General features: G+C 42.8%; 29 protein-coding genes across 39 annotated transcripts; 16 read left to right on the forward strand and 13 right to left on the reverse strand.

The window, feature by feature from the left end:
* Positions 1–5,506: 5,506 nt before the first annotated feature.
* Positions 5,507–8,025, forward strand: LOC141811131 (H-2 class II histocompatibility antigen, A-Q alpha chain-like). 4 transcript variants are annotated; one of them, XM_074699055.1, is made up of 5 exons: positions 5,507–5,611; positions 5,666–5,784; positions 5,909–6,148; positions 6,365–6,649; positions 7,777–8,025. In XM_074699055.1, the coding sequence occupies exons 2-5, from the start codon at positions 5,730–5,732 to the stop codon at positions 7,896–7,898; spliced, it is 702 nt and encodes a 233-aa protein (XP_074555156.1). In that variant the 5' UTR covers positions 5,507–5,611; positions 5,666–5,729; the 3' UTR covers positions 7,899–8,025. The 4 variants fall into 4 exon arrangements, with proteins under 4 accessions (XP_074555156.1, XP_074555153.1, XP_074555157.1 ...); XM_074699052.1 differs by having other exon boundaries at positions 5,511–5,611; positions 5,648–5,784; XM_074699056.1 differs by having other exon boundaries at positions 5,535–5,629.
* Positions 8,026–9,818: 1,793 nt separating this feature from the next.
* On the forward strand, positions 9,819–13,687 carry LOC141811129 (H-2 class II histocompatibility antigen, E-S beta chain-like). The gene is made up of 6 exons (XM_074699050.1): positions 9,819–9,922; positions 10,065–10,337; positions 11,228–11,441; positions 11,639–11,706; positions 12,809–12,922; positions 13,290–13,687. The coding sequence occupies exons 1-6, from the start codon at positions 9,865–9,867 to the stop codon at positions 13,316–13,318; spliced, it is 756 nt and encodes a 251-aa protein (XP_074555151.1). The 5' UTR covers positions 9,819–9,864; the 3' UTR covers positions 13,319–13,687.
* A 2,706-nt stretch (positions 13,688–16,393) lies between these two features.
* atp1b2a (ATPase Na+/K+ transporting subunit beta 2a) lies at positions 16,394–25,867 on the reverse strand. The gene is made up of 8 exons (XM_074699043.1): positions 25,489–25,867; positions 20,610–20,738; positions 20,415–20,519; positions 20,238–20,317; positions 20,044–20,169; positions 19,866–19,925; positions 18,082–18,177; positions 16,394–17,758 (listed from the first exon to the last, which is right to left on the reverse strand). The coding sequence occupies exons 1-8, from the start codon at positions 25,592–25,594 to the stop codon at positions 17,594–17,596; spliced, it is 867 nt and encodes a 288-aa protein (XP_074555144.1). The 5' UTR covers positions 25,595–25,867; the 3' UTR covers positions 16,394–17,593.
* Positions 25,868–26,514: 647 nt separating this feature from the next.
* On the reverse strand, positions 26,515–31,317 carry LOC141811217 (uncharacterized). The gene is made up of 7 exons (XM_074699198.1): positions 31,165–31,317; positions 30,090–30,545; positions 29,336–29,836; positions 28,807–29,200; positions 28,664–28,732; positions 28,511–28,579; positions 26,515–28,422 (listed from the first exon to the last, which is right to left on the reverse strand). The coding sequence occupies exons 1-7, from the start codon at positions 31,315–31,317 to the stop codon at positions 27,560–27,562; spliced, it is 2,505 nt and encodes an 834-aa protein (XP_074555299.1). The 3' UTR covers positions 26,515–27,559.
* An 8,819-nt stretch (positions 31,318–40,136) lies between these two features.
* mogat3a (monoacylglycerol O-acyltransferase 3a) lies at positions 40,137–45,338 on the forward strand. 2 transcript variants are annotated; one of them, XM_074699030.1, is made up of 10 exons: positions 40,137–40,395; positions 40,430–40,596; positions 41,649–41,827; positions 42,051–42,111; positions 42,221–42,364; positions 42,828–42,958; positions 43,045–43,088; positions 43,167–43,257; positions 44,308–44,416; positions 44,521–45,338. In XM_074699030.1, exons 2-10 carry the CDS (start codon positions 40,503–40,505, stop codon positions 44,673–44,675), a joined length of 1,008 nt encoding a protein of 335 aa, XP_074555131.1. In that variant the 5' UTR covers positions 40,137–40,395; positions 40,430–40,502; the 3' UTR covers positions 44,676–45,338. The 2 variants fall into 2 exon arrangements, with proteins under 2 accessions (XP_074555131.1, XP_074555130.1); XM_074699029.1 differs by having other exon boundaries at positions 40,137–40,377; positions 40,410–40,596.
* Positions 45,339–45,603: 265 nt separating this feature from the next.
* Positions 45,604–52,801, forward strand: tsc22d4 (TSC22 domain family member 4). Of its 2 annotated transcripts, none has more exons than XM_074699036.1 (6): positions 45,604–46,151; positions 49,189–49,278; positions 49,412–50,101; positions 50,187–50,320; positions 52,211–52,262; positions 52,399–52,801. In XM_074699036.1, the coding sequence occupies exons 1-6, from the start codon at positions 46,146–46,148 to the stop codon at positions 52,546–52,548; spliced, it is 1,122 nt and encodes a 373-aa protein (XP_074555137.1). In that variant the 5' UTR covers positions 45,604–46,145; the 3' UTR covers positions 52,549–52,801. The 2 variants fall into 2 exon arrangements, with proteins under 2 accessions (XP_074555137.1, XP_074555138.1); XM_074699037.1 differs by having other exon boundaries at positions 45,606–46,151; positions 49,189–49,251.
* Positions 52,802–55,734: 2,933 nt separating this feature from the next.
* LOC141811081 (phosphatidylinositol 4,5-bisphosphate 3-kinase catalytic subunit alpha isoform-like) lies at positions 55,735–69,552 on the forward strand. 3 transcript variants are annotated; one of them, XM_074698977.1, is made up of 28 exons: positions 55,735–56,079; positions 58,108–58,236; positions 58,618–58,721; positions 58,805–58,967; positions 59,313–59,522; positions 59,865–59,932; positions 60,031–60,159; positions 60,248–60,301; positions 60,398–60,507; positions 60,592–60,733; positions 60,845–60,930; positions 61,038–61,143; positions 61,537–61,689; positions 61,778–61,909; positions 62,000–62,124; positions 62,425–62,506; positions 62,599–62,763; positions 62,869–62,972; positions 63,074–63,173; positions 63,246–63,317; positions 63,407–63,513; positions 63,620–63,741; positions 63,838–63,916; positions 64,000–64,170; positions 65,047–65,164; positions 65,249–65,400; positions 65,493–65,641; positions 67,277–69,552. In XM_074698977.1, the coding sequence occupies exons 2-28, from the start codon at positions 58,152–58,154 to the stop codon at positions 67,399–67,401; spliced, it is 3,213 nt and encodes a 1,070-aa protein (XP_074555078.1). In that variant the 5' UTR covers positions 55,735–56,079; positions 58,108–58,151; the 3' UTR covers positions 67,402–69,552. The 3 variants fall into 3 exon arrangements, with proteins under 3 accessions (XP_074555078.1, XP_074555080.1, XP_074555079.1); XM_074698979.1 differs by lacking the exons at positions 65,249–65,400; positions 65,493–65,641; positions 67,277–69,552 and adding an exon at positions 64,326–64,371 and having other exon boundaries at positions 65,047–65,151; XM_074698978.1 differs by lacking the exons at positions 55,735–56,079; positions 58,108–58,236; positions 58,618–58,721; positions 58,805–58,967 and adding an exon at positions 59,107–59,237.
* A 658-nt stretch (positions 69,553–70,210) lies between these two features.
* On the forward strand, positions 70,211–74,449 carry eif4e2rs1 (eukaryotic translation initiation factor 4E family member 2 related sequence 1). Its single transcript, XM_074699057.1, has 7 exons — positions 70,211–70,410; positions 70,893–70,983; positions 73,150–73,284; positions 73,363–73,467; positions 73,548–73,700; positions 73,788–73,924; positions 74,060–74,449. The coding sequence occupies exons 1-7, from the start codon at positions 70,394–70,396 to the stop codon at positions 74,097–74,099; spliced, it is 678 nt and encodes a 225-aa protein (XP_074555158.1). The 5' UTR covers positions 70,211–70,393; the 3' UTR covers positions 74,100–74,449.
* A 3,674-nt stretch (positions 74,450–78,123) lies between these two features.
* Positions 78,124–93,524, forward strand: LOC141811083 (retinal guanylyl cyclase 2-like). Its single transcript, XM_074698982.1, has 24 exons — positions 78,124–78,170; positions 86,283–86,532; positions 86,627–86,857; positions 86,957–87,112; positions 87,213–87,355; positions 87,778–87,933; positions 88,042–88,191; positions 88,274–88,493; positions 88,604–88,679; positions 88,769–88,853; positions 89,037–89,153; positions 89,256–89,339; positions 89,434–89,610; positions 89,689–89,842; positions 89,926–90,069; positions 90,142–90,290; positions 90,397–90,560; positions 90,657–90,780; positions 90,860–90,928; positions 91,028–91,202; positions 91,983–92,081; positions 92,475–92,560; positions 92,750–92,859; positions 93,015–93,524. The coding sequence occupies exons 2-24, from the start codon at positions 86,292–86,294 to the stop codon at positions 93,100–93,102; spliced, it is 3,198 nt and encodes a 1,065-aa protein (XP_074555083.1). The 5' UTR covers positions 78,124–78,170; positions 86,283–86,291; the 3' UTR covers positions 93,103–93,524.
* A 620-nt stretch (positions 93,525–94,144) lies between these two features.
* On the forward strand, positions 94,145–109,235 carry LOC141811086 (uncharacterized). Its single transcript, XM_074698987.1, has 6 exons — positions 94,145–94,212; positions 96,278–96,532; positions 101,066–101,816; positions 101,962–102,123; positions 102,221–102,425; positions 102,630–109,235. The coding sequence occupies exons 3-6, from the start codon at positions 101,672–101,674 to the stop codon at positions 104,902–104,904; spliced, it is 2,787 nt and encodes a 928-aa protein (XP_074555088.1). The 5' UTR covers positions 94,145–94,212; positions 96,278–96,532; positions 101,066–101,671; the 3' UTR covers positions 104,905–109,235.
* Positions 109,236–109,350: 115 nt separating this feature from the next.
* On the reverse strand, positions 109,351–118,998 carry cyp17a2 (cytochrome P450, family 17, subfamily A, polypeptide 2). The gene is made up of 10 exons (XM_074699199.1): positions 118,933–118,998; positions 113,894–114,162; positions 112,329–112,449; positions 111,902–112,040; positions 111,561–111,790; positions 111,326–111,412; positions 111,029–111,244; positions 110,662–110,831; positions 110,427–110,530; positions 109,351–110,352 (listed from the first exon to the last, which is right to left on the reverse strand). The coding sequence occupies exons 1-10, from the start codon at positions 118,996–118,998 to the stop codon at positions 110,087–110,089; spliced, it is 1,668 nt and encodes a 555-aa protein (XP_074555300.1). The 3' UTR covers positions 109,351–110,086.
* Positions 118,999–119,534: 536 nt separating this feature from the next.
* LOC141811110 (uncharacterized) lies at positions 119,535–122,028 on the forward strand. The gene is made up of 2 exons (XM_074699026.1): positions 119,535–119,798; positions 120,027–122,028. Exons 1-2 carry the CDS (start codon positions 119,672–119,674, stop codon positions 121,238–121,240), a joined length of 1,341 nt encoding a protein of 446 aa, XP_074555127.1. The 5' UTR covers positions 119,535–119,671; the 3' UTR covers positions 121,241–122,028.
* A 2,262-nt stretch (positions 122,029–124,290) lies between these two features.
* LOC141811097 (F-box only protein 41-like) lies at positions 124,291–137,988 on the forward strand. 2 transcript variants are annotated; one of them, XM_074699007.1, is made up of 18 exons: positions 124,291–124,542; positions 126,410–126,581; positions 126,704–127,234; positions 127,315–127,394; positions 129,860–129,932; positions 130,027–130,266; positions 130,600–130,664; positions 132,179–132,325; positions 132,502–132,674; positions 132,749–132,975; positions 133,090–133,205; positions 133,608–133,760; positions 134,699–134,794; positions 135,554–135,672; positions 135,778–135,936; positions 136,049–136,164; positions 136,258–136,328; positions 136,363–137,988. In XM_074699007.1, exons 2-17 carry the CDS (start codon positions 126,432–126,434, stop codon positions 136,318–136,320), a joined length of 2,508 nt encoding a protein of 835 aa, XP_074555108.1. In that variant the 5' UTR covers positions 124,291–124,542; positions 126,410–126,431; the 3' UTR covers positions 136,321–136,328; positions 136,363–137,988. The 2 variants fall into 2 exon arrangements, with proteins under 2 accessions (XP_074555108.1, XP_074555107.1); XM_074699006.1 differs by having other exon boundaries at positions 136,258–137,988.
* A 143-nt stretch (positions 137,989–138,131) lies between these two features.
* Positions 138,132–142,260, forward strand: LOC141811142 (ceramide-1-phosphate transfer protein-like). The gene is made up of 6 exons (XM_074699068.1): positions 138,132–139,038; positions 139,179–139,243; positions 140,175–140,356; positions 140,456–140,603; positions 140,682–140,878; positions 141,028–142,260. Exons 1-6 carry the CDS (start codon positions 138,948–138,950, stop codon positions 141,254–141,256), a joined length of 912 nt encoding a protein of 303 aa, XP_074555169.1. The 5' UTR covers positions 138,132–138,947; the 3' UTR covers positions 141,257–142,260.
* LOC141811219 (uncharacterized) lies at positions 142,197–177,891 on the reverse strand. Its single transcript, XM_074699200.1, has 15 exons — positions 177,606–177,891; positions 176,312–176,461; positions 175,956–176,188; positions 163,582–163,682; positions 162,402–163,487; positions 157,623–158,098; positions 148,003–148,266; positions 147,360–147,416; positions 147,015–147,168; positions 146,672–146,787; positions 146,353–146,591; positions 146,171–146,250; positions 145,974–146,089; positions 144,839–145,080; positions 142,197–144,761 (listed from the first exon to the last, which is right to left on the reverse strand). The coding sequence occupies exons 1-15, from the start codon at positions 177,844–177,846 to the stop codon at positions 143,460–143,462; spliced, it is 4,857 nt and encodes a 1,618-aa protein (XP_074555301.1). The 5' UTR covers positions 177,847–177,891; the 3' UTR covers positions 142,197–143,459.
* Positions 149,931–156,239, reverse strand: LOC141811099 (uncharacterized). Of its 2 annotated transcripts, XM_074699014.1 has the most exons (12): positions 155,958–156,238; positions 154,568–154,690; positions 154,372–154,501; positions 154,165–154,292; positions 153,867–154,090; positions 153,689–153,780; positions 153,481–153,602; positions 153,151–153,374; positions 153,007–153,071; positions 150,928–151,049; positions 150,621–150,841; positions 149,931–150,517 (listed from the first exon to the last, which is right to left on the reverse strand). In XM_074699014.1, exons 1-12 carry the CDS (start codon positions 156,175–156,177, stop codon positions 149,966–149,968), a joined length of 2,223 nt encoding a protein of 740 aa, XP_074555115.1. In that variant the 5' UTR covers positions 156,178–156,238; the 3' UTR covers positions 149,931–149,965. The 2 variants fall into 2 exon arrangements, with proteins under 2 accessions (XP_074555115.1, XP_074555116.1); XM_074699015.1 differs by lacking the exon at positions 154,568–154,690 and having other exon boundaries at positions 155,958–156,239.
* LOC141811108 (uncharacterized) lies at positions 158,646–161,421 on the reverse strand. The gene is made up of 6 exons (XM_074699025.1): positions 161,123–161,421; positions 160,951–161,013; positions 160,589–160,732; positions 160,386–160,507; positions 160,176–160,276; positions 158,646–160,084 (listed from the first exon to the last, which is right to left on the reverse strand). The coding sequence occupies exons 1-6, from the start codon at positions 161,352–161,354 to the stop codon at positions 159,019–159,021; spliced, it is 1,728 nt and encodes a 575-aa protein (XP_074555126.1). The 5' UTR covers positions 161,355–161,421; the 3' UTR covers positions 158,646–159,018.
* On the reverse strand, positions 166,897–169,216 carry LOC141811125 (G-protein coupled receptor 68-like). The gene is made up of 3 exons (XM_074699046.1): positions 169,189–169,216; positions 168,342–168,970; positions 166,897–168,250 (listed from the first exon to the last, which is right to left on the reverse strand). Exons 2-3 carry the CDS (start codon positions 168,599–168,601, stop codon positions 167,731–167,733), a joined length of 780 nt encoding a protein of 259 aa, XP_074555147.1. The 5' UTR covers positions 168,602–168,970; positions 169,189–169,216; the 3' UTR covers positions 166,897–167,730.
* A 2,293-nt stretch (positions 177,892–180,184) lies between the features above and the next one.
* LOC141811140 (transcription factor 7-like) lies at positions 180,185–182,843 on the forward strand. Its single transcript, XM_074699064.1, has 5 exons — positions 180,185–180,333; positions 180,483–180,606; positions 180,696–180,803; positions 180,888–180,937; positions 182,780–182,843. Exons 1-5 carry the CDS (start codon positions 180,296–180,298, stop codon positions 182,799–182,801), a joined length of 342 nt encoding a protein of 113 aa, XP_074555165.1. The 5' UTR covers positions 180,185–180,295; the 3' UTR covers positions 182,802–182,843.
* Positions 182,844–183,274: 431 nt separating this feature from the next.
* On the reverse strand, positions 183,275–192,739 carry LOC141811116 (phosphatidylcholine:ceramide cholinephosphotransferase 2-like). Of its 2 annotated transcripts, none has more exons than XM_074699034.1 (7): positions 192,613–192,739; positions 187,495–188,257; positions 187,270–187,387; positions 187,127–187,184; positions 185,385–185,480; positions 185,069–185,253; positions 183,275–184,502 (listed from the first exon to the last, which is right to left on the reverse strand). In XM_074699034.1, exons 2-7 carry the CDS (start codon positions 188,022–188,024, stop codon positions 184,329–184,331), a joined length of 1,161 nt encoding a protein of 386 aa, XP_074555135.1. In that variant the 5' UTR covers positions 188,025–188,257; positions 192,613–192,739; the 3' UTR covers positions 183,275–184,328. The 2 variants fall into 2 exon arrangements, with proteins under 2 accessions (XP_074555135.1, XP_074555136.1); XM_074699035.1 differs by having other exon boundaries at positions 183,276–184,502; positions 185,087–185,253; positions 192,613–192,738.
* Positions 192,740–194,951: 2,212 nt separating this feature from the next.
* LOC141811220 (G-protein coupled receptor 4-like) lies at positions 194,952–196,182 on the reverse strand. Its single transcript, XM_074699202.1, has 3 exons — positions 196,018–196,182; positions 195,563–195,756; positions 194,952–195,471 (listed from the first exon to the last, which is right to left on the reverse strand). Exons 1-3 carry the CDS (start codon positions 196,180–196,182, stop codon positions 194,952–194,954), a joined length of 879 nt encoding a protein of 292 aa, XP_074555303.1.
* Positions 196,183–197,634: 1,452 nt separating this feature from the next.
* On the forward strand, positions 197,635–203,378 carry aimp1b (aminoacyl tRNA synthetase complex interacting multifunctional protein 1b). The gene is made up of 7 exons (XM_074699040.1): positions 197,635–197,759; positions 199,916–200,010; positions 201,821–201,934; positions 202,324–202,503; positions 202,574–202,758; positions 202,836–203,007; positions 203,095–203,378. The coding sequence occupies exons 1-7, from the start codon at positions 197,728–197,730 to the stop codon at positions 203,259–203,261; spliced, it is 945 nt and encodes a 314-aa protein (XP_074555141.1). The 5' UTR covers positions 197,635–197,727; the 3' UTR covers positions 203,262–203,378.
* Positions 203,379–203,700: 322 nt separating this feature from the next.
* LOC141811221 (GTPase IMAP family member GIMD1-like) lies at positions 203,701–205,027 on the reverse strand. Its single transcript, XM_074699203.1, has 3 exons — positions 204,910–205,027; positions 204,156–204,418; positions 203,701–204,067 (listed from the first exon to the last, which is right to left on the reverse strand). The coding sequence occupies exons 1-3, from the start codon at positions 205,025–205,027 to the stop codon at positions 203,792–203,794; spliced, it is 657 nt and encodes a 218-aa protein (XP_074555304.1). The 3' UTR covers positions 203,701–203,791.
* A 4,300-nt stretch (positions 205,028–209,327) lies between these two features.
* Positions 209,328–211,926, reverse strand: LOC141811124 (dickkopf-related protein 2-like). The gene is made up of 5 exons (XM_074699045.1): positions 211,881–211,926; positions 211,482–211,657; positions 211,205–211,361; positions 210,185–210,319; positions 209,328–210,106 (listed from the first exon to the last, which is right to left on the reverse strand). Exons 2-5 carry the CDS (start codon positions 211,647–211,649, stop codon positions 209,715–209,717), a joined length of 852 nt encoding a protein of 283 aa, XP_074555146.1. The 5' UTR covers positions 211,650–211,657; positions 211,881–211,926; the 3' UTR covers positions 209,328–209,714.
* A 4,025-nt stretch (positions 211,927–215,951) lies between these two features.
* LOC141811085 (protein NLRC3-like) lies at positions 215,952–227,556 on the forward strand. Its single transcript, XM_074698986.1, has 10 exons — positions 215,952–216,408; positions 220,606–220,747; positions 220,833–220,904; positions 222,487–222,656; positions 223,246–225,040; positions 225,137–225,304; positions 225,424–225,597; positions 226,588–226,761; positions 226,860–227,030; positions 227,109–227,556. The coding sequence occupies exons 2-10, from the start codon at positions 220,638–220,640 to the stop codon at positions 227,116–227,118; spliced, it is 2,844 nt and encodes a 947-aa protein (XP_074555087.1). The 5' UTR covers positions 215,952–216,408; positions 220,606–220,637; the 3' UTR covers positions 227,119–227,556.
* A 1,928-nt stretch (positions 227,557–229,484) lies between these two features.
* On the forward strand, positions 229,485–241,161 carry LOC141811078 (uncharacterized). The gene is given in 15 exon segments (XM_074698970.1): positions 229,485–229,544; positions 230,438–230,545; positions 230,980–231,087; positions 232,756–232,858; positions 232,999–233,127; positions 233,203–233,313; positions 233,591–233,702; positions 233,896–234,103; positions 234,332–236,132; positions 236,376–236,549; positions 236,844–237,017; positions 238,268–238,516; positions 238,518–238,712; positions 239,157–239,203; positions 239,328–241,161. Coding segments are annotated over 13 exon segments (3,849 nt in total). The 5' UTR covers positions 229,485–229,544; positions 230,438–230,545; positions 230,980–231,080; the 3' UTR covers positions 239,867–241,161.
* An 11,426-nt stretch (positions 241,162–252,587) lies between these two features.
* Positions 252,588–253,508, reverse strand: LOC141811222 (G-protein coupled receptor 4-like). The gene is made up of 2 exons (XM_074699204.1): positions 253,203–253,508; positions 252,588–253,113 (listed from the first exon to the last, which is right to left on the reverse strand). The coding sequence occupies exons 1-2, from the start codon at positions 253,463–253,465 to the stop codon at positions 252,588–252,590; spliced, it is 789 nt and encodes a 262-aa protein (XP_074555305.1). The 5' UTR covers positions 253,466–253,508.
* A 6,782-nt stretch (positions 253,509–260,290) lies between these two features.
* Positions 260,291–264,426, forward strand: LOC141811119 (calcium uniporter protein, mitochondrial-like). The gene is made up of 9 exons (XM_074699039.1): positions 260,291–260,597; positions 261,050–261,110; positions 261,541–261,708; positions 261,799–261,903; positions 261,984–262,141; positions 262,240–262,346; positions 263,847–263,943; positions 264,047–264,163; positions 264,294–264,426. Exons 1-9 carry the CDS (start codon positions 260,541–260,543, stop codon positions 264,369–264,371), a joined length of 948 nt encoding a protein of 315 aa, XP_074555140.1. The 5' UTR covers positions 260,291–260,540; the 3' UTR covers positions 264,372–264,426.
* A 65-nt stretch (positions 264,427–264,491) lies between these two features.
* Positions 264,492–271,853, reverse strand: cfi (complement factor I; the record flags this gene model as incomplete). The annotated part of the gene is made up of 15 exons (XM_074699205.1): positions 264,492–264,962; positions 266,401–266,651; positions 266,723–266,898; positions 266,979–267,083; positions 267,250–267,353; positions 267,427–267,569; positions 269,495–269,515; positions 269,605–269,637; positions 269,879–270,001; positions 270,087–270,194; positions 270,273–270,475; positions 270,557–270,725; positions 270,827–270,890; positions 270,979–271,132; positions 271,624–271,853. Coding segments are annotated over 15 exons (1,953 nt in total), but the record flags the coding sequence as incomplete, so codon positions are not given.
* Between the last annotated feature and the right edge of the window lie 2,876 nt (positions 271,854–274,729).

Below are 274,729 nucleotides of genomic sequence, written 5' to 3' on the forward strand. Positions count from 1 at the left end.
TTGTCCCCTCTGGGCTCCTGTAGATCCTGGAAGGAGTGAACAGGTAGAGCTCTACAGTACCTGAATGAACCAACAGGGGGCGTCTGAGCTCCTTCGCTCTGCTGCAGCTCATCACCAGAAAGCTTTACCTGGTCACTGATGATGCGTCAGCAGCTCAGCCTCTGATTGGCTGCTGACTGGTTGAACAGGAAGTGAAAGTTTGGAGTGGGGACTTTCTTTAGACGCTGAGTTCAAGTTTGTGATGACGATCAGAGAAAAAGAAGCCGAACAACAAACCGCTGAACAGAGACGCTGAACAGAGATCACATGACTGCTAACCCACAAAATCAAAACTCACACACACTCCACTGTTATAGAAAAGTTTGGACCCTGAGATCAAAACCTCAGAGCAATGCTTTAAAAACAATTCAAAATTGGAAAAGCAATTTCTGTGGAAATTGTTCATGAATGCAAAATACTGAAGCAACTTGTGCTGAACTGCTAATGCAGAATACTGAAGAAGAATGACTGAAAATTTGTCTGAAGAGCTTGGGCAAAACTGTTGAATAGAGGATGCTGAATGAGCCTGTCATGAACTCTTGGATAAACAAAAATAAAAGGCTGTATCACAGGAATGGATTAATGAATTTAAGATTAAAACGAATTAATCTTAAATTGAAGAAAACAATGATGAAAATAATCAGCTGACCTAGGGAAAACAGAAGTCTGATCTCTAAAATGCTGTTAAAGTGTAATACTTTGTGTCCTGTGTGTGAGTTTTTTTTTACCATGTAAGCCTGTCAGCTGAGCCCACCTGAAGCCAGGTGTTGCCATGGTGACCATTGTTTACCAACTGCCATCAGAGAGCTGGTGTAGACTGTTGATTCCCAATACCTTACAGCTGAAATCATCGTCTTAGACTGCCAGCATTTATAACAAAACGGTAGAAGTGATCAAAAAAACAACTGGACCGTGAGAGTCCTGAGACCCTGAGGAAGCTGTCCATGTTAGTTTCGTGTCTATAGACCCATAAATGTGGTCATGACGGCGAGAGACAGATGAGTGATCCTTCACTGATCTCTGAGGAAGACCCTCAGGAATTAATATTGTCGTACATGGGGTGATTTTATTGTACCTTTCCTCACAGTTGGTCATTTTGTGTATAAGTGCTCCATCCTTTTGCTTCAAAAATCACTTTTTCAGAAGCAGGACAAGATTACCTACGTTTTGATAACTTAGATGTCTTAATATCTTAAAATATGTGGCCATGGGAGCAGTTTTTCTAAAGAGTTTCCAGGTTTTGTTTCCCCCTCAGCCCACTCTGGAAGAATAAATACCAAAAGTTGAAACTACAATTTGAAACCTGGATTTAATCTACAGGACATTTTTAAAAGATTCATGGAAGCAGGAGAAATCAATGTTCACGATGAACAGGAAGCAAAACCAAAGACTGGATGGACGAGGTCTTCAGGCCCTGAGGCAGCGCTGCATTAAAAACACAAAAGACTCTGAAGTGGAGCTCACTGCATGGGCTGTTTCCATCCAACACACATCCTGTCTGAAGCTGTTAATCTGAGATTAGGAGAATAAAAACAGACTAACTCACAGGTTAAAGTTCCTGTGAGGAGTTTTTGGTGATGTTGAAAAAGTCTCTTCTAGATATCAGCCTGATCCTAATCCAGACTTTAAAATGAGATTATCAGCTCCAGTAAAGGTAATTTCTTAGCTTCCTGATCAGGTCGGACAGGATCAGATTAATTTACGTCACGTTGGAGTCTCCATGACAACACCACAGACAGATCTGAGTTTCTGTTTGGGAGAGAGCAGGAAGAGATCTTCAGTTTCTGAATGAACCAACAGGGGGCGTCTGAGCTCCTTCTCTCTGCTGCGTCTCATCTCCATAAAGCTCTACCTGGTCACTGATGATGCGTCAGCAGCTCAGCCTCTGATTGGCTGCTGACTGGTTGAACAGGAAATGAAAGTTTGGAGTGGGGACTTTCTTTAGACGCTGAGTTCAAGTTTGTGATGACGATCAGAGAAAAAGGAGCCAAACAACAAACTGCTGAACAGAGACGCTGAACAGGGATCACATGACACACACACACACACACACACACACACACACACACACACACACACACACACACACACACACACACACACACACACAAACTGACTTTTGTTTTTACTTCTTTGTTTGGTTTGTCCTGACGCTTCCTCCAGCCTCACGCTGAGAGTCTGTTTCACTCCTGGTCTGATGTTTCTCTGACTCTTCCTCCACCTCTCACCTTCCTCTGGCACACCTGGAGCTCACCTTTGCTCCATGTTTTTTTTTGCTCAACCATTTTTTCTATTTGTCTTTACGTATTTCGGCAAATACATAACACTTAAAGTGAACCGGCAAATGAATTGACTACAGTTATAACATTTGGACGCAGGATGATTAAATGATGTAACGTGTAGAAAACTACGCTGTAAACCTCCCTCGTTCCTCACAGTACTGACAGCAGAGCCACCTCAGGACTAGTCTGGTCCTGGTTGTTGGCCTGGTCTGGAGTAGGCTGTAGAGAATAAATCGCCATGGTAACTGATCCAGGATAGCCAATATTCAGGGGCGTAGCTACAATTAGGCAAACACAGGCAGTTGCCTGGGGCCCCAAGATTCCCAGGGGCCCCCAAAGCATCTCTTAAAAACTGATTTATGAAGTTCTCTTCAGTTGAAAGCATTTCTTTTTTCTAAATCTTACTTCACATGCTTCAAAATCCATCAAAGGCTTAATCTGTAATGATGGTTTTGGCTCCTCCCCCTCCCTTCTTATTCAATGGGCTATTCCATGTTACAACACATCTGAACATTTGATTCAGGAAGAAAGTGGTAAAAACACTTTTTCACATTTTTTTCTTATTTTCAACCAAGTGGGAAATAAAACCAATGTTGCTCTGAGATCTGAGATAAACATATCAGACTTTTAGGATTTGAAGGACTTTATCTAGCCCAGGAAACAGGATCATTTTCTCTAAATCAAACTTTTGGAGTTGGTGATAAACATTATTGTACAAAATCTCTCTTTTGGAAACATAACTCACTGGACAGGGGGTCAAATAAAAATACATTCACTTTAAAATAATAGTACCAAAAAGTATGGTAACTGTAAATATCACCTCTTTCAGTAGATTTTTTTCCAGTTTGATGTTGTGCTTGATATTTACATATTTTTTCTTTACTAAATTATTTTTTTCAATATTAACCTACTGTAATGTTTTTCACTTCATCCTTTCTTGTTTGTTACTGTTACTCTGTAAATTCCCCACTGTGGGACAAATAAGCTGTCAGTTGACCATAAAAGATTTCAAATCCAGGACAAAGTGGACTAAATGATGGATTCACTTTTTTCTAAATCAAACTAAAGTACAGAACTTGAGGAAATGCATTTAGTTGTGTTAAGTTAGCATGAACAAGATTAGCACTGTGTCATGCCTTGATTCTGGGAAAGAGACAGTGGACCCAGGGAAGGCCAGTCTAGCTCTGAGGAAGAGGAGTTACAAGGACATGGAGGGCCCCATGGACTGGGTTTGTCTTGGGCCCCCAAACCACTAAATACGCCCCTGTCAATATTTCCCAGTTTAATCCCTTATCCTGGTTTTACGCTGTACCCCCCAGACTCAGCCCGGTCTCATCTGAGCCCCCAAGAGGAGCAGACCCAGACTCATGTCAGACCAGCACCTGCTGAGCCCGACCTCTGTCCTCTCTCTGCTGCTGTCCACTAACCACCTGCTTCACCTGGAGACTGATGACTCATCAGCAGCTCAGTCTCTGATTGGCTGCTGATGGAGAAGTGAAAGTAAAGAGTCGGGACTTTCCAGAGAAGCTGCTGCTGTGTTCAGGCGCTGCAGGAAATCTCAGCGCTCTGGTGTTAGCTGAGTGTTAAAGCTGATCCTCAGTTTCAGAGGGAACGCTGTAAAGTCCTGGTTTCAGTCAGACACCTGAAGGCATCGTGGGTCAGACTGGTTTTAGTGGAGAACAGAGAATGAAGAAACAGACTGTCCCAGTTTACACACACACACACACACACACACACACACACACACACACACACACACACACACACACACCCTTCACACTGTCTTCACGCTATCAGCTCAGATTTATTTCCCTGTAGTTTTAACTTCACCATGAATTGGTCTCAGTTTGTTGGTGCAAACAGTGAAACAAAAAACAAACAGCATGAGTGAAATGATTTTAAAAACATAAAAACAAAATTATTTGTTGTGAAAATGAAAAATAAACAAATAAACACACTAAGAGGAGGTGAGATTAAAATATGTACAGACTGTTTCAGATGATAGGAGTTAGAAAGATCTGCTCTGTAGTTGAAGTCACTGCATTCTGATCAAATCTTTTATTTACAAGAAGTTTTTTAAACTTTGGAGCAAATCTTCAGCCTTCAGCCTCGTCTCTTTTTCATAATCGTTGTATTTGGATGGATCACTACTTTGTTTGGCTCATTGTTGGTCATGGACACCAAACTTTTTGTGGCTTCAGTGATATTTTTACTACTTTTTCTCCTGTGTTTGTCTGGAGATCCTACATGTAACCATGGCTGCATTGTTTACATGTGAAAATCAGCTGTTAGCAGCCTGTAGCATGTCAATGCTAACTGGTGCAAGGCCGGATGTTTCCAACAAGGTGAGGGGGAGGAGGTGAGGACGACGTGCTGGTTCTCAGGTGTGAGCTAAGAAGTGACGACATGGACCTGTCCTTCCATCCATCGTTATTGGGAACGCAAGATCTATCTCCAATAAGATGGACGAGCTAGCTGTGCTACCCCAGCAACAGAGGGAATACCAGAAGGCAGAGTAGCATCATGCTATTCACAGACATGGCTAACAGAGCTAACAGCAGACACCAAGGCCACATGTGAAGAGCTTCACCTGCTGTGAGCAGACAGGATCCAGGAGACAGAGACTGAACAGACTGCTGAAGAAGCTCAGTCCTGGACCCTGTGGAGGTGGAGGCTGGCTGACTGGACAATGATGGACAAGCTGTCAGCATCTATTTTCTTATGGAGCTTTTTACACTTTCTATACACTTTCTTACTTTGTTTTCTTGATTTCTGCTGCGACTCCTCCTGAATTTCCCCTCAGGGATAAATAAAGTATTTTCTAGTCTATTCTTTTTCTATTCTATCAAAAACTTTAACTATGCTTTAAAAAAAAATAAAAATAAAATCTCTTTAAGGTTTTTGCAAAGACTTTATTTTGAAAGTCCTTCAAAGTTAGAGCTTACCTTTTATTTTTTAATTCTCCTAAAGTTAGATCAAACCTTTTTTTTGAAAGTCTTCTAAGGTTAGATCTTTTATTTTGAAAGTCTTCTAAGGTTAGATCTTTTATTTTGAAAGTCTCCATGAGGAGAACCTGGATGTGGATCCGGCTGATCTGCAGCTCTCTCTGTTTCCTGGTCTTCATGTGGAGCAGCAGCAGCAGTCGGTCTTTACCCGGTCACTGATGACATCACAGGATCTGATTGGCTGCTGAGTTTTTAGAGCTCAAAGTTTCTGTCAGTCCTCCTCAGACCAGCTCAGATCCACAGAGTCCAAGACCGCTTCAGGTGTGTAGTCTGAGTCTGGTTCAGGTCTGTAGTGGACTTCAGGTCTGTAGTGGTCTTCAGGTCTGTTGTGGTCTTCAGGTCTGTAGTGGTCTTCAGGTCTGTAGTGGTCTTCAGGTGTCCTGGTTGGTTCTGGTCTCAGAGGATGAAGATGATGCTGGTCCTGGTCCTCTCCTGGGTCCTGGTGGTCTCAGCTGACAGTAAGTTTGTCTCTGAACTGATGAAGAGTTTGATGTTTACAAACAAACAAACAAACAAACAAACAAACAAACAAACAAACAAACAAACAAACAAACAAACAAACTGTCTCTGTTTTCTCTTCAGTTCTTCATGAGGACGTTGGTTTCACTGCCTGTTCAGAGACTTTTGGAGAGGATATGTACGGTCTGGATGGTGAGGAGGTTTGGTACGCAGACTTCAAAGCAGGAAAAGGAGTCGACCCTCAGCCTGACTTTGTGGATCATACCACCTATGATTATGCAGGCGCTGTGGGTCATCTACAGGTCTGCAAAAGCGATCTGGGACTAACCAGTAAAGCCTTCAAAGACTACAAACCTAAACGAGGTAAAAACAAACAACCTCTCACACTCTGTGTGTGTGTGTGTGTGTGTGTGTGTGTGTGTGTGTGTGTGTGTGTGTGTGTGTGTGTGTGTGTGTGTGTGTGTATGGTGTGAGTTTATTTGAATCAGTGTGCTCTGAGCGTCAGCAGCCTGTTTCAGGCAGTGATCCTCAGGTAAGAGGTGGGGCATCCAGCAGGGCTGACATGTTGTGTCTCTGCAGACCCTCCCTCCACCCCCATCGTCTACCCCAGAGACCAGGTGGAGCTGGGAGACAGCAACTCCCTGATCTGTCATGTGACCGGCTTCTATCCTGCTCCTGTGACCATCTTCTGGAAGAAGAACGGAGACAACGTGACCCAAGGAATCACCCAGAACCCCCCGTTCATGAACAAGGACGCCACCTTCAGCCAGTTCTCCAGACTGCAGTTCACCCCCCAGCAGGGAGACATCTACAGCTGCTCCGTCAGCCACCTGACCCTGGACCAGCCAAGCACCAGGATCTGGGGTGAGGATCTGTGTGTGTGTGTGTGTGTGTGTGTGTGTGTGTGTCCAGAGGTACCGTCCACTCAGCCAGGTGTGTGTCTAACTGTGTGTGTGTGTGTGTCTAACTGTGTGTGTGTGTGTGTGTGTGTGTGTGTGTGTGTGTGTGTTTGTGTGTGTCTAACTGTGTGTGTGTGTGTGTGTGTGTGTGTGTGTCTCCAGAGGTACCGTCCACTCAGCCAGGTGTGTGTCTAACTGTGTGTGTGTGTGTGTCTCCAGAGGTACCGTCCACTCAGCCAGGTGTGTGTCTAACTGTGTGTGTGTGTGTGTGTGTGTGTGTGTCTCCAGAGGTACCGTCCACTCAGCCAGGTGTGTGTCTAACTGTGTGTGTGTGTGTGTCTCCAGAGGTACCGTCCACTCAGCCAGGTGTGTGTCTAACTGTGTGTGTGTGTGTGTCTCCAGAGGTACCGTCCACTCAGCCAGGTGTGGGTCTAACTGTGTGTGTGTGTGTGTCTCCAGAGGTACCGTCCACTCAGCCAGGTGTGGGTCTAACTGTGTGTGTGTGTGTGTGTCTCCAGAGGTACCGTCCACTCAGCCAGGTGTGTGTCTAACTGTGTGTGTGTGTGTGTGTGTGTGTGTGTGTGTGTGTCTCCAGAGGTACCGTCCACTCAGCCAGGTGTGTGTCTAACTCTGTGTGTGTGTGTGTGTGTGTGTGTGTGTGTGTGTGTGTGTGTGTGTGTGTGTGTGTGTGTGTGTGTGTCTTACTGTGTGTGTGTGTGTGTGTCTCCAGAGGTACCGTCCACTCAGCCAGGTGTGTGTCTAACTGTGTGTGTGTGTGTGTCTCCAGAGGTACCATCCACTCAGCCAGGTGTGTGTCTAACTGTGTGTGTGTGTGTGTGTGTGTGTGTGTCTCCAGAGGTACCGTCCACTCAGCCAGGTGTGTGTCTAACTGTGTGTGTGTGTGTGTCTCCAGAGGTACCGTCCACTCAGCCAGGTGTGTGTCTAACTGTGTGTGTGTGTGTGTCTCCAGAGGTACCGTCCACTCAGCCAGGTGTGTGTCTAACTGTGTGTGTGTGTGTGTGTGTGTGTGTCTCCAGAGGTACCGTCCACTCAGCCAGGTGTGTGTCTAACTGTGTGTGTGTGTGTCTCCAGAGGTACCGTCCACTCAGCCAGGTGTGGGTCCTGCCGTCTTCTGTGGTCTTGGTCTGACTGTGGGGCTGCTCGGTGTGGCTGCTGGAACCTTCTTCCTCATTAAAGGAAACGAGTGCAGCTGATTGGACACACCTGCTGATGATGTCATCAGGAGCTGCAGGTGTCTGTTCACCGGTTTCTGTTTGCTACATGGAGATACAAACACTGAGGACACACACACACACACACAGACACACACACACACACACACACACAGAGTTACGCACACACACACACACTCTCTCTCTCTCTCTCTCTCTCTCTCTCTCTGTCAAATGTTCTGTTTAATGAATCAAGCTGAAATAAATGTTATCCTGAGTGACATCACTGCTTCCTGTTTCATTTTTATACACACGCGCAGACACACACACACACATACACACACACACACACACACACACACACACACACACACACACACATCAATGAAACAATGAAACACGTAGCTTCATGTGATGCTCTGAAGGAGAGGAGGTTTTTCTAAAAAACAATCTCCTCCATCCTCTCTCCTTTACTTATTTCCTCGTCTCTCCATCATCTCTGGTGGGAGGGGCTAAGACGCAAGAGAACGACGCAAGTGGAGGAAGGAAGGATGAAACTTTGGAGCTTTGACATGCACCCAGACAGACTTTACAAGCAGAGCCATAGCTCAGGTAACAGCCAATCAGCAGTGAAAGCTGTGCACATGCAGGGATCCCTTTTTTTCTTACACACACAACAGTGGGTGCGCCCAAAAGCTCCAAAGTTCCATCCTTACTTCCTCAACATATGTCTTAGTCCCTCCCGAGGAAATGAAGAGAGGAGAGAGGATGGAGGAGATTGGTTTTTAGAGCAATAGGACATCCTCTTTTTCGGAGCGTCACATGGAGCGACGTGTTTCAGTGGTGACGGCATCAGCTGATCACCTCTGGATCATCCTTCAGTCAGCTCCAACAGCTGTTTGTGTGTCTGGGCATGTGCGCTGTAATAACTCTGATCAAACAGAAACAGTAACAGAGCTTTGTCTGTTCCTTTAACCGGTTTAACAAACACGTTACCATGAAGAAAACCTGCTCTCTGTTTATTCTCTGTGCTGTTTAGAAGCTCACGGATCACTTTACCTGTAAAATGCGTAATTGTGAGATTATTTATGAATTATTTATCCTTTATCTAGAGCCCATCTGATCGTGAACTCTGTAGCTTATTAACGTAACCAAGTTTATTGTGTTTTGGGAAGATGAAACAATGTACAATCCTATTGAAGCCCTCGAACAGTGGTCCCCAAACTATGGCCCGGGGGCAGGATACAGCCTGCCTCCACATTTTCCCCGGCCTCCTGAACAATAACCAGAGGCGCATTATGATTTTTTTTCAATCTGGCTGTGTGATCGAGACTAACACATGCATAGAACGTAACTTTTTATTCCACCTTTCTGCAGTTTGTACCTTATCTGAAACCCCTTTCTTAAAGAAAATAATCCTGTTGTACAATCATACGGGTAGTGAAATGTGTTGTGCTGGTAGGTGTTGTATCACTTAGTTTGGTTCCTTAGCCTGCTTGCTTTCTGGTTTTCACAGTGAAGTTAATGAGAGAGAGCTGCAGACAGTGGCGTCTACAAGAAAGTTTATGTTTCATGGTCTTTTTTTCTGTGAAAAACCTGAAAAGTGTTATTTAGTTATTATTTATTTCATAAATAGTGTTATTATAAATTTTCTGATTTTCTGAAGATCCCAGAAAGGGTTATTGATTGTTATTTGGTTAACATAAATTATTATGTGTGGCTTTCTGGGAAACAATAAATATTTACGTTTTGACACCTTCGCGATCGTCACACTTTTTTTACAAACTGACAGACTAACAAACAGACTAAAGTCTTTGCATGTCCCTGTGTGTGTGTGTGTGTGTGTGTGTGTGTGTGTGTGTGTGTGTGTGTGTGTGTGTCAGCAGCAGAGCAGGCTGAGTGTTGTCTGCCTGGTAACAGGTGATGGTGGTCATGTGATGCAGCTCTCTGGTTTTTAGAGCAGCTCTCAGTCAGAGTGTGTCACAGTTTGTGAAGACAGCAGAGGATCATGGCTCCAACTTTACTCAGCGTCTGTCTGCTCTTCAGCTTCATGCTGAGCTCCACAGGTAACACACACACACACACACACACACACACACACACACACACACACACACACACACACACACACACACACACACACACACCTGATGAGCTCAGTGTTCAGTCTCTGAGGGTTAAACAGTGATCACTGTGTTTGTTCTGCAGATGGAACCATGCAAGCTATGGTGGGCCGTTGTGTGTTTAACTCGACAGATGTAAAAGACATCGAGTACACCTTCTCTAAGTTCTACAACGGGCTGGAGTACGTCAGGTTCAGCAGCAGTTTGGGGAAATTTGTTGGATACACTGAGTACGGTGTGTATCAGGCAGAGTACTTTAACAATGACACTTCATTCCTGAGCTCAATGAGAGCTGAAGAGATCAGATACTGTCAACACAACATTGGGATCTACTACAGCCACTTTCTGACTAAATCAGGTGAGTTCATGTTTGAGTGACATCATACAACATCCATCCTCAGTGTGTGTGTGAACATATGAACCATGAGCAGAGTGTGTTGGGAGCTGCTTTCAGGACTGAGGTGTTGAGGTGTGTTGACTGACAGCTGGAGGAGTCCTCCTCTGTCTACAGCTGACTGATCCAGATCCACTTCTAGAGTCAGGATGGACTTTCTCCACTCAGTCATCCAGATCAGAGTCTGCAGCTAGAGACAGCAGCAGCTGTCAGGAAGAGCTCACACACAGCTCACACACACAGCTCTCACACACAGCTCACACACACAGCTCTCACACACAGCTCTCACACACACAGCTCTCACACACAGCTCTCACACACAGCTCTCACACACAGCTCTCACACACACAGCTCTCACACACAGCTCTCACACACACAGCTCTCACACACAGCTCTCACACACACAGCTCTCACACACACAGCTCTCTCACACACAGCTCTCACACACACAGCTCTCACACACAGCTCTCACACACACAGCTCTCACACACAGCTCACACACACAGCTCTCACACACACAGCTCTCACACACAGCTCTCACACACAGCTCTCACACACACAGCTCTCGCACACACAGCTCTCACACACAGCTCTCTGGCGCAGCCTGCTGCTCACAGCGAGCTACTGCAGCCAGCAGAGAGCAGGGAGCAGAAAGTCCGGTCCAGAGCCTTTCTGGACTCTGACTTTAGAGCTTTTACCGTATTGACCTGAATATAGGAGCATCCTGTTTTCTGCGTGTGATGAAGCTTTGAAACTTTGAAACATGACTTCCTGTCAAAGTGTGACTCTGAAAGCTCCTCCGTGGTTGGCTCATGAAGCTCTGATCAGTGCTGATAATCTGACTGTGTCTGCAGCTCCACCCTCTGCCAGGCTGCACTCTGAGACGCCCCCTGCTGGTGGACATCCTGCCATGCTGGTCTGCTCCGTCTACGACTTCTACCCCAAGTTCATCAGAGTCAGCTGGCTCAGGAACGGGGACCAGATCACCTCTGGGGTCACCTCCACTGAGGAGATGGCAGACGGGGACTGGTACTACCAGATCCACTCCCACCTGGAGTACACGCCACAGTGAGTCCAGCTCCAAGTCCAGGTCCAGGTCCAGGTCTAGCTGATTTTAACTCGAGGTCCAGTTAGAGGACAGAGCACCTTTGAGCTGACGTAGAATCAGTTTATGAACCAGGCTCAGGCTGATCCAGATCAGTTAGGGTCCAGGTCCAGTGTTTGGTGTCCCAGAGTCTCTGATCTGGTCTTTTCTGTTGGATCAGGTCTGGAGAGAAGATCACGTGTAAGGTGGAGCACGTCAGCCTGAGCAAACCTCTGCTTCTAGACTGGGGTAAGAACCTGTCTGTCTGCTCAACTGTCTGTCTGCTCACCTGTCTGTCTGCTCACCTGTCTGTCTGTTCACCTGTCTGTCTGCTCACCTGTCTGTCTGTCTGCTCACCTGTCTGTCTGTCTGTCTGCTCACCTGTCTGTCTGCTCAACTGTCTGTCTGCTCATCTGTCTGTCTGCTCATCTGTCTGTCTGTTTGTTCACCTGTCTGTCTGCTCACCTGTCTGTCTCTTCACCTGTCTGTCTGCTCACCTGTCTGTCTGTCTGCTCACCTGTCTGTCTGCTCACCTGTCTGTCTGTTCACCTGTCTATCTGCTCACCTGTCTGTCTGTCTGCTCACCTGTCTGTCTGCTCACCTGTCTGTCTGCTCACCTGTCAGTCTGTCTGCTCACCTGTCTGTCTGTCTGCTCACCTGTCTGTCTGCTCACCTGTCTGTCTTTCCACCTGTCTGCCTGTCTGTCTGCTCACCTGTCTGTCTGTCTGTCTGCTCACCTGTCTGTCTTTCCACCTGTCTGCCTGTCTGTCTGCTCACCTGTCTGTCTGTTTCTCCACCTGTCTGTCTGTCTGCTCACCTGTCTGTCTGTCTCTCCACCTGTCTGTCTGCTCACCAATCTGTCTGTCTGCTCACCTGTCTGTCTGTCTGCTCACCTGTCTGTATGTCTCTCCACCTGTCTGTCTGCTCACCTGTCTGTCTGTCTCTCCACCTGTCTGTCTGCTCACCTGTCTGTCTGTCTGCTCACCTGTCTGTCTGTCTGTCTGCTCACCTGTCTGTCTTTCCACCTGTCTGCCTGTCTGTCTGCTCACCTGTCTGTCTGTTTCTCCACCTGTCTGTCTGTCTGCTCACCTGTCTGTCTGCTCACCTGTCTGTCTGTCTCTCCACCTGTCTGTCTGCTCACCAATCTGTCTGTCTGCTCACCTGTCTGTCTGTCTGCTCACCTGTCTGTCTGTCTCTCCACCTGTCTGTCTGCTCACCTGTCTGTCTGCTCACCTGTCTGTCTGCTCACCTGTCTGTCTGTCTCTCCACCTGTCTGTCTGCTCACCTGTCTGTCTGTCTGCTCACCTGTCTGTCTGCTCACCTGTCTGTCTCTCCACCTGTCTGTCCTCAGACCCGTCCATGCCTGAGTCTGAGAGGAACAAGATCGCCATCGGGGCCTCAGGACTGATCCTGGGTCTGGTCTTGTCTCTGGCTGGATTCATCTACTTCAAGAGCAAGACCAGAAGTAAGACCAGTATACCCAGTCTGAGACCACTACAGACCAGTAGACCCAGTCTGAGACCACTACAGACCAGTAGACCCAGTCTGAGACCACTACAGACCAGTAGACCCAGTCTGAGACCACTACAGACCAGTAGACCCAGTATGAGACCACTACAGACCAGTAGACCCAGTCTGAGACCACTACAGACCAGTAGACCCAGTCTGAGACCACTACAGACCAGTACACCCAGTCTGAGACCACTACAGACCAGTAGACTCAGTCTGAGACCACTACAGACCAGTAGACCCAGTCCAAACCAGTTCAGAGCAGTAGTAAAGATGTGGTTTCTGTAGTCCTCGTTGACCCTGTCTCTTTTTTCTCGATGCAGGAAGGACTCTGGTTCCTACCACTGACTGATCCCAGTCTGGGCCCTGGTCCTGGGTCTAGTCCTGGTCCTGGGTCGTGGTCAGAAGAAGAAAAAAATCAGCTTCCTGTGTTTTGGGCTCAGCAGCCCTCAGTGCTGCCACCTGCTGGCCTGTCTGAACACCTGCTTCTCTGCTGCTCTGCTGGTCTGACCCTGGTCCTGGTCAGCAGTGGATCAGGGTCAGTGTGGGCTCTGGATGTGGACTCTGCTTCCCTCAGTGTGCTGCTTTCCTTAGTGAATGAATGTGTGGAGGATCAGTACCTCTGCTGTCTGATCAGGGTGGAGCCGTGGTTGGAGCTTTGGGGCTGCTGGGGCGTCTGATTTTTCCTTTTACAGATTTCTGCTCAAACTTTTTCTCACATCAATAAACCTTCAGAAAACTGACTCGGGTTTTTATTGGAGGGGGGTCTGGAGTCTGTCAGAGGTCACTTTGTGTCACTTCTTACAATAAGACATTTTCTGGTCTGGTCGATATAAACATTTTACTAAAAAGACACAAAACTTGTTCTGATTTCAGTCTTTGCAGTATGAAGCTCATTTACATTTACAGTGGGGAAAATAAGTACTGAACGCGTCGACTTTTTTCTTATTACATTTATTTCCAAAGCTGCAATTCAAACTAAATTTCTCCCAGACATTGGTATTAACTCAAATAATCCACACTTGAAAAGAAATCACAACGTTCAGGTCCATAAATAATGATTATGGTGAATTAAGTACGATAACACAGGAAAAAAGTATTGAACACACCATGGAAAGGCTGAATACTTTGGACAGGAAATGCACCATACCACCTGAAATCTGTCAGTAATTATTACTTGAACTTCCAATTAGTGCAAACCAACATCAGCTGGGCTAGAGCAAATTGATGGTCCTATAAAAAAGGTGTTTTTTTCACCAAGCAGTTAAATAGCACACACCTCATGATGGGTAAAGGCAAAGAGCTCTCTGAAGACATTCACAACCTGATTGTTGCTCAGCATCAGAATGGAACTGGTTACAGACTTATATCAAAGCACCTGAATATTCCAGTCAGCACCGTTGGGGCCATTATTCACAAGTGGAAGAAGCACCACCTTACCATCAACAGGCCACGCACAGGAGCTCCTTGAAGATTTCTGACCAGGGAGTCAGAAAGATAGTCAGAAGAGGACTCAACCAGCCAAGGACCACCCTGAAAGTGCTCCAGAAAGACTTGGAGGCAGCAGGTACAATTGTTACAGAGAAAACAATAGGCAATGCACTCCACCGCCATGGCCTCTATGGACGCTCAGCCCACAAGACTCCATTCCTCAAGAAAAGGCATGTTGAAGCTGGTTTAAAGTTTGCTAAACAGCATCTTGACAAGCCTGTAGAATACTGGGAGAATGTTGTCTGGTCAGATGAGACCAAAACTGAACTTTTGGGCTGTCATACTACAGACCATGTTTGGAGGAGAAATGGCTCTGCACATCAGCCAAAAAACATTTCCATTAGATTTTTTTTTTTTTACTAATTACAAGCAACTCTGACCTCATTTTTGTTTTTAAATTAGAAAAGCACACAGAGCACAGACCTCTGCCAGGAATATTGTGATTGTCACCAACATTTAAGTCCGACTTTAATGTTATACTCCCTTTCAGCAGACTGTCTGCTACAATTTGGTGTTAGCTGCAGGTTTGTACGATAATTTGTTTCCTGACAGCGTTGAAAATGATGATGACCCGGTACATATTTCATATTCCAGATCTTAGTGTCCAGAATATTTCCAGGATCTGGATCGTACTTTTACATCAGTCAGAAATGATGGTGACCTTGTCTTGTCTTGTTTTGCAAAGCAATTCGACCATTTATGGTGGAGTTATATACACATATGGTGAAAACAGCCCTATCTCACAATAATAAAGAATGCTTTAAAGAAGTCCTGGATCCAGACGGTGATCCGGATCAACTCCAAAAGTTCAATACAGCTTCTTTATCTCATTTTGAACATTTCTGGTACATTTCATCAAGATCTGTTCTTTAGTTTTTGAGTTGTGTTCTTCACAGACAAACTCTCCCAACATGTTTCTGTACTGATCAGGTAAATGTGGCTCATACTGAGTCTAAAAGACATTTTCTACTGAAATAAGACAAAAACACTTGATCAGTTTCCAGTGTTTTGTAGTGTACACCATGTTTTGGATTGTTGGTTGTATTTTAAAATCGCCGTCTCATCACTCAGGTAGTGCAGTCCATGGTGGTGAAGTCTGTTTGCTGTGAATGTGTCGCCTTAATCTGACATCAGTTCATCATCACTCTGTAAAACGTGTTCACTTTGGAAGAGAAGAAACAGTCGCTCTGACCACGACGGACAGAGAGAGACTAGAGGTGATGAAACCAAAAAGTGGGACGGTACGGGTCGGTAATTTGGGGACTAGATCCCAAAATTACCGACCCGTACCGTCCCACTTTTTGGGATCAGTCTGTCGGGGAATTTTCTATATTTTCATGACCTGACAGCTTCCTCTGCTTCATGTGTTGAATGTAACAGGTAGAGAAACCTGACACCTGACACAACATCTGTGATACAAGAGCTCACACTGCCCCCTGGAGGCTCATCTCTGCACCTTCACCTCCACAGATCAGATCACAGCTTTATTTTTAAAAACAGAAATTAAATTCTTAAACCTGTAAACAAGCTGAACACACACCCGTGTGTCTGCTGTGTTTGTGGAAGTGTGTGTGTGTGTGTGTGTGTGTGTGTGAGGGAGACACACACTGAGCCACCTGCTGTCTGTCCACCTGTTCAGTCAGAGTGTAGTTCTCTGCTACGACCAGCAGAGGGCTCTGGAGTCTGAGCTCATCTTTATTATTCATCAGGTTACATAAGAGACCAGTGGTACCGCAGTTATATAACACACACACACACACACACACACACACACACACACACACACACACACACACACGCTCTAACATTTCCTCCTAAAAATAACATTTTAAAGATTCATGTTCAAACATTTATGAATCATCCAGCTATGACGGTTTCCACCAATCAGAGCGCAGCACACCGACCCCCCTTCACACACACAAACACACACATTTCATTTATCATTTTGTTGACCTTTGTTGTTTATTGTTTGTTAAACACAGGGTTATTTCAGGCAGGAGAAACCAACCATTCACAGACAGGTATCATATGACATCATACAGAAGAACCGCCTGATTGGCCGGTCACTCTTCGCAGGAAGACGATTGGTGGAGAGCAGTACAGGTGAGGAGGGGGCGTTTCCACGTGGCACGATAGAGTGATTGACAGGTGAGGAGACGGGTGTGTGTGTGTGAGTGTGTGGTGTGTGTATCTGTGTGTCAGTTGTCATGCTGAGCCCCACGACGAAGATCGAAACAAACACGTAAACAAATCAACGGGGAACGAAAACAAACGGACTAACGACTCCCTAACTTATCAACTAACTCGTTAACTAAAATTACTCACTTGTTGAGTCTTCTACTAATTAGGTTTCTAATAACTAACGAGCCGTTCTGCGACGACAAACAGAAACAGGAAAACAAGAGAAGCTGTGAGGAACGCTAGCGTCTGATTGGATGAAATTCACGACAGTCCATGAGACGATTCTGACTCTGGACCGGTTTGAGTTCTGAACCAGTTCTGATCCTGATATGTTTCCATTTGTGTTCACACTGTTGAACTGGTTTCTGAACCTCTTATCACTTGGGTTAAGATTAAACCTGACTTAAACTGGGCAGCCAATCAGGAGCCGTCTTACACGACATTCCGTTGACGGAACCAATCAGAAGTCAGGTGAGAGTTGATTAAACTGTTTCATGATGTTTTTCTCCTCAGTTCCAATAAATAAACAATAAATAAATAAACAATAAATAAATAAATAAATAAATCTGTAAACACATCAGCTGTGCGATCAAATATTTGGTCTCATGCAGATCGTCCTTGCAGTGACATCAGAGCCTGAGTGCGTTCTGATTGGTTGGATTCAGGGACAAAGTGTTTGAGTTAAAGCTGCTCTGAGGCCGTCTCTCTCTCACACACACACACTAACAAAAATATCACATCAGAGGAAAAATAAAACACACACTCAACAACGGACTGTAACTAAAGAGAAGTGATAATTCAGACAGTCAGTGAACGCATCATGGTGGCATGATGAGGTCTTAACAGGAGGATGACGACGGACCCAGACATGAGAGAGTGCAGCTTTAATGAGTCTGTGTGTGTGTGTGTGTGTGTGTGTGTGTGTGTGTGTGTGTGTGTGTGTGTGTGTGTGTGTCTATTTGTCGTTGATCCGTAGTTTGAAGGAAACCCGTCCGGCGAACTTGTCCCTCTCGCTGCCTTCAGTCAGAGTGTTGGAGGTGATTTTACACTCCACCATGATGTCCGTGTTCATGGAGGCGTTCAGGAACTTCACGGCCACCAGGGGCTGAGTGTAGTTCACCTGAGACATTAAACACACCACACACACACAGAGTCTGCTGCACATCATATATGAATGACTGACATGGCTCCTAAACTAGATCTATGAACAGGAGATTCACTGTAACAGATCTATCTATCTACATCTACAGACCTGCTGGATCTGTTTTCATGGATCTATAACTGGATCTATAATCACGGATCTACTCAGTTAACATAAGCAAAAGCCAATAAGATCTCAGCATTGGTAAAGACCTGACCATAGACTGCACTATGACGTGTGTGTGTGGTGTGTGTGTGGTGTGTGTGTGTGTGCGTGTGTGCGTGTGTGTGTGTGTGTGTTACCTGAGCTTTCTTGCCGTAGTACGGGTAGTACATCAGGTTGAAGGTTCCATTAGGAGGATAATAGGCGAGCTGTCCCATCTTATCACTTTCCTCTCTCTGTACACACACACACACACACACACACACACACACACACACACACACACACACACACAGATTGGAACTTTCAGTCAGGTCAGTGATATCAATAACATTTATAAATGAACCTGAATCACTGAATAGAAAGCATCGTCAATTCTCTAGTGATTCTGTTAATGAGTCTTTACGAAACTCTATTGTCCTAAACAACACTTATCTACTAATATAAACTATACTCTACAAAACTCATTAACTAAACTCTACCACCTTTACCATCTAACCTCTACTGTCTTTGATAACTAACTCTACTGTCTTTGATAACTAACTCTACTGTCTTTGATAACTAACTCTACTGTCTTTGATAACTAACTCTACTGTCTTTGATAACTGAACTCTACTGTCTTTGATAACTAAACTCTACTGTCTTTGATAACTAACCTCTACTGTCTTTGATAACTGAACTCTACTGTCTTTGATAACTAACCTCTACTGTCTTTGATAACTGAACTCTACTGTCTTTGATAACTAACCTCTACTGTCTTTGATAACTAACCTCTACTGTCTTTGATAACTAACTTTACTGTCTTTGATAACTAACTTTACTGTCTTTGATAACTAACTCTACTGTCTTTGATAACTAAACTCTGTCTAAAATAACTAAACTCTACTGACTCTGATAATTAAACTCTTCTGCCTTTACCAACTGAGCTCTACTTTTTTTTAATAAACTGAACTCTACTGTCTTTACCAACTTAGCTCTACTGCCTTTACCAACTAAACTCTACTGTCTTTACCAACTTAGCTCTACTGCCTTTACCAACTAAACTCTACTGTCTTTACCAACTAAACTCTACTGTCTTTACCAACCAAACTCTACTGCCTTTACCAACTTAGCTCTACTGCCTTTACCAACTTACCTCTACTGCCTTTACTTACTAAACTCTACTTTTAAGAACTAAACTTTACCATCTTTTACCAAATTACATGTTCTTCTTTTACCAACTGAACTCTACCATGTTAAAAAAACTGAACCCTACCTCCCTTTTAAGTTTACTTTTCTAATTTCATTTACTGGTCTCTACTGCCCTCAAAGATAGAACTTGACTTTATTCATCAATTGTATTTTACTGCCTTGATTAACTGACAACATCTGCCTTTATCAGTGAATCTTTACTGTCTTTGGGAGCTTAACTCTACTGTCTCCAACAACTGGTCTCTACCCCTTATTTATCCAAACTTTACTGCCTTTATTTACTAAACTCTTTTGGTTTCATCAGCTGGTCTCTACTGTCTTTGAAAACTGAACTCGACTGCATTCATCGAAAGTCTTCTAATGCCTTTACTAGTTCATCTTTACAGCCTTTGGTAACTAAACTCTACTTTAGTCATTAACTGAACTCTACAGATAAAAACTAAACTCTAATGTCTTCAAAAACAGACTCTTTTGATTTCATTCACTGTTTTTTTCTTCCTTCATTAACTGAACTCTACTCTGGGCCTCACTCCTGTCGTCCTCTCTGTACTCTGCTGTTCTTACCCAATCATCTTTGTCCTCTTTGACTCTCTGGTGATGGAGGGACGCAGAGATGGAGACAACACATGAGATGGAGACAGATGGTCTAACAGACAGTGAGACAGATACATAGACAGTGAGACAGGCAGACAGTCAGACAGACAGGTGGTCAGTCAGACAGGTAGATTCAGACCTTTTCTCCACAGGTGACGTAAGGAGACTGACCGTCCTTTCCTGGTAACATACCAATGACCTGGAGAGACAGACAGGTATGGGGCTGTTAGATAAACCTGTGGTTCTACAAACTGGTCCGTACTTCATGACATGACCAACTGCTCAGGGACGAGTCGGGACACGGCGGATGACCTTACCCGGTTCAGCTTGATGAGGACACAGGGCTGACCTTTGCTGTAACCGTAGAAACGGTCAGAAATCCCAGAACACTCCTCTAGCATGGTCCGATTAAACTGACAGGAACGCTTCGGGTTGTTCCTGACCTGCAGAGAGACAGACAGTCAGACACAGAGAGAGGAAGACAGGTAGAGGGAGAGACAGACAGGCTCACCTCTCCACTGTCCTCCTGGATGAAGTATTGATCTGGGGGGCAGTTATCGTTGGTCTGAACCTGATAGCTGTCGTTGTACGCTGCAGACAGACAGTTAGAGAGACAGAAATCAAAGACACCTTTGTTAACGAGCTATGACATCACAGAGTTAATTATTCAAATTAGCGGGGGTCTTACGGGAGAGGAAGTTGTTCAGGGTCTGGGTGAAGCCGTCCCAGCTCTCTGTCTCTGAGATGGAGAAGGTGATCTCCAGCTGATCACCTTTAGGACGAATCATCATCCCTGAAAGGAAAGCAGCTCGTCAGCCAATCACAGGCTGAGCCTCGTCCAGCAGCCAGCTGTGTGGTGCTCAGGTGTGTGTGTGTGTGTTACCTGGTGTGGCCAGGCGGTCCTGCCAGGTGGGTTTGTAGTCGTCCAGCGTCAGCAGCATGATGTACATGGTGAGGACGAACATCCCAGCCAGGAACAGGTAGAAGACCAGGTAGAAGAGCAGGATCAGACCTGTGAGGGGGGGGCAGGGGGAGGTTATCATTCAGCAGAGTGGATCACATCCTCTCCTCCCCCAAGCCTCCCCCCTCCTCAGTGTCATCTTTATAATCCTCTTGTGTTAAGCCCCTCCCCCTGCTGATGACCTACATCCAGTATGAGTGGGGGAGGGGAGGGAGGAGTAATCTCTGTTCAGAGGGTTTCTGCTTCCTCTCAGATCCTCATTGGACATTTTTATGTCACTTTACCTGCTGATCACTTTGATCAGCTTTAAAACGACATCAGAGCATCCTGCGCTCTGATTGGCTGACAGAAACTCTGTTACAGATAATATCCTTACCACACAAGAGGAACCATGGTCAGACTTCTTCGTCATCTCTTCGTTATGATAAGATCAGTGAAGCTTCTTGTTACACTAACTGAGACCCCAGAAACTTTTTCTGGACCCCGAAAGGACTGACTGAAAGGTTTACACTGACTGAGACACTTCCTGTTCTGTCTTTAACATCTGAAAACCTCAAAGCTCATCAGGACGGTCTGATACAGATCCTGAAAATCTCCTTCTGGACTGGCCTGTACCTGGGTCAGTCTTTACCAGGATCCTGTGGGTTGAGCCTGTTAAAGATTTCCTCCCGTGGAGCTAAAGTCATCAGACCTACACTCAGCTGGAGATTGAACTGATGGTCTAACAGGATCAGAGCTGATCTGAGAACCTGAGTCTGATCCTGGTCTGACAGAGAGCTGGGAATGTGTCCGGTTCACTCATAAATCCACAACTAATAAACACTCAGAGACAAACAGTCTTCACATCAATCACAGGAACAACAGGGGTTTGACTGATGTCACTGCAAATTTTCTTCTGTTTTCACTGAAAATGTTTCACTGGAGTCACTGCAAATATTCTACTGCACTCTCTACAAATTTAATTTCACAGTCACTGCAAATGTGCTCTTGTGGTCACTGCAAATACTTTTTGTCATCACTTCTATTATTCTACTGTAGTCACTGCAAATGTTTCACTGTAGCCACTGTTAATATCCCATCACAGTCACTGCAAATATTTTACTATTGGCACTTCTAGTATTTCATAGTTGTCACTGCAAATACTCTGATTAAGTCACTGTAAATGTTCCAGTGTGGTCATAACAAATATTTTACTGTTGTTGTTACACATATTCAGAATCAGAGAAAGAGAAATTAAATACTTGAAAAGTTTAAAAAATAACAGGAGCAGTGGTAACAGGCTTGATGTTTACAGTAGTCACTGCAAATGTTCAGCTGTAGTTAATTTACATACGCTCATGATTTTACTGCATATATCCTACTCATACACTGTATAAAACACGGAGGTAGCCTCCCTGACGTCACCAGTGTGTTCCTGAAACAGTGAAATGAAGCCAATCCATGGACACAGCCACATTTGGTACAGCCACAGTGGTCACTGCAAATAAAAATGAATCCTGACAGGTCTGAACACACTCATTTTTGTCAGGGTTAGCAAACGTAGATGGTCGTGTTGACAGATAAAAATGATTCATTTGAAGTATTTTAATGATGTACCCGTTTCTTCGCTATCACGTGAATAAAGTCCTCACAAATACCTCTATTTCAACATGTGTGTGTGTGTGTGTGTGTGTGTGTGTGTGTGTGTGTGTGTGTGTGTGTGTGTGTGTGTGTGTGTGTGTGTGTGTGTGTGTGTGGATAGATTACAGTCCAATCAACCTCGTCTGTCTGGGTAATCCAGATTAATTCACACACACACACACACACACACACACACACACACACACACACACACACACACACACACACACACACACACACACACACCACAGTCAGACTCCCTTTCTGATTTTTTTCACTTCAGTTTATTGTTTGTGTGTATCAGTGTGTATGGTGTGTATGGGTGTGTGTCCTTCAGTCTGCATCAAGGCCAAACAGCTTCTGACCTGGGGCATGATGGGAAATATGACATCAGCATGCAGTTATATAAAGTCAGAGCAGACCTCAGAGGAGAGAAACAGACCTTAAACGTTACATGACTGTGAGAACAGGTGAGCCTCAGGTGAGTCCGCTAACAGCTGTCAGCTAACAATCAGCTAACAGTTAGCATTAAGACAGGTAACAATCAGCTGAGTACAAGCAAAAAAAGACAGCTAACAATTAGCATTACTAAAGCTAACACTCAGCTAAACATATAAGCATTAGGAATTAGCATTCAATCAGCTAACAGTCAGCCCACAATGAGCTAACGCTTAGCAAGCAATCAGCTGTCACTCAGTTGACAATCAGCTAACCATTAGCTTCCAGTCAGCTAACAGACAGTTTTCAGTCAGCTAAACGGTTGAGCAGCAAGTGAAAGAGGTAATAATCAGCTAACAACCAACTGACAAATAGCATTCAGGCAGCTCATATTCAGCTCACACTGAGCTAACAGTCACTAGTTAGCTAACTTTAAGCTTACTGTCAACCGACAACTGGCAACAAGTAAGCTAAATACAAGCTAACAGTGAGCTTAAAGTCAGCTAATAGTCAGCTAAACAGTAGCAATAAAACAGCTATAAATTAGCATTGACAGCTCACAGTTAGTAAACAAACTAATAATTTACAACCAATCACTAATTAGCAAATGTGTACTATCAATTGGCAACAAGTGAGCTAAATACAAGCTAACAGTCAGCTTAAAAGAAGCATTGAGACAACCAACTTAAATTGACAGCTGACTGTCAGTTAACAACCTAAGACCTAACAACCAATCACCTGTTAGCTAACTGGCAACAAGTAAGCTAAATACAAGCTAACAGTCAGCTAAAAATAGCTATTAGTCAGCTAAACATTAGCATTGAGACAGCTATCAGTTAGCACTCACAGCAGACAGCCAGTTAACAACCTAAGAACCAACAACCAGTCACTAGTTAGCTAACTGTCAACCACCCTTTAGCTAACTGGCAACAAGTAAGCTAAATACAAGCTAGCAGTCAGCTTAAAGTAAACTAAAAATCAGCAATAAGTTAGCTAAACATTAGCATTGACAGCTGACAGTTAGCTAACAGCCAACCATCAGCATTATGGCAGCTACCTGACTGCTAACCTTTCAGCAAAGATTTCAGCTAAAACTGGGCCAAAAATCAGCTAACAGCTAGCTAGCTGTCAGTCTAAATCAGCAGCCTCCTCTGAATGTTTCTGCCTCTGTACGTCTGACATGCTCCCCCCATCTCTCTCTTTAATTCTGTCTCAGTGTTAGTGATGCTCACTCGTCCTCTGTCAGCCATGTCCTGTCTGAAGGTCACTCTCTCTCTTTCTCTCCCTCTCTTAGAGAGGGAAATAGGACGAGTGTGTGTGTGTGTGTGTGTGTGTGTGTGTGTGTGTGTGTGTGTGTTAGTGTGAGTGTCTCAGTAGATGCTGAGTTGGTTGTTAATCAGACCTGATCAAACTGAACATTAATCTTAAAGCTGCGGTGAGTTTCCTCTTCAGCTGTGATAGGCTGTTTATCAGTGAAATGCATCCTGGGAGCTGTAGTCTCCATCACTTCCTGTGTTTTGTTTTGGTTTAATGTAATAGCCTACAAGTTTTATGTTAAGCAATTGCAAGAAACTTGACAAAAGTTTCACTCCAGCAACAAGACTTCCCAACACGCGTTGGAGACAAGCTAGTACATGAAACTTTGTGGGCAATGCAACTAAGGCAACTCTGGGATATTGCAAGTTCTACAATAACTGCTAACATGCAGGCAATTCTGGAGATACAGGCAATTCAAAGGCACAGGTAACATCGGAAATGTCAGGGACTCAGCAACAGCAAAGGCAACTCTTGAGACACAGCAACAACCAGAGCAACTCAGGGAAAACAACAACAACAGAGACGATCCTGGAGACGCAACAACAAAGAAACAGAAGAATGATGACTCAGCAACAATAAATGCAACTGTAGAGACATCGAAACAACAAAGGGGACTAGTGACACAGCAATTACAAAAGCAACTCTAGAGACACAACAACAACAACAACAAAAGAGAACTGGTGACACAGCAACAACTAAGTAGTCTGGGGAAACAAGTAACAACACAAGCAACAACAAGGTCAACTCTGGGTACACAAAAAGAGACATCTCTAGGGGCACGGCAACAACAAAGACAAGCTAGGAGACACAGGCAACTCTGGCAAATAACACAACACAGGCAATTTCAGACAAACAGCAACTGAAACCAAGGTGACCAGCACAGGTAACTCTTGGATATGAATGAAATGTGGCAACTACAAGAGATACGGGCAACTAGGGGTACGCAACTAACTCCACTAAAGGCAAATTTACCGAATCATCACAACAGGCAACGCAGGCAACTCAGGAGACATGGCAACATAGGCAACATGAGGTCACCTGTTTAAAGTGGTCATCCTGGTTAGTCCCTGTTCTTGCTCTGTAGCGCCTTCTATGTGTGTGTGTGTGTGTGTGTGTGTGTGTGTGTGTGTGTGTGTGTGTGTGTGTGTGTGTGTGTGTGTGTGTTTCTATTTTTAGAAAGTCTCAGGAAAATAAAATCTAAATCTGGCTCTGGTTGACATTAATGGAGCGTGATGTGAATTTGATGTTTTAACGACAAGAAGAGAAAAAAAAATGAAGTGATACAGTAATACCAGATTTACTGAGGGACACACACACACACACACACACACACACACACACACACACACACACACACACGGAGAGAGTGGTAGAATGACACTAGCAGTGAGGTGACAGACAGAGTACCGGACCCATCCGGACTCACCCCAGCTCGAGGCGGTTCGACCCATCAGCTCGTGGGTGCGAGGGTTCCAGAAGAATTCCCGCCATTCGCCCGAGCTTTTGCGGTCCTCCTCCTTGGCGGCGGACATGATGAAGATGAGGATGGAGAGGATGAAGATGGAGGTCGCTCTATGGGGCTCAGACGGCGCGCGATGCTCCCGTAGTGACGGCACGAGCCTCCCGCCTCCCGCTGCTGCTGCTGTGACGTTGGACCGAAGGATGAAGCCGGTGGATCGATCCGGTGATCGGTGCCGTTAGGTGGGATGAGAGGGAGACAGACAGACGGAGAGAGAGAGAGACAGAAAGAGAAGGAGACAGGATGGAGTCACTGCGGTAAACCTCCTCCTCCTCCACCTCCTCCCCCAAAGCACAGCTGACGTCACGCATGCTCCCATCTACCACCAATCATATAGGAGCTATATCAGGGCAGGCCACGCCCCTTGCGGGATGTGTGACGTGTTTGAATATGATGACGTCACTCACGTGTTTCTCACGCCACCCAGCAGAGGCAGATTAATAATCTCAGTCTGTCTGCACGTGACTGAAAAATAATCACAGCAATTAAAAAATGAAAATAGATATTTATTCCTAATAAAATTTTTACTCTGTATTAAAATTCTTAATTACACCAATGAAGTTTTCCATTTTTTAAATTTCTTTTCAGTTAAGTACACAATAATAATTCAAAGGGGTTTTTTTAAGCAATTTTAATTTTTATACCTCCGGCATCAGAAATATAATACTTACTTAAATCATTTTATTTAATTTTTCTTTTATTTTCTATAACAAAATAAAATCTATAAATATTTGTTTTTATACAGACTTCTTCAACATTTAAATTTTTTTGCTTTGATTGTATTTTTTAATATTTCTACTCCTCTGTTTTCATAGTATAAACCAGTATTTGAATGAAACAGCAATATTTTTTTATTTTGTATTTCCTTATCTTTCTTTGGATTAGAAACCATAACTGTTTTTTTAATGTGTATTACTGTAACCACGTGATCATACAGTCTCTCTGAGCCAATCAGCTGTCAGGACTCATAACACACTGTGGTCTGAGACCTGCTGTTACAGAAATGCACCTCTGCTGCTCCTTACCTCTTCAGGTGTCCCAGGTTATCAAGTTTTCTGCAACAAACACACCTCAAACTTCAGTTATTGTCTGATTGAGGCTGTGAATCCAGCCTAGCTCAAGTCCAGGTCTTGGTCCTGGTCTGGTTCTGGTGTTGAAGTGTATGATGACACAGAAGAAAAAAGAAAGACTCCATGGTTTAAATGATCTTTACTAATATTCCTGTGAAAAGAATAAACTCTGTCAGGTGCTGCCACCTAGTGGCAGCAGGTAGAACTGCAACTCTCAAAAGAGAGGAGGCTGGTGTACACGAGGAGCTGGATTTGTGACAGAAAAACGTTTTTATGTTTAATTTTCAGGCTGGATACAGATTTTTTTCAACTCCCCTGTCGTCAGAAAATTCTACCTTTGACAGAGTCTCTCATTTCAGATGTCAACAATATAGATATAGACCAAACTTACGGGACTGTTATAGATATTTTGTATATGCTGTGACAATTAGAAATATCACTACGGATACTTCTACTCAGCAAAATCTCTCCTAAAATGAAAATTGTGATACCTTCATTGGAAGTCTGCCCAGAAACAATTCAACTAAAGACTTCTGCAAACACTAAGTCAAAATATTATTCTTCACATCTGAAATTAAAGTTCCCACTGGTAAGAACTGAACTGAAGACATCTGAAACATGAGTTCTTGTCATGTCTCTGGGAGGAAATAAGAGCTGTAAATAGTGATATTGTACCATAAATGTTTTCCTTGATCAGAAAGAGTTGAACCAGTCATCTCAAATTCAGATCCCGACTTAAAAACGTCAACTTAATCCCTTTTTACGTCGTTAACTGTGTTGTGTTTTTCTTCTTCGTTGGATTTATTAGTGGGGTACACTGTGTCGGCTGCCTTGGCATCCTACAAGTAAAGATCATGTGACGTCTCGTAACGAGTCAAAGGTCGGTGTATTAAGTCTGATCCCGTCCTTCAGAAGTGAACATGTCCAGAGTGAGGATCTGCCGGCCCTCCTGGTTCCAGGGTCCTGTAGTGCTGGACCAAACCTGGCTCGGTCCACTCTGTTCTGGAAAGCAGCTGGTCCATATGAGGCCCCAGGGTTCTATGTGGAAGTGGGAACGGGCTGATGGAGGGGTCTCTGTCCAACAGGGATTGTCCAGGTGCTCGATGTGGACCATCAGGTCCGTAAGATGACCCTGTGAGAAGGGAAATGCTTTGGTCCAGGTTGGCCTGCAGACCCTGGGTCGGCTGGTCCGTGTGGAACATCTGCTTCTTGTGAATCTGGAGGGCATCCTGGTGGTCTAGCCTAGTATGGCACAGCTGCTTTTTGTGGTTTTGCAGGTGGTCCTGGGGGTCCAGCTGGGGGAGGTACTGCTGCTTCTTGTGGTTCTGAGTGTTCTCTGGGTCTTGCTGGTCTAGATGGATGTAGTGCTGCTGTTTCTTCTTAATCTGAGTGCCATCCTGGTCTGGTGGATCCATGAGGTACTGTTGCTGTTTCTTGTGGTTCTGGTCCTTATCCTGTTGGTCCATTTGAGTCTGGTACTGGTGCTGTTTCTTCTGGTTCTGGTCTTGTTGTTCTGAGTTCTCCTGGAGGTCCATCTGGGCGTGGAACTGCTGCTTCTTCTGGCTCTGGATCTGGTTGTGGACCTGGTTCTTGATGTCTTTCCAGTGTCGTCCTCTGAGGACCGGCTCCAAGTCCAGACAGCGCTGACAGACCTCCTTTCCAGGTACAGACTGGACCAGGACATGGACTCCAAGCTGCCTCCAGACCGCCTCCTTCTCTGCAGATGACCACGGCCGCCGTCGAACCTTCCTTGGGGCGGGGAGTGAGAGAGCTGTGGACAGGTGAGCAGACGAACAGGTGAGGCAAAGATCGGAACCGGTCCTCTGGTTTTAGAGTCTGCTGAATCCAGGCGGACTTACCTGAGAGGGGGGCCTGCAGTCTGGACTCTGGAGGTATCACAGGGGGCCCCTGTCTGCTCTGTGATGGAGCTATGAACCGGGAGAGACAGAGTCAGGGGTCAGGGACGTGAGGATGAGTCAGAGCTGAGGGTGAGGTCAAAGGTCAGTACTCACCCTCTGGCGCTTTAGTTTCCTTCTCCTCTTCTGATTGGACAGTTCGTTTCTTGGTCTTAGCTCCTCCCCCTGGGGAGCATTAGCATCATTAATGAAATAAAAACATGACTTCAGGCATCAAACGGGGATCAGCCCGGTGTTACCTGAGTCTGGGTCCTGGAGGCCCAGCTTGTCCCACTCCCTCCCCAGCAGGTGGTAGAAGTCTGTGGTCTTGGCTGCGGCCTCCCAGTCCCCGTCTTGCAGACTCTCCCCGATGGCGATCTCACAGACGGTCTTCAGGGTGGTCTTCACGGCCAGAGGGGGGCGGCTCCACCTGTACCCAGACGCCTTCCTTGCTGCGGACAGAGCCAGGCTGAGGCGGCCTGGAGCCAGGAGGTCCTGGAGGGTCAGAACGGCTGGGTCCAGAGATTTCGCAGCCAAGAGGAACCTGCCGAGCTCCCGCAGCTTCTGACTGACGTAGTCGTACCTCCTCTGACCGCCATCTTGGTTCCCCATCAGCTTGTTTCCATACTTACAGATCAGCCAATCAGATTTTACCTGGCAATGACACGTTAACAAACAGGAAGCTGTAAGACACAGAGACAGGCACTGGACACAGAGACAGGCACTGGACACAGAGACAGGCACTGGACACACAGACAGGCACTGGACACACAGACAGGAAGGACACACCTGGTGGGACACGTGGTCCTGGTTCATGCGGTGCAGAATTTCACTGCAGCTCTCAGAGGCTCCGCTGGAAATGGGTAGGAGGCGGGACGCTGCAGCCTGGACCCTGCTCCGCTTCCTGGGTGGGTCTCCTGGGGGGTCAGAGGTCGGGTTCTCATGCACACTGGGGCTGGAGGTCGTGGGTCCCTTGGTACCTGTCTCTTCTGCTGGGGGGTCAGAGGGCGTATCCTCTGTGGAGTCTGTAATGTCCGCCTCATCACAGGCCGACTCCACTGTGGAGTCACACACTCCGTCCTTGGAGGGGTCAGGGGGCCTCTCTGCTGAGGAGGCGGAGTCTCTGGAGGGGTCAGAGGTCAGCTTCTTACGACAGGACGCCTGATGTTTCCAGAGATCAGCTCGGAGGAAAAACCCAAGACAGAGAGGGCACGGCAAGTAGTTCCTCGCATCCACTTCCTCTGAGGGCTGACGCCACGGGACGATCTCGCCACTGCCCTGCTTGATGACCTGAAGGACAGACAGGAACGTAGAGACAGACAGGTAGAGATTATGTTTCAGTTTATCTGACAAAGAGTCAGGTCCGTTCATCGTAGTTACAGTCAGAGTGGACTCAGGCCTGGACCAGATTAGTTACGCTGCTTTGAGCTGGGACTCCTCCTTAAAGGTTCCTGCTTGTTTCAGGAACTTTTTCTCGCTCTGGGTGAATTAGTGGAATGATATCTGAACAACATGAGGTGAGCAGTGAGACTGGTACACTCACCTCTATGTTGTGCATGTAGTTGCCCCTGCAGCGCAGGTGTTCCAGCAGCAGGTGGCGCTGTTTGGAGCCAGTAGGCAGGGCACTGGCTGCCAGTACCTCCTGCTGGTCAGCGTGTTTCCTGAGCAGGTGTCGGGCGATCTTCACCTGCGGCCTCCGACAGAAAACACAGTAGTGTTTTTTATCCCAGCGCCGTTTCCCATCATTCCACGTCCTCTTCACCGTCACGCCCTCCCTCTTCTCGTCCTGACTACGCCTTTTCTCACTAAGGCCACGCCTCTTTTCTATAGGGCCACGTCGCTTCCTCTTCTGACCTCTCCTGACCACAGCGGAGGAAGCTCTGCGGCAGGGACGGCGTCCGGGGGGTTTGGGTGGGTCTTTTTCCGCAGGGACGGTTTGGTCAGAGGCGTCTGGTTTGTTGGCCATCATGAATTCATCGTCTGTGTCTCCAATCCAGACCTGGTGATCAGACATGATGACAGGTGAGAGTGTGGTTAAAAGAGTTTATTCACACCTGGTCATGTGCAGTGAAAAGATTGATCCACTCCTGCACAAATTCCACTTTTGTAAACACCTCCATAAAGATGAAGCTTGTTGTTATGATTAATCTGCAAACTAAACCTTTAACAGTCCTGTCTGAGCCTCTCTACCTGCTGAGTGTTTGTCAAACTGATCTATCTGGAGACAGGTGACACTAACACACAGTTTTCAGCCGTGTGAGGAAAAAAACAGTCTTCAGAAAGTCTGTTTATCTGAACTCTCCGACCAGCCAGGACCTCTGATAGTACTTCTCTGTCTTTAAACTGACCGACACGGATAAACCAGAGAGTAAACACACTGATAAGAATATAACAGAGTTATTAAGAGTGTGGACATGTTAATAATCCTCGCAGGCTGGTTTTAAAGGACGGTACAGGAGGGCGTGTCCGATAATGGAAGCGTATCCCTTCAGCTAACAGCTAACAGCTAACCGTCGTTAGCAGCTGTTTCATCACATGCTATAAACAGCACAAACTGGACGGATACTAAAAATCAGAGTGGGTCAGAAATAAATAAAGACACTTGAGACAGTCCTTACCTTGCCTCCAGAACCATAGAAGAACACACTCCTTCTTCTTCTACGGATTGTTTTCTGGCAGCTGCAGGAAAGCGGGAGATTCTGCTCTCCAGCGCTACCTGCTAACCCGGAAGTGGAACAGCAGAAATACTGACGGTGAAACTCGTTTTTCATGAATTAAGTCAGATTCAAACGGTCAATAAATTCAGATGGTTACGTGTTTAAAATGTATTAAAACATCAGAAGCAAAAAATCTGGTTAAATGATGTGTAAACAGAGCAGAATCTGCACACATCAACAACAAAACATCAAAAAATCAGGACTGGGTGAATTAAAATACTCGGTTAAATCCCAGAAGGAAATTAGGTGAAGTCTAACAAAATCAAGAGTTATTTTGACCGAATATTTAATCAACTTTTAGTAAAGATTGTGTTTGAACCACCGTTAGTTGGTTGGTTTCAGAATGAAAGCTGATTAGCATCAGAATCATTAGTCAGGGAGCATTAGCATCCGTCATGACAGACTGATAGCAACACTATCACAGTCAGTGTTAGCATCAGAGGTTAGCATTAGTATGATATCTTTTAAATTAGCATATCAGGTAGATAGCAGCACCATCAAAGTCTGTGTTAGCATCATTACAAGTCGGTTAGCATCAGTTTCTATTGATATAGTTTAGAATTGGCATAACAGACAGATAGCAGTGATAAAAGTTAATGTTAGCATTGTTATAAGTCAGTTAGCATCAGTGACAGTCTCAGTTGGAATTAGCATTAATTCAAATTATTTGAAATTAACAGATCAGAATGATAGCAACAGTGTAAAGTTAGTGTTAGAATTAATATAAGTCAGTTAGCATCAGTGACTGTTAGTAATGGCAGTAGTATCATTCACAGGAAGTAAACAAAAAGACAGATAGCAGTTATATTAGGAGGAGTAACCAACATTACAAGCCAGGTAGCCCCATTAGTTATTATCATTGTAAGTTTAGCATCAGTGACAGATGGAAGCAGCATCAATTTGAGTTGTTTAACCTGGCAAACAAATAGCAACAGTCAGAGTTAGCATTAACATAAGTTATTTAGCATCAGTGACAGTATTAGCTGGCAATGGCATTAGTAGCATTTGTTTGAAATAATCACAACAGATAGATGGCAACAATTTCATTCAATGTTAGCATTAGTTTAATTCAGTTAGCATCAGTTAATACCATCAGTGTCAGTCTGTGTTAGTACTGGCATGATATTAAATTAGCATTTCAGACAGAAAGCAACAATATCATTTAATGTTAGTATTGGTGTTAGTCATTAAGCATCAGTGACAGTTGGTGTCAGTATCAGTTTGAGTCATCTAAAATTGTTTAAAATTGCCCCACGCAGTAAGCATTGTATTAGTCAATGAATCAGAGTTAGTCAGTTAACACCAGGGAGCAGTGTTAGCATTAGCATTACTCTGTCAGAATGTGGTAATTCGGGCTAAAATCAGCATCAGCCAATCAGCACCAGTTTCAGTCAGTATCAGATTCACTTCGACAGAAGACCTTGATCTTTAGATAGTTCTCATCCCTGTGCCGGTAGTCCATTGTAGTCCATTGTAGTCCATTGTAGTCCTGCATGCTACACTCCCTTCCTGTTCACCTGGTTACCGGGGCAACAGACAACACCCATTTGCATAACATAAACATTACATCAGAGAGCATGCCAGACAAGAGCTTAAGGAGGCTGGACTAAGCAAGGCAAGCCCCCCCCCCCCCCCTTCCTGTGGGAGTGTCTTGTTGAAGGTAAAAGAGGAGCTCAGGTCGAGGTCTGGATCAACACAGTAAGCGAGACAGAGACGACGACATGGACCTGCTTCAGGTGAGGGGAACTGTTTTTACTTAACTTTCTGCTTTGCTGTTTTAAGCAGGCAAGGTGTAGGAGTAAGTCTGGTCTAAGTCTTGGAGGACTCAGGTGTTTGTCTGGTTTCAGAGGAGTCAGATAATAGTCTGGTTTCAGTCTAAGAGGAGTCAGGTGTTAGTCTGGTCCAGGTGTAACAGGGGTCCGCTTCTAACAGGGTCTTTGGTCTTGAAAGAAGCATTGTTTCAGGTGTCTTTTCTTGCAGACAGGTGTGTGTGTGTGAAGGGGCGGGGCTTCTCTAGGTGTGCAGGTATCACGTCCGTTGGGTATTCAGAGGAATGCTGCTGTTAGGAGGCGCCAACTAACAGATCAGAGCATGTGTAGACCTGTAGACCGTCAGGGACCAAACGTATTATGTCAGTGTGACTCTTATCAGACACCTTTAAGCAACACACCTGCCTGTGCTTGTTCATAGGTGAGCTTGGCATGCTTCTTGCTGCTGATGACCTTAAACCCTGTCCTTGCCCAGGTTGCCTGTACAGGGTGTTCACAAGGTAAGTGATCAGACGATCGGACGATTCTGTGTGAGAAAGAAACCTAACGTCTGTCGCTGTCTTTCTGACTTCCCGTGTGTGTGTGTTTGTGTTTGTGTGTGTGCGCAGGTTACTTTGTGAAGGTGAACTGTTCGACCAGTCAGGGAAACATCCGTGGCGTTCAGTGTAGTCCGTGCACAAACTGCTCAGGTAAGCACACCTGATGACATAATCTGCGTGTTGTTGTGATGATCGTTGGCACTGATCTCTCCGTGTTTGTTGTTTCCTGTTTTGCAGCTGCTGATCTAGAGACTCTGTCTGAGTGCTCCACGTACGCAGACTCAGTGTGTGTAAACAAACCTGCACCTGAGGCCCCGTCAATCAAACCTGCTACTGGTACGCTCATTTAACACACGCATGACATGTCAGCACTTCCTGTTGATGACATCAGCGTTGACCGTTGCTTCTTCTTGTCCTCAGAGTCCCCTCCTGATGAGACCGTCATCATTACCGTGGGGTAAGAACCAATCACCTTCACTCATCTGTTACCAGGCAACCAGTTTGGTTGGTGATCCTCACTGACTCGTCACCTGAATCGTTATCTGACTCGTTACCTGACTCGTTAACTAACCAGCGTATTTCTCTCTTCAGGGTTCTCCTGGTGTGTTTTGTTCTGCTGCTGGGATCCGCTCTGACTCTCCTGCTCTACAGGGGGTGCTGTTTTAGTAAACTGAAAGGTAACCTTCTCCTCCCACAACATGCCAAACTCCTCCCACAACAAGACCACCCCCCTCCGTCCAGTAAAACCCTACACAGGTCTGGATCCACTGAGACTGAGACAGATATAGTTTGATCCAACACGCGGTTCTTTCAGGGTGAAGGGATATTTATCTAGAAGGATCCAGACCTTCAGGAGAACACCAGCTGTGGCTGCGAGACTGTAGCTCGGCCATGGGTTGCACCAGCTCTGTGAAAGTTTGGACGTCGCTCATTCGATTGTAACATCTAGAATACGGCGCCTTTGTTTTACCCGTTTAATCCCAAATTACTCTTCATGCCTTAGACCTCCCTGGTACATATGTATTTATTTTATTTATTATTATATTTTATTTCAGATTATTTTGCTAAAACTTAAACTGCCTACTTTAATTATTAAAACAACACTTCAACAGATTGCAGAAGGGAAAAAAAGGAGCTATTATTATCAACAGGATTAAACAGGTCAAGTGCTAAAAACTGCAGTTCCTCAAGTGACCACTTGGGGCTGGCTGCAGAAGCACTGTAAACAGTTTGTTATCTATTAACATGTTTACAGCCTAATTAAGAAAAAAAAATTAACAGTACAACTGTACAGTAACTATCAACTTATCAAAAACAAGTTGCTGTAAATTGATTAATGGGTGTAAACAGCAAGACTTTTTAGCCGTTAGCTGTTAGCCGTTAGCTTGTTTAGGACTAATCAGGCTCGAGAGTCAGCGCTGAAACAATCGCCAATCAGAGAAGTTCTAGCTCTGATTGGTCGAATCAGAGTTCCTCCAGTGCTCTGCTAGTTTCGGTGAAGCTAACGTCCGCTTGGTGCAACAAACTGACCCGTCTCAGTGTGTATTTCACACACTAGCGAAAGACAGGACTTACACAGAGCTACTGCAACACAGGTGTTTCTCAGGTGTGCCCCAGCTTTAGTCAGCAGGTTTGTAGATGAGATGTGGAGGGGGTGGCGAAGAGTCCAGACCAGGTGTTAGCTAGCTTTAGCCAAGACTCATCACAGGTGTATGGAAGGTGAAGGTCAGGTGTAGCACAGGTGAAGAGCAGGTCAAGTCAGGGTTTAGTACAGGTGTAGCGAAGAAGCAGAGATGTAGCACCGGTTTAGTACAGGTGTAGCACAGGTGTAGCACAGGTAGGGATGGGTACCGAATCAGGTACTTTTATAGGTACCGACTGAATTATGTCAAAAGTACCGGGTATCGATTCATGTGAAAACAAAAGGTACCATGTTTAGGTATCTCAATGCATCCTTGTGACTGTGAGGGAGTGGAAGAGTAGGAGATTTGCCATGCTGGACATGAACACAGCATTACAAAGTTAAATTTTGAATAAAAAATAATTTTGATATTTATTAAATTAAATAAAAATAATTTTATAATTATTTAATTTAATTTAAAAATAAATTAAATTAAATAATTTTAAATTTGAATAAATATGTTAAATAAAAAAAATATTCAATTATTAAACAAATTGATTATTTTTACCTCATAAACACAAAAAAGTGCAGAAGATTGGTACCATTGAGTACCGGTATCGATTGCTTGGTACCGGGAATCGGTACCGTATTGGTTCACATTTGAAAGGTACCCATCCCCAAGCACAGGTGTAGCACAGGTTAAGCACAGGTGTAGCACAGGTTAAGCACAGGTGTAGCACAGGTTAAGTACAGGTGTAGCACAGGTTAAGCACAGGTGTAGCACAGGTTAAGTACAGGTGTAGCACAGGTTAAGCACAGGTGTAGCACAGGTTAAGTACAGGTGTAGCACAGGTTAAGTACAGGTGTAGCACAGGTTAAGCACAGGTGTAGCACAGGTTAAGTACAGGTGTAGCACAGGTTAAGCACAGGTGTAGTACAGGTGTAGTACAGGTGTAGCACAGGTTAGGCACAGGTGTAGCACAGGTGAAGTACAGATGTAGTACAGGTGTAGCACAGGTTCCATGTTCACTGCAGGTGTGAATCAGATCAGTACAGGTATAATTCTGTAGGCTATGTAAATGCCCCCTGTCAGCCCATATACTGAAAAGCACCCTCTTAACTAACTTGTTGTAACAGAACAACATGCTATGACATCACTTCCTGTCATGTACCACTTTTTTTTGTTTTTTTTTTGGCTTCTGTGAGGATCTTTGCAGTCTTTAAAGATCTTAAATGTTTTTGATTTTTTTAAAAATATCTTTGATGTTTTAAAGATGTTCTACTGTATTGAAGATCTTTGATGTTTTTTTAGATCTTTGATGTTTTTTTTTAGATCTTTGATGTTTTTTTAAGATCTTTGATGTTTTTTAAGATCTTTGATGTTTTTTAAGATCTTTGATGTTTTTTTAAGATCTTTGATGTTTTTTAAGATCTTTCATGTACTGAAGATCTTTGCGGTCTGTGATATTTTGTAAGTTTTTGAGGATCTTTGGTGTTTTTGAGGATCCTTGATGTTTTTAAGATTTTCAGTTTTTTGAATATCTTTGATTATTTTCATGTTGTTTAATATTTTTGAACATATTTGTTTTTATTTATTTTTGAAGTTCAGTCGCTGCTTAAAAACTGTGAAAACTGAAGGTCACCTGTAGTTTAACTTCAGTAAAAGATGTGAAGCATCAGTTCAGGCTGTCACTTTTATCAAACCCTAAGAGCGGTGTGAAACTTTAACAGAAGTGAAAACAGAAGCTGCTCAATCAGAGACTTGAAACAGGCTGACCTAAACTTTAAATCCTACATTTCCCATGATGCACTTTATTCCTCCTGAGCCACTCCACTGTTGTGCTGTACATGAACTCGGAGTGTGTTTACATGATGTTCTGTTAATGATGTTTTGTTTTCATGCTTCAAATAAAAGTCATATAAACACATTAACGTCTTTTTGTCTGTTACTCTCAATTTTTGAACCTTTTATTTAAAGTCAAATTGTTTTAAAGAGCTGAACAGGATGTCGAATCAGTGCTTAAGTCTGACCTTTAAACTTTAAAGAGGGGTGTCATATTTTTTTTTTCACATTATAAAAAAATGTATGAGGCTCAGATGTGTGATGTTTGTATCAACTTGAGCAGAGTTTCAGACTGTGCGGAGCAATCAAAAAGTCAGATGAGAACTGAATGAGAGAGACACAAAACATTCCCACCTTGTGACATCACAGATTGCAGACAGATTCAAGGAATTTTAAAGAGCGACTGGTAGCAGACTTTTAGAAGTTGTTAAACATGTTAAACTTATGAAAAGTTTTAAGATAGGTTGAAGTCAGGAAGAGGAAATGTCAGGGAAACCACAGGAATGAGCCGGGGCCAGAGAGAGACGAGGTGCCACGGCGGTATCTGAAGTATGGAGCTGGAATGAAGCAGACTGAGAGTGAACTCTAAGCTTCAGTCAAAGTTAAAGTTTAACTCTTATCTTTAGTCAAAATTCAGGTCAACTCTTTCCCAATGTTAGAAGTCAACGCTTACACTCACCCGCCACTTTATGAGGTAGATCTTGCCAGTACCGGGTTGGACCCCCTTTGGCCTTGGTGGCATAGATCCAACAAGGTCCTGGAAACAGTCCTCAGAGAGTTTGGTCCATATTGACATGATAGCATCACACAGTTGCTGCAGATTTGTCATCTGAACATCCATGATGAGAATCTCCTGTTCCACCACATCCCAAAGGTGCTCTATTGGATTGAGATCTGGGGACTGTGGAGGACATTTGAGTACAGGGAACTCATTGTCATGTTGAAGAAAGCAGTCTGAGATGATTCCAGCTTTATGACATGGAGCGTTATCCTGCTGGAAGTAGCCATCAGAAGATGGGTACACTGTGCTCATAAAGGGATGGACATGGTCAGCAACAAGACTCAGGCTGTGGACTTTTTTCTTCTTCTTCTTTTCTTTTTTTCCCCTTTTTTTTCTTTTTTTCTTTTTTCTTTTTTCTTTTTTCTCTTTTTTTTTCTTTTTTCTCTTTTTTTCTTTTTTTCTCTTTTTACTTTTTTCTTCTTTTTTCCCTTTTTTCTTTCTTTTCTTTCTTTTGTCGCCCCTTGTTTTTCTTTTTTCGTTTTTTTCTTTTTTTTCCTTTTTTTCTCTTTTTTTTCTGTGGACTTTAAACCATGCTCAGTTGGTACTAAGGGGCCCAAAGTGAGCCAAGAAAATCTCCCCCACACCATTACACCAGCAGCAGCAGCCTGAACCGTTGATACAAGGCAGGATGGATCCATGCTTTCATGTTGTTGAGGCCAAATTCTGACCCTACCATCTGAATGTGGAGCAGAAATCGAGAAATCTCTGAGTTACTGTTGCCTTTCTATCAGCTCCAACCAGTCTGTCCATTCTCCTCTGACCTCTGGCATCAACAAGGCATTTTGTCCCACAGAACTGCTGCTCACTGGATATTTTCTCTTTTTGGGACCATTCTCTGTAAACCCTAGAGATGGTTGTGGGTTAAAATCCCAGTAGATCAGCAGTTTCTGAAACACTCAGACCAACAACCATGCCACGTTCAAAGTCCCTTAAGTCACCTTTCTTCCCTATTCCTCGAGCTGTGATATGTGATTGGCTGATTAGAAATTTGCGTTAACGAGCAGTTGGACAGGTGTGTCAGTGTATACCTCAATGCCTTACATCAATGAACCCATCCTTATGTTTCATACAGCTCTTAACCACAAAGATACACAGTGGAGCCATGAAACACCCTCAGTAATGATTTATCAACACATAGTGCTTCATAAAACTGTGCTGAGGTCAGTCACTCTGATAAAAGATGCTGCTTCAGTTGTAAAGTCGTGGTTAAATATAAATCACATTAAATAACAAAGCCAAACAAACAAGCAGGCTGAGGGTTTCAGTGCCTCCAGACTACGGACACCTTGCATCATGAGTTTACAATCTGAGGGTTTTGTATCACTAATACCAGTGAACAGGACTTTAAAAACAAAAAAACAAAAACAAAGGTGTTTTAATCATTTTTTCATGGCTGCATTAACAAAGAAGATTTCTTAACAAACTTGATTTACCCATCATGCTTCAGTTTAAAGAAACTCCAGGAACGCTGCCTGCTGTGAGAGGAAACGGTTAACTCTGAGCAGGTGAAAGAAGCCGGAACCATGCTCACCTTATCACTTTCTCTCCTTATCACTGGTAACCATGGCAACATGCAGGCGGCACACCTTCACTAACGCTCACAGTGTCGCTATGGTGACTGTGTGAACATAAGTAGTAAAGGAATAAATAGAAACCCTGTATCGATACCTGCTATTTTTGTTTATCGTTATGAAACTCGGGTCACGCCAAGAAACGGGGTCAATTTCCCAGAAGGCTTTGTCATGATGACAACATCACATAAAGATGGGTCAAAAATTAACCATGGTGAACAAAAATCTTTTTAAACAAATATAATCAATAAACTATCACAAATTAAGGGATCTGAAGGGAGAAACTCTTTGTATATTTTTTTTAATTTTATTTTTATTTTTTAGACTATTTTTGTAGATGTGGGACTGCAAAAACACAAATTCGGGTCCAATTATTACACATCTATTTATTCAAAATTATTGAATAAAAATCAAAAATAAAATAGAAATAAAATAAAATAAATCAAAAATAAAATAGAAATAAAATAAAATAAAAAAATAAAATAAGATGATAATAAAATAAATAAAATAAAATACCATAAAATGTAATGAAATCAAATCAAATCAAATCAAATCAAATAAATAAAAAATAATAAAAAATAAAATAATATTGAAATTAAAAAATGATTCTACTCGGTGAAATATTCTTCAAACTCTTGTAAACCGTCAGATCTTCATGTAATCTAATCTTTATTTACTTTCACAGGAACTCCTCGTGTTTATGAACATGAACGCGCCAGGCTCGCTCCCGACATGTTTCGTCACGAGCCCTGGTTGGCCAACAGGATTCCACCCAGGACGGAGCGTCCAGCGCGCATGTGCAGAGCTGGAAGAAGGGGGGCGCGTGTTTGCAAAGTTTGGGGAAGTTTGCTGAAGTTTGCAGAAGTTTGGTCTGTGAGAAGGAGAGGAGAAAGTTACCAAACCTCCAGCTGGAAGACTCCCCTACACGCAGACAGGCGGAGAGACAGACAGGTTAGCTGGCCCACAGACCCCCGGACAGCTGAAGAGAGAAGGAGCTCAGAGGAGCTCAGAGGAGCTCGTAGAGGAGCTCAGAGGAGCTCGTAGAGGAGCTCGTAGAGGAGCAGACCCCGGAGGTTGCAGGGCTCCGAGGCGGGCCGAGGAGCAGCACCGCCGGGATGAAGATCGAGTTCGCCCCGCTGAACATCCCTCTGCGGAGGAGGCTGCAGACCGCGGCCACGCTGCAGTGGGTCTTCTCCTTCCTGGCTCTGGGTACCTGTCTGTCCGTCCGTCTGTCTGTCTGTCTGTCTGTCTGTCTGTCTGTCCGTCTGTCTGTCTGTCCGTCTGTCTGCCTGCCTCTCTGTCTGTCTGCCTGCCTGCCTGCCTGCCTGCCTCTCTGTCTGTCCGTCTGTCTGTCTGTCTGTCTGTCTGTCTGTCTGTCTGTCTGTCTGTCTACCTGCCTGTCTGTCTGTCTGTCTGTCTGTCTGCCTCTCTGTCTGTCTGCCTGCCTGCCTCTCTGTCTGTCTGTCTGTCTGTCTGTCTGTCTGTCTACCTGCCTGTCTGTCTGTCAATCTGTCTGTCCGTCTGTTGACCCGTCTATCTGTCTATCGGTTTGTCTGTCAAATATTTTCTCTTTCCTGCAGAAAGTCTGTCTGATGACCTGTCTGTCTCTCTTTCAGCTCAGTGCTGTCCATCTGTTGACCTGTCTGTCTCTCTCAGATATGTTTGTCTGTCTGTCTGATGACCTGTCTGTCTCTTTCAGTTCTGTCTGTCTGTCTGATGACCTGTCTGTCTCTCTCAGATATGTTTGTCTGTCTGTCTGATGACCTGTCTGTCTCTTTCAGTTCTGTCTGTCTGTCTGAAGACCTGTCTAACTCTCTCTTCCCTGTCTGTCTGTCTGGTGAACTGTCTGTCTCTCCATCAGCTTAGTGCTGTCTGTCTGATGACCTATGTGTCTCTCTCTCAGTTCACCTCTGTCTGTCTGATGACCTGTCTGTCTCTCACTAGTGCTGTCTGTCTGATGACCTGTCTGTCTCTCACTAGTGCTGTCTGTGTGATGACCTGTCTGTCTCTCCATCAGCTCAGTGCTGTCTGTCTGATGACCTGTCTGTCTCTCTTAGCTCAGTGCTGTCTGTCTGTTGACCTGTCTGTCTCTCCATCAGCTTAGTGCTGTCTGTCTGATGACCTGTCTGTCTCTCACTAGTGCTGTCTGTGTGATGACCTGTCTGTCTCTCCATCAGCTCAGTGCTATCTGTCTGATGACCCGTCTGTCTCTCTCTCAGCTCAGTGCTGTCTGTCTGATGACCTGTCTGTCTCTCCATCAGCTCAGTGCTGTCTCGCTGCCTTCGTTCTCCTGGCGCTCTCTGATTGGTGGATGCTGGCTCTGCTGTATGCTGGTTGGCTGTGGTTGGACTGGGACACACCCACCAGTGGGGGACGGAGGTCCCAGTGGGTGAGGAGCTGGAGGGTCTGGGACTTCTTCAGGGACTACTTCCCCCTCCATGTGAGTCTCTTAATGTAAAACTGACTCTGATCCTAGACCCCCAGGACTGTGAGCCCAAGACAGCAACATCGGTCCCTGAATGACTCTCTGTCTGTCTGTCTATCTGTCTGACTGTCTGTCTGTCTGTCTATCTGTCTGTCTGTCTGTCTGTCTATCTGTCTGTCTGTCTGACTGTCTGTCTGTCTGTCTGATGACCTGTCTGTCTGTCTGTTTACATCCTCAGCTGGTGAAAACCGTCGATCTGGATCCAAAGAAAAACTACATTTTTGGATTTCATCCACATGGTGAGAAAAACCTGTCTGTCTCTCTGACCTGTCTGTCTCTCTGACCTGTCTGTCTCTGACCTGTCTATCTCTGACCTGTCTGTCTCTCTCTGACCTGTCTGTCTCTCAGGGGTGCTGGTAGCAGGAGGGTTCGGTAACTTCTGCACGGAGGCGACGGGTTTCTCTCGCCTGTTTCCTGGTCTTCGGTCTCACCTCCTGATGCTCCCGTTCTGGTTCAGAGTCCCTCTCTTCAGAGACTACATCATGTGTGGAGGTACCTGTCTGTCCCTCTACCTGTCTACCTGTCTGTCTGTGGTCTGTCTTCCAGCAGACAGGCACTCTGACAGGCTCAGAGGATCTGGTCTCTGGGGGGTTGCTGACCCTGCAGTCCGTCCGTCTCACTCTTTGCTCGCGTTGAGTAAACTGTGTGACAGGTTAGTGCAGGAGGAGGCAGAGCGCCGCTCTCTGATTGGCTGAGGGAGCAGGGTGAAGTGGTTCATGTGTTCCAGACCTGCAGCCATCGATCATCTGAATCAGGTCTGGTGTGACCCCTGGTGGTCAGAGGGTGGAAGTGCAGGGAGGTGAGCTCAGAGAACAGGAGCAGACAAAGTAAACGGACGGTTTTTACTGAACGCAGCGCGACCAGGGACCAGGAGACTCTGACATCATCCACAGAGATTATCACACCAAACACTCATCAGGTTAACAGGTTTACCTCTCACCTGTCTGTCTCTCAGGCCTGGTGTCCAGCTGTAAGTCCAGCTTGTCTTACCTGGTCAGTCGACCTGGAGGTGGGAATGTGGCGGTCGTCGCAGTGGGCGGAGCTCCAGAGGCTCTGGACGCTCGACCTGGAGCTTTAAAACTACAGGTACACCTCCACACCTGATCCAAGACCCCGGATTAATCCAGGATTAAAGATTTCTTTAAACACAGATTCCTCTGTCTGCGTTCCAGGTCCTCAACAGGAAGGGCTTCATCAAACTGGCCCTCAAACACGGGTAAGAGGAGCCGACCCACAGGTGGTCTAAAGGGGCGGGGCTACCTACCGTCCACTGACTGTGTTTGTGTGTGTTCAGAGCTCAGCTGGTTCCGGTCTTTTCCTTCGGGGAGAACGAGCTCTTCGATCAGATGGAGAATCCAACGGGCTCTCCTCTGAGGAGGCTGCAGGTCAGAGGTCAAACCACACGTGTCGAGAAACGTTTATGAAACAGAACTAAAGTTGAAAAAGTGAAACTGTTGTTTACACGCAAGGTTTGTTTGGATGTCTCGTTCTTAGAGACGTAAATCAGCCTCAGACTGAACACGAAGCTTTAACATAAAGTAAAAACAGTTTAACATCAGATTTCTGCGTGACTGAAAAACAAACAAAAAATCTGACATTGACTTTCAGATTTTCCAAAACTAAAAATGAAGATGTCAAATTTTTTAACATCAAACATGTTTATTTAAAGTTTTGTTTATTCAAAAAGCTTTCAATTTTTTCTTCAGGATTTTTTTTTTATTGGCCAAAACTTTTTTGTCTCTTCTTTTTAATTTGGGATGTTTCTTTTTTGTTCTCATTAAAAAAAAAAAAAAAAATTAAAACGTTTTTGGGAGGTTTTTCAAAGTATTTTAATTTTACACAGGTTTAAATCAAGTTACAATTTTTTAGTTTTAATTTTGTTTTGTTTTTTTTTACATTTTTTATTCGTGTAAAAATTTATTATTATTATATTATTATAGTAGTGTATATATGTTTCCTTTTATTCAAGTATATTTAGAGTTTTATTTGTAACAAATTAAACTTTTATGAGTGTTTAACGTTTCAGTTTAATTCAACAAATTTAATATTAGCGGGGTTTTTTCTTTCTTTTTTTGAGTTTTTTTTTTTATTATTATTATTTTCATTTCGAACATGAGGTTAAAGTGAAATCTCTGTCAAAGACAGAAAAAAATACAAAACAAAACAAACAGACATTATCTAATCACATATTGGAAAAGTTAAGTTTTAAACATTTTGGTTCACAGGGTTTTTAAAAGTTAAACAAATCTTCCCAAGTTTACATTTTCTTTGAGTCTAGGGATGAATTTTACAGTGCATTTTTTGACTTAATCATTTTTTTAAGCTGTATAAAATGTTTTATTCATATTTTCACAGATTATGTTTGTGTAGAGTTAGCATGTTCTCCTTGTTTAACTGGTAGCTAACATGGTTAGCATGTTGTTCTCTGTCCATAGAACCGTCTGCAAAGCATCATGGGAGTGGCGATGCCTCTGTTTCACGCCCGGGGGGTCTTTCAGTACAGTTTTGGATTAATGCCGTACAGGAAGCCCATCCACACCGTCGGTACGAGCACAAATCGCTCAACACCTCGACGACTTATTTACCCTCAGATCCTCCACAGCCTGACACAGAATGTTAATAACTCTGTCACCGCCTCCTGTTTTCAGTGGGGTCCCCCATCCCGGTGGTCCAGACTCCCAGTCCAACCAGTGAGGACATCGAGAATCTTCATCAAGTTTACATGAAGAGTCTGACACAGCTGTTTGAGCAGCACAAAGAATCCTACGGCATCAGCGAGGACCAACATCTCACGTTTATATAACAACAACTCAAAACAATCTGTTCATACACATGTATATTAACACCTCACATTATACAAAACAACTCAATCTGTTTACACATGTTTATATAACACCAACATTACTTTAACAACCTGTTTATACACGAGTATAAAGACCTCACATTTATATAACATCATTTCAAACAGTCTGTTTATACATCTGTATATAATCACCTCACCTTATCATCAACATCAACATCAACATCAACCTCTTAGCGTAGCATTGATTTAACTGAAGAGTTATCTCCTCTGATGATGCTAACACTGTTAGCATTGGTTTCACAGAGTATTTATCTATCTTAAGGTACAAACGGATGACTGATTAAGCTATGCTACGGTGTTAGCATCCAGCATGGCTGTTACAGGGTTTGGTTCTGGGTGGGGGATGCTAACAAAGTTAGCAGCAGCTATCAACTTGGCTGAAGCTTGCTAGCACGATTCAAAGCCCACAAGTTTGACTGATGATTTCAGAAGTGCTAACGGTTGGATTCATTTCAATGTGCTATGCTAACAGTGTAGCTGTGGTGCATTTCAGAGCAATGTAAGAAAAAATATGTGTTTTCTATTTTTCCAAAAATGTGTAACATATGATGTTCAGATGACTGGCAGGAGTCTGTGACATCACAGTTACATTAAAGAGCCAAAGACTGAATCTGATTGGTTGAATTTTTGTTATTGCGTTATGAGTTGGAGAAAAAAAATCAGCCTCCAGAAAACTTTATTTACAGTTTGATCTCAGCTTTGTGATCAGATCATCCATAAATTCATCAGAATTAATTTTTAAAAAAGTATTTTTTTACTTTAAACTATTCCCTTAAACAGCCAATCAAAACAAACGTCACGTGTCAGGTTTAGAAATCAACACCCCAAGCCCCTCCACTGCGCAGACTCCTCCCAGTCAGACCTCCACGCGCACGCGCCTCGCTCGTTCTCAGCTCCTCCACGCACAGCCAGGTCCCGTATCCACAGAGACCAGGGAGAGACGGATGGTCCTGCTCAGACTTCAGGGAGCCGGACCTGAGGATGACGAGGAGGATGAAGGTGAAGATGAAGCCGTCTGCTCGCTGCTCATTGGCTCCTGTGTAGAGGCGCGTGCTGCTCTCCCAGCTGCCGGAGGACTGAGAGAAGAAGAGGAAGAAGAAGAAGAAGAAGAAGAAGAGGAAAAGTTTGTGTTCACAGAAAGAGGACAAACTCTGCGGCACTTTGATGGACTGACAGAGTCCAAACCGTAGAAGAAGAAGTCGGCGGAGTTCCTGTTCAAACTTTTTGATCTGAAAACTCCGCGCGCGCTCCCGCAGGCTCTGAAGCTGGCCCGCGCATGCTCCGTCCTCAGCTGTTGAGATTCGTGAAGAATGGACCGATTGTGTCAGCGGGCCTGGGCGTGACGTCATTGGTGGGAGGGAAGGAGGCGCGCGACCGCGGGATAGTCGAGGACGCGCTTGAGCTGGGCGCATGCACGTGAGTGTTTGTTTATGAGTGTTTTTATTTGCTGTTTGCTGTTGTTTACGATGTTTGTCCGGTGTTAGACTGAGAGTTTGATGAGTTTGGTTATTTTTGTTGTTTGGAAACTTAAGTTTTAGTTTAATGCAACAAAATAAAACACAAGAAAACTTTTATTTTAAGTTGTTGACATAAATCATGGAATGAGCAGTGTTAATGTCAGATTACAGTCCAGGTTCAGGAGGTCTCACATAAACCCGAGACTTTGGTTTGAACCCGCGGTGATATTAAATGAACCACAGATCCTGACTCTGAGTTTTCACCGTTTGATCTTTAATAAAAGTCTGAGGCCGGATCTCAAAGGGGGCAGAGTAAAACCAGCGGTAGGAGACTCTGAGGTGAGACTTTTCTCACACAGGTGTGTTCTCATCCCTGTTTTATGACCTGGCTCACATGAACCACACAAAGGCCCAAGTTGAGCTTCTGGTTTGAGGGCGTGTGACGGGTTAACTGAGCCGGGGTGATGCAGTTTTTGCGAGACTGAGGCCAACCACAGAAACCAGACTCTCACAAACAGGATCCGATAATAGAGCAGACTCAGAGCCAGCTGTTGGTGTTTCAGAGAGAACATGAAGGCTGCATCTGAGGACAGAAAGCATCCCTGACACGGCGACTTTTCCACGCTGCAGAGGATGCATCAGGAGCGTCCTGCATGACCCAACACTGGGGTCTGCAACCTTTACCTTCATAGGAGCCGTTTAGCCTCAGCTCACCTGGATTAAAGTCACTCAGGAGCCACAAAATCTACTTTGTCTTCACTGTAAATGCAAAATAGTGCATGAATTTGAAACATTAGAAATCTAGTGAATAATTAAACAAGAAAATTTTGTGTTTATAAAATTTTTGATGTTCTGTCCCTTTTTTAAAATGTTCAATATGTTTGCAAAAATTAAAAAAATAGAAAACTAAGTAGTACCATAGTTCATAAACTAGCAAAATTTAAGATATTTCAGTAAGATTGCAATTTTTTTCAAGAAATTAAATACAAATACAAAAAAGGAAAAAAAATGTCTGAAATTGCAAAAAAAAATTAAATTCAAAACTGTTCTAAAATTTCTGTAAGTTGCAAAAAAATATTTTAATTTTAATTTTAAATAATTTTTAAAAAATTAGAAAAAAATGCAGATATTAACAAAAGTGAAATTTAAAAATTTGCAAAATCTTAGTTATTTCAGTAAGATTGCATTCTTTTTTCAAGAAATTAAATACAAAAAAAGGCAAAAATTGCAAAAAATTCGAAATTTCAAAACTGTTTGAAAATTTTAATAAATTTGCAAAAAATAATATTTAAAATATTTTTTTTTAAAATAGAATAAAATGCAGATATTAGAAAAAAAGGAAATTTATTTCAGTAAGATTGCGATTTGTCTTTCAAAAATTTAAATACAAAAAAGACAAAAAAAATGGCTGAAATTGCAAAAAAAATTGAAATTTCAAAACTGCTATAAAATTTAATAAATTTGCAAAAAAATATTTTAATAGTATTATTTAAAATTGTTTTTTAAAAAAAAATTAGAAAAAATGCAGATATTAGAAAAAAAATGAAATTTTAAAATTTGCAAAATCTAAACAAAAATTTGGAATATTGATCTCTAAATTTGTAAAAAAAAAAAAAAAAAAATCTACAAAAAATTAATTTCAAAAATTTTTCAAAAAGTTGAAAAAAGTAAATAACTAATTTGACAAACAATTAATACATAATAGAATGATGAATTAAAATCTGTATTTTATTGATATTTTTTCAAATCTACAGGGAGCCACAGCAAAGGAGTTAGAGAGTCGCAGGTTGCAGACCCCTGACCGTACAGATCCCACAATGCTTTGTTCTCAAACCTCAAAAAACGCAGCACACTGAACCAGTTTACATAGGTCCTCTTAAAGACGTCTGCTTTAAATTTAGACAAATGCTGTTTGTGCACACGGCCCATTGGTGCAACTCTTTTCAACTTTCTCAAAACTTTTGGTGAATTCTGTGTTCTGCAAATATCAGAGTGATGCACGGGGGAAGGAAAGGAGGTTTTGGCTCATGCAGGGCTGAGGCGAACCCAGAAATAAGGGCGTCCTGAGCCTCTTTTCCACCTAGAGAGATCTACCAAAAGCTGCTTCTGTTCAGTTATAGCCCCACCTACAGGCCTGGCATGCTTACTCCAGCTTGTTCAGTGTAAACACAGATTTTTGTCACTGCATTTTGCTTTTTGGAGTGAAACGCTGACGTGTAAACGGGGCAGAACAGAGCTACAGTCTTTAGCATGCCCAGATTAGCCTCGAACTGAAAGCAGAAACTTGATGTAAAGAGGCGGCTGGAGAGATGGCACAACATCTAACCCTGTGAATAAAAAAAAAGTGCTGCTGCACATCTCTGCGTGCTCTCTTCCTCTAAATAAGAGGAAATAAACTGAGCAGTGAATGATGAGACGTGTTTTTAGTCTGCCGATGGTGCAGCTGGCCAGACAAAAAACATCCTGAGCTCTACTGAGCATGTGCAGCTTTCCCAAACAGGTTTGTCAAACTTTTGGATTCGGTCCAATTAAATCCCACACAGGTCGAGCATCCTGGGAGAGATGTCGCTCGAAAGTCAGGAAAACCCGAGTTTAGCTGCAGTTTGCTCTGAGGTTGTTTAAAGTTGAAGCTCTCAGGTGTGACGTGACGTTCAGGGCAGTAAAAATGCACCAACTGTGACTGTCTCAACAGTTAAAATCCTGCAGAACCTGAACTGAACATTCACACACCCGCACACACACACACACACGCACACACATGCACGTTAATCCAGGTTGTGCAACATGCAGCAGACTGAAGCAACCAGCAACAGAAGAGAGTGAGTCAGAGGAAACAGGAAACTCAGGAGGAGGAGAAGAAAGGAGTTTGAGACGAAAGCTACAGGCGACAGACACTTACCATGAGAGAAAGGGAGAAGGGGGGAGACAGGCTGCGAGGTGAGACAGTTTAACTCAACGCCGTGTGTAACTTCAGGCTCTGCTGTGTTTGTTTTCAGACATTATGGGGACACACCTTAGTCCAAACTGTGAGGACGTGTCTGTTCAGGGGACAGCAGCCGGTGAGTTCAGACCTGGTTCAGGATCAGGTGAGGTCGGCCAGGTGCAGGCGTCAGACTTCACTCCTCAGAGTTTATTCGTGATGACCTCACAGAGGTCGCCACATTTTAGGCAAACGTCCTCGTAACTCACAAAAACGTGTTTTTTCTCCCTGTGTTTCAGTGGGTCTGTAGAGTGTGTGTGTGTGTGTGTGTGTGTGTGTGTGTGAGGATGAGCGGTGGCAAAAAGAGGAGCGGCTTCCAGATCACCAGCGTGACCTCAGACTTTAACCAACCCCCAGCCGGCCAATCAGCTCCCAGTATGGTCCTGAGCGTCCTCCAATCAGCAGCGGCGTCCTGCAGCCCTCAGGGAAGCTCCTCCCAGCCCACCACGCCCTCTCTGAAAAGGAAATACATTTCCCATGATTCCTCAGGGGCAGGAGCGGGCTGTTCCTCCAGGTTCAGAGTGGTGAGGCTGGCGGCCGGCGGCGCCGGTGGCGGTCCTTACCGTCGGGGACGATGGACTTGCACAGACGTCATGGAGCGGCAGGAAGGGGCGGGCTTCCGGCGAGTGATGGACACCATGAGACACGCGCACTCGCTGGAGTCCTTGGAGCTGATTGGTCGGGACTTGGACAGAGGTGAAGTCCACTCACAGGACGGCGCTCACTTGCTGGCTCAGCCAATCAGAGGCAGGGAGAGGTTTGGACTTGTACTGCGCAGCGGACCTCCTTCCCCGACTCACCAAGAGCCCATCAACATCCGGCTCATGGACTCTAAGGAACCAGAACAGAACTCTACCCCTCCCCCTCCCTCGCCCCGCCCACGAAACATCCCTCCTCCTCTACGATTGGACGTGGACGCAGCTGGGCGGGTACTAACACACAAACCTACATTCCTATTGGTCGATGAGTTACGCAGCTACACTCAGACTCACCTGTCTCTCTCTCTGTCCTCAGTCCGTCCTCAGACTGTCTCACTCTCAGCCCAGCTCCCCCCCTGCTGGAGTCTTCCACCCCACCCTGACCCCCATCCAGACCCCAGCTGTGTTCAGTCTGGACCAAACCATGTTCAACCTGCCGGGGGACGCCAGGTACAGTCATGAGGGGAGGGGTTTAAAGTCAGGGAGGTGTGGGTGTAGAGAGGAGAGTCGTCAGCATACAGTCAGATACACTGACGATGATGATGTCAGTGATCAGGTGATCACCTGTCGCTGCCACCTGTTCGTTACACCTGACACCTACGATGAGAAAATCAAAGAGGGGCCCCTACAACACACTCACACTCACACACACTCACTCACACACATTTATAGCGTCAGTGTGAATGCAGCTAAACTTAAGCTCACACCAGTGTGACACACAGCTGACCTGCATACCACACACACACACACACACGCACATACAAATCTATTTTCACTGCTGGGGTAATCAGCTGATTTTGCAATGGGAGAAAGTGTGTGTGAGTGTGTGTGGGATTAGATCAAACAGAGGAGTGTTTCTCTCGGCGTGCTAACAGGAAGTCTGAATGTTTAAGATTCGATAATCTGCTGCGGATTTTAATCCTGAAAACATCCCGTTAAAACCTCCTGAAATGCGTCTTCCGCTTCCTGTCGTCTCCTCAGATCATAAGTCTTGTTATGCTGTGTTGTTTTTCATGATTTCCCCCTTTCAGAAAAAAAGCCATGTGACCACTTTAAAAGTCAGAAAAGTTTTTATTTTTATGGAGTAATAAATTTTTCACAGTGTGATAAACACATCTTTCAGAACCAGCGTGGGAATCAGGAGGAAAACATCCAAACTTGTGAATAAAGCTCTGTGTTCACACTCCCTGAGTGGGCGGGAAGAGAATCTGGCTGCTCTCCTCCTATTGGCTGAGACAGTGAGTGGGCGGGAGCTGGAATGGTAAAGCAGCCAATGAGAGCGCAGAGAGTGAGTGTGTTGGTGTAGAAGGGGGCGGGGCCTCGTGAAGTTTGTGGTTCAGAGAAAACAGAGGGACAGAGCTCAGATGGAAGAGGGGAGACCCCTGAGAGGGCGCTGCTGATTGGACGAGGGGTTCAGCTTTTCAAAATAAAAGACAACAGACGGATTAAAATCAGAGATTACCTGAAACCTCAACATGGATTATCAAACCAAAAACCTGGACAACGGACTTCAACCCTGAATATGGGACTACAGACCCTAACGAGCATCTAATCTCACAATGGACAACAAACCTGATCAAGGAATATCTGGATTATAATCTGTGATTGGACCCTGTAGCTGAGCTGTGATTGGCTGATAATGTTCGGCAGCGTAAAGAAAACGATCATGGGGCGGAGCCAAACTCCATCTCCTCCTTGTCCCCGCCCTCAGCGCCGACCCCCCTCCACCCCGCCTCTCCCTTTAAGGACTCTGCAGCTCGTCGCCAAGAAACCAGAAACATCCGTAGTGCTACGGGATCACAGGAGGGTCAAAGGTCACGTCTCAGGTGTCAGGGATTCCTGGCCCGGTGCGGGGCCGATGACCTCGGAGCAAAAACTGAGGACAGGTAACAGGTCGACGTCTCAGCCAATCACAGCCAGCAGACGTCACATGACCTCGTTAGCTCCGCCCACCATGATGTCACAGAACACTCTGCTGCCCCCTCACCCTCATTGGTCAGTCCCTGTGCGAGCATCACCAAGTGGGCGGGGCTCTGAAGCCAGCATGATGTCACTGCTGCTGTTCTGCCACAGGTAACCTGGACGTATCACCTGGGGAGTCTCAGAGTCATGTGATCGGAGTCATGTGATTAGATGTTGAAGGTGTTGAAGGGGTCTGTCTAAATGCTGGTCACCTGGTGGATCCAGGTGTTTGGGTCTGAGGTGTGACCTGCCCTGTTTGATCAGTGTTTTAAACAGGCTGTCTGTCTCTCACCTGCCTGTCTCTCACCTGCCTGTCTCTCACCTGTCTGTCTCTCACCTGTCTGTCTCTCACCTGTCTGTCTCTCACCTGTCTTGCAGTAGTTCCAGTAACAGTTTGATGGCCATCGACAACAAAATTGAGCAGGCGATGGTGAGTCCTGTTCACACTGATTCAAACAACTCATGATGAGACTCCGCCCTCTGCTGGACGAACCATGGCACTGCATCTAAACTGATCTGTGTGTGCGTGTGTGTGTGTGTGTGTGTGTGTGTGTGTGTGTGTGTAGGACCTGGTGAAGAGCCACCTGATGCTGGCGGTCAGAGAGGAGGTGGAGCTCCTGAGAGAACAGATCAGGGAGCTGCAGGAGAAGAACCAGCACCTGGAGAGGGAGAACCACATCCTGAGAACACTCACACACAATATACACAACACCTAATACATACAACATACACAACATTTAACACACACATTAATTACACACAATATAGAAAAAAAATTACACAACACATAACACACAGACTCTACAAAGATACACACACTCCTTAGCTGAGTGTGTGTGTCTCTTTAAGGATTTAAACAGTCCATGAGGACTCATGAGGAGCTCAGTGACCACGATCAGACAAACGATGAAGATGATGATGATGATTGAGATTTGATTCTAATAAATTAATAAAGACTAACTGAACACACACACAAACTGTTGGTTTGTTTGTTAAGGGATACAAAAGCAGATCCAGGCCTGACAGACAAAACTCAGGGTAAAATGAGGTTTACAGAAACCTGACAGACAGAACTCAGGGTATAAAGGGGGTGACAGCAGCCTTACAGACAAACTCGAGGTATAAAGTAATAGACAGCCTTACAGACAAAGCTGCTGGCGTAAAGAATAAAGAGGTAGTTTGAAGCCTAAAAGGCAAAAGTCAGGGTATTAAAAGGTAGCTTGAGCCTGACAGACACAACTCAGGGTAAAAAGAGGTAGATAGAAGGCTGACAGCTAAAACTCAGGGTATAAAGGGGGAGACAGCCTTAAAGACCAGACTGCAGGTGTAAAGAATAAAGAGCTAGATAAAAGCCTCAAAGACAAGACTCGGGGTATAAAGAGGTAGACAGCAGCCTTACAGACAAAACTGCTGGCATAAAGAAAAGAAAGGTATATTGAAGCCTAAAAGACAAAAGTCAGGGTAAAAAGAGATGGATAGAAGCTTTACTGACAAAACTCAGGGTATAAAGAGTGTAACAGACTTAGGCAATAAAAAGGTAGCATGCAGTCTGATCGACAACAGACTTCAAAGAAGAAGCTTGCAGCCTAACATACAAAACCCAGGGTATAAAAAGGTGGCTTGCTTCCTGACAGACGAAACCCAGGGTTCAGAAAGGAATATTGCAGTGTGACAGGCAAATTTCAGGGTATTAAGATACTTATTAAAGACTAGCTGAAAAAACCTACAGTTAACATTTCAAAGTGCAGCCTTTCAGGCAAAACTAAGGGTAAAGAGAAGCAGAATACACCATAAAGATAAGCTAGTGAAAGTTATGTAGACAAGCAAAGGAACACACAAAACTTTTATGGTTATTAATCTAAATGTTTTCTCAAATGTAGCTGCCATGAAGCCTGAAAGTCAAAACTCAGGATATAAAGACAGATTAATGACTGATTACAAAATATAAAGATGCAATTTACAGCCTGAGATTTAAAACTAAGGGTAAAATAAGCAGATTGAAGCCTGGTAGACAAAACTCAGGGGAATAAAAAGACGCATTAAAGACTGATAAAAAGAAAACAGGATAAAAAGATGCAGCTTGCAGCCTGGGAGACAAAACTCGGGGTACAAAGACCTACGAAGACACTTTTTATATCCTTTGATTTCTCCTTTACATGTTGACATCTCCTCACACACACTTTATTTACGTTCATGGCGCTCTGTGTGACATCATCTGGGAGGAAAAGCTGCTCGGGGAGTGTGTGAAGGGAGCAGAGGAGGAGTCCCGAGCAGAGGAAATGTTTGTTCCTCAGAGGGAGGAAGAGGAAAAGAGAATTGTTGGAGTGAAATGAAAAACATGTTTTGATCCCAGAGGGAAAAAAAAACAACATGATTTTTTATTTTCAACGTGAAACTGAATCATCATCCTCTCCATTCTTCTTCTTTGGTTGATGACGGCGGTAAAAACGTAGAGCTCAGTCTGAATGATCTTTGAACTAAAGCGTGACATGAGGCTCAGGATTTAAGTTTTTACATACATCATCTGACACAAAGACAAGCCCCTCCCCCTCATCACACACACACACACACACACACACACACACACACACACACACACACACACACACACACACACAGCAGTGGTAAACAGAGTGTCTGAAAAACAAAAACAGGATTAGGATTAACCCTCTTTCTGTCATCGCTTTGATTTGGTGTCAGATGTGACACATGCTCAGACGTCTCTTTAACCATCTTTAAAAATCCTTTAAAGTTCAGAGCTCTTGGTTTGGGAATTTATTTCTCTTTCAGGGAATTTATGGAGCACATTTTATTTCCTAAAGGCAGAAAATTTTGACCTCAGCAACTCGAATCTTACATATGATGAGGGCAGCTGTATCTTATTTATGGAGGTTAAGATATTCAAGCAAAAATGAATAAATAAATAAAAGAATTCTGACCTTTTCCAATATTTCCAGATTGTGAAGGATTTTAAAATTACATTAGTTTGTAATCTTTCTACCATTCCAGATTGCTTAGATTTCAAAGCCAGATTTCAAACTGTTTTTCTAAAAATACATAAAATTCTTTGATTAAAGTCACAAAATCGACTTCCCTGAAAAATCACAGAATTCTCACTTTTCCTGACGATTCTGAATTTTGCAATCAAAATGAGGCTTTTTCCTTTGAAGCATTAACAAAATACATATTTTATTTGCTTAGAATATTTGTGAAAAGAAATGTACAGCATTTGTTTTCATAATGTTTCAGAAGCAGCTCTGAGTTCAGTCGCTTTATGCTGTTTTCCTCCTTCTCCTGTGGGTCCTGGCTCCTACCGACAACGCCAAAACCACCAACTATTGGTTCACTCATCAAAATATTACTGTCAACAGTTTGAATAAATGTTTTTTTTTAACTATAAAACCAAAACAATTTGAAAAAGAATTGAATTTTTTAAAGTTAAAAGTTGTTAACATTTTTTTAGGATTATTTTGCATTCTGTATAATGTCTTTGAGTACTCTGAAAAGCACTATACAAAGTAAATGTATTATATATAATAATAATAATAATAATAATAATAATAATAATAATAATAATAATAAAATATATAATAATAATAATAATAATAATAATAAAATATATAATAATAATAATAAATATAATAATAATAACAATAATATTATTTTATAAATAATAATAATAATAATAATAATAATAATAATGCTTCACATATTTATCTCTTTGTGTCATGGTTAACATGAAAATGTCACTTTTTGAATTAAATCATTGATATAAAACATTTGTCCCTGTTTCTGATCCTGAGGTGTGATTCTCTGTGAGGGCTGCTGGCCCTTTAAGAGAGGAGAGGGTGGCCCCCTCCCCTCCCCTCCCCTCCCCTCCTCTCTGCCCCCCTCTCCTCCTCCTTCAGCACATTGTTCTGCAGCTCCCGGCGAGCAGCAGCCTCCCTCAGCTGCCAGCGACACATACCTGCAGACAGACAGACAGACAGACAGACAGGCAGGGGGGCAGACAGGTGGACCCGGTCTGCTCGGCAGACAGGTCTCCGGTCTGCAGGGACCGAGTCTCCGTGTCAGGCTGAGAACCGGCGGGGCGGTGACTGATGGATCCACCGGCTCACACATAAGGAGACAAAGACAGACAGGCAGACGGGCAGACAGGCAGGCTGACGGACAGACAGGCAGACGGGCAGACAGGCTGACGCTATGACCGGAGGCTCGCGCCGTTGGAGCGACAGGCACGAGCTCAGGTGAGTGACGGACGGAACAAAGAGTCCTCGCCTTTCTCTCTGATATCAGCCTTTCTGATGCTCCCACTCCCGTTGTCACGGCAACCATACCATAGTCTGACGTCACGAGGAGGGAAAGGAAACAAGGAGGGGAGGGAGCAAGGAGAGGAGGAGATGATGAATAATGAAATGAATGATTTTAAACGAGCATATTTAGACAGGTGACTGGTTATTGGTCAGTTTGTGTTATTGTTTACCTGCTGTGTTTACAAACAAACACATGACGTCATCAGTGTCACTCAAACAGCTTCATGCTGGCTAACTTTCACCCTAACATAATTATATTTTAAAAAATGAGTAATTCTCCTTTTTTTAATGATGAAATTTAATATTTTCAGTCTTTACGTTGAATCAGTTTCACTTCAGAACTTTCTGCAGTTTTCATATTTTAACCTCTTTGTTGATGTGGATTAAAGCTGACAGACTGTTCCTTTAAATCAGCCGGTCAACAGGAAGACCAGTGAAGGAAGTCAGCTTCCTGACACACACACACACACACACACACACACACACACACACGGACGTCCCTTTGTGTGTGTGTCCTACTTTCTGCTCTTTGTTTGACGCCTTCATTGAGAAACACAAAGACAGCGTGGACACATGAGGACAGATATTAATAAATGAGATATTAAAATAAAACTCTTTCTTCTTTAAATAAACTCAGACGCAGCGGCTCGTTCAGAGCAGACGGCTCACCTGTGACAGTCAGCTGATCCCATCGTATGAAACTTGTTTAAACTTTGAATCTGAACGTGTTAACGCGTCACCTCCCTCCATCCTCAGCCTGCTCCTCATCCTGTCATAGAGGGCAGGAGGCAGGGCCACACGTCACTCTCTGTTTGTCTTTTTATACTAAAAATATCTCACTGGACTCAACATAAACCACATTTTCCCGACACATCCAGAGAAACATGTTGTTTGAAGATGTTTACGAGAAATGAAACCACATAACAAGTTTAAAAAAAAAACGTCAACAAAGCAGAAAGTTGTTAATATAGGATTTTATTTCTGTTTAGGTCATTTACTGAGTACAGTTTATTTTCTCAACAACAGCAACTTAAGTCTTTTGTATGGAAACAGTCGGCTGAATTTTATTATTTTGGTATTAATCAAAATAAATAGATAAATAAATAAGTAAAACAAATGAATAAATGAAGATATTGAACGTAATTCTGAGAAAAAGAGACTTGCCGTATAACTCAGAGTTTTTTTTCTTAGAATTTCCTAAGTCTTACTTAAAAGTAGGAATTCTGACTTTCTAAAAATAATGTAAAAAAAAAAAATTCTGACATAAAAATCATAATTTGGACATTTCTTTTTCTTAAAAAATAAATATATAAATAATTAGAGCCAGGATTTTCTATCTAGAAACTCCGGAATTCTGAGGTAAAGTTCTGAGTTCAGACCATCCTGCAAATTCCGGAATTCTTGAGTTAAAATTCAAGCTCTGACTTTTTCTGATAAATTCCGGAATTCTGGAGTCAAAGAGTTTGGACTTGCCTGGAAATTCCAGACTCCAGAGAATAAAGTCAAAATCCTGGGGTGAAAGTCAGAATTCTGACTTTTCTCAAAATTTTTAGAATTCTTAACTCAAAATAATATTCTGAAATTTTCTGATTACTTCAAATTTCTGAGAAAAAAAAATCAAGAATTCATTTTTCTTTCCTTTCTTTTTTACATTTTTCCTGATTTTCCCAGATTTCTGAGCTAACAGCTAGAATTTCAACTTTCTATCTGGAAATTCTGGAATTTAAAAATTAATATGTCCCTTATCCTCTCCTGTACTTTTGTGTCTTTCGTCATATTTTGTTCTGAAATGTGTCTGGATGTGTCAGGTGAATGTGTCTCACATAAAGTTTGATGGGGTAATTTAAACGCTCGCCTAGTCTGGCTGTACTGTGCTGTACACCAAACACCAAACACCAAACACCAAACACACACAAACTTCTGAAGCAACTTGTCTGTCTGTCTGTCTGTCTGTCTGTCCAGGTAGCCCAGCCCTGAGGTGAGGCAGGTTCTGATTGGTGGTTGCGATGGCGCCACGGCCATCATCAGGGGAGCTGTGGGGGCTCCACCTGATGCCCCCCCGTATCCTGGTCGACTGCTGCCTCCCCAACGGTGAGAGTCAGTCTCTGATGGAGTCTCTGTCCTCTGTGCTCTGTCTGTCTCTCTGATAACATTTCTGCCTGTTTGCCTGTCTGTCTGTCTGTCTGTCTGTCTGTTTGTCTGCCTGTCTATCTGTCTGCCTGTCTATCTGCCTGTCTGTCTGTCTGTCTGTCTGTCTGTCTGTCTGTCTGCCTGCCTGTCTGTCTGTCTGTTTGTCTGCCTGTCTGTTTGTCTGCCTGTCTGTCTTTCTGTCTGTCTGCCTGTCTGTCTGTCTGTCTGTCTGCCTGTCTGTCTGTCTGCCTGCCTGTCTGTCTGTCTGTCTGCCTGTCTGTCTGTCTGTCTGTCTGTCTGCCCGTCTGTCTGTCTGTCTGTCTGCCTGTCTGTCTGTCTCAGGGATGATGGTCAGTCTGGAGTGTCTCAGAGAGACTCCTCTCATCAGCATCAAGCAGCAGCTCTTCACTGAGGCCAGGAAGTACCCGCTCTACCACCTGCTGCAGGTACGGCCCTGTCTCACCTTTGACCCCTCCTCTTGATTTAACTGATAGAATCAAAGGTTGACTTCTGCTCTCTGATTGGCCAGGAGGAGTCATGCTACATCTTTGTGGGCGTGACCCAGGAAGCAGAGAGGGAGGAGTTTTACGATGAGACCAGGCGGCTGTGTGACCTTCGACTGTTCCACCCCATCCTGAAGGTCATCGAGCCTCTGGGGAACCGCGAGGAGAAGATCCTGAACCGAGAGATAGGTAACACCTGACATCACCTGTCCTCATCACCTGACATCACCTGCCCTCATCATCTTACATCACCTGTCTTCTGTGCACACCTGCCACCTTCATCCACTTACCTGTCACCTCTTTCACCTGTCATGCAGCACAAGCCATCACCTGTCATCACATGTCATCACCTGACCCCACCTGTCTGTTCAGCACCTGTCAAACCCCTCTCCTCTGATGTCTGTAAACTGGTTCCACTTCAGGACCAGACTGGCCTGAGTGGGTTGGACTTGTCCTAAGGTGGGGTCCATGAGGGGGTTGAGTGGGGACACTGGTTCCACAGCAGGACCCGTCTAACTCCGCCCCTCTCTGCAGGGTTCGCCATCGGGATGCCGGTGTGCGAGTTCGAGATGATGAAGGACCCGGAGGTTCAGGACTTCAGGCGGTCCATACTGAGCGTGTGCAGAGAGGCCATGGAGGAGAGGGAGGGGGGTGGAGCCCACAGCCAGGCGCTGTATGTTTACCCCCCCAACGTAGAGTCCAGCCCCCAGCTCCCCCAGCACATCTACAGCAAGCTGGACAAAGGTACAGACCCAGAGGGACCAGCAGGGGGCGCACTGTCTGTCTACCTGTCTCTGAACACTTACTGCTTTTACCACCTTTTCACATGTCCATCTCTCTCTGTACCTGTCTGTCTCTCTGTACCTGTCTGTCTCTTCATGCCTGTCTGTCCTTTGTCTTGTTTCCTTGTACCTGTTGGTGTCCATGTACCTTTGTCATCTTTTGCCTGTCTGTCTTCTTTTACCGTCTTTCCACACGTCTTTCTCCTCTGCTCTTGTCTGTCTCACTGTCTACCTGTCTGTCTCACTGTCTACCTGTCTGTCTCACTGTCTACCTGTCTGTCTCTCTGTACCCGTTTGTCTGTAGGGAGGCTGATCGTGACCATCTGGGTGATCGTGTCTCCGTCGAACTCCAAACAGAAGTACACCTTGAAGGTAAGTGGACCCATCCATGAACCTGGGCCCCCTCTGAGAGGTCTCCAGTCCCTCTTGTCTTTGAGTCCAGACCTCATGTGTTCTCGTCCTACGCTCAGGTGAGCCATGACAGCTTACCTGAGCAGCTGATTGCCGAGTCAATCCGGAAGAAAAGTCGATCCATGCACCTGTCGCCTCAACAGCTCCGCCTCTGCGTGCAGGAATACCAGGGCCAGTACATCTTAAAGGTACACCTGTCTGTCTTACCTGTCTGTCTGTCTACCTGTCTGTTTGTCTGCCTGTACACCTGTCTGACTGACCTGTCCATCTCCTCAGGTGTGCGGCTGTGATGAGTACCTGTTGGAGAAGTACCCTCTCAGTCAGTACAAGGTACCGACCTCAATCTTCATCCTCTTGCTCTCACCTGTCTCACCTGTCTCACTGCTCTACCTGTCTCCTTCCACTCACCTGTCTGTCTGCCTACAGTATATCCGCTCCTGCATCATTGTGGGTCGTCTTCCTCACCTGATGCTGGTGTCCAAAGACAGTCTGTACTCTCAGCTTCCTGCCTCGGGCTTTGTCACGCCTTCTTACAGGTGAAGAGCCAATCAGCTTCTCAGGAGCAGGTATCAATCAGCCAATCAGGAGCTTGTGTGTGAAGTTTGTTGTTTGTGTTTCAGCCGTCGCACTCCTCAGCCGTCGCCGTGTCCCGGGGGAGGGGACGGGTCTCCTGCTCGCTCACTGTGGGCCTTCAACACGCTGCTGAGAGTCCGTTTGCTGTGCGCCACGTACGTCAACGTCAACATCCGGGACATCGACAAGGTGAGACCGTCTGCCTGTCCAGGTCTTGATATTTCAGATCCATCGTTTGAAGGGCTGGCTCTCATTGATATGTGTGTGTGTGTGTGTGTGTGTGTGTGTGTGTGTGTGTAGATTTATGTGAGAACAGGTATTTATCACGGTGGAGAGCCGCTGTGTGATAACGTCAACACACAGAGAGTTCCCTGCTCTAACCCCAGGTAACACACACTCACACACACTCACTCACACACACACACTTACACTACATGTTATCTGATGAATACACACACATACTGTCTCCCTCTCTACCTGTCTTCGTCTCCAGGTGGAACGAGTGGCTGACCTACGACATTTACCTGGCGGACATTCCCCGCTCAGCCAGACTCTGCCTGTCTATCTGCTCTGTGAAGGGAAGGAAAGGAGCCAAGGAGGTAGGAAAGGATCCTTCCTGTCCTCGGGCACAAGCCAAACCTGTCGTCCTGATCACCTGTCTCCCTCTTGTACCCTGCTTGCCTGTCTCTCGACCTGTCTGTCTCTCTACATGTCTTCCTCTGCTTGTATCTCAACCTGTCTCCCATTGCCCATATATCTCATTGTTTGTCTCTTTGTACCTGTCTCTATCCGTAAACCTGTCTCACCACCTGTCTCTCTGCATCTGTCTCCCCATCAATCCCTCTTCACTCTCTGCCTGTCTCCTGACCTGTTTCCCCTGCCCACCTGTCTCACCACCTGTCTCTTTCTCTATATGTCTCTCTGCCACTCTTTGTCTTTGACCTCCAGTCTCACCACCTGTCTCTCTCTCTGCCTACCTGTCTGTCTGTCAGGAGCACTGTCCTCTGGCCTGGGGCAATGTGAACCTCTTCGACTACACAGATGTTCTGGTTTCGGGTAAAGTGGCTCTCAGTCTCTGGCCGGTCCCTCATGGTCTTGAGGATCTCCTGAATCCAATTGGAGTCGCCGGTTCCAATCCCAACAAGGTAACCTGGTTGTGTCTACCTGTCTGTGGACTGCAGACTCTGTCTGATCCTGACTGACTGTCTGTCTGATGGTGGGTTGTGTCTGTAGGAGACCCCCTGTGTGGAGCTGGAGTTCTCCTGGTTCAATCAGACCGTGGTGTTCCCGGACGAGCAGCAGATCGAGGAGCACGCCAACTGGACCATCAGCCGAGAGCTGGGCTACAACTACTGCCAGGGCCTGGTACAACGACTCACTTAGAGATCTACCTGTCTCTCTCACACACCTGTCTGCCTCTTACTACCTGTCTGTCTACCTGTCTGTCCGTCTCAGAGCAGTCGTCTGGCCTGTGACAGCAGTGTTTCAGCGAGTGACGCAGAGCAGCTTCGCTCCCTCTGCTCCAGAGATCCTCTCTACGAGCTGTCAGAGCAGGAGAAGGACTTCCTGTGGAGGCACAGGTGAGGGTGGGGCTTGACCTGGAGACACAGGTGAGGGTGGGGCTTGACCTGGAGACACAGGTGAGGGCAGGGCTTAAGCTGTAGACCTGTTGTCGTGTAGGTCAAGGTGGATCTCTTTGATCAGAGACGGGGCATAAGACCATCTAGAGAGTCTACCAGCCTCTGATCGTCCTTGCCTGTCCACCTTTCCAGGTTCAGCCAGTCTCTCTCCTAATGACTGAGTCTGTCTTCCTCTACCTGTTTTACCTGTCTGAGTAACTTCCTGTCTGTCTTCCTTCACCTGTCTCACTCTCTCTGCAGACACTACTGTGTGAACATCCCTGAGTCTCTTCCTAAACTGCTTCTGTCCGTCAAATGGAACTCCAGGGACGAGGTCTCTCAGGTACAACATACACCTGTACCTTTATGAAACACTAACAAGGTCTTCACCTGTCTTCACCTGTCTTCACCTGTCTTCACCTGTCTCCTCCTCAGATGTACTGTTTGCTGAAGGAGTGGCCCCTGATGGAGCCAGAGTCGGCTCTGGAGTTGTTGGACTGTAACTTCCCAGATCCGATGGTGAGGGAGTTCGCGCTGCGCTGCCTGGTTCAGGGCCTGACGGACGACAAGCTGTCTCAGTACCTGCTGCAGCTCGTACAGGTGTGTTCTTGATCACGCCACAGCTGATTCCTTGTTAAGTCTGATACGAACTCTAACTGTACCCCGATGATGTGATTACCTCACAATCCAAATGTTGGGTTTCAGGTGTTGAAGTACGAGATGTACCTGGACAACCCTTTGGCTCGTTTCCTGATCAAGAAAGCTCTGACCAATCAGAGGATAGGACACTTCTTCTTCTGGCATCTAAAGTGAGGAACACCACCAGTGGAGTAAAGGAGCATTACACCAAAAACCTTGAATCAGGTCTGGTTTGTCTCACTCGTACCTGTTTGTCCCGTTTCACTCTCAGGTCAGAGATGCACAATAAGACCGTGTCCCGTCGCTTCGGTCTGCTGCTGGAAGCTTTCTGCAGGGCCTGTGGCATGTACCTGAAACACCTGAACAGACAGGTAAGCCCTGACCAGGCAGGTGGGTGTGTTCTGTGCTCTGATTGGTGGATGATATGATGTGTGTGTGTTCAGGTGGAGGCCATGGATAAACTGGTGAATCTGACCGACACGCTGAAACAGGAGAAAAAAGACGAGACTCAAAAAGTAACTTCTCTCTGGTTGGCTGACAATGATGGCTTTCTTTGTGCTGGTTGGTGGACAGTGATATATGCTTTGCTGTGATTGGTTGGCAGACTCAGATGAAGTTCCTGGTGGAGCACATGTCTCGTCCAGATTATATGGAGGCTCTGCAGGGTTTCGTCTCTCCTCTGAACCCAGTTCACCAGCTGGGAAACCTCAGGTAACCGACCCACCGCCTGATTCACTGAGGGGATAACCTTAAAAGCTAGGCGGTAGTTTGAGTTCAGGTGTGTCAGACAGGTGTGTGTGTGTGTGGACATGTTTAGGCTGGAGGAGTGCAGGATCATGTCGTCGGCGAAGCGCCCCCTGTGGTTGAATTGGGAGAACCCTGACATCATGTCCGAACTTCTCTTCACCAACAACGAGATCATCTTCAAGAACGGAGACGGTAGCTAGCTCGATGCTAACCACTCTACTAGCTCTGATAGAGAAGCTTTCTGGGGATTGTGGGTAATGTAGTGTTTGACCTCTGTGTGTGTTGTAGACCTGCGTCAGGACATGCTGACTCTGCAGATCATTAAGATCATGGAGAACATCTGGCAGAACCAGGGCCTGGACCTACGGTGAGAACCTGTGACATCACTGGTGAGAGTCCTGCTGTGACATCATCACACACCTGACTGACTCTGTGTGTGTGTGTGTCCAGCATGCTGCCGTACGGCTGCCTGTCCATCGGGGACTGCGTGGGCCTGATCGAGGTGGTGAAGAGCAGTTTCACCATCATGCAGATTCAGTGTAAAGGCGGCCTGAAGGGGGCGCTGCAGTTCAACTCCAACACGCTGCACCACTGGATCAAAGACAAGAACCGCGGAGAGGCGTCAGTACCTGTCTGTCTGACCGTGTCTCTCTACCTATCATGTTACCTGTCTGTCTGACTGCCTGTCCATCTGCCTGTCTGTCTCTCTGTCTGTTCCAGTCTGAGTACATGTCCGTGTCTTTAACTGTCTGTCTCTCTGCCTGTCTGTCCCTAAGCCTGTCTTTCTACGCCCCTTGATCAAGACAAGAACTGCAGAAAGGCGTCAGTACCTGTCTCACTGCCTGTCTCACTGCCTGTCTGTGTCAGTTCCTCTTGTCCTTGTACCTGTCTTACCTGTTTGTATCTTTTACTGTCTCTCTTACTGCCTGTTTGAGCTTGTACCTGTCTGTCTCTGTACCTGTCTGACTGTTTACGTGTCTTTGAACCTGTCTCTCTTACCCTCTGTACCTGTCTGTCTGACTCCCTCTTGCATACCCCGTCTATACCTGTCTTTCTGTACCTGTCTCTCTGGCTTTCTATGGCTCTCTCTTAACCTGTCTGACAATTAGTGCCTGTCTATCTCTCTACCCGTCTGTCTCTGCACCAGTCTGTCACCTGTCTGTCTCTTTACCCTTATTTAACCTGTCTGTCTCTGTACCTGTCTCTCTGACTCCCTCTGACCCATCTGTCTTGGTACCTGTCTTTCTGACAACATCTCACCTGTATGGCTCTGTACCTGTCTTTCTCATCTGTCCATCCCTGTCTGACTTGTCTGTCTCTTTACCTGTCTCTCTGACTCTTTCTGACCTGTCTGTCTCTGTACCTGTCTCTCTGACTCTTTCTGACCTGTCTCTGACCTGTCTCTGTACCTGTCTCACTGTACCTGTCTGTCTCTGTACCTGTCTCACTGTACCTGTCTGTCTCTGACCTGTCTCTGTACCTGTCTGTCTCTCCCAGGTACGACCGGGCCATCGACCTGTTCACGCGCTCCTGTGCGGGTTACTGCGTAGCCACGTTTATTTTGGGGATTGGCGACCGACATAACTCCAACATCATGCTGAAGGAGAACGGACAGGTGAGTCTGTCACACCTGTGGACCTGTCAGGAACATCTTCATCACCCCTCCTCTTCATCACCCCTCCTCCTCTTCGTCTCTCAGCTGTTCCACATCGACTTCGGTCACTTCCTGGATCACAAGAAGAAGAAGTTCGGCTATAAGAGGGAGCGCGTGCCCTTCGTCCTGACGCAGGACTTCCTCATCGTCATCAGTAAAGGGGTCCAGGAGTCCACCAAGACCAAAGAGTTCGAGAGGTCTCACCTGCAGCGCCTCCTCTGTCTAATGCTGCTTCACCTGTCTCCCTCAGCCTGTCTCACCTCCAGTGCACCTGTCTGTCTGTCTGCAGGTTCCAGGAGATGTGTTACAAAGCCTACCTGGCCATCAGGCAGCACGCCAGCCTCTTCATCAACCTCTTCTCGCTCCTCCTCGGCTGCGGCATGCCCGAGCTCCAGAGCTTCGACGACATCGCCTACCTGAGGAAGACGCTGGCCCTGGGTGAGACAGCTGTACAGACAGACAGGCAGACTGAGAAACAGACAGGCGGGCAGACAGAGAGGCAGACAGGCAGAGCTACTAACTTGTCTATCATTCCTGTGTGTCCCTCTGACCTGTCTGTCTCTCTGACCTGTCTCTTTGTGACTTGTCGAACTCTTACACTTTAACCTGTCTTTCTTTCAAACCTGCCTGCCTGTGACTTAAATCTATCTCACTCTTTAATCATTTTTTTCTCTTTAACCTGTCTGTCTCTCACCTGTATTTCTTCTCAACCTGTCTCACTCTTTGAACTTTGTCTATTTCTCCAACATGTCTGTCTCTCTTATCTGTCTTTCTCTTTCCTGTCTCTCTCACTGATACCCATTACTTTTGACCTGTCTTTTTCTTAAATCTGTCTTTCTTACTAACCTGTCTCACATTCTCATTCAATGACCTGTCTTTCTCTCACCTATCTGCCTTACTGACCAGTCTCCCTCTTTTACTTGGGTCTTTTTCTCTGATCTGTCTCACTCTGTGACCTGTCTGTTTCATAAACCTGTCTCACATTTTGACCTGTCTTCTTTCATAAACCTGTCTTACTCTCTGACCTTCCTAATTTTGTAAACCTGTCTCACTCTCTAACCTGTCCTTCTATTTAACCTGTCTCACTTTCTAAATTGGTCTTCTTTCATTAACCTGTCTCACTCTCTGACCTGTCTTCTTTCATTAACCTGTCTCACTCACCAACCTGACATTTTCATAAATCTGTCTCACTCTCTGACCTGTCTTTCTCTTTAACTTGTCTCACTCTCCGACCTGTCTTCTTTCATAGACCTGTCTCAGTCTCTGACTTGTCTATCTCATACCACTGTCTCACTTTCTGAACTGTTGTTTTCAAAAACATGTCTCAGTTTTTGACCTTCTGTTTTCATAAACCTGTCTCACTCTCTGACCTGTCTTCTCTCATAAACTTGTCTCACGCTCTTACCTGTCTTTTTTTTAATAAACCTGTCTTACTCTCTAACCTGTCATTCTTGTTCCCCCGTATTACTGTCTGACCTGTCTGTCTTTTAAACTTTTCTCTTTCTCTGACCTGTCTTCTTTTATTAACCTGTCTCACTCTCTGACCTGACATTTTCATAAATCTGTCTCACCCTCTGACCTGTCTTTCTCTTTAACTTGTCTCACTCTCTGACCTTTCTTACTCATTAACCTGTCTCACTCTCTGACCTGTCTTCTTTCATTAACCTGTCTCACTCACCAACCTGACATTTTCATAAATCTGTCTCACCCTCTGACCTGTCTTTCTCTTTAACTTGTCTCACTCTCTGACCTTTCTTACTCATAAACCTGTCTCACCCTCCGACCTGTCTTCTTTCATAGACCTGTCTCACTCTCTTACCTGTCTTCCTTCATAAACCTGTCTCACTTTCTGACCTGTTGTTTTCAAAATCCTGTCTCACTTTTTTACCTGTTGTTTTCATAAACCTGTCTCACTCTCTGACCTGTCTTTCTCTTTCACCTGTTTCACTCTCTGATCTGTCTTCTCTCATAAACTTGTCTCACTGTCTGACCTGTCTGTCTTTTAAACTTTTCTCTTTCTCTGACCTGTCTTATTTTATTAACCTGTCTCACTCTCACCTGTCTGTCTCTCAGAGAAGAGTCAGCAGGAGGCCTTGGAGTATTTCACCAAGCAGATGAACGACGCTCATCACGGAGGCTGGAGCACAAAGATGGACTGGATCTTCCACACCATCCGACACATGCCCAACGAGCACTGACACTGTGTGTGTGTGTGTGTGTGTGTGTGTGTGTGTGTGTGTGTGTGTGTGTGTGTGAGAGAGAGAGAGAGAGTGTGTTTTATGTGTGTTTTGTGTGTGTGGGTTTTAGATGTCGTTGATGGGAAGGTTGGTGTAGAAACGTTAATCTCAGGTGGTGGAAGCTGACGATCACGGTAAAGACGATGATAGCTGTGATGATGATGATGACAGTGGTGATGAAGATGATGTCCTTAATGTCTTCCAGGAAATGCTACAGTTAGCCTGCTAGCTGCTCCACTTACAGGGAGGCGTAACATGAGACCTTCCTCACTGTAGCAAACATTTGAATCAAACTTTATCGACAGCAGCATTTTTTACAAACTGCTGGCAGAATTTGAAGCTAACTTTATTGAAACCAGCAAAATGAACACTGTGGACGCTATTTAAGCAATAAAACCTCCAAGCGCTGATCCAAACCTGTGACAATCAGAGGAGTTCTGACCAATGAAGAGGCAGAGCTATGAGCTGTGGGCGGTGTCTCTGTGCTGACAGGAGACTGGATGAACCAATCACGTGTCTTTGTGAGTGAAGAAGCACAAACACTGATTTCAGAACAAAGATTAAATTTCTGTCACAAATTATAAAAAAATTAAAGGTTTAATTACATTTTAAAAAATCTGCAGTTATTTTTTATTTCATTTTTATTATTTATTATTTTATTCATACTTTAGGTCAGATATGTTATTTATAAGTTATTAACGCTCTTTTGGGTTAAAAAAGAAAAAACATCTTGAGCATGTGTTCTTTATTTTACACGATATAATCTGTGTTTTTATTTTCTGAGCAGCTAGAGGATTTTTTGTTTTCTTTGGATTAGAAACGTGAAGTTTGCGTCCACGGCTGCTCTGAGTTTGATAAAGTTTTTTATTGATTGATCAAATTTTAAACCAAACATATCATCGAGGTCGTTCAGGGATTAAAGTCTGTCCTCGACAGTCTCAACCAATCAGCTGCTTGTTAGCCGTTAGCTGAATCAGCCCTTTGTTAGCTTCTGGAGCACTGTGTTTGGCATACCATGCTAGGCTAGTTGTTGGCATGTTAGCTTTTGAGCTTAGCTCTCATAGTAAGTTATTAGTTAGCTGAGCTGTTGCACTGACACAAAAAGATGTGGGTAGGGTTTGTTAGCGTAGTGTAGCATAGCATTGGTGGAAGTCCCACCCCCTCTGCTGCATTGAATGCTGGGTATGGGGCAGGATTTCACCCAGACAAGTTTAAGAGTGATGGTGCTGACTGATGTGAAGATATGATGGTTTCTGCTGAGGTTGGAGGTCAGGCTAATGTTGGCTTCAGGTTGAGCGTTAGCTGTTTGACGGCTACGGCTAGCGCAAGCGAAAAACTTCTGAAAAATTCAGAAGTGCTAAAACCTGCAGTACCATGAGTGTCCATTTGAGACTTGCACTACAAAGTACCAGGGCGCTTTAGTCTGCAAACACCCCGCACAGCCAACGCTCTTTCCTTAAAGCCCCGTCGACAGGTGTCAGTAACCATGACAACCTGTTAGGACTGACCCCCGACCCCTGCTGAAATCTGATCGTTTGAGCTCTGACATCATCAGCTGTACTAGTTACCATAGTGACACATTCACAGGTGTGTGTGTGTGTGTGTGTGTGTGTGTGTGAGAGAGAGAGAGAGTGTGTGTGTGTGTGTTTCCATGTGGTCAGTATTATTGGTTGTTTTTAAAAAGCATGAGAGCTGATGTAATCAGTATTTTGATGTTGATCTGTGATTGGTTCTTCTGAAAGAAAACTTTTGTCACTTTGTCTTAAAAAAAGAAAAAAAATCTTTAAGAACAGTTTTCACTTTTTCTAAAATTAGTTTTCTGATTGATCGATGACGCAGACAGGCTCGCCCAATCAGACGCCCTCTGCGCCCAAATATGGTGACGAAGGTTTATCTGACTTTGTAAACTGAACTTTAAGTCGTTTGGGGGCGGGGCCTGTGACACAGCACTTTTTGAACTCTGTTGGTGTTTGCTTGATCAGTCAGATCTCTGTGTGTATGTGTGTGTGTGTGTGTTTTAGGTGTTGGGAAGCAGATGAGCAGTCAGCTGTGCACTTCCTGTATTATCCACTAGATGGTGCTGTAACAAAACGTCACTTTCAGCTTTATTAATAAAACAATCATTTTCTGAAATGTTTGACTCTTATTTATTGACTGGAAATCATTATTTAAAAAAAACAACTTCAAATATTATTTTTCTGAAATAGAAAAATAATTAATTTAAATAATTAATTACAGATAAATACATTTATACAGATCATAGATTGCATTGTTTTTTTCTGATATTAAAAACTACATAAGTTTTCTTCATATCTTTATCTTTTTTCAACTTCTTTTCCACTACAGTTTTTTAGTTTAGTTTAGTATTTTGTATGTCAAATGTAAAAGTTTATAATAGTGTGAATTTAGACTCACTTTTTTTAAATAAACTTTTTAACAAAAGATTGGTTTCAGATGAATTCTAAAATATTCTAGCATAATTGTACAACTACAAATAATTTTCTTAAAATCCTCAAAAAATCCAAACATACAATTTTATATAAAAACACTGGACTACAATATTCAAGAAGTGGGTGCGTTACTCTCTAACAATATGCTCTTAAAGTGAAAACATTATCCAGAAAAATCTACACAGTTTTAAAAAATCTTATTTCAATGATAAAAATCATTTCAACATTTTTTGTGCTCGTCAGTGTAACGTATTTAAGTTTGATCCTCCTCCTGTCCAGAGGAAGGCGGTAAATGTGCATTAGAGCTGTTCGCTAACCCAAAACAAGCGAAGAACGTGAAGTTTGTCCCTTCTCACTTTCCGCATTCTGCCTCCGCACATGCGCACTGACAGCCGATAGCCCAGAAGAGAGAGCTCCGCGGAGCCGCATGAGGGGGGAGAAGAGAAGAGAAACAGAGTGAAAATAAAGAGATAGAGGAAAAAAGAGAAAGAACCAGAGGAGGAATGAATCAGCTGGAGCGGTAAGACTTTCATTCACCCGGTAAAAACCCGGTACGAAGCCGGAGCGGACCGGAAAACAGCTAAAAGCTAACAGCTAGCTCCTGATAAAAGATTCAGATAACTGTGTCCAAATATGATTTAAAACGCGGAGTAAAAACTGGTGTAAGATGTAAAGATTAGATTACACTCTCAGGGTTTGTTCTCCAGTTTCAGATCGTTAAACACAAATTTCTGTTTTCATATTTTCACTGTTATTGTTTTGTTGTTTTAGCGCAGAAATGAACGGAACTCAAACAGATTTCTCAAAGATGGAAATTTAAAGTGATGATGGTTTCTGTCTGAGTGTAAAATAAGTTACCAGACGTGATCAAAACGGTTTAAAGATGTCGATATGACGTCACCCACACAAACAAACTTCACACCTCATCGCCTCACTCTGTTAGCCGGTTAGCGGCTAGCGGTTAGCCTGAGATGCTAACAGAGACATGCTGCTGTGTTTCAGTCCGAAAGATGACGAGGAGCAGGAAGAGTCAGACTGTCACCATGACAACAGCGACGGGACAAACAACAACAACAACAACAACAGACGCAAGGTGAGACAGCCTGTGTACCTGTCTCACTCTCTCACCTGACTTCTTCCTTGTTAGTGCTCTATCTCTAACCTGTCTGTCTGTATTACCTGTCTCCTTTATCCCCCTTTCTTACCTGTCGTTTTATTTTTTCTCCTGCTCCAATCTCTCGTTGCCTCTAACCTGTCGCTCTGTTAGTGACCCGTCTGTCTCTCTAATCTGTCTCCTCGACCTCACTTTTTTACCTGTCTTTCTCTCTGCCACGCCTTCCTTTCTCCCTCCCTGAAATCTCTCCACTTCTAAACCTGTCTGTCTTTTTATGGCCTGTCTCCCTCTAGCCCAGTGGTCACCAATCTTTTTGAGCCTAACATCTCTAAACCCAACCGGTGTGAATGTAAGATCTACCTTGTGTAGGCTTGAGGAAACACATGATGTGTTTCCAGTTTTAATGAGCTTCGATGTATGAATGATACTGAAGTATTTAAGTGTCATAAGCTGTTTTGCTTACCTGCTGAAACTCTTTGGATGTTAAAACTTTTAACTTTTACATGAGAAATTGGAACTTGTGTTTAATACATTCTCAATCCAGGGTGTCCGCGGGGTCTTAAAAAGTATTAAAAGTTGATAGATCAGTTGTGGGAAAATTAAGCCCCTTAAAAAGCATTAAAAAGTCTTAATCATGATGTTGTGAGGTATTAGATTTTATTGGTATTCAAGCTTTGACTCCAAAGTATCCATGAATATAAATTTTCCTCCTAGCGACTGTTACAAACTAACCTGACACACCAAACGGACAGTTTCATATTTCAACCACAGAAACAGTCCATCTGGTTCTAAGATGTTTTCAAGGTCTGAACCTTCATAAATAACCACACCTGGTGATTGGACAATCATTCTGCTCGTCACACTCATCACAGACCAGCGTGAGGAGCTAGAAAAAGCTTTATCATCTCAAAATATTTCTCTCTAGATCATAAGAGTTTCTCAAGCCTCCTCAGAAAATGTCTCAGACTTTTGACGACCTGGGATCTTGGATTCTTACGATTTAGAGAAAGCTTCCCCTGATCTTAGTTGTTTTGGAACAAGTTTTCTTTGATTAAATCACCTTTTTAATGCGATGAGATAAGGTATTTATCGATACAGTTACGTAGCGCTGTTATTTGAGATGTGACAACAAGCAAAGTTGCAATTTTGTGAGGCGCGGGCTATATGTAGCACTAGCAGCCCAACATATCCGTAGGCTAATGTAACAACAAACTCAGTTTGTACAGTAGTTTAGTCGCCGTCCTTATGTAGCGCTGGTAGAAAGCACACAACACAATAACAAGAACATGTCCTAAATTTTGACAATTATGAAAAAAAATTCTTGTTTTTTTCTGCAAGTTCTCCTTTAATAACTGCTGTTACTCTTTGTGGGAATGGGAATGTCAATTAATCTGCCTTTAGTTTCATTTATTCTTTCAGCTTTATTCTCTCTCAGTTAACCTCATTTATGTAAAAATACAAACTACCTCTGTTAAAGATCAGTTGCTGACAACAGCTTAAACTCGCGATAAGGTCTTAAAAAGGTATTTAATTTAACCTCAGGATTTCAGCATAAACCCTGTAAATAAGATAAATGGTGACAATTTATAAGTGTGCACCCCCTGCTCTCATTGAGTCTGAAAGTCTGGACACGCCCCTGCACAGAGACACAGTAACGGTGTGACGTGAAAGTTGACAGACTTTCAGGTTTGTCAACTAAAAGCTGGAGGAAAACTCCTCTGTTGATTTTTAAAGAATGAGAGAAAAGCTAGAAAAACTAAAACTCCTGATCCAAAGAGAGCAGAAAGATGACTCCTGTATGAGCGTGAGAACGTTTAACGATCAGCTGATGTGAAATACACGAGTGCCGGAGCGCAGCACTCATCATTACAGTATCCACAAACTGCAAGCAACGTTTCCAGCCATGGTCCGTATTTGTCTATAATGTTCGTGCTTCAAGGCGGGACTCCATCATGCCTGATGCGGAGTGATTCATTTTTATTATCTATTATTTTCAAGATCTACCTGGGAAGCTTCAAAGACCGACCAGTCGATCGCGATCGAGTGGTTGGCGACCTCTGCTCCGGCCTGTCTTGCTCTCTGATCCGTCTTCTTTTGCTCATACATTTCTCCCTGTCTCTCCTCCTCTGACCTGTCTGTCTGCAGACGGTGAGTCCAGGTGCAGGTGAGCACCCTCTGCAGTACAACTACACGTTCTGGTACAGCAGAAGAACTCCGAGCCGTCCGGCCAGCTCGCAGAGTTACGAACAAAACATCCGACAGATCGGCACAGTGGCATCGGTACACACACTCACTCACACACACACAGCTGTGGTCTCTCTGGGCTCTTGTCAGTTTATAAACGTCACGGTTTTTCAGGTGGAGCAGTTCTGGAGGTTTTATAGTCACCTGGTCAGACCGGGGGATCTGAGCGGACACAGCGACTTTCACCTCTTCAAGGAGGGAATCAAACCCATGTGGGAGGTAACGTCAAACCCTTACAGTCACTCTGCCGTGAAGAACAACAACACGTGATACTGAGGTCACACCTGTCTCCCTCTCAGGATGAGTCTAACCGCAGCGGGGGGAAGTGGATCATCCGTCTGCGTAAAGGTCTGGCGAGTCGTTTCTGGGAGAACATCATCCTGGCGATGCTGGGGGAGCAGTTCATGGTGGGAGAGGAGATCTGTGGAGCCGTGGTCTCGATACGCTTCCAGGTGATACTCACCTTCACTCCGAACTTCAGCAGAGCGAACCCTCTGGTTCAGACTTTGTCTCAGTCACACTAAACCTTGATGTTTCAGGAGGACATCCTGTCCATCTGGAACAGAACGTCCAACGATCAGACCACCACATCCAGAATCAGAGACACGTTAAGACGAGTCCTCAACCTGCCGACCAACACCATCATGGAGTACAAGACCCACAACGACAGCCTCAGGTACGCTTGGAATGCTTGTTCTGAGTTTTAACCAGGGTTTTATGAGGATCCTGGTTTGGGTGGTCCAGTCAGATCCAGATTGTTGCAAAACCAGAACCAGGACCAGTCAAATCTGATCCTCTGTGTGTGTTTCAGGGACAACTCAAGCTTCAGGAACACAAAGATTTCCCTCTGAAGACGTGTCAGCTGACTTCTCTCCTGTCCAATCAGGATGCAGATCCTCATCTCTACAGTGTGTGTGTGTGTGTGTGTGCGTGTGTGTGTGTGTGTGTGTGTGTGTGTGTGTGTTGACTGAGGACCAATAAAGCCACAGATATCGACTGAAGTTTCCTGTTTCTCTGTCTCAGACATTGATCTGTCGTTCGTTGATCATGAAGGTGTAAATAAAGTTTCTCAGATCTTTGACTTTAGACTTGATCGGTACCGTACTGCGTATCACCAGTTAAAAACCAGTATGACCAGTACAAAGTGCTGGTCCGAAAGGGTTTTTGCATTTTGGTGCGTTGTTGTTTTATTGGTGTAAATAAAACTGAATTGTGTGTTTATTTTTTGGTTCTGCATCTTATCAAATAAATAAACGTGATATAAACAAACGTGGTCGTGGTCATTGTTTGTTTTGTCAGCAGTCTGTGAACACGGGCTCCCAGCGCCACCAACAGAAGCCATGTCACTGTGCCAGGTCCTTGTCCTCACTGACTCATTAAATTTCCTTGGTTCAGGACTTTGACCCAGCTGGCACAGCCCCACCGATAAGGGAATCAGAACCATTCTGGGCTGTTCGAGGCGGGTTAGTGCAGGTCTAATCCTGCCTCTATTCCTGGCATCAGACCAGCTGGGAACTGTGATCTCTGAGGATGGACCTAATCCAGATCAGGATTAGCAGATCAGCCTCACTCCAACAGAAACACTGTGGAGAGGAGAGCGCTGCAGACCTGAGAGACTGCAGGTTGAAAGCACTGGAGAGCCCTTAACTGATGCCTAACCCTAACCCTGAAATCAAACTCTAAAGACCTCTTAAACTGTGCCAACCACAAGGTCTCACCCTCCAGGACTGTGAAACAATGCCGAACCCTGACATCAAAGACCAAAGAGCCCTGAAATGATGTCCATGTCCAGTCCTGACATCAAACAGCGCAGACCTCTGAAACCTGATTATGCCTGACCCTAACAGTAACATCAAATCCTGCAGAGCTCTGACATGATGCCTAACTAACTCAAACATGAAATTTATTTAGAGCTCTGAAAGGGTGCTGAACCCTAAACTAAAAATCAAACTATTTATACTCTGAAATGATGCCTATGTCAAACTATTTAGAGCTTTAAAAAGATGCCCAACCCTAACCCTGAAATCAGATACTGCAGAGCTCGGAAATTGTGCCTAACCACAACTTCAAGCTATTTAGAGCTCTGAAATGATGCCTAACCCTTAACGCAATGTCAAAATATTTAGAGCTCTTAAATGATACATAACCCTAACCCTAACCCGAACTTAAAACTACCAAGAGCTCTGAAATGATGCCTAATCCAAACCCCAACTTCAACTATTTAGAGCTCTATAATGCTGCCCAACCCTAACCCTGAAATCAGATATTGCAGAGCTCTGTAATTATGCCTAACCCTTAATGCAATGTCAAAATATTTAGAGCTCTAAAATGATACATAACCCTAACCCGAACTTCAAACTTCTAAGAGATCTCAAACGGTGCCTAATCCAAACCCCAACCTTTACCTATTTGGAGCTCTGAAATGCTAACCCTGATGCCTAACCCTGACCCCAACTTTAAACTCTGCAGAGCTCTGAAATGATGCTCAGCCTAAATCCAAACATCAAACTATTTAGAGCTCTGGAATGATGCCTCACCCTAACCCCAACATTAAACTATCAAGAGCTCTGGAATGATGCCCAACCCTTACCCCAACGTCAAACCATTCAAGGCTCTGAAATGATGCGTGACTCAATCCCCAATGCCAAACTATTTTGAGCTCTGAAATGATGCCCAGCCTAAATTCAAACATCAAACCATTTAGAGCTCTGAAATGATGCATAACTCTAACTTTAAACTACTAAGAGCTCTGGAGTGATACCTAATTCTAACCCCAACTTCAATTATTTAGAGCTCTGAAATGATTCATAACCCCCTATCCCAACATTAAACTACTCAGAGCTCTGAAATGATGCCTAATCCTAACCTCAACCTCAAACTTTTTAGAGTTCTAAAATGATGCATAACTCTAACTTTAAACTTCAAACTATTTAGAGCTCTGAAATGTTTCATAACCCCCCTATCCCAACATTAAACCACCAAGAGCTCTGAAATGATGCCTAGCCCTAACCCCATCATCAAACTATTTAGAGCTCTGAAATGATTCCTTATACTAGCCCCAACGTCAAACTATTCAAAGCTTTGAAATGATGTGTGACCCGAACCCCAATGTCAAGCTATTTAGAGCTCTGAAATGATACCTTTACCCTAACCCCAGCGTCAAACTCTGCAGAGCTCTGCAGAGCTCTGAAATGATGCTCAGCCTAAATCCAAACATCAAACTATTTAGAGCTCTGGAATGATGCCTCACCCTTACCCCAACGTCAAACCATTCAAGGCTCTGAGATGATGCGTGACTCGATCCCCAATGCCAAACTATTTTGAGCTCTGAAATGATGCCCAGCCTAAATCCAAACATCAAACTATTTAGAGCTCTGAAATTATGCATAACTCTAACTTTTAACTACTAAAAGCTCTGGAGTGATACCTAATCCTAACCCCAACTTCAAACTTTTTAGAGCTCTAAAATGATTCACAACCCCCTATCCCAACATTAAACTACTAAGAGCTCTGAAATGATGCCTAGCCCTTACCCCATCATCAAACTATTTAGAGCTCTGAAATGATTCCTTGTACTAGCCCCAACGTCAAACTATTCAAAGCTTTGAAATGATGCGTGACTCCTACCCCAATGTCAAGCTATTTAGAGCTCTGAAATGATGCCCAGCCCCAACCCCAATATCAAACTATTTAGAGCTCTAAAATGATTCATAACCCCCTATCCCAACATTAAGCTACTAAGAGGCCTGAAATGATGCCTAGCCCTAACCCCAGCGTCAAACTAGTTAGAGCTCTGAAATGATGCCGTACCCTTACCCCAGCGTCAAACTAATTAGAGCTCTGAATGATGCATAACACAGCAAACCATCCAGAACCCTACGTTAATTCTTCATTCCTTCAATCATTGTTGAAACTATAAACTCTGCGGAGCTCTGAAACCATGCCTTGCCCTAACCCTGATATCAAACACTGCAGAGCTCTTAAATGAAGCTTCACTCTTGGCTGTGACTTCCTGTACAGCTCTATTTCAGCTCTCAAACCCCACTCTGGTGAAATGAAGTCCCTCCTGGCGCAGATATAAACAGACGACTTCGTCTTCCTCTTGTCCTGGTGGTTGCAAGTGCTGCATTTGACACCATTGACCATCACATCCTGTTACACAGGCTTGAATACTTAATTGGCATTAAAGGAAGAGCATCAGGTTGTTTCAAATCCTTTTTATCAGATCGCTCTTTGTTAACCTTCTTTATGCTTCCTCCTTTAACAAAACCAGGAACACTCCGGAAAAACTCAACTCTTTGCAGATGACGCTCAGTTATACCTATGAATCAGCCAATCAGCTGGCTGGAGTAACAGCACCAGGAGCTGGATGACCTACCTCGGCCCAGAGCTGCATGCAGACATGTCTGACCTCTGTCAGGAAGAGAGTGCACAGCTCTGTGCAGCAGAACTTTCCGGACATGCTCGTGCTTGATTATCATTTCAGTGACATGTTTTGTGGAGACGTACACCTGTCCGCAGGTAGACTTCCTACATCTGTGACATCAGAGGGAGGACATGATGTCACTTTGAGGAAATGACCTCAGATTCAACATGTAAGATGGTACACACACACACACACACACGCGCGCGCACACACACACGCTCAGTGAGTTATCCTCTCATTACTGTCTCTAACCTGAAGCCAAACTTCTTCCTGAACTCTAAACAAGATTACACTAAATCCTCCCCATGTGTGTTTGTGTAACTGTGCCTGTGTGAGTGTGTGTGTGTGAGTGTGTGTGAGTGTGTGTGTCTCTCTTGTCCAACCTAGCATCAGCACTTTCTGCAGCTCATCGTTCGCCTGCTGCTCTGACGGATTTTTTATTTTATGGAGAGAAACTGAAGGATTCTGATTGGACGGATGAACGTCTGAGTCGAAGGTAAATGCTCTCAGTGTGTGTGTGTGTGAATAAGTGTGTGTGTGTGATAGTTTGAAAGCATAGATGGGTCAGTTTGGTAAGGGTTGTCATGACAGACGGTTCCTTTGCGTGCTGAGATGTGATGCAATCAGCGCCTGATTGGAAACTTCAGAAACATAAATAAAATCATTGCATGTGATAGAAAACAGCAGCAGGGTCTGAGTCCCGTCTTTAAAATCAAAGAGTTTGATTTGTGTTTGCAGTGGCAGTGAAGGAAGTCATAGCATGAGAGCCAACAGTGATTAACTTCTTCCATCTCAAACCAGAAACACTTCCTCTGACTGACAGGACGCACCTTTAATTACACGGACTGCTCCTTTAATCGTTTCTTCAGTTTTTAATCTTCTTTGTGATTAGTTAAGGCTCTATTTCAGTAAAACTGCTGAAGCTTTTAGATAAAAGTTGCATAAAGCTGCAGATGTGTTGTGTTTTTAGAGGCAGTTTGCTGATCTGAAGCTCTAGAAGTCGGAGAATGTTCCAGAAAACGAGCAAACAGATGTTTGAGCGTCAGAAACAACAGGTTTTGATTTATGACATGAACGCCGCTCTGTTATAAAACCATCCATGAGACGCGGGAGGATTACCACCTGACCCCGCGATACACTCTTTATCATCCGCGCTCAACACAGCCTCTGATTGGTGCAAAGTTTGTAACGCAGGCTCTGATTGGACAGCGAGGCGTCCGGAAGGAGCCGAGTCTCCATGGAGAGAAGTTTGAGGTCATTAAATCAGAGAGAGACGAGCACAGCTGATTTAAAGACACAGTGAGCTCTTTGAGGTTATAGATAACGAATAAAAGGGCGAGGAGTGAGAGGAGGCAGCTGATTGGTCGATTTTAGATTTATGGATTTTACGTTTTTTATATTTGATAACATGTTTTAATTTTTGTTTTCATCTGACTGTTGTCATTTATTTTTAATGAGTCAAAGTTAAAATGTGAAAAGTTCAATTCTGTACCTAAACAAAGTCCAGACACTAGGCCGTACAGTCCTTTCTGGACTAAGGTCTGTTGGTTCCTGTGTTCCTTTATCGTCACACTCAGTTTCCTGTTCCAGACAGGAAACTGGAACAGGGTTTTTACAACAACATGGTCCAGTTGTTGAAAAACCCAAACTAAACTGCTCAATGGCGCTAAATTCCCCTTCTGAGCCAAATCGTGTTAAGGTGCCCTCTTGGGTTCCAAAACCCACCCTTTAAGGTGCCGTAGGCAGGATTACCCAGGTAAGATGGCGTTTTGAAAACCAGCACAGCCCCCTCCCGTCCTGTGTTCTCTGACATCACGCCCTTACGCAAGTTAAGCCCCTCCCCCAAAAACGCAATCGAAACACTCTGCTCTTCAAAACACTCCTCTTCTTCGTGCTGTCCTCGTTTAACTCCTTGGTGTTTGGTGTTCAGGTAAATATGCGAGCCAGGACTTCCTCATTGACGAGAATGAAAAGCTTTACAACCAATCGCAATGAAGGACGAAGCACCGCCCCTCAACCAATCAGGTAGAGCCTCAGGGGCTCTTCTGATTGGTCAAAGATACCTGGAGCGGTCGAGAATCCTTGTCAGTTCATAACAGAGACAGATGGAAATGCTACGACCTTGCGGTAGTGCAATCAACCAACACTCATAAAGGGTTATCAATGGATACTCTAACATTTAATCAAAAGAAAACACAAAAAAATTAGCATTGACGAGCTAAACCCTGCCTACAGCACCTTTAAGTGCCCTCATTGGGAGCCAAATGGCGCTAAAGTTCCCTCTTGGCTTCCAAACATACTCTCCAACCTTGAGACCTCAGAATTCGGTAGATCGTCATATACAAACAAAACAAGAACAATGAAATACTTAAATTTCACAGAGTTCATTTATTGGACAAAGAAAATAACAGTAACACAGCAACACAGTAAAGTCACATTGCAAATGTAATAGCTGTCCACAGTATCCATGCAAAAGATGGTGAATAAAAAAATGTCTTGATTAAATAAATAAATCAATAAAGTAAAAAAAAGGCATACATTGCATAGATTGGTGGTTAATCTATGCAATGTATGCTCAATAAATAAAAATACAAACAAAAAAGGCACACAATGCATGGATTTACCACCAATCTATGCATATCCCGTCCCCTTCGCACTGTCCCGGATATACGGGACAGATGAGGTATCGGTAAAAATCGGTAGAAATCCGGGAGTAATATGACACCAGGAGAAAATCAGGAAGGGGTGATGAAAAACAGGAATCTCCCGGCCAAGACGGGAGCATTGGAAGGTGTGCTTCCAAATCCCAGACCATGGTGCCCACTTTGGGGGCAAAAGGTGCGGTAAAGTGCCCTTTTCGGTGTCGCTCTCTCTGCCTTTTTTCTGTAATCTGGAATAGTCTGGAACTGACCTTTTCCCCCCCTCTCTTCTCCCAGTGTTGTTTTTTCATATCTATTGCAAAGGGGGCGCTGGGTAGCTGGCGGCTCCTAGGTTTATCCCATTTCTGTGTTTCCCCATGTCTGTTTTCTTAAATGTCTTGAAAGGAATCTGAATCAGGTCTACGACACTTTACTTTGTCTCTCTTGCTGTGTTTTGTGTTTTTTTGAAACATCTCTGTTGTGAAAACAAATCCACAGGAAACTTAAAGGTTTGTTGTTGAAAATGCCGTGCAGGCTTCAAACTTTATTTTTTTTCACCCTAACAGTAAAAACTGTTGGTAGAAATAATGTTGTAGCATTAGCATTAGCATTAGCCCCAAACTTGGCGAATTAACTTTAAAAAACAAGCATAGTCCCTTTTCCCACCATCTAAACCCTTTTCATCACTGTTGATAAAGTTGACATCAGAAGGTCCCGCCCCTTCTTGATCCTGATTGGTCGGTCATTAAGACGGCATATCACTGAGTGTGGTGGTGTTCTGAAAATTGAAATTTTTTCAACAACTTCAAAAACATCCAGACCAGTGACTGAGGCTGCTCTTCTTCTCTGTGTATGGATGCGTTGTATACCGCCACCTACTGTTCAGGAGATCAATATGTTCTTTTGCATCTCTGAGTTAAAGGGACAGTTTATCAGAGCTGGTAGAAAGGGAAAATAATCTTCATAAGAATATCTGCGAAGGATAGGGCAAGTCTTCTTTCACGGAAGCTGCCATCTTGGACAGCCGTGTTTCTACGGTAGCTCAGAGCAGACAAACTAGTAACACACACATTAGAAGTTGTTATGTCAGAGAAGTTTTACTGATATTTCTTTTTAAAGGTTAAAACTTTACAAACAGAGGACAATTTTTATCGTTACTGGTAGGAGCTTTTTGTCCTCAGAGGTCACCGTAGCTTCCTTGACAGGAGTAATGAGTAATATCGTTAAGTATTTCTGTTTCTTTTAAAGTTCCTGTAGAATCACAGGGTTTAGCTGAAGTTCATGAACCGTTGTCCTGGTAACGCTGCGACCTGCTCTGTGAGGGTCAAACATCAAGCGTCTTCCCCCGCTGTTGCAGCATTGAAAACATAATGGAGAAGATTTCCTGACGTGTCTCAGTATCTCCGCTCCGACCCTTCACGGACCTCAGAGACCGGGACCAAACCATCAGATCCAGACCTGGTCCTGGTTTATGTTGTTACTCAATCGCTATTAGCTTAGCACTTTAAGCGTGCGCCCCATGTACAGACGTGATATCAACCCACTGTTTCGACCCTTTGTTGTGTCTTCCCCACTCTCTACCTCCCACATTTCCTGCCTTTCTGCTGCCATCCTTTCAAAATAAAAGCAGAAATGAACAATCGTACAACCAGAAAAAAAAATCGTGATTATAATCGATTGATTATGTTGATTAGAAAAAAAACAGACATTAAATAACAATCAAATGAAAGAAAGGAGAGGATATTTATTCTTCAGTCTGGTGGGAAGAAGTTTGACCTGGTTTCAAATCAGCCAATCACAGAGCAGCAGCTTGTCCTGAGAAATCAAATTTACAGCTTTCAGGCGTGTGTGTGTGTGTGTGTGAGTGTGTGTGTGGTTTACTGTGATTGGATTAAAGTTGTCACCTGAACCTCCCGTCTCTGATTTCACCTTCAAACAGTTTGAAGATGAGGTGTGACAGAGACGAGGAGGAAGTCCGGTCAGATCCATCAGAGTCAGGGGGGAACTCAGGGAAGCCATGTTGGAAAATAAAGGAGCAGATTTTATAAACCAGCAGCTCAAAAGATGAGTCAGCGGAAAAAAAAACAGGAGGGATGGGTTAAACCTGAGAGACATAAAACCTCGGAAATCTCTGAATTAGGGCAGATACAGAAAAAAAAAGCAGTTTGGTTTATTGAAAGATTGATTTACATTTTCTGAAAGCAGGAAGTTGATTATCGACCAGACAGACGTGATGGTTATTTACTCTGACAGACACCTGGAGTTTGTGGAGTTCCTCTGTTGTCCTCTCTAAACTTAAAGAGGGGGTATTCTGCTTTCCCGTACTTTAATCATGTGTAGCAGAAGTACCAACAGTGGATGTTCAGACTGAGCATGTGCAGATTTTCAAACTTTAACATATTCATATGTTGTAAAAATCCTCAAATCTGTCTGTAAACTGATCAAAATGCTCTGTTCAAAAACAAAAGAAGAAAAAAAAACATGGCGCGAGACTTTCACAAAGCACTTCCTGAAATAATGATGTCATTGTGTAAGGGTCTACAACCTGGTTCATGACACTTTTAAAGGAATGGACCTCAAACACAAAGGTCTGCCTCACACAGGCCTTCAAAAAGCCAGCCAATCAGAAGAAAGGGGGTTTGTGGAGCTGGGAGCCTTAAAGAGGCAGTGTTGTCTGAGCTGTAAGTAGGCCTGTCACAATGACAAATTTTGCTTGATGATAATTTTCCAAAATATTATTGTCAGTATTATTTTGATTTCTTTTTTCATTTTTTCATTGATGTAATTATGATAAATGGGATAATAAAGTGAGTACACCATATCAAAAGCAAGAAACTTTAATTTTTTAAGAGTATTTAACTGTTATTAAAAGGTCAGGATCTTTTAAATAAAATAAATTAAACAAAAAATAAAATAAATTTAACAAACAAAGAGAAAAAAAAGTGCAATGAAAATGAAATGGACTCTCTTTTAGAAAAAAATACATGTCAATGAAAATAATTAATACTAATCAAAAACAATAAAACATAGACCCTGTCTCTAAAGAAAAAACAAATTAAAAAAAAAAACAAAACAACAACAATAAAAACTGTAGCCTGAATAAAAGGGAGTTTATACAGTTCCTGAATTGTTTGTAACATGTACTTTTTCCCAGTCAATCCGTACTGCCTGTCAAACATTTTGAACATTTCTGGCTTTAACCGTATTGAAGGGCTGCGTTTCTTTAGCAATGTATCTGTCTTTGAGCGCCACCATGTGGCACTTTTATTTCTATTTACTTTGCCGACCAAAAGCCTCAGTAAGAGCGGATTGTCAAAGAACAAGGCTCCGCTGCACCTCCCCTTCTTCTTCTTCTTCGTCGCCACTATTTTCAAACAAATGCGACATATCAGCTCGTTGGTGTTCATGAGCTCACACTTTGTTCATTCTGATAAAAACTAAATATTCCCACACTGGGACTGTGGCAGGCGGCTTAAGAACCGTATCTTTGGTGCCATCACTCATATTAGCGTGTGTTTCCTCCTTACCCCTCTGGACGCTCGCTTCAGCTCTCAACGTGTGTACGCGCCAGCAGCCCCATCTTCACCCCAAAGATCGCATTTTTGACAGATGCTCACTCTGCTATAAATCAGCTAAATCCGCTATAGAACCTATGCACCCCGATGTTAGGAAAGACAGACGTAGTGAGCCATCTTCTCATTCAGCCTCTTTGGTCCAAAGAGAGGAGGAAAACAAACATGCATGTGTCAGTTTATCCAGGCTGGCAAACTTACCGAGGACGTTTTTATTTATTGTTCAGTTAATTGATTTATTGATTTATTGATTATTGATTATTGACCATGAGGGACCAGGTGGTGGGGGGGCAGTATCAGTGCTGTCAACACCTGGATGTGATGAAGGTGAGGATGCTGTTTCGTCAGGCCAAGTGCTTCCAGCCGGGTGTAGCATCCTGTGTTTACTCCAGATTAAACCCAGTGTGTGTGTGAGTGTGTGTGTGAGTGTGTGTGTGTGTGTGTATCATCAAGGTGAGATTATCTGCCCACTCCACACCTGAACAGGTTCCTGTGTGGGTTTGAAGCCGAGATCGATGACTCATGTGTTTGTTTTGTTTCCTCTCACTGTTCGTCCTCTGCTCTGATAATCCCTGGAGCCTCATTGGTCAGCACAGCTGTCAGTCATGATGTCACATCCTGTTTTTTTTAAGTCATCAAATTCAAATTGAACTTTATATAAAACAAGCACTTTGACACAACTCAGCATGATTACTAACTAGTGGCAATTTCTGCTCGTATTGAGGAGGCGGGGCTTATCGCCTCTACCTCAAACAGTCAGCAGGGGGAGCTTTAAAGATTTATACTTCATGAAGTCTTTGATGACAGACTGAAACTGGTGTTACACTTATTACAGGTGTGTTAGTTTGAGGTGTTACATCATTATGTTCATTATTGATGCTTTGGTTTCACCGTTCAGGGTTATGATGTCACCGGCTGGGGGCGGGGCTCAGGCAGACTCTGTCCTCTCTCCCTCCTGGCTTGTCTTAAGAGCGTTAGCATTGTTCCTATACTTAGCGCTCTTAGCTCTCTTTAGCATTAGCTAATGGGGTCAGTCAGCATTAACATGTGGGGATTTGGAGGTCAGAGGTCAAACTGAGCAGCAGAGGTCAATTTGTTTGATCGGTCACACCGGACGAGTCATGGAGGAAGAGATGCAGACGGAGAGGAAGGGAAAGAGAAAGTGAAATCATTTAAAAAAAAATAATTATGAAGGTCTTTAAGTGAAGGTGATGCTGTATTTTTATCCCTGACAGCTTTGAACTGAACATGACTACATCTTCTTAAAGAGACAGACACGCGTCATTATCATATGACTTTACATTGTTTACAACATGTTTTATGTGTCAGCCTTGAAACCTGAGAGCCAAAGATAACGACTGTGTTCAGTCCTAAAGCAGCTAAAAATAAGCTCAAGCTGATCCCAACACGGCTAAAAATAAACCTCCAAACAGCTGTTTCTGCTCGTCTCACTGGACATGAACGCTCATTATTATCACTCTGCTCCTCTTTAAAAGAAAACTGATTAATTTCACTTCATTAACTGGGTACAGAGTGAATTTAAAGGCACAGCGTGTGTAATATTTAAAGCTACAGTGAGCAGCATTATTATGGTTATAATAATTAAAGGTACAGTGTGTACGTTTCTTTAAGGGACGGGGGAAATTTCTTAAAGCTACAGTGTGTCAAATTTACAGATGTAGCCTATGGTATTTCAAGGTTTAGTTTGTCACATTTAAAAAATTCAGAGAACATTATTTCTTGGTACATTATGTGTATTTAAAGACACAATATTTTGTTTTTAAAGGTACAGTTCGCAGTTTTTAATGATACACTGTGTAGTGTCTAAAAAGAAGAGATGTGCAGCAATTTAAGCAAGCAATTGGGTAAATTGCAAAATTAAACTTTTAATGTTTAATATTTAAAGGCAAAGTGTGTAGTTTTTAAAGGTACAGTGTGTAATTCATTGTCTGTAATGTTGACTATTTTTTGTTTTTGTCTTATTTTTTATTTCAATTCAACAATACATACACCAATAGCAGTTTTTTTTTTGTTAACAGCTGTAACTATATATGTACAACTTTTATAAGCACAAAAATTAAAAAAAAGGGAAGATATATCAAAAAATAAATAATTGAATAAAAATAAAATACAGAAAAATAAATTACTAAAAGAACCCAGCAACTCAACTCTATTCTAGGATAAGAAAGGAGAGAAGGAATAGAAATGAGATAAGTAACGATAAAGGGAGGTAGGAATCAGGGAGGAAATAATGCTAACTGTTTTGTTTGTGGTGCGTTCAGGGTCCCATCCGTTACTGAATGTGTTTTTATTTTTTAAGAAAGAACCTTTATTAAAGTTTTATTGTTCCTTATACTTTTCGTTATGGTAACTTATGTCTTTATTTTTAACAACCAGGTCACCAGAATGCAGCTTCCTAGTTGGTGGCTAGGCACATCTCTGTGGCTGCTATGCACCCCAGAGGTCTGGACCGCCACTTTCAAGCTGGCTCTGATTGGTCCCTGGTCATGTGACCCCTTGTTTTCCCGAGCGATGCCAACTGCTGCGGCTAACCTGGCTTTGTCGCGGTTACGCAGCGACAAAGGTCTAAGCAGAGGATACTGGTACGATGTCAAGCTACTAGAGGAAGATTGTACCGTCTCCAAAGGTTGGTCGGCCAATCAGCAAACAGGAAGTTAATCAGTGATAGTAGAGAAGAAAGAAGAGTATGACCTAAAGTTCATGATGTTTTTCTTCTTTAGCTTTGACAGAACTGGGTGACATGGAGGGCTACGGCCACGCCTACATCGGACCCTTTAACCCCGCCCTTTGTCACGCTGCTGCCTTACTGGCCCAGCATTGGGAGGTGGGGCTGGCGTCCCCCGGCTGTCTCGATGCTAATCAGCCGAACCTCCCTCCCATCACTCCTCCCAGCAAAGTCCTGTTCACGGTGCTCAGGTTCTTCCGCTGGGCGCACGTTGCCGTCATCTCAGGTGAGTGGTGTGGACAATAAAGGATGACGTCACTAAAAAAGGCTAATACGCTAATATTTTGGTTTTAACTTTGCCCGGCTCTTCCTGTTTGGTCACCAGCTCCGTCCGACCTATGGGAGAGCACCGGACAGGAAGTGGCCTCAGCACTAAGAGCTCAGGGACTGCCGATTGGCCCGGTGGTCACAATGGAATCAAAGAGGAATGGTGGACCTCGTGAGGCGCTCAGAGAAATCCGAGAGGCAGACAGGGTCAAAGGTCAGAGCTTGTGATGTTTAAAAGTTAGAAAAAGAAAGGACGTCAATCCTGAAAGTTACAGTTCATTCTTAAAATGTGAACAATTTTATTTTCTACCCAGTCGTGATCATGTGTATGACCTCCGTCCTGGTTGGTGGAGAGGACCAGCGAGAGCTCCTATTGGCTGCCCTGGACATGGGGATGGTTTCTGCTGGTTACATTTTCATTCCCTACGACGCTCTGCTGTACGCCATGCCATACCAGGTGATTAATCACTGCGGTACTAAACTGTTCAACCAATAGCTGCTTTTCATTAAATTAATCGATAATGTAGTTCCACCTGTGACCTCAGGGGGCGCTGCTCCTATGTGAACACCTGAAACGTATTAATCATAGGAATCAAAAAAGTTTTATTCCCTTATGATGGGAAACTTGTTTAGAAAGAAATCTGAGGCACTGTAAGATAATAGCTGTAGTTCCCTGAGTCTCCACTAGAGGTTGTCCCTTAAAGTAAGCCAGTCCCCACAGAGCCCCATGTTTAAATCTCCTTTTCAGAAACTAGTAGGTTTTGTTGCTAAAAGCACGTTCATGTTTTCTAGAGCTTCTGTATCTGATGTTTCCAAAGTTACGCAAACAGGAAGCCCTCCTTCAAAATAAAGCGGCTGATCCCCTTTCTGTCCAATCAGGACACAGTATTCCCTCAGCTGACCAACAGCACAAAGCTCCGTCACGCCTACAGCGCTGTCATGACCATCACCATGGCGTCTGATGAAAATTTCTACGAGGCTTTCCGTCAAGCTCAAATAAGCCGTGAGATCCGCTCGGCTGTGTCCGCCACAGAGGTAACACACATCACTTCCTGTCACCAAAATACACACTCAATAAGAGATGACTGATTATCCTGGATGTGTCGATGATGTTTGGATACTGTCACTGGGTTTCGTGTGCAGGTGTCTCCGGTGTTTGGGACCATCTTCAACATGGTGTACTTTGTTGCAAAGGCAGTGGAGGAGCGTCGCCAGGCAGGGGGCGGGCACTGGGTGACGGGAAATCAGCTCCTCTACTCAGACGGGGGTTTCGACTTTCAGGGTTTCAACCAGGTCAGGAACTTTTAGAAATTGAACAAATTCATATCATGACAGTCGAGGTGTCGGCGTCAGTGTTATCCTGTTTTTTATCTAGATGTTGTACGGAGGGAAGGAGGGGCGGGGCCTCCAGGCCAGGTACGTGGTTTTGGACAGCAGTGGCGACCGGCTCGTACCGACTCACTCTCTTGCACCAACACACACGGACGGGACAATTGGAGGTCTGAGGAGGCTGGGTCACTCCTTCAACTTCCCTGGAGGGTCACCCCCCACATCCAGCTTCTGTTGGTTCAATCCGGACGAGGCTTGCAATGGTGGTGCGTTCACTGACCCTCTGAAAGAGGGGAACTTTAGAGCAGAATCAATCTGTATTCACAGATCCTCAGAGTAGGAACTCTGAATGTTAAAACGAGTTTATCTTCTGCAGGTTTGGACTCAACGACAATATTCTTCTTCTTCTTGTTACTCTGCGCTCTGGCTGGATTTTTACTCTACTGGATCAAGTAAACACATTCTTCAAGCTACACATTGATAAGTTTGAACCTGATCAGAACATCTCAAACATTGTTATGTTGTGTTTGTATCTGTACAGAAAGTACAAGAGATCTGTGAACATCACCAAACTGATCCTGACACTTGATGACATCGTCTTCATCGACACACAAGTCAGCAGGAAGGTGAGGACCTGTACCCTTAAACTAATACATGTACTTTGTCCCGTCTGAACGGGAACTGGTAAAAGTTGGGCTTTCTCTTGATCCTGATATTGGCGCTAAATCTACAATCAAGTGTCACTTGAAATGTTATGATTTTCATTGCTGATTCTGTGAAAGTTACCAATTAATTTGTTGTCTTTGCAGAAACTGAACGATGAGTCGATCATGAGAAGTCTCCTGGAAATCAAAACTCCATTTCGATCGATCGCTCGAAGTTACATCCTGACGACACCTGAGAGCTCCAACATCGGAATACTGGAGGTAAACCTGTAATCACATCATAACTGTGCCTGTCAATCCACCTCTACCTTCTCTGTTTTCTGACGTACTCTCCTGTGCTCTGATTGGTTGTGTCGTTGCTAGGGCGACTGGGTTTGGCTGAAGAAGATCCCCGTAGAAAAGACGTTAGCATCCGTCAAACAAAGCACCCAGAATCTGTTCAGCCAGGTAGGGCATCCAGTTAATGAACCTGAAGAGAAAATGAAAGTCAAAGATGCATTTGTCTAAAGTTTGACTGACTGTTGATCTACTTCCTGTTCAGCTGAGGGACATGAGACACGAGAACCTGAACTTGTACCTGGGTATGTTCCTGGACTCTGGGATCTTTGCTCTGGTGGTTGAACACTGTCCCAGAGGAAGTCTGGCAGACCTGTTAGCCGACGGGAACATGAGGCTGGACTGGATGTTTAAGAGCTCTCTGCTCATGGACCTCATCAAGGTACAAAACCACCTGATCCGCAACCACTCATGCATCCTCTATTTCCTGATTCTGAAAACAGTTTCCGGTTTGTTCCAGGGGATGAAGTACCTCCACCTGAGAGGTTTGAGCCACGGTCGTCTGAAGTCCACAAACTGTTTGGTGGACGGACGTTTTGTTCTGAAAATCACAGACTACGGTCTCCCCATGATACTTCACTCCCAGGACATCGAGATCACCGACGACCCACAAGGTGAGAAGGAAACTGAAGGTCTGACCATGTGACCACCTGTCCGTCTACCTGTCTGCCTCTCACCTCACCTGTCTGTCCCTCAGAGCTGCTGTGGACTGCTCCGGAGCTCTTGAGGACGCCGCTTCGAGGAGGAACTTTCTCAGGAGACGTCTTCAGTTTCGCCATCATCATCCAGGAAGTGATCACTCGCACACTACCGTACTCCATGATGGATATGCCCGCACATGGTGAGACAGGACCCTGTCTGGCTACCTGTCTGTCTTCCTGGCTGTCTATCTGATGACCTGTCTGTCTTTCAGAGATCATTGAGCGTCTGAAGCAGCCCCCTCCCATGTGCAGACCAATGGTTTCAGTGGACGAAGCTCCTGCCGAGTGTGTCAGCCTGATGAACGACTGCTGGAATGAAGATCCGATAAAGAGGCCGAACTTTGACGAAGTTTTCAAACAGGTGAGTCTGAATCAGGCATTTGTCTTATTTTTACAGTTTCATCGATTTATATACTGAGTCATGTTTTAGATCGCTTTAGTCAACTTGTTCTGGTTTGCGTTTTCAGTTTCGGGGCATTAACCGCGGAAAGAGGGCGAACATCATCGACTCCATGCTGCGGATGTTGGAGCAGTACAGCTCCAACCTGGAGGATCTGATCAGGGAGCGGACGGACGAGCTGGAGGTGGAAAGGAACAAGACGGAGAAGCTGGTCGGACAGCTGCTGCCAAAGTAACGTCTCACTCCAACTCTAAACCAAACAGTGACTTTATCACCTTACATTTTCTCACATCCTCACCAGTTTTTTGTTTTCATTTTGTGTGTCAGGTCTGTGGCTCAGGCTCTGAAGAAGGGGAAGCCGGTCCAGCCTGAGCATTACTCAGACTGCACTCTGTACTTTAGTGACATCGTGGGATTCACCACCATTTCTGCCCTCAGTGAACCCATCGAGGTAGAATCAGCTGATTGTACTTAAACAATAATCTGAAACATCATTGTTTCTGAAGCTGTGTGTATCTGTCTGTGTGTAGGTGGTCGACCTGCTCAACGACCTGTACACCATGTTCGACGCCATCATTGCTCTCCATGATGTGTACAAGGTGAGATACACATCACCAAGGACATACAACTTAAGGTGTCAGATTATACAGTGAAGGTGACCCTGAGCCCGCTGTGACAGCCTCTGGATTTCTTTCCAGGTAGAGACGATCGGCGACGCCTACATGGTGGCTTCAGGTGTTCCAAATAGGAACGGGAACAAACATGCCGGTGAGGTGGCCAACATGTCTCTGGACATCCTGCACTCCATCGCAGCGTTCAAGATCCGACACATGCCAGAAATCAAAGTCAAGATACGCATCGGCCTGCACTCAGGTATACCAGTCTACAACCTGTCCATAGCCTGTCTATAACCTGTCTATAACAAGTCTATAACCAGACTATAACAATTCTATAACAATCATACAACCAGTCTATGACCACTATATAACCTGTCCATAACCAGTCTATAACAAGTCTATAACAAATCCATAACAACTCTAAAACAACTTTATAACAACTGTGTAACCATTCTATAACAACTCTAAAACCAGTCTATACAAGTATATAACCAATCTATAACCATTCTATTACCTTTCCATAACGTGTCCATACCCAGTCTATAACAACTCTATAACAACTCTGTAACAACTCTTTAACAGCTGTAAAACCAGTCTATAACAAGTGTATTATCATTCTATACCAAGACTATAACAAGTCTATAACCAGTCCATGACAACTCTGTAACTAGTCTATTACAACTCTAAAACCAGTCTAAACAAGTATATAACCAGTCTATAACCATTCTAATACCTTTCCATAACCGGTCTATAACCAGTCTATAACAACTCTATAACAAGTCTAAAACAAGTCAATGACAAGTCTATAACCTGTCTATAACAAGTCTATAACGGCTCTAAAACCAGTCTATAGCAACTCTAAAACCAGTCTATAACAAGTATATAACCAGTCTAAAACCAGTTTATATCAAGTCCGAAACAAGTCTGTTACAAGTCTATAACCAGTCTAAAACCTGTGTATAACCTATCTGTAACAAGTCTATAACCAGCTGAAGCTTGTCTCCATAAATCCCCTCTCTTTAAAACCTGTCTGCAGGTCCAGTGGTTGCAGGAGTGGTCGGGTTGACGATGCCCAGGTATTGTCTGTTTGGTGACACGGTGACCACAGCGTCTCACATGGAAGCCACTGGTCTGCGTAAGTAGAACTCAGTTCAGTCTACACCACTCTGGTCTTCCCCAAAGACTGTACCTTTTTTATGGTTTGTTCTGGAAAGTCCCTGCCTGTCCACAGGCATGAGTGGAATATCACAGCCTGAGGCAGGGAGAGCACATTCCTCCTCCTCTCATAAGCATTAATGGAAAGCCAAGGCAGGAGGAACACACCTCACTTCTCTTTCAAAAGCAATTTGAAAAGGCAATGTGGGGAGAGCACACTCCCCCAAATTTCACAAGTGTTTCAAAAAAGCTAAGGCAGGGAGAGCAGCAGCAAAGACCTTTCTTTAGCTGTGGTTTTGTCAGAGGAACACTGAGGATCTTGGGTTGTGTCATACTGTGATGTTTCATGTGATGTTGTGTTTGTTGTGTCCAGCCTACAGGATCCACATCAGTCTGAACACGGTGAAGGTCCTGACTAGTCTCAAAGTGGGGTACCATATAGACACCAGGAAGGCACAGGTACGCTTACCTGCTGGGACACGCTGTAACAAATAAACATGTTGAATATTTTTCAGATGATTTGTGTTTCCATCACTATAACAGGAAGTCCCTAATTAAGCCTTTCACAATATGATAATCAGTGACACCTCTTTATAAAGGACTCTGAGTGATCTCCAGGTGATCAGCTGACTGGTTCATCTCTGTGAGCTAATGAAAGGTGTGTGTCTGCAGGTGAAGGGCACCATGGACACCTACTGGCTGATGGGTCGAGAGGGATTCAATAAACCACTTCCTGTTCCTCCGGACATCAAAGGAGGGTAAATAACTTAAAAAATAAAAAAAATTGAGATGTCAGAAAACATCCATCAATTTAACTTAAGTAATTTTAATGGCCTGAAAGTGAAACCTGTCTCTCTGTCTCACCTGTCTCTCCGTCTCACCTGTCTCTCTGTCTCACCTGTCTGTCTCTCAGGGCCAGTAATCACGGGATCAGTCTAGATGAGATTCCACTTGAAAGAAGACAAAAGTTTCTGGACCGACAGAAAAAGTTAAAGAAATGATGCCAACGGACAAACATACACACACATGTTCACACACCCACACACACAAGCATCCAAATACACACACAGACGTACACACACTACCTCAAGGACTGTGCTTTAAAGGACATTAATCAGCTGTGGAGAAAGTTTCAGCCAAGGACAAAACAAACGAGTGAAATCTAAACGGGACGACAGTCACATCGATGGAGATTTCTACTTCCTGTTTGTAGCTGGAGGATGCTCGACTGTGATTGGTCGGTAACATACCTTTATCTTATTAATATGCAACCAGTCAATTTCTGTGCCTCATATGGTCTATGATTCATTACAGTGTAGAAAGTACTGTAGACTTAAGTAATAACTCAGCGAAGCTATCGTGAGATTTAATGCAAATGAACATAAAACACGTGACAGAGCTTGAGTCGGAAATTCTCCCATCGCCATTTTTCAGCTACTGTTACGACACATCAGACTGAAAGTCATCAGTTTGCAGGGTCGCTCTTTAAAACAAAACATCTGTCACATTCCTGTCACAGTTCTGCAGATCTCAGGTTCATGGTTGGGTCATCAAAACTGACAGGATTCAGTGATGCTAATGTTTCCAAATTAAACTTATTTTCAGGAAAAAATTAAAATTTTTTTCCTAAACTGACTCAGTGTTATGCTAATGTTTCAGTAGAGTTTGGATGAGCGGTTTGGGGTTTGTTGTTATCTTCCACCATGTTAGAGATTTAAACTTCTTAACTTATTAAACTGTTAATTTTCTGTTATTCATGTAAAACCATTACAATGCTCTAAAGCTGCCATGTTTCCAATGATTCAATAAAATAAGTACTTCACATCTTCTCTCCGTGAGAGATTTTTTTTCATCTTTTATGTTCTTCTTCTTCTCCTTTTTTTTTTTTTTTTTTTTTTTTTGGTTTGTTTTTTGATCATGTGTTTCACTTCAGGGCAACCCAAAATAACCCCAGTGTGTTTGTGTCTTGTCTATTGCCTCTTTTCTACTCTCCACGGTTTCACAATCTCACTTCGCTCAGTTAGCCAATCAGAATTCAGCCCAAAAAATCATAAACATCCGGTTTACTTCCGCTTTCGCCTTCGTCTTTAAAAGTTGGCAAAAACGCACTGGTGAGTTTGATTTTAGATTTTGATTTACTTTTTGTTCTTATTGCTTAGTCCCGTTAATTCCGGGGTTTTATTGGGTCTGTTTCTACCGCGAAAATCACCGAAATTTGCCTCAACCAACTCCCTTTAAAAGTGTTTAAGACTCGTTATTTCCCTCGAAAAGACGTTGGTTTTATCGATTGTTATTAAGGGAATATTTCGGGGGGAAAGTTCTGTTTTCACAACATTTTGTTCACTTAAAAAAGGAAACCGTGGCTTACTTTGTGTATTTGTGGCGTTATAAATCAATTTTAAACCCATAAAAAATGTAAACAACTCAAAAACTACGTTTGACGCTTTTGAAGGGAATTTGGTTTCGTGAAACAAAATGCTGAAATCGATTTTCACGAGGATTAGAGGATAAAATATGTTGTTTTGTGGAACAGGTAGTGTTTATCTGGTGGTGAAAAGCATGGAAAGCAGATTTTCTAAAGATCTGTTCAGTTCTGTCCGATCATCAGTGCTGCGCCTTTAAACGTAACAACCACCAGAGGGCGACAAAACACTTCAGAGCTCAGCTCTGGGTCCTGAACCAGCTCCACTTTTTTTTTTAGACTGTGAATCCATAACATGTTAAAAGGTTATTACTCGTTATCTCAGAGGAAAATGTTTGACAACATTAAAATATAGTAAAATGTCTGACAATGTTCCCCTAAATGTAACACCTGCACATTCATGTCACAGAGCGAAGGGTGGCTGTGTGCTGGAAAATGTGCTTTAAAATCAGAGTATAAATCTATTATACACAATACAACTAAAGGAAAAAAAAATCTGGACCTCACTTATTTCTAAAGCTCTTAAATTAAAAAAAAAAGAAAAGTATTTATGATGTTTAGTCTAAAAAATGACGTAAAAACTAATAAGTACAGGGGTGTCAGTCATAACTAGATGAAAATATCATTTACAACCCGGGTTAGATAAATAAATTTGTGCTGCAGTGTTGAACAAAACTTTACTGTAGTGTTAAAGTGATGATTTCTTTAATAAGGAGAAAGTTTTCCCTTGTTGCTAGGTGCAGCAGCCTCTCTCAGCGTGCACTCTGATTGGCCCTCAGTCCATCACCTCGGGCCAATCAGAAACTAGTGCGTCCGCCATGAGAATCCATAATCTACCTCTTTTTTCTGTTGTCTATACTTTAAATTATTACAAATATTACGATTTATCATCGATAGTACGGATATAAAAACACAGGGGCGGTGTGTTTCCTTTTTCATTATATCTCTTTATAATCAACACGTTCATCCAGCTCAGAAAATGTGTTTATTTTTCTCGATGAACACACCGTCACCTGATAAAACGTTAGAACTGAACAGAACCGGTGGACGTGGGTCATTCTGAGCCCGCTTCCGGTTATTTTTGCCCTCATTTCAGAGTCAGTCTGACGGTTCTGTGCTGCGGGACACTCGCTGCCGTTACCGGTGGGTGTCTGTAATGGCGGGGCTGTCAAGGTAGACAAAAACAACAAGCAGGAAGCGTTTCCGGTTTTGGTGGAACGTTTACATTAATTTCAAAATAAAAGCTTGTAGAAAGAATAAATAAAGTCAGTTGATATACGCCTAAAGTGACACGATTTTCAGTCCTTTTGCTCGTTGCTTTAGATTGTGCGATCATTATTTTAATTAGCATTATTGCCAAACTATCAAATGTCTTTTTTATTATTAAATTGATCTAATTAAAAGTTGCAGTTTGCATCAAACAACTTCAGTCCTCAATTTTGTTTTGCTTCCATCAGATTATGTGACTGGATTTATTTTATTTTTTAGTATTTTGCGGATAAAAGCCATTAATTTTTTTTTTTAATTTATCTTTTTTTTTTTATTGTGAATGTTTTACTTGGTATTCCAGAGATGACTGACTCTGATCTTTGAATTCTAAAATTTAATTTCCCCCCACTGGAATTTAGAGATTTTTCCTTTATTGGGTTTTTGTCTTAAAGAAGTTGCTTCCTTTTTTGAATGGACTCAATTTTACGTATAAAAAAAAAAAAAAGAAAGAAAAAAAAGAAACGGGCTTTTATTTTGTTACCCAGAAAAGCGAGAAGGCGGAAGTGTCTCGTCCCGCGCCTCGCGAGCTTCACCTGCCGCTGGCGCTGATGGCGGCGGGGCTGGCGGAGGGTCGCACCGAGGCGGGAGAGCGAGAAGGCGGGGAACCGGAGAAACGGAGACAGCAGGCCCCGGCGGTACCGACCACTGACACACCGACCGACTAACACCATCTTCACCGAGAGGGAGAGCAGCGAGGCCGGCGGGCTGACACCGAGGAGGACGGACGGTTGGACTGAATGGTACGGTTGTTTTTGTTTATCTGTTACCGGGAGATTCTGCCGTTAACGTCGGCTGGAGGGTCCGTCTGCGGGCTGGTTAGCTGTGGATAAACACTTCAAACAATCATTCAGTCATTTCTGAGCGTAGTTAGTGGATAACGCGGCGTGGAAAGGTGCCACGCTGTGTTAATGTATGTGAGCTGTCAGGTTTCTGATGTAAATACACATGTGGCCTCGGTGTGATTTATTGTTCCCCATAGCGGGTTTATATAGGGGGTGGGGGGCAGGGCCAGCTCTCTGTGACGACCCAGCAAAATTAAATCTATCATTTCATTTATTTTTAAAACACATTTGATTCTATGTGAGAATTGTTATCACTTTGTAAACACTGCTGATTTCTGTAAGGCATGAAGTGTTTTTAAAAAATGATCATTTAAGACCAACAACAGGTTGATCTGAAGCTGGAGAGTCTAAAAACTGAGGGAACATTTCTCCCAGCCTCAGGGTGTGTGCTCTCCTTGGTCCTGAAGTGAATTTCTAACAGATTTGGATTACTGCCGTCTGTTCCTGAAGGGGAAGAATGAGCCGGCTGTTTAACCCTGGCTGGTGCTCTGCTGGTACTGATGTTTTTCCACCACTAACTCATCAGAAAATACAGATACATGAGCAAAATCTGGATTTCTTCTTTGAGTTAATATTTCTTAATTTAATATTTTGTTCAGAATCACACTATTATATTGTGACGAAAGAGATTTTAATTGTTGGGGATTAATGCAGCAACAGCCATCCTCTGTGGGGTCTTTCAAAAATCACATTAAATGAAGTTATTCAGGAAAAATATTCAATAATTTAGAATACATTTCTATAATAATGAAGTGGCAGAACAAATTTAGAAAAGTCCCAGATATACTTAATCTGTTAACCAGTGGAAAGGAATAAAAGTACAATAAAATTGTTGCAATCAGCCATTAGCCTTAGCGACATATAGAGCTGAAACGATTCCTCGAATGATTCGAGGATTACAAAAAATACTCGAGTAATTTTCTCCGCCTCGAGGAATCGTTTAATTTTAAAAAAAGATCAGAGAGTGGTGTTTTAAACAGAGCTGAGGCCATTTTAAGAGTTTTCAGACCCCTCAAGCTACCTCTTATACAAAATAGCAACTAGCAACAAATCTAGCTTCTTTTCTGGAGTTTGGAGACTAATGGGTCATTCTACGAAACGGGTGCCATTTGGGTCCGCAACATTTGATGAGATGTACAAGGCACAAAAAATGTGTCAAAGTGTGTTTACAAATTTTGGAGCTACCAAAGCAAGTGCTCTTATTGACATGCTGTATCAGAAAGTTCTATTTCTTAAAGGGAAAAAATTTCATTTGAAAAATAACTGCTCTTTAACTTAACAGAAATGTGTTTTATCCGATTACTCGATTAATCAATGGGATATTCAGTAGAATACTCGAATACTAAAATATTCGATAGCTGCAGCCCTAGCGACATACACTAATGGAACTTGAATGTGTGTGTCCATTATAACATCAAAGTGTATTGTGTTTACTTGGTAGGGTTTCCTACAAATTATACTCTAGTCCGCCATCATTAAATATGGTTGATCTTAATAGCATTATTATGTAAACACTGTTACGCTAACTAGCTAGCTAGTACATCTGCTAGCGCTTGACGTAGCACAAGAAATTTGCCTTGGACAAGATTTTTCAATTCTCACAAATACGTAAATAAAGCAGGAAGAGTGTTGAATTGCTCAAAACTTTATTCACTACGTCAACTTTACGTGTTTTCTTGTCTGCCGATGACTTCATTGGTCTTCAGTGAGAATGCAACTGTAGCAGTGTTTCTGACGCGCCATGTCGCAAAGTTTTACTTGTCGTTATCTCACACACACGAGTTGTGTCCTTGAAGGTCAGCTGCTAAAAAGGTCAAATTTGAAACCTGAAGTAACAACGCTCCCCCAGCAGGTGAGCCGTGCCACAGCCAGTGCAGGGTGGTCTACAGGTGCTCTTTTTTTTTTTTAGCAGCCTGCGTCACTCAGGAGCTGGACTGATGTAACAGTTTGTCAGTGTCTGTGTTTGCAGATGAGTCGGTGAAGTCTTACCTCGACATAATAACTTTTAAAAACACGTTTGAATTTATGCTAAATTTTCAGTACTGAGCTACAAATAATCTGTTTTAATTTGGCTTATTGCTACAGAGTGATAAAGTCTGAAAAGTGCCTCTGAGTATTACTCTCATATTCGCTCAGTGCAAAGGCTTTATTTTATAGACGCTCCTTGTGTGTGTGTGTGTGTGTGTGTGTGTGTGTGTGTGTGTGTGTGTGTGTGTGTGTGTGTGTGTGTGTGTGTGAAAGAGAGAGTGTGTGTGTCTCACAGCATTGCAGCAAGCAGCCAGAACTTGGCCTAGTAAGAGACATTTTACAGACCACCGGTGTACTGGACTGAACTCAGCTCCGAAACTGCAGCAGAGTGTGTGTGTGTGTGTGTGTGTGTGTGTGTGTGTGTGTGCTTGTTTGTCTATCATTAAGAGGTTGTTTGAGGGTAAAGACTCAGATCAAGTTTCAAGTCAGCCTCACAATAAATCTTTATACATTATATATAACTAAACATGTCTTGGTCCCATGTTTCCAGTCATGGACACAGACATGTCTTCATTAGTCAACAGCTGTAATTGTAGAAATCTGCTTTATTTGATTCCAATAAGGTGTAATTTGTGTTCAGAGTATTCAGTTTGATTTGAGGTTTGCTCAGGTAGATTAGGTGATGTCTTTACATGCGTCTACAGCTTCCTGAAAAGAACTCAGTTTGCTATAAGAAACTTAATGTTTTGTTGTTTATTATGGTTCCATATCACATCTCATTTTATCAATCAATATCAAAAGATTCAGATTTTCGTATCAGAGTTTCATATCTTCTTATATTGTTTCGTATCATTTCAAAAATCATTTGTATTGTATCAAATCTTATCGTACCGCATGATATCCGGTCGCTTCAGAACTTGTTATATTGTATAGTGTTAATATGTTTTGTTTATATCATACTGTGTCCTGTCATTTTGTAATGTATCGTATTTTATTGTTTAGTATTGTATCACATCATGTTGTATCGTGCCACTCCGCTGCGTATAATGTTTTGTTCTGTTACGCATCATATTGTATTGTTCCATTCCGTTCTGTTCCATATCATATCAAATCCTTTCGTTCTGTTACGCATCATATTGTATCGTTCCATTCCGTTCTGTTCCATTCCGTTCCGTTCCGTTCCATATCATATCAAATCATTTCGTTCTGTTACGCATCATATCGTATCGTTCCATTCCGTTCTGTTCCATTCCGTTCCGTTCCGTTCCATATCATATCAAATCATTTCGTTCTGTTACGCATCATATTGTATCGTTCCGTTCCGATCCGTTCTGTTCCATTCCGTTCTGTTCCGTTCCATATCATATCAAATCATTTCGTTATGTTACGCATCATATTGTATCGTTCCGTTCCGTTCTGTTCCATATTCTATCAAATCATTTCGTTCTGTTACGCATCATATTGTATCGTTCCGTTCCGTTCCGTTCCATATCATATCAAATTGTTTTGTTCCATTACGTATCATATTTTAGCTTGTCATTCCATTTCATGTCACATTACTTCCTGTTTCGTAAGCTATTGTGTTGTTCTCATATTGAATTGTTTCTTGTCCTATCATATCACTAGGAATGGGTACCAAATTAGGTACTTTTATAGGTACCGACCAAATTCCAGGAAAGAAAGTACAGGGTACCGACTCACATTAAATCAAAAGGTACCAAGTTTAGGTACCTAAATGCATCCCTGTGACTGTTAGGGAGTGAAAGAGTATGGGATTTTCCATGCTGGACATGAACACAGCGTTGCACGATTATCTGTTAAATTGAGAAAAAAAGGTTTTATTATTAAACATATTGATAATTTTTTTTACCACAAAAACACAAAAAAGTACCGAAAATTGGTACCATTGAGTATGGGTACCGATTGCCAGGTACCAGTACCCATCCCTACATACCACATTGTTTAATATCAATATCATAATATACTTTTTGTTTTAATTCAGTATTGTATCAAACAGTACCATGAATAGTATCAAGTATTGACCATCTCATGTCCTCTAACCCAAAGAGTTATATTAGTTCTTGGGTGATGAAAAGTTTTTATATTACAGGTAAAAAGACTTGTTTACAGTGTCCATATGTGTATTTGCCTTGTTCCAGGCGTCTCTTATGACCAAAGGGATTTGAGGGTTTAGTCCATGGAATAAACACAAAGTGTGAGTGATGCTACTCCAAATTATTCAACAACGCAAGTGCGTGTGTGTGTGTGTGTTTCAGAGTGAGAGGGGGCATTGTGTCGGCCTGTGGTTTGAGCCGGTGCAGTGATGAATATCAAACAGGCCTGTAGTAGTTTCTTCTGCGTGTGTGAGAGAGAGAGACGTACTGTTGTTCTGTTTATCAATAAACTATTGTCTCTCTCTCTTCCTCTCTTTCTCTCTTTGTCCCTCTCTTTCTCTCTTTACAGTTCAGGACCTTTTCTTGGCCCTCTTCCTGTCTCGCTCCACCAGCTGCAGCTCTCAGATTGAAGCTGCTGCAGTCAGAGTAGTCACCTGTTTGCTAGCAGAGACACAGAGTGCAGTTACAGTAGCTTTGGGGACTCTCTGAATGCGTTTTGGTGCTAACTGACCTGAAACAATAGCCTTAGCTTGTTCGCTTATTAGCCTGGCTGTTGCAGGGTCATCCGGGGGCACGATGCCTCGTATTCCCCTGAGCTGTGCCTGAATCTGTTTGTGTCGTTTTGCTGAGCTATGAGCTCAGTGTTTCTCTATCAGAGTGTACACATTGAAACTGCCTGGCTAGCTGCTGTTTCACTGTAAACCTTCAGAACGGTAGCATTAATAAAGGAGTCTCACCTGCACTGAAAATGTAGGTTTGGTTGAAGATAGTTGAAGGTATTAGTCACTAAATTAACTGAATCACAACCAGACACAATAATTCATTCAGAGGATAAATGAACTTAAAAAATGTAGTGTGAGTCAGACAAAGTTTACATCTTCTGCAGCTAACAGCTTGTTAGCTGTGAGCCAGGTAGCAGTGGCGCGGAGCTAACTCCGGGCAGAGCAGGGGTGTGATGGAGTACCACTCCGGTGGCAGCCTGCCCCTGCTGGGGAGACCGCGGTACTGCCCCGGGGCCAACGCTAATGGAGGGTACCTGTGTGAAACAGGACACTGCTGTGGAGAGACCGGCTGCTGCACCTACTACTACGAACTCTGGTGTAAGTAAGATGTTTCTGCGGCTTTCTAATTGGATAACAATATGATCCCTGTGAGAGCGTTCTTGGTTATCCTGTTGTGCAAATTTCCCATCAGCAACGTCAAACATGTTCAAACTTTATGATTTTCTTTGTCCTCTGTGTTCAGGGTTCTGGCTGCTGTGGACCGTCCTCATCCTGTTCAGCTGCTGCTGTGCATACAGACACCGCCGAGCCAAACTGAGAGTCCAGCAGCAGCAGAGACAACGAGAGATCAGCCTGTTGGCTTACCACGGAGCCAACTCCTACCCCTCCTCCATGCTGGACCTCAGTAAGACTCCTGCCTCAGGGCTAAAAGATGCTGAATTTAGGAATTTAATTCATTATGTGGACGCAGACACTATTTGACTTGCCACACTCTTTTCCAGGTTTTCTGGCGTCACTGAAACTGCCATCTTACGAGGAGGTGGCAGCTCAACCCTCCACCCCTCCTCCGCCGTACAGCTCAGTGTTTACTACCCCACGTTACCCACAACCGCCCCGCACAAGTGACCCCCATTTGCTCATGCAGCACGGCCCCCTGCTGCACCAGACGCTCAGCGATGGTCCGTCTTCTCTCAGCTCTGACAACAGGTAACAGCACCACTGGGAGTCGTGGTCTTAATGAAAAGTTACACCACCAGTACCACTGTTTTGGGATAAACATCAGGGATGTTCAGGAATCAGTGATGCTCGTCTTACCATTTAAAGACCTGACCATAAATAGATTGGTTTTCAGATGACTTGTATGACAACTCCTGGACTGTGGCAAAAACTTTGGCTGTGTGTGTCTTGCAGCTCCAGTTGTTCCTGTGACTCCTGCTGCCCCTCCTCACCATGTAGCTCCTCCTTATCTGCACCTGTCACATATGAGACCGACACAAGCCATGCCACCACGCCCAGCGAGGCGGCGCCCTTCACTCTCGATGTAACCATGGAGACTATTGCTGCTGCTGCAAACTGTTTGGAGGTAAATCAGACACGATTTGAGTCTGAGAGGACTGTTGCCGCTGTGGCCATTGACATCAGTGATGAAACTGCTTCCGGTGCACAGGAACCGATTGCCATGGACTCATCAGTTCCCAACCAGACTGTTACTGTGGCGCTTGTGACCAAGGCAGTGCCGCCTCACCCTCTGTCCTCTCCTGGATCTGAGACGGTCCCTCCTGTTGAGAGTTCATCCCCCATAAAGCTTGACCTAGCACCCTGTACCCAAATAGTCAGCACATGTAGCTCAAGTACACTCCCTAGTCCAGGTGTTGACTTAACACCATCCTCTAACCAAACTACCACTCAAACTACCAATTCACTGAAAACCACGTTAATGACAGACCCCTCTACCCCAACAGCCCACAGCCCAGACATCCCTTCAGCCACCCAAACCCTGAGAATCCCTGATCTTACAAGAACTTTTGATACTGGTCCGAGTAGCTTAACGCCAGACCCATCCCCAGATGGGGAAAGAATGTCAACCCTCATAGCAGACCCCTCTGGTCCCCCAACCCTGGACCCAAATCCTAGCCTTGGGGTGAGCGCAGCACCTCCAGACCTTACCCTAACTCCAACCCCCCAACCTCCAAATGCAACACCCTCCAACCTCACCCAAGCTTCAAGCCCAGCACCCACAGATGTGACCCAACCTTCAAGCACAATGCATTCAGACCTTAACCAAGCTCCAGAAGCAGTACCAACAAAATTTACTCAAGATCCAGACTCACCCTCTCCAAACTTTTCTCAAGCTTCAGCCCCATTGCCTGCAAAACTTGCCCAAGATCCAGATCCAGTACTTTCAGAACTTATCCCCGTGTCAGCCCTTGTTACACAAGCTCCAGATGCAATAACTGAAAATACAAAACTAGTATCAACAAACCTTACCCCTTCTCCAGACCAGCCACTAAAAACTGTTACCCAAGCCCTAGACCTGGTACCTCCAAATCCTACCTTAGTGCCAAATTCTCAGCCTCAAATCCCAGTAGTCCTAGACTGCGAACCTAACCCAGTCCTAACTCCAGATCCTTCAGAGTCAAACGTTACCCTAGCCACAGATGCAGCTCAAACTTCACTGACTTTTGCCTATTGCCAGATTTCAGAACTGTCACCTGGGCCGAGTCCAGCTTTGGGTATCACAAGCCCAAGCTCAGACTTGCCCCACCTCCCAGAGCCTGTTGCTGTTATTGGATCTCTAGTAGATCCAGCAGCCAGTTCTGGTTCCTCTCTAGTCCTGCCTTTACCGTCAGGGTCAGACCTTGTTTCTCACTCACCGTCAAACATCCAGGCTGGTCTAAGTGCTGGTTCTGGGTCTTGCTTCACTGTTGGTTCCTTATCAAGTCCTCCATCCTCTAATGTTCCAGTTCTTACTTTTCTAACACAAGAAGCCTCCTCTTCCTCCTGCCCAGCCATAACCGTAGAATCAGAGTTCTCTTTTGATCCCCCTATGATCGGTTCACCATCGTTTCCCTCACCCAGATCACTTCCTTCTCCCTCGTCCTGTTCTTCAACTCCTGTCCTGTCCCCTTCCTTTAACCCTGCCCCAGCTTTACTCCTGGACCCCCTCACTGCTCTACACTCGTCCAACAGGGGCGGGTCCTCCTCTGGCCATGCTTCCTCCCTTTCCCCTTCACCTCGGGCTACTCAGTCTCCCCCCAAACAGACTCTGTTTTCCCCCTGTGTGGACATCTTTGAACCAGGACCTCCCAGCTGGGCAGACGGAGAGGAGCAAGATCATGAAAACAACTACGACGAGGAAGATGAGGACATGGGAGCGGACGAGAGCCAGTACAGACATCGACGACTCACAGGGGACTCTGGGATTGAGGTGTGCAGGTGTCGGATGGAGGAGGGGGACGAGGAAGAGGAGGATGAAGAGGAGAAAAGAACGGAGGATGGCAGGAGGGGAGGAGGAGGAGAGAGAGATAAAAAAGTCAGTGGAAATACAAATCTCCACGACAGCGTGGACTGCCCTGCCAGAAGTCAGATTACCACCGAGGAAGGACTTTTACTTTGCAACACAACATCCACCACGACACCACCGTCTGACGACAGCAGCAAAGTCATCGTGATGGAGACCGTTTGATCGACTGAAGAAGATCAAACCAAGACAAGAGGAGAACTAAAAATGAATGTCAAAATCCACCCATCCAGACCTTTTTTTAGATTGTCCTGAAACTGTGGAGGTCATCGTGTCTGATGATGGTTTTCAACAGTTTGCTGATCAAGGATTGAGGTTCTGCAAGAACATGGCAAAGTTTGATCCACAGAAGTTTTACCAGCCGAGGATATAAGGATTTCCACCTCCCATTAAGTTTACATCCAACTTCAAGTGTCGTTAGAAAGAAAGGAATTCATAAGGAAAGTCTAGATCTGTTCAAGAGTGCTAGTTTAGGCCACTTATTGATGCTGTCTGTAGATTTATTCTGTGATGTTCTTCATCAAAGTTCAAAGTCCTAGAAAGCATATTTAGTTGGTGAGGTTTAGGTAAAGCAGGGGACAGTCTGGGCTCTTGTTCTACCCTCCAAATATTGTGAATCTCTACTAAATAACAGAAAGTCCAAGTGACCCAACCCCAGAGGAAACCCAGTTCTTCTAGTTTGTAGATTTTTGTTATACTCCCGCAAACCTCTGTAGTCAAATCTGTACTTAGAAATATGTTGTCATGCCAGTTTATCATGTTAGCGTTGTGAAAACCGTAAAACCAAGAGATGGTGATAGGAATGATCGGAAGTAAGTAGTTTCCCCGTTGTCTTAACAGAAAACTATACCGATTAACTGAACAGCCGAAAGAAAAGATAACTCTCACAAAATAGTCTGTTAAGCACAAGTTATCTCACACCCCTGAAGCTCACACCAAGCTACCAGATGAAACCTGTCATCTGTGACTGTTTACATTCAGGTAGTAGAGCATTATAGCAACAGACATTAATCAGAGCTCCAGCTCCGGCAAGAAGGGGGAGGTTGTCTGAGGCTTAGGCACAACTTCAGACTGAATTTTTAGACGTACAGTGAAAAAAAAAATAGCAAAATAAATGTGCACACCCCCTATTCACGATCACGTGGAATAGGAATCAGGATTTTACAAAAGAATAAAACCTTTCCAGGAAGTGTTCATATAAGACTTTGCTCAAGTTATCAAAGGCATCATCATATGTTTGCTAACACCGCAGTTATACAACAAGTCCTGAGTGGTACGATGACGTTTGCACTCGAAAATCAAACTTTTTCTAAATTTCCATCCCACATGGCACACGGTCATCCGAGTTTCTTTGCTACCCCTGGATAAACGACGTGCTACTTCCTACATCAGTTTCCAGAAAAGAAGAACTTTGTCGAGCTGACGTTAAGCAGAGGACACCTTGCTTGTCATGAGTGATGACGGGGATTTGGAAACGTGCAAATTGGCTGTTTTGGAAACAAGAGTTCACAGTAGGAGGATGATTCACTCTGAATGACAGAGGGAAGACTGATTCATTAATTGGTGGGGACGTATTTATGGAGCAGTCTGTCAGGGGAGCGGAATTAAGTGGGTAGTTTATGAAATAGGAGATGGCTTCTCAGATTTGATGCGTTGAAGGCGACTCGATCCTGTATGGATAACTTTATCAGGTTTCTGTGCGTCAGTCTCTCAGCAGAGAAAAGCTTCTGCATTAACCAGAACCAACAATGGGCACTTTAAGACCGAAACAAAGCAGCAAACAAAGCCAGACGAGAACACGTCATGGTTCCTGTCTTTGTGTCTCTCCCTGAATTTGAGGTCACATAAAACAATACGTGGAAGACATCACACAATCTACATTCAGCTCCAGTTTAGGTCCTGAAAGCAAACACAAATGTTGGACACGGGCGCAAAATGGATGGACTTCTTTCCATCATTTCCATCATTTACAAAAAAAACCCTTCCCTGTAAAGGAACTGGAGAAAAACGGATTCAGCTTGTAATAAATGAAGATGTTTGTCCTCTCAGACTGGTGGACAAGTTGATATTTTGTGACAAGAAGACATAAAAGTAGACTATATTTTGTCAATGACTGAGAGTTATTAACATTTGTGTATTTCAAATCACCGTAGATACTGAGATTAGCAGTTAGCAATATTTTTCATCAGAAAGGATGAGTATGTTGAAGAAAACTTGGCTAGTTGAGGAAGATAGCGGCTCTGTTTGGTTAAATATTTTCATGTATTTTTGGACCCCATACACTCATCGTGGACATGTGAGGTTTCAACCAACAACAGCTGTCAAAGACTTGAGGGTGATGCCGTGTTACAGAGACAAATCAATTCTAACACACGTCACGGAGGTATGCCATCACTCATTTGTACCTTTCACTTCTCAAAGTCAAAGATTTTTTTTAAAAAAGCATCGCAACAATGTCCACGATAATCACCCCACAACAATACTTTTACAAACGTCATGACATTTCTCTATGGACAGAGTTTCATTTACATCTACCGCCTGTTTCAACAGAATAACTCACCGTGATGTTGTAGCAGGATGCCTCCATGTACATGGGACAAAAATATAACGTAGAAGTGTAAAAGCAACACGTTTCTTTCATTTTCTGTCGAGTTTTCTTATCCTACAAAGTGCACTTGTTTTTTGCTGTTAATGTAAGCTGTGTTAGAAAGTTTTACAAATGTGTGTTGTCTAAACCACACGTTGGGCAGTGTTGGAAAAGACACCAGAGTAAAGTCCGAGCTGAAGCCAACTGAAGTGTGCAGTGACATCAGATTGTACAACAACCAGAACTCCTCTGTAAAGTTCATAGGGTGGTTGTAGGAGTGACGGACACGGTGTTGCTGGGGAAGTGGCCACTGGACGATTGTCACCTTTGACCCGGCCTTCTCCACTGGAAAGAGTCTGGTTGATGGATCCTCGAACCCTGCGTCAATGCTGCATTACAACACGGACTTCATGTACCTGATCACCCATTCTTACACGGGATGATGGGTACACCATGGCTGACAGAGGTAACCACTGGGACACCCATGATGAACACAGCCATGACACACCTCATGACAAAAGCAATGTCCTGACACAGAAAGGACTCAGTTGCAGCAGAAGAAAGGACAGATTCTTTGTCACACTTTGCTACATCGGGTGTTTGGAGACTGCCATAAGTCGTAGCCATCCATTTGGACACAACACCTCACGATTGAAGCCCAACAGGAACGGAATATGATCCAAACTCATGATTTTGAACCTGATCTCAGAATCTGGTTGTGAGCAGATGTGGACTTCAGTCGGCTCAAGCTGGTTGAATTCGTCCCAGACCTTGTTTGAAATTTATACGATTGAACTCAGGCCACAGTTGGATCTGCTGACTGAGGCTTACGGTTTTGAAGCAGCGAGATGCCCTCCTGGAGAAGAGCTTAAGGGTGAAACCGATCCGTCGATGTTGTGGTTGATGGTGTTTTATGTTTACCTGAACCAATAGGGTTGTATATCTCATGGTTACAGAGTGCCATTTCTACTTGACAACTGTTACTACTTAGCATTAGATAGAGCTGTTCTTGCTCTGCGTGGATGTGGACTTTTGACCAGAGTGACTGTGGAAAATCTGTCCGAAACATGTCTGTGACTTGGGTTTCCAAATGCTTTGTAGCCCTGAGATCAGCCAAGTGAAGGGAAACTCAGGTGGTTATGATAAGACATCTCATTTTTCATTATTTAAACCAAGTATTCCACTTTCACCAGGATTTCGTTGACATGCCATGATGCAAAATAACACTGGTGTTTTGGTGCACATCATTAGAAAAGAACCATAGACCCTCGAAAGACTTTGTAGGGCAAAGAGAGCTGATATTAGAGTCGGCCAAACATTTGGAAACCTTCTCTGTAATCTTACTTTGAGGAATCCATTCAGTTAAACCTTGGCAAGTTTTTCATGAAGTTGTGGTGGGTAGACAGTCCTCTCTGACAGAAGAGATAACCGACTGGATTCACATCATCAGATCAGAAGTCAGGCAATGGGAGCTTCTTCCATCTCTTGGACTGAGATGTGAACCCAGTCGACTCTTGGTTTTGGCCTCATTGGGTGTTCACCATTTTTCTCTTTGATCACTCTTCACCTGTGTTCTCAAACAAAGTTAACAGATTAAACCGTTCTATGTTCTTTCTACCGTAGGAGCCTGTTCCTCTGTCTAAAGGATGTTTTTATCTTGCTCTTTTCTCTTCTGTCCTTCCTGTTTGCATGGGGTTTCTGTCGGAGGAGTCCAGGGAAGCACAGGAGAGATAAGTCTCTGAAGTCCCTTAATATTACAATGATGATAACAATGCTAATTATTAGTATCACTACATTAATACTGAGTGTGTATGTGTGGATGTATGTGAGTGATTAAACTAAACCAGCCTGTTCTAAAAGTGTGTGAAGATATACTGAATAAAACTGTCAAATCTACCACCTGTCTCTTCGTTTCTGGAGCAAAGTCACATTTATTCAACTTTTACAGGAAATAATAGAAAACACCACCAACATCTGGAGATTAACCACTTTATTGATCTGAAATCTGTTTAAACTCTGTCGCATTTTGAGATATTATTTGTGTAAAATAAACGAAAAGCAAAAAAATTCTGGTTCCAATTTCTTGAGCCTGGTTTATACCTCTGCTTTGCGTTGCTGCCCCAGCCAGCGCCGTAGATGTACGTAGCCCTTTTCCAACGCAGAAGTCAATAAACACCTGGTTTCAACATTTAACCACATATTGAAACAATGCTGACTGCAAGACCTGTGGTTATTCAGCTCGAAGCTTCGTATTCCCTGGATTAACAACTTCTCTAGAATCCCAAACCTTCCTTCTGCTCCTCTGTTTTCTTCTTTGCAGTTTCACAAAACTGTGGACAAACAAGCAAAACCATAGTGGGACCAGAGACAGATGATCCGTCAAGCTCAGGCGCCGTTTCCACCAAGCAGTTCCGTTCAGTTTGTCTTGGTTCGGCACGCATTTTGTGGTGTTGCTACCCCTGGATGTCTTCTATCTCTATGTTTGCTGTGTCAAGTTTTTATTGTGGGGTACACTGTTGCGCTGCCATGGCGTCACGCTATTACGTAACTGATGCAGCTATCGGCATCCAGCTTACACGCCGTACTGAACTGTACTGATCCAAACCGGACTTCTTGGTGGAAACGGGGCTTCAGAACTCACAGTAGACTAGTGTTAACACGGAGTATTGCGTAGTGACGTAGATACAATTTAGTGGGCATGGAGACAACGCAGAAGTATAATCCTAGCTGTACTTCTACCTTTAGTAACTTTGTCCTAGCTCATTTTACTCCACCTCCCCAACCGGCTCGAGGAGAAACAACAACCTTATAAGGCAAAGGCTGCAAAACCACACCCAGTCGCCCCTGCAGGTTCGGAAGGGGAGCCCCGTCCGGCAGACTGAAGTGAATTCTCTGGAGCAGAGAGGACAAGAAGAGGAATAGCTCCAACCGGGCCAATGATTCCCCAACACACACTCGAGGCCCTGCCCCAAATGGCAGGAAGCAGGAAGGCGTAACCCGCTGGCCCTGATCGTCAAGGAAACGATCTGGAAAAGTAGAAGAAGGGGACAGTGTGATGAAATAGTCCTTTAGAGGTAGCACATCACCTGGTAAGGCTTACCTGGGTTGAACAGGTCCGGTTTGTCCCAGTGTCGGGGGTCATGATGGATCGACCACATGTTGACCAGAACACGGGTTCCAGAGGCGACACAGTGACCTCCAATGCTACGAGTCAGAGAGGAAGTTTGCTTCATGCAGGTAAGGTAACTTTAGCTTGATTTATGCTTTTGTAATCTGTTTTATCAATGAGTCAGAGTTTAATCAGCTCAGAATGATTAATTTGTGTGTGGACCTACCTGCTGTCAGTCATGGCGATGTGCGGGATCAGAACGGGGCTAACCGGTCGGATCCGCATGCCCTCATTGATGACACAGTCCAGGTACGGTAGACGGCCACGGTCTGACATACACACTGGTCGCTCACTGCCGACGTGTTCATCCAGCTCCTTTTGCACCCGCTTCTGGATCTGTAGGGGGTGGGGCATAGCAGAAATAAAGCACCACGGGCTCTTTAACCGTCAAGAACAAAAGCAGAGCTTTAAATGACACGAGAAGGAAGTGGAGTTACACCAGGACTGATTGCGTTTTCTTTGTTGACAGATGTCTCTCTGTTCTGTTGTTGGAGTTAGCATGAGTAGCAGCGGCTGTAGTATCATGAACTGACCTCTGGGTGGTGCAGCAGGTACGCCAGGATCCACAGTAGCGTGGTGGACGTTGTCTCTACTCCGGCTCCAAAAGCCTCCGCTGCTATCATCAGGACGTGATCATCAGTTATCCTTTCCTCCTCAGGTACAGATGACCTTTGACCCAACCCACTGTCCGTCTTGCCTTTTAGCAAGGCGTCCAGGAGGTCACGGGGGTCACCATCACTCAGTAACGCCTTAAAGAAACAGGAACTAATTAAGAGAGGAGTTTCAACAGCTTCTTTTTAAACACTCAAACCTCTGTCTAAGGACGTCACCTTGTGCTCGTCCAGTTTTCGAGACAGGAGCCGGTCTCTGATGATGATGGACTCCTTCAGTTTCCTGAGACACTCGTTAGGAAAGACCTGGACATTTGAGTTATATCAGTGCAATTAAGGAAGGTGGAGATATTTTTGAAAATCAAAAGTTTTGTGGGAAGCAAAGATGTTTTTAGACATCACAGAAAAGTTAGAGCAGTCAAAAAAGTTTGTAGATAGATTGAGGTGAATGCACCTTCATCCAGGGGTAAATGTCCACCAGCCCTCCTCTGGTAATCGTCTGCACGATGCCGTCATTGTACCGGATCACTTCCTGCAGCTCGGAGTCACCATGGCAGTATGTAGCGCTGAACACCAGCGTGCAGACGACGTTAGTGACAGCCCTCGTCACAGCTGGAGATGGGTCAAAGCCATGGCGTCCACCGGACAGCAGCTCTGCGCAGAGAGCGTCCACCGAAGACAGAACTAGAGAGACAAAAGACACCAAATACAAAAACCTTTGAAAAAACATAAAAACATGAAGTTTCTCTGTTAAGAGCTCTAAATCGATCTTGCTCAGTGGATTGTGTTGAGTACCGATGTCCTGCAGACGGCTCGTCCCCTCTCCAAACAGCGTGAAGGAGTTATGGACGAGGCGGCGGTGCATCTTCCACAGAGGAGAGTAATCTGAAAACGCGATGTCTTTTCCTCCTCTGGTCAACAGGTCGGTGGTCACCTGCACAGAAAAACAGCAGGAGGTGTAGATTTGGGAGTGAGCTGAGAAGAGTTAGCAGAAAAATACAAAACAGAATCGTCTGCGTAGAGACTGACTTCAGAGTCAGTTACAGAGGAGCTGATGGTTCTTTATAGATTTATCAGTTGTCATTTGTTACTTTTTGACCAATCAGAGACCAGATGAACTGTTTCATTATTTACCTCTGAGTCTTCGTCTTACAGAACTGTGAGTTGAAACGTAGAAGTATGTTTTGTTTTTGTTTTTTTTAAAGTAAGCAGCATTTCTCACCATGCTCGGTCGGCCTGCAAAGTCCTTCCCTCTCTGCAGTAAGACCTCTCTGGCGTGTTGATGGTTATTTACCACCACGGTGTAGTGAGGACCCAGGTAGAGAGCAAACAGGGAGCCATACCTGCATTCAATACACTTGTTAAAATCATTGAACTTGACTGATGTGAAAAAAGATCAGATTTTAAAAAGGAAAAGGAAAATTCTAGTGGAGAAAAGTAAATTTGAAGAAGAGACAAAAGCTAACCACCAGGAAGTCCCTCAAACGTTCGTACGTTCACAAGTCTTATAAAACACAAACAAGTCTTAAATCATTGAGTCCTTCCAAAAAAGACAACATTTCACAGTTTTTAAAAAAAGAAACTTTTCTGAAAAATGTCATGAAATCCTTCAAAAAGAAGAAAAACATAAATAAGTCTTTCCAGATACATAAAGTCCTTAAAAAGAAAGAAAGCCATTCATATTTCCTTCAGTTCCCAGATTTCTACAAGTCTTTTAAATCATGTCGCAGTCTGTAAACTCAAAAAACGTCATTTCAAAGTCTTTAAAATGAAAATGATCCTGTTAAACACTAAGAGTTTAACAAGACAAGAAAAGTCTTTCCAAACCACAAGTTCAACAGATAGAGTCTCGATGAACAGGGATGGGTACCAAGTTGGGTACTTTTTTAGGTACCGACCGAATTCCATCAGTAGTACCAGGTACCAATCCACGTAAAACAAACGCTACCATGTTTAGGTACCTAAATGCATCCTTGTGACTGTGAGGGAGTGGAAGAGTAGGTGATTTTCCTACTGAACATGAACACAGCATTGCAAGTTTATATATTAAGAAATAAATATGTTCCGTTCTTGTTAGTCTCTGGCAACAAAACCAGCATACTCGGTCCTAATCCACATGCCGATTCCTGTTTCCAGCTGTGTTAAAAAAATACTCGATAAAAAGATTTGAGAAAGAAAGAAAGAAATATGTTCAATTGAAAAACATTGAGGATTTTGTCATAAACACACAAAAAAGTACCAAAAATTGGAACCGTTGGGTACCGATACAGATACTGGTACAGATACTGGTACAGAGCCAGGCGATGGGCATCAGTAAAAATGTGAAAGGTATCCATCCCTGACAATAAATAAAAAGCTAGTCCCTTCAAAAAGTCCCAAACTCTCTAAAAATTCAAAGGTCTTTCCAAACATGAACTTATCTTCCCAACATAATCAAGTTTATTGTTTTAAAACTTAAACAAGTCCTTCAAATTATTGAAGTTTTAATTATCTTAACAAGTTTCTCTAGACATTTTTTATTCCTGCAGAAGAAATGAGTCCTGTCACATCACCAGTCCTCTTATACATCTACAAGTAATCCCAACAATAACAAGTCTCCAGACTTTACGAATGTTCTTCACACTTTTGACCCGTCCATACATTCCTAAAGTCTGGATCAACAAGTCTGTCTCTTTATCAGAGCTTTAGACATCATGAAACCATTTACAAGTCTTTATAAGTTCCTCGAGCTTTAACACGAGTCCCTCCCTTTCTTTACAACAGGTGAAGGAGGCTCAGTGATCTCACCTGAGGGCCAGCTTGGAGAAGAGGAGGTGAGGCGGGAGGCCTCCTCCCAGCCAGGGGAGGCTGCCCAGGACAGGGAGCCTCGGCAGGCAGGGGATGGAGGACGAGGACGGAGGTCTGGGTCCAGGGGAGCACAGCCGATTGACGAGGAGGAGCACGACGGCTCCACTGACGAAGAGGAGGAGGTAGGATGGAGGAGAGATGAAGGAGAGGAGAGATGAGAGGAGCATGTCTGCGATGAGGAGGAGAGTGGAGAGGAGGGCGGAGGAGTCCTGGTTTTTATTTCTCTCACACACAGAAAGTCCTTGGAGGGGTCAGAGGTGTGTGTGTGTGTTGTGATTACTGATGTGTGTGTGTGCCTTCACCCTGACCAAGTGTGTGTGTGTGTGTGTGTGTGTGTGTGTGTGTGTGTGTGTGTGTGTGTGTGTGTGTGTGTGTGTTTTCTGGTCAAACAGCCTTGGTGTTATCAGTCTGCCTGTCCCTGATGGGTTGTTTTCTTCAGCACTATAACCCTTAAACTGATCTGAACTGAACTTTATGAAGAAGAATTAAGACTTAAATGTTCTCTGGTTGATTTTTAATCACATGTGAATTCTTTACTAAACTGTTGGTGGAGTTTAAAAACCTGTGGGCACGAGATAACTGTGTCCACATGAGGCTAGAAACACAAACCGATCATGCGAGAGTGAGACCTCTTGAAACCATTTAATATCTTTGTTAGCACACCAAGACACTGTTGACTGGGGGTGCATCGATTACAATTTTCTGGCCGATCACTGATCTGTGAAAAGCCTGACCTGCCTATCCCAATTGTTATTTTTTATAACTAGCAGTATATACCTTCATTGTTAATATATGTATTATTTTCACTTTAATTTATCTTTAATTAAACGCCAAAATTAAAGATAAATAAAAGTGAAAATAAAATAAAAAATAAAATAATACACACACATGTAAATGAATAAAGAAATAAAAGTAAAAAATAAATAAATACTAAAATAAATGTGGAAATAGAATTAGATGTTAATAAATAGAATTAGATGTTAATAAATAAGTAAATGAAAGCATATTATTTATTTTATTTATCACTTTCAGTGATAATTATGGAAATTCAAATGAGGGGGCCTAAGAGTGTTTTGGGTCGAACTGTTCCCCTACTAGTTGATGACAGCATGTGTCACATAAAATAAATAATTATGAGAGCAGAGCGCTTTTATTTACTTAATGATTGATATTTAATTCTTTTTTCACAATTGTTTGTTTTTTTATTTATTTTCATTTTATTTATTTATTCATTTATCCACTTATTTATTTATTTATTTATTTCATTTTATTTATTTTTGATTTTGGCAGTTTTGGTCCTCCATAATAGCACTGTTAGCTAGATCGTTATAACAAGAGATTTCAATATGCAACAAATTAGGCTAATATTTACCTAAAGGAGCAAAGGATTGGATATTTGATTAAAAAAAATATGGGAAATTTGTCAAACCCCTTAGTTTCAATTGAGGTTCTCATTTATTTTCATAATAAGGGCTGGTGATTAAATATTTATTTATAAAGTCACGAGTAATGGTGTGCCGATCAGTCTAAAATATTGATAAACTGATGCCAATGTAAATCAATATTTGGGTGTACACATTGATACTTAAGTTTCAGTTTCTCTTCTCTGGAACAAATTTAAATACAATAACAAACAGTAAATCTCGCTTTGAAAATTGGAAATGTATTAATTTTCATTTTATGTCATTTTGTTTTTGTGCGAGAGGAAGTGTGTTTGTAAGACCACATGTGTGATGTGACTCTTTGGAGTACTACCGTATTTTTTGTGATTTTATTGTTTCACAGGTGTTTTTCAATATTTTTCAATAAAATAAGAACATTGAAGGTATATGCTGTCAGTTATAAAAATAAAAAATAAAATTCGGAATTGGCCCAAATCGGTATTAGCAGGTCAGGCTTTTTCAAAATCTGTGATCGGTGCCCCACCAGTGAAGGTGTCCCACAGGGCTCTATTCTGGGACCCAGTCCGTATGAATGACCCTGACGAGGACATTAATGCAAAATTACGCCTCTACGCTGATGATTCCATCATCTTCACCTACGCTCCCTCTGTAACAGCTATGACAGAGAGTGGCATTGTGGGTAACGTAGGCACCGTGTTGTGAAGTCGATGTTGTCTCTGGTTCTGATGCATCTGTTCTGAGTATTTTTCTATAAATCTTTCCCATCGGGTCTCAGTCTCAGGAACAGATGTGAAGTTAAAAATAAATCAGAGCAGAAGTTCTTAAATGTTTGAGCAGTTTTTATCACAGATGTATGAAGTGTGAGTCAGCAGCTGCAGACGACAGAAACTACAGACGGGAGAGTTTCTGACGCCAAAACATTCACGTAGAGTCTGTGTGTGTGTGTGTGTGTGTGTGTGTGTGTGTGTGTGTGTGTGTGTGTGTGTGTGTGTGTGTGTTTCAGTGTGTTAATTTTAACAGGTGGAGGGAACAGAACTAGGCACGGAGCCATGGAAACAGCTTCTATTTTGCCTCTTCACACACGCACACACTTCCATCATCTCTGCTACTTGATTTAGTTCATATGGGGCTCAGACGGACATGTGCGAGAGGTTCTTCACCTCAGCGCCACCGTCTTTCCGTCATAGCCTGAGTGGTCACGTGATCTGTGCTTCCTGTCCGTCTGGGAACAAACGTAATCAGGCGAACGGATCTGATGGACACCTGTGGCATGAGAGTGTAAAGCCCCGTTTCTACCAAGCGGTTCAGCTTGGTTTGTCTTGGTACTGCTCGCATTTTGTGGCGTTTCCTTTGACTAAAACCAGGATAGGTTCCCAAATAACCGACCCGTACCGTACCACTTCTTGGTACCCTTCTGTTGGGGACTGATCCAACCTGAAAGAATGGTCAAAAATAGAAGATGAATTTCTGGATGTCTTCCATCGTTGCTCTTTGTTTACTGTGTTGTGTTTTTCTTCTTCGTTGGATTTTTTAGCGGGGTGCACTTTGTCGTGCTGCTATGGCATCAGGCTGTTATGTAACCGACTCTGCTATCATCATCTGGCCAGGGCCGGCCCTAGCTCAGCAGGTGCCTTCGGCGAAAGACAAAAACGCTCCACCCCCGCCCTCCGCGGCAAACACGTAAACATACATACAATAAAATAAATACATAATAAATTGTGAAGATAAACATATAAACATTCTTTATTACTTCAATGCGCACTTAAACTTTACAAACTGAACTTTTGTGAAAATAAAAACAATGCAGCAAATCTTAAAACTTTTCAAAAGAGTGCAATTAGCAAAAAAATGCACATCATGGGAATATTCAGAACCATAATGAAAATAAATAAAAATAAATAACACTTCCAAGTTTAGTGCTAAAGTCCCTGAGGAAAAGTGAAATGCCATAAACCTCTCTCTCTATTACAACATGGTAACATTCCACTTCTTCTCATAGAAATAATCAACAAAACAATACAGCCAAGGCAAACCAGACTGGAAAGAGAACTCAACTACCCATGAGCGCTAGCGCGTGCATACTGCCGTGAAGTTACAGATCTGCCGGTCACGTGCGTTTGTTTTGTAGGCGAATCACAGAAACCAGGATTTCATTTCAATATTCTTCAGTCTTCAGCGGCTGTTTGCAGGATGGATAGCGACGAGGTCATTTATTTAATTTTGACTAAATGACGATGTTTAAAATCGCTAAGTTCAACTGGTTTTATCACCGTGAAGTCGTCCCTGCGCTTGTCCTGTTGAAGCGATGAAGTGAATAAAACTAAAGACGACCACGAGCTGGTGACATCACACACTTGAAACAGGTCTAAACAAAACTACACACTGCTACGTTCTCCAGAATACTGTAAACAGATGGTAAACAATCAACAAGTTCTTACACGTCCAGCAATAAAAGGGACAAGTCGGCATCTGTCAGACATCCCTCCTCCTCTTTTAGTTCACGCCAGCAAATGAACACCGAACCCATGTTTATTCGTGCCCCCACCAGCAGATGGCGCCCTAGGTGGCCTATGCCAAGGGCCGGCCCTGCATCTGGCTTAGGGCACAGTTCAGGCTTTACCAACCTGTACTGAGCCGTACCAGACCATTAGAGCTTAAAACTGTAATTCTTAGAGCTGCAGTTCCCAGTTTCACCAGCAGGTGATGCTTATGAACACTATTTATCTTTGATCTTAATGTTTTAGTTCAGGCCTCAAACTTTAACTTTGATGAAGTGTTGAGGCCACTTTAAAGAAGAAAAATCGTCATGCTAGTGTTTGTCTCTCTTCCATTTTGATCTTAAGGTTTTATCACAGTGTCAACAGGCCGAGGGGGGAGGAGCTGATTCTTCTTGTCGTCACTTTTGTTTTCAAAGATTTTATATAATTGTTGAGGGGTTTTGACCGACCAGAATCTAGATTTTTGCTCATTTGCGTATCACCTTTGAAAAACTTCCGGCAGATTATTCCAAAATTTGAGACGAGAGCAGCAAAACGTTTGAGAAGCGGGTTTAAAACGTCTTCCACTAAGCGGTTGATGGCGCCCAGGTTACTTCCTGTTTCACAGAGATAAATCTCATTCCTGCAGAGGTGAAGACTCTCATCATCCTCAGCTAGTTAGCTAAGATCAGCCTGCTAACTGCATCAGGAACATGACACCACAGTGACGGGATAATCCCGGTGTCTGGCTGATGTGCACGTTCGTACCTGGCGTCAGCTTCATGAGCTGGAATTAAAAAAGAAAGTAAAGTCTCTGCTTCTATTTCTGACTCCATTTTACATAACGCCTGCCCTGAATCTCCTCCCGTCTCCATGGAGACAGCATCACATATGAGGCGGCGGCGGCGGTGCTGTGCAGGAATGTCACATGTGGGGCAGTAATGTGCGATAATCTGTCTCTGCTGCACTGCAGAGCTGCGACACAGACTGTTTGTCTCCACGTCGCTCGAAGGAGACGTCTCCTCGGGTTCATAACACCTGTGTGAGACGGAGAGTGTGTGTGTGTGTGTTTATCTCTGAGCAAACATGGCTGTCTCACTGCAACACCTTCCTCTCTGAACATCTCTAAGCTTTTAAACCTGCTGCTGATTGTCCTGTCAGTCATCGCTGCGAGGTTCAACTTTTTATTTTAAGGTTGAAAAGGTTGAAAAGAAATGTGCACAATCCCAGAAAATTTGATGCAGATGAAAAAGCAGTGATGAGGATTTACTGCATCATTTTTTTTTTCAGACGTAGAGGTAAAAATGAGCAAACCCTGACCCCGATCAGAAGCAACCACCTGCAAGACAGCACTCAGGGCTGGAGCCCAAACTGCATGTTTCAGCCTCAGATCATCGATGAAAACAACAATCAAACATCCTGTGCTGTCCTCCATCCTCTGCTGCATCCCTCCATCCCTCCTGCATGAACCCTGCTGGTTGTATAACCCCCCACCCCCACCCCACCCCCCCAGTGCCGCAGTGAAGGAAACCCCTCTCTCCTCGCGTGTCGACGTCGCTCTCCCGCCTGTCCTTTTATGGTATGGGGATACCCGCCGTCACAGCCGGATGCAGCCCATGTTTGGGCAGCTACGAAGCGCGCGGCGGGGGGAATCCCTCGCGCTGGTGCCGACCAATAAGGCCGGGTCGGGAGTTACCTAGGAGACGGAGAGTATAAAAGAGGCAGCGAGCGGAGGGAGTCCAGCATCTTCAGCACCACCGACTAACGGACTAACGGAACACAGCGACAGCTCCGGTACCGGATTATTAACGGAACCTTTTATCACCACGGTGAACAACATGCTTCTGGAGCGCGAGGACAGCTTCATGTCAGAGTTTGAGGACGCGTGCAGCGCCTGGGTGGACAGCGTGGGGTCGAGCCCCAGCGACGGAGCGGACTCTGACGCGGGATCACCTTTCAGCCAAGGTGTGTGACAGCCAATAACAGATCAATAACACATGCTATCAGGTTATTGATGGATCAGAGCAGCAGTGACAGGCTGAGGGAGAATATGTGGATCAGTAAGGCATCATGTTGCAGCTGCAGCTTCATATTGATCAGCTGTGTGTAGGCTGCTGAGCTCAGATTATGCAATGACACTAACACCCCCTCCTCCTCTTCCTCCTCCTCCTCCTCCTCCTCCTCTCTCCTCAGTGTTCTCTCCCGGAGCTGACGCCTCTGACTCAGATTTCTTCTCCGACTTCAGTGACTGCTCCTCGGACACCCTCTCCCCCTCCCTCGGCTACACCGGGACTTTCTTCACGGAGCCGGAGCCGGTCCCTGCAGCTGCAGGTCTGAGCAGCACCGCGGACGCGATCCTCAACATGATCACAGAGATCGTCGGGATCTGCACCGAGATGGAGCAGCAGGGCGACACCGGCTCTCTCCGCGAGGCCAGCCCGTCTCCTGCAGGGCTCTCATCGGCTGCAGCCTCCACCTCAGCCCCGATGTTCGCTCCGTCTCCATGCTTGACTCCAAGCTCCGAGCTGAGCGTCCCTTCTGGGGCCGCAGACCAGCAGCTGGCCCCCACCTCTCAGCCAGTGGTGGTGAAGAGCGAGTTTTCGACCTCCAGCTGCAGCAGCGGGTGCGGGCAGTCCGCTGTGACCGGGGGTGATGCTCTGTACGCGGGCTGCGCGGACTCCCTCCTCCCGCTGTCTGCTCTGGAGCAACAGGTGGATGTTGCTGACTTCATCGACTCTCTGCTGAGCTCCGAGGCCGGCCAGAGCGAGCTGAAGGCGGCCTGTGAGGTGAAGCAGGAGCCTCTGGGGCTGGAGGACTGGCTGAAGAGTTTGGCTGCTGCTCCGGTTACCGGAGGAGATTCCAGCAGCTACGTCATCAGCAGACCGGCAGTGAAGACGGAGCTCGTGCAGAGTGGGGGCAACTTGCACTTCTCCCCCTCTCCCCTCCCCTCCACCCTGGACGCGCACCTCCTCTCCTCACTCCTGCAGGGCGCGTTCCCGGTGGTCAACATCAGCAACGTGCACGCCACCACTGCCCCCAAGATGTCACGTGGGGGCAGGAGAGCGTCCACAAAGAGCGGGCTGAAAGTGAAACCCTTCCCCTGCTCGGTGCAGGGCTGCGAGCGCCGCTTCTCGCGCTCGGACGAGCTGAACAGGCACGTGCGCATTCACACCGGACAGAAACCCTTCCAGTGCACCATCTGCGCGCGCAGCTTCAGCCGCAGCGACCACCTCACAACGCACACGCGCACGCACACGGGCGAGAAGCCCTTCTCCTGCGACGTGTGCGGCAAACGCTTCGCGCGCAGCGACGAGAGGAAGAGGCATGGGCGCGTGCACGTCAAGCAGCAGCTGCGCGCGCAGATGATGGCAGCTTACTCGCTGGCCCTGAACGCGCCCGGTGTCTGAGCAGGGCAGTGGAGCGGGCCGGTGAGGCTGCTGTGGAGTCAACTTAAAGCTTCAGGATTTCAACCGTCAACCTGAAAGCGTCGAAGAGACGTTTCCACGTGACGTCACTCTGAAGGAGATTTTAGCTGGAGGCCGGAAGTTGAGCAGGTGTTTACAGGTGTTCAGAGGACTTGACAGTTCGCATTGTGGCTCCTCTTCCGGCGCATGCGTGTGGACTGCAGCTGGAGGATGAGGGAGAAAAGTTTTGAGGAGGGAGAAGAAGAGAGTCCAGGTCTGATCCTGGACCAGCTGGTGTCCCTCCTCACCTGTCGGTGCTCTGTGTGCAGGTGTGTCCTCGTGACCACGGGACTGTGTTTAAAGGAGCAGTCAGGACATTTCTTGTAAATTAGTGATTTCTGATTTTTCTGCATGAGGACGTGAACAGTGAAGAAACTGTGAATGTTGACGTCAGAATGTCGTGACTCTGTTTTGACTCAAATATTTTTATGTCAGACTTTATATTTGACCGCTGAGGAGTTCTATGTTTGTAAAATATTTCTATTTTTCTATCTGTCTACCTCTTTATGTGGCGCTGTTTCGATTTGTAAATGTGCTACGATGTCACTTTTCTATGACCTGACTCTGAATGACCTTTATATTTTTCATTCTGATGTTTCATTGTGGTTAAGAAGCACAGGGAGAGCTGCACTGATGCATTGTGGGATATGCAGTTTGAACAGCAGCTCAGTGTCTGTGCAGGTTGATGTTCCTCGATGTGCATGAGGCTGCTGTCAATAAACAAACAAACAAACAAGAACGCTGAGTCCGGACTGTTTCCTCTTCTTCATCATCACTGATCATCACTGATATCTTCCTCCCCATTGTTGTCCCCACTTGTGATGTCACTAGTTGGTTCTCAACTATGTTTTCACACCTTGACATCTTGTGGTTACATATTGGGGTAAAAGGGAGGAGCTTGATAGGAGGAAGGGGTTAGTAAATGCTAATATGCAAAAGCGTAAAAGTCCATAGCGAATTTGTTAGCCGCTAACGATTTAGCTAACTAAAGAAAAGCTAGGAAACACTAACAATGCTAACAACATTCTTGACTCCACTCTCAATCCTTCTCAAAAGATCAGTCAGACAAACACTGAAGGAGTTACAGAGGTCAGGTTTGTGTTAGCATAGACACAGATAGCTGCTAATCAATGCCAGCAAACAAATTACATAATGTAAAAAGTTGCGCTTAGAGTAAAACTGCTTCTCACAGAGCCTTTTGTTTTTTAAAAGAGATGCTATGACTCCCAAAAATGGCGATCACCAAATCAGAAGCAGCAGATGAAGAGGTGAAAAATCAGGGGCTCTATGGGGACTGACTCACTGCTGGGGTCAGACTCTAGTGGACACTCGGGGAACTGCAGTTTTATCACATTTAAATGTGTCCTCATATTTCCTCCTCTTGGATCACTTGTGTCTTCATCCCCCCCTCTGATAGTCACTGCAGTAAATTTCGATGTACTTCCTGTTCTGCTTATCAACAGGCGGCTGTTGCTAGGCAACAAGTGGTCCTGGTAGTTCTGTTAGGTTTTATGAACCGTCAAGGTCGTGCTGCCATGGTAACGGCAGCTCAAAGACTCAGCCTTTTTTTGTTTTTGCAGTTAAATCACAGAGGCGGCCGTGAGTTGTCTCAACACAAAACAGCTGTTCGTTTACGTTTAATCAACATGAATAAACCCATCGATCAAACTCCATCTGACAGCTCTGTGCTAAAGAAACTTAAAGTTTCTGTTTGTCACATTATAAAGACACATCTATCATTTCCTGTACAGACAGGAACAAGCCATCCAGGGCTGCTTTGTTGCTCATTCATGTGTTTTATTCACACACAGGACAGGTTTCTGGTCACTTTCACTTTCAGTTTGGCAGTGTATGAAGATGCTTCACATTTCCTGCAGTTATACCAAACATTATTCTACTTTACAGAATATTGCTGCCCTCCTGTGGTCACCATTGGGAACTACAACTCACCACAGACAGCCTTTCCAATTTATTAGAGGCAGGGTAAACTTTGTTAATGTTTATGTTACTGGAAAAGCATCAAGAATATACTCTATATGTTCTCTTGTAGGGCACCCAGAAGACTCTTTTTTACATTTATTCCCCTGAGAGGGCATCCAGTGTTTACGCTGTAACTACCTTTAGTGCATCCAGTGGGTACTTGGTTTATGATATATCTCCTGGTGGGCATCCAGAGAACACTTTGTATACATTAAGTCTACCCAAAAAGCCACAAATAATACAATTTGTTCACATTATATCAACTAGGATAACCTTAGGGCTTTGTTTACATTTTGTCCACTTTTATGACATCCAGAGGGAACTTTGTTAGGATTTTTTAAATTGTTATTATTTATTTATTTTTATTATTATTTTATTTTTATTAAACTGCAATGGTTGCAGGGGGACTTGTTATTAAGTTTTATTTGTAAGGTATTTAACAGTGTAGTTTAGTAAAAAAAAAAAAAAAAAGATTGCAGAGTTTCAGAGGTCTTAGAGAGAGTTCAACAGCTGATGCTTTTTTTTAAATTTTCTATTTATTTATTTATTTATTTTTATTTTTGAGAAAAGAAATAGAACATTGTATAAAATGTGTTTTATTAATTTTGGTAAAAGCAAATGATTCATATTTTCCTTCGTATTTTTTGTCCTTTATTGTCAGTGTAGCTCACTGTAAGACCTGTGCAAATGTGAGATTTAAATTTATTTTTTATTTGTTGACAAGTAAGACTGTGCCTTCAAATTATAATTTTGGAGAAAAATAACATTAAAACAATTTACTTGAAAAAAGCACGAGCATAAAAAGGAAATAATTATTTTATTTTCCTGAATAAGACAAAGGTTTTTAAAAAATGTGACTGTTTTTTTTTTTTTGTAGGAATTAAAATGTTTATCAAGTGGATAAAAGCTGCATAATCCTCGTCTTCCTCTCTGCTCCGCCATTATATCCACATCAGGACTGACACGTCACGCGGCTCTGACGTCAGCAGCAGCAGCACGCGGCGGCCGAGGGGAGGAGGGGGCGCGCAGAGTGGCGGTCGAAACACATATATGCCATGAAGACACACACACACACACACACTCACACACGGCTTCGTTTCCCACCGCTGCTGCACGAGACCGCCCCGGTACCTGATCGAGGGGACTGATCGATCTGCTGCCGCACGAGGCTGGAATGAATCCCTGAGCGGGAAAATGGGAAACCATGGCAACGGATTTGAAAGGCCGAGTGACTGAAGCGCCGTTTAATGCGCCGTTTGCTTCAGGTGAGAGTTAAATCTGACATTTCTGTGAGTGTATGGTAATTATTCAACGACAGAATCATTAACAGTGTTTAAATTTGACCTCAGTCTCAGTATTACAAACTTTAAGCAACATTTATGCTCCTAGATTTGCTTTAAGTCTTCCCCAAATACATCTAACTTAATTATTTATCACAGGAACTTTTTTAACTTGTGACTTACTTTATTTATTTATTTATTTTTTAGTAACAGATGACAGGATTTGATGCCTAATTATATTTAATTTTAAAAAAAGGCCACCAAAGTGAAATTCCTCAAACTTTGAAACCATGCTTCAGTTTGACTTCAGCTTAAAAAAATACTTCTCATGTAAAATAGATTTTAAAAAAACTTATAGAAGACAAAACACATTCTTGGTAAATGTTTAGTTCATGTGTCATACTCCATACAACTGTTGTTGCTAATGTGAAGCTACTGTCAGTGGCAGGCTAACCTAGCTTAGCATGGAAACTAAATTTTTTTTGTTTTTTTCTAAATTAGTGTGATATTCTACATTTAATTTAGAGAGTAGCATCATCTGGAACGTAACTTTCAAGAAGCTAGCAGCTAGATTTTGTTACTCTTGGATAACTTCGCCCCATTTTTGATTGTGTGCAAAATCAGCAAAGAAATAGAAGGTTTCTGTTTGTCCACAGAGGGCGCCAAAATCAACACAGCCGAAAGGGTCCTTAAAGGATCTTTAGGAACGTAACTTTTTTTTGTCTGACTCAGTATTTTATCTTTAAGTGGGGTCTGTATGTATCACGTACTGTTTTGTCCCTTTAGGCACACAGTAGTTAAGCCCGTCGCAGAGTCTTCCTGCTTCCCGCTGCTGTCGTGGTTTCAGTTTATCGACAATGCTTCGTTTTTTAACAGCACATTTCACATTTCATTTTTGTTTTTGTCTCAGACTGAGTTGGAATATTATTAAATGTTAGCATGCTAACATTAGCTTTGTAGCCTGACACTGTTAGCTTCATGGGTATTTTGTCAATAAGAGACACATTTGCTGCAGCAAAAATTAGGGATCACCAAAGACGCTGTAATTCAGGAATGTCTGAACCACATTGTGCCACATCCTAACAGCTGTTGCAGTTAAGACGCTGTGAACAAAACCAAAACAAACATTTGTTGTCTGCGGCCGTAGAGGATCCAAGCTCAAAAGTGCCTCAAGAAAAATATCAGAGCATCAAACGATTCAGAGAGAAGAGGAGGATTTACCACGGTAAATCCAGAGCCAGACATTTCTTTCTTCCTGCTCATCCATCCAGACTTCAAATTCCTCTGCACGGGGTTGAACTGAGGACACACACACACACACACACACACACACACACAATTTACACATTCAGACTGCACACGCCCAGTGCAGCATCAGCAAGTGTGTGTTTTTCATATTCCACTCGCAGACATACACGCACGGTCAGTCCACTGGAAGACGCACGCTCCACTTACCAATTAGCCTCACTGAAACACACACACACACACACACACACCCATGTCCTAATAATGTCAGATCCTACAGGCGTGTGTGTGATATTCAAACACACATCACCACGGCTGGCTCTGTCCAGGAAGTGTGACAATGACTCACACACACATAAACACACATTTTTGAAGCATTGCTGTTTTTAATCCACAGATTTCACTCTCATTAAATCTTTATTCCCACAAAATCAATTATGTAGCGCGCACACACACACACACACACACACACACACACACACACACACACACCCTGACCCAGTTTTCGCCGTGTGTGTGCGTGCTGAAGGAACACATAAAAGCACAAAGTATGTTTCAGCCGTTCGCTCCCTCTGCTGCAGCGTCTCTGCTCCTGTTTTATCTCCAGGTCTGCAGCTCCCTGGTGAAGCATGTCTTCCTCCTCTTCCTCCTCGTCTTCCTCGGAGCTGCCCTACTTCTGTCCTCGCTGCGGGGACCAGCTTCGCTTCTCGTCCGTACCTGAGCTCAGGGCTCACCTGGTCAGCCGACACACCTACGAGACGCTGCTGGTGCTCTCACAGGTAACGCAGACCCTGCTTTTGACTGATGCTGTGATGCTCTACTACCCGTATGTAAACGAGCACAGATGGCGTGGTTTGTTGGTGTTTTGACGGACATATCTTTGTGAAATGTCTTGTTTCAGGCTCGGGTTAGAAGCTCCAGACCTGGTGCCCTCCTCCCACTCCCCGGCCAAGCTGCATCCCAAAGACAGAGCTCCTCCCTGGGCATGAGAGCCCACAGCCTCCCCTTACCGCTGGCCTGCCTGGACCTCGCCTCCTCATCTGCCTCCATCCAGCTGCTCAGGGAAATGTTCGGCCCTTCAGGAGATCCTCCTCCCTCCTCCTCTGCTGGACCTCCAGAGGTCCCTTCCACCGCTCTGGCCCTCCCCGGCTCTGTGGGGCCTCTTCCCGGGCAGGGTCTGGGGCTCCAGCTGGGCTTGGACTTGGGTCTGTCAGTGGGGATCGGGCTGGAGGAGAGGCTGGGGCTGGGTTTGGATCACAAAATCGCACGCACGTTTGCGGAGGTGGAGGAGAGGGTGAACCGCCGCATGAGCCGACTGAAGGCGGAGCTACAGAGGAGGGAGGCGGAGCTAGAGCGAGAAAGGTGCGAGGGGGAGCGTCTGAAGTGTGAGAAACAAGAGGTGGAGGACAAAGCGGCTTACCTGGCCAGACAGGTGTGTGTCAACATTACAAAAACGTATTTAAAGACATGATGTGATGCTAAACGCTTCAGCGTCCTGTCGTCATCTTTCAGGTCTCTGCCGCCATGGAGATGATGGAGCGGCTGAAGACAGAAATGGACGGGAAGGAAAGAGAGCTGAACGAGCGACATCAGTCAGTTTCTCTTCACTTTAATCTTTTTTCTTTTTAAGATAACACCCCCTCCCTCGTCTGTTTTTAAAGGAGCGTGTGCTGTAAACAGTCTGATGGGCTCAGCGTGGACGCGCTGAGATCTCCTGTTCCTAATGTACCGAACACAAAACAACACGATGCTCAAACCGAGGACACGTCATGTTTAGTCTGCATCACTGCACACACACACACACACGCGCACACACACACACACACACACACACACACACACACACACACACACACACACACACACACACACTCACACAGCTGTGGTTTGCAGTGATGATAAATATGAGATGACAGGGAGGCAGAGCAGCCCTGAGGGGGAGTGTGTGTTTGTGAGGTCAGATTCTCTCTGTGCGCGGCTGCATGTGTGCACATATTGTTGTTTAAATGCTCTTTTGCATGAAGCACTTTTCTCTTTTAAAGCTGCATCATGGTATAAATGTCACAACACACTCTGGGCCTGAATCACTGAAGGATTGTGCAGAGATGGCGTCTGCTAAGCGTGTGCAAATGAGCAGTCAGGATGACTGTTGGAGATACCAACTGTCTCCACATGGTCACATGTTCACCATCCTCCTCTGCTCTCTATGCACAGCAGAGTACCACCCCGGTGCACACAGACAAACACACTTCATGTAGCGAACAGAAAATCAGGAAAAATAATGTTGCAACCACAGCAAAAAACACAGAAAAATCTTTCCCAAGGGCCGCCTGCTCAAAGGACACCACAATGACTATCTCCTTATCACAACGCCTGTGAAATTAGCGACTCAGACAGGAGACGTTTTTTGAACCAGGCTGTAAAAAGGTTAATTTCTGCTTTGAAAACAGCTTTTTTTGGCTTGGTGTGTATGTGACTTCCTGTACTTCCGGAGCCAGCCCCAAGTGGTCACTGGAGAAACAGCAGATTTTAGCACTTCAGCATTATCTCATATTCTTAGACTGGAGGTCGCTGCTTGGTTAGAATGCCAAGCCCCAACCCCTCCCAACCATAGACTGTGAAAAAATGAAAAAAAATGGACGTCCGCTTGCTCAGCTCGAAGTGAGGTCTCCACAAAAAGCTGCTCCCCCTGGTGACTGGCTGCAGTATAGGTTTAAAAATCCATCTCCCCAGTCATTCCAGATGGGCTGTGGTCAAACTTTAAAAAATTAATACTCCTGGTAGAAATGTTTCTCACGTCTGATTGTTGTGGTGATTTGAAGATATCATTCGGCTGTCTTGTATCCAAGTCCTCTTTTTTCTGAAAAATTTTGTTTTCATTAGTTATACGAGGTTAAAAACGAGGTTTTACGTAATGTTTAACGATGATTGACATCTGACGTTCTCATGTTTTTTTTTCGGGGTTTGTAAAATATGTCTGGAGGTAGAGTCAAGAAGTGATTAGACTCTCGAAAGAAAAAAAATAATTATTATTTTTGTCACCCGGCTCCACTCAGATTCTCCCAGAATCCCTCACAGTCTCTACTGCTCAGATTCTGGCTCCAAACTGCTACAATGGTGGCACCTGTGATGGAGTATTTTGGCTTCAGAACAATGATAAATAGCGGAGCCACGCTGTCCACTCTATATACAGTCTTTGCTCCCAACAGTCGTATGTATAACCTTGGAACTCCTTGTGACATCATCAGCTGTGTGGTTTCCATGGTGACAAGCAGCACAGCTAAACACTGACAGCAGTCCTCTTTAGAACCTCTGTTCGGAACCCTAAACTTAATCCCTTGTGACATCATCAGCTGTGTGGGTTCCGTGGCGACAGTTAATTTTCCATTCACTTTAATGGGCCAAAATTTTTCAGAAAATGTTGAATGTTTTAAAAAGTACCAGGGTTAGAAATTTGAGTTGTACACTCGTAACTGTCCTGATTCACCTTTGAACCCCTTGTGACATCATCAGCTGTCCTGTTTCCATGGTTTAGGGCTGTCTGAACTTACTCACAGTACTTTCCTATTTAAATGAAGGGACAGTCTATTTCTCTCCATCCCTTATGACATCATCACCTATGTGGTTTGCGCAAACTCTGAATTTGAATGTGAACAATCAGGAGAAAGGTCTTCAGAGCCCTAGCCACACCAAACTCTGAACACCTTATGACATCATCAACTGTCCGGTTTCCATGGTGACAAGTCATTTTACATTTATTTTAATAGGCTATTTTTTTTAAATGTTGAATTTTTTTTTTTTATTAGAGGACAACACATTTGAGCAATACATGCGTAATTCTCCTGAACATTCTGAGCATAATGTAAAATTTACTGGGGAGTAGCGAGCCAAAATACCTACGGATGAATAAAAAGTTTGTTGAAAATTAACAATTAAAACTAACGCAGATAAAAGAAAAAGAAAGAAAACTTTTACCAAATGAATGTTCAAATTAGCATTTTAGCATACTTTGGCACAGTTCTTCAGTACAAGTGACCCCTAACTGTGTGTCTTTCAGGGAGATGGTGGACATCGAGTGTTTTCTGAGGGAGACCGCAGAGAAGGAGGCCGAGGCCAAATCCAGACTTCAGGTGAGCGCCACAGGTCGTCTGTTTAAAATCAGAAGTTTTTATTTTTTGAACGTTTCCAGTCACAATCTGATGTTCGTTCACCGTTTGATTCCAGGTCTTCATCGAGACGCTGTTGGAGCGAGCCGACCGAGCAGAGAGACAGCTACTGCTGCTCAGCTCACATCACAACCACTACACACGACACAGCGACAGGTACGCGCACGCCGACGCTTACGCCAGCCCGTACACTCTGGATGAGGGGTACAACCCTGGGCTGGGCCGAGGAGGGCGCAGCCTGGACGCCAGCACTGATGACATCATCACGGGCAAGATGCAGGGAACTATCGGCAACCGGGTGAGGAAAACAAACGTGAAGTTGGCTTTGGAAATAAGTTTTTCATTGGACGAGGAAAAATGCAACATATTTCACAGATTGAAGAGTTCAATAAATATTCTTGCGTATGTCGGGCTTATTATGCCAGTAGATGCTAATGTAGACACAAAATTTAGCTTTCTCACGTCACAAAACTGTCCAATGATTTTTTTTTAGGATAAATAATCTGTTTTTGAACTCTTGTCCAAAACTGTTGGTAACTGAAAGTTGATATTCTGAAATATCCAAAATCACATTTTACATTTTCGTTTTCACATCTCCTTCCTGTTCCTGTCATTCCTCCTCTTCCTCCAGAGGAGTTACAGTGTCTCCGGCTCATACAGGCTGGGGGAGCAGCTTTACAACCAACACCACTACAGGTACCTGAACACACCGAGTGCGCCTAAATCTAAAGATGACGTTTGATTGTAACAGAAACTGACACATCAACAAAATTTGTATAATTTTCCATCTATGTTAAGTGTTTAAAGTCTGTTTTTTATAGCTCAGATTTAGCAAATGTTGTTCTGGTGTCACATTCACAAATTAAAAATGTCATTTGATTTACAGAGATTAATAATCTAATCTCAAATGTTTGTATTTAAATCAAAAGTTTTGAAGTCACACTCTTGAGCATTTTCACCCTTTTTTTAAGAAAACTGAAGAGTCACAGGAAGGGTAGGAAGTAAAAAGCAACTTGCAACAAACGGTGCAACAAGTAACCTCTGTACATGGGGCGCACACTTCAACCAGAAAGCCAACAGCGCCCCCTGTTTGTGTTTTTTTTTAAGTTATTTTTTTCAGGCTGTTTTCTGCCATTCATAATTAAATAAATAAAAACAACATTTTGAAGACAATACCATTTTGATAAATAACATAATTATGTAATAAGGCCATAAAATGTTAAAATAGGCCAATATTGTTGTCATATAAAATATTTGTATTATTATTCTTTAATGTTGAATTATTGTAATTAAATATTTCACAATGATTATATTAACAATTTCATACTTTTTAAAATAATTACTTTTTATTTCTTTTACAAGCTTTTATAAAATAAAATTTGAAAAACAGTTTTTTTTAAAAAAGTGATGATTGACAGTCCAAGACATTATGCTGAAAAACATTATGAAATAAAAATTGACTTTGTAAAAACCATTTTATTTACTTTACAAAGGATTTTCAAATAAATAAAATATTATTTTAATTATGAATTACTTTATGAAATATTTTATTATAATAATTCCATATCAAAGAACAATAAAACATATTTCATAATAATATGCTGTATTTTACAATTTAATGGCCATATTATATATTTGTCAGTTATTTATCAAATTGGTATTTATTTCAAAATGTTGTTTTTATTTATTTAATTGTGAATGTTTTGGGGTACCATTGAACCCGAACAACACAATCGAGAGCTTAAACGTCCAACGTTGCCCCCTATCTGTAAATTCTAAAACCAAGTGTAGGACCATGGAGTTTCATTAGTGACCTTCACTTGGATTAAAGTTTGTGTCAGAGAATGAAGTAAAAGGTGTCCCTCTTTATGTAAAATATTGAAAGTTGAAAGAGCTGATTGACTTTAAGAGCGTAATATTTGAAATTGAAATTAGCGTAAATCCTAAAGTTGACAAGTTACTAAAATAAATCTCCTTAAGTTTGACATTTCTTTTAAAACTTTGTAATGTTATTAATTTTGATTCAAAAAACAACTTTTTCATCACTAAATTTCATATAAACGACAGCCGTGTGTGCAGGAGTCAAACGTCTTACTGCAAACCCACTGAAGATCTCCTTGGTCAAATTCTCAATGATCCCAAACTTTGTAGTTAAGAATGTTTCGACTCTAAAAACGACGCCAAGTTTCTGATTTTCACACTCGTCCCAGCGGCCCTACAAGTCGTCTGCGCACCTTGTCTCTGGGTTCAGGGGGATGGGACGGCGAGGGCGGCTTCATCCAGCTCCACCCAAACCTCTACGCCTCGCCGTGGACCCGACGGGACAGAGGGGGAGACGGGAGAAGGGAGCGACAGTGGTACGTAAAGAGCACTTCATCCACACTTTGCTGATGATGAACTTGTTTGGTTCGTTTTGACGTAACTCAAGAAATTCATCATCACAGTGCCACCTTTGGCTTAGTGGCCACAGCTGGTACTGCAGGTCACATCACATAAATAAAACATCTCGTGTCTTCTTTCTTTGTGTCTCCAGGGTTGGGGAAGGCGGATGTGGGAGAACCTGGAACAAAAGAAACCATCGTCACCACAGCACAGAGGAAGAGGAGGAAGAGGACGAAGACGAGGACGGAGAAGAGGAGCAGGGATTCTGGAGCAGCGCCGAGATGAGGAGACTCATCTTCGCTAGGACACACACACCTGGTTCAGGTAACTGTCACTGCGTCGCCACTCTGCTGTGCTCTTTCTCCTTCATCCTCCTCACTCGCCTTCTTCCTTTTCAGTGGACATCCCGTCTTCGCTTGACTCCACCCCCTCTCGCCGTCACGGTGACAGAAACTTGGGGGCGGATACCTTGAAGCTGAGGGCGGGGCTTTTCTGTGTGTTTCCGTATCTGGATGTGCGCTCTCTGCTGCGTGCGGCTGAGGTCTGCTCTGATTGGAGGTTTGTTGCGAGGCACCCGGCGGTTTGGACACGCGTCCGGCTGGAGAACGCCAGAGTGTCGACAGAGGTAACAAAGCACTTATTACACTATTCACCTAAAGTTGACTTATTTTCAAAATGATTGAATCCAAGTGTGTGTGTGTGTGTGTGTGTGTGTGTGTGTGTGTGTGTGTGTGTGTAGTTCCTGACCACCTTGTCTCAGTGGTGTACTCAAACTCAGTCTGTGGTTCTCAACAACCTGAAGCCTCGAAACAGACGAGCTAACGAGACGAGAGAGGATTACCACAAGATCACACGGTAACACACACGCTCAGATGTGTGTCCTTGTTTTTCTTGACATATGAGGACTCTACATTTTTGTAGAGTCGTTTTGACTCTACACTCTTTGAACGATGCCCATCCCCTTTTTTTTAAACTTTTCACTACAAATATTAAAAATCAGAAGTAAACCTGACGTAAAACAAGGGTTTATCTTTAAAACAACTCTTTTACGTCGCACTCTTGAGAAGTCCCCATTACAATGATTTCGTTTCCTGTAATAGTCCCCACAAAGAAACCAAAACAAAAACACTCACACACACATACTACTGACAACTCTGTGGGATAAAGTTCAGCTGTGTGAGAAAAACATTTCAGCACACCAAGTTGGTTCAAGTGCATGCTGGGTAATGTAGTTAATCTCTTTGTGTTCTGTCTCAGAGGTAGTGTGGAGCCCGGGGTGGAGGCCCTGCTGCGGTCAGCAGGGGGCAGTCTGCTCCACCTGTCTGTCTCTCAGTGTCCTCACATCCTCACAGACAGGACCATGTGGCTGGCCAGCTGCTACAGCCGGAACCTGCAGACGCTCACGTACAGGTGGGTCTGCTCACCTGTCTGTTCACATGCTGTATTAGCTAACTCAAGGGTCTTCAACCTGTGGCTCTTTGACTCCTCTGCAGTGGCTCCTTGTAGCTTTAAAAAAATATATTATTGAAATAAAGAATTTTTATTTTCTTACTGAGGGTATTGATGATTAAAGACACTGACACTAAATAAAATCCTGTGTTAACATTTAGTTGAACTAAATCTTCATCCCATCTGTCAATAAAGCCTGCCACTGCTCTACTTCACCTCCTACAACATCAACAGCCCACCAACTTTCCATGCACCTGTGGCTAACCTCAAGTTTTACAGCCCTGGGAAGATAACTACATCTACAAAAAGACTCATCTGGAATAAGATACTGACTTTAATTCTGAGTGGATGGATTCATTTCACTGACAACGTGAAGGATTAATATACATGATTAAAATATAGCAAGACATTAGCAATCAACAAAAGAAAAAGTTGAGCAATATAATTATATTGTATATTATATTGTGTATTATATTGTAAAATTTAAACATTTCAAAACTTTTTGAAAGTTTTTTGCAATTGTTGAAATCTTACATTTTTGGACAATTTTTCAAGATTACAAATGTTTGAATTTTTTGCAAATTTGTTAGAAAAATCTTTTTTTGGGAAATTTTTGCAAATTTTTTGAGACTGAAAAATGAAGACATCACATATACAATTTTCATAAATTCAGAAAACTGCGCATTTAGAAAATTATCCTCTAGATTTTAACCATGCATAGAATGTATACACTTTATAGTCTGTATAGTAAATAAAGTAGATTTTGTGGCTCCTGAATGACTTCAGTCCAGGTGAGCTGAGGAAAAATGGCTCTTGTGAAAGTAAAGGTTGTAGACCCCTGAGCTAACGTTTTAGCTGTTAGCCTCTCTCTGATTACTCTCCTGTGTATCTGTCTGTAGGAGTTCATCAGACCCTCTTGGTCAGGAGGTTCTCTGGGCTCTGGGTGCAGGCTGCAGGAACATTAGTACCCTGCAGGTGGCGCCAGCTCACCCCTGGTCAGTAAACATAGTCTTGAAACTCATACCTTTTTAATTTCTTATTTCATTTCAACTTCTGTGTATGTATTTCTTGGTCTTTTCTTTACAAGGCTCTTTATTATTATTATTATTATTATTATTATTGTCTTTATTTTTTCTTACTACTTAAATTGTATTTTTTTCTACATTTGTAATATTTAGTGTATAATTTTGATAATTGTACAGAGACAGTGTAGATACTTGGCCAGGGTTGGCCAACCTGTGGCTTGCAAGCCGCATGTGGCTCTTTGCCTTTCAGTGTGCGGCTCTTCGATCCACTCATAAAAATGATATACTGTTGCAAATGTTTGGACTAGTATTGATTAATACTTGGGTGATGAGATTGATACTTAAGTTTCAGTGTCTTTTCTCTACATGTGCTCCTCTCAATCATGTACTTGTAGATAGATTGATAGATTGATGGAAATTTGTCTCTTCTCCAAGTACAAATTTAAACACACTTACTATCACAACAAATCAAGCTTTGAAAATTGCAAATAAAGGGATTTACATTTTATGTCATTTCGTTCATTCGTATGTGAGAGGAAGTGCATTTGCAAGACCACGTTTTTTGTGGTTCTTCATAGTATCACAGTAATTTTTGTGGCTCTTGGTCCCTGACTTGTTGGCCACCCCTGTACTTGGCGAGAAAAGGCGATTCCAACTTCAAACCAAACAGTGAAATTTATTAAATCACCAAAACGACCAAAAATATGTTTGTTTCATTTTCTCTTTTAGCCAACAACCAACTCGTTTTGGGAACCGTTGCCTGCAGACGATTGGTCGATGTTGGCCACACCTCCACTCTCTCAGTGTGGGCGGGGCTGGCTGTGGAACTCAGGGATTGGTTGCTATGGGTGAGTGACAGAAAAAATGAAAAATTAAAGTTTTTGATTTTTTTTTTCTTCGTGATTGATACGAGATGAACAGGTTGTGATGCATTTGTGCCCGTGTTTCCCCAGTGCGTAGCTGTTCTCACCTACAGGTGTTGGAGCTGGAGCGCATTACCGACCTCGGCCTGCAGGCGGCGACAGATCTCTGTGAGGCGGGTCTGAAGAGTCTGAGGTCTCTGATCCTGACCCACACCCCTGTCAGCGGTCAGGCCATCCTGCACTTCCATAGTGAGACTCACCAACCTTCCTCTGAACACACAAACATTATCATCATCATCATCATCATCATCATCATCCTGCTGACTGAGCTGGTTCATTAACTGGTTTTTGTGCGTTTCAGGTGTGTGTGAAAACATCAGGTCCATCGTGGTCGAGGTTTCTGTGTCAGATTACTTTGAGGAGCCCGACACTGAGGAGTCTCTGCATCTGTTTGGAGAAATTCTCACAACACTGAAGGTGAGAGAAGGGTTTTTCTTAAAGTCGGGGTTTCCTTAAAAAACACAAAATGTAAACAGGAAGTGGATCAAGTCTGTCTTCTTTGTTTGTCAGGTTCTCCAGAAGCGTCCCGGTCTCTGCGACGTCTTAAAGGTTAAAGCCGAAGGATTCTGCTGACCTCAATGCACACACACACACACACACACACACACACACACACACACACACACACACACACACACACACACACTCCTGTATGTGAGGACCTTTATTTATATTATGCACTCTGTGACTCTAACCCTCAACCCCTGAAGCAGACTGTTCATCTCGACACCCTCACCAGAAAGCAGTGAAGTGCCTACATGTTAGCGTAGGGCTAGAGTACGGGATAACTTTGAGGTCATGTTTGTGGCTGACACACTAAACACTAAATACGAGCTTTAACAAATAACAAAATAATTATGAAGCAATTCGGTCAAGTTAGTCAAAGCACAATGATAGAGAAAGGTAAAACAGGGTCTGGTACAAACTTAATGAACTTCCGACAAAATGTTTTTACCAGGGCTAAACTTGGGCTCACACTCTGCAGGTTAACCTCTGATTGGTTTGCTAAGTGTGGCTAAAGTTAGCAGAGCTAGCACCACTGCCTGTGCTAGTTCCTGATTGCTCTTTATCTCTCACTTTATCTCCATTTACTAGATCAACAAACTGACAAACTGCGCTAGGTCTTCTGTGCTTGTTTACATGGGAGTAGTAGAGCTTTATAGCAAAATGGCAGGTGCTTTTTTCCAGGGCTACAGCTAGTGGAGGGAAGTTGCATTACAATTTAAACATAACATATGAGCGGCTTTTTTAAGGCCTTCAGAAATGAAATGTTAATTTCTTCGACCAACTCATTATTCTGGTGTCCAGTGGCGAGGGCGGTGGCGTTAAATTCTGGCACATTCTTAGTCCTGAGTTGAAACCAACAAAACCTCAATTCTTTCATCACTTATCGAATCATTTTGGAGCGAGTTTATTCATTTCACTTGATGTGTCACGATCACCTTTTTGTATCTGAGGAGGACGTTCAACGCTTTTACATGTTTTACAAATTGATTGAACTGAAATGTTGGGTGTTGATATGAAATGTGGGCAAAATCAAAATTTTGTGTTCAAGAGATCCCAGAAAAAGACGCCAGGTCACAAAAAGCCACACACAAAAAATATGACTGACCTGTGGCAACAGTGAAGGAGGATTCTGGATGTTTTTTGGAGTCCTTTAGAGGCCATCAATCCTGATGATAAGAATAATTCCCCATCTTTACATCTTTGTGTGGACCTTAGAAGTTTTAACATTTCCCCACAGTGAGACTTGGTTCGCCCCATTCAGCTTAAACCTCCTTTAAAGTTACCTCTTTATTCTTCATCTTTAGTTTATTTAGTTTCATCATAAATAGTCTTATGATGGTCTAGGTAAACTTGTTAGGAATAAGGGTTTTTAGAAAAACCCAATAGTATGTTGCAAAGCCATAATTTTTATACTTTAGGACATAGAAAACCCTCAGTCCAGACCTAAACCTTTATTCCTAACCCTCAGTCCTAAATCTTACCCTAAATCCTAATCCACAAACCTTACTCTTACCCTCCATCCAAAACACTACCCTACCTTTACCACAAACCCTATTCCTTACCCCAAAACTTCACTTTAACCCCTGGTTCTTACCCTAACCCTAAATCCAAATCAAAAACCTAACCTTTACCCTGGGTTCTAATCCGCATTCCCAACCCTTGTTAATAGTCAAACCCAAAACTTTAGTCCCAGACCCTAACCCTTAGTGAAAACCCTTTGCCTAAACCCTAATCCCCTAACCTTACATCTGGTCAAAGTCCCAAGCCTTACCCTTAATCCATACCCTTTACTCCAAATCCAAAACCATACCCTCAGCCTTAACCTTCATCCTTACCCTTCGTACTTGGACTTAACTCTTACCCTCATTTAAACCCTGACCGTAAATCCTAACCTTTTATCAAGCCCTAACCCTCAGTCCCAACCATGACCCTAACCCTAACCCTAACCCTAACCCTAACCCTAACCCTCAGTGGTAACCTTAGTTCTGATTTCACATAGCATCAGTTAAACTTTCCTTTAGCTTACACTAAACACAAGCACAAATATGCACAAATCAGAATGCACAAGAAACACTTATTCACACACCAAAGACATCAATCAGTCAATCAATCAATCAATCAATCAATCAATCGATCAATTAATCTGATGTGATGGAACTGTGAATGAAACTGTTGATCCACCTTGTGTTTTTAACAAGTTGAAAGTGCTTCATGTGTCATTTCACCACCAATAAATTATTTTTCTTGGAGACTGTGTGTGTTTGATGAAGACGTTTGAATCTCCCATTTTTATCAGAGACCCTGAACTCACCACGGACATTAAACAGTCTCACGTTTCTACTCAGCAGTGAACTCACCACACATCCTGGAACTCATTTCAGGTAACAGAGTCACAATGTAAGAGTGTGTGTGTGTGTGTGTGTGTGTGTGTGTGTGTGTGTGTGTGTGTGTGTGTGTGTGTGTGTAATAAAACAGCATGGAATCAGGCCAATCAGGACAACGGTCAAGGCCAGGTGTGTGAGCGGAGTTGATAGCTGTGGGAGTGTTTGAATAAACGACCTTTGACCTCACTGTGAGACTGAGCGAGTGAGTGTATGTGAACACAGGTTCGTCCAGGGGTGTAAACAATGTGTGTTTGAACAGTTCACTGTTAGTGTGAGAGTGTGTGTGTGTGTGTGTGAGTTGAGGTCACCATGGTTTTCCTCAGGCGGACGATGCTAACACGCTTCATGCTGCTGTCGGCCATGTTGGCTCTCTTCCTCTTCGTCAGCTCGTTTTGGCTACGTGAGTTTCCTCCGTCATTGAAACTGTCACTGAATGTCGGCCATCTTGGCTCCGCCTTTTTCTGTCTTGCTCTCATTGGATCAGGCTGCCTGATTTGGGGCATCCACACTGATCTGATTTTTATTTCTGTTTCTCTTTAGCTCAGGGGGGATTCAGAGACTGTGGCAGCCCCTGGCAGCCATGTTTGAGTTTCTTCGCCCAAACGGTAAAAAAAAACAAAAAAACATTCTGTTTATTTTGTTTACCTTGTTTTGACTGTATAACAATTACAATTTCTAAGTCTTCAGATTCAATCTTCATCCATTTCTTAATCAGGTTTTCTTGTCAAAGTTCCTTAAATAGTTTTCCCACCTAAATGTTTATTCAAAACACACTCATTTTAGTTTTGGCTGCTTACAGAGGACAATTTTTTTTTCTATCATTCAGAGGATAGTATGAAGTAACTTTCTCCATCTTGTTACCCTAATCAAAACTTTGAAAATGTATGATAATCAGTGATATCATTAAACAAAGTAAAACAACAACAACAAAAACTCTATTGAACAATAATACAGCTAATTTTTGGCAAATACACGTTTGTTTTTCTATTTCCAAGTGGACCTTGTATATTGAATTTCCCTCAGGATGAACTGTCTGCATATCTAGCTAGCTAGCTAGCTAGACGTTGTCTTTGTAGCCTTAAGGGGACTGTATTAAGTTAGCGTCCAACTCTGTTCTATCTCTGAAAATTTCAAAAACAGGTATCTCAAACTGTCTTATTGGTTAACAAGGTAAACAAGGAAAAAAAAGCTTCTAACAATCAAAGCAAAAACAGACATACATAAAAATGGTTTTCTACAGAGCAACTTTAAGGTTGATATAGGACACACATGCTTGTTTTTATATCTAACTTTCTAAAGTTTCACTCTGCAACCCTCCTGTAGAAACTTCAAAAGTGTACCTTTAACCATCTTATCCGTAAACAAGTAATGTATGACACACACATGTTTGTTTTTCTATCCTCGTGGGGACTATAATTTGACATGAGCTGCTGTTCTTCAGTTCTTATGAGGACAATAACATTTTACATCATTAAATCAACTTAGATAATACATCATTAAGGTTTTGCTGAACTTATAGTTTTTGTTTTCTCTCAGCCTGAGCCTCCATTGGTCGACGGGGAGTGGGTGGAGCTGGATAAAGCCCCGCCCCTCATTGAGGAGTGTCCTGGTCAGTCGTTTCAGGCCCGTCTTCTCCTGCAGTATTTAAAGTCCAGTCTGAACGAAGCTGACGACGTCCTGCTGGAGCCGTACCTACAGAGCTGGGATCAGCTGCTCAAGTATTCAAATAAAAACATTTTAACTACAGCCTTTAGCAATTAGCTTAGCATAACAGACAGAATCAAAGTGAAACAGCTCGGTCGTGTTTCTCTCTTCAGATTCATGGAGTCTCTTGGGACGATGGTCAGTTTCTTCTCTCAGAAAGTGAGGGAAAAAGTCGTACTGATCCGAGAACTCGCACTCGAACACAGTGCAAAGGATCATGGGAAACGTGGTCCGTTTGACCGCTCTAGACTACAACATGGGGTAAGAGTCTGACCGTGAATGATTTGAGGTGAAATCTTGAGTCCAATGTTCCTCAATGTTCTTCGTTTTCTTCTCCAGGTGTACCGTTCAGTGCGATCCATGGTGAAGGCGGAGCTAGAAGAGGGCGTGGTCAATTTTTCCTACCGCACAGATTCAGGCTGCAGGACGTTGCTGCGGCTGCATCGCTCTCTGCTGTGGTTGAAGCTGATGTTGGAGGGTCTCACCGAGGGACCAGACGCACAAGGACGATACAAAACACCAGGAGAGCTGTGCAGGTAAAAACTGACATCTGTGGTGTGTTCAGGGACCAGACACAGTGTCAGAAAACAAAGTGTTACCTCCTTTTTATTACCACACTGAAAAATGCATTGAGGAGACGATCAAAGTTTCCTTCATGATCAAACTTACTGTTTCGTGTCGACAGAGATGCCTACAAGGTGGCGTTGGCCCCTCACCACCCCTGGATGCTCCGTCAGGCCGCTGAGCTCGTCTTCCTCGCCCTCCCGGAGAGGCGCTATTTCCTGCAGCTTGTGTGCGTGAAGAGCCAGCAAGAGGCCACGCCCATCATGCGCATCATCATCCACGCCCTGAAGCTCGTGCACATGCAAACGCAGCTGATCCTCGCCGAACACAAGATGCTGGAACTGCCTTGAACGCAGCGTGCTGACATCTTTGGCAGAAGAGCCCACCAGGGGGCGACATGTGACAGAAAACTCCAGACGCCAGGAGAGGTACAGAAAGATGTTTATTTTTCCACAGAACAAACTGACAGTGAAGTGCTCAGCAGCGCGCTGAGGGCGGGAACGAAGGAAAAAAAACATTTCGCACTTTAAGGCACTTGATGCTGCATTCAGGAATGCGTGGGATTTTAACGTTTCTTTGGCCACATTCAAGAAAAACACAAGGCTAACTGACCTTATACCACATTGTTTGAGAAAACATGAAATTCCTACAGTCTTTGAATGCAGCATTAAAGAAACAGAAACACATATATTAAAAAGTTATTTATGGAAATGAAGTAAAAACGTGTGTAAAGACATCACTGTTTGTGAAACATGGAAACTTTTTAGCACAACAAAGACGTTTGTTCTCAGAATCAAAATTTCACACATTTTACTAAACAACTGTTTTTTTTTTCTAGTCCTTCTCAGAACAGCAACGTTTGCTCCACAAATTCATATTTCCATTGATCCACTTTTGGTTTTTGTTTTGACAGAAACTTTCAGACAAAGTTTAAAACCATCAGGTGATTGTTTTATCTTGTGTGTACAAGATATCAAACCGTGCTCATTCAGTCATCTTTTATGCTGAAGACGAACATGTTTTCATTAATGAAACGCAGTTTGTTGTCATTCAAATTGTCTGGAGCGTATGTGTAAAAAAAACGACCTGCGTGCACAAATGATATTTTCTTCAAGCTAAAAGCTAACACTTAGCGTAACTTCAGTGTTTCTTTAGGAATGTAAAAATGAAAGCTGAGATAAAGACTCAGCTTTATTTCAGTTTTCTTTTTCTTTCTTTTTTTGTGACAAACTACAGCGTAGTATGGCATTTTTGCTTTTACCTGTAACAAAAATTCAACTTTACGCAGACGACTCACTGAAATGAAAACATCAGTGTGCCACTGTTTTGACCCTTTAAACTTTTTAAGTTAGTTCACGACATGTTTTATAATGATGTGCAAAATAAAAATGATAATTTCCTTCATTTTTTTTTTTACCTTTTTCATATGTGAAATATTTTCATATTAAGCTGAAATTATAACTGAATTAAATGTTTACAGACAAAGACCTCTTTATTGTCTTGTTTGTTTGTGTTTTTTAGCTTGTACAATCAAATGGTCCAATTTTTTTTTTGTACTTTCCCAAACGATGGTCCAAATCTTAAAGAATTTTCTTTGAAGTTTCTGAAAGTTGAATTCTGCAAATTTCAATATTTCAGCTGAAGTTCCCGACGTTCTTTTGACTCTCCAAACATTATAACTCTGAAGTTTTACTTTTTGTTGTTTTCTCGTTTGACTTTCAAACGGTTTTGTTTTGTTTTGTTTTTTTTTCTGGCACCCAAACAAACCAGATTGTTTTTCTATTTTCAAACAAAAATATTGTTGAATCCTCCTCTTTTTACTCAAATAAATGGAGGAGGGTTTCTTTTCATTACAGCTTTACCTCCTCTTGTTTTTTTACATTTGAAAAATCAAAGTCAATGAAATTAATTTTACAGTGGTGGTTGTAACACACTGGTAAGATGTTTCCAGAGTTCAGGCAAAAAAATGAAACAATTTGATATTATTTAAAAAAAATAATAATTTGAGTGTTCACTATTTTGACATTTTTTCCTTTGAATTATCAAATTCCAACACAGATTTTTTGACTACACTGTAAAATTTTAAACCCAAACAAGTGATTTTGTCTTCACCTGACCAGTCCAGAAAAACGCTTCAAACAATTTTTAAAAATCTGCAAATGGAACCAGGGAAGCTTTTTGATTTACGACATTTTTCTGATTTCAAGAAGCTTAACAAGCACATTCTTTGCTGGCTCCATTAGCGACTTGTACTTGTGACAAATATTTCAGGCCTCATTTTTTGTCTTTCTAACCTCAAAATTAGACGTTTCTAAACGTGTCAGGCTTAAATAACATATAATAAGACAATTTTACTAAAAGTAAAAGAAAAACACCTGATTAGATTTTTTTTTCTTGCAGTGTAAAGTCTGAGTTTTAACTGTTTTCTTCAGAGTTGTGAAGCTAAAGTCAGATTTCAGGTTTTTGAACACATCGTCAGCAGAAGAAAATAAATTTTAAAGGTCAAATCTGAAACAAAACAAAGTTTGTCGGTGGCGCTGAACCGCCTGAGCCTCAGGTGGACGGTGCGTTCAGGAGCGCGGCGTCCTGCCCGTGGTGAGTCTTCATGTGCGTTTTCAGACAGTGACCCTGCGTGAACGCTTTCTCGCACATGCTGCACTGGTACGGTCTCTCTCCGTTGTGCGTCCTCATGTGGACCGTCAGGTGCTCCTGTCGCGAGCACGCCTTCCCGCAGACGCTGCACACGAACAGTTTCACCCCCAGGTGGCTCCTCACGTGCGTGTTCAGGTGAGTCTTTCGCTTGAAGTGGCGTCCGCACTGAGAGCAGCCGTACGGCGCCTCGCCGGTGTGGACGCGCATGTGCACCTTCAGCTCGGCGTTGGACACGAAGCCCTTCCCACAGATGGCGCAGGGGAAGGGGCGCACGTCGTTGTGCGTCCTCATGTGCGCCGTCAGGCCGCAGTTGGAGAAGAAGCTCTTGCAGCAGATGTGGCAGAGGAACAGGCGCTCTCTGGACGTGTGCGTCTTCTCGTGACACTTCAGCGTGTACGCCAGCTTGAAGCGCTTCCCGCACACCGCGCAGCCGTAGCGTCTCTCTCCAGAGTGCGTCATCTTGTGGCGAGCCAGCGAGCGCAGGTCGCGCAGTGACTTCCCGCAGACGTTGCACTGACAGCTGTCTCTCCCCGAGTGCGTCTTCCTGTGAGCGCGGAGCGTCGCCTTCAGGCCGAACGCCTTCTGACACACGTCGCATTTGTGCGGCTTGTCCGTGGCGTGGACCCAGCGGTGGAGTCTCAGACCGTGCGTGTGAGCGAACGCCTTGCCGCAGACCTCACATTTGAACGGCCTCTCTCCGGTGTGGAGCGTGGTGTGGCGTTGGAGCCCGGTGACGCTGAGGAACGACTTGGCGCAGTATGAGCAGTCGTGAGTCTTCTGGTATGTCCTCAGGTGTTCCTTCAACTCTTCCACGGACTCAAACTGCTGCCCGCAGACGCCGCACACGCTCGCCACCTCATCCACGTGGCTCCAGGCGTGTTTGACGAGGCTGCGCTGGATCCTGTACCAAACGCCGCACACCTTACACGGGTCCCTGCTCACCATCAGCCTCCCCTGGTCGCTCTGTCGCCTCCTCGGATTTGACAAACCATCGTCGTTGTTCGGTTTCCTGTCTTCGTTTCTGTTCCTCAGCTCTCCGTCCTCACTGGCGTCCGTTTGTCTCTCCTCTGCGCCCTGCGGCTGTGCCGATGTGCCGCCGTCCCCTGGCTGAGGGGAGGAGCTGAGGAGCAGAGAGGAGGAGTCGATCTGAGCAGCCGGAGACGGAGACTCAGAGACGACGTCCTCCTCCTCTTCCTCTCCTGTCTGGAGAAAAACAAACAGCTGTTATCTCGTCTCCGCGTCGCATCAAACCTCCTCAGCCTTCAGACGGCGTCTGTCACCTTCAGGCGGAGGTAGAGGAGCGACTTCTCCACCCCCGTGCTCCTCATGCTCCTGTAGATCTCCTCCGGCGTCAGCGTCTTCACGTGGAGCCGACGGAGCCTCCTGCTGCGGTCGGACTTGAACACGCTGAAAGATTTCCCGTCGGAGAGCTGAGGGAAGGACGACCTCAGGAGGCCCAGAAAGTCCTCCTCCTGCAGACCTCGGGGACAGTTCAGATCCTGGACTGGAGAGTTCAGCAGGTCTGAAACGAAAAGGCAACAAGATTCAGTTAACAATAACTCAAGTGGGCCCTTGCCCGCCACACATGTGATGCATTTCCAGAGGGTGGCGCTATTGCAGAAACAGACAGTCGAGCTCACAGATGTGTTGGGAAGGGGGCTTTAATGATGTGTGAAATTTGAAGCAGATTGGATTTTTAATGAAGGAGTTACACTGAGTTGATGGTTCATGGAGAGATATCAGAGTTTGAGGCAGCGCCATCGACTTAATTGAAATACGTACCCTCTAAACGGAGTTACTTCCTGTTGCCATGTGGGGGCGCTGTAACTTTAGGTGAAAATAGTGACATAGATGCGTCCGGGGCATAACTCTGAACATGTGTCTCAGTTTTCGTCAAGATCAGACTTAGTTGAAAAAACGCCGAACTTTGAAGCCTTGTCCTGGCCACGCCCATCAAGATTCTACAAATGTTTTGACAACTTTTAATCATCAATGTGTGAAGTCTGCACAAGCCAAGTTTGGAGTTGATCAGATGAAAAACTTCGGACAAGTTCGTTCAAACATGTAGCCTAGAAATCGTCAAAATCCGATGTTCAAGGCAATATGGCGAACTTCGTGTTTGGAATTCACGACGGTCGTAAGAGACTTTTTTGTGGGTCTAGGCGTGATAGTTCAGGCCCAAAAATTTCAGACCTGTAGCCCAAGGGGCTGCAGTTTTAAGCCACTGGGGGGCGCTCCATAGTGGATATACTTTTGTGCAAACACTGGATTCAGAAGTTTTTTGCCGTGGCTGAATTTTGTCGGGTATCTTTGTGTTTATCTCAAGTGAAAGGCACAAAATTTGGGGTTAAAGCGGCTCCTGTGGTTGGCGGGCTCGGGCTCTAAAAACCGCGAGCCGCGTTGTGGAGCGCTCACCTCGTTTAGAGAGCACCTCAGTCTGAGAATCCTCCAGGAGGCAGACCCGCAGGCGGTGGTGGGTGGGTCCCTCTCCGAGCCGAGGTCTTCCACGCTTCCTCCTCTCAGGCCTGACTCTGGGAGGAGAGACCCCACAGCACAGAGGATCAGACACAGGGAAACCAGCAGGAACAGGGGATGTGTCTGTTCTGGCTCACCCAGCTGGCTGACGCAGGGACAGGTCTGGTCTCTGCAGGAGGTCAAAGTCCTCGCTGCTGCTCTGAGGACCCCCCGCCGTCTGGAGCAGGATTCAACCCAAAGATTCAAAGAGACTCAGCTGAGTTTTTTTTGTTTTTAAAACCTGACACATGAGGAAGAGTTGGACGCTGTATCGAGGTACCTTCAGGCGAATGTAGACCGTGGACTTCCCCGTCCCGCTCAGCCTCACGCTCCTGTAGATCTCCTCCGGCGTCAGCCTCGCCACGCTCAGCGGGTGGAGTCGCTTCGATCTGTCCGACGTGAAAAACTCCAAAGAAGTCTGATCGGCCAGCTGAGGGAACGTGGACCTCAGCAGGTCCAGGAAGTCTGCCTCCTGAAGACCTAGAGGACACCTCAGGTCCTGGATCGATTTTGGAAAGACTGCAACAGAGAAAATCACCCTGAGGTTAAATTGAGCGATCACATCGAATACAAAGAGTAAAATCAGAAAGAAGACGCACCGTTGTTTGAGTGCACATTCATATAAGAGTCCCCCAAGATCCGGATCTTTAGGTCTAGGTGGCTCTGGGAGTCGATGAGCCGGGGTCTGCCTGGTCTCCTCCTGCCAGAGCGAACTCTGGGGAAAATTAACCCACAGGGGAAAAACTGAAGACAGATTTTCAAAAACATCAAAGCGAACTGCTCCTGTTAGCATTAGCTGTTTGTTTGCTAACATCAGAGCTAAAGTTTGGCATTGATTGCTCAAAAAAACATTACAATAAACCAAACTGCTGGAATCCTTGAAGCTAGCATGCTAACACCTAAACCTCACATTCAAAGGTTGGTCAAACTGTGATTTATAACCTTTGAGTGACTTCAAAATCCGGGTCCTTCAGGTCTTCCTGTCTCTGTCTGATGCTCGCACTCGTCAAATGAGCTGAAATTGGCTGCTCTTCATCTTCATCTTCATCTTCGTTATCGCCATACCACATGGCCAGACTCCCAGTGTGCCCCAAACCTGGACAAAGGTAAGGGTCAAAAGTTTAACCTTTGTTTATAACCAGTATCTTTGGCTTCTGTCAAACTGAGAGACAACACAACATCGTCTGCATAAGCTGTAAACCAAACCTAGTGCAAAAATATGACATTTTTACATATCGTGAAAAACTGCAGCCAATCAAAAGGCTGTATCCACACGCTGATGTTTACCCGACTGCTGTGCCAGATGCTCCTCGTCCTCCTCACTCAGAACAACCACCTCATGATCTTTGAAAAACAGAAAAACAACATCACATATTTGATTCATTCACATTTTCTTGTATAAAACCTCAGAACGACTGACTTAAATCGGAGTAAGGGCTCTCTGTGAACAATCAGCCAAATTTTATCAACTTTTAGATTTTTATTTTCATCATTGTTACAACAAATTAGGCGATAATACAACTGATAATCTTTGATTTCTACTATTTCAGAGTTTTGATAACATTTCAAACACAACCTTAAAAGTAAATCTGGTTGTACTTAATTTATTCTTTCATAAAAATATGTGATAAATTTTTAAAAACAATGTTATGCTTTCTTGTTATGTCTCATATGAGGGTTATTAACTGTATTTATGTTTCAGCAGGGACCAAACATAAAACTTCAACTGTGAGTTAAATGGTTTTTGTTTCCAAGCCGAATTTTAAATATCTCCATAATTATGAGTAATAAGTAGAAATTGTGTCGTTTTAAATCTGCAGGTTGGCCAAAAACGACAGAAATGATAAATTGGTCGTTTTGCAGATGGGGTTTCGTCACAGACACTGTTGGTCCCAGGGGGTAACTTCCCCGCGAGCACGCCCACACACACCTCTTTTCTCCAGGGCGACCCGAGGCTGCAGGACGGCCTCCAGCTGGTTCTTCTGCCGGTCTATCTCCTGCTTCAGACCCGCCACCTCCTCCTCATACCCGGCCACGGTTCTCTCCACCACCGCTAGGATCTCCTGAGCGGCCGTGCTGAGTTTCTCGGTGACGATCCCTCTCAGGATCTCCGCTTTGGACATGTCCCCGAGTCCGTCCAGCGTCTCCGAGCCGCCGCTGTTTCTACTCAGCCAGTAAAACATATTTACATCCACTCAAAAACAAGATTTTCCCGATATTTGGAGGTTTGCACCAGCTGATTTATTTTTCCAGGGTTGGTGCAACTCTGAATCAGGTCCGGCGAGAAACAAAACAATGCTCTGTACGGTGGCCCTGAGATGACGTGCATCAATCGCCTTTGTTAGATGATATGATAAAAATAATGAAATGAAATAAAAAAAAAAAAAAAACTGTCACAAAGCCAAAGTTAAAAAATTGTAATGTTAAAAATAGCAGATTGTTGTTGTTTTTTTTATTAATGATTAAAACTGGAAAAAATGTTTAGTTAAGGTAAGGTAAGGGTTTCAGTGAAGGAAAAGTGATATTCCAGACCAGTATTATATTTATTATATATGGAAAAAATTTTTTTTTACTAGCCTCAAACATGAAAAAGTTAAATTGTTATGAATTTAGAGGACAGAAAAGATGTTAATTAACGAAATTAAAGTAAAGGAATGTTGTGCCAAGTAAAAAAAAAACAAAAAACAAAACTTAAACTGTTATAACACTTAAGTTAAAAAGTTACAATGTTGTGAGCCTAAAGTAAAAAAAAAATGTTTTCTTATTAAATCAAAGTTAAAAAAAAGTGATAATACGGGATTATTTTTATCTATGTTTGAAAAAAAATTGCTACAAAGAAAAAAGTTTGAAAATGTTTTTAGCGTAAATATGAAAATTGCAAATTTACAAGTTTAGAGTGCAAAAAAGTTATTTATTTACGAAATTTAAGTTTTAAAAAATAAAGTTAAAAGACTACAGGCGAAAAACTGTAATGTAACAATATTAAAAAGAATATATATATATTTTTTTTTAAGTTTGATGAGCTTTAAGTTAGAAAGTTTATGAAGGTTGTCTTTGTCTAAAATTAAAAGCTCAAGGATGAAAAACTGAAACAGGAAGTATTTCTTCAGTCGACATCTTTTAGTGTGTGTGTGTTTAAATAACAGCTCGCTGGTTTTAAAACAATTCATTTATTACTATAAATAGCACATTTCTGTAGCAAAGCTTTACATTAACAGTAATAAAACTTCAAGAAGCCTGAAATAATTCCTAAAAAATAGGGTTAATTTTTTTTTCAGAAAAAAAGATGGAAACTCCAGAGATAAAAACAATTTTCCCATGTAAAGATTTTCAGAACAATTTTTTTTTCCATACGCCGTCTTCTGTTGTTCTGTTCTGCAGCAAACTAAACGTGCCAATGAAGACAAATCAGTAAAAATGAATTCATTTGAAGGATGAGAACCAAACCTTAAGAACAAGGCCACAGGACCAAACTGTGGCTAAGGTTAGGGCCTGTGTCCACTGACAGAAGCAGCTGCGTTGTATAAACGACCGTATCTTAATCAACATTTTTATTTCATTGCACCCATATCCCACAGAGTTGGGATTTTGTAGTCTAAAAGCTTTGAGATGAGCAGTTTACATGACATCAGCTGTTGAAAGAAAAGCCAGGTCATTGGCCTGTAAGCTGTAAGTGGACATAGGCCCTTAGTATACAAACGGTACCAAAATTACGCGTAACAGTGTTACTGCACAAGCTCAAAGAGACGTTTTGGAAACGCTTTGGAGAACTTTGTTTACCAAACAACACGAGGTGTTGTGTGAATGCTGCTGCTGCTAGTGGACACAGGCCCTTGGTGTTACAACAGACAGAGGTCACAGGAGAAAATGTTCAGTAGGTTTAAACCTTTTCCTCAGCGACCTGACTCTAAGTGGCTCATAAGATGATCAGATAAACTAAGTAAGCTGCTCATAGGTCGATTGCAGTAGTTACACATGTGCTGCTGCTGCTGCTTCTTCTTCTTCTTCTTCTTCGCGGGGATGACGGTGTATCTTGTATTCTCTGCAGCTTCAGGTTGGAGGTGTCGTTTGACGCGTGTTCTCCTGTGTCTTTGTAAATGGCTCCACAGCTCCCCTGCAGACTCTGAATGCCGTCGGCAGACTTCACAGAGCCGTCCTGGATCGTTCGTGTGACAGTGGGAGTGTTTGAGCAGCGTCTCCTCTGACCTGAGAACAGTCAGGCAGATCTGACAGGTCAGATGAGTCTCCGTTCCTGACGTGTTCAGAGACGGCTGGGTCGTTTCGTCTGACTCTCCCGGTTCAGTTTCACCGGACTCTTTCTCATCCTGATCCTGGTCGTCAGTCAGAACCACATCGTCCCTTTCTTCATCGTCCAGTTCGGTTTGATCAGGGGTGGGGAAAATGTCCTTAATGTCCTCATGACTTGACTGGACGCTCTCTTGTTCCTGAAAAATAAAATCCCACAAAATATTTCAAGGATGGAGAAACACCTGGGAAGGAACTTTGAATAAATCAGTGTGTTAATCCTTCAGGACAATCTGAGCGCACCTTGGGTTTGACGAAGAGGATTCCATCAGTTTTCATCAACTCTTGGATCTTCTCTGGCGTCTTTGCTGTCAGCTGTACCAGATTATTATTTGTGCCTCGGAAAAACTCAACAGAGGAGTGAGCACTCAGCTGAGGGAAGGTGGAGCGCAGCAGGTCTGAGAACTGGTTGGTCTGCAGGCCCCGGGGACATCTGACCAGATGCATGGGGTACTTCTGACAGGCTGAAACACAGATCCAGTTCATGTCACTGAGCAGGTTCAGCTTCCTCACAGCGCCGTGAAACCACCTCACATGGAGAAAAACTCACTTCGACCTAAGACAGAGCGGACGTGAGGATCCAGGACACGGATCTGGAAATAAACGTAGTTCTCGGTGTCACTCCGCCACTTTTTAAAGGTGCTCTTCCAACATTTAACTCCAGGCTGGATGCTGAGTGACGAGAAGGAAACCGACTCTCAGAAATGACGTAGTGATGTTGTTCTTCTGTAACAGTGATGTTCACTGAGAAATTAACAAGGTTTCAGTGAAATCAGGAAATGTTCAGAGATTTCAAGGCTACGAGCCATGAGATACTCTACCACTGATTTCATGAAGTTATCTGGCATAAATCCAACTCAAAATATAAAATATCCACATTTATCAGTTAAATATTCTCTGTAACCAAATTTAAAAAACGGACCCTGATCCTACTTCTAAGGAAATGGTTTTAGCAACGTCATTTTTGTTGTGATGGTGTTTTGTAACCGTGAGTGAGGAGGGAATGTAGTGGATACAAGACCCTGCTGAACAGTGCTGTCTGTGCTCCACATGGCGTGTACTCGCTGCCTAAGGCCATGTCCACACGTAGCTGGGTATTTTCATAACCAAATATCCCCCTCGTTCGTTTTTAAAAATACTTCCGTCCATGTGCAGCTCGAGGCGTGCTAAACCCATAATGGGCAGAGTTTTCCAGACGTAGAACCCGTGTCAGCCAATCAGAACGAGCCCCTGTCATTCAGCTGTGATGTTTAAGAACTAGAAAACTCTGTTTAACGGCGTCTACAGGAAGCCATGAAACCAGAGTCTTCCAAAATCTTCGCTTAGGCTGGAGTTTTTAGAAAACATCGTTTTCGGTGACGTAAAACTGCGGTTCCGTGTGGATGACAGGCGTAAACATACAAAAATATACGCGTTTTCTTATATCCTTGGCTACCTGTGGACAGGGCCTAAGCTACATGGCATAGACTGGCTGTCTGTGCTTTATGTAGCATGGACCAGCTGTCTTTGCTACATGTAACATTAGCCGACTGTCTGTGCTTTACGTGGCATGGACCGGCTATCCATGCTTGATGTTCCATGTTCCGTGTCGTGGAGCACAGCCAGCCTGTGCCCTTCCTGAGCATCACTCTATGCACATTAGCATCTCATATCCACTGTGTTCCCTTTACTCACAGCGTTGTTAAGTTAACTTAGGCTGTATTCAGACCAGAAAAGTCCTTGGGTCCACTTGTTTGGTCCGGACCAAAAGTGGACTTTATTTTTTTCGTTTGGTGCGGTTCGTATTCAGATTGTACTTTTATCAAGTGGACTATATTCTGTAAACACATCCAGGTGTGTGAGGATCAGTGCTCTCATTGGACAGCACTGACAAAGGGCGGCACACAGAGTACAGACCTGGAAATGGAGGTAAACATGTGTTTGTGCTCTTATTAGAGCTGCTAAATCATTTTCAGTTTCAAGAGCAGCTCCTTCAAAGCAGCTTAACAACACTGTTTACAATTTAGGAACAGGAAGACCAATGATCACAGCAAGGAGGCGCTATGCTCTGCGTGTCCTGACCCACAACATGCTAGCTACAGCATGGCTAAACAGAAGACGGAGGATCAGGTATGAACCAAAGACGGTTAGGTTACGGTGGCTCTATAGGCCCAAAAGGCGCATGTATCCTGTAGTTAGTTCAGATGGACCTTGGTTTGTATTCAGACCTGCACCGGAGAACCACGAACCCCACCAGGGTTCGTTTGGAAGTGGACCGAGACCACCTCAAAAAGTGGGTCTCGGTCTGGTGGGTTGGTCCGCACCAGGGTTCGTTTGTGTCTATTCACACCTGCATGAAAAGTCCGCACCAGCGTGGGAAACGAACCCTGGTCCGTTTAAAGTGGACCAAACAGTCCAGGTCTGAATACGCCCTTAGTGTGGGGTCAGTAAATCCAACACACTGTTATTGTGTTTAGATAATGTACTGGTGTGTATCTTTAAAGTAAGAAGCTCAGTTAGATTAACTTGTGTTGTTCACATTAAAGCTGTTTTTGTGGAACCAACATTTCAACATTTCATTTTTTAAAGTGCAGATCAGGAGACGTTCACGCTGAAAGAAAAGAGCTTTAACAGCATTTTGACTTCTCACTCCAGGCTCAGTCTGCGCGGATCAGAGGCCAGAGAATCTGGAGCTGAAGGCGTCGTCTCTCCGGTCTGCAGAGACAGAAACAGGATGCTTTAGAGATTCCAAACACACATTTCCAGACTGAACGTGAAGTGTTGGAGTAAAAACCTTTGGATGGATGTAGATGTGTGCCTTCAGGGTATATCTAACAAGTGCAGCTGGTGTCAGCATCCCCACTCTGATTAGCTGCAGTTTTCTCTTTTTATTGGCTTTGAAAAGGTTGAAGGACGGCTGATCAGCCAGCTGGGGGATGCTGGATCTCAGCAGCTTCAGGAAGTCCGCTTCCTGCGTGTTTTGGGGACAGTAAAGTGTGGTTGGAGCTTTCTGTAACACTGAAACACAAAGACGGGATCCGGCTGAGGTTAGATTTTGGCCAGAAGGTCCAAAAGCAGGCGAAATGACTTATCAGTGCACGTTACATGAATGTCACATACTTACTTTGGGGGGCTTTCATGTCAGGAGGAAGGTGGTCCAGGATGTAGATCTTGAGGCAGATGTCATCGTTTGTTTTCTTTCTGGGAGGTTTCACCCAGTCAGACCGGATTGTGGGGCGCCGTAACCTGGAGGGAGGAGGTCACAGTGTTTCTGAACCATCTGTGCTGTGGCTCACATCAACCAGACGTGCTGTGTTGTTGTTGTGTTTTACTTTTGTTTGTAGAGACTGAGTAGGAAACCATCGTCTGAACGCGGCGTTGAGACAAACATTTCTTCTTCTTCTTTGATTTCAGGCAGCGTGTTCTTTAAGGGAAACGACAGAAAGCAAAGTGACCCTGAAGTCTTAAGTACAGACACGTTTCTGAGCCCCCATGAAAGAGTCGGGGTACCGTAGGGCGGATGTAGATGGTTCTGGGCCCGGTGCCTTCGTAGATCTCCTCTGGCGTCAGCCGCGGTACTTCAAGCGGCTGCAGCTCTCTCTGTTTCTCTGTGAAGAAGTCAAAGTGTGTCCAAGCAGCCAGCTGGGGGAAGGAGGTCCTGAGCAGACTGAAGAAGTCCGCCTCCAGCTGACGGGGAGGACACCTCAGCTCCTCTAACCGGTACGTCCGAAACACTGAAACACAGACGGGTCAGAATCACCGTAAACAAACTGTGAGCGCTTCACGTCTTCATTTCAGGGACGCTTACAAACAGGGTCGGTCAGATCTGCTTCAGGGTCCAGGATGCGGATCCTGAGGGTGATGTGGTCTTCTGGTTTGAGGGTCTGAAAAGGACTCTGTGTGATCCTGTCAGGCGCAGCTGAGGGAGTCGCTGACCTGTGACGAGAAGACAAGAAGGTGTTACATCAGCTGGGTTAAATCCAGTCATCCCAAACAAAGACCGGACCAAGGTCACCTTTCAGGTTCTTCCTCCTCTGGTTCTGTGAGATTTTCCACTCCTTCATCTTCATCATCCTCATCTTCCTCTGCCTTTACCCTGGTGTGGTTGAAGAGGCTCAGGTTCCCCCTGTCCTCCACACCTGGACCTGGACATCAGGTAACAATTAACCCATGACCCCTCTGTTATGGTAATGATGAACATGAAGACAAACCAGGCTCGTTTCTGTGCTGCTCTTTCTCCCCGCTGGCTCCTCCTCCTCCTCCTCCTCTTCCTCCTCCTTCATCTTCATCCTGTACACCTGCCGGCTTACAAAAAGGAATCCGATCACCTGCGTCTGAAACAGCGGCTTTATGTTATCACAGGAAACAAATTCACCTTGCCATAAAAACTGCAGTTCCTCGAGTGTCCACCAGGGGCTAGCTCCAAAAACACCAGAAAGTGCATAAACACTATTTCAAAAAGCACGACTTTTATAGCATTAGGAGGAAACATTTTTACAGTCCAGCTAAAGAAAGACAGAGTATCTCATTTTTCTTCCTGCGCTCACCGAACAGAGGCAGAATGTTTTCCATATTTTATTTATCTGGTCGCTAACTAGCTAGCTTAGCAAGACTACTCAGTGCACAACCATTGACAGAATAATGAAAGCCAGATAAATAAAATACACCCAGAGTATGTCGAGTTAACTAAATTCGCTCAAACTATTATGTTTTTATTTAATACTCAGCCATCCTTTTTTTTGCTGGACGCGGAGCTGTGACGCATGAATTCCGCGTAGAAAAGCTAGAGTGGGACAGGAAGTTGTGACTGGAAACTACAAACAAACCCCATGTGACTTTCAAAATAAACCGTGTTAAAATCAGCCGTATTTATCCTGACTACGACGATAACGGACATAATGAGCAGAGCCAGTCTGTTCTGTTTTGTTTATCACAACACCAAGATACTTTACTGACTTTTTCACCTTGATACCACCTATACCTGATTTTTCTAACTCGTGAATTGATAGAATCTCACATTTGTTATGGTTAATTGTAAGACCTGATGCCTCCGAGAAACTTTTTCAAGCTTCCAACACGATTTGGGACTTGATGTTCATTTTTTTAAAAGAGACATGTATCATCAGCTAGTTGACTAATTATTCAATTATTTACTCCTATTCTAATAATACGATGCACAGTACATATGTTGATGAGTTCAGCAGCTGTTAGGAAAAGAAAAGGGGAAACAGGGCATCCTTGTCTAATACCTCTCTTTATATCAAATCGTGGTGAGGTGCCGTTACTCAGTGAGACACTACTATTGATGTTTTTGTAAAGTGTTTTAAATACCCTTTTGAATTTTTTCACCCAAACCAAAATGTGATAGAGCTTGGACGTATCTGGAGTATTTGACGCATAATGTTTTTCTAGAGAAACTTGATGCTTTTGGCGCCACTGAAAACGTCATCAGAAATGTCATAACCCGAAGCTTCCCGAACGTTAAACATTAAAAAATGTCCAACCGATGTAGAGACCAGACCAAACATCATCTCTTCTCTCTTTGTGTAGCTCACTGCACACAAGAACGACGTCAAATGAACGGCAGCTGAGTTAACTGACCTGTGGTCTCTAGTTTGAGTTGATGGAGGACTCCCAGCTGGCTCCTCTGCCGGTCTATCTCCTGCCTCAGGCCCGTTGCCTCCTCCTCGTACGCGGCTACAGTCCTCTCGATGACCGTGAAGATCTCCTGAGCGGCTGAGCTCAGTTTCTGGGCGATGAATCCCTTCAGGAGCTCGGTTTTGGAACAGTTGTTGGCAACGAGCGACACCGCGGCAGCCATTTTTCTTCTTCTTCTTCTACGGTTGAGCTCAGCTAAAGGCGGCAACTAACTCCCGCCTCCTGCTGTACAGGCGGGAAGATGGAGTTACACCAGTATAAACGGTACTTTCTTTCTTTCTTTTCTTTATATGTCACTAAAATGTGCTTAATTTAACAAAATAATCGTTGAAAAGGACAAAATAAAAAGAAACGATTAAAAATCAATCACAAGAAAACATTCTGGTTCAAGAAAAACACTTCACTTTCTTGGTTTTAGTGAGGATTATAATAATAATAATAATAATAATAATAATAATAATAATAATTATTATTATTATTATTATTATTATTATTATTCCCGAATTTCCCCTCAGGGATAAATAAAGTATTTTCAATTCCAATTATTATAATAACTTCTATTATATTATTATTATTATTATTATTATTATTATTATTATTATTATTATTAATATATTAATAATAATAATAATAATAATAATAATAATAATAATAATAATTATTATTATTATTATCATTATTATTTCCGAATTTCCCCTCGGGGATAAATAAAGTATTTTCAATTCCAATTATTATTATAACTTCTATTTTATTGTTATTATTATTATTATTATTATTATTATTATTATTATTAAAGTGACAGTAGGTCAACTTTGTCACTGTCTTAATGTGTTAATTAAAATTCTGGTCTGAGTCCATCATCACACCCAGATTTCTGCCATGGTCAGTGGTTTTTAATTTTAACGTCTGTAGCTGCTCGCTAACTTGTAACCTCTCTGCTTTGTCTCCAATAACAACAACCTCAATACATAACAATGACAGTGATTTTGATAACGACAATAGAAAAACAAAAAAGTTATACTCACCATAAAACAATAATATAAAGGTAATAAATAACAACAATAACAGGGATGTCAGATCTTGGTCATGTGATTGAACCTTTGAATTCAGAACTTGGTTGATGCTTTAAAAGAACTGAACTTCAGTACCCAGCCATAACTCTTACTATTCCAGAAATTTTTAGTACTCAGGCGTCTGACATTTGTGTCTACAGGTTTTGCAAGCTTAATTAATAGAAATAGGTATGTATAAATGGAAGTTAGTTGGGAAATCAAATGGAAAAAAGGGAGAAAATGTTTTACATTTTGAAGAAAAACAAACAAAAAACTAAATATAAAGTCAAATGTTAATGAAAATAAAAGTCAGTGTGTCATGACAAAATCTTTTGGATATGTGCTTATTTATTTTAAGACTGATAAAGGGAACTTCAAAAAGTGCTGCACGATGTTTCTGCTTTAACTTTTTTTACTTGTATACATCTTTACACATTAAAAAAATAAATATGTTGAAATGTTCTCATAAAATCCTCAAAAAGTTACTCCTTCAGTTCCTCTCTGTGGTGGTTCTTGATGTGCGTTTTTAGATTGACGCTTTGGCTGAAGCCTTTGCCACAAACGGTGCACTTGTACGGTTTCTCCCCGTTGTGCTTCCTCATGTGGACCCTCAGGTAATCTGTACGAGAACACGCTTTCCCACACACGGGACAAACAAAAGGTTTAACGACCGAGTGGAGCTTCATGTGGTTCCTGAGACCCCTACTAAGCTGAAAGGCGCGTCCACACACTGTGCACTCGTACGGTCTCTCTCCGGTGTGGCTGATTTGGTGTTTCCTCAGCGCTCCTTCTGATGACAGTCCTTTCCCGCAGACATCGCAGAGGAGGCTCCCCTCCGTGTGGCTCCTGCTGTGCACCCTCAGCTGCAGTTTGAACAAAAAAGACTGATTACAGACGTCACATATGTGCGGTTTCTCCTCCGTATGTTCCCAGCGGTGAATCCTGAGGCGAGCGCGGCTTGCATATGTCTTGTCGCAGACGTCACATCTGTACGGTCTCTCTCCAGTGTGAATATGAGCGTGCACCTTGAGACTATCTTGAGACATTATTGCAGATAGATCTTACGTTCCCAATAACCATGGATGGAAGAACAGGTCCATGTCATCACCTCTTAGCTCACACCTGAAAACCAGCACGTCCTCCTCACCTTCTTTTCACCTTGTGGGAAAACATCCGGCCTTGCACCAATTAGCATTGACATGCTGCAGGCTGCTAACAGCTGATTTCACATGTAAACAATGCAGCCATGGTTACATGTAGGATCTCCAGACAAACACAGGAGAAAAAGTAGTAAAAATATCACTGAAGACAAAACCAGTTTGATGTCCATGACCAACAAATGCACCATACAAAGTAATGATCCACTCCAAATACAAAGATGCCACGGCCAACAGGGCGGTCGCCTAGCAACATGGAGAGGATCAAAGGATGGAGGGCCCAAGATGAACACGATAAAAAAGTACATTTTGTTGTTTTTTCTTTTTGACATTTTGCTGAATTCCTTTTCTTTCTCATGAAACCACAATTATCCAAACGCTAACACATATTTGAAAATTGCTGAATATGTGTAAGGAAACCACAACAACGTTTTGGAATTTTGTTGGAAATTTCATGTTTATGGGAGAAAAAAAAAAGATTAAACAACCCAGAAAAATAAGGCAAATTCAGCCTGGCACCAGCTTTGCTTTGACAGTAATGCAAAGCGCTGATGTTCTCCTCCTTTTTCAGCCACCTACTGGTGCGAGGAGGAATTACAACATAAGAATATAATTTTCAGACGTGAAGCCTTTGTCACGGATTGTACACTTGTTTGGTTTTCCTCGGCTGTACGTCCTCATGTGAACTGTCAGGTGATCTCTCTTTGAAAACTCTTTCCCACAATCCAAAGCTTCTGAGCGGATCTTCACGTGGCGTCTTAGGGCACTCTCAAGCTTAAAGGTAAGTTTAAACACTTAAGACTTCTGCGGTTTGTCACGGTTGTGAGTCCCCATGTGGCGCTTCAGGTAATCCTTACGGAAAAACGCCGTCCCGCACACGCTGCACACAAACGTTTTAACCCCTGAGTGGATCTTCTTATGTGTTTCCATGTGAGCTTTGGTCTTAAAGGCAAGATTACACAGTGGACACTTGTACGGTCTCTCTTCATTGTGCACCTTCATGTGGAAAGCCAGTTGTTTCATCTGTAAAAACGCTTTCCTACACACACCGCACACGAACGGTTTCAGGCCTGAGTGGATCTTCATGTGGCGTCTCAGATGGGTCCCACGCTTAAAGGTTTGTTTACACACCGAGCACTCGTGGCGTCTCTCTGCCGTGTGAACACTAAGGTGTCTCTTCAGAGAGTCACTGGACGGCAGCTGTTTACCACAGACGTCACATGTAAGCTTCCCGTTAGTGTGACTCCTCTGGTGACGAACTAACTCACCTGTTGTGCAGAAGACTTTGCAGCAGACGTCACATCTGTGTGGTTTCTCTTTTGTGGGCCCAGCAGCATGTTTCTGCAGCCCAATTCGAGAAATGAAATTCTTTCCACACACGTCACAGCTGTATGTTTTCTTGTGGCTGTTCAGATGACTCCTCAGCTCCTCTGGAGACTCTGAATGTTCTCCACACACTCCACAGAGTCTCTCTGGATCCTCCACATGGCTCCAGGAATGTTTGATCAACATGTTTCTGGAGCCACTCAGAGCCTGGCAGACTTTACAGGACAGAAGAACGTTTTCAGTCGACGCCTCCAGGTTCTTTCTCTTTCTTTTGACGACTGAATTCACCTTCTTCATCCTCTTCTTCTTCTTTATTTTTGGGGGGGTATCGTTGGGTTTCAGACTTTCTATTTCTTTATCGTTCTCTTCATCTCCATCATCAGTCTCATCTTCAGCGTCATCTCCGTCACCAGCTGCACAGTGGGCGGAGTCAGGGGCTCTGAAGTCTACAGATATCCCTCTCTGCTCAACTTCCTCCTTTGGTTTGGTTTGATGCTGACGACTCTCTGCTCTTTCTACACAAACGCTGGAAAAACTGGAGACAAAGCAGATTTCCATCTTTGTCAAACTCAGATCATTTCATCTTTTTTCTCTGAATGGAAGCTGGTAGAGACGTTTGGCCTCACCTTGCTCGCGCTCCTTCGTGGTCTTTTATGGCGTCATCTTTGGTTCGATGGTTGGTCTCTGAAGAGGGCGGCTGCTCAGGGCTGATCTGCGATTCCTCCACCTCCTGAAATAATTCAACGCTTGATCTCTGACTCACAAAATCTTCACATCTGGATCATATTCTATGACTGAGGGAACTCGAATGAATCAGTGACTCGTAGATATCTCACCTTGACTCGGACATACAGAGCTGATGGTCCGTCCCCTCCGGATTTGATGGCTGCTTCCATATTCTCAGGTGTCACTGTCTCCAGGTTAAGAGGCGTCAGTTTCTGGGTAACGGCTTCAAACTCTGCAGACATGTAAACACCGTAAATATCCATCCAGGATTCACCCACTCACTCAAAAATACTGAAGTGTCAAAGTCTCTGACCGTTTCTGGTGAGCGTGTTGGTGTGAGCGTCCTTAAACAGACAGACCTGGAGCTTTGTAGCTCCGCCCCCCTTCTTTCCTGGCTCCGTAACATCCTTTTCCTCATTATGTTTTAAGATGGCACGCCTCGCTGAGTCCTCCCAGTCTAGAAGGAAGGAAAAGAGAAACCACAGGGTTTGTAAAATGACTTGCACATGAGAGATTTTAAAACCAGCTCAGACGGTAAAGTTTTGGATGACAGTCTGAGGGACATCAAAAGATTTAAGGTATTGATTCACCCACAACTTTTCAGTTAAAACACTTTAAAATCTCTTTTAGAGCTCCCTGTGAAAAACAACCAGAGATAGAAACTGAAGGACCTACTTGTTTGCACCATTTTATCTTGTGGGAGTTCACTTCCTGTGTGACGAGGTCCACGTGCTGGTTCTGGATCAGAGATACAGGTTTAGAAAGACCACTTCAGAGGTTCATCCCCAACCGCCATAAAATAACCGAACAGACTTTCAGACGTGGTCTGGTGCAGTCTGGTACCCACCTATCCGACGGAGAGTGACCCGAGGCTGCAGAACAGCCTCCAGCTGCTCCTTCTGCCGCTCCACCTCCCGCCTCAGAGCCGCCGCCTCCTCCTCGTACCCGGACACGGTTCTCTCCACAACCGCGAAAATTTCCCGCGCTGCCGTCGTCAACTTTTCGCTGAAGATTTCTCTGAGTATCTCATATTTAGAGGGTTTAACGTCACAAATCGACATCACTTCGGTTATACTCATGTTTCAGATGCGTCCGTCACTGAATGTCGTCCGAAGAGAAATGAATCTGGAGGAAAGGCGTCCGTCACTGAATGTCGTCCGATAAGAAATGACTCTCAACAAAAGGTTCCACTTTTATTTTTCCTTTTTGCGTATGGAGACTTTCCATGCAAGCTTTAAAAAAAACGTACTGCTTTTAAGAAAATGTGGCTAATAATATAATCTTTAATAATCTAAACATGAGTTGTTTAAAACGCCGTACATTGTTCAATACTGATCCTTTACTTATTTGTCATAATGTAAATACTGTATATAAATAGAAATATTTTCGATATTTTCTACTTCTTAATTTTCCTTCAATTTTCATACTTTTATCATTATTCTATTTCTTATTTTTTATCGCTTTTACTGCACCTTTTCTGTGAGCTGCTGTGACAAAAAATACCCCCCAAGGGGATTAATAGTGTATTCTATTCCATTCTATTCTATTCTATTCTATTTGTACATGAAGATATAGGACGTCATTTGTGACAATAAAACATTCTCTTTGAAGCCCCCACCATCTTAAAATGTTAAATAAGGTTTTCAATTCTTACCACTGCTACTTGCTTCACCGCTAGCATAAAAACCTTTGTGTTAAAAGTAGAAAGAACTTAGAGACAAAGTAACATCTGAATAATTCTTTTACCATTTTCTTTATTTTTCATTCTTGGCGTTCTTTCAGAATGGACATTTGACATTTTCCTCTGTTCCCTTTTTTTGTGGTACAATACTTATGAAAACAGCAGTATAGAGATTTTAAACTAGCTTAAAACGTGCAAGTGGACCACAATGTTTGAGATTTTGTTGGAAATTTTATGTTTTTGGAAAAAAAAATTAAACATTCAGAACAATGAATAAAAAACAGACCACAGAGCAGTTTAACTCAAATCCTTTCAGTTCCTGTGCTGCACAGTGCAGTTTTCAGTTTCATTATATAGCAGGTTTGAGTTTGAGGTACATCGCTGCTTCCTGTTGGAATTAGTTGGTATTACAACAACATTGAAGTGTAACAACCCATTTCATGACTTGTCACTGAAAATGTTCTCCTTTAATTGCCCACAGGGTTTTTCCATGTGCGTTTTCAGACACTGGTTCCGGACGAAGCCTTTGTCACAGATGGGGCACTTGTACGGTTTCTCTCCGTTGTGTTGCCTCATGTGAAGTGTCAGCTGTTCCTTCCGTAAGACCGCTTTCCCACACACACCGCACACAAACGCTTTAACGCCTGCGTGGATCTTCGTGTGGCGTGTTAGGGCACTTCTAAACTTAAAGGCGAGTTTACACACCGAGCACTCGTATAGTCTCTCTTCATTGTGCATCCTCATGTGGAACGTCAGGCCTTTCATCCCTAAAAACGCTCTCCCACACACACTGCACACAAACGCTTTAACGCCCAGGTGGATCTTCATGTGGCGTTGTAGATGACTGACATGCTTAAAGGTTTGTTTACACACTGAGCACTCGTGTGGTCTCTCTTCAGAGTGAACACTTAGGTGCCTCTTCAGAGAGTCACTTGATGACAGCCTTTTACCACAGACGCCACATACAGCCTTCCTCTTGTTGCGACTTCTCCGGTGATGAACCGTTAACTCACCTGGTGTGTGGAAGACTTTGCAGCAGTCGTCACATCTGTTCGGTTTCTCTCCTGCGTGTGCAGCAGCATGTTTCATTTCTCGATAAATGAAATTCTTTCCACACACGTCACATCTGTATGTTTTCTTGTGGCTGTTCAGATGACTCCTCAGCTCCTCGGGATCCTCCACATGGCTCCAGGAATGTTTGATCAACATGTTTCTGGAGCCACTCAGAGCCTGGCAGACTTTACTCTTTCTTTTGACGACTGAATTCTTTATTTTCTTCTTCTTCTTTGTTTTTGGGGGGATATCGTTGGGTTTCAGGCTTTCTATTTTTTCATCGTTCTCATCTGGTTTCCACTCTTCATCTCCATCATCAGTCTCATCCTCAGCATCATCTCCATCATCACTGTCAGCTGCACAGTGGGCGGAGTCAGGGGCTGTGAAGTCTTCAGATATCCCTCCATGTTTAACTTCCTCCTTTGGTTCGGTTTGATGCTGACGACTCTCTGCTCTTTCTACACAAACGCTGTAAAAACTGAAAGAGACAAAACAGATTTCAATTCTTCACTCCTATATGTCTCTTTTCTCTGAATGGAAAATGGTGTCAGCGTTTCAACGTTTGGCTTCACCTTGCTCGCGCTCCTTCGTGGTCGTTTGTGGCGTCATCTTTGGTTTGATGGTTGGTCTCTGAAGACGGCGACTGCTCAGGGCTGCTCTGGGATTCCTCCACCTCCTGAAATAATTCAACGCTTGATCTCTGACTCACAAAATCTTCACAGACTCTGATATACAGAGCTGATGATCCGTCCCCTCTGGATTTGATGGCTGCTTCCATATTCTCAGGTGTCACTGTCTCCAGGTTAAGAGGCGTCAGTTTCTGGGTAACGGCTTCAAACTCTGCAGACACGTAGACACCGTAAATATCCATCCAGGATTCACCCACTCACTCAAAAATACTAAAGTGTCAAAGTGTCTGACCGTTTCTGGTGAGCGTGTTGGTGTGAGCGTCCTCAAACAGACAGACCTGGAGCTTTGTAGCTCCGCCCTCCTTCTTTTCTGGCTCCTTATCTTCAACATCCTCTTCCTCATCATGTTTTAAGGTGGCACAGCTCGCTGAGTCCTCCCAATCTAGAAAGAAGAAATGGCGAAACGATTAGGGTTTGGATATTGTAAAATGAATTGCACATGAGACGTTTCAAAACCAGCTCAGACATTAAAGTTTTATGGTTTCAGAATTAACACGTTTCAGATCAGATGTTTGTGCACACAGAGGTTCCAGGGTAAAGCTGCTGAAGTGAATTTTTAGTTGAGAATCAGAGATTTCTTGAGAAACTTTTTTTTTTTTTTTTTTGGTGCAGCAGCTCTCTCTTCTTTGTCCGTTTCTTGTCATTTTTTCGTCTCTTTTTCGTCATCTTTGTATTTGGAGTGGATCATCACTTCGTATGGTTCATTTGTCGGTCGTGGACACCAAACTTTTTTTGTCTTCAGTGATATTTTTACTATCTTTTCTCCTGTGTTTGTCTGGAGATCCTACATGTAACCATGGCTGCATTGTTTACATGTGATATCAGCTGTTAGCAGCCTGTAGCATGTCAATGCTAACTGGTGCAAGGCCAGATGTTTCCCCACAAAGTGAGGAGAAGGAGGTGAGGACGACGTGCTGGTTCTCAGGTGTGAGCTAAGAAGTGACGACATGGACCTGTCCTTCCATCCATCGTTATTGGGAACGTAAGATCTATCTCCAATAAGATGGACGAGCTAGCCGTGCTAACCCAGCAACAGAGGGAATACCAGAGGGCAGAGTAGCATCATGCTATTCACAGACTGGCTAACAGAGCTAACAGCAGACACCAAGGCCACATGTGAAGAGCTTCACCTGCTGTGAGCAGACAGGATCCAGGAGACAGAGACTGAACAGACTGCTGAAGAAGCTCAGTCCTGGACCCTGTGGAGGTGGAGACTGGCTGACTGGACAATGATGGACAAGCTGTCATCATCTATTTTCTTATGGAGCTTTTTACACTTTCTATACACTTTCTTACTTTGGTTTTCTTGATTGCTGCTGTGACTTTCATTTTGTTTAACTTGTTACAATGATATTAAGTTCTATTCTATTCTATTCATCTACTAAGCTAAGCTAGCAGCGGCAGACTAGTCCATGTAACACACTGTGGTGACGTCATGACTCTTAAAAAGGCGTGTGTTTGTTTAGGAAATGAACATTTCTTCTCTTTAACTCGACTTTTCTTTGTTCAAGGCAACTTTAACCCAGAAACAACGCCACGGGGTGAGGTCTTCATCAACCGTTAGGTACATCTACGCTTGCCTGAACCACACGTATATGGATATATTCCTAAACGCGCTTTTTTCTGTCCGATTGAGCCTCTCAACCACACGAACACGGAGATTTCACCCACGTAAACGGAGATTTTTAAAAACGGATAAAAAAGTGAAGAAATAAAAAAATATCCGGTTGAGTGGATCCGTGTAGCGGCGTTAAACGGAGCTGGTGTTGACATGATGACGTCAGGCGCCCAGCAACAAGTCACTGTGTTTGATTGCGCATGCTCATAACGTTCTTCTTCTATGGTTTTCACATTTTGCTAACCTGCCACTTATCGGCCAGGCATGGCCTTGCAGGCTTCAGAGGCGATCGTTTTCAGTTTAGCCTCTTCGTATGGACAGAGATATTTCTGTGGTGTGGACGGAGATTTTTTTTTTTTAAACGAAGGAAAAGATATCCGATCAAAAAAATATCCATATACGTGTGGTTCAGGCTTCTCCTCTATGTTAGGAGCTCGCGGGCTGTTGCCATGGAGACTCGGACGTGCATTAAATCGACCGTGTTACCCACCTCTCCGACAGAGGGTGACCCCAGGCTGCAGAACAGCCTCCAGCTGCTCCTTCTGCCGCTCCACCTCCCTCCTCAGAGCCCCAGCCTCCTCCTCGTACCCGGACACGGTTCTCTCCACAACCGCTAAGATTTCCCGCGCTGCCGTCGTCAGTCTCTCGGTGACGAGTTCCCTGAGGATCTCATATTTAGAGGGTTTAACGTCACAAACCGACATCATTTCTGTAACCTTTATAGACCTGATTCGTCCGAATGTTAACGGCTCTAAAAACACTGCTCCTTTTCTTCTTCTTTGGTTTTTCCCTCTCCGTCTTCTTCTTCCTTTTGGATGGCGGACCCCAAACAACCTTTGTGTGCTTACCGCCATCTACTGTACATGAGTGAATTTACTGGTTGAGAGTTCTGAGCAATTCTCCATCATGGTTAAAAACACCACCAGAGAAACGTCTCTGATGTCAAACACTGGTGAGGTACTGGCAGCAGGTTTTCCAGTATTTTACTGTTGTTTGTATTTTTTAACACTGCTGTTTTTAAACACAACATGTTTCAACTGTTGAATTTCCAAGTTAATTTACAGTAACTTGTGACAGAGTGCCAAAGAAAACTGCTCTCAACATCGAAATATGCAAGTTTTATTATTTTCAAAGCTACCCATTGACAGATACAGAGAGGTCATTCACCCAAATGAAATTCACTGACAACAGTTAATGACATAAATAAGCTTACAACTGTAAAAAAAATGAATAAACTTAAAAATACCCACAATGCACCTGGGTAACACTCGCAGAAACATGATACCACAGCCATGTTTTAGTCCCACTCCCACCTAGGGATGGGTACAGAAATGGGTATTTTTATGGTACCGACTGAATTCTGTCAAAAGTACCAGGTACCGATTCACGTAAAATCAAAAGTTCCATGTTTAGGTACCTAACTGCATCCTTGTGACTGTGAGGGAGTGGAAGAGTAGGCAGTTTTCCATGCTGGACATGAACACATAACTACAAGATTATATATTAAAGAATACATTTGTAAATTTGACATTTTTTTAATACTTCATTTCCCCAAAAAATGATATTTTCTTGACAAAAGTACAGAAAATTGGTACCATTGAGTACCAGTACCAATTGCCAGGTACCGGTCATAGGGACTGTATTGTTTCAAATGTGAAAGGTACCCATCCCTACTCCCACCTAAATACCTTTGTTGTCAAGTTGACATGCATTTCTGATTCATGTGGACGTAGATTTTTAAGCTTAGACATACTTTGTAGTTGAGATGATGCCAACTTATAATTTTGTGTCATCAAAACAACTTCAGTCATCTTTGGTCAAACTGACCTAAAATAATACGTCAAAACAACAAATGTGCAAAATCAATTTTTACAGTGTAGAACAGATTAAGGTGACCACCAACCCCAACTGGAAATTCTTGCTAGCATCAACGCTAACGAGCAAAATATTTACAATTTGTCTACTTCAGTGAGGACTGTGTAGGTGAGCTCTGGTCCCAGTTCTGTGAGTTTCCATACCATTATTTGAGAGACAGCGCCCTCTGGTGGCAAGATGTAATGAACATGACAACCGACCTGTGTGACCTTTAACCCTGTCCCCACAGACTTTTCTCTCCATAAAGAAAAAGAGAGTCAACAGGAAAACACGCAGAATAAAAACCACACAGTGTGAATCTTCCAGGGCCGAGTCAACAACATCTTCAACTCACAGATACAATGATTCATAAAATGACCTCAGCTTATGTTACAGCTTATATTTCATACATTTTGTTGAGCACACAATGAGTACAGAAGAAAAAATAAATCATCCTAGAAACGAGCATATCGAGCATGAAAAGAGCATGTTAGCTATAACTGAGCTGATGAACAATATGGTTTGTTTGTCTTTCTCTCTGCCTCCATCAAGCTTCCTGTCTAAATGTCGTCAACATTCACGGCTGGTTCATCTTTAGCATTACTCTCCATTTTACAACAACACACAGCAGCCAGAAACTTGCTGGAGATGTCTTTTCTGATGAAAACATACAGAGACAGATCTGCAAGAGGACTCAGCCGAACAAGCATGGACGACAGGATGAAAAGGCGGTATGTCTCATCGTCCTTTACCAGGTAACCAATGATGGTTGGCAGGAACAGCAGCGTGTAAATAAGCAGCACCAGAACCAGAACTCCAACTATTCGTCGTTTTTCTTCAGAGGGGACTGAGACAGAGGCAGAGAGAGCTCGAAGGGTCCCAACCAGGAAGAAGATAAACAGCGGGAAGGGAACGATGAGGGAAATGGAGAAGATGATCTTTTCAGCTGTATCACCAACCAAGTGAACCACAGGAATGTAAAAGACAGGAGGTACCACCCAGACCACAGCACAGACCGCCACAGAGATCTTGGTGGTTCTTCTGAATCTGTACCACAGAGGGTGGGCGATGACCAAGTATCTGAAACACAAGAAGAACAAAGTGTCTGTGAGGAAGTGCAGGACAACACAGACACTGGAGCAGGAAACACAGGTTTTAGACAGATAGTTACCTTTCCAGAGCGATACACACCATGAAGCAAATACAGGTAAGTAGACAAGAGGAGTGGATAAAATCCAAGGCCATAGAAAAATTGTCGCCAGGCTGTAACTCATAAACAGCCAAACAGCAGAGCTGAAAGAGGTCTGTAATGAGAAGGTTGATGACGTAGATCGGAGCAACGTGATCCTTTCGTACCTGCAGGAAAAAGTAAAGAAGAATCAGACATGTATGTGTTTTTATGAAACTCTGATCGTCCCGCTCAAGGAACATTTGTGACACACTGACATGTTTTAAAACAAACACCAAGACTGACAGCAGATTGAAACCTGCTCCACTCAGGTTTGGGTCAACATCAAAGTAAGTACCCAACCCAGATCCAGGTCTTCTACAGACCAACTCACAGTTCAACAGAAAAACGACATAGACGGTGAATCAATAAGGTCAGAACAGACTTACCAGGAAGTAAAGAGCACAGATGGTCAGGAGTGTCAGCGGGAGGCCAATAGAGACAATTACGCGTGTTGTAACATGCATTATAAATTCAATTTTCATGCGATACTGCTTATGAGCGGAGTTATCATAATAATCCGTGGTGGAGGTGGTGCTGTTGTTGTAATCTCCCATTCTTCAGAGTTTAACCTGAAGTTTAGAAATTAAGAAAGAGAAAGTCTATTTGTTCAAATATCCGTGTTGGTTTTTACAGTCACACACCTGTCACTATAACACACAAAACAAGAAGACAGAAGAAAAAAAAATCGTCACCATCATAAACAACATCTGACTACTTTTACATTCATTTACATTAATGGTAATACTGACTTTAAATACTGAATACTTTTGAAGTTTCCCGATCTTACCAGAATGAAGTCCCTGCAGCGGTGCCTGATGTTCGTCTGTTGATATGATGGGGGCTGATAATTTATACTTCCTCTCTAAGGAAGTGAGAAAAGGTTGTTTTGATCATGTTTCTACTGAACAAGGCAGAAATTGCATCACAACTACAAACTTTGTAAGATAAGGAAAATATTAGCAAATACTTGTTTATACATGTTGCGAAATGTGTACATCTCATTCTCTTGAAACGACCTTTATATGAGTTTGTATTCTATAAGTGGTGACTGCCATTGCTTGGCTTCAGACCTGTAATTTAAAAACAAGATACATCACTAAGACTGTGTGCATGTTTTATATCGTCTCGGGTTAAAACTAAGTTGAGGTATGTCTTGGTTTGTTTTCTCTTCCCCCTTTTTATCATCCTCTATGAACCTAGCAGCAACATGCAGTGGCCAGAAATTTGCCAGTGGCGTCCTTCAATTTGTCTCTTTTTGCGGATGAAATTTTGTCTTGCTTCTCCTTCTAGGGCTTTGAGAAAACCCCCACAAGTTGTACATTAAAACGTGCTGTTTGATGGGGAATGGTGTATTGTGACTTTTTTTTGTCATTTTGCAAAATTTTGGCCAAGGTATTTGCAGAAAATGGTAAAAAAAAAAGTCCCATAGAGAATGAATGGGAATCTTCCGCTCCCCTCTGAAATTTACCTTGACCTTGAGATGTTAGAACTTCGGCATACTTCCACTCATAGACTCCATTTTTGATTTAAAATGTTCACAAACCTTTTGACCAGTCATGTATGACCTAACTTTTCGATATCTTTCACAGTTTTTGAGATTTCACTGTGTAAGCAACATCAACTTTTCAGATTTTGCCCTCCAACCTCAGCTCCTAGAGTGCGGAACTTCTTCAGCTAGAGTGAAGCAGGCAGCTGCTGAGATGTTACAACTTTCTCAAACAAATTGTCATAACTTCCAAAATCCTCACTGTAGAAAAATAAAAAATACATTAAAACACCCCCTGACTTCTCCTGCTTCTTACAACGGGAGTATTTTAACAAAAAAATGTACAGCTTGGCCAAAAAATGCTCAAATGTGAGATAAAACCTCATTTTCCCTCATCTGCAGCAATGTTATACCTGACAAGTTTTTTCTCCTGAGCTCCATTCCTCAATCCATTTGTAGATCGCCGTCCTGCCCTCATTTCTGGCTCTACAGGCTTGAGAAACACATTATCGTGTTCGTCAGAGTCCCCAGATTCTTATAATGTTATCGTTTTTCTTCTAGCCTTAACAGTCTCGGCTCAAATGCATGGTTTTTTTTTTTACCCACATCTAACCCAATGCTCCGGCTTTAGATCAATGGACACAAAAGAGTTCCAATGTCCCATTGTGACATCATCATCATCACCATGGTAACCACACAGCTGTGTATGCTGACTAATGAGGTCATTAGGGGACAGAGAAACACGTGTGTTTGTTTTCCTGCCTCAACAGCCAACAGCCAACACACACATACACACACACACACACACACACACACACACACACACACACACACACACACACACACACACACAGACACACAAGCATGTATGATGATTGGGAATAACCTGACCGCCACCCGAGCCCCTTCTCACGGTTTCTGTGGAAATTGTCCAGTGCAAATATAGAGAGCTAGATCTGCAAGGAGGCTCAGCTTAGAAAAACATAAACCACAGAGCAAGGAGATCGATTTCACTGCATCAAATGTGCTGAGATGCTGAAGCTGAAGAATGAAAATGTAAAAAAGCTTTAAAAACTGTAATATTGGTAGAAATAGAGGTTAAAGTGGCACAGGAAGAAGTAAAAGTCGTTTGAAAACTATTAGTTGTTTAACAAAATTAAATTAATAGTGGAGTGAGCAAAATCTTTTTTGGAGAATATAAATGATTTACTTCATTTCATGATTATAGAATGATGAGTTTTCACATGTTAACTGGTTGAGAGATGAATGTACATTTGTTGTCTTTAAGGACCCCTTAGGGACCCTGAAAAGTTAGCACACAACATCCACTTAACATCATCTTAAGTATAATTATACTTATTATATTTATGCTCATGTGCCAAATCATTAATCATTTCTTCTTCTTGAAAGTCATTCTAGAAGTAACACTTCACAAGATGTAAACTTTAGAGTTAAATGTATGACTTTAAATTTATGAGACTAATCTCATAAATTATTATTATTATTATGCTCTTTTTTAAACACGGCTGTAACTTTCTGTCCCATATCTAAGTGATGCTAAATAACTGATAAGGTGTCTAAGCATACTATCAAACATGCTGTGCCTTAAAAGCCGACATGTATCTGTAAAGCTGTTTCGTAACGTCCTACTTATGGTCAAGTTTTACGTAACAGTAAGTTTATCAGTGGAATACAGGCTTAAGCAGAAAACCACATCTACCGCTTTAGAGATGTGGGGAAAAGAAGAAAACCCAATTCTGCAAGTGTGTGTGTGTATGTGTGTGTTAATGAGAGGTCGATAAAAGGTCAAAGCCATCAGCCCCCTCTACTGGAAACTAACGATACTACATGAAAATGCTCCTTTGGCTAATAATTGAATTAATGACATGAGTTGGAAAAAAAACACATTAGAAACTACAATTTTCAAGTGTTGAGTTTATGATAAAAGCAAATTCATGAATGAAAACATGTGGTTTGAGTGGGCGTAGATGGGGCACAACTGGGCACTTCCATGAAGAGAGGTGGTATTTAAAACAAACAGTACATTTTTGACATATTTAAGTGCTGAAGTTGAAAAATTAAAACTGGAATGATAACAGATTCTTGGAAAATGTCAGCCCTGCAGCATTGACACATTTTAGACATTTTTCACTGTTACTTTTTCACTTGAAATAATTTACAAAGAAATCAACAACATAAAAAATGCACTTTGTACCCTTATTTTTCATTATTTCGTTTTTCTGTTTGTATTCATTATTTTTCTAATCTTTTTTTGTATATGTTATATATCCTAACTTTTTATATTCTATCTTAATGTGTACAGCTAGTAATTCTAATTTTTTTTTCTGTCCATGTTATTTTCTTGTTAATTGCTGCGCCAACACACCAAGTCAAGTTCCTTGATTCTTATCTTGCCATTTCCTGTAAATCACAGCGCTAATGCTCTTCTTCTTTTTCCATTTGTAGCAGGTGGGACTCAGTTAGAGATGCATGACTGCCACCTACTGGAATGAGTTGACATTACAACATTAAATTATTACAACCTGTTTCAAACCTTTTTTTGAATTTCAAACTTTCTCCAAGCCAAAGCTGTAAATCAGGTTGTTTACACTTTACTGTCTCTATGGGAGTCACGGGAAATAAAGATAATGTCATTACCTGGTTCAAGGGTCATGGCAAATAGGCAACAAAAACTTATCGGGGAAAACAGGATAGTTTATTGTCCAACATAACATAAACAACACATAAGGGATGAATTTGAAACAAAGACAAACAGTGTGTGTGACGCTGACAAACTAACCAATGGTTATATAACCATTATATAACCATCTATGAGGAAACAGGCCGAGGTCATCACAATGTGATATAAAAATGTTCCTGTAAACATGTCAGCCTGAGATTCTCTGTGGAGTGATCCTTCATCCATCCTCTTCCTCCCTGTGGTGTGTTTTCATGTGTGTTTTCAGACAGTGGCTCTGGGTGAAGCCTTTGTCACAGATGTTGCACTTGTACGGTTTCTCTCCGTTGTGCGTCCTCATGTGGACTTTCAGGTATTCCTTCCGTGAACACGCTTTCCCACACACGCTGCACACAAACTCTTTGACGCCTGAGTGGAGCATCATATGGACTCTCAGACCATTTGGATACTTAAAGTTTTTTCCACACACGGAGCACTCATACGGTCTCTCTTCAGTGTGAACACCAAGGTGTTTCTTCAGACTTGCAGTTGATGACAGCTCTTTACCACAGACACCACAGGTAACCTTCTCCTGGCTGTGAGTCCTCAGGTGAACGTTTAGCTCCTGCAGAGTGTGGAAGGCTTTGCAGCAGACGTCACAGAGGAACGTTTTCACACGCTCGGAGTGGATTCTCTCGTGTTGTTTCAACCTGAGGGGGATTAGGAATCGCTTCCCACAAATCGAACAGGAGTAACGTCTTTTCCCAGAGTGAGACGGCGTGTGCTGGGATAAGGCTCGTAGGTTCCTGAAAGATTTGCCGCACTCGTTGCAGGTGTAAGGTTTCTCTCCTGTGTGGCTCCTGTGGTGAGCCGTCGCCAACTGTTTCCAAGCAAACGTTCGATCGCAGACGTCACATTTGTACGGTTTCCTCTCCACGTGTTCCCACCGATGTTTTTTTAAGTTACTGATGCATGTGAAGGTTTTATCGCAGTCGTCACATCTGTATGGTTTCTCTCCTGTGTGTAGAACAGCGTGTCTCTTCAGCCCAATTCGAGAAATGAAATTCTTGCCACACACGTCACAGCTGTATGTTTTCTTGTGGCTGTTCAGATGACTCCTCAGCTCCTCTGACGACTCTGAATGTTCTCCGCACACTCCACAGAGTCTCTCTGGATCCTCCACATGGCTCCAGGAATGTTTGATCAACATGTTTCTGGAGCCACTCAGAGCCTGGCAGACTTTACAGGACAGAAGAACGTTTTCAGTCGACGCCTCCAGGTTCTTTCTCTTTCTTTTGACGACTGAATTCATCTTCTTCTTCTTTGTTTTTGGGGGGATATGTTTGCGTTTCCTACTTTTTATTTCTTTATCCTTCTCATCTGGTTTCCACTCTTCATCTCTGTCATCAATCCCATCCTCAGCGTCATCTCCATCGTCGCTGTCAGCTGCACAGTGGGCGGAGTCAGGGGCTGTGAAGTCTTCAGATATCCCTCCATGTTCAACAACCTCGTTTGGTTTGGTTTGATGCTGACGACTCTCTGCTCTTTGTACAGGAACGCTGGAAAAACTGAAGGAAACAAATCAGATTTCCATCTTTGTCAGACTTAATTCATCACTCCTCTAACCCTAACCCTAACTTCACTGAGGAAGTAAGAAAGTGAAGCTGCAAACTTTTGTTTTAGGTGTCAACAATAGGGAATAGTAAAACATAACAGTTATGATGTTCTTCTGTAACTTTATACTTTCGTACTTTCTTTGGTTCGTTATAACTTCTTCAAATTTTGTCAGATTTTCACCATTTAAATTTTAAACTATTCAGCTCCTTCTGGAGATGTGTGCTACAACATTTCATATCTGTAACCCTTTAACTTTTTGATTTATTCAGCTTTTTCTGGAAAAAATTCACAATCTGAAATGAATGGGAATCTGCTCCTCTCCCTCCTAAATTTACCTAAACTTTGAGATGTTATAACTTCAGCAAACTTCCACTTACAGACTTCATTTTTGCTTAAAAATGTTGACAAACCTTTCGACTACTCATGTATGACCTTACTTTGAGATATCTTTAACAGTTTTTGAGATTTCACTGTTTAAGTAACATAAACCTTTCAGGTTTTTCGCTCAAACCTCAGCTGCTAGAGCGCAGAACTTCTTCAGTTAGAGTGGAGGAGCCTGCTGCTGAAACATTTCAACTTTCTCAAACAAACCATCATAACTTTCAAAATCTTCACTGTAGAAAAATAAAAAATACACTGAAACGCTCCCTGACTTCTCCTGCTTCTTACAAAGAAAGTATTTTAGCAAAAACAGTTGCACTGTTTTGCCAAAAAATGCCCCAATGTGAGAGGAACCCTGATTTTTCTGTATCCTTTAGCAATGTTCATTTTGATCTACTCAGTCACCTCAGCTCCATTTGTGACGACACCTCTATTTCGCTCGCCTGTGCTCATTTTTGGCTCTAAGAACCTGTAAAACACATCATTGTGTTCATCAGTGCCTCCAGATTCTCACGATGTTATCGTTTTTCTGATAGCCCTCACGGTTGCCCCATAGCTTCAGGAAATTCAGACCCTACGTTTCGCTTGTTCATCCTCTGTCTCAGATAGAAGTGATTAAACAGCTGCAGCTCTCCACAGCCTAACGAGCAGGTTACCATGACAACCTTTCATCTCACACAGCTTTTTATTAATCACGACATTCAGGAACAAAGACTATGTGTGTGCTCTTTCTGTCACTCACACATCCCAGACCTTTACATGTACTCACATACTGATATTTCCATCACTACTTCAGTTGCTTATAATACCATACCTCCCTCTCTGCCCTCCCCCCATCATTCAACTCTCAAATCAGTAAAGTGACCCGGTCTGCAAACTTTTTATCTCCGCAACATCAACCGCCTCCACTCCTCCTTCACCCCCAACACACTTGTTACCTCCCATCTGGACTTAGGAGCTCCCTTCAATCTGGTTTCACTTTAAGTTCCTCCATGAAATTCACCAAGACTCCCTCTTTCTTTATCTTCTTTTAAACTTTTATACATTTCCATTTTTCTTTGCAATGAAAGGCAAAAATTCCCGATTCTACAACACTTTGAAAAATGTCAAAATTGAGCTTAAACTGAAACAAGGGATCAGGATCTGGACATCCCTGCTCTTTTCTCTGAGTGGAAAATGGTTTCAGCTTTTGGTCAGGTAGAGACGTTTGGCTTCACCTTGCTCGCGCTCCTTCGTGGTCGTTTGTGGCGTCATCTTTGGTTCGATGGTTGGTCTCTGAAGACGGCGGCTGCTCAGGGCGTCTCTGGGATTCCTCCACCTCCTGAAATAATTCAACGCTTGATCTCTGACTCACAAAATCTTCACATGGAAACTGTTTGACAGGAAGTCTCACCTTGACTCGGACATACAGAGCTGATGGTCCGTTCCCTCTGGATTTGATGGCTGCTTCCATATTCTCAGGTGTCACTGTCTCCAGGTTAAGAGGCGTCAGTTTCTGGGTGACATCAACAGTGAAGGCTTCAAACTCTGCAGACAGCTGAGGGAAGGTGGACCTCAGGAGGTCCAGGAACTCTGCCTCCTTCAGGTCTGGAGGACACATCACCTCCTGGACGCTGGACTTGAACACTGAAAGCAGAACAGAAGGAACAAACTTCTTTCTCTGACACAACGTCACAAACTTTTTCTTCTTGTCACCGTAAAAATATTTGTCCATCACTTCAAAAATACTAAAGTGTCAAAGTCTCTGACCGTTTCTGGTGAGCATGTCGGCGTGAGCGTCCTGTAACAGACACACCTGGAGCTTTATAGCCCCGCCCTCCTTCTTTTCTGGCTCCTTATCTTCAACATCCTCTACTTCATCGTCTTCTGAGCCAGCCCAGGTCGCTGAGTCCTCCCAGTCTAAGGAAAAAAACACAACTGATTTCAGTTTTTATGACCATGAGAAGACGTGACTGTCTCAACCAGAAACTTTGTTGGTGTTGGATTTTTGTTGTAACTTGTGGAAACACTGGTTAAATATAGAGTTACAGACAGGAATGGACTGGCCAACTGGCATATACTGGACAAGGCTTAGTGGGCTGACATGCTGTCCTGGCCCTTATTGTTTTATGGTGTAAAATAATTAAAAATTATTAAGAAAACTGAGCACCAGTCCAACTTTAGTGCTGCCATGATGTCCAGGAAAGCTTCTATATAAAAATAATAAACATATTCAACTTGTTCTTGTCCTATAACTCTGCCAGAAATCCAGCTGACCTAAAAGGTTCATGTGGCCTCGATTTCACGGTCTTGTGGATCTGCCCTCATAACATCAGGAGGATCAGACCCTACCTGACACAACAGGCCACACAGCTTCTGGTTCAGGCCCTTGTGATTTCACACATCGACTACTGCAACTCTTTCCTAGTAGGCCTCTTTGTGTGTACATTTAAACCTCTGCAGATTACCCAGAATGCAGCAGCACGTCAATCACAATCAAATTCAAAGCTCTTCTTCTGGCTCACAAAATATTAACAAGAACGGCTCCTGTCTACCTGGGGTCCCTCATCCAGGTCTACACTCCTTCTGGTCCTCTACGCTCTGCTTGTTAAAGACGCCTGGTGCTCCCAGCCCAGCGCGGCTCCAAATCTCTAGCCAGACTCTTCTCCTCTGTTGTTCCCAAATGGTGAATGAATTACCTAACTCTATACGATCCACAGAGTCCCTTTCTACTTTAAGAGATCTGTTCCTCTGTCATCTGTTCAGGGAACACTTGGACCTTAATCTGAGCCTGCTCCTCTTTGTCCTCAGGGGGAGAATGATCCAGAAGGTCTCAGACCCAGCTCTTATGATTTTTTAGCACTACTACTACTTGTAGCACAGTTGTCGCACTAACCAGGTTTTCCTTCTGTTTAAATTCTTGCTTGTGTTGGACGTCGCTTTGGACAAAAGCGTCTGCTAAATGAAACTGTAAACTATAAACTGTATTTGAGATAAAAATGTCTCGTGTATTAAAATAACCGAACAGACTTCCAGACGTGGTCTGGTGCAGTCCGTTACCCACCTATCCGACGGAGAGTGACCCGAGGCTGCAGAACAGCCTCCAGCTGCTCCTTCTGCCGCTCCACCTCCCTCCGCAGAGCCGCCGCCTCCTCCTCGTACCCGGACACGGTTCTCTCCACAACCGCGAAAATTTCCCGCGCTGCCGTCGTCAGTTTCTCACAAACGATTTCTCTGAGGAGCTCAGCTTTGGAGAGTTTCATGTCCACGGAGAGACCCAACACCACACCGCCACCAACTTCCATGTTTTCGTCTCAGAATGTGTGCAACATTAAATGAGTCCGAGAGGAAACGCTTCCCAATCAAAGGTTCCGCTTAAGTTTGAACGTTTTTAAATTAAAATAATTGAAACGGCAAATTTTTCAAACAGTTAGAATAAATGATGGATAGATAAAGAAAAAACATCCAGTAAAAGTGAAAGCTAGGGGTAAGAAAAAGAAAAAAATGATTAAAAAAAGAAACGAAAAAAATGAGAGAAAAAAGAAATCGAGCATTAACTCTTCTGTGTGAGGTCCTGTTTGTCTGATACCAAACTAGTTTCACACACACATCAGTACACTACAGGGTTTGATCACTAAATAAAGGGATTTGTGTTTATTAAATAACTACTTCTGTTAAATATCTGTTCACAGTCGGAACAATCGTGTGGTTTCTCCCATGTGCGGTTTCATATGAGCTACAAGCTAAACTTTAGGAGTAAATTCTGTACAGTTCATCACAAGCTTGTTTATCTTCTTTGACAATGTCACATATTGCCAAAAAAAAAAAAATCTGATAGAACAAAAAAATATTTCACAATAGGCCAAAATATTTTGCAAATATATTTAAGCTCATTAAATGCACAAAAAATAAAATAAAATAAAATTAAATTAAATAAATAAATAAACATACTGGATAAATACAAATGTAACCTTTTTAATAAAAAAATATACCTTGTAGTTATGTTACCATTGGTTTCAGCAAAAGGAACTCAATGATTACATTTGTCTCAACTAATTTCATCCCCATTTTCAGCTCATGGTGATAAATATTTTATATATTTTAAAGTCTAACAACAACGCATGATTACTTATGTTCCTCAGTTGTTCTGTACTCCGACCTTTGACCTTCATCCCTAGCCTTTGTTTTTCTACCCTCTGGTTTTGGGGTCAGAGGGGAGGATCCCTGCGGACGTTTTTGCAGAGCTGTCAGAAATATTTGAATCACAGAGAAAGGAGAAAATATTCAGCTGGAAGATGAGACTCAAACCAGTGTGCAGGGGTCGGGTGGTTTGTAAACGTCACAGAGCGGATAAAACTCCAGCAGTCTGTGGAGCCTGATGGTCGATCAGTCGGTCGGTGTCATATTTTACACTTCTGAACGTTTTGAAATATTGGGAAAAAAATCTTTAATATTCATTTTTGAAATTGTAAACAATTTTAACTGAAGTCCACAGATGGAGCGGACGCCACGCAGAGGGGTGAGTACGTCAAATCGTTGCTTAAGAAAATTGATAAATATTGAATATTGTTATCTTAGGACTTTAACTTCTTTCAAAAGTTACGTTTTTAAGATCAGCTGAAAATGTTTCAATATCATCTGTGTGATCAAATTTTCTTTTCTGCATAAAGATTATTAATTTCATTTCTTCTTGAGAGATTTTAAAGCTTATTTTCAATGCTCAGACTTATTTCAGTGTAAATAACAATGAATTCCATATATACCGAGTGAGGAGTGTAAAATTTGTTGTTTTTATTTCAGTTTTTAACAGAAGTAGAAGAAGTCAGGAAACAACATTAGAATTTAATTTTCCACCAAAGATATTATCAATAATTCAGATTTTCTTTATTACGGTTATATATTCCTTGTTTATTGACTGTTAATTTGAACTTTTCAGGACGGCGGTCTGATGAGCCGACTGACTCTGAGCTCTCCAGCTCCGACTCTGGGTGGGTGACTCACAAACTGAACCCTGAAACTCCTCTGAACCAGGTCTTTGTGTCATAGTTTCTCTGTTTTTGTCTCGCTCAGGTAAACTTCAGCTGTACGACTGGTGTCCACCTCAGCAGCAGTACCTGGATTTGTCCAGCAGGGGGCAGGGCAACCTCTCACACACTCAAACTGCTGCTGCTGTAAATGTGAGTGTGAGTGTGAGTGTGTGTGTGAGTGTGTGTGTGTGTGTGTGTGTGTGTGTGTGTGTGTGTGTGTGTGTGTGTGTGTGTGTGTGTTTGAAGCATCCCTCTGAGGCAGTATGCTCCCCTTCAAACACCATCAGTGTTAAAGACGACCTCTGGGGGGCAGCATCTCCAGGGCTTGTGTGTGTTTGTGTAATGTTGACCATATTGTGGTGTTAACGCTACAAGCTGCTGTCTCTGTCTGTTTTTATCAAACAGGTTAAACTTTAACAGCCTCTTTTATATAAAAAAAATTAAAAAACATTCACTGTGTAATTTGAAGAAACATATTTCAGTTGTTGGGTGAGGTTCATAAATATCTAAAACCATAAAAAACATTTTTTTTTTCTCACAAATAACTAATAAACGAAAACTAAATAAAAATAAAAATCAGTTAAACTACATTTCCCTCTCCTCTCTGCAGTCATCCGTCCATCCACTCGTACCTCTCCTCCTCTACAGCGACAGACACTTCCCTCCCGCCTCCCCGTACAGCCAGCCAATCAGCACGCCTGCTGCCCTACAGGCCGACGCCCCCTCCATGATACACCACCGTAACTTTGGCAAACACATCAGCAGGTGGGTTCAGGGGCGGCTCATGATCCTGGTTGCATTTGGCCTCACTGATAAGTAGACACGCGTATCGTCTGCGTATAAAGAAACCGTACGAATGACCTCACGCTCTGTCTTTCTCTCTCTTTACCCGTGATGTCACGCGCTCGCCGCAGCTCCCAGCAGGTGAAGAAGCCTCTGAACGCTTTCATGCTCTACATGAAAGAAATGAGACACAAAGTCCTGCAAGAGGGACGAGAGAAGGAGAGCGCCGCCATCAACCGCATCCTTGGACGCAGGGTGAGAACGATGGCGTCAAAGTGACAAAACGCTTTAAAAACGTATACACGCCAAAAATATGTTGTCTGCCGTGTCTTTGTCTCCTTTAGTGGCACGCTCTGTCCCGCTCTGAACAGTCCAAATACTACGACCTCGCCCACAAAGAGCGACTCCTCCACATGCAGCTCTACCCTGGATGGTCCGCCAGAGATAACTACGTACGTTCCCGACATCCACCACGTGTCGTTACAGGCTGCGTTTGTTTGACGAGGCTTCAGGTTATTTCTTTGTTTTTCTTTTAGGGAAAAAAGAAGAGGAAGCAGAACAGGAAGCCGACAGGAAGTTGTTCCAGGTCTGGTTAAAATATAAGAATTACTCTTTATCTTTCTAACACCACGTTCCTTCTGCTACAGATGACTCAATGCATCAAGTATCAACTCATTTTCCCACATTAACAAATGTTTGTGAGTCAGTTTCTGAGCACAGCTTTTATCTCACAGCCCAATGACTGTAGCTGCACCACTGGTGTTCCCCAAGGCTCAATACTTGGCCCTCTGACTTTTCACCATTTTCTCCGTAATTAGCCTGAGAGCTGTTAGTAGTCCACTCTTTGCAGACGATACAGTCCCAAATGCATCTACTAACGCAGCTATTCTCAAATGGGGGTACGGGTACCATATGAGGCGCCGATTGTAAAGTTGCACACATTACAAAAACCAACAACATTTCTCCACATTTAGCTCTAAAACATCACTTTTTCTGCAAATTTAGAGAAAAAATTGTGAAATATATGTGTCAAATATTATATAATACATGTTGAATGTTTTATCTTAAGGTTATAAATAAATGTCCTGATTGTAAATATTAAGCTAAGACTAAATATTTATCAAAGATTTCTAAATATTTACCAAGGTTTCTAAATATTTAGCTACAATTTTGAGAAAGTCAAGCTCTACTTCTTCGATGTCGGCCACAGGGTCTACAACAGCGCCATCACAGTACTTGGTACGTTTATTTTCTAACGGCTGATTTAGCCGACTGTGTTTGACTTTCTCAAAATCCGCTTGGCTGGATCGCTTCCTCCAACTTTTATTTTGGTACTTCCTGTGGGAAGGAGTGTGAATTTGCATGTTAGCTAAATATTTAGAAATCATACCTCAAGATTTATAAATCTTAACTAAATATTTGTCAAATTTTTGATAAACATTTAGTCGTAGCTAAATATTTAGATTCAGGACATTCATTTATAACATTTATAAATTACATTCAACATTTAGATAAAAAAACTAACAAATATTTCTTTAAATCTGCAGAAAGAAGTGATGTTTTAGCACTACATGTGGAAAAATGTTGTTATTAATTGCAGTGTGTGTAACTTTACAATCAGTGCCCCATTTACCCCTAGGGGTATGTGAGAGAACTGCAACGGGTACAAAAACAAATGTCACAAAAAATGCATTACAACAAATCTAAAATGAAAATAAATAAACTGATAAAAAAAACTTTGTCAACAGCATTTAATTTTCATGTCAATAAATGTTTATGTCTATAAACAGGAATGCACTAAACGAGTAAAGTCTTTTAATTTTTGTAACTGTGGTACATCTTGATGCTTCTGTTTTAAAAGAATAAATCAGTGTGCTCCTTGGGTCTTAAAAAAATTGCACCACAAAATTATATAATTTGATTCATCTTTCAATTCAATGTTATCATGGCTGTAGATCCACATGCACTTATTTATCTATCTTATATTCTTGTATTATTAGTCAAAAACCTTTCTCAGCCATACAAGGGGGTACTCGGCTAAAATTGTCACTGAAAGGGGGAACAAGCCTAAAAAGTTTGAGAACCTCTGTACTTAAGTCCCGTGTCCACCAAGCAGTCCGGTTTGGATCAGTACAGTTTGGTACGGGTTGGCTCGATTAGGCCTGGTCCTGTTTGTGTTTCCACAGCCAACTGTGCCCCCTGGTGGTAGGCGGCATGTAAGCTGGATGCTGATAGCAGCATCAGTTAGGCAAAGGGTGATTATTATCATATATTAACAGGGTATGTAGGCTGTTTTATCAAAACAAGCAAACTTTCTACAGTCTGTCTGCTTTTCCTTCAAACAACAGAAAATATTTGGGTTGATTTCACCAATTCTGGCAGAATTATCAAATAAAAAAAATAACACCACCTTTTCTTTCTCCCACAGCTGGACTCTGAGTGCTGGATGAGATCTGTGAAGAAACGACGCGCTGTATGACGCTCGCTCCCCTCTACATCATGTGAAGTTTCTGTCAGTTGATATAAAGTCACAGGAGATTGTGTGTGATAATAAAGAATCTGTCTACGTAAACCAAATAAACTCCTTTCATTAGTGTGTTTAGTTTCTTGTTGTTTGTTGTTCAATGAAAGTTGACGCTTGACTGAAAATAAATCTTTAATTCAGAGCAGATAAATTATTCTGAACACTTTCTCTTCAAATATAACAAAGTGACAACACGAGACATCAGGTAACACTTCCACAACAGTAACCAGAGCTTTAACGCTCTTCATTCATCAACTTTACATCAGCAGCATCTCAGTTAAGGCCACTCGACTGTTTCACTGATTTTTTTTACAAAAGAAAAACAAAACGTTCAAAAAGTGACACAAAAACAAAGAGAAGCTCAGTGGCAACTTATCTTACACATTTTACACATTTTATAATATATAACTTAAACAGAAACGATGAAGGATGGAAGGTTATGTACAACAATACTCATTAAATACACTCAAACTGACAACGACGTGGCGCAAACTGACGTTAGCTAAAGGAATGTACAGTATGCACTGCTAGCATTGGAGCTAGCAGATGCTATCCTGATTCGTAAACATTACGTCTGATTTTCTCTGTGGCAAATTCAGCTTCAACAAAGTTTATTTTTCATGGTTAGCATTCAGCTAACAGCACCAAAACAATGCTCTCATTTGAAGACATGCTTAAAGTTAGCCCTGAGATGCTATGTAGCTAGCAACTTAGCTTTGGTCTGTAAGCTGTGGCTACTTAAGGAGTGATTTCTCTTTTTAAACTTTTTGCTATGAAATTCCATGGGTGAAGTTTAATTTATTTTTGTTCAAGTAGCAACTTTCAAACAACTGAAACACACTAACATAAGCTAACGTAAGCTGTTTCGAATTCTAGCTAGTTAGCGTTTAAGATTTGCTGCAAAATCTTGAGGAAGTTGAGCAAAGTTCTTGTAAACTTTCACTTTTATTTTTCACACATTTTCTGTATTCAAATTTTAATTTTTCAACTTTGTCAAAAAAATGTTGATTTTTGGGGTTTATCATTAATTCACCTAGCTTGAAGGAACAAAGTTTTACTCCATTTGTGGAGGGAAAAAGTCAAAATAACTTACAAATACACGTCTTTTGTGGTTTAAGTTAAAGGTCTGAAGGCGGACGGGTTGTGACTGCGCTGATTTCCACTTATTCTTTCAGTTTCGTTGCAGCGATTCAACTTGTTACGTTTGAGCAACTCCAGATAAAGCTCAGGTGTTTTTTTAATGTTTGTTTTAACTTTGACTCAGTGATGGTTATCAGAGTCCTGTCACAGCAGTCAAAGGTAACTCTTTATATTCAGACGGCAGTCCTGCAGGGTTGTCTTTCAGGTTGGGATCGCATATCTCCTCTTTCTCAGTAAAACCAGAGCTGGAATAGCTGGTTCTGGCACAACTGGTTTTTAAGTTCTCAGAGACCGCTCGCAGGGAGGACTCTGCTCACTCGTCCCTTCCCCCCTCCACTATCCTGTACCGCTGCCTGCAGGACGACGGCAGGTTGACGGGCAGCGAGAAGGAGATGGGGACCGTGGTCTGGACGTTCTTCTCCAGGAAGTTGAAGATGGGGTTCCACCAGGTCCTCGATAAGAAGTTGTTTGAAGCCTGGCGGAGAGACTGGGCAGACACATGGAGAAAAATTGGTCACAGGATACAAGAAAAAAACAGCATCTGATCTTTGTGAAATCAAGATTTTACCGTCATAACCAACTGTTTGTGTAAAAAAAAAAAATCAGATTAAAGTTAGTCGATTTGGTTAGACCACGACTGGAGCTCTGGTTTACAGGGACTGTTGTAGAGACTTGCATTGAGTTCCTGTAAACCAAACCAGACCCCTTAATGTGACCTCACACTGCCCCCTGTTGGCAGTATAAAATACACTTGCTCTACATATTATCATGTATTTAAAAAAAGTAAATAAACAAATACAGCTGTAATAAATCAAATTTCATCAGCAAATGAATGGACACTTGTGTTATCAAAGGCCATAATGATATAAAACTCTACTACCTGGATCTAAACAGTCTGAGATGAAAGATATCATTCGATAGAGAAGAAACATAAGGAACAAGTAATTTCTGCCACTAGGGGGCTGTATAGTCCAAGTGTGTCCACAGACTGACTGATTCCTTACGGGGACGCAATGCAAGTCTCGACGATGGTCCCCGTTGGGCGGGTATTACCTTTGTCTTTTTACGTACATGTGTGTTGGCCATAGTGTGGTACCACCAGAAGATCCTGGTGGTGGCGATGTATCCGATCACCACGTCGATGCTGTAGTGTTCGTGAGCGATGAGGATGCAGAGGACCCCGGAGGCGCTGAGCAGCCAGCAGAACCAGTGATACCACCACATCCAGCGCGGCGAGTCTGTGACGCCACAAATCGAGTCAGAGTAAGAAAGAGACGGTGAAGACTTGTCTCTTTTGGGTTAAAGTGAACACTACAGTGGCTCATAAATAAATTAAATATTCAACATAAAGGATCATTGAAGGACTCACACTCTTTGATGAACAGGTAAGACAGCGTGCACATGACCGTGTGACCGCTGTACAGGAAGTCACCACACATCAGGTGAGAGCCGGTCAGGGACAAACCTGAAACACAGGAAGGGGCGGAGTTAAAAACATTTACGTATTCAAAAATTTAAAACTATGCTGTCGTGAGGAGGATCTTCTTTTCAACTCTACTTTTCTTTGTTCAAGTCAACTTTTTCCCAGATTCAGCTCCACGAGGTAAGGTATTTATCAACAGTTAGGTAGAGCTACGCTTTGAAACCTGACAACAAGCTAACTTTGTCAGTTTGTAGCGTAGTTCAGTAGCCGGCTATGTTTATCTCTACTCAGTCATTAGCTGGTGTTTAAGCCTTTAGCTCGTGTTTAAATCTTTAACTTGTGTTCTAGCCTTTAGTCTGTTTTCAAGCCCAGAGCTTGTGTTTTAGCCTCTATCCTGTGTTTTAGATTTTAATCTGTATTTTAGCCTTTAGCTGGTGTTTTAAGCTTAAGCTTTTGTTTGAGCCTATAGCCTGTACTTAAACCTGTAGCCTATATTCTAGACTTTAGCTGGTGTTTTAGCCTTAATTGTGTTTGAGAATTTAGCCTGTGTTTTAGCCTTGGGCCTGTTTTCTTAAGCCTTAAGCTCGTGTTTAAGCCTTTAGCTTGTGATTTGGCCTTTAGCTTATGTTTTAGTTTTTAATCTGTATTTCAGCCTGTAGTTGATGTTCTGTTCTTTAGCTGGTGTATTAACCTTTAGCCTGTATTTTAGCATTTAGCCTGTATTTTAGCCTTTAGCCTGTTTTCAAGTCTTTAGCATTTAGCCTGTGTTTTAAACTTTAGCCTGTTTTCTTGAGCTTGTATTTTAGCCTTTAGCTTGTGTTTTAGCCTATAGCCTGTGTTTCAGCCTTTAGTCCGTTTTCAAGCCTTTAGCCTGTGTTTTTCCCTTTAGCTTGTACTTTGGCCTTTAGCCTGTTTTTCAGCCTTTAGCCCCTTTTTCAAGTCCTTAGCTTGTGAGTTGGCCTTGAGCTCGTGTTTTAGTTTGTTAATCTGTATTTTACCCTGTAGCTGATGTTCTGGCCTTTAGGTGGTGTTTTGGCTTTCAGTCTATGTTTTAGTCTTTTGCCTGTTTTCAAGCCTTAAGCTTGTGTTAAGCTTTTAGCTTGTGTTTTAGCCCTTAGCTTGTACTTTCCCCCTTCATTCGTGTCTTAGTTTTTAATCTGTATTTTAGCCTTTAGCTGGTGTGTTAGCCTTTAGCCTGTGTTTTAGCCATTAGCCTGTGTTTAAGCCTTTAGCTTGTTTTTTAGCCTTGGGCTCTTGTTTTAACCTTAAGCTCTGTAGCTCCTTGGAATAACCTTTTTGTGGCACTGGTAATCTAACCTAAAGTTTGGATTACGATAAGGCATATCTACAGGGAGACTATTTCAGGATCAGTTAGAAACTTCTTACAGCACCTTCAAGTCAAAAAGTTGTAATTACAGTTTTAAGGTGATTATTATTTCGCAGCATCATCTGCGAACAGTTGAACACGTTAGGCATCAAACTACATCCGAACCGACAACATTTCTTTAAACTACTTCCTTTTCGCAAACAAAACTCTGCTCTCTGAGCTTTCAGATTGTTTCAGTTAATCTATCAGAGAAACTAAACATCATCATCAACTTTTTCTGACTTTGCTCAGAGATAAATAAACTGCATTTGCCAATCAGAAGAAAAGTTTTATAGGAAATATTCAGAGAGTCTGTGTTCACCTCCACCAGAGATCAGCCTCAGGATCCTCCAGATTTTCCCCGTTGAGTCGTTGTAGAGCTGCAGAGACGACCGACAGAAGTCGTTAGCTGATGACAAACACGTGTATGTTAGAGGTACGATGGACAGAAGTATGTTTTTCTACCTTTGGGGCGCACACCATGTGCTTCCCCGGCACAGGCAGGGTGGTGATGTACATGGTGACGCAGCGGTACATGTAGAGAGTCCCGATCATGAAGAAACAGCGACGCCCGATGATCGATCTGCACAGAGAGATTTTCTGCCTTAATTCATGCTTCGATTTGGTTTTTAGCTGGAAACACTTTAGACTTTGAGCTCAGACAAACTCGAGGACAGCGTTTGGTCTTACTTGTGTTTGAGGAAGATCCACTGGACGAACCAGAGTCCAACCAGGATCAGCCCGTTGACCTCCGTGACGGTGAACGCCCACGGCACTCGGTCCACGTAGTCGAAGAACTTGTCGGGCAGCGGCGGACTCACCGACTTGTCCGGCACCCTTTCATGGACGACAGTGATGATGACGGTGGTGAAGACGAGGTTGAACACAGCGTAGAGGAAGGCAACGCCGGTCTTCCACCACTCAGCAGGGAGGCGGTTGGCGCGCTCCTCTGGCACGCTGATCTTGACGTAATCGCAGTGTTTTTTGAGTCCGCTGCTGAGCGCCTGGATCACCAGGCTCCTCAGTTTGTAGCACTCCTGCTGCTCCTTGCCATCATGGGCGTCGTTTGCTTCTGTGGGCTGGGACGGCGAGGAGGCATGGCGCGGCGGGTTGCCGTTTGAAACTCTTGGAGGAGGCGAAGGAGGGTTCACGGTGGTGACGTTTGCTTCCACGTGAGGGCGGACACCGTCGTCGCTTTGGATCAGTTCTGACGCCGCCATCGATTGGCCTTTTGTCCTTTCTCTATCAGAGAGTCTTCCTGGTTAGCCGACCAATCACAGTCTCTTTAATCGACTGGTCAGCCAATGAGAAAACACAAGCTTCAGTTTCCTCTTTGGTCGCTGATCAGAAGCTACTGGCAGTCAGGAGGAGATCAGGTTGTCAATCGTCTTCCTGTGGATCAACAACGTGATGAAGACTCAGGAGGCCGGTGATTGGTCGATCCAGCTGAAACCTGAAGAAAAAACAACCAAACATCTTCAAAGTCACATTTTGGTCTTCAAACGCCTTCATCCAGAGAAGGAAACCAGGACGTTTGAGAACAGGTAAAGGTTGATTCCTCTTTCCAGTAAACTTCATCTGCATTTCAGGAAGTTGACGAACTCACGTTTAACCTTTGAAGCTTTGCATTTACAACAGCAGCCGAGAACTTTGACACAGACCAACAGACAGCTCCTGTAACCCGCTGAAGTCCTGAGCCTGGTGTTATCTTATCGTACCTGGGGAAATCCTGAAGCCAACACCTGCCGTGACCTGCCTGTCAGTCTCTGCTACCGTCGAACAAAAGACTCGACTTATCTCTGCTGCTCATCGCGTTCAGGCGGGTCATTGACCTGCTTCACACTCTCTCACACACAAAGAATGAGTCTGAGTTTGACTGGAAGTTACCTGAGGGCGGCACGCCTTGGAGAGGAGACACGCCCACCAACAGAAAACCGACTTCCCACTTTAGCACATGATGGGAACGAGTCGGACAGCATGGTCACCAATCCAGAGGAAAGTGACCTGGATCTTTTTCTGTCAGCTGACTCGGTTTCTATTTCATCTTTAAAGGAGTTGTTTAATTTCTGAACTCTTGGCGTTTGAAAATCAGTTGAACAAACCTTGATGTTAAAACCTGAAACTCAGTAAAAAAGTTGTTTGATTTTGTTTAAGAGAGTTTCTTTGTTGTTGTTCAGAGGCTGCCAGCTGAGCTGCTGTTTTTTATCTCAAACTTTCAAAAGTTCTTTGTCAAAATTATGCTAAACTGAATTGTTAAAGTTAACCAAACTTTACAGATGCTAAACCAAGCAGTTCTACTTCTAAACCGAGGATTTTGGGGTATTATTCAGAGGACGACAGCTGACCTGCTGCCCACTTTGTCATATGTGTATATAAACTAAATGTTAATGAATTTTATATTTCGAATCTGAATTTATTTGCTCTTAAATTGTGTTAAATTTACTTAAAAATTCAACTCTCCTTGCTTCAAAAACAAAAAATTAAATTTCCAGGGATGCACCGATATGACAATTTTGACCGATAACTGATATTTACCGATATCAATATTGGTGATCAAAAAAGTAGGTTTGTCTGTTTTTTTGGATCAAAAACAGGAAATGAGACATAAAAGAAGAGAGTCCACTCTTCTTTGGTAGTTTTGGTGTTTACAGAGTCATAGAAAACAAAATGATTTGGGTTTTGAAAGATCGTTCAAAATGCTCTGGAAATGCCGGCAGCTAACAAGTAAATATCATCCGATACCGATATTGATACTGATATATCGTGCATCTCTATAAATTTCACAATTCAGATTCAGTTTACAATTCAATTTTAAGGGCCTTTTACACAAAAACAGCTTTGGGCTAAAACATAAAGGTGTTGTTGTGTATTGGCCACTTATTTACAAGCTAACGGTGCTTAAACCGAACTAAAACAGAAACGTTTGAGTGAAATTCACCGCGTCCACCCGTGCCATGTAGACGGCGAGCTGGAGTTTTCAGTAGAAACTAGGGATGGGTACCGAATTAAGTATTTTAAAGGTACCGACCGAATTCTGGCAAAAGTACCAAGTATCGGTTCATGTAAAATCAAAAGGTACCATGTTTAGGTACCTAAATGCATCCCTGTGGCTGTACGGGTGTGGAAGAGTAGGAGACTTTCCGTTCTGGTCATGAACACAGCAATGCAAGGTTATATACTGAAGAATACATATGTTAAATTGATTTTTAAAAAATATCATATCATCAAACAAATTGATAGTTTTTTAGCACATAGACACAGAAAAGTATCGAAAACTGGTACTGTTGAGTACCGGTACCGAGTGCCAGGGAATGGGCATCGGTACCGTATCATTTTAAATGTGAAAGGTACCCAACTCTAGTAGAAACCCGTTCCACTTTCACTTTGTGGCAACTATGGATAGACCACTTATCGGCCGGTCCGATTATCGGGGCCTATATTTGGCATTTTGGGGCATATCCGCCTTTTTTTAATCCGATGGCCGATTGGAAACCCATTCAAAACTGTGTTGTTTGGCTTTAATGCTTCTCTGCACAATTTCTCCCTGTTTACACAATGGAAGCCCTGGATGGTCATTTAAAATCATTCCTGTAAAACCAAACAGAAAATTAACTCAACTGCATTACGTGCCTGTAAAAGCAGCACAAACTCAATTCTGTCCAGTTTTTATTGCAGTTACATAGAAATTTTGGAAAACTTTATCTACTATAGAAAACTTTAGCTATTTTTTTAAGGTTTCATTTAACTTTATAACTTTATACAACATGCTGCTAAGCCTGGGAGCCGTTTAATAAACGTGCTTGAAGGCATTAAATGCAGTTAAGAGTTGGAGTTTGTATTGTTCAAAATTTTTACGCCAATATTTTCAGTTTGATTGCAAATTAATATCGGTTATCTGCCTCCTTACCTACTAATGATCAGTATCAGTATCGGCCCCCAAAAAAACCTAGATTGGTCTATCTCTGGTGGCAACATTGAGGGCCGTTTAAAGGACAAAAGTTTTAGGATTAAACACAAAAGTATGGTTGCATTTCGGCCACTCGGAAACAGCGTTTAAGCCGACCCAAAACACAGTTTTTTGAAAACGGCCTCCAGAGTAGTTTTTTCTGAAACACTGCCGCCACCGTGTCGAGCTTGTTGCTCCACTTCTGCTCTTAGCATTCACCAACGCACCAGATGATCGGCCCAACTCTACTTCAGAGGAGATCTACCAAAAGCTGTTTTTTGGGGTTTTCAGGTAAACCAACACTGAGGAGTCAAATCCATTCCAGATCATACTTTCCAAATTCAACACAATAGTTTCTGGAGCCGTAAATCTCCCCACATACCTGACGGGTTGAATCTTTCCTAATGTAGAAAAAAAACAGAGTTTTCAGGCTGATTTTCATCCTCAGTTTTCCTATTTCTGATGAGTTAACTCTGCTGAGGGTTGAGTTAAAGGTGAGTCATGTCTCTTTCTCCTGCTAAATACCTTCTCTGTCTGCTGCAGCTTCACACTGATGTGAATGTGTGCTAACACACCCCCACACACACGTGCTTCTGTTTGGGTCTCATGGTAAACCTCTCTGTACAAACACACAAGTAAAACACTTCATCCAAAGTAAGATCACAAACATGTTGACCGTAAACTCTGGTAGTTTAGTTTAGAGAAGCAGGAAGTTTCACTTTTTACCTCGTTATCACCTGGAGATTTGTAACCATTCGTAAAAACTAGAGTAAAACAACCAGGGTAGAATTTTTTTTTTTTTAACCAACATTTTCTGAAAAGTTTCCCTGGAGGATTTAGAAAATTTCCGGACCAAACCCAGTTTAAAAATGTGACGAAACGAGCGTCTGACAGGTAGCATCACCATCAACTCTCTGTTCCAACAAGAATTCAAGATAAACTCTGATTAACTTCCTAAACAACTCAAAGTAACTTCCACCTGATGAATGTTTGCCTGTTTTCTTCTCTGTTTTGGTGGCCTGAACGTGTCACGGTGATACAGCTGAATTTTCTGCTCTTGCGGTAACCGTCCTCTGCGTGTCACGTCCTGTTTACGGCCCCACAGAACAACTGGTATTAACTGTAACGAAGTTAGGGCCATGGGAACCTCATTTCCTCAAATTAGAGCTGATTCACCGCCACAAGACTCCCAGACAGAGAGAGAGGAGCGTTACACAGAGCTGCAGCTGAAAGACTGAGTGAAATAATCCTCAACATGTTGATTTTGTGCTTGTGTTTTTAGTTTAGTCTCCTCAGATGAATGAAACAGGTCAAAAATGCTATTTATTACAACAGAAAGTTTTCCTGAAGGAATTGTTAAAATATGACCTATTTAAACCAAAGTTATCACACACACATCCAAAGCTCAAACTAAACTATATTTTATAAGTAATAATCCACCTGTTAGCCTTGTTAGCTAGCTATTAGCTTCCGATCAGTTGTCAACAGAAAGGGGCTTTCTAATGTCACTTCTTAGTCTTTCATGTTAAGTATTTGAAAGCAGGACTGATGAATGAGTTAGAAAAAGCTAATTTCCCCAGATTTTTTCAAAGTGAAAAACTTACTGAAGCATTCAGAGCAAAACCACAACAAACAGTTGGTCAAAAACTCAATTATTCGAAGCGTTTTTTCCTTCACACACGGAGTCAGAGGCTGTTCAACGCCTCAATGATCTGCCAAGTTTCAAAAGTCGCCTCATTGTTGACACAACCAGGAACACACACCTGTCTGACGTTTCTGCCTCCGTTTCAGCTCAAACAGGTAAAAGCTGCGCCATAAACTACCTGTAAAGTGCGCGTGGGGTTTGGTTAAAACGAACTCACCGGTTAAAAACGCAGATTTTCACCTCTGTGGCGCTTTTCGTCTCACTTTTCCGTCTCTTTTCACTTCCCCTCCTCCTCCTCGCGCCCTCCTGGTTACCTATCTGAGCGCGCGGCTGGTTTCAGGGAGCCTGTGTCCTCGCGGAGCCCGCCCACCCTCGCGCCTCTCCACGGCGTTCCCAAATATGGTGCGGTCGTTTCCGGTGACACTCCCTTATGACTCGAAGTTTCAAGGAAGACTCACCTGTTCGGAATTAATCGGTATTTTCCGTTCAGGTGGCGGAAATGGGACGGTTTTGGAAAAGGCAGCGGTGAGTTACGGTTTTTATTTTTTTTCCTTTTTCTTTTTTTCAACATAAATGGGGATAAATAAGTCAAAACTCCTTTATTTTCATTTTATTTCTAAGCGTATTTGTTAAGTAAAGATAAAAGGTTTTAAAAGCATTCAGAAACATTTACGTGTTATTATTTTGTTACAACAAAAATACATCAGATATGCGTTGAAATTAAACAAACTAAATCCAATTCTACACAAAATGCAGGTCGTTTAACAAATAATAATAGGAAATAAAAGTTTCCTTTTTTTTTTTTTTTTTTTTTTTACATTGAAATATTATTCATGTCAGTATTTGATTAATGCTTGCTGACAGTAATATGCCATGACATCAGCTTTGAGTGGGACACTTAAATCCTGATGCTGATCTGAATCTCATCTTTTTATAAAAGCAGATAATGAAAGTTTTGGTAAAAGAAGCAGTTCTGTTTTCTAATCCTAACATTTCCGTCTCTTGTCTGTAAAGGTGAAAATGTATTAGAAAAAAAAGGTACAAAAACAGTTATGTGACTGTTGCTGTAATATCTAACTCTTCCACCAGAGGGAGCTAACAGTCTATTAAAAAACCCATTCATTCTGACACAACACTTCAAGGAATCCTTTATCCCTCTATGGTACCTTATTGCCTTTAAGCAACATACACATTTTGGGCTTTACTTTTTACAAAGGAAACAATAGTAGTGTTTGAATTTGCCTTATGACCCTCTGGATTTCATGCAGGATCCCTTTTTTACAGACTTTCTTGCAAGGACCATCTAAGCCAATTCTCTTCTCAAAACTGTCCAATGACTTTTTTATAGGGCCTCTCCCAGTTTAGAAAAATATGTTCATATCAATAGACAAGAAAAGCTTAATCTTTAAAACTTAAATTAACTTTATTTGATAATTAATTTAAGGAAACATGTTAAATGCAGATTCACCATGGCAACTTTTCAGTATACTGTCTTTGGGTAAACAAAATGTTCAAAAAGAAACTGATCATTAATTTTAAGGGCTCCAGCATGAAAACCCAGGAGAAGGAGGTCTGGAAACCTTTTTTTTTTAATTATTCCTTCTTTCTTTGTTTCTTCTGCTGCTTGAACCCCAAATTGCACGCTTTAAGCTTGAGGTAAACATGTACACACCTAGTCACAGCAAAAAAATGTTTTTGTGACAATACATGCTCAAGTGTGCCCCCTATTGACTTAAAACTGCAGCTCCTACAAATACTCTGAGCTACAGGCCTGATAACTATCATGACAAGACCTACAAAAAAGTCCCTTACGAAGAAAGTGAACTCTGAACAGGAAATCGGACTCATACAACAGATTTTGATAATTTATACGGTACCTATTTGAACAATCTAGTCCAAGGTTTTTTTTCAGATCAACTCCAATCTTGGCTTGTGTATACTAGACACATTGATGATGAAAATTCATGGAAGGTTATTTTGTAACTCAGTGGGCGTGGCCACACCAAGGGGTCAAAGTTCATGGTATTTTCAACATTGTCTGATTTGGTAGAAAATGGACACAGATGCTCAGTGTTATGGACCCTACGCATCTATGTCATTATTTTCACCTAAAAGTACAGTGCCCCCGAATGGAAACAGGAGGTCATAAAGTTTATAGGGAAGGGATTTGAACAAACTAGTCCTAGGTAACTAGATGGGCGTGGCCATTCATTCATAAAGCATTACTGATCAGGTCATTTCCTGTAGTGAAAGGGTGTTTCTATGGCGCCACCTCAAACTCGGAAATCTGGCAATGAACTAGGAAGTCATAGAAACTGTGTCATATAAAGTCCAATCTGCTTCAAATTTCACACACACACCATCAAAGTCCATCTCACAACACTTATGTAACCTCAAATCTCTGCTACTGTATTAGTGCCACCCTCTGTAAATGCATGATAGTATCTTTAACATGTATCGTTCAATTTGTTTTAAATTCTAATGAATTGATCACAGTCACACACTTTAAGTCTCATGGGGTCAAGTCAACCACATCTTCAACTTACAGCTTCCTGTCTAAACATCATCAACCTTCACGGCTGGTTCATCGTTAGCATTGCTCTCCATTTTACAACAACACACAGCAGCCAGAAACTTGCTGGAGATGTCTTTTCTGATGAAAACATACAGAGACAGATCTGCAAGAGGACTCAGCCTGATAAACATGGATGACAGGTTGGAAAGATCAAATGATCCCGACCCCTGTGCCAGGTAATAAATGATGCTTGGCAGAAACAGCAGCGTGTAAATAAGCAGCACCAGAACCAGAATTCCAACTATTCGTCGTTTTTCTTCAGAGGGGACTGAGACAGAGGCAGAGAGAGCTCGAAGGGTCCCAACCAGGAAGAAGATAAACAGCGGGAAGGGAACGATGAGGGAAATGGAGAAGATGATCCCTTGAACTTCAAGCCCAAGCAAGTAAACCACAGGAATGAAAAAGACAGGAGGTACCACCCAGACCACAGCACAGACCGCCACAGAGATCTTGGTGGTTCTTCTGAATCTGTACCACAGAGGGTGGGCGATGACCAAGTATCTGAAACACAAGAAGAACAAAGTGTTTGTGAGGAAGTGCAGGACAACACAGACACTGGAGCAGGAAACACAGGTTTTAGACAGATAGTTACCTTTCCAGAGAGATACACACCATGAAGCCAACGCTGGTAACCAGGAGACAGTAGTAGGTATAATACACAATAGAACCCACAATACCAAAGATCCATGACCCTTTGGTATTGAAAAAGATCAAACAGCAGAACTGAAAGAGGTCTGTAATGAGAAGGTTGATGACATAGATCGGAGTAACGTGATCCTTTCGTACCTGCAGGAAAAAGTAGAGAAGAATCAGACATGTGTGTGTTTTTATGAAACTCTGATCGTCCCGCTCAAGGAACATTTGTGACACACTGACATGTTTTAAAACAAACACCAAGACTTACAGCAGATTGAAACCTGCTCCACTCAGGTTTGGGTCAACATCAAAGTAAGTACCCAACCCAGATCCAGGTCTTCTACAGACCGACTCACAGCTCAACAGAAACACGACATAGACGGTGAATCAATAAGGTCAGAACAGACTTACCAGGAAGTAAAGAGCAAAGATGGTCAGGAGTATCAGCAGGAGGCCAATAGTGATGATTACATATGTTGTAACACGTATTATGAATCCAGTTTTCACGTAATGCTGATAGTAGTTTCCAGAGTCATAGAATTCTGTGGCATAGGTGGTGTTATTGACATCTCCCATTCTTCAGAGTTTAACCTGAAGTAAACGAGTTAAAAAAAGGAGGTAACTGCACAATCAATATCTATATCAAACTATTTCTATCTCTTTCTCTCTCTCTCGCTCTCTCTGTCTCATATATATATATACATATATATATATATATATATATATATATATATATATATGCTTCCACTCAGATTCTGATTTTTTTTAAGGTTGAATTAGCTAAAGACAGAAGAAGCCGAGGATTAAAATTCCGAGGTTTAAGGCTTCATTGAGTAACATTTAAATCACACACAAAATGAACAAATGAACAAATAAATAAAGCAAAATAGATAAATGAAAATAAAACAAACTTAAAAAAAAAATGGAATTAACCATTTTTAGAAATTTAGAGTTTATTTCCAAGTACCTTCAAGATTTTAAATATTTCTGTTGGTTTTACAGTCATACACCTGTCACTGTAACACACAAAAAAAGAAGACAGGACAAAACAAAATTGCATTGTCAGCATAAACAATATCTGAATGCTTTCTATTCATTTTCATGTTTGACAAAATTGACTCCTTTAAATGGACGATACTTAAATGTTTCCAGATCTTACCTGAATTAAGTTCCTTTACCAGTGCATCCAAACCATCTGCCGATACGATGCTAACTGAGTCACAAGAATGAAATAAAAAACAGTTATCCATTTGCTCTTTGTCCTGATATCTCGTCATGATTTGAATTTCATGGAACAAGGATATGATGGAAGTGGACATATGAAAATTTGTTGTGTGAGTTGCCATAATATAGTTCCTGAGAAATGTTCTTCCTAAGCCAAATCAAAAACAGTGACAGTCATTTATTATACATTGCCCATAGCTAATGTCAAAACTCCATGGAGGATTTGAATGGAGAGGCTGTTTTCCTTCTGGCCACTGTTGGCACTGTGCCAGTACCATGCGTGGCAATCGCTGAATCTCAAAGATGAAGAGTTTCACCCTTGTTATATATATATATATATATATATATATATATATATATATATATATATATATATATAAATATATAGTTATTGACCCCCCCAAGGTCAATAACTTCTCTTTCATTACTTTTCAGCTGTAGATAACACTTTTTCTTCTACTTATAAAAAAAGAACAAATTTGTAGAAAGAGCATTCGTATTTCTTTATCTCACTTATTAAAACACTTTAAAAATTGAAACTTAAACTGAAATTTAAAACTTATGTTTCGCCTGTTTTTATTCATTTCAAACGGTGCAATAGAATTAAAACACTACAAACGTTTACAGGCATTCTAGGAGAAAAGACAAATCAAATAAAACAGTTTTCAAAGAAAAATAATATTTTAAAAAAAACAACAGAATAGATGAGACATGTTTTAGTTTTAAAAAGTTTCCTTTCTCAAACCTCGGGGCTGTTTTTTTTAAAGGGGAGTAGTTTGACCTTTGACCTCCACCCAGCTGAAGATGGAAGCAGACAGCTGACAGAGTTTGTGTCTCAGCTGAAGTCCAACTCTGAACTTTCTGTCCCTGACCGTCCGTCTGACAACATCGCCCGACATGGAGAAAAGCGACGACGTGTTCAACCCGAGGTACGACACCCAAACGTTACCGTGTTTATTGTGTATGTTTGTTGTGTATTTTCTCAGCACGCCTCTGTCCTCTGTGTGTCCGATGTGTCTCATTGTTTTCCATGAAAACTGAAAGTTTCAGGGAAGGGTAAAGACTGAATGTGAAATCTGAGGTGGCAGTGTTTTATACCAGCTCAGCTTTTCAATTTTTACCCCAGTTGAAGGTTTTTGTTGCTTTGTTTTCTATTTTAAGGTAAGTTTTAACTTGTGTCTTTTCATGAAAGAATGTTATATTCTGTATCATCTTCAAAAAGAAAACACTCGCACAGTTCTTTTAAAAGATTTTACACAGACTTTACAGTCTTGCACTTTTTAAAGTAAAAGTATGAAACCATGTATGAATGAAATGCACAATGTTTGTGAAAATTCTGCCCAACAACGGGCCTTTGTCCAGGTTTAGTATTACCTCTGAAAACTTTGAAAAAGAATAAACTCACAACAACAAATTTATTCTTTTTCTTAAAAGTGCTAAAATTAACACTTTGAACATTAAAACTTATGAAACCCATTTCCTCTGTGGCTCTGTATTTAAATTTCTTTTGTGATTTTACTGCAACGTGTTCTGCTTCCAGAGCTGTTGTGCAGCTCGTCTTGTAGCAGCTGATGTTATTTATAGCAGGACGCCTGGCTGCAGCTGTTGTATCTCCCCGTGTTTCTGTGTTCTAACAGTTGCTGCGAGTGTGTCTTTGTGTTTGTTTAGTGACATTGTGAGGACTCTGTCTTGGTAGGGTACTCACGTTGTGGGGACTGCACTAAGTGTTGGAGACACATTGAAAAACAGGCTTTATTCTTAAGCTTTGGGTCTTTAAGAGAGAAGACATGATAGATTGGATAAACATAAAGTTGAAAAACACAGTGTTACATTTTACTTTATTAACTCAGACTTTCACAAAGTGGGACTCGGCTTCTGTTGGGGTGAAAATCCAACGTTTACAGGGACTCACCGCTCTTTGAAATAAGTGTTGCATCAAAATGAATCTTGTTTGGGAAATGTAAACAAACCAGTAAACCAATCCCAACACGAAGACTATAATTTTAGCTTAGGTTGCTACAAGTTTGTAAAATGTACTGACATGTGGGTGAGTTTTTAAAGAGGGTAACAAAAAATTAAACACCCATTGTACTGGTGAAATATTTAACCCAAAAATTTGATGTCTAAATCTTGACATTTTTGTGACAGTTAAGCTACAAAGCTGTTAGCTAACATGCTAGCAAGCTGGAACCACTTAGAATAAAATGCTCTGAACTTCTGTTTCTTTATCCCCTAACTAAGATATTTTCTCGTCTAAGAGTTTGCTCTGAAGACTTTACATTATTTTATTTCTTGCTTTGTGCTGTGTCTGATTTTACCAGCATCATACGTTTTGTCACTGATACTCAAAATCTTGTTCAAATGAGACGTGACAAAAATGTATTTCCTGGTTTTACAAAAACCAACATATCACAACACAAAGTCTTGATCCATAATCTAACAGATAAAGTATTTTAGGTGGATTTACCCTTTAGCGTTGACCTTACAAAGAGAGCTGTTTCAGTGACATTCCCGTCTATTTGTGTATGCAAATGTGATCCAGACTTTCAGCTGCGTCACCAGCTCACTGTTTAGCATTATGTAAATTGGGTGGTTTCACTCAGCTTGTGTGTGTTTGCAAACCTTTGATGGTGTTAAAATGTAAAAACCATCACCACGGATAACATCCATCCAAACTTCAGGGACGGCTCTTACCACATTTTGTATAGGTGACCTTGAATGTGAATTTTTGTAACTGTGATTGTCGTTCAGGTCTTGGTACAGAGCTATCGCCACAAACTTCCCTATTTCAATTATTTCTGACATTTCTCGCCGCCTCTGTGTGTTTAAGCCTCAGGCAACGACCAAAACATTGACTCACATAGTTTGAGATATGATCTGTGTAAACGTCTGATCTGCTTAATGATGACATCTCTATCTGTCCCCATTTACATGCTAACCCACAGCACATCAGGGTGTCATTTCATCTCTGTATTTACCTTATAAATCACCATGTTTACATGAGATGGCTTGTCAAACACATACCTGAAAGACCTGTGACATCTTTCTTACTGGTTGTTTTATTTCCTGTGTTTGTGTCTCTCAGCCTGGCAGCAGCCATCATAAAGCTCGACCCTGAGGATGGCGAGCAAATCGTGGAGTATTTCAAAACACACGCTCTGCTAAGCAGAGAGAAAGCACGTGAGTGGACATATTATTTATTAATTAATTAATTTATTTATTTGTTTATCAGGGAAAACGCATATTAATCAACACTTCTTTTTACATTGATAGTGTAAATATGCCAGAGTTAGCCATAAGCTAATTTTCATCTGTAGTCCCTGAGCAGGTTGTTAGAAAGTGGAAAGTTAAAACCATTCATGCAAAAACAATACAACACAACACAATACAATACGAAAAAACAAACAAAACAAAACAAACAAACAAAAAAAACCATGAGGATACAGAACGTCTCTATATACAGGCATGAACCTGGGGATGGGTACCTTTCACATTCGAACCAATATGGTACCAATACCCTGTTCCTGGCAATTGGTATTGGTACTCAACAGTACCAATTTTGGGTACCTTTAGGTGTTAATGTGGGAAAAAATATCGATTTGTTTAATAATTTTTTCCCCCAATTTAACATGTTTATTCTTCAGTGTATAACCTTATAATGCTGTGTTCATGTCCAGCATGGAAAATCGCCTACTCTTCCAATCCTTCACAGTCACAAGGATGTATTTAGGTACCTAAACATGGTACCTTTTGATTTTTCTTGAATCGGTACCCGGAACGAGGTGGTCACTCCAGTCACAGTGTATCAATTTCAGTCCTTGAAGTACAAAGAAGGGGAGAGGTTACAGCAAAAGGAAAACAAACAAATACATATATTAATAAACAAATAAAATGAAACTAATAAATTAATATATTAATAAAGAAATAACTGTTATAATTACATGGTATAACTTACAAACAGAAGCCAGCAGTAGGACAAAGCAGGATGTTATTTGGGAACCAGTTGGAAAATGATCTTTTCAGCAAAAATGAGAAAGGGGCCCCACACCTCTCTGAATTTAAGTGGGATTCTTTTTAATGTATACCAATTTATTTCAAGTTTTCAATAACTGAAAACCTCTTTTTCGCAGAGAGCATAAGGAGGGAGTGATGTCTTTTGACAGAATTCGGTCATTACCTAAAAAAGTACCTAATTTGGTACTCATCCCTTTATACACCATCACATTGTCTGCAAAACGAATAATACATTTTGTAGAAACCTGCCAATTTCTTAAAAAAACAAACCACCTTTTTTTTGTTTTGTTTTTGTTTTTTCTATTTGATTTTATTAGCTTAACACTAATTTATTCACTTATTTATTGATTTTTGAATTTCTTATTTCACCCATATATATATGTATATATATATATATGTATATATATATATATATATATATATATATATATATATATATATATATATATATATATATATATATATATATATATTCTTCTAGGTTTAATTTATATGAAAATGTTACTGTATGTTTCTTATTATGATTATGGTTATTGTTCTTATGATTACTTTTATTTGTCCCTTTTCCTCTTTTATAGCTCACTTTTCTCATTGCTCATCCCTTTATTTCTTTGTTAATTAATTAATTAATTGGTTGCTTTTTCATTTAATGAACCTTTGTTATACCTATGTGGGATGCACACAGTCACTGTAACAAATGGAAAAACTTTTTTTTAAGTGCCAAAAATTCAATAAAAGAGTGTGGGGGGAAAAAAATTAATAACAATAAATTTGTGTAAACATGAGTTTTTAAAATTTTTTGTATTTATTTATTCTTCCTCTCAAAAATACTCCAGAAAAAAAGGAACCATCTAGAAGAGCACTTCATTAGTTGTGAGAGCACCAAAATTTAATTTTAAGTTACATGGTCCAATGAAGTTTTCGCCCCCTTGTGGATGAGATTAAAACTGAATTTGTGTATCTGCACTTGTTCTAGTGCTGCAGGCGTCCGTCAGAGATCAGAAGAAGCTGCTCGTGGAAAACGGGAAACTGAAGAAAGACATCGAGCAGCTGAGAGTTCAACTTCATGAAAAACAGAGACGACGCACAGGTAGACTTCGAGGACTTTCAATGATGCCTCACCTTCCCTGATCCTAAACCAGGTCCTGACCTGGTGCCTGAAACTCTTTGTTTTTTTTTCAAAGGTCCTCACTAATGTCTAACTAATGTCGTAGACTTAAAATGGACCTCTTAAAGATAGAAAGACAAAGACACACAGACACACACGCAAACAACTGTGGCTGATTTTGTGTCCCTCTGAGCTGCTTCTGTGTCAGCTGTGGTCGGGTTTAGATAAAAGAGAACCAGAGATGATTCTTTTAACTTAATAAAAGCTTTAATAAGTCAAAGGTTCGGTCGATTCAATGAGATTAAATTCCTGAATTTATTTAACAAAATGAGTCAAAAAACAATCACTCTTTTTTTTTTGTTCCCTTTCAGCCAGAGCTTTGCTTTCTCCAGCCCCGCCTCCTCAAACTAAAAGCCCCGCCCCCAAGACACCTGTCAATCAGCCGCCCTCCCCTGCTGGTGCATCAGCTGCTGTTCCAGGAAACTCTCCTGCTCCCTCCTCTCATGAGCGGAGAGACAGACAGAGCAGGCGGAGGAGAGGAGAGAGGAAAGGTGAGCTAACGAGGGGGGAAATCTATTCTCAGACTAACAGGAGCAGGTAAAACTCACAGTCTCTCTTTAGACTTCCTCACCCTGGAGGCGGAGCCAAGCATTGATGTTTCAAGACTGGACTTGAGGGTCGGGCGGATCGTGAACATCAGGCGCCACCCGCTGGCGGAGGCGATGTCAGTTCAGGAGGTGGACGTGGGAGAAAACTCAACCCGTACTGTGATCAGTAAACTGGAAGAAACAACAGACTTTGAGGAGGTAACACCTGAGTTTACCTGTGTTGCAAATTCAAATTCTTTCAAATTCAAACGCTTTCCTTTTTTCCCTCTCTGCAGCTCCAGGGAAGCCTCGCAGTGCTGTTATGCAACATTAAGACCTGCAGAGTGAGGGGCGTGGCCGCTCATGCTCGCCTCCTGTGCTGCGCCTCCTCTGATGACCACAGTGAGCTCCTGACTCCACCCACAGGCTCCATACCTGGAGACAGAGTCACCTTCCTCAACTACCCAGGTATGGATGAGACCCTTCCTCACAGATTTACTGAGCGCTCTAAGCGGATTTTCTTCGTAACCATTTCCCATCCCTCTCTGTGCTCAGGTGACCCCGACAAAGAGCTGCAGTCCAAGCAGAGGGTTTGGGAGCTCCTTCAGCCCGACCTGCAGGTGGACGGTCGGGGCGTGGCCAACTACAAAGGCTGTGCGTTTGAGGTGAAGGGGAAGGGCCTGTGCAGGGCTGTTTCCCTCACCAACTGTGGCATCAGATAGACGAAGCAGGGACCTGATGTGCATCGGAGTGAAATACTGGTTAGCTGCTAATTTTGTTAGCTTACAGAAGAAAAAGACGTTATGTACAATTTTGTTACGGCATTGTTGTTTACAATTAAAAACACAACCACCAGTTTCACTATTCTGTTTTATGTTAAGAAAACTTTCCTGACTCTGCGATCACCTTTGAGAGACAAATATCCATAATGCTGACTCTAATGTAACACAACAGAAGGATTGTTTTTAAGAGTTATTTCCACAAAAAAAGATGAGATGAGGAAAAAAAAATAAAATTAGCCTTTGAAGTTATAAAAATAAAGTAAAATGCAGCAAAAAAAAGTGTTTCAGTATCAGGCTCTTAACACATTTATTTCTGCTTTAAAGTTTGACATTGTAACATAGGACTCTATGGGGGGATGACTAACTTTTGGGGCAGCCTCTAGTGGACACTTGAGGAACTACAGTTTTTGGGACTTCCAATCTGACTTCAGTTAACACCAGACGTAAATTCAGACACTTTGTCCACTTTGTCACTGAACATCCTTGGTCAGGACCCTCAAAGCTCTGTGATGGTTACTCGCTGAGAGGCGGAGCAATGCTTCTCTCAACGGCCGTCCCCTCATTGTTGGCCAATCACAGCTGTTGTCCAGGAAGAAGACTCCTCCCTGAACTTTTTCAGCCAAAGCTCTGAGACGGTCACCGGTCTGTGTGAGGTAGTCTGTTGGACGGAGCCCCGCCTTCTTCAGGTGGTCAGCAAAGGTGAGAACCAGTAAAGTGTGACGATGCCATTCTGGACCCAAGAGTGCCTTAAACAGATGAATTAGAAATAACAAAATAATTTGGACACCATGATACGCAGTGTTATTCTGTGATAGAGTGTGTGAATGAGTGTACCTCTGCATGCTCCTCCAGGTGTGTGTTGTCACACGTCAAGTCAACTCTCGCAACAAGCACAACAACGTGGACCCCCTCAGGGAAAAGCTGGTGCACCCTGTGTTGGCATGGCACCAGAGGGGGCGTGTCTAACACCCTCAGCGTTAGGTCTGACTCCGCCCCTTGCCTTCGGAAAAAGTTGCTGAAATTGCGACGGAGGAGCTGGCACTGTCTGGTCGTGGAGGTGCCAGAAATGCAGATGCCGGTTTGGAATTCTTCCCCCCCTACGGATAATTCAAATTGATCAATAAAGTTTTTGTTTTGAACTTTTTAACACTTGAAAGTGAGATGCTAATTTTTGTTGCTGCTTAGTCAATATTTTACATAAGATTTGCTCTTTTTGCTTTGTTCTGAGATCATACCGTTCAGTTATATATAATATCAGTCAGCTTACTGTTAGTAAATATTTGCACATTTGGTTACGGAGCTAATGCTAACAAGCTAGCAGGCTAAAAGGCAAGTATAAATTATCAAACACCACTAAAGCTGATATTTAATCTCTTACTCCAAAGATTGATTGCATTTTACTCTATTACACTGAGAATTGTTGTAAGGTCGATTGTTGCCCAAAAACAAAATATGTTCTTAGTGAAAAAATGAGGATAAGTTTTGGCAAAAATGACCTTATGTTGAAGTTAAAGCAAAAACAAAAAAAAATAAAAAAAAATTGAAACATGTCTGTAAAACTGTTAAAGAAGTAACTTCACCGACTGACCAATCAGAGCGTTCCCCACAGAGCTCCTCCCACTCTGCCTCTCCCCTAGCAACAGAGCATTCAGCGTCAGAACATTCCGCTCGTCACCTTGACGATGGAAACCAAAGCTGCGGAGCATTCCGGAACAGGAGCTGTCACAGTGAGTCATCTGTGGAAACAAACATTTTGAAAACGTGAGCTGTTTTCTCCGGGATGTTTTGTCATTTGAATTTCTTAAAACATATTTTAAACTCAGAACAGAGATGCTGTGACGCTGTCACTGTGAAATCAGAATCAGAGAGATGAAAAGTCTTACCTGCTCGACCACGGAGGAGCAGCAAATGTGGACACCACCTTACTTGTACTTGTCAAAACAGGTGATGTCTATGTGTGTGTAGTGCCTAGTTAATGAGTAACCTGTCCGGTCCACCTGTCCCTCGCTCTGCAGCTTTTATCAGGTTGTAAAACAGAAAAACATCTGTGCACTTTAAATTTAAATGGATTTCTTTGTCTCCACCTCCACAGGGTCCAGGACTGAGCTTCTTCAGCAGTCTGTTCAGTCTCTGTCTCCTGGATCCTGTCTGCTCACAGCAGGTGAAGCTCTTCACATGTGGCCTTGGTGTCTGCTGTTAGCTCTGTTAGCCATGTCTGTGAATAGCATGATGCTACTCTGCTCTCTGGTATTCCCTCTGTTGCTGGGTTAGCACAGCTAGCTCGTCCATCTTATTGGAGATAGATCTTACGTTCCCAATAACGATGGATGGAAGGACAGGTCCATGTCATCACTTCTTAGCTCACACCTGAGAACCAGCACGTCGTCCTCACCTCCTTCTCCTCACCTTGTGGGAAACATCCGGCCTTGCACCAGTTAGCATTGACATGCTACAGGCTGCTAAAAGCTGATTTCAAATGTAGGATCTCCAGACAAACACAGAAGCAAAAACAGTAAGTGAGTCTTGTAAATTATGACTTTATTCAAATTTCAATCTTGTCAGGTTACAACTTATAGTTCAAGGGTCTGTGAGGATTTTCCAAATAATCCTTAAAAAGCCTCCCTTCTAGATATGTGCCTGAACATAATCCACACTTTAAAATGAGATCATAAGCTCTGTTAAAGGTTATTTCTTAACACTATTTCTCATCTACCCAACTGGGTTAACACAGTTGTGTAATTAAAGAGTATCATAAAAACGACAGTGTACACTCATGTGCTCTGCCTGTCACTGTTAATGGTCTCTGTGTGCAATAAAGTTTGGATCCAAAGTGTCTGAGCCTGAGGCTGCAGGAGAGAGAAACATCATCATCTGCTCTCTGTTTCTCCTGAAACCACACAGATAAGATAGTTTTATCATGAACAGACCGCGTCCTCGCTCTTCACTCTGTTACAAACACAGCTCCTCACTTTCTCAAAGAGAGACCAAACAACAAACCAAAACAAACCTCTCAGACGCTCTGTGACGGGAACGTGAAGGAAACAAAACTGTGACATCAAGGAAACCAGGAAACATTGACGGCAACCAGGCGATAACACGGTGATCCATACGCAGCTGGTAATTACCGGGAAGCTGGGGAACACGGATGGAAGAATGACATCAGCAAGCTAACGTGTGTGAGAATGTGTGTGTGGGTGTGTGTGTGTTATCTTTTAACAACCATAACCACGCCGAGGACAGTGATGCCCAACAGCTACTAAAAACAGACCTGCTCCTGAGAGTCATCTAATGCTCACTGCTGCTGGGTCTTTTATTTTGAAATGCCATCAAAATGAAGTGTTTTATTGTGAAAACAAGACAACACATTGAAAAGAAACCAGTTAAATCTGTAATAAACCATATGGGGAATAATAGAAAAGGGATTCGGAAGCTACACAGAAACGTATTCCTTATGTCCTTCAGATAGAAACAGCATTTTGGGTTTTGGCAGGAAATGCTAATGTTTGAAACCTGGGTTCAAGAGGTAGCTTTAGCCACCTCTTGTCGTATCCTTTTGATCTTGCCAACACCAAAACTTGTAGCCATTTCACCAAAGAAGCCTTCAAGAAAAACCCGCCTACACGCCAGAGGATGGAATATTTCTCACATTTACGGCCAATTTACAGATTGGTGCTTTTTTGATAAATGACAACATGTATCAGCTTTAATTTAACAGAATATTCTCTGAGTTTTTGAATAATGGAGCAGAAAACGTAGCAGAACCAGAACCAGGCGATCTGACTGACATAGACCTTGGTAACACAGAGCAGCTGTTCTGGATTAATGCCGTAAACGTGTGCTGTTGGTTTTGAAATCAAAGCTTCTTTGACTCCAGTGTAAGACAATCTGATGATGTTTAATGTGCTCTATCTTTAAAATCAACTCTTTAAAGAGCAGTGAACACACTGTTCTCCGTTTATTCCACGTGTCTGTTTTTTGTTATACAATAAAGAGAAAAATCACCTGTTATCCTTCTTACATTTAAATGAGCAAACGGCTGAGAGTTGGAAGATGTGGCGAGCTCTGACTCTGTGGTCATAAATATCTTTTATCTGCACAGATGGAATCATTTCCCCATGTCTTTACGGGCCTGTGGGAACATCTTTTCCTCTTTGGTCATCTTATCTCGACCCAGCAGCGCGGGGGAGAACAGGCACTGGTTTCCAGAGACGTGAGCTCCGAACACATGAACGCCTCTTTCTCAGATACTGAATGTACCTTCACGTTAAGTAGAAGTAAGTCACGTTAAGTCAGTCTCTATGCCCCACAGGTCGCTTATAGTCAGATCTGTGTTAAGAGGACAAAAAAAAAAAAAAAAACACAGAGGACGTTTGTTATGAAGTTTGATGGTGAAATTGGAGTGAGACATTTTGGAAATATCAGCGTCCATTAACAAGGAGAAGTTCATTGACACCTTAACTTGCTTCATCGTTAATTTAAATTAACAAAAAGTTCAACTTCATGATTATGGATCTCCCAAAAAATCATAATCAAATGAATGAAAACAATATTTTAAAATAGATATGTTTTTATATGAAATATTTATTATTATTCAATAAAAAAAACATTATAACTAAATATATCATAATGACTATTTCAACAATTTCATACTTTAAAAAAAATAATGAATTTTTATTTATTTTCCAAGCTTTTATAATATATATATATATTTTTTTAAAGTCAATTTTTATTTTAAAAAATTGTGGAGAAGGCCATTATGAAATTAAAAAATGACTTTGTTAAAAAAAGTTTTATCTATTTTAAAAAGGCTTGTAAAATAAATTAAACAAATATTTAAAATAGTATGAAATTGTTAAAATAATCATTATGAACTACTAAATTATAACAATTGTTTGTTTTTGTTTTTAAAAAAAACATAATTCATAATAATAGTGCTTTATTTTACATTTTAAGAGCCATACTAAATATTTGTCAGTTATTTATCAAAATGGTATTTATTTAAAAAAAAAAATTATGAATCTTTTGGGGTTCCATTAATGTTTGATATGACTTTTTTTTTTTTTTTTTTTAACCTCATAAAATTATAACTTAATATCAACTTAAACCTTTAACATTTCAACCTGTATCTCCACCTGTACAACCAGAATTTGCTTTAAAATCTGAAGGTTAATACTTTGTTTTGAATTCAATCTGTAATATAATTTCTTTAGTTCCACTTTAATCTGGTAATATCATGACTATACTCGAATTTAACTTTGTAACATTTTTACTTTTTTTTTTACTTTAATTTCAGCAAATTACATGTTAGATTTTACAACATAGTTTCTTTGTTAAGACTCTAAACTTGTAACATTATGACTTAAATTTGAATTTAGTCAATTTGACATTATAGCTTTTTGTCAAATAATGTCTTGAAACTCTCGACTTTAATCCTGAATTATTTTGACTTTATCTTAATTTGCATCTCGTAACATCACAAGACTTTCAGTTTTAATCTCGTGACTTCATTTTGAGAGAGAAAATGAGGAAAAGAATCCTGGAAATCATTTTGTAGGATTTTTAAAGAGTTTATTTGTGAATTACGATGGAATCCGGTAGATTGGCCTTTGCACAGCGCGCAGTGAGTCGGCTTTGAGTTCAACCTTTTCATGTTCATTTTGGATTGTTTGAATTTCAGTGATGCTTATTGCAAGTGAGACTATATAACATTATATTTTGTAATTACATAGATAGATACCTCACCACAGAGACTTTCTGAAGATCATTTTAATCACTACACAGATTATTAACAGAAACACAAGATTCATTGGGAAAGTGGTGGAATTAAACCCCAGATTAACTGCCTTAAAGAGACACTTAAAAAACAGGCAAACACCAACATCATCCATCCAAAATATACAGATTATAGAAAAATAAGTCTATACAACATCAACAACAACAACAACAACAACAGCAGTGCCATCAAACAAGACGTCTGGACAAACTTCAGGCCTCAAAGTTTTGGCGGGACATTTTCAGCAAACATTTCGAACTCTCAGGACGGGAAAAGGATGTTTTTTATGCGTCACAGGAAAAGTGGCGTGACGGTTCAGTTTTGATAATAAACGAGCGAACGGGTAACTCCTGCAGCAGGTTTCCACATTAATGCGCTCCCTGTTTGAATAAAGGGGTCAAACTGGATTTCAAAGCGGTTTCTGCTCGTCTAGACGCAGAGGAGGAAACCAGATCTGAGCCACAAAGAGTTTCACATCCCGCCGAGTTTGTGTGTGAATGCAGCCTGACAGGAAGCTCATTAGCATAGAGATACCAGGTGAGTTCAGAGGAGGGGAGGGGGGGTCCACAGGTGTGAACAGGTATCTCTAGCAGAAAGAATCTGTCCTCTCACACCTGACCTCAGCTCCTCTGGCACACGTGAAGCCTCGTCTTCGCCACTTCTGACGATGACTTTGACGCCGAGGAAGACAGCAGAGAGGTGTGAGGGGAAGAGTGGCGAGACGACGAAGAGGACGCAGGGAACTTTGACTTTGCTGCAGCCAGAAGTGACGATGATGATGATGATGGAGCTGAAGGCTGGGCGCCGGGCTCTCGCAGCGTTCGGCAGCTGAGTCCGTCACCGCAGGAGCAGCGCTGGAACAGCTCCAGGCCGTGGCTCCCCTTTCGGCGCTGTCGCGTGCAGACCTGTCCCTCACGCAGCACCGGCTTACAGATACGGGTCCAGAAGTGGCGGGCGCAGCACAGACCGTCAGAGCAGTCTCCTGAGCGCAGACAGGGATCTCCCACCTGACCTGGAAACAGACAGACTGTTAGAGAAACCGCCACTTTGAAAAACAGTCCAAAACTCAGAAACAAAACCTCTTCCTCACCTTTACCTGAGGCTCCTTTCACCTCCATCCTCTCCCTCTTCCTCCACCCCTTCTTTTTGGACAGCGGGCCCAGCCCGCCCTCTGAACCCGGGATCCTCTGAGACAGGAAGCTGTCCACGTCAGGGACACAGATATCTGAGGAGAGACGAATGTTGGGATGTGGAAACTTTACTTTTTGGTGACGGATTACCCAATGATGCTAACTTCCTGTATTCACGTTTGATACCTGAGAATCTTTTAAAAGACTGTCTTCTTGTGACTGTGTTGACTTTTAATGGACTCAAACTGTAAATATATTTTCCTAACTATTGATGTGCCCAACTCTGTTTTCCTTTCATTGTCTTGGTTCTGTGATGCTACATAAATGTAAAACTAGACTGAATAAAAGTATTAAAAATAAAAAGGGCTTTACTGAAAACATAAAATACACATCGCAGTACAGATAAAAAAAATGAAGAGAAACAATTCAAAGGCTAATGATAAAATCGACAAATGCTGTTGATCTTAATTTGAGAAAATGGACAAAAATGTTTCTAAAAATGCTAAAAGAATGTTTATGACATCACAGATGCAAACTGTAATTATATAATAATTGTACTTGTGTCGTTTTTGTAGATAACTCGAATAATAGCATTATCTGTAATTTTTAAAATTTAGTAAGCAAATAAATAACTGAGTGCTGGATCGATGTCACTTAAAAAACAATATTTCATATTTTATTTGTAGCTGTCACTTGTATTAGAACACATTAGCATTCATGCTAACCCCAGAAAATTTAAACCTTAAAAAAGGTTTATGTTTTTTAAATTTGTTATTTACTTTATTTTCCTTATTTATTAAGAAAACCATTTTTCCAGTAATACATTTTCATAAATCTCAAATTTCTCATTGAGTTGTGCTTCTGTAGTACGGCCACAGACTAGTTTAGGACACACGGTTTAATTTTCGTGGTGTAAAACACGCTGACAGAAACCTCCCTCGTTAACAGTTTTATGACTCTACTGGGTTAATTAATCTTACTGTTGCTGCAGTGGTTGCCCGGGCAGCACATCCCGTCCCTGTGGCATCTCCTCTTCCTCCTGCGGCAGTTCTGACACCGAGAGTGGGCGGGGCCTTTGGTGGGGGCGTGGCAGTAGCTCCCCTCTCTGCACTCCAGGTCGCTCATGCACTGATACAGCTGCAGGTGAACAAAGAGAGAAACGTGACGTGATTTAACGGAACTGTTCCACCTGGGGAGGACACAGGTGAGGACACAGGTGAGGACACAGGTGAGGACACAGGTGACCCACACACTCACCGTCAGGTCCAGACTCGGCTCCCACAAGCTCCTGTTCAGAGGCAGCGCGTGCCCCTCTCTCAGCACCACTGTTCTGATGGAGTTCAGTTTGACACGCGCCTCCCCGTGGCGGGAACACGCAAGGAGCACGAGCGCGAGACACACCATCAGCACCAGGTGACGTACCATGACTCCTGCTGGGCGAAAATACGTCAGATTAACTCCAGGAAAAATGTTGAATAACGTTTTTTAAAGTTTCGGTAGAAACAAAGAAACCTTCCCTACACCCTGTGGTTTAAAAACATCACAGTTAAAGTCGATAAATCTACATTTACTGCTTTTTTGGGAGCTTAACTTTTCATGTAAACATGAGATTCTGGAGCTAAAGAAGTGAAGAAAGAGAGAAAACATTAGTCTTACCTGCTGTTAACCGCTTTAAGTTTACGTTTTTCCTGGAACACGTGAAAATACTTCTCAAAAAGAAACCAAACAGAGTGTAATCCGGTCTGTTGGAGTCCTGTTAAATCCTGCCCTACGTGTTAAATCCAGGTGCAGGGTTCCGGGCCGTCAGGTGAGCAGAGAGATGCTGCAGTCAGTCTGAGGAGATGACGCCAGGTGACATGGTCCCGGACCCTCATCCTCTTTATACGCTGCCTCCTCGCGCGATCCCGGCCTGCCCACTACCCTGGTCGCGCGCCTCCGCCCCCTCCCGCGCCAACATCGATACCCTCGCGCCCCCCCACCTGCAGCCATCGATACAGAGAGTCAGGGACCGGAAGAGAGAAGGGACATGTTGTGACTAAAGCGTTTAAACGTCTTAAAAAATCACAACAGAGCGTCAAAATATCACGTTAGACGGTAAAATAAATAAATAATAAATAAATAAATAAACCACCTCTCATATTTGGTATTTTTAACATAAACTCACATTAACTTCAACCGAAGGACACAAAGTTTTAACGTGACAACGAGACAAAAATGTATCCCAGTATATATTTTGTGAACATACAGAAATCGTTGGCTCTAAGTCTTATCAGTAAAAGTAGTTTGGGGTATAATTAATTTTCTAAATTTCTAAAAAAAATAAATAAATAGAGACTCAAGCTTGATTTAAAAAAAAAAAAAGAAAAAAATATACAGACATTATGTCACTAAATGTAGGCTACTTATTGGGACAATATAACAAGACCACTAGTTAAAAATAAAAAACCAATACCCCATATATTTAAATATCTAATGTCAGACACGCCTGATAATACTTTACATATTACAGGTAAATGAGAACTGGAATAAAACGCCTCCTGTTTATGTTCACCTTCTGTTGAAAAAGAAAATCACTGTAATTCAATTACTGTTTGTTTACTCTATTAACCTTATTTCACGGGACTCTCCAGGCAATAACATATAATGCAAGTTAAATATTGAAAAAATAAGAAACTATCATTTAACACTCAAATAACATTACATGTGATTTTACGGTGACATAAATCGACCATTGTCATATTATCATTATAATACTCCAGTTGAGACAATTAAACTTGACCATATCTTTGAGACATAAACATGTCTGAAGCCATCTTTAGATGTGAATGTCCAACCCATGTTTTGCTCTGTCGCGTCTTAGGACACAAGTAGCATCTTCAAATTTCTGTCTTAAGACGTCTTGATGTTCAAAAGTGTCTTGAGACGTCTTGATTCCTGTTATAAAGACGTCTTTAGACACTTTGATGGCTGGGTATGTAATAGAAGATGATGGTAACTCCACTGATAACTTAATGAATAAGAGTATAGAACTCGTCATTGATTTCAGAAGGAGTTCAGTCACATGAATATATTGGTGTTCACAGTGACCACAAACTTCATTGTCCTTCATCAGCGTGCTGTTTTATTCTGATCTTTGCTGGGGGAAAAGCATCACTTCTGAGGACAAAAACAGGATCAACAAACTGTTATAAAAAAAAAAGGCTGGGTCAGTGGTTGGATGGGCTCTAGACTCAGTTGAGATCATCTACAGGAAGAGGATTGGGGCTGAACTGAACATTGACGACCATCCTCTTCATAGTATTTTTAACGGACTGAGAAGTTGTTTCGGTGATCGTCTGGTGATGTCTGAATGAATCAGAAAGTCCTCTATTCCAGCAGCGGTTCGTTACTTTAATGAACATTTATAACTTTGGTGCTTCTGTCTGTTCTCCTGGTGCTCTTGTGCTGCTCGTCCCGTCTTTTCCATGTGGAGGTGTTGAGGGCAGTTCGCGAACCACTGACTTTATTTCTCCTTCATGATCACAGCATTTGTTTTTGGGTTTTTTTGTATTTATGGTAAATATCATAATGTGTATTGTGTTAATCAGGGATTAATAAAGCTATCTTATCTTATCTTGACTATCTTAAATGTTGGAGAAACCTTGATATGGTGGGGGAACGGTACCCTCATATTTTGGGACCGTCTGAGGAAAAGGACTGACCGGCTGACATTTGACTTTTTATCTCAACCTATAAACCAAGCCTTTGAGTTAATGATTTATTTTGAAACCTCAGTAAATTTGGGGCCAAATTAATTTAAGAAAACCACAGCAAAGTCAGTGTGTTGTTGGGAATTTACTGTGAAACTGAGACCGTATTCAAACTGTGAAGCGATGCTCCTCTGAGGGATGTGACCGACCAAAAACGGCTTCAAAGATGCCGTTATAGGAGATAGACAGATAAGTTAAACAATCAACTTAATACACACACACACACACACACACACACACACACACACACACACACACACACACACACACACTTGTTCTATCTTGATGACAATCAAACTCACGACCTTTCATGCAGCAACGTTTGACCTTTACCCACTCACGACACAACCACACTTGTGCGTGTGTTTAAAGTGTGTCGATAATATCAGCAGGACTGTGACACACACACACACACACACACACACACACCCTCCTCTCCCCCCATGGTGAAATGGAATAAACTTTATTTTACAGAGCTTTAAAATTGACGATATACAGAGGTGGTTAAGTCAGTCGATATTTTACGTAATGCTCCTTTAAAAGACAAACAGAAAACTCAACATGTCACAATCTGACTCAGCATGAAACCAAAATATTAGTTTAACACCACACAACTTCAACATGTCGTTATATGAAGAGGTGATACTGAGTGAAACTACTGAAACACACACACACACACACACACACACACACAGAGAGAGGAAGAAGAGGATTTTTATTGAGTGTAGTATCGAGGCTGCTGGCTGTTTCATTCATTACTCGGGGATGATAATGCAGCATTATTGTCTGCGTGTGTGTGTGTGTGTGTGTGTGTGTGTGTGTGTGTGTGTGTGTGTGCAGACGGACAGAAACAGACAGAGCTGACTAATGTGAGCTTGAGTTTCTGGTCTCATCGCTGTAAAAGACTCAACTGAACAGAGGAACAGCGCCCTCCTGTGGACAGAGTTCAGCAGTTCATCTCCTTAAATCATCTAAGCCTGCCCCCTAGTGGATCATGAACACAGTGGGTCCATTTACCGTAAATTAACAGAAATAAAGTCATGACTTCATAGAGTTGAAGTTGTAAATTTACATACAAAAATAAAAGTTAGTTCTTAACCTTATTTTTATTTATTAATTTATTTTTGCACAGTAATCTTGGAGTTCAAGGTGATATCTTTTTGTCAAAAAAAGTTTTAATAGTTTGGTAACTAAAGTATGTAACAACAAAACTAGTTAATAGAGGAAAATAAGAGGAAATTCAAGAGGAAAGAAAGTGTTTAAATTTAAAACTGTTATGCCAAAAAAAGAAATCAAAGTCACATCTCATAGCCCATACTTTCATCACAAACATTCCTAATAGAGTTTACTGACTCTGTATGTTTTTACTTTTTATTTATTTTTTAAAATTTATATCAAAGTGGGCTAGTTTTGCTTTTATTGATTTTACACAACTATGAAAGGGACTGAAAGAGGCCTCCATATTTTACTGTTGAATTAATTTTAAAGTAGGCCTACACACTTCACTTCTGTTTGGGGTTTAATTTTGTTATAACAGGTAAAAATAGACAAAGAAAAAAATTACACAACCTTAAAAGTGGTGGAGTTGTTTTTGATTGTTTTGTTTTTTGTTTTGGTTGTTTGTTCTGTTATTATTATTATTGTAATGTTTTTTTAATCTATTTTTTTTATTTATTTTCTATTTTCAGAGCATTTAATTTGATAAATATTGAGTTTGGACTCTGATTGGAAAAAAATAAAATATATAAAAAATGCAGTGTTTTGCTTTTTTGTTTTATTATTATTATTATTATTATTATCATTATTATTATTATTATTATTATTTTAAATTTACTCCAGACTACTTTTCTTCGGTGGGAGAGGGGGCAAAACGTCCCCTCTGATAGTAAAAGTTGCGGATTCCTGACCCAGTAGGAGTGGCCTGGGTGTTTGACGTCATGACGCATGCGGCGTGCATGCTCAGTATCTCAGTACAGGCAGGCGCATCGAAGTGACGCCAGGGCAGCGCTTTATTATAAACATTACAGACTTTAAAACAAGCTGAGCCGCAGCTAGCTTAACTAGGGTCGTTTACAGTCCGTCACAGTCATGGTTTCAAGGTAAAAACTCTATTTTTGGAGGTTTGCTCTCTCGCGTGGCTTGGAAAAGTCCTCCCGTTGCTATATGCGCACGCAGCTTGTTTACAGACAGTGAAGAGGAGGGGTCCGCCTTCTCCCACGGTGAGGACCTCTTCACAGAAACAGCTCACTATCCTGACTGGAAACCAGGATTCATTCCCGCGATATGTCTCCTCTGAGGAAGGGGAAAGGAACCAGGGCTGGCGGTAAAATGGGAGGAGCTACAGCAGCTACAGGGAGTCTGTTTGAAAGAGAAGGAGGCGGTTTCCAGGGACGCACAGCCGTTAGAGGGAGCAGAGGAGGAAGGAGCTCAGCTCAGTGAGTAAAACTTTGTGTTTTCAGGTCTCAGTTTCAAAGTGAGAGGAGTTAGAGCTTTTTCATTTCTGTGTCTGGCTTTTTGCAACAATACGCTTTGGGGAAAAATATAAATTTTATTAACCGTTCATCTAAAAACTTAGAGCTGTATCTAAAACAATGCTCCAAATCAGGAATAAAAATGTTTCAGTCACCTAAAACCTGGACTCAAACTTTGACATGTATCAATAAATGTTTACCATGTGTTTAGGACTCTTATTTTGAAGGAAAACGTTCTGCAAAACTGTACATAATGTAAGAAAAAATAGACCTGAAAAGACTGCTCTGATCAAAGCTGGGGCCCGTCACTGCTCTCACCTGTATTTATATCTGAATCAGACACACTAACCCTGTATTTAAGTCAGGCCAAGCTTCAAACAGAGTTGTTGACAGGTGTGATCTCACCTCAGGCTGTATCATTTCACTGAAATGTTGTTATCGTGTTTTAAAAAAAAATGTCTGGAGCGGTTGGAGTTCAAAGAATCTCTGATAAACCTGTTTTGGAGATGTGTTTCTGTAAACCTCACCCCGCTGTGTTTCTGTACATGTATGCAAAACCGGACGGTGCAGCTGTTCTCGGTTTCATCGAAAAATGTTTGACACGTAAAACTTTGCAGAGCTTCAGTAGATGAACAGGTGAGAAGTGAACAGGTGGCTTGGAAGTAGTTTCCAGTGAAGGTTGAGCCTTAGATTTCTTCTTTTTCACAGATTTATGAGACTCTCCTCTGAGTTTTCCTCCTTTGATCTGGTTTCTGGGAAGTAACGCTGAGAATACGCCATGTGTCTCTGGTGCGGCTCCAGGAGCCTTGCCCCATATCTGGTACTGAGGGCGCTAACGTACTGAAGCTGAGAGGCATCCTGAACTCAGCAGAGCAGAGTGATCTGAAGTGAGTCAAGACGTTGACTTGAACTGAAAATAATCTGATCCGCTATGGTGTGGTGAAGCGGAGCCGGATCGGAGACGCATCTGGTGTACTTTGACGGGAAAGTTTTGTAACTCTTCCTCTCAGCTATATTCATGAACCATGAGTTTAACGACAAACCCTCGTCGTCGCAGAGTCTAGAGTCTGTCAGCTCCGCTCGTGCCATTTGGCGTTCTCAGGCGTAGGCTGCTCATGATTTCTTCCCGTCCTCCTATCCTGACTTGTACAGTGTTTCAGCACATGTATGACTCAGTTTGAGTCAGAACAAGGTGTCAGCTCTCAGGCAGTCTCTGCGTAAAGATGATACTGAAAGTGTCTGATGCTGTAAAAACCAGTAATCTTATCTGTTGGCCTCTGGCTGCTCTGACATGTTTTCAAGATTACACCGTACAAAGCTGCTGCAGAGTCTTTTAACTCCACATGGATCTAGAGTTTAGTAAAACCTCTCATCATCCCTGACTGAAAGGAGGCCCAGACATGTTGAGAGATGATTCACAGAGTTTAAGAAATACTTTCAGGATGACCTCAGAAGGAGAAGTCTGGACTTATTTTTGCAACACTGGATGTTTGTTGCAATAACAGAGTGTGAAATGTTGATACCCAACACTTTGGTGTCCTTGAGGAGTGTTGATCTGCTGGTGACTCTACTGACAGTCTGTTTTTCAGTCGTAGATAACCTGGTTAAACTCCTCAGACTGAAGCAGATCGTTGGTTTCAGGTCAGCAGGGCTCTAACATGTGACACATGATGGAAACAGATCATGTGTTGAAGCCTGACACCCTAAACAGAGGCTCGCTGTGTCAGAGATACAAGCTTTCCATGGGGGAAGTGCCCAGGCGAATGCTAAAGCTGGTGATCCATGGAGAGATAATGCAAGGGGAGGGCAGTTAGAGGACAGGAAGGTTTATATTTATTCATGTGGAGCGGTTTCCTCCAAACATTCCCTCACACAGGTGTTGAAACATCTTCCTGTTTGCCTCTCTGCTTCCTCATCTGTGAATGTCCTGTGTTTCACAGTCAGAGCTGAATGAAGAGTGGACTCTCTACCTCTCTACAGCTGACTTTCTGTCCTTCCTGGCCCTGTTATTACAACTTCCTGTTTACTGAGACAAGTCGGCGTCTCTATCTCGTCAATTCTGATGTTAGAAATACAGTTTTCTACCACTCCTGCCAGTACCCGTTTGTAAAATGTCATCCCCACCAGATGGTGGCGGCAGTGAGTCTGTTAGCTAACTGCAAAAGAAGAAGAGAAAGATAGCGACATCTGCTGGAAGTGGTGCGTACTACTGTAAGATTCTGAAACGGAGGACACAACAGTGACTTAGCACGGCGGTAAAATGTCAACAAACACGTCGTCGTGTTTTTTTTGTGATTCCTTTAAACGGTTTAATCTATGGAGGTCCTTCTCACATATACTGGTCGGTGTGTACAGTTGCCAATACATACTTGACAATTATGCTAACTAAATTAGCCAAAAATTCAAATTTTCAAATGTTTTTATATTCAATTAATCAACAGAATAATCAACTATTGACATTATTGATATTATATGTAGTTCCTGCCAACTTTCCATTTATAAAAAAACATCATTATCTTCCATCCACTGGTTCCAGTTTGTTTTAGAACTGACTGGTTCCACTGTTTCTGTTCAAGGCGCTGAAAGCTCTCTAACACAACTGGCTATGTCAATATGTGAAGTTCAGGCGTTTCCTCTCATTCTCTGTAACTCAATGAGGAGCTATTGTGAGCAATGAGCTTTTGTTGAGCTAATCTGTCAGCTGTTTTTTTCTATGCCGACCAAGCTGAAACATCCAGCCTTGAAACATGAAGCTGGTGTTGAAGTGTTAAAAACTGTGGTACCCCCAGTGTCCACTTGAGGCTGGCTACAGGGGCACCACAAACCACAAGGCTGTCTTGACTGACCAGGAGAAACCCTGTAGCTGTTAGCGAGGAAGCTAAAGTCCTGCCTCTGTGCCTCACATTAGGCTGAGCTAGCATTTGCAATATAATGACTACCAACGATGGGCTTTAGAACTCTGCTTCAGAAACAGCTGGATGATGTCATCGAGGCTACATCAGCCACCAGGCTGCTGACTAAATGTTGACAATAAGGTGATGATTAACCAGGAACTGCAGATTTTGGGACCTCAGAAGGAGGATGAGTGTGTGATATGTATGGTAGTGGACTGAATGAATAGAATAGAATAATTCAGGAAGAGTCACAGCAGCAATCAAGAAAACAATAGTAAGAAAGTGTATAGAAAGTGCATAAAGCTCCATAAGAAAATAGATGCTGACAGCTTGTCCATCATTGTCCAGTCAGCCAGCCTCCACCTCCACAGGGTCCAGGACTGAGCTTCTTCAGCAGTCTGTTCAGTCTCTGTCTCCTGGATCCTGTCTGCTCACAGCAGGTGAAGCTCTTCACATGTGGCCTTAATGTCTGGTGTTAGCTCTGTTAGCCATGTCTGTGAATAGCATGATGCTACTCTGCCCTCTGGTATTCCCTCTGTTGCTGGGTTAGCACAACTAGCTCGTCCATCTTATTGGAGATAGATCTTAAGTTCCCAATAACGATGGATGGAAGGACAGGTCCATGTCGTCACTTCTTAGCTCACACCTGAGAACCAGCAGGTCGTCCTCACCTCCTTCTTTTCACCTTCTGGGGAAACATCTTGCCTAGCACCAGTTAGCATTAACATGCTACAGGTCGAAAACAGCTGATTTCACATGTAAACAATGCAGCCATGGTTACATGTAGGATCTCCAGACAAACACAGGAGAAAAAGTAGTAAAAATATCACTGAAGACACAAAAAGTTTGGTGTCCATGACCAACAAATGAACCAAACAAAGTAAGGATCAACTCCAAATACAAAAATGACGAAAAAGAGATGACTCCAACTAATGTAAGGACATAAAGAGGTCAGACTCAGGTCATGTATGGAGCTGTTTCAGTTTCTGTTTGACTGTTCAGTCTAAAGGCTCAGCTTCACAGATGGTCAAACCAGAGAAAGTAAATTAGTTTATAAATGATTAACGTCAACTTGAATTCCCATCATGAGTTATCAGAGGGCGGTCATTTCCTCCCTGTTGGAAAACGCCAGCATGCACAGAGAGGAATGTGGGAGTGGAAAAACAGACGTGCAGACAGGATGGGAGTGTGCAGAGGAGTGATTCAGCTGCAACTGAATCAGCAGCATGACTGATGAAAAACTGCTCCTCTCTGTGTCTGCTTTCAGTTTCCCTCCTCTCACCGTGTGCAGCCCTGAAGATGACGGCGTGTATGGAGGACAGAGGATGGTCTTCATGGATGGACTGTCAGTCTCTGGCTGACCAGCAGTCGATGGGGGAAGGAATACTCTTCAGGGATGAGAGAATAATGTAAGACGACACCTTCACACTTTGCTGCGACATGTACGAAGCTCAGTGTGTTCAACATTTCTGTCTCTGTATCTCAACTCTCCAGGCTTCATCATCTCCTCCAGGTAGAGGAGTGCACGTCGACCACGAGTGACGGCAGCGATGACACCCCTCCAAAGTAAGATTTCCCCGTGCTTGGGTAAAACAGAGCTCATTTCTTTTAGGTGTTGCTGCCTGCAGAGCAGAGAACAGGCTTTAAGAGATCTTGAATCAGCAGATAAATGTTTCTTTTTCTGCACTGAAAACATGTTGTACTGAACCACCCAGAGAGAGAAACTGTCAACAGATACTAAAGTGTCTCTGTAACCAGAGCTCTGAAGGTGAACATAGATGTTGAGGTCAGGCTGATGATGTGCTCTATAGTAAACCAGCCAATCAGAGTGGAGAGAAAAACCCCAGACAAAAATAAGAGCCCTGTGTGAGACTATAACTAAGCTTCTCAGAGATAACTGAAAATGTCAAGAGATTCATAAAACCGTCTGTGTTCTGTAAGCGTGGCTGCTTTTAAAATAAAGTTTCCGCTCAGAGATGTAAGTTCACACGCCTTTAATAAACCCAGTGTTATTAACAGCTCTTTAAACAGGAACCAGACTGAAAACTGAGCTGCTGCTGAGAACCCTGGGTGTGTATTTGATGACTGAAAAAAACACAGAAAGAAACTCTTCAGAATTTTGCAGAGGCACCAAAAATAACCTTGAAAGTCTAAAATCTAGTTGCTCAGATTGTTCCTTCAAAATGGGAAGCTTGGGATAATCTGCTGACATGTTTTCATTGGTGTGCATAGTTGCAAGAACATTACAGACATTTGTGTTTGCTATTTAAGCCTGAAACTTCTAATAATCGATCATTCTTTAATCGATTAATCAAATAACTGTCAGAATAATCGAAAGTGCAATTATAGAATAATCAATAAAAATAAAATTTAATTATTGCATCCTATTTCTACTTGAAAATCAACCCTGTAGCTAATAAATATGTTAACTACTTATCCTGAAACTTCTAATAATCAAACAGTCCTTAATCGATTAATCGATTAACTGGCAGAATAATCAAAAGTGTAATGTTAAAATAATTTATAACAATAAAATTCAATGATTGCATCTTCTTTCTAGTTGAAAAACAACCCTCTACCTAATAGATATGTTAGCTACTAAAGCCTGACACTTCTGATAATCGAACAGTCCTTAATCGATTAATCGATTCACTGGCAGAAGAATCAAAGGGGTATGATAGAATAATTCATTATAAGAAAATTTAATTATTGCAGCCTGGGTAAGGAGTCCATGGGATGAGATTTGTGTCACTTGAATGTTTTGAAGCTGTGTGAATTTGCTTTGAAATTGTGTTTAACCCACTTAAAAAATCAGCTCTTCGTATTTGGTAAATCTAAAAATACAAAATTCAGTTTCAGTTCAGTGTGGCTTGGATCATCATGTTGTCTGTTTGGTCTATGGCTGTACTCCCTAGCTGAGTAGAGCTAGCTGAGCTAGCATTAGCCATAATGTCTGAAGACCAGGGACCGGACAGTTGTAGACGATGTTATGGTTGTACCACACTGAACTGAAATTTAATTTTGTATTTAAGGATTACAGAGGGTTACATTTTCGAGTAGGTTAAAAGCAGTTTTCAAAGCCTGTAAAATCAGTTTTTAAGCTCTTAGCTAAGTGTTTTTTGAATAACAGCCTTTGTCATTTCTGCAGAGAGAGCAACAGGTTTTGGAGACGCCCTGGCAGAAATTGCATCTCCAAGAGGAAAACTTGTGGATACCATAACGCCTCTTTCAGGGATCGCTGTGGCTCAAAAACAATCATTTCCAAAGACACAACAGGAGCTAAACAGCAGACATGCCGTCGGAGCAGCGCTGCAGGAGGTGAGCTGGAGTCTCTGCTGCTGGTTTCACCTTTCATCATCACACAACCTCAACTTCAGAGGTCCGGCTCATTTGTTTTTAGATGCGAATGACTTTGACCTGTGCGAACGTTTGTATGATAGGGCTGTGTCTTAGCTGCACCAGTGCACTGTGGACAACGATGGAGTCACATGACCTTAAACTCTCTTTTTTCTATTTAAAAACTTGAAATTCAGTCACTACCGGGGTCCCCCAAAGCCCTGTCCTGGGGCCTCCTTTGTCTTTCATCTCTCTACCTCTTATTTCCCTTAAATTCAACATCAGTTTCCATCACTATGCAGACGACACCCAGCTCTTCCTGTCAGCCAAACAAACCACCTCCCCCTCACAAAATCAAAGCCTTGTTCACCTGAAACTTTCTGAAACTAAACAGTGGTAAAAATGGTGTTCTCCTCTTTGGCAATGTTTTTCCGGAAGCCCAGGTACCTTCGGACATTGCCCAATGATACGATCGTCTTAGAGCACAGAGTATTTAAAAGTTATCATAACCTCGCTCGGCCAGTTCTTTATCATTTGATATCTTGTTTGTCTTGTTTTTCGCGCCCTCAAGGTCAACAGGAAGTCCTTCAAACCCATAAGATGTGTGTGAGGAAGAGATGTGAACGTGTGGCTGAAGGAACTGGTGAAGCAGGAAGTCGAACCCTCCTCAGCAGAATCTACACTGAGCTCTACATCACAGAGGGACCAGGTGAAGAGGTGAATACCCAACATGAGGTGAGCCAGCTGGAGACAGCCTCCAAGAAGAACATCCTCCAGGACACTCCCATCAAGGTCCAGGACATCTTTAAAGCCTTACCTGAGCAGCAGGAGCCAATCAGAGTGGTTCTGACAAACGGCATGGCTGGGGTGGGAAAAACTTTCTCAGTGCAGAAGTTCACTCTGGACTGGGCAGAGGGCTCTGAAAACCAGGACCTGAGTCTGGTGGTCCTGCTGTCATTCAGGGAGCTGAGCCTGATCAAAGATGAGCGCTACAGTCTCCTCAGTCTGCTCCATGTTTTCCATCCAGCGTTAGAGAAGCTGAGAGCAGAGACGCTGGCCGTCTGTAAACTGTTGTTCATCTTTGACGGCCTGGACGAAAGCAGACTGTCTCTGGATTTTAACCACACTCAGCGTGTGTCCGACGTCACACAGGAGAGCTCTGTAAAGGTGCTGTTAACAAACCTGATCCAGGGAAACCTGCTTCCCTCAGCTCTGGTCTGGATCACTTCTCGACCTGCAGCGGCCAACCAGATCCCTCCTTGGTGCGTGGACAGGCTGACAGAAGTCCGAGGCTTCACTGACGCCCAGAAGGAGGAGTACTTCAGGAGGAGGTTCAGGGATGAAGATGAGTCCAGCAGAGTCCTCTCACACATCAAGACCTCCAGGAGCCTCCACATCATGTGTCAGATCCCGGTCTTCTGCTGGATCACGGCCACAGTCCTGGATCACATGATGAGCACAGAGCAGCGAGGAGAGCTGCCCCAGACCCTGACTGACCTGTACTCACACTTCCTGCTGGTTCAGACTCAGAGGAAGAGGAGGAAGTACGATGGGGGTCACGAGACCAGTCCTCAGGAACTGATGGAGGCTGATGGTGAAGTCTTCCTGAAGCTGGGCAGGCTGGCGTTTGAACAGCTGGAGGAAGGAAACGTCCTGTTCTACCAAGAAGACCTGGAGCGCTGTGGTCTGGACGTCCCAGAGGCCTCGGTGCACTCAGGACTTTGTACAGAGATCTTCAAACGAGAGAGCGGGGTCTTTCAGAGACCGGTCTACTGCTTCGTTCATCTGAGCGTCCAGGAGTTCCTTGCTGCCGTCTACGTCTTCCACTGTCACACCAACAAGGTCAGTGAGACCCTGGAGGCCTTTCTGGGTAAAGCCTGGGGTCCTTGTCGAACTTGCGACCCACCTGTGGACGTGTTCCTGAGGAGGGCCCTGGAGGAGTCCCTGAAGAGCAGAAACGGACACTTGGACTTGTTCGTCCGCTTCCTTCATGGCCTGACGCTGGAATCAAATCAGCGACTCTTAAAATGTCTGTTAGGTCCAATGGAGAGCAACCCAGGAAGCATCCAAAAAGCTGTGGACAACTTGAAGCAGATGAGCACCTTCGACGTCTCTCCTGACAGAAGCATCAACATCTTTCACTGTCTGATGGAAATGAAGGACCGCTCGGTGCATCGAGAGATCCAAGACTTTCTGAAGTCAGAGACCAGGTCAGAGGAGAGACTCTCTGAGATCCAGTGCTCGGCTCTGGCTGTCATGCTGCAGGCGTCAGAGGAGGTGGAAGAGCTGGACATGACGGCGTACAGGACATCAGAGGAGGGGCGCCTCAGACTCATCTCTGCCGTCAGGAACTGCAGCAAGGCTCGGTGAGTCCAGGGTGAGGGTTTTTTCGTCTCCTACAGAGACCGTAGCTGTAAACACAGTGTTCAGACGCCACTTTTGTAACCCCGTCTCCCCCTCAGGGTGTCCTGTGGTCGGCTCTTTGACGCCCACTGTGAAGTCCTGGCCTCGGCTCTGAGGTGCAGCCGTCTGACTGAACTGGATCTGAGCCACAGCAAGCTGCAGGTCTCAGGAGTGGACCTGCTGTCTACCGGACTCCAGAGCTCACAGTGTGGACTGCGAGCTCTCAGGTCAGTCAGTCTGTGGATTCACCACGTTCACTCAGTGACCCTCTGTGCTCACTCAGGGTGACTGCGTTCAGTCGTACCTGTCCGTTTCCTCCATGTCTCAGTCTGTGCTCTCCTCTCAGGTTGAGGGACTGCTGGCTCTCAGGAAGCTGCTCTTCAGCTCTGGCCTCAGCTCTGGGGTCCAGCACGTGTCCCCTGAGAGAGTTGGACCTGAGCAACAACAAGCTGCAGGATTCAGGAGTGGAGCGTCTGTGTGCCGGTCTCCAGAGTCCTCACTGTGGACTGGAGACTCTCAGGTCAGTGTGTTTTAAACACACAGACTCCTGTCGATCTCCTGCTTTAAAGATTTTAACTTAAGGATGAATTTCTTTATTTAGGCGACAACATGTTTATGTCTGTACCTGATAAAACGTAGAATTGATTATCTGTTTTCCCAGCTCACATTCTACGGCTAAGAAAATGATGATAAGACCGATTAAAAAATCAGATTGGTCAAATTTCTAACTTTTACTCAGAATTCTCTCCTTTTTATCCAAATTGTTTTTTTCAGAATAAGAAAATTTTTAAGGGATTTTTAAGAATTTATTTTTGTGTCAGAATTGTTTTTTTTCAGTATTTTTGTCTGACTTCTAAATTTTTTTGTATTCATCCTTTGTCAGAATTCAATTTTTTTGATCTCTGAATTCTGAATTTTTGATTCCAAAATTTTTACTTTGTCTTTTTTTGTTTTTGTTCTCAAATACTTATTTTTTTAAACTGAAATTTGTCGTCTTCTCTCAGAATTTTGCCTTCCATCTAAACTAAGACTGTTTTTGTCCAAAAATCAAAACAGTTTTTTCAGAGTTTAATTTCTTTGGTCTAAACTGACTTTTTTTTACAGGATAAACTCCTTAAAAAAAAAATTATTTCGCAAAAAAATCCAACATTATTTTTAAGTCTGACATTTGCAAATAATGTCTTTTTTCTAGGATCACAACTTTCTCTCAGATTAATGATTTTTTTTTTCAAATTCTGATTTTTTTCACCCATTATAAAACCCCTTTTTCCCCAGAATTATTCTTTGTAATCTAAAGTGACTTTTTGTCAGAATTCTGCCTTTTTTCTAGAAATCTAACTTTTTATTAAATTCTCACCTTTCATCAGAATTACCATTTTTTCAGGTATTTAATTTTATCTAGAATTCTGACTTCTTCTCAGTATTATGTTTCCAGGCTGGCCTGATCAGATCTGAATGAAGACAGATGCTCACTCAGGTTTTCATGGAGACGTTTCTTTCCTCTCCTCAGTTTGAGACACTGCGGCCTCTCAGAGAGGAGCTGCTCTTCTTTGGCCTCCGTCCTGAAGTCTGAAACCTCCAACCTCAGAGAGCTGGACCTGAGTTATAACCAGATCAATGATTCAGGCGTGAAGCTGCTGTCAGCTGGATTAGAGAGCTCGCGGTGTGGACTGGAGACTCTGAGGTGAGCAGTTGAAAACTGTTCGTGGTCGTTGATGTGCAGCTGGATGGAGTGAGATGTTGAGCACCTAACACTGAACCGTCTCTCTGTTGTTTGTTCAGGCTGAGTTTCTGCAGCCTGTCAGAGAGGAGCTGTGGTTATTTATCAGCTGCTCTGAGCTCAAACCCCTCCGCTCTGAGAGAGCTGGACCTGAGCGATAACCAGCTGCAGGATTCAGGACTGAAGCTCCTGGAGAGTCCAAACGGTGTACTCAGGGGGCTCAAAGTCCTGAGGTGAGGCGTCCACGTTAAATCAGTTAGTCCAGCTTGTTCTTGTTCCTGTTCTCTGACCTGGTTCCTCTCCCCCTTCAGGTTGGACTAGGAGCAGATGACTGGGTCTAAGTCTCTGGAAAAGTTATGTTTGGATCACGCTCAATTGGAGCTTTATCACCGTGGACTGACGGCTCTTCAGGGGCAGAAGGAGATGTTTTCGTTGCTGCGTCCTGCTGCCTTAGCAGCTTTTTTCTAAAGCATTAAAATGTTTTAGCATCACAGCTGAGTTTGGGACTGACGTGCAGTAAAAGTCAAACAGTCACTGACGGTAAAAGAGGAATGAAGCATGTGAACACTAACCAGGGCTGCTCAGTGAGCATGTCTGTACGTCAGCACTTTAACACAAAGAAACGCACTTTAAAACACACTGAGTCACCGTCTGAGAGACCTGAGCTCAAACCAAGTCTGTAAAAACCTCATCTGCCTTCAGTCATTTATCCTGATTATTTTTTGATCAGTGTCCATCACGTTTTGTTTGTGTAATCATGTTTCCTTAAAGATGAATCTTACCAATAAAAATTCTTGTTATGTTGCAGTTCTGTGAGTGTCCACTAGAGTCTGTCTCCAGCAGTGGGTCCGTCTAATAGACCGCCTTTTAAAGGTCCCATATTATGCAAAAATCCCTTTATTAAGTCTTTTAGTGAAATTTGTGGGTCTTTGTCTTTCCTCCCAGCCCACAAAATGTGATATTTAATGACCAAACCTGTTCTTAGTAGAGCTTGTGAATGTAAAATCCTGACCTAAAAAGAACTGTTTGGAATTTCTGGGGTTTGCCGACATCAGCAAGTCCCTTTTTTGACCAATCAGGAGCAAGTCTGACCTGATTGGTCCACCGGAGCAGATACCCCCGAACCCCCTCCCTGCATCTGGAGAGAAATCTGTCCAGCAACGGGGAGAGGAGTGTGGCTGTTTTTGGCTGTAAGCAACCACATAGTTCCATGCACAAGCTTCCCATCTCAGAAGAAGACAGACTAAAGCCTGGCTCACACTACAGGATTTTAAAAATCTTAAAAGATTCTGAAATCAGATTGTATCTCACACATAAGGAGAATCTTCACAGATCATCCTCTCTTAAATCTTAAGCACACTCTAACAAGATTTGAAAACACTGACCAGCACACACTACAGGATTTCACCAAGATTATTTGACCAGCGAGAGTGATTCACCACATGTGCTCAGTTGTTTGATCTGAGGTTTTTAGCGCACTGGTGGGACAGGAGGAGAGAGAAGCGGAGCTGTCTGCAGCGGTGCCTTTCATCCATTACGAGCACACAGAGGGACAGAGGTGAAACTGTTGCTGTATCAGCCAATAATGGCATGATCTCACACCGATCACTGATAAAACAAAAGTTTGCTACTGTATGAAAATGGCGTGGTTATGTGTTATTTTTAAAGCCATTATTGAACTTGCTCAAGTGGGCCAGTGGAGCGTGCAGTCAGCTGACCCGGAGCCTTTCAGTTTTACTTTGAGCCTGCGTTTGTTGTCTGTTGTCTCTTGTAAGGGGGCTCTCTCTCTCTCTCTTAGCTGTTGTCATCCTCAGTGAGAATGAATGTTGTAATCATCCAGATAAATATCAAACATGGTTGAAAATTATCAGGGCAGCTCTGACGAGTCTGTGAGACGTCTGTGAGACGCGAAAGATTCATCTGGCAACCGCTCAAACTAGAAGATAATCTTGGCCGAACGTCGGGGCGTTTATTTATGAGGGAAATGTTCCAGCTACACTCAGTAAAACTGTGCAGAGACCAACAGATCAGAGTCAGCCATAGAAAGAAAAAGTCCCTGACTGGAGTTAAACTCTGTAACATCTTCAACAGGAAGTCAGAGCAGCTCTTTCTCTCTCCTTCTTCTTCTTTCTCCTCTCTGAGGACGTCTTTGTCCCTCTGGACTCGTCCTATCAAACCACAGCCGCTGGTATCTGAGCTGACCTGACTGGATCTTTCTCTGCCTCCACAAACTGACTTTCCATGGACTTTCCATGAGTATCAGAAGCCACTGATGAGTGGATAGAGGTGGTGACAGCAGAGCAATGAACCCTCAGTCCAATACTTTTTGTGGCACTGATACAGAGAATGTATCAGCTGCTCCAGGTCCCCGTTTATCTGACCTGCATCAGCAAACATTTTGTTCAACTTCATGAAAAGGTGACATCAGACTCTTCAAACTAAGGAAACAGCTGCTTTCATGTCTTCATGTACAGACAGCAGACACATGGAGGAGCCCAGGCACGGGTCGTGTGCTGGGAGACCTGTCCCCAGAGACCTGAATCCAGCTCATGATGAGCCAGACCGTCAGGTTAGAGCTTCCATTAGGATTCAGTGTGTGCTGCCCTCCAGCAGGGGGCGGTGTTGCGCAGTGCAGGGACTCTCTCTGAAGCGGACCGTCGCTGCTTCCTCCTCCTACCGAGCGGAGCTGAGGAGCTGCGGAGGAAAGACGCCTAGCTGCCTCTCGGCTCTTCTCCTCTTTGCTTCAGGTTTGTTCGCTTTGAAAACTTTGAAAACTTTGAAATGTGGTTTGACTCTCTGAGGAAGGTAAAAGTGTTGGATTTGAGATTTGTGGACACTCAGAAACTTTACTTTCACTTTGTATCGTAGCTGGGCAGAGCCCATGGCGTCTTTTAGTGGATTCAAAAACAAGTCTGGTTTAGTTTGGGCTCCAGGTCATTTCGTGGTGTAGTAAATGTGTTTCTGCTGTAAAGCTTTGTAATAGAGGGAAAAAGTGAAGCTAGAGTTTGTGCTGTCAGGGAGCTGGTCAGGGTTAGCCATCAGTGACACAGTCAGTTAAACACTCTCACCAGGGATCACATGTCAGTCAGCTCTAACAGCTGTTTGTGTGTCTGCGCATGTGCGCTGTGATAACGCTGATCAAACAGTATCAGAGCTCTGTCTGTTCCTGTAACCTGTCAAACAAACACGTTAGCATGAAGAAAAGCTGCTCTCTGTTTATTCTGAGAGCAGTTTGAAACACACCAACCACTTTCCCGCTGAAATGCCTCATTACTTGATCAAGGGTTGGGGTTCGGTTAGAGCTGGAGCTTATTAATTAACCTGGTTAATTGTTTCTTACGGTGGCCCTGAAGGCCAGTGGGAATGATTTTTTTTTTAAAAGTACAAAATAAATTTCAGAAGCACTAAAACATTTCACAAACCACAAATATATTAGAGCTGAAACGGTTCCTTGAATAATTCGAGGTACTCACTAAAAACTGCTGGGTTAATTTGTCAACCTAACTGCTAAGTTATGACACTGGTAACCCATTGTGGGTTATTATAATGCAGTTCAGGGTTATTTCCACAACTCATGTGGTGGGTCAAATTTTTTAACTCAGTTCATGGGTTGTTTTTGCTACTGTTGGGTTGTTAACAGGTTCATGCAAAGACCCGTCCCTTCCGTCGTTGCTACTCTCATCACTCTGCAACCCGTCTGCCACACAGAGGAACAGGAGTGGTGCTGTGCCTGTCTGACACATGACAGGTTTGTGTTTGTTTGCCTTACATATCTGATTTTTATATATATATATATATATATATATATATATATATATATATATATATATATATATATATATTGTATATATATATATATATATATATATATATATATATATATATATATATATATATATATATATATATATATATATATATTTATACAAAATAAATTTCAGAAGCACTAAAACATTTCACAAACCACAAATATATTAGAGCTGAAACGGTTCCTTGAATAATTCGAGGTACTCACTAAAAACTGCTGGGTTAATTTGTCAACCTAACTGCTAAGTTATGACACTGGTAACCCATTGTGGGTTATTATAATGCAGTTCAGGGTTATTTCCACAACTCATGTGGTGGGTCAAATTTTTTAACTCAGTTCATGGGTTGTTTTTGCTACTGTTGGGTTGTTAACAGGTTCATGCAAAGACCCGTCCCTTCCGTCGTTGCTACTCTCATCACTCTGCGACCCGTCTGCCACACAGAGGAACAGGAGTGGTGCTGTGCCTGTCTGACACATGACAGGTTTGTGTTTGTTTGCCTTACATATCTGATTTTTATATATATATATATATATATATATATATATATATATATATATATATATATATATATATTGTATATATATATATATATATATATATATATATATATATATATATATATATATATATATATATATATATATATATATATTCACATTTTTATAGTTATGTACAGTTTTTATGCTGCTATAATTGTCTAGAATGTTGGACCAGGATGATAGTTGTACTGGGTGGTTGTTTGACCAGTTTTTGATTTTCACTGTAAATTATTGTTGCAGGTTTTGCAATCTATGAACGGTGGCGCTGCAGCCTCATAGTAAAAAGGTCACCGGTTTAATTCCCAGCTTGGCCAGTGGGCCTTTCTGTGTGGAGTTTGCATGTTCTCCCCGTGCATGTGTGGGTTCTCTCCGGGTTCTCCAGCTTCCTCCCACAGTCCAAAAACATGCTCACCAGGTTAATTGAACACTCTAAATTGCCCATAGGTGTGGGTGTGTGCGTGAATGGTTGTCTGTCTGTGTCAGCCCTGTGATAGGCTGGCGATCAGTCCAGGGCGTACCCCGCCCCTCGCCCAATGACAGCTGGGATAGGCTCCAGCCACCCGCGACCCTGAACAGGATAAGTGGTTCAGAAAATAAATGAATGAATAAACATTGTTTACAAGTGTATTATTGCATTTTATATTATTTACATGAGCAAGTAGAGGATCATAGTTAAGATAGCATTGAATTTAACATTTATCACCCAAAGTGACTTGATTTTACACTTGCTTGAAACAAATTTCCATTTCAAAAATAACTGCTCTCTAAGTACACAAAAACGTGTTTTATCCAATTAATTGATTGATTAATCGATTAATCATTGGAATTTTCAGTAGAATACTCGAATACTTAAATATCCAGTAGCTGTAGCTGTAAGATATATTTCCAGGAACACAAATACACTTCACAGAACATAAATGAAAATCACTGATCACAAATTAAATTTCACAGATTACAAAACTAATCTCAACAATCACAAATCAATTTGACGGTTGGTGTGCCCAAGGCATGCAGACTGTATTTGAGAGTTGGCCTCATTGTTGGGGATCCAAACAGTTGTCCTGGTCCCAGAACCTGGGATGATGTTGCCCTCCTGATGGCGATTGGTGAGGAGTCTCCGCCCCCTCTCTGCAGAGGGAGGTTCTTACAGCGTGGCGTAAGGCTGCCTACTGATGTGTGTGTGTCCTGATAAGACGACGCATCTCTACACTCACACCACATCAATGTTGAAGAGCTGCTCTATCAAACCCAGCTCCTCCACCATCCTGGTACAGGCTTGAAACTTTACCCTGACTCTGCTGCAGCTGCTGTGCACTGTAAACAGGAAGTGGTTGATGTGACTGACACGCTGATTAAGCCAATCAGAGACAAGGAGCGTGTCCTACCCTTTCTGCTTTCATGGACTTCATTTTGTGATTGGTGGGATTTGATTTGTGGTCTGTAAAGTGTATTTGTGTTTCTGGGAATTTATTTGTGGTTTGTGAAAAATGTATTTCTGTTGGCCTTCAGGGCCACCGTAGTTTCTGTGGAAGGTGTTTGTCGCTGATAGGATCTCTGTGAAATGAAGTGTAATGAACATGTTGTGTGTGTGTGTGTGTGTGTGTGTGAAGGTGGGGGCTCTGCTATGGATCAGTGTGAGGACAGAGAGGGGGGAGCCCCTCCCTCTGAAAGCACTCTGTGGGGGGACCAGGAGAGCCATACCAGAGCTCAGAGGTAAGACCAGGATCTGCACCTGTCCATGGACCAGCATCACTGCACCATCATGATTCACACTCACAGCTCTGTGTGTGTGTGTGTGTGTGTGTGTGTGTGTGTGTGTGTGTGTGTGTGTGTGTGTGTGTGTGTTTCTGAAGCAAAAAACAGCAACATGAACCAGACTCTCCTGGACCTGGACCTGAACCCAGCTGTGTCTCCTTAAAGAGTGATTGGTCTATGCCTCGATATATTGACTTCAAAGATGGCCGTCAGTCTGCTGATGAAGTGTAAGAGCGTTAAAGTGAAACCATCTAAAAAACTTAGAGCCTGTTGAACTTTCTCTGTGTTTATGATTCTTTCAGAGACAAGAGACCTGGACCTGGACCTGGACCCAGCTGTGTCTCCTTAAAGAGTGATTGGTCTATGCCTCGATCTATTCACTTCAAAGATGGCCGTCAGTCTGCTGATGAAAGGTGAGCCTGTCAAAGCTAACTTCCTGTTATTGTGTGTGAAACCTCTGATCCTGACTGTGCTGGGTCTTTTCTCTGTGAAGGTGAACATGTTTCAGTTTTGTGTCTCTATCAGGATCCCACAGCAGTAACCAGGACTGGAGGCAGAAAGACCAGGACCCAGCGTGTCTCTGCATGTGTGTCCTGTGTTTGTAGGAGGATCCAGCAGATAGAGTCCAACACATGAACACAGTGTGTGGTTATTTCATAAACACTCCACGATCTTCTGTTTGTTCCTCAGAGGTCAGAGATCAGAGGCTCCCATTGGTCGGTCTGCCCAGCAGCAGAGATCAGAGGCTCCCATTGGTCAGTCTGCCCAGCAGCGTCACACTCAGCTGGACTCCATCATGACGGTGAGCAAACGTACAAACGCAGCTCCTCCTGAGCCTCAGAGCACACACTCTCCCTGCTTGGAGCTCTGTGATCCGGTCTCCATGCTGGACTCTGCAGACCAGCAGGCTCTCTGACCGTCACACAGGATCTGATCTGACCTCAACCAGTCCAACCAGTTCAACCAGTTCAACCTGACATTTTCTTCTCTTCCAGCTGCTCCAGAAGAACATCATCAGCTTTGTAGAGAGCCAGCTGAAGGAGATCCAGAGGACCCTGAGTCCAGATTACCCAGAATGCTTTGAGAGCCAGAGGGAGGATGAGGATGAGGAGCAGAGGAGGAGCAGAGAGGCCTTCCTGAAGATCACTCTGCACTTCCTGAGGAGGATGAAGCAGGGGGAGCTGGCTGACTGTCTGCAGAGCAGTAAGAGGATTTGAACATTGAACATGATGGAAAGAGGAAATGGAGACAACATGGGAGAGGGTTACATTTCAAACTCTGCTCTGAATATGACGCTCACACCTGGATCACATCTATGAGCTGAAGATTTCAGAGAGGAGCCAAATCAAATCCTTCCTGATGTCAGAAAGTAGAAACTCAGACTGATTGTAGCTTCACGTCATTCATTACATTTCTGTTTTCTTCATCCAGGAACTGGTGCTGCAGCATGTCAACGTCAGCTCAAATCCAGCCTGAAGGAGAAGTTCCAGTGTGTGTCTGAGGGGATCGCTAAAGCAGGAAACCGGACCCTTCTGAACCAGATCTACACAGAGCTCTACATCACAGAGGGAGGGACTGGACAGGTCAACCAGGAACATGAGGTCAGACAGATTGAAGCAGCATCCAGTACACCAGACGGAGCAGAAACTACCATCAGACAAGAAGAAATCTTTGAAGTCCCACCTGGACGACAGGGACCAATCAGAAGAGTGCTGACAAAGGGAGTGGCTGGCATCGGGAAAACAGTCTTAACACAGAAGTTCACTCTGGACTGGGCTGAAGACAAAACCAACCAGGACATCCAGTTCACCTTTCCCTTCCCGTTCAGAGAGCTGAATGTGCTGAAAGAGAGAAAGTTCAGCTTGGTGGGACTGGTTCATCACTTCTTTCCTCAAACCAAAGAAGCAGGACTCTGCAGGTTTGAAGACTTCCAGGTCCTGTTCATCTTTGACGGTCTGGATGAGTGTCGACTTCCTCTGGACTTCCACAACAACCAGGTCCTGACTGATGGTACAGAGTCCACCTCAGTGGATGTGCTGCTGACAAACCTCATCAGGGGGAACCTGCTTCCCTCTGCTCGCCTCTGGATGACCACACGACCTGCAGCAGCCAATCATATCCCTCCTGAGTGTGTTGACATGGTGACAGAGGTCAGAGGGTTCAGTGACCCTCAGAAGGAGGAGTACTTCAGGAAGAGATCCAGAGATGAGGAGCAGACCAGCACCATCATCTCCCACATCAAGACCTCCAGAAGCCTCCACATCATGTGCCACATCCCGGTCTTCTGCTGGATCACTGCTACAGTTCTGGAGGATCTGCTGAAGACCAGAGAGGGGGGACAGCTGCCCAGGACCCTGACTCAGATGTACATCCACTTCCTGCTGGTTCAGTCCAAAGTGAAGAGGATCAAGTATGAAGGGGGAGCTGAGACTGATCCAGTCTGGAGTCCAGAGAGCAGGAAGATGATGGAGTCTCTGGGAAAATTGGCTTTTGAGCAGCTGCAGAAAGGAAACCTGATCTTCTATGAATCAGACCTGACAGAGTGTGGCATCAACATCAGAGACGCCTCTTGGTACTCAGGAGTGTTCACACAGATCTTCAGAGAGGAGAGAGGACTGTACCAGGACCAGGTGTTCTGCTTCATCCATCTGAGCGTTCAGGAGTTTCTGGCTGCTCTTCACGTCCATCTGACCTTCACCAAGTCTGGACTCAACCTGATGGAAGAACAGACAACATTCTGGATCCTTGAGACCACCAGAGACCAACCTGAACTGGAACACCTCCATCAGAGCGCTGTGGACCAGGCCTTACAGAGTCCAAACGGACACCTGGACCTGTTCCTGCGCTTCCTCCTGGGTCTGTCTCTGCAGACCAATCAGAGGCTCCTGAGAGGACTGCTGACACAGACAGGAAGTGACTCTCAGACCAATCAGAAAACAGTGGAGTACATGAAGAAGAAGCTCAGTGAGGATGTGTCTGCAGAGAAGAGCATCAACCTGTTCCACTGTCTGAACGAACTGAACGATTGTTCTCTAGAGGAGCAGATCCAACAGTACCTGAGATCAGGAAGTCTCTCTGAAAAATATCTGTCTCCTGCTCAGTGGTCAGCTCTGGTCTTCATCTTACTGTCATCAGACAAAGATCTGGACCTGTTTGACCTGAAGAAGTACCATCCGTCAGAAGAGGCTCTTCTCAGGCTGCTGCCAGTGATCAGAGCTGCAAACAAAGCTGTGTGAGTGACTGAGTGACTGAGTGAATGAGTGACTGAGTGAATGAGTGACTGAGTGAATGAGTGACTGAGTAAATGAGTGACTGAATGAATGAGTGAATGAGTGAATGAGTGAATGAGTGAATGAGTGACTGAGTGAATGAGTGACTGAGTGAATGAGTGACTGAGTGAGAGATTTAAAACAGGATAAATTCTGTTCATGACCCTGAAACCATCTGTTTGTTCTCTTTCCATGATCTCCTTCAGGCTGAGTCACTGTAACCTGTCAGAGAGAAGCTGGGAAGCTCTGTCCTCAGTCTTCAGCTCACAGTCCTCCAGGCTCAGAGACCTGGACCTGAGCCACAACAACCTGCAGGATTCAGGAGTCCAGACTCTGTGTGCTGGACTGAAGAGTCCACACTGCAAACTGGAAACTCTCAGGTCAGGATGAAAGTGAAGTTAAACTCTTACTGTCAGAGAGAATAACCCAGTGAGTCTAAGAGACATGACTCTAAGAGACAGACAAGTCTGACATGACTCTGAAGCTCCTCAAACGATCAGAGAGGAAAGGTCCAGAAAGTCATACATTCAGTCAATCTTTACTTAAGTTTTCTAAAAAAACTAAAAATCAGACGAGTAGGACACAGAAATGATCATGGACTGATGAATAAAAACAGGCATGGCTTTCAATCTTTTGTAAAATAATAGATGAAGAAAATGTTCATGTCTTCAAAGGTTTCATGGAAGTGACCTGTCAGAGAGAAGCTGTGAAGCTCTGTCCTCAGTCTTCAGCTCACAGTCCTCCAGGCTCAGAGACCTGGACCTGAGCCACAACAACCTGCAGGATTCAGGAGTCCAGACTCTGTGTGCTGGACTGAAGAGTCCACACTGCAAACTGGAGACTTTGAGGTCAGTATGAAAGTGAAGTTAAACTCTAATGGTGCGGCCACACCAAACGCGAATTTGCGGCGCGATTACATACAAAGGCAATGCAAAGACGCGTTTAGCCGCCGATTCGCCTTGGGCGGCGCGATTTGCGCGATTTGCGCGTTTTGCGCGGCGCGTTTGGAGCGTTCACGCGTTTGGGCGGTAGACGCGAATTCGCTCGAGTTCAAAATATTCCCCCACGACGTCATTGTTTTGACGACGTTGGGGGGCAACTGCCGCCTGCTACGGCTCCAACTCCACCGGAGGATGGAGGAGAAAACAATCTGTGTGGTGTGTCATCATCCAGAGTTATACGATACGACGTGTGTACTCTACAGGGACCGGGAAAAAAGGATCAGGCTTGGTTGAAAGTCTCTGAGGAGACAGGTTTTGAATGTAAGTTCTGAAAACATTTGTTCCCAGCTGGATCTGCCTGTACGGGCTATCACTGAGTCCGACTGTGTTTTCCTCAGCGGAGTTTTGAAACTGATAGGGAGGAGGAAAGAGTGGGGAAGGGGCAGAGCCAGGGAAAAGATGAAAGTTCTCTGTGCTCCTCTCTTTCCTCCACCCCTTCATTATCCCCAGGGAGACCTCCGGGAACATCGGTCGGGGGTTCGGGTGGTCGGGGGTACGGGGTGTCAGAGGTTCAGGGGATCGGGGATGAGATCGCAGGGAACAGCCAGGCAGGGCTGGTGTAGGTGGATTACCAGGGAGAGGCAGCAGGCATTGATTGTGATCTCCAAAGCTTTCACACACTCTCCTGTCATGCTTTGGAAACCACAGCTCATTGTTTTTCAGATGCTCTTTTGGACTTTCGGTCTTTAAATGAACGAGCTCTCTACTCCGCATGCGCAGTACCGCGCATTCGCGTGTTCGCGCCTCAGCTTGTCAAAAAAGTCCAGCGGCGAGACTCGGGCGTTCACGCTGCACGTGACAGGCCATTCGCGCGAGTAAATTCGCGTGTTCGCGTTTGGTGTGGCCGCGGCATTACTGTCAGAGAGTTTAAGAGACATCAACACACAAAGTCTGACATGACTCTGAAGCTCCATAAACGATCAGAGAGGAAAGGTCCAGAAAGTCACACATTCAGTCAATCTTTACTTAAGTTTTCTAAAAAACTAAAAATCAGACGAGTAGGACACAGAAATGATCTTGGACTGATGAATAAAAACAGGCATGGCTTTCAATCTTTAGTGAAACAACAGATGAAGAAAATGTTCATGTCTTCAAAGGTTTCATGGATGTGACCTGTCAGAGAGAAGCTGTGAAGCTCTGTCCCCAGTCCTCAGCTCACAGTCCTCCACGCTCAGAGACCTGGACCTGGGTAACAACGACCTGCAAGATTCAGGAGTCCAGCCTCTGTGTGCTGGACTGAAGAGTCCACACTGCAAACTGGAGACTCTCAGGTCAGGTCTTTGGCCCATCCTGCTTAAGGTCAGAGATAAAGAAATGGTGATAATCAGTGGACTTTTTCTCATGGCCTGATTCTTTTTCTAACCTCAGACTGTCAGGATGTCTGATCACACAGAGAGGCTGTGCTTCTCTGGCCTCAGCTCTGCGCTCCAACCCCTCACACCTGAGAGAGCTGGACCTGAGCTACAACCATCCAGGAGACTCAGGAGTGGAGCAGCTTTCTGCTGGACTTGAGGATCCCCTCTGCAGACTGGACACACTGAGGTAAAACCAGACGAGCAGAGCTCAGAGACTGAATGTGTTTGATTCTTTTCAGAGCAGTGATTGGAGCTGGATCAGGAAACACACAGAGCAGCAGAGGAGCATCAGAGCGACTACTTTAAAGAGACAGATCAGAGGTAGAGCAGGGTTTGTCCTTCCTCATTTCAAAGAGGACATGAGAAGCAGAACGTGGACTTTATGGATCCAGAGAGTAACAGGCAGCCTTTGCTTTTGGACTCTTTGTCCTCTTCTTCTTCTTCTTCTCCCCTCCCTCCAGGATCTCCACGCTGTCAGAAAAAGGCACAGAGTGATGGAGACAGTTGGCTCAGAGGAGTTTCAGCCTGTTTCTCTGTCACAGGGACAAACTGAGGATCACTGCTTCATGTTGAGCAGCAGTTAGGACTGGTGTTGGACAGAAAATCACTCTGACTGTGTTTCTTCCTCCAGGGTGGACCACGGTGGACAGCGGTGGTTAAAACCTGGTCTGAAGAAGTGTAAGTGTGGAATCACTTTGACTCCTGATGAGCAAACAGCAGACTGTCAGCTAACAAAGAATGAAGCCTTCAGGTGTGTCTGATGATAAACTGCTGCTGTGTTGTGTCTTTTTCTCTCCATCAGATTTCTGTGAACTCACTCTGGACTCAAACACAGCGTACAGAAAGCTCAGACTGTCTGACAACAACAGGAAGGTGACACGTGTGGAGGAGGATCAGTCATATCCTGATCATCCAGACAGATTTGACTCCTGGGAACAGCTGCTGTGTAGAGATGGTCTGACTGGGCGCTGTTACTGGGAGGTGGAGTGGGAAGGAGAGGTTGATATATCAGTGAGTTACAGAGGAATCAGAAGGAAAGGAGACAGTGGTGACTCTAGGTTTGGACGTAATGATCAGTCTTGGAGTTTGTTCTGCTCTGATGGACGTTACTCTGTCCGTCACAATAACAGATCAACAGGCCTCCTTCTCTCCTTGTCCTCTGACTCTCACAGAGTAGCAGTGTATGTGGACTGTCCTGCTGGCTCTCTGTCCTTCTACAGAGTCTCCTCTGACTCACTGATCCACCTCCACACCTTCAGCTCCACATTCACCAAACCTCTCTATCCTGGGTTTTGGCTCTGGTCTCCTGGTTCCTCAGTGAGTGTGTGTGTTCCTCAGTGAGTGTGTGTGTTCCTCAGTGAGTGTGTGTTCCTCAGTGAGTGTGTGTGTTCCTCAGTGAGTGTGTGTTCCTCAGTGAGTGTGTGTGTTCCTCAGTGAGTGTATGTTCCTCAGTGAGTGTGTGTGTTCCTCAGTGAGTGTGTGTGTTCCTCAGTGGGTATGTGTGTTCCTCAGGGTGTGTTAGTGTTCCTCAGTGAGTGTGTGTGTTCCTCAGTGAGTGTGTGTTCCTCAGTAAGTGTGTGTGTTCCTCAGTGTGTGTTCCTCAGTGAGTGTGTGTGTTCCTCAGTGAGTGTGTGTTCCTCAGTGAGTGTGTGTGTTCCTCAGTGAGTGTGTGTTCCTCAGTGTGTGTGTTCCTCAGTAAGTGTGTGTTCCTCAGTGATTGTGTGTTCCTCAGTGATTGTGTGTTCCTTAGTGAGTGTGTGTGTTCCTCAGTGATAGTGTGTTCCTCAGTGATTGTGTGTTCCTCAGTGAGTGTGTGTGTTCCTCAGTGAGTGTGTGTGTTCCCCAGTGTGTGTTCCTCAGTGAGTGTGTGTGTTCCTCAGTGAGTGTGTGTTCCTCAGTGAGTGTGTGTGTTTCTCAGTGAGTGTGTGTTCCTCAGTGAGTGTGTGTGTTCCTCAGTGAGTGTGTGTGTTCTTCAGTGAGTGTGTGTTCCTCAGTGAGTGTGTGTGTTCCTCAGTGAGTGTGTGTGTTCCTCAGTGAGTGTGTGTGTTCCTCAGTGTGTGTGTGTTCCTCAGTGAGTGTGTGTGTTCCTCAGTGAGTGTGTGTTCCTCAGTGAGTGTGTGTTCCTCAGTGAGTGTGTTTTTCTCATTTAGATGTTTTTTCTTCAGTGTATTTGATAAAAAGTTGGTCAGAAAAGTCAGAGTGTTGTTCTTTAAAGTGTTCAGTGAAATCAATGAATCCTTTTTCTGTCTGTTACTATGAGCATGTCTTCATCCAAAAATCACAATGACCCTAAATCTGTATAAACTTGTAATATTATAAGACTATGTACAGGACTATGGAGGAAACAGTGACACAGCTGTGACTCATTAATTAAACAAAGGTTTTTTGTTTAAAGGTGATTCAGAAAAGAAATCTGACTCAAAGTCAGGGTTGATTCTCTGTAATGTTAATTTTTAATAAAGTTGCGCTCAGCATTTTCTTCTTCATCCTGTCAAACACTGTTTTAATCCCAGCTCATCACAAACCAAGTGTTTAGAAACTGACACGTGATGATGATCTGTTTCAGGCTCCTCTCTCTGACTCTTTTCTCTTCAAAGTTCGTGTGAGTTTAAAGTCTTCAGTCGGTGCAGTGAGCTAGAAAGCAGGAGTTAGAACATTTGAAGGATCTCATGGTGTCTGATGAACAGCTCCTTCTCCAGTCAACACAGGGTTAATCTTTTTCTCTGTCTTAAACGTCCTGAGCATCTGTGTGAAGGTTGTATTTTATTTTTTTACATGATGTGTGGGATCAGAGCTCTCAGTAGAGGGTTTTATATAGAGCTTACATTACTCTGATCAGACCTCCAGCTGGTGGCTCTATTGCTGTCAGATCAGCACCTTGAACAGAGCTGAACAGGTGGAGAGGGGGTGGAGAGTAAAAACTGGATTCCTCTGGTTCAGATGCATGGTATGTTCATGATAGGTTCAGTAACTGTTGTTTTACATTTACAACAGGAAAGAAAGAGAAAAAACACAAGTCTGACAAACACTAAAACACTTTGTGTAATCAACTCTACCTGTTATCCAGACACATCACACTTTAAGTATCTAATAACTTAAATTCATGTTCAAATCAGCTGTATTAATAAAAACAAAACCACCTACCTGCAGCAAAGCGGCAACTGGAAACAGTGACCTGGAAAGGGTCTTCTATCAGGCTGAAAATTTCATTTGTGGTCTTAGCTCCAGGTGTCGGTGCTTGAAAGGTTTGAAAGGTGCTCCTTTCATCTTTTCAGCCAGACATCCTGATCTGAATCCTTTCCAGCCAGAGAGACTTCAGTTCACCCAGGGTTCATTTTGCCGTGTCAACCCTGCCCCCTAGTGGAAGTAGCCTGCTCCAACTTCAAAAATGTGCTTAGATGTCGAAATGATGGAGAGAGCATCAGGTATCAGGACTCAGACTTCAAACTTCATTTTTTTTTCTTCCAAATGAAACAAATGTAAAAATAAAATATATTCTAGCTTTTTCTTCTTTTTAACAGTGACAGCAGAAACATTCCTTAAGTTTTTCCATTCCATTCACCAGCTAAATAAGGGATTGAAAACTGAATGAAATCACGTCTGTTCATTGAAATGAAAGAAAAACTACAAACCTTTGTCCATCCTAAATGTCAGTGATGCAGAAAAACAACGTGAACACGACAGAGTGTGAGCTTTGAAATGGAGGCAGACTCCAGCCGGGACGAGTCCAGTTGAAAGACAATGAAAGCATGACGATTAGACAATAAGCACAATCTTTCTGAAACAAGATGTGTCGACAGGGCCGAGCTTTGACGATTTCTGAATCAACTTCTTCTTTTCTTCATAAACATGCTGTAGATTTTCTTAAAGCTGTTTGAAATCATATCACAATCAATCTGCAATTTTAATAACTTAACTGGCAGATTCAGTTTTTGAGGTTTCTTTGTGAGAAACTTTTTTTTTAACATGATTCAAAATATATTGGTGTTAAATTAAATAACTTTGAAAGAGAACTTTTCAGCAGCTGTAGATATTGCTTTCCCCCTCCATCACATCCCTTTACATGTACAACAATTTTAGTGTTATTTTATTGTTGACAATACTGAAGTGCTACAATCTGCACTATTACCTCATGTAGTAGTTTAATAAAACAAGCAAGAGAATAGTGCAAGATAATAACTAAAGCAATTTGTACCAAACAAAAAAATGAGCAATAAGTACCAACTAGAATAAAATGAAGCAAAATCTATTGGCATTGTGACTTGACAAGATGTATTGTGTTAGATATTGTACTTAAAACGGATACTGCACAGTGTATTTACCAATTTGCAAATAGGGCTTAACAACACAAGTAACAGACAAATTTCAGTAAGTTACACAAGTCTTTCAGAGTTATTACAAAAACCTAAAAATTTACTGTATAATTTAAAAAAAAAGAAAACTAAAGCTTCCTTCATAACATCAATATGTTTTCCAGTTAAAAAATGATGGAAACATACCGCAGCATGTTTAAATAAAGAAACAGCTGCTTAGGTTTACTGTATCTACCCACAAACTAAAATATTCAGATTTGACTTACCTTATCACTCTGACAGACACAATCAAAACGCATACGCTGTGTCTATTTCTTCAAAGATATGGATGATAATAAAAGTCAGAAGAGTAGTGGTGAACTGATTGGTCAACCCAGTGGCGCAAATTGACTAACAGTGTTGAAATAAAAACTACAGAGATGCATGAGTTGCTCGAATAACTCTGAGACAAATATGAGAGATGAGCAAAGAGGAGTTTTACTCACCTGTGCTTACCTGTCATGTCCACAGGTTGTATTTAGTTTTTAGTTTTTTCAATGTTTACGGTTCACTGACTTCAGTAAACAGAATTAATGTGATTACATTGAGTTAATGAGCTTAAGCAAAAGCAAAACATTTATTTACCAACTAGCATCACTCTGTGTACCATAGAGGATAAAGAATAATAGAAATAATAAAAATCCACTGTATTTTTTATGAAAACTAACATCAACATCATAACATCATTATATTTTAAAGTGATTAAATGAAATTATCGAGACGTATCGAGCATGTTTAAGTAAAGAAACAGCTGCTTGGGTTTACTGTATCTACCCACAAACTAAAACATTTAGATGTGACTTACCTTATCACTCTGACAGACACAATCTCTGCAGACACAATCAAAACGTATTTTTTCCGACTTGATAAAACATACAGATGATTACTAAAGTAAGAAGAGTAGCGCAGAGCTGATTAGTTGGCCAAACGACGCAAATTGACTGACAGCGTTAAAAAAAAAAACTACAGAGATGCACAAGTTGCTCAAATAACTTTTTGTCCAAGACAAACAAGAGAGATGGACGAGGAGGCTTGGAACATGACACAGAGTTTAACTCACCTGTGCTTACAGGTTTTATTTAGTTTCTTATTTTAGCACTCATTCAGCCTTGTGTCTCATGTTTTGTGCTTCCTCTTTTATTGTGTTTCTTACCTTGTGTCTCGTTTCAGATTGCCACTTACCTGCCTCCTGTGTCAGTGATTACCTAATGTGTTCCACCTGTGTGAATGTGTCTCTCAGAGTATTTAATCCCACCCAGTTTTTTCTTTTCTTGCTAGTTTGTTTTTTTCATTTGTGTAAACCTACTTATATTCCTGGTGTTTCCTAGTTGTTTTCTAGTTTTGTATTTTTGACTCAGTTTTTGCCAGCTGATTTGTATACCTTTGCCTGTTTATGAACTCTGTGCACCGATCTACTTTTTTGATTTGAACAGACTTTAAATTTGCCTCTGACTTTGAGTCTTGGATGTGAGTCCTTTGTCTGGTTCAGTGTAAACTTACCTGTGATGGATGGACTCCTTCAACAGAGTCCAGCCTGACAGTCACTGCTGGTTTGATAGAAAATGAGACAAAGAAGGAAAGCTACAGAGGGAGGGAGCCTGAAAGACCCTGATGTAGTTTTTGACATCATGATAAATATGATTTTAACTTTTACAGGTGCAGTCACAGGTTAACATGAAAACAGGTTATTGTGTGAAAGCTTAGGTATAAAATGTTAGAGTTTATACATGAACTGGGAATGTTGTTTGAGCAAAAAAAAATATTATTTTGTTTTAAATTGCCTTATAAGTAAATGTGTAGTTATTTATAGGGAATCTACATTTATAAGTTCTGTAAATAAAAATTGCAGACCAAACAAATTGTTGGATCTACATGAAATCAGTGTATTAACAGTGTATCTGTTGAGGTCATTTGTGTGAATTTCTGTTAACCCTAGATGGCGTTGTTTTCCTTTTTGAATGCCCCAAATTATCACCAGGAGTGTTATATTAGAGCAGTTTAGCTTAGTGTAGGTTTAAAGATGAGGAGTACACAGAGTTCATACCATACAAAGACCTTACACACAACCAAACACAGACTTAAGTTAAATCCGTAAGAACTGGATTTTGTGAGTGCATTTCATTTCATTTTACTGCAACAAACAGAAACATTGCCCATAAGAAATCAGTGGTTTGGAATATCAAATTCAATGCTCTGTATATCAGATAGATAACATTTACTTGCCCAACAAAGTGATTTTAAAAAGTTTTGGAAATTTACTTTAGTATTTATCATTACTGTATCATGGTATTACTGTTATCATGGGAAAAGTATCATCTATCATAATGTGAGTGACCCTGTGTTTCCCTGCTTTAACATCAACACTCAGTGATAAACAGGTTTGATAGCCAATAATCTCACAATCTCATAATAATCTCTTCTTTTTGGAGTTTTCTTTACAAATCCAACTGGTGTCAGCTTTTTAGTGCAGTAAGGATATTAAATAAGTCGTCCTACCATGGCTCAGGTGGCTCCTCTCTGTCTCTAAAGTGAAGATCTCTTCTTACAACCTCACCTCATCCTTTCTCCTCATGTTTGAGTCTTGAATCTGAAAAATGATGATAAATAACTGTTAAAAACAAACTCATGATTATTTTTTATAGGTTTCTTACAAGTTTAGTAACCTGACGTTCAGTTCAGACACTTAATTGACAGCCACACCCCAAAATGGCGGCAATGTGGCGATGTATATGTACAGTGATTGACAAAGAAGCTCAACCTGTCTCAGTTTGTTTCATTTAGCTCCTAAATCCACTTAAGAGAAATAAAAAAGAACTCAAAGAAGAACTCAAACTCAAAAAATATCCGAAATAACTATGTATAAGCTATTTATCTTTGGTGTTATGTCATGTTATCTGATATTTGGCAGCATAGCAGGATGAAAATCAAGGCTATAATAAGCTAACTGACAGATTTAAAGTTTTACTCACCAAACGTCACTCAAATCTGGACAAAACCAGTCCAGTAATGATGAGGAATAAACACAAAAGTCTTTTGGAAAAGTAAACCCGACTTTACAATCCCTAAAACGGAACTATTCTTGTTTATTGAGCTTATTAAATCACCGTTTAAACTCCGTCCTCTGAATAACGGTCCTCTCTCCTCTCCACTCTTCGTCTCGCGCTAGCAGGCGTCGCTATGGTAACACTCCAGCTTTTCCCGCTTCACGTCTTAAAGGAGCAGTTTCCCCTAGTCTTAATGTTTATGTTCACTGACTTCAGTAAACTGATTTAGTGTGATTACATGGAGTTTATGAGTTTAGCCCTGAGTTTTAAGACTATACACACCTCTGTCAGAATCTAACACGGACTGTTTATACTCTGTAATCCAGGATTTAAGGATTATAAAATGGATTTCTCTTCTGAAGGTCTATAAATAGTTGTTAATGTTGTTAAAGTTTCTGTGTTTTATTTATGTTCTAGCTTAATTCAGTGTTTATGTTAGAAATATCTGGAACAAATAAAAAAAAACATCAGTTTAATCCACCTGCCTTCGGTGTTAACAAATAACTCTGCACTGTGACGCTCATTTTTGTATTTTAAAATCTTTTTTGTAATATTTTAACATTCTGTTTTTGTCATTTTGATTTTTTTTTTCTTTCTAGGAATTAAATTGTTTCTTTCAATGTGTATTTTTTTTATTACCTTTGCAAGGATAATTTTTATGTCTAATATGGAGCATTTTGAATTGAATTTTTAATCTTATACAGTCTCCTTTTATGCCTAATTTTGCACACTGGGGGCAGCATTTTAACTTTTTTGTACAGTACAAGACAGAAAAGATACATTTTTTGTTCTGTACTATCCCATTCATCTTGATAGCAGTAAACAGCTGGTGTAACTTGTCTTGCTTTTTTACATTAATACACTGCAACAGTAAAATAAACAAAGAAAATTATTGACTTTTTTTTAAACATTTTTTTAAAATCCCCTATTTGTAAAATATGTCACATGAGAGCTGCACATTTGACTGACATTATCAAGCTTTTGGAGAACATATGGATTGTTTTAGTCTCTGTAGGACTTCTTGGTCAAAAAACTGATGTCATGCACATGTGCAATAGCTGCAGGATGAGCAATGTCGAGCTAATAAGCATGTGACACCCTAACAAAACCAAAAATCTGTTTACACCATACCACACAAGTAGCCCTTCATTAAATGAGATTGAACAGCTCTGACTCTGACGCTGCAAACTTCATGTACCTGTTCAAGCTCTGTGTGTTGAGACTTGAGACACTAGAAACTCTGAACACTTCCAAACACCCGAGTGTTTCTCCCACAGGTAGCTGGAACAAACCGGCAGCTTGTGGAGAGCTAGAGAATCAAAGCTGCTACTGATTGTCACTAATGTGAGACAGCTGAGAGATGTCACAGTGGCTCCTCCTCACACACACACACACACACACACACACACACACACACACACACACACACACACACACACACACGCGCACACACACACACACACACACACACACACACACACACACACACACACACACACACACACACACACACAAACAAACCTCATGCCACTACAAAACTTTGTTATAGTTAATGTTCCTGAAATTCTTTAACAGTGAACTTAAATTTCTGCCTTCAAAGATACTTTAGATGTTTTTGATTAAAAGATATATATAAAAAGAATAGAATAGAATAGAATAGAATAGAACTTTATTTGTCATTGCAACAAGTACAATGAAATTGCAAAAAAAATAATAATAATAAAATAAAAAAAATAAAATGAAATAAAAAATAAAATAAAATAATATATTAAATAAATAAATAAATAAATAAATAAATAAATAAATAAATAAATAAATAAATAAATAATAACTTCATGTTACTTCCAGGAGTTTAAGTGGTGAACTGTGATTCATTTTGAAACTAATTTTTCACTGATCGTCACTTACTTGCAGATGCTATATATTCACACCTTTTCACCACATAACACCACTCTGTGGAAGAACATACACTCAAAAAAGCAACATGGCTGTCTGTTTGATCAACTTATAGAAGTCAAACATGTAGCTCCTACTATATTATTTCATCTTTAGTGGGTCAACATGTTTAAATCATGTTGTTTCAGAATGATGTGCAAAATTATTAAAAACTTCCTTATGTAAACCCAAACTCATTGATTTAGGTAGGAATCCCACCTGCAACACCTCTCCAGAGCAGGAGGTGGCAGTAATGTGCAATAGGCCCCAGTCATCAGAGAGCAGAGCCAGAGGATGACCGGGTTAATGTGTGCATCACCTCGGAGGGTAAAAGTTCCCAATAAACTGGGGAACAATTCATTTGTTGTTGCCAGGGATGCAACTGGACGTAACTTTGTTAACTTGTGTTTTTTTAATTGGTAGAAACTAATTTAGTCATTTTTATTGTGACAGCATTTTGTAACCGTGAGTGCGGAGGGAACCCAGCGTGTATGAGACTCTACTGTGCATTAAGATGGTGCCCCACGGCGCAGACTGGCTGTCTGTGCTCCATGGCGCGGTGTATGTATTTAAAGGTCCCATATTATGTAGAAAACACTTTATTAAGTCTTTTAGTGAAATTTGTGGGTCTTTGTCTTTCCTCCCAGCCCACAAAATGTGATATTTAATGACAAAACTTGCACTTAGTAGAGCTTGTGAATATAGAATCCTGACCTAAAATGAACTGTTTGGAATTTCCGGGGTTTGCCGACGTCAGCGAGTCCCTTTTTTGACCAATCAGGAGCAAGTCTGATTGGTCCACCAGAGCAAATACCCCCGAACCTCCCCCCTCCTCCTGTTTTTGGCTGTTAACGGCCACATAGTTCCATGCACAAGCTTCCTATCTCGGGAGAAGACAAGACTAAAGCCTAGCTCACACTACAGGATTTTAAGAATCTTAAAAGATTCTGAAATCAGATTGTATCTCACACATAAAGAGAATCTTCACAGATCATCTTCTCTTAAATCTTAAGCACACTCTAACAACAAGATTGGTGAAGACAGCGCTCGGCTGTGTTAAACCCACTCACGGCTTTTTTCCTCCCTCTCTGGCAATTGCGCGGAGAAAGGTGTGGACGCGCCTCTCTGCGCCTCTCTGCGCCTCTCTGCGCCTCTCTGCGCCTCTCTGCGCCTTGAGTGTGCCTCTCCTGGCACTGCAGGGAACCTGCAAAGTGCACTGGTCACACCCTGTCCGTGCAGTGAAGGCCGGCGCAGGGCAGGTGCGCCTGCGCTTGCGCTTGCGCCTGGTCTACGAAATTAGAGCCCCTTAAGCTCTTGGTAAGACCACCAAATCAGGCAGCCATAAGGTCCAAAACAATCTACAGAGTAACACATCTGAGGATAGATAGATAGATAGATAGATAGATAGATAGATAGATAGATAGATAGATAGATAGATAGATAGATAGATAGATAGATAGACATTTCAGTGGCAGAAGGACTTGGTACGTGAGAGGCCTCTTGTCTGATCTTCAGAGATGAGGAGGAGGGTGTTAGTGGTTTTGAGGAGGATGTGTTGAAGCAGGAAGGAAACTCTACTTATAGTCAAGGGTCCAACCATTGATTTGAAAGAAGAGACTCAATAATAATTAAAGCTGCGAGCAGCGTTGAACGGGCCTTCGCCCTGTGTGCGCCAGTCGGAGCGTGTCGCAGCCGCCACATGTGCTTGCCCAATGCCTGCCACAATGCCTGCCAATATGAGCATGTCCCAGCTGCTGCATGAGCAGCGAATTGTGGCTCAGCCACCGCCACATTAGCTGCAAAATGTGGCTCAGCCTGGAGCCATAGGTTTAGGCACGTTCCAACGGAGCATCTTGTGAGTCGTACATTCAGATGCTGTGGAGTGATCCAGAGGCTTCATTGATGTCCAGTGAGTTTACCTGTTTTATAAAGAACAAGCGTTGTGTTTAAAGATTCTTTCTGTTTTCACCAAGAAGCAGATACAGCTATAGCTGCGAAGCTTCTCCCATGTCATTAACACTGACAGCCTGCATGTGTTGAGAGGAGTTTGCCCTGTTTCAAGTCTTACACCTGCAACACAATGGGGTAAGGGTGTTTATGCAGTCTAGCTGTGGGGTAATTGAGAGAACAGTGGTAAAACTCCTGGAAAAAACACCAGGTTGGTACAACAGGGTCACAGATCATTTTCTTGTAAAGGAATGGGGGTATAATTTAAGTTTAAATAAAGAAACAACTTTATGAAGCGCTATGTAGCACTAATGTAAGTGCAACCAGTGATGGAAATGCACTGAAGCTGTGACACAGAGCCTCTGTGTGCATGTTTGTATGAGGATCAAATCTTGGTACTGAATGGCAGTCAGTGTCCCTCTGGTGAGCACATGGAGGGGTATGCAGCCCTCTAACAAAAAATGTTAACCCACAGCATTTATGATTCACTGTCAAACAGGTTCTGCAAACGATGTTGCAGACAGCAGAATGTCTCCACAGTGTTTCCATAACGTTGCCTGCATGTCCCAGCTGCCGCATGAGCAACAAAAATGTGGCTGAGCCATAAGCCATAGGTCTAGGCATGAGAGTTGAGCCCAAAACTTATGATGCCCATAGCTTAAAGTAGCTGGACAGGCTGCAGATATGAGCCCCTGGGTGGCACTATGGAGCATAAATATTAGTGCAACCAGTGATAGAAATGCACTGAGGCTTTGACACTGAACCTCTGTGTGCATTTTGGCCCTGATCCAACACTGTACTAGAGAACCATTAAGGTTTTAATGAAATAGTTAAAATGGTCAACTTTGAGCCTCATTTGTGGCCACGCCCATTCACGTAGCAAAAATCCCTTTGGAACATATCAATGTCAGTGAGTGCAGTATACACAGGCCAAGTTTGGAGTTGTTCTGATGAAAAAACAAGGAATTGTTCCATTTCATCTGAGGCTAAAAATCGTCAAAATCCGATGTTTATGGCCAAATAGCGGACTTCCTGTTTTGAATTCACCATGGTCATAATAGAGTTTTTTGTAGGCATTGGCATGATTTTTATACCCACCAAATTTCAGGCCTGTAGCTCAATGCGGCCAGGGGGACAAAAATTTAGAGCCCCTTGGTGGCGCTATGGAGCATTAACTTTAATTTAAATAATAATAGAAATACAATCAGGCTGTGACAGTGAACATGTGTGTGAATTGTTGTCCTGTTCCAACATTGTACAGGAGAGCTATTAAGATTTTCAAAAAGTTGCAAAATGGCCAACTTTGACGGTCATTTGTGGCCACGCCCACAAATATTATAACAATGTTTTAATACATTTTTATCTTTTATATGTGTTGTTCACACAGGCCAAGTTTGGCATTGATCGGATGAAAAACCAAGGAATTGTTCCATTTAGTCTGAGGCTAAAAATCGTAAAAATCCGAGGTTTATGTCCAAATTTCGAACTTCCTGTTCGGAATTGACTATGGTCATAATACAATTTTTTGTAGGTCTTGGCATGATTGTTATGCGTACCAAATTTTAGGCCTGTAGCTCAAAGTAGTCGGGAAGCCAAAATTTTGAGCCCCTTGGTGGCGCTATGGAGCATTAATGTTAAGGCAACTAATGATAGAAATGGAATCAGGATCAGACAGTGAACGTGTGTGTGAATTTTTGTCCTGATCAAACATTGTACAGGGGAATTATTAAGATTTTCAAAAAGTGGAAAAATGGCCAACTTTGACGGTCATTTGTGACCACGCCCAAAATTATGAAAACAATCTTTTAATAACTTTTTGTCTTTAACATGTGTTGTTCACACAGGCCAAGTTTGGAGTTGATCTGAGAAAAAACCTAGGACTAGTTCGTTCAAATACGTACCCTATACATGTAATTTTTCCAATTTCAGGCCTTTGCCAGTAGGGGGCGCTGTACTTTCTTGAGGATATAATTACATGGCTGTGTCCGGGACGCAAAACTGAACATGTGTGTCCGTTTTGGTGTATATCGGAGAAAGTTGAGGAAATGCCGAACTTTGAGCCCACGTCGTAGCCAGGCCCATCAAGATAAAAACAATCTTTTAATAACTTTTAATCTTCACTGTGGATTGTATACATATGCCAAGTTTGGAGTTGATAAGTCAAAAACCCTAGGACAAGTTCGTTCAAATACGTAGGCCAAAATCGCTAAATTTCGAAGTTTAGGTGCAAATAGCGAAGTTCGTGTTCAGAAATCATGCAACTCATAAGAGACTTTTTTGTACGTGTGGGCATGCTTGTGCTGTGTGCAAAATTTCAGGGCTCTAGGTCAATGTTGGCCTAGGGGCTGCAGTTTTAAGCCACTAGGGGGCGCTATGGAGCGTTGATTTTTGTGCAAGTTGCAGATATATAAATTTTTTGGGGCATGTAATTTTTGGGTACACGTCTGTTAGCGTTTTCGCCAAGCGTCGGCGCGCAATTTGGGGTTAATGCGGCGGAAAGAAACATAAATAATAATCGCAAGGATTTCAATAGGGCTTACGCCCCTGGTTCCCAGGGCTCAGGCCCTAATAAACAATTCATTACTTTCTCTAGAAAAATGGTGACATTTTCCTCTCTTCATTTTTTAATAACTTTGATCCAAAACATCATTACAAAGTAATTTACAAAATGTTACAACCAGACACTAAAATATGTGACAATGTTTGAATGAAACAGGAAAATATGCAGAATAAAAACCACACAGTACAAATCTTCCAGGGCCAAGTTAACAACAAGCTTCCTGTCTAAATGTCTTCAATGCCAACATTCACAGCTGGTTCATCGTTAGCATTGCTCTCCATTTTACAACAACACACAGCAGCCAGAAACTTGCTGGAGATGTCTTTTCTGATGAAAACATACAGAGACAGATCTGCAAGAGGACTCAGCCTGGCAAGCATAACTGCCAGGATGATAAGATCAAATGATCCAGCCTCTCTTAACATGAAAAGAATGATGGTTGGCAGAAACAGCAGCGTGTAAATAAGCAGCACCAGAACCAGAATTCCAACTATTCGTCGTTTTTCTTCAGAGGGGACTGAGACAGAGGCAGAGAGAGCTCGAAGGGTCCCAACCAGGAAGAAGATAAACAGCGGGAAGGGAACGATGAGGAAACTGGATAAGGTGAGCTGAACAACTGTCTCACCAACCAAGGGAAGCATAGTAAAGCAAAAGACAGGAGGTACCACCCAGACCACAGCACAGACCGCCACAGAGATCTTGGTGGTTCTTCTGAATCTGTACCACAGAGGGTGGGCGATGACCAAGTATCTGAAACACAAGAAGAACAAAGTGTCTGTGAGGAAGTGCAGGACAACACAGACACTGGAGCAGGAAACAGGTTTTAGACAGATAGTTACCTTTCCAGAGAGATACACACCATGAAGCAAACACTGGTAACCAGGAGACACCAGTAGATATTGAAGACGATTGCAAAAAAATAAAAGTTCTCAGACCCTGACTGAAAAACAATCAAACAGCAGAACTGAAAGAGGTCTGTAATGAGAAGGTTGATGACGTAGATCGGAGTAACGTGACCTTTTCGTACCTGCAGGAAAAAGTAAAGAAGAATCAGACATGTGTGTGTTTTTATGAAACTCTGATCGTCCCGCTCAAGGAACATTTGTGACACACTGACATGTTTTAAAACAAACACCAAGACTGACAGCAGATTGAAACCTGCTCCACTCAGGTTTGGGTCAACATCAAAGCAAGTACCCAACCCAGATCCAGGGGGGTATTCCACGAAGCTGGCTTAGCTCAAAGCCTGGCTTATTTGGGTTAGCCTCGCTAACTTTAGCGAGAGTTGGGTTCCACAAACGAGGCTTAGGGCTAGCGTGGCTTGGTAACCATGGTAAATTAGCCAGTGCGACTAGCCTGGTCCCGGTCAGGCTAAACGTCAGGCTTACCTTAGCTGCGTCTCAGAGAAGGTCAGACCGGCTTCTGAAAGACGCCTTGTGAACTGCAGGTGTCACATTAAATGAATCTATAACTGTAATATTTGATGTTCTTGTTCAGAAACATGAACTGAGACCTGGTAACTTTTCTGACACCTGCTTAAAACCCAAAAAGTCAGAAGGATCGTGTGGCTCCGCTTTCACGGTCCGTATTCATACTGAAAATCAAGATCAAGCGAGCTTTTGTCCCTCAGCTCCACGGGAGGTTTCTGTCCTCCCTGAGCTCACCTTAGGACACCTGCGTGATCCTTTGACAGGTGAACCGCCCCAGTTACACTAGACTGGAATAACCGTGAGTCAAGACATGTCAGATACGAAACTGTCTATACATTATGCAGGACACTCAGTGGTTGAGTGGTTAGAGAGTAGGACACAGATGCTCAGTGATCATTGTTTTACTTTCGGCGTGGGTTCGATCCCACCAGTGGTAACTAGGCCATTTGAAATTATCTGATTTTCTTTCTTCTGTCACCCCCAAAGTACAGTCAACATATAACAGAATAAAACGCAAAAATTGTCTTATGATACAAAAGGTGACAACAGACACAATTTTCCATAGAATATATTCCTTTAACCGGCGGTCCGTTCTGATCATGATGATAATGTAAAGGTGATTCCACATGGTGAGATAACTTTGTGTCTTCCTCCTTATTTAAATATAGGGCACTGTTTCACTGTCACATCTCATCTGACAGCTGTATCATCTCTATTTAAAAAAATGTCATCTCATTTAGACGTGTTTTTTTCTGCTGTTTTAGTCAGTGTTTGATGAAACATCACCACATGAAGTTTATTTGAACAGCTTTAATTTAATCAAGATCAATCTCCTCTGAGCCACAGCAGTGTGAGGAGCTTCAGAGTGAGAAGAAAAAGGGTAATCAAACTCAGCAGAAACAGTCAGTGTTGATTGACACATAAGCATGATATTCTTGAACCAGCAGCGTCTCTGGCTTTATTAATTGCCACCGTGTCACCCTTTTATATGATTTTCACCTTGTAGCCATCATATGACTCCATGAGGAGATTTTTCTCCGCTGAGGGAAACGTCTCCGCTCTCGGTTTTGACATGATTTGGTCATTTCGACAATCGACACGTCGGGGCTTTTTATCTACCGCGGACGCGCGCTTAGCCGCAGCTTAGATCAGCCTGGCTTGGATAAGCGTCTCTGAAAATCAGCTGAGCCTCGTTAGTGGAACGAGTTGCAGCTAAGTTTGAAGTGGCAGCTTATTCAAGCCACGCTTACCGGCGATAGCCCAGCCTTCTTTAGCCAGCTTCGTGGAATACCCCCCTGGTCTTCTACAGACCGACTCACAGTTGAACAGAAACACGACATAGACGGTGAATCAATAAGGTCAGAACAGACTTACCAGGAAGCAAAGAGCACAGATGGTCAGGAGTGTCAGCGGGAGGCCAATAGAGACGATTACGCATGTTGTAACATGCATTATAAATCCAGTTTTCACGTGATACAGCTCATCAGCGAAGTAATCATAATCATAATAATCCGTGGTGGAGGTGGTGTTGTTGTTGTAATCTCCCATTCTTCAGAGTTTAACCTGAAGTTAAGAACGTGATATTAAGAATAGAAGTAATATTGACTTTTTTAAATACTGAAGACTTCAGAAGTTTCCCGATCTTACCAGGATGAAGTCCCTGCAGCGGTGCCTGATGTTCATCTGTTGATATGATGGGGGCTGATAATTTATACTTCCTCTCTAAGGAAGTGAGAAAAAGGTTGTTTCAATTTCATTTTCACTGAAAATGGCAGAAATTGCATCACAGCCACAGATTCTGTAAGATAAGGAAAGCATGTTGCTCAATGCATACATCTCATTCTCTAAAAACAACCTTTTTATATGAGTTTGTATTTCACAAGTGGCGACTGCCATAGCTTGGCTTCAGACCTGTTATTAGAAAAAAAAAAAGTTACATCACTTTTATTGTAGAGCTGTTGGCTTATCTTTCTTACTTTGGTCTGATGACTTAAGAAATTCCCAAAGTATGGATTTCCACTTTTGCGCTCCCATTTCTAGAGGAGGTGAGCTTTCAGCTATTGATAGCCTTTAGCTTAAGACTACGATAACGAGCTAAATCTTGTAAATTTACGACTCTATTCTCATAAATTTACAACTTCTTGTAAATTTATGACGTCATTCTTGTTAATTAGTGACTTTTTTCCATCGTATCAATCGAGGTGTCAACTTGCAAAAGCAATGTGCCACTGGTTAATCACCTGGGGTACACCGAATCTGTAATTGCCTTTCTAGCTCTTCCAGAGTTCCTAACAAAGCCCACTGTTCCCTTGCTGTCTCTAAGGACCCTGAAAAGTTAGCACACAACATCCACTTCTAAATATAATTACAATTTTTGTAATTATGCCAATGTGCCAAAAGATGAAATCATTTCTTCTTTATGAGACCTTAGTAAAGTATAACTTCACGAGATGTTAACTTTAGAGTTTAATTAATGACTTTAAGTTATGAGGTTGGCCGCATATTATTATTATTATTGTTATTGTTCTAACGTGGCCAAAATCTCCTGTCGTATATCTGAGTAATTGTTGTACGGCTGATTAGATTTGGGGTGTTAAGATACTGTTCCTTTAAAGCAGATATGTATCTGTAAAGCTGTTTCGTAACTTCCTGCTTATGGTCAAGTTTTACGCAACAGTTAAGTTTCAGTGGAATCTTAGGCTGAAGCAGAAAACCACATTTACTCTGTGTGTGTGTGTGTGTGTGTGTGTGTGTGTGTGTGTGTGTGTGTGTGTGTGTGTGTGTGTTTGTGTGTACTTTCAACACAATCTCAAAAGAAAAACGTAGGATTGTAGCAGCACGTTCCATGACGTGATCCAAAACACGCGAAAAACTGAAAAATTTTAATATTGTATGTTTTTGTACAGGTGCTACAATTTTTTGTCCATTGAGGCTGTTTAGGGTCAAATTTGACCTGTACCTGGTTAGATAGGTTTTAGATATACCAGTGTGAATCTAGTCAAATTTTTTCCAACAAGGCAATGCCTCGTGTGCAAGGTCAGTTAAAGCCTGAATGGGAAGTCAAACCATTCAAACTCTGCCTTGGTCGGCTCGATCACCAGATCTTAATCCAGCTGAAAACCTGGGAAAACATCACCAAACTCCAAATGGAGAACCGCAATTCGGTGAACGAATCTTTTGAACGAATCATTTGACTGAACTGATTCTGGTGATTCAGTTCCCTGAAAAGAACTGTTTTTCCCATCAACGGAAACAAAGTTTCCCCCTTGGTTGGAGATGTAAGGCAAGTCAAGGATAACTCAGGCCTGGCACGTCTTAAACTTGTAGTCTTTACCTATTCTTACTTCTGTGTTCCACAGTTTTGTTGGAAAACAAGGTCCTTTTTTCCCTCACCTTGTTTCCTGGTGACGAAGAACAACTCAGTTCTCAACTTGATACTGAGATTTATTGATTACAAGCCAAAAAATGTGCGGCAGATCTGGGTTTTTTTTACCTTTCCCTCTTTTCAGACATTCACTGGGTAAAAGAAGAACCCCCTCTCTTCTGGTGGGCGTCACATCACCGCCTCTGTGCTCGTTCACGTTGCTGTTCTCTTACAGGACACAGCGACATCTACAGGTTACCTAAAAAATTACATCATACACATACAGAAACTTGCAGATGCATACACTAATGGCCTTTGTAAAAACAGAACTTTAACTTCCTCATTTCTATGTCTGTTATCCTTAAAACCACAGTTTCACTGACGTAGCTGAACTTCCTGTTATTTATCTGCATCTGCAATCTACACTCACTCATGCTTAAACTGACAGCACATCATTTATCTGAAAAATGCACATACAAGTTTTCTTTTTTGTCACAGCTTTAAGCTAAATTCCTCAGATTAAGACTTTTATTTCATTTTAGTTCTGGGTGATCTGAAGTCTCTCAGGAGCTTAAAACCATCTGTAAAGAAACCTGTTAATTTATGACCACATATGAGCACATTTTGATAATATTTAAACAAAGCACATATACACAAGCTAAATATTCTAACAGTTTCCTAACTCTTGCAATCATCACGATGTGGTCCCTCTTTTCTAAGGTCTTTTTGTTCTGGCTCTCCTTCCCCCTTTAGGTCTCCACAGGCCAAACCATGTCAGTAAACACCTCGTCTTCCCTCTTCCCCTCAAACTCCACCACTAATAAATTCCTGATGTGCCTAAGGTCAAAAGAAATTGCCAACAACCTCCTTGCAATCTGTGCTGCTTACATCCTTCTCTTTCCCGTCGTCTTCTCTGTCCTCCACCTGGGTTACCAACGCTGGAAGCGACAGCGCTCTGGCTCCACTCTGGCTGAGTATCAGTATTTTAATTGTACAACAGTCAGTTGTAACAAACCACAAGGGGGTTGAAGCTGAGCAGTATATAACAGTATCATCTGCGTATAAAGAGAAGAATTATGGAGTCCAATTTAGATAACAAATTGACTTTTTAATAGAAAGCATTAAGATGGGTAGTATTTGTCTGAGTGACGGTGATCTGTCCTAAAGATCGTGTCAGCGACCAAAAAGTCAGAAACCCATGAATAATATGTCATGATTAATTTGGAATTTCTTAAAGGTCCCATATTCTGCAAAAATCACTTTATTAAGTCCTTTAGTGAAGTTTGTGGGTCTTTGTCTTTCCTCCCAGCCCACAAAATGTGATATTTATTGACCAAACCTTTTCTTAGTAGAGCTTGAGAATGTAAAGAAGCTGTTTGGATTGTGGGGGTTTGCTGACGTCAGCAATTCCCTTTTTTGACCAATCAGGAGCAAGTCTGACCTAAATTGTCCACTGGAGCAGATACCCCCACCCATCCACCCACTCCCCTTCCCGGGAGGAGAATGCCAAAGCTGAAGAGCCATCACTGCTCTGTTTTTGGCTGTAAACAGCCACATATCTCCATGCTCAAGCTTCCCATCTCAGAAGAAGACAGACTAAGTGTCTAGAGTTCATTTATCAGGAAATGTTCCAGCTACACTCAGTAAAACTGAGCATGTGTGTGCTAGTCACTTCACGGCCGACTGCTTTTCCAACTTTGGACAGTCCAACAGAGGGCTAGCCAATAGACTGGTCCTGAATCCAGGCACATTACCAACCATCCTCCATTAAACCTGGGACCCTGGAAATGTGAGTATTTTAAATGCTGTGTGCTGTGGAGCAGACGGAAGAGCTTTTCCTCAGTGTCCCCCCTGTCTCTGTGTTAGCTTCAGGATGCTAACTTTAGCTGCAGTTAGCCTGTTGTTTTAGCCTGTAATGTTAGGGTAAACGAGCTTCTCTGTTTTCTAAACATTGTGCACTCGGAGCTCGTGGCGCCGCTCTCAGTGACGTGGAAGAGCGGGGCGGTATCAGCGGTGGCTCATTTACATATGAAGGCCACGCCCACTAAATCAGAGCGTTCTGAACAGAGGGGCTATGAGAGCCTGGAAACAATGCTGCTGTGCTTGATTTATTGGCTTTTTGGACCAAAACATGTTACTACCATTTCATGAAGACATCAATGATCCACATTAAACTGCAGAGAAGGAGCAGGATATGGGACCTTTAAAGTTTACTGTTTTTGTTATTCTTTCTGTGGAGTCTGCTCTCTTCTTGGCTCATCCTCCAGATGTATTTTCCTCACCCCGAAAAACTACACAAAAAGTCAGCTGTCAATCATCATTAAAGGTGACATAAAACAAATTTTTAACCTCTAATAACAAATGAAAAAGAAACTTTAGACTTAAACACAATGCAGCCCAATAACATCTTCATATCACCACAGGGTATAGCTTATTTTTACATTTGACCACAGTCAGCCACCAGGGGGAGCAGTTTTTGTACCAATCTCACTTCGAGCAAGATGGCATCAATGTTTTTTTTTTTACAGTCTATGTTCAGTGCCACATATTAAAATGAACTGCAGTTCCCTCAGTGTCCACTAGAGGCTGTGTCCAGCAGTAAGTCAGGCCCCATAGAGCCCCATGTTCAAATAGTCAGGAAAGTTATCTAAAAATTTTAGCTCAGGAATGTTGAGAATTGCCAGGATTTTTTTTTTCTGAATTCTTTAATTATTTACTGATTTAAATGTAATTTATTTATTTATTTAATTAAATTGTATTTATTTATATATTTAAATTTTATTTATTTATTTATTCATTTTAATTTTTATTTACTTTTTATTTGTTTATTTATCTGAACTCATTTATTTTTATTTATTAATTTATTAATTTATTTGAACTTTTTTGTTTCTATTTATTATTTATTTATTTATGTACTTATTTTTTGGGGGGTGTCACCTTGAAGCATTTCTGCTTACAAAAAAAAAAAAAAACTAATTTCCATATATTTATTCATGCATATGACAAGTTAAAGGCAGCTTATATAAATTTCAGAAAATTTCAGCGGAAAGTTTCCTAGAACTTTTCAGCCCTCCTCCTCACAGACTGATTTCTGTGTTCTGGCTGAAACATCCTGCCATCCTTTCATTTGTTTTGTGTTTTCTGTCCTTGAATTTGGTGTCTTAAGAGTCTCATCTCTGTGCCAGCGTCTCTGTCTCTTCCTGTTCAGACTTTTCCTGTTTCCCTCCTGAAACCTGATCTCTGAGCCAGTAAAGGGTTAACTCCCCCGCTCTGAAACCTGTTTCTACTCGCCTCTGCAACATTTCAAAGTTTTAGCCCGGAGGTTTCTGCAGGCTGACGACGCTGAAAAGAAGCTTCATTCTTCTCTCTGTCGGCTCAGAGACATGTTGGTCTCCAGAATCTTCTGCAGATTCGGTTCAGCAAGGATCCGAGTCTTCAGGGTGAGTAGGAGAGAACAGGAAGAGTGTTTTAATCAAAGTTTGTTGGATCAGGTTTGAGGATGGAAGTTTGAAGCTCAGAGGATAAAACTGGTAAACATTTTGTCAACTAACACTTCTTCTTCTGCAATGGAATGTGTGTGTGAGTGTGTGTGAGTGTGTGAGAGTGTGTGTGTGTGAGTGTGTGAGAGTAATGGCATGCAGCTGTATAAAACGTACCAACATTTCCTCCATATCTCTCAGCTCCTCTCCGCTTTGTTTCTGTGACCACACCTTTCTGATAAACACCCATCCCAGTGTTTGCTCATCTTCCTCCTCTTTCGTAACGGTTCAAAAACATGTGACCGAGCGTAAGCGTGTTGAAAGACACCAGACAACTCATGTTTAGTCCATGAAATGTTTTCAAAAACAGGAGCCTGAGTCTTGAGAGTGATTGTTTCTGTTTCCTCTCTCAGCCTGGTTCAGTCTGGTCCTCCTGTGTCGTGTCGAGTTACACCACTCAACCACCGTCTAAAGGTAAACTCTTACTCTTTTTAACACCCTTAAACCTCCTTAACTGTGTCAGTTAAAGGAACAAGTCTCTGATGCTAGGTGTGTAGCTTTATTTAAGCTAGCTAGCTAACATGCTAAAAACAATCACAGAGGGACAGGAGCACTCTTTGTTCTGGTTGCGCCTGTCATGCTTCTTGTTTGTGTTGGGGATGTTGTTCAATGCTTGCAGGCTTCCCCTTGGAATTCCATGTGTTGCATCACAGTGCAATGGATTATGGGTAATTCCTTCACATTAAGTCTACATTAAGGGGTGCAAAAGGGCTCAAAAAGTCTGTAAGGGATCCAGATTGACTGTCTTAGCTCAGCACTTTCAGTGAGCGCTCAGATAGTGGGTTTAGCATTAAGCTAACATGCTGTTTAGCATCTGTTAATTCATATCCAATCCTCCTCCCAGATGCGTATCTACATTACAGCTTCGGCCGCCCCGTCCTCTCCCTGCGCCTCCCTGCCGGCCAGAAGAAGCGTTTCACCATCACGCCCATGCTAACCACGGTGGGCGACCTCCTGCGTGACATCACAGCTAAAGACCCTGAAGTCCACACGGCCAGCCTTCTCAACGCAGGTAGATTCACGTCATCAGTGGGTGGGGACTCCAAACGTAGAGAAACACGACACGTTGGACGAACTCATCTTTGTGTCTTTGTGGTTTCAGACGGACAGAGGATCTCGTCCTGCACGTTCATGGAAACTGTTTTAAATAAAGATTTCAAGCTGGTCATCAACGACGTCACACACAGCGTTCGCTCACTCGGACAAGGTAAGACCGTGTCCAAGTGTCAGTATATTAACTGGTGTAAAGGAACATGTCACTAAAACCTCTCCGCCCATGTCCGTCAGAGTCGTCTCATGAACACGTGCTGGGTGTGGACGATATGAAGTACGTGGTCCGTCTCCTCCACTCGGCTCTGACTCTTCCCCAGCAGCAGCTCATCAAACACAGAGAGCTCCAGATCAGACAAGAGGAGCTGAGACAGCAGCTGCAGCCTCTGGAGACGGTAAAACTTACACATCACCTGCTCTGACCTCATCAGATCGCTAACCACGGAGAAATCTGGGCTTTGTCATTGGCTGTCGTTTGATTTGTTGTGTTTAGGTGAGACTAAAGATGGCGCGAGAGGCGGAGTCCAAAGCATCCATTCTTGGGTGGGTGGGACTGGCCTACCTGTCCCTGCAGGGAGGATTCCTGGCCTATCTCACCTGGTAAGTTTGGTTTTTCCACTGATAGACTCAGGCTGTTTTCCAGATGTCCTACTGATCCAGTCTACTTGGCATACTGTTTCCCACAATGCACAGTGGCAGGTGGCAATAACAGTCATGTAGTGGAATGAGTCGGCATTACAACTACAATACAACAACACTAATCAAGTCGTAAAGAGGCGTTCATGTCTACAAATTTAATAAAGCCCATATAAACCAATAATAACCTTTTTTTAACCATAAGTGGATTTTTTTAAAGTAGTTTTTACATCAGCTTTAAAAGTAAAAAGGTCAATCCCTTCCAGATTTTTTAAAGAAATAAACAATTTAGCTTTTGGTGTAAGATAAAAAATCAAAAATCATGTTTCTGCTGTGATATGATTAACAAAAAAATATCGTGTTGGCCCGACTAAAGGACGATATTTTATTCTAGAAATTATATTCTCAAAAATGGGTTGTGTTATAATTAAGGACTAGATTGTCGTTACACATCTGTGCCACTAGATGGAGCCAATGACGGGTGACCAGTCAGCGAATAGAGCGTCACAGTAAATACATCAAAATACATCATTAATGCAGTTATTGAACCTTTAAAGCTTGTCGCTCATTCACTAAATTTTGAGAAAAAGATTACAGTTTTTTATTAAATGCTCGTTAATATTTCTTGATCTTAAAAAACATGAAATTTTATCTCTGTTGCGAGTTTTTCTGCAATAATTGTACAACGAAAAGTTGTTTTCTGAGTAACCTTATGGTCTTCAACATATTTTTATTTTCACAAAATGATATTTGAAAAATAGGGGTTGTCGGGCCCATACAGTAACTACAACGTCACGAAAAAAATCAGCAGCTGTAGCTCCCCCTTCTGACACTTAAAACCAGAGTAGTATACTTCAAAACAGACCCAACAGAACAGTCATACTACATACTACATGCACAGGCAGTATGTAGTAGGGGTTTGGAAAACAGCCTGTCTTTATCCTTGTACAAGCGTAGCTGGGTATTTTCATAAAACAAATATCCCCCCATCTTCATTTTTAAAGATACTTTCGTCCACATGCGCTGGTGAGTGTCAAAAACTCTGTTTCCCGGCGTCTACACAAAACCACAAAAGCAGAGTTTTCAGAAAATGTTTACAGTGACGTAAACTGTGGCCCCCTGCTGGACAACAGGCCTAAACATATAAAAGTTTACGTACATGGCCTTAAACCTGTGTTCCTTCTGATGTCCAGCAGGGGGCAGACCTTCTGGTTGTGAAATCTCTCTGATTAAAAATAAGTCTATGAGAAAAAGTTCCCTCTTCTCAACCAACCTCTGGTTTCAAGTCTTTGCCGATACAACGAGATGTTCACTGAGTAAAATACAGACGGAGAGTCAAACAGGTGGTCACTTAAATTCAGATCTATTTTTTTAATCTCATTCTTTTTCATTCTGTTTCTCTGATGTCATTAACTTACGTTTTCACTCTTAGTTTTGGTCACTTTTTTGTATGTGTGTCGTCAGGTATGTTTTTGCGTGGGACGTCATGGAGCCGGTCACCTACTTCATCACCTACACCACCAGTATGATTTTCTTCGGCTACTACATCCTCACCAAACAGGTAGACGCCTCCACGCGAACAATGCTGTGGTTATTCTCCGAATTTCTCAGGGAAAAATGGAGGAAAAATGGAGATTTGATTTGTGTTCACGGTTTGTTTGCAGGATTTCATCTGTCCAAAGGTCAGGGATCGACAGTTCCTTCACTTCTTCCACCGCTCGGCATCCGGGAAGAAATTCAACCTTCAAAAGTACAACGAGCTCAAAGACGAGCTGGCAACAGTGAGAACACACACACACACACACACCCACACACACACACACACACACACACACACACACACACACACACACTCTGGGTCCAGTGTTTTCATTTTTAAGATTTCCCCTAACAGACGTCTTCTCTTTGCAGGTGGAGGCTGATCTCAGGAGGTTGAGGGGCGCCATCCTGAAGCCTGTGGATCAGAAACCGCCTCAGAGCGACGCCTGAGATGAGACATCTTGTTTTTTTGTCGTGACCTAAAATGCGGATTTTTGCACATTTTCTTTTTATTTTTTCATAAAAGTTGATGTTTTTAAAGCTTCTGCTTGAAATTTTATCCAGTTTCTAAACAGACTGACTTTAACTTCAACAGGACTCTCGTTGCCTAACTTTTGTAAAGCCTTAAACTGACACTTGTCGACAGCAAAGATATAAAATATGGGAGATTTTTGACTCTTGAACAAAAGCTGGATGACAGTCTTTGACCAAAACACTTGGAGGTACCACTTTTTGACCACAGGGGGCACCACATTCAACCCAAAGAAGAAGTTCTTTACTGGAGCTTTAATTCAACACAATAATAAAAAAGCTTTAAGATAATCTCTTAGAACGTCATAGATTTATCGTTTAAGTTGTTAAACCTCACATTTTTCAACAAAATGAGAAAAACTAAAGCAGATTACAATTTTGTTTTAATTACAAAAGTTGGTCTTGATATTTTCCATTCTTTGTAGTGTGCGCTGTAGTTTATCAGGAGTTGAATTTGGTGACTGCCGGCCAACCTGTGTGAAGTCTGATCCAATCAAAGTAGTGCGCCACCTGTTGGAACGAGAATGTAATAATAAAGAAGTTATGTTTCTGATGTTTTTGTTTCCATTTTTTGAAAGAGCACCAAATATGACAACCCTGCAAGGCAATTTGTTGATGTGCTCGACCTTCCTTGAAGGTCAAGCACATCAACAAATTGTCAAAGGTCAAAGTTAGCTTTCTATTTGAGCAGTTGTAACCAGCCTTCTCTGATTTCATAAGTGTCAAATGTATTGTCACTGATTCTCGCTCTGTTGTATAAACTACGGCTCTTTGCTGCTGCTCTCCCTGCTTTAGCTTTTCATGTATCCGTAGGCTTTAAAGTTTCCCTTGCTTTACATGGTGGAAAATCAAGGAGCTCACAGGTAATGTATTGTAGCTGATGCTCGCTCTGTTCTGTAAACTAAGGCTCTTTGTTGCTGCTCTCCCTGCCTAAGCTTTTCACATACCCTTATGCTATAGGGTTTCCCTCGCTCTAAGTACATGGAAAAGAAGGGAGCTTATGGATTATGTATCGTCACTGATGCTCACTCAGTTCTGTATAGTAGACTCTTTGCTGCTGCTCCCCCTGCTTTAGCTTTTCATGTAGCCTTATGCTTTTACATTTCATTCGCTGTACTTACATGATAAAGCAGGGCGCTCACAGATTATGTACTGTCGCTGATGCTTGCTCTGTACTGTATACTAGATTCTTTGCTGCTGCTCTCCCTGCCTTAGCATTTCATTATTTCTTTGGCTTTAAGGTTTCCCTTGCTGTACCTATGTGGAAACACAGGGCGCTCACAGAATATGCGCTTTCACTGATGCTCGTTCTTTTCTTTATACTGAGGCTCTTTGCTGCTGCTCTCCCTGCTTTAGCTTTCCATTTATCCTTACGCTTTAAGGTTTCCTTCGCTGTACCTATATAGAAAAGCAGGAAGGTCACAGATTATGTACTGTCACTGATGCTCTCTTTTTTCTGTATACAAGACTCTTTGCTGCTGCTGCTCTCCCTGCCTTGGCTTTTCATGCATCTTTTGGTTTCAAGGTTTCTTTTGCTGTATGTACATGGAAAAGTAGGGAGCTCACAGAATATGTATTGTTGTTTATGCTCGCTCTGTTATTTATACTAAGGTTCTTTGCTGTTGCTCTCCCTGCTTTAGTTTTCCATTTATCCCTAGCTTTAGGGTTTCCTTTGCTGTACGTGCATGGAAAAGCAGAAAGCTCACAGATTATGTATTGTTGCTGATGCTCGCTTTGTTCTGTTACTTAAACTAAGGCTCTTTGCTGCTGCTCTCCCTGCCCTAGCTTGCCATCTTTCCTTAGGCTTTGGCATTCCACTTACTGGTCATACATAGAAAGGCAAGGAGGTCTCAGAAATGTATTTCAAGCAGATAATTCAGATCAACTTCTCTGAGTGTGTCTGTGTGTGTGTTCTACTTTTGTGAACGTGTGTGTGTGTGTGTGTTACCTGTGTGTAAACTCCGGGAAACCCAGGCTGACCACACCTCTCCCCCCAGCTGACGATGCCCCACAGGTAAGAAATCCCCAGTTCGTCCTCACAGACCAGAGGACCCCCGCTGTCCCCCTGACAGGAGTCCACGCTGCCGTCCAGGTCACCTGCGCACATCATGCCCGGCCTGTAGCGGTCTGTGTAGTATTTCTCACAGTCGTTGATGAGCGACACGTTGGCCCACAGCAGCACCTGAGCCGATCGTCCCTCTGCCAACACAAACGCTTATTCAATGCTCAGATTTTATGGATTTGTTTGAAGCGTGAGGCTGGTCACACACCTGCAGTGCGCCCCCATCCAGAGATGCTACAGGTGTGGTTGGGCTGGAACAGGTGAGTGGTCCAAGGCACGCAGACGGCACTGATGGCCGGGTTTTCTTCAAAACATCTCTCCTCAAAGGGAAGTTTCTTTAGCTGCACCAGAGCGATGTCGTTCTCATAGGTGCTGGCGTTGTACCTGCGGGACGTTTCTCCGTTAGCGTTCAGTCCGTGTTCACATGCTCGTGTGATTCTGTGGCGAGACGGGAGAATTTGTACCTCGGGTGGATGTGGATGTCGTCGACAGGAACGATGTCAGTCGTCTCCTGAGCTTTGGTTTTCTTCCAGAGGGAGAACTTCACCCTGAACGCCAGCGGGTTTGGTCTGGAACAGAGAGGCGTACGACACTTTCACTCTTAACATCAGAAGGTGAGACCATCAACGCCAGGTCAAGGCGGGAATCCCTGAGTTACTCCTGACATGCGGGTCCTGATGATGTGAGGAACTCTGGGAAACTTTGTCATTAACATCAGCACAGCAGGTCTCTTACCTGACGCAGTGAGCTGCAGTGATTACCCAGCATCCTCCAATGTACGCGCCCCCACAGTGGATCTTCCTGTTCTCCTCCAGAGCGACCTGCCACTGGATCTGAGTCTACACACAAACACACCAACACATGAAAAGACGAAGCTTCCATTAGGACAGCTCGTCATTCCTGTTTACTGACCGGTTTGGCCGGGACTCCTCCCACCACCCTCTTGACTCGTACGCTCCTCCCCCGCTCCTGCACGCTGTCGTCGTCCACTGTGGTAGCGTTGGGAATCCCACAGTACAACTTGGACTCCAGGAACTTTCTGCTGGCTGTGATATCTGGACAAACACGCACAGAAGTCCTGAAAGTTCAACCCCTGAAAGTCTACGTCCACATGTACGCCGAAACAGATACAGAGAAATGGTAGAATACACTCACAGGCCAGCAGGTGGCGGTAATGTCAAATCATGTTGACATTGCTTCTTGAGTAGGGGGCGCTGATTGTAAAATTCTCCACATTTATCTCTAAAACATCACTTTTTCTGCAGATTTAGAGAAATATTTGTGAGATATATTTGTCAAATATTTTATGTAAATGTTATAAATAAATGTCCTGACTCTAAATATTTAGCTACGTTTCTAAACATTTAGTTTAATTCTAAATATTTAGCTAAGACTCAATATGTAACAAAGATTTTTAAATCATAAACTAAGATTTCTAAGTATTTAGCTAATATGCAAATTCACACTTCTGCCTGCCGGGTCGTACCAAATTAAAAGTTCGAGGAAGTGATTGTGAGAAAGTCAATCTCGACTTCTTCGACGTCGGTCACAGGATCTTCAACAGCACCATGACAGCACTTGGTACGTTTATTTTCTAAAGGTTAATTTAGCCGACTAATCCCTTCCTGCTACTTTTATTTTGGTACTTCCTGTGGTGTGAATTTGTGTGTTAGCTAAATATTCAGAAATGGTACCTCAAGATATAGAAATCTTGACCTCATACTTAGAAATCTTCGCATATATCTTGAAATCTTTGCTTAAGATTTAAAAATGTTTGCTAAATATGTAGTCATAGCGTAATATTTAGAATGATGGCCAAATGTTTGGAAACATAGCTAAATATTTAGAATCAGAACATTTATTTAAGACATTTATAAACAACATTCAACATTTAGATAAAATATATGGTAAATATATTTCACTAATATTTCTCTTAATTTGCAGAAAAAGTGATTTTTTAGAGCTAAATGTGGAGAGAGGTTGGTATTTGTAGTGTGTGCAACTTTACAATCGGCGCCCCCTACTTGGGCAAGCTTTGGCTGTGACCAGTTTTCCTTTAACAGGGATTAATCAAAAAACTATGAAGCGTGATTGTTTGACTCTAATCACGTTGTGATGAAATGATATCACCAAGCTAGGTTACTGTACTGAGCAGACGTAAACAAACCAGAAGTCCCAAACGTTGGTTCATGTGTGGCAGCTAAATAAAGAAAACCATTGCCTTACAAAGGTACAAAACTGTTTTTCAAAACTTTTGTTTATCGTCCATGTGTTGAAAGATAGAAAAGATGTCTTCGCCTGTTCTTAGTGACCCTAAGGGTTACAATTTGTGTCGCGAGAAACTGAAAGTGGATTACTGTTTTGAATTTGAGAAGCATGGCCTGACACTGAATTGTTTTGAAACTGAATTTATTTCCTTTGAAATTACATTAAACCAAGTTGAAAAATCAGTTATAGAATTTCAGTTCCTCGTGGCACGACCTTAACATCATCTACATCCAGTCCAAAGACCGGGGACTGGGTAAGATTTTGTGGACATGAAGAGGATTTCTGTGAATCTGCGGTTGATTACTCTTCCTCACAGCCACAGACGACTTAACTGAACTGTTACGTCTTTAACTGAATCTGATTTGTGCAAACTGATTTGAATTTTGAATTTGTGAATTTCAGTTTCTAGTGGCACAAATCTCAGCCAAATCTAGTTCTTCTTACTTTGGAGATGTTTAGTTTAACATGACATGAAACACTAAAATAGAGCTTAAGCTAACGTGCCGAATCCATATCACAACTCATACCTGAGCTAAAAGTTGATTAGCAACTGTGAACTGATCAAAAGTTTCTTGACAGTGACCAAACATTCATTGTTCGTCATTTTGATGATGAATGCGATGAGTTTCCGAGGTCATGGTCTGACTGAAGCAGACGTTCAAGAACATTTTCCAACCCAGAACTCAGGAGTACCAAAGTTTGGGTGTCTTACCTGTCTTAGGTGACCTGTACTCTGAAACAGAAAACAGACGCCGTTATCACCAACAAGTTTTACGTGAAAGGTTGGACTAATTGCTGCTGACGCTTCAGTCTCAGACGAACCTGTGTTGTTGAGGTTTTTGTTGACCACTGGTTCTGTTGAAGAGAGAAATATCTTAGAAACACAGTAAGCATTGACGGATAAATGTCTGAACCAGTGAGAAGTAAACAGTGATACGTCAGATCATGAGCGTTCAGTCTGTTAAACGACGCATCGATCGACTACCGTTCATCTGGGTGGGTTTTGACCCACAGATCGAGATCCTCTCAGATAGTTTGACTTATTTCAGATCTGACCAGGGATGACCAGTGATTGGTTGAACAGTTTGTTTCTCGCTGCGTTCAGTACCAGGCTTTTGCAGTTCGTCCTCTCCATCCAGACAGTCCACCTGTCCGTCACTGAGCGCCTCTGGATGCACGCACACCCCCGTCTTACAGCGGAAACTGTTGTTCCTGCATTCTGACGCACAAACAGGAAGTAGTCAGTGTTGTGAAAGCACTGCGTACAGACTCATCAGATCGATCAGCGGGGGTGTTGTGCTTACTTTTACAGCACATCTCGTCACTGCGGTCGCCACAGTCGTCGACCCCGTCACACGTCTGGTTCAGAGACACGCACTTTGTGTTCGCGCATCTGAAGCCGCACTTCTTACCTGAAATTCAAGGTGTGTGGGTTCTAGCACAGACTGCAAACAGGTTGAATTGACAGAATCAGTGAGAAGTCAACTCACCAGCAGGAGCTTGTGTTGAATCGTAACAGGTCACAGTTGCCACCTCCCCGTCTCCGATCTGGACCTTGTTGTAGATCAGACACTCGGCGAGGGAGGTCTCATAGCCTTGGCAGCGGACGCTAACGCAGCTGTCAGGAAACTGCTGTTGACTCTCGTTACTTTGAAGAGAGGCTAAGGAGTCGCTGCCGATAGTCGCTGCACCTCTGTGAACACACAGATGTTACTGTTGCGCGCGCTTTCACACACATTACAAGCAAACATTGTAAGAACCGATCCCCTCTTACAGCTGGAAGCCTTGCTCCTTACAGGCTACATTCGCGGCCGCCATGTCCCAAATGTCGTGACAGACCAGCAACGTCTCCAGACCGAGACTTTGCTCTGATTTGTTGGGCATGGAGATCTTGACCACTCCTGTTCCTGAGTCCATTTCACCTTTAAACTTTGGGATATCAGCTACGGTGAGAAAGGGAAAGAAGACACATTAACTTCAAGACGGAGAATAAAAGGAAAAAAATATCACAAGAAGACTTTTGAATGTTTTTGTGAGAGCCAACCTTTGCAGCTTTTCCCAAAATGGGACATGGTGGGTTTCTGAGTCCGACATGAAACTGCCATGGCCTGGAAAGAAAAGATTAATCATGTCCATGTGTTAGCAGCCTCTGCAGCCACAGGTCTACAACATGTAGATACCAAACCGGATCATCACCTGGCAGTAGGAGCGGTAGGTTCGATGGTCTCGCCCACACACTGTCTCCATGTTCTCAGACGGACACATATATGGCGGTTTGCAGGAGCAACGTCCCTCTATGCAGCGCTCCCACGGAGGACAAAACACCAGACCACATGATGCGCGGGTGAAACTGGTGAAAGACAAAACAGTAGCAGATAAACACACGGTATCTGGACACTGTCACGATGAACTTGGTTAATTTTTCTTCTTTTGTTCTCTTTGTATTTTATTAGTTTGATGTCTCATCCATTGGTCATTGACACCAAACTGGTTTCGTTTGCAGTGGTGTTTTTTACATTTGTCTGGAGATCCTCGTGTAACTATAGTTGCATTGTTAACACACGAGATTTCAGCTTTTTCAGCCTGTAGCATGTCAATGCTAACCTGTGCTAGGACCAATGTTTCCCGTGAGCTGAGGAAAAGGAGGTGGTACTAGAGTGTGAGGTAAGGAGAGACGGCATCGACCTGTCCTTCCATCTATTGTTATTGGGAATGTAAGATCTATCTCCAGTAAGATGGACAAGCTAGCCATGCTAACCCAGCAACAGAGGGAATAGCAGAAGGCAGAGAAACAGTCAAAAACAAATGGAAATGAAATTCTGAGGATGGACGAACACTTACTTGTTCTTCAAACACTTGAGCGGACCCACAAACTCGTCTTCCTGAAACGCCTCAGCTGTTGTGGGAGGAGGAGTGGTTACCAAAGGTGTTGGGGTTGGGGTTGGGGTTGGGGTTGGGGTTGGAGTTGGTGATGGGGGTTGTGTTGGCAACTGGGGCTTCTGGGCAATCTGTGGGACTTGCTCTTCTTTCAACAAGTGATCCTCGTAATCTTCTAGGTTCCACTGCAGAAACAATTCAAATCCAAGTTATGGTATTTTGAGGTAAGTATGTCTAAAGATTTGTGCTGCTCACTTGTTACGTAGACGATACACAACTTTAAACCCCAGAAGATGAACAGGAACAGCTTGCTCAATCAATTCCTCTGACTCAGCCTGTTTTCTAATCGTTGCTAACAGTGTAACTTTGAATCATCAGATTGATGGGTTTTCTTCGTCTGGCTTATCCCCTCACATTTAGGTTTGATTCCCGTCATCTCCTGCTCATGGATCAGTTGTGCCTTGGATGGTAGAGGCTCACCATCTGACATGAGGCCAATAAACGTGGACCCCTTCGTCAGCCTGTGTGCTGTGATTGCAAAGGTACAACTCCTTTCTGCCTTAGACACTCACACCTCAAGCCGAACTCAACACAAATACAGAAGAACTCAAGCTTGAATAGTATGATACTAAGATGTAGATATAGTATCCAGTATATAGTATCACTCACCGTTTCCGAGTGGACGACAAAAAGAAACAGCAGGAAAAGTGAAACCCCAGCTGATCTCATCCTGACAAACACAGACGTTGTTGATAGATCGTCAAAAAGAAAACGACTCAGAGCGAAACTTGCAGTAAAAACAGACACAATCAGAGAGGGCTCTTCCCTGTGAGTAAGCTCTGTAACTGACAGCCTGATATCAGCCTCTGTCCACTCATGATGCCATCAATCAATCATTAGCTCGACTCGTCAATACGTACACACACAGCCTGGAAAACCTGATGATTTGACTGAACGTGTACAATAATGTCACACGGGAGTCCGGGGGAGGGGTTGTTTAAGTGTACGTGGGAAAACCGTGGATTCCAGTAACTATTCAAACCTCCATGTGTTTACCTGCTCCTGGACTGATCAAGAGCCAGGTAAAGAGGAGGTTCCAGATCGCAATCCCTGGGCTTCATAACACCTCTTCAGAAACCAAAGAGTCGCCTACACCATGTCCATGTTTCAAACCATAAATGATTGTGTTATCACCTTCAAGGGTTTACCAGATCCTGTCTCAGACGATGACTCAAACATGTGCCGGGAAATCAGCTTTGAAAGCTCAGAACAGAGCAAACAAGTTAATGTTCGACAGTGTTTAAATAAGAGTTACAAAATAGTTGTGTTCTTTCTGTGGAGGGGGCTGATGGGTAAACAGCTTTTCAACACTGTAGGGAAAAGAGGTCAGTAGCACAAAAAATCAAATCCACAAATATTCCAGACCACAAATTCAACAGCTGCGGTTAGCATCCATGGTTAGCATCTAATCTTAGCATATTAGCCTAGCATGATAGATCATTAGCAAGAACCAAAAAGTAGTGAAGCTGAGGCTTTGCTGATTTTATCAAATGATGCTGGATTAGAGGTAGTTTTGTTGTAATTAGGGATGGGTACTAGCAAGTGCTGATCCACGTAAAATCAGTGGAAGAGTAGGTGATTTTCCATGCTGGACATGAACGCACCATTGCAAGTTTAAATACTGAGAAATTAACTTGTTAAACTAGAAAACTTTGATATTATTATTACACAAACTGATAATTATTACCACATAAACACACAAAAGTACAGAAAACTGTTTCCGTGGAGTACCCATCCCCAATTGTAATCCATCAAAAAGTAGCTCTTCACTTTAAAACAAACATTTCGTTGTTATGCTAACACTTGCTATCAAGTTGCTGGGTCTTTTCAGTCATTGGAATTTAGTTTTTAACAACAATCAAAAACTAAAATACAGTAATTAAAGGGGAAAAATGTAGCAACCAGTGTTTTGTTTTATGTTTATTTGGTTTATTTGGTTCAGGTTTATGAACAAACACAGACATTCAGGAAAGTTACGACAACAACTTTCTGATTAAACTTGATTTATGAATCTGAATGTGTCAAAAATATTTATTAATGAAAAAGAGTTTTAACGTAAAACTGAACTAAAACCATTATTTGAATCTAGAAACGCAATCTTTATTAAAGAAGCCGTAATGAGGCAGTTTATACACAGAAACAGATCTCTGATAAACATAAACAACTCAGTTAACTAACAGTGAAGTTCTGTGGAACATTCTAGTACACACTCCTGAGTGTTAAATGAGTCACCATTACATCTCTATGAGCATTACTGAAGAGTGTGTAGCTTCAAAGCTATGTAAGCTAGCCAGAGGTGGGCACATGGCCTTTGATCTTAAAATCAATAATTAGAAGTATTTTTTTTCAATTAAAGTCTAATTACAGGTTTTAACATTAAAGAGGGGGTATATGTTTTTTCAGACAGTATACTTTCCCTCTGGTGACTGTGTAGCAGCTCCACATGAGTTAAAGCTAAATAAATAAATAAATAAAACCCTTATTTTAGCCTCTGTCTGACACTCTTCCCACTCCACGAACCCCCTTCTCTCTGATTGGCCAGCCCTCCGGAGGCCTGCTTCCTCAACTTGTCATGAACAAACTAACAGATCCTTACGAGTTGACCTCATCTCGTGAAGATTTTATTTTTAGCGCAGACAGATTCAGTTATTCCAACAACATATGAACATGTGATTATAACTTGGTAAAGTAAAATACCCCCTCTTTAAGGTTAATGTAGCTTCTGATAATTAAGAACAGGATTAGCATCAACTGTGCCCACCTCTGAAGCTACATAGCTAGCTAGCAGGAAATATGACTTTACAAACCACAAATGTATCATTAGCATTAGCTAAACATACTTATTTAAAAACCTTACTAATAGCAAATATGTGTCAATAAAAAAGACCAAAGGAGGAAGGAAGCAGTTTTGTATCCTTGAGTCTATAAAGGCAACGAGTAAAGTATTATGGCTGTAGATTCTTTCACACACAGCGTTATATTAGACGTTACATTAGCATCATGAACAACA

This window comes from Halichoeres trimaculatus, unplaced genomic scaffold, assembly GCF_033239565.1.
Source record: "Halichoeres trimaculatus isolate MK-OKI-2021-1 unplaced genomic scaffold, fHalTri1.1 fHalTri1_scaffold_22, whole genome shotgun sequence".
Lineage (NCBI taxonomy): Eukaryota > Metazoa > Chordata > Actinopteri > Labriformes > Labridae > Halichoeres > Halichoeres trimaculatus.

What these genes read in the sequence shown, in the direction of transcription:
- LOC141811099 (XM_074699014.1), bottom strand. Translation starts at nt 156,177, where the DNA reads ATGGCTGCCGCGGTGTCGCTCGTTGCCAACAACTGTTCCAAAACCGAG. An exon ending in AGATCTGACCGACCCTGTTT is followed by an intron (nt 154,091 to 154,164) that starts GTAAGCGTCCCT and finishes TCTGTGTTTCAG; the next exon opens with TGTTTCGGACGTACCGGTTA. An exon ending in CTCAGTCTCTACAAACAAAA is followed by an intron (nt 153,603 to 153,688) that starts GTAAAACACAAC and finishes TCCTCCCTCCAG; the next exon opens with GTTACGGCGCCCCACAATCC.
- LOC141811083 (XM_074698982.1), top strand. Translation starts at nt 86,292, where the DNA reads ATGCAGCTTCCTAGTTGGTGGCTAGGCACATCTCTGTGGCTGCTATGC. An exon ending in TGCTCATGGACCTCATCAAG is followed by an intron (nt 89,611 to 89,688) that starts GTACAAAACCAC and finishes GGTTTGTTCCAG; the next exon opens with GGGATGAAGTACCTCCACCT. An exon ending in CATGGAAGCCACTGGTCTGC is followed by an intron (nt 92,082 to 92,474) that starts GTAAGTAGAACT and finishes TGTTGTGTCCAG; the next exon opens with CCTACAGGATCCACATCAGT.
- LOC141811221 (XM_074699203.1), bottom strand. Translation starts at nt 205,027, where the DNA reads ATGCTCCGCAGCTTTGGTTTCCATCGTCAAGGTGACGAGCGGAATGTT. An exon ending in TGTGGGGAACGCTCTGATTG is followed by an intron (nt 204,419 to 204,909) that starts GTCAGTCGGTGA and finishes AATTATCCGTAG; the next exon opens with GGGGGGAAGAATTCCAAACC. An exon ending in ACCTGGAGGAGCATGCAGAG is followed by an intron (nt 204,068 to 204,155) that starts GTACACTCATTC and finishes CATCTGTTTAAG; the next exon opens with GCACTCTTGGGTCCAGAATG.
- LOC141811124 (XM_074699045.1), bottom strand. Translation starts at nt 211,649, where the DNA reads ATGGTACGTCACCTGGTGCTGATGGTGTGTCTCGCGCTCGTGCTCCTT. An exon ending in GGGCAACCACTGCAGCAACA is followed by an intron (nt 210,320 to 211,204) that starts GTAAGATTAATT and finishes GTCTCTCCTCAG; the next exon opens with ATATCTGTGTCCCTGACGTG. An exon ending in GAAAGGAGCCTCAGGTAAAG is followed by an intron (nt 210,107 to 210,184) that starts GTGAGGAAGAGG and finishes GTCTGTTTCCAG; the next exon opens with GTCAGGTGGGAGATCCCTGT.
- LOC141811085 (XM_074698986.1), top strand. Translation starts at nt 220,638, where the DNA reads ATGACGGCGTGTATGGAGGACAGAGGATGGTCTTCATGGATGGACTGT. An exon ending in TTCAGGGATGAGAGAATAAT is followed by an intron (nt 220,748 to 220,832) that starts GTAAGACGACAC and finishes TCAACTCTCCAG; the next exon opens with GCTTCATCATCTCCTCCAGG. An exon ending in AGCGATGACACCCCTCCAAA is followed by an intron (nt 220,905 to 222,486) that starts GTAAGATTTCCC and finishes TCATTTCTGCAG; the next exon opens with AGAGAGCAACAGGTTTTGGA.
- LOC141811110 (XM_074699026.1), top strand. Translation starts at nt 119,672, where the DNA reads ATGCTTCTGGAGCGCGAGGACAGCTTCATGTCAGAGTTTGAGGACGCG. An exon ending in GGGATCACCTTTCAGCCAAG is followed by an intron (nt 119,799 to 120,026) that starts GTGTGTGACAGC and finishes CTCTCTCCTCAG; the next exon opens with TGTTCTCTCCCGGAGCTGAC.
- LOC141811097 (XM_074699006.1), top strand. Translation starts at nt 126,432, where the DNA reads ATGTCTTCCTCCTCTTCCTCCTCGTCTTCCTCGGAGCTGCCCTACTTC. An exon ending in GTGGCGCCAGCTCACCCCTG is followed by an intron (nt 134,795 to 135,553) that starts GTCAGTAAACAT and finishes TTTCTCTTTTAG; the next exon opens with CCAACAACCAACTCGTTTTG. An exon ending in GGCCATCCTGCACTTCCATA is followed by an intron (nt 135,937 to 136,048) that starts GTGAGACTCACC and finishes TGTGCGTTTCAG; the next exon opens with GTGTGTGTGAAAACATCAGG.
- LOC141811108 (XM_074699025.1), bottom strand. Translation starts at nt 161,354, where the DNA reads ATGAGTATAACCGAAGTGATGTCGATTTGTGACGTTAAACCCTCTAAA. An exon ending in AGATAAAATGGTGCAAACAA is followed by an intron (nt 160,733 to 160,950) that starts GTAGGTCCTTCA and finishes CCTTCCTTCTAG; the next exon opens with ACTGGGAGGACTCAGCGAGG. An exon ending in CAACACGCTCACCAGAAACG is followed by an intron (nt 160,508 to 160,588) that starts GTCAGAGACTTT and finishes ACATGTCTGCAG; the next exon opens with AGTTTGAAGCCGTTACCCAG.
- LOC141811119 (XM_074699039.1), top strand. Translation starts at nt 260,541, where the DNA reads ATGTTGGTCTCCAGAATCTTCTGCAGATTCGGTTCAGCAAGGATCCGA. An exon ending in CAAGGATCCGAGTCTTCAGG is followed by an intron (nt 260,598 to 261,049) that starts GTGAGTAGGAGA and finishes TTCCTCTCTCAG; the next exon opens with CCTGGTTCAGTCTGGTCCTC. An exon ending in TCAAAGACGAGCTGGCAACA is followed by an intron (nt 264,164 to 264,293) that starts GTGAGAACACAC and finishes TTCTCTTTGCAG; the next exon opens with GTGGAGGCTGATCTCAGGAG.
- atp1b2a (XM_074699043.1), bottom strand. Translation starts at nt 25,594, where the DNA reads ATGTCCGCCGCCAAGGAGGAGGACCGCAAAAGCTCGGGCGAATGGCGG. An exon ending in TCGAACCGCCTCGAGCTGGG is followed by an intron (nt 20,739 to 25,488) that starts GTGAGTCCGGAT and finishes CCCCCCTCACAG; the next exon opens with GTCTGATCCTGCTCTTCTAC. An exon ending in TCCTCATCAAGCTGAACCGG is followed by an intron (nt 19,926 to 20,043) that starts GTAAGGTCATCC and finishes CTGTCTCTCCAG; the next exon opens with GTCATTGGTATGTTACCAGG.
- LOC141811217 (XM_074699198.1), bottom strand. Translation starts at nt 31,317, where the DNA reads ATGAAAAACGAGTTTCACCGTCAGTATTTCTGCTGTTCCACTTCCGGG. An exon ending in ACTACATGCACAACATAGAG is followed by an intron (nt 29,837 to 30,089) that starts GTGAGTGTACCA and finishes TCTGTCCTTCAG; the next exon opens with GTCATCAAGCAGGGCAGTGG. An exon ending in GGAAACTAAAGCGCCAGAGG is followed by an intron (nt 28,580 to 28,663) that starts GTGAGTACTGAC and finishes CCCGGTTCATAG; the next exon opens with CTCCATCACAGAGCAGACAG.
- LOC141811116 (XM_074699034.1), bottom strand. Translation starts at nt 188,024, where the DNA reads ATGGCGGCGTCAGAACTGATCCAAAGCGACGACGGTGTCCGCCCTCAC. An exon ending in TGGATCTTCCTCAAACACAA is followed by an intron (nt 187,388 to 187,494) that starts GTAAGACCAAAC and finishes CTCTCTGTGCAG; the next exon opens with ATCGATCATCGGGCGTCGCT. An exon ending in ACATGGTGTGCGCCCCAAAG is followed by an intron (nt 187,185 to 187,269) that starts GTAGAAAAACAT and finishes TCGTCTCTGCAG; the next exon opens with CTCTACAACGACTCAACGGG.
- mogat3a (XM_074699029.1), top strand. Translation starts at nt 40,183, where the DNA reads ATGTGCAGAGCTGGAAGAAGGGGGGCGCGTGTTTGCAAAGTTTGGGGA. An exon ending in CCCGGACAGCTGAAGAGAGA is followed by an intron (nt 40,378 to 40,409) that starts AGGAGCTCAGAG and finishes AGGAGCTCGTAG; the next exon opens with AGGAGCTCAGAGGAGCTCGT. An exon ending in TTTTGGATTTCATCCACATG is followed by an intron (nt 42,112 to 42,220) that starts GTGAGAAAAACC and finishes TCTGTCTCTCAG; the next exon opens with GGGTGCTGGTAGCAGGAGGG.
- LOC141811140 (XM_074699064.1), top strand. Translation starts at nt 180,296, where the DNA reads ATGATACACCACCGTAACTTTGGCAAACACATCAGCAG. An exon ending in TTTGGCAAACACATCAGCAG is followed by an intron (nt 180,334 to 180,482) that starts GTGGGTTCAGGG and finishes CGCTCGCCGCAG; the next exon opens with CTCCCAGCAGGTGAAGAAGC. An exon ending in GGTCCGCCAGAGATAACTAC is followed by an intron (nt 180,804 to 180,887) that starts GTACGTTCCCGA and finishes TTTTTCTTTTAG; the next exon opens with GGAAAAAAGAAGAGGAAGCA.
- LOC141811081 (XM_074698977.1), top strand. Translation starts at nt 58,152, where the DNA reads ATGGCGCCACGGCCATCATCAGGGGAGCTGTGGGGGCTCCACCTGATG. An exon ending in ACATCCGGGACATCGACAAG is followed by an intron (nt 60,734 to 60,844) that starts GTGAGACCGTCT and finishes GTGTGTGTGTAG; the next exon opens with ATTTATGTGAGAACAGGTAT. An exon ending in TGCTGAAGGAGAACGGACAG is followed by an intron (nt 65,165 to 65,248) that starts GTGAGTCTGTCA and finishes TTCGTCTCTCAG; the next exon opens with CTGTTCCACATCGACTTCGG.
- LOC141811219 (XM_074699200.1), bottom strand. Translation starts at nt 177,846, where the DNA reads ATGGAAGTTGGTGGCGGTGTGGTGTTGGGTCTCTCCGTGGACATGAAA. An exon ending in TGAGGTGCTCTCTAAACGAG is followed by an intron (nt 145,081 to 145,973) that starts GTGAGCGCTCCA and finishes TTTTCGTTTCAG; the next exon opens with ACCTGCTGAACTCTCCAGTC. An exon ending in TCCTCTACCTCCGCCTGAAG is followed by an intron (nt 144,762 to 144,838) that starts GTGACAGACGCC and finishes GTTTTTCTCCAG; the next exon opens with ACAGGAGAGGAAGAGGAGGA.
- LOC141811131 (XM_074699055.1), top strand. Translation starts at nt 5,730, where the DNA reads ATGAAGATGATGCTGGTCCTGGTCCTCTCCTGGGTCCTGGTGGTCTCA. An exon ending in CCTGGTGGTCTCAGCTGACA is followed by an intron (nt 5,785 to 5,908) that starts GTAAGTTTGTCT and finishes TTTTCTCTTCAG; the next exon opens with TTCTTCATGAGGACGTTGGT. An exon ending in AGACTACAAACCTAAACGAG is followed by an intron (nt 6,149 to 6,364) that starts GTAAAAACAAAC and finishes GTGTCTCTGCAG; the next exon opens with ACCCTCCCTCCACCCCCATC.
- LOC141811086 (XM_074698987.1), top strand. Translation starts at nt 101,672, where the DNA reads ATGGAGTACCACTCCGGTGGCAGCCTGCCCCTGCTGGGGAGACCGCGG. An exon ending in CTACTACTACGAACTCTGGT is followed by an intron (nt 101,817 to 101,961) that starts GTAAGTAAGATG and finishes CTCTGTGTTCAG; the next exon opens with GGTTCTGGCTGCTGTGGACC. An exon ending in TCTCTCAGCTCTGACAACAG is followed by an intron (nt 102,426 to 102,629) that starts GTAACAGCACCA and finishes TGTGTCTTGCAG; the next exon opens with CTCCAGTTGTTCCTGTGACT.
- aimp1b (XM_074699040.1), top strand. Translation starts at nt 197,728, where the DNA reads ATGGAGAAAAGCGACGACGTGTTCAACCCGAG. An exon ending in GACGACGTGTTCAACCCGAG is followed by an intron (nt 197,760 to 199,915) that starts GTACGACACCCA and finishes TGTGTCTCTCAG; the next exon opens with CCTGGCAGCAGCCATCATAA. An exon ending in CACCTTCCTCAACTACCCAG is followed by an intron (nt 203,008 to 203,094) that starts GTATGGATGAGA and finishes CTCTGTGCTCAG; the next exon opens with GTGACCCCGACAAAGAGCTG.
- LOC141811220 (XM_074699202.1), bottom strand. Translation starts at nt 196,182, where the DNA reads ATGGGAGATGTCAATAACACCACCTATGCCACAGAATTCTATGACTCT. An exon ending in TCTTTGCTCTTTACTTCCTG is followed by an intron (nt 195,757 to 196,017) that starts GTAAGTCTGTTC and finishes TTTTTCCTGCAG; the next exon opens with GTACGAAAGGATCACGTTAC. An exon ending in GTGTGTATCTCTCTGGAAAG is followed by an intron (nt 195,472 to 195,562) that starts GTAACTATCTGT and finishes CTTGTGTTTCAG; the next exon opens with ATACTTGGTCATCGCCCACC.
- LOC141811142 (XM_074699068.1), top strand. Translation starts at nt 138,948, where the DNA reads ATGGTTTTCCTCAGGCGGACGATGCTAACACGCTTCATGCTGCTGTCG. An exon ending in CGTCAGCTCGTTTTGGCTAC is followed by an intron (nt 139,039 to 139,178) that starts GTGAGTTTCCTC and finishes GTTTCTCTTTAG; the next exon opens with CTCAGGGGGGATTCAGAGAC. An exon ending in AGCTGGGATCAGCTGCTCAA is followed by an intron (nt 140,357 to 140,455) that starts GTATTCAAATAA and finishes TTCTCTCTTCAG; the next exon opens with ATTCATGGAGTCTCTTGGGA.
- tsc22d4 (XM_074699036.1), top strand. An exon ending in CAGACCTGGTTCAGGATCAG is followed by an intron (nt 49,279 to 49,411) that starts GTGAGGTCGGCC and finishes CCTGTGTTTCAG; the next exon opens with TGGGTCTGTAGAGTGTGTGT. An exon ending in AACCTGCCGGGGGACGCCAG is followed by an intron (nt 50,321 to 52,210) that starts GTACAGTCATGA and finishes CCTGTCTTGCAG; the next exon opens with TAGTTCCAGTAACAGTTTGA.
- LOC141811125 (XM_074699046.1), bottom strand. Translation starts at nt 168,601, where the DNA reads ATGTTCCTTGAGCGGGACGATCAGAGTTTCATAAAAACACATACATGT. An exon ending in GTGTGTATCGCTCTGGAAAG is followed by an intron (nt 168,251 to 168,341) that starts GTAACTATCTGT and finishes CTTGTGTTTCAG; the next exon opens with ATACTTGGTCATCGCCCACC.
- LOC141811129 (XM_074699050.1), top strand. Translation starts at nt 9,865, where the DNA reads ATGGCTCCAACTTTACTCAGCGTCTGTCTGCTCTTCAGCTTCATGCTG. An exon ending in CACCTGGAGTACACGCCACA is followed by an intron (nt 11,442 to 11,638) that starts GTGAGTCCAGCT and finishes CTGTTGGATCAG; the next exon opens with GTCTGGAGAGAAGATCACGT. An exon ending in ACCTCTGCTTCTAGACTGGG is followed by an intron (nt 11,707 to 12,808) that starts GTAAGAACCTGT and finishes GTCTGTCCTCAG; the next exon opens with ACCCGTCCATGCCTGAGTCT.
- eif4e2rs1 (XM_074699057.1), top strand. An exon ending in ACAACAACAACAGACGCAAG is followed by an intron (nt 70,984 to 73,149) that starts GTGAGACAGCCT and finishes GTCTGTCTGCAG; the next exon opens with ACGGTGAGTCCAGGTGCAGG. An exon ending in GAATCAAACCCATGTGGGAG is followed by an intron (nt 73,468 to 73,547) that starts GTAACGTCAAAC and finishes TCTCCCTCTCAG; the next exon opens with GATGAGTCTAACCGCAGCGG.
- cyp17a2 (XM_074699199.1), bottom strand. Translation starts at nt 118,998, where the DNA reads ATGACTGACAGGACAATCAGCAGCAGGTTTAAAAGCTTAGAGATGTTC. An exon ending in TCAGAGAGGAAGGTGTTGCA is followed by an intron (nt 114,163 to 118,932) that starts GTGAGACAGCCA and finishes AATAAAAACCAG; the next exon opens with GACTCCTCCGCCCTCCTCTC. An exon ending in ATCGCCATGACTGACAGCAG is followed by an intron (nt 110,531 to 110,661) that starts GTAGGTCCACAC and finishes TCTGACTCGTAG; the next exon opens with CATTGGAGGTCACTGTGTCG.
- LOC141811222 (XM_074699204.1), bottom strand. Translation starts at nt 253,465, where the DNA reads ATGTTCCTTGAGCGGGACGATCAGAGTTTCATAAAAACACACACATGT. An exon ending in GTGTGTATCTCTCTGGAAAG is followed by an intron (nt 253,114 to 253,202) that starts GTAACTATCTGT and finishes CTTGTGTTTCAG; the next exon opens with ATACTTGGTCATCGCCCACC.